The sequence below is a fragment of the Bos grunniens genome, chromosome 3 (assembly GCF_055505025.1).
Source record: "Bos grunniens cultivar Pamir isolate PY7600 chromosome 3, Bosgru_T2T1.0, whole genome shotgun sequence".
Classification (NCBI taxonomy): domain Eukaryota; kingdom Metazoa; phylum Chordata; class Mammalia; order Artiodactyla; family Bovidae; genus Bos; species Bos grunniens.
The window spans coordinates 109,352,812-109,586,876 of NC_141167.1; the positions used below are offsets into that span (position 1 = coordinate 109,352,812).

General features: G+C 47.6%; 3 protein-coding genes, 1 long non-coding RNA gene and 1 other non-coding gene across 17 annotated transcripts; 2 read left to right on the plus strand and 3 right to left on the minus strand.

The window, feature by feature from the left end:
- Nucleotides 1-55,312: 55,312 nt before the first annotated feature.
- LOC147376745 (uncharacterized) lies at nucleotides 55,313-87,626 on the minus strand. 9 transcript variants are annotated; one of them, XR_015161215.1, is made up of 7 exons: nucleotides 87,320-87,520; nucleotides 71,065-71,427; nucleotides 66,243-66,348; nucleotides 64,547-64,653; nucleotides 62,305-62,402; nucleotides 56,536-56,639; nucleotides 55,313-55,467 (listed from the first exon to the last, which is right to left on the minus strand). XR_015161215.1 is itself a non-coding variant. In XM_086393501.1 (7 exons), the coding sequence occupies exons 3-7, from the start codon at nucleotides 66,243-66,245 to the stop codon at nucleotides 55,332-55,334; spliced, it is 405 nt and encodes a 134-aa protein (XP_086249627.1). In that variant the 5' UTR covers nucleotides 66,246-66,348; nucleotides 71,065-71,427; nucleotides 87,320-87,520; the 3' UTR covers nucleotides 55,313-55,331. The 9 variants fall into 9 exon arrangements, 2 of the variants coding, with proteins under 2 accessions (XP_086249627.1, XP_086249628.1); XM_086393501.1 differs by having other exon boundaries at nucleotides 56,536-56,596; XR_015161216.1 differs by lacking the exon at nucleotides 71,065-71,427 and having other exon boundaries at nucleotides 87,320-87,543.
- On the plus strand, nucleotides 86,901-191,353 carry KIRREL1 (kirre like nephrin family adhesion molecule 1). Of its 5 annotated transcripts, none has more exons than XM_086393496.1 (15): nucleotides 86,901-86,984; nucleotides 168,655-168,804; nucleotides 170,584-170,733; nucleotides 176,197-176,354; nucleotides 178,227-178,377; nucleotides 179,387-179,492; nucleotides 179,643-179,791; nucleotides 179,953-180,080; nucleotides 180,892-181,066; nucleotides 181,156-181,256; nucleotides 182,859-183,057; nucleotides 184,510-184,617; nucleotides 184,750-184,889; nucleotides 185,448-185,525; nucleotides 185,762-191,353. In XM_086393496.1, the coding sequence occupies exons 1-15, from the start codon at nucleotides 86,933-86,935 to the stop codon at nucleotides 186,236-186,238; spliced, it is 2,322 nt and encodes a 773-aa protein (XP_086249622.1). In that variant the 5' UTR covers nucleotides 86,901-86,932; the 3' UTR covers nucleotides 186,239-191,353. The 5 variants fall into 5 exon arrangements, with proteins under 5 accessions (XP_086249622.1, XP_086249623.1, XP_086249625.1 ...); XM_086393497.1 differs by having other exon boundaries at nucleotides 180,940-181,066; XM_086393498.1 differs by lacking the exon at nucleotides 86,901-86,984 and adding an exon at nucleotides 122,238-122,318.
- On the minus strand, nucleotides 118,006-118,078 carry TRNAG-CCC (transfer RNA glycine (anticodon CCC)). The gene has a single exon. It is a non-coding gene; the product is annotated as a tRNA-Gly (tRNA).
- Nucleotides 191,354-204,745: 13,392 nt separating the features above from the next.
- Nucleotides 204,746-210,889, plus strand: LOC147376748 (uncharacterized). The gene is made up of 2 exons (XR_015161222.1): nucleotides 204,746-205,260; nucleotides 209,318-210,889. It is a non-coding gene; the product is annotated as an uncharacterized LOC147376748 (long non-coding RNA).
- Nucleotides 210,890-218,301: 7,412 nt separating this feature from the next.
- Nucleotides 218,302-218,611, minus strand: SMIM42 (small integral membrane protein 42). The gene has a single exon (XM_086393504.1). It carries the CDS (start codon nucleotides 218,609-218,611, stop codon nucleotides 218,399-218,401), a length of 213 nt encoding a protein of 70 aa, XP_086249630.1. The 3' UTR covers nucleotides 218,302-218,398.
- Between the last annotated feature and the right edge of the window lie 15,454 nt (nucleotides 218,612-234,065).

Consider the following 234,065-nt stretch of genomic DNA (forward strand, 5'->3'; position numbering starts at 1 on the left):
AGCCAAGGAGCACCCTACCTGCCAGTCCACTGTCTCTAAAAATGCAGATGATACCAGGCCTTGTGGTGGATATTCAGTTCAGTTCATTTCAGTCTCTCAGTCGTGTCTGACTCTTTGCGACCCCATGAACTGCAGCACGCCAGGCCTCCCTGTCCATCACCAACTTCCAGAGTCTACCCAAACTCATGTCCATTGAGTCAGTGATGCCATCCAACCATCTCATCCTCTGTCATCCCCTTTTCCTCCTGCCCTCAATCTTTCCCAGCATCAGGGTCTTTACAAATGAGTCAGTTCTTCACATTAGGTGACCAAAGTATTGGAGTTTCACCTTCAATATCAGTCCTTCCAATGAATATTCAGGACTGATTTCCTTTAAGATTGACTGGTTGGATCTCCTTGCAGTCCAAGGGACTCTCAAGAGTCTTCTCCAACACCACAGTTCAAAAGCATCAATTCTTTGACACTCAGCTTTCTTTATGGTCCAACTGTCACATCCATACATGACTACTAGAAAAACCATAGCCTTGACTAGATGGACTTTTGTTGGCAAAGTAATGTCTCTGCTTTTTAATATGCGGTCTAGGTCTGTCATAACTTTTCTTCCAAGGAGCAAGCATCTTTTAATTTTATGACTGCAGTCACCATCTGCAGTGATTTGGGAACCCAAGAAAATAAAGTCTGTCACTATTTCCATTGTTTCGCCATCTATTTACCATAAAATGATGGGACCAGATGCCATGATCTTTGTTCTTTGAATGTTGAGTTTTAAATTAGCTTTTTCACTCTCTTCTTTCACCTTCATCAAGAGAATTTTTAGTTCCTCTTTTCTTTCTGCCATAAGGGTGGTGTCACCTGCATATCTGAGGTTATTGATATTTCTCCCAGTAATCTTGATTCCAGCTTGTGCTTCTTCCAGCCCAGCGTTTCTCATAATGTACTCTGCATAGAAGTTAAATAAGCAGGGTGACAATATACATCCTTGATGTACTCCTTTCCCAATTAGAAACCCATCTGTTGTTCCATGTCCAGTTCCAACTGTTGCTTCCTGACCTGTATACAGATTTCTCAGAAGGCAGGTGAGATGGTCTGGTATTCCAATCTCTTGAAGAATTTTCCAGTTTTGTGATTCACATGGTCAAAGGCTTTGGTGTAGTCAATGAAGCAGAAGCAGATGCTTTTCTGGAATTCTCCTGCTTTTTCTAGGATCCAATGGATGTTGGCAATTTGATCTCTGGTTCCTCTAGCTTTTCTAAACCCAGCTTGAACATCTGGAAGTTCACAGTTCACATACTGTTGAAGTCTGGCTTGGAGAATTTTGAACACTACTTTGCACGTGTGAGATGAGTACAGTTGTGTGGTAGTTTGAACGTTCTTTGGCATTGCCCTTCTTTGGGACTGAAAGGAAAACTAGTCACTATAGATTCTCCAAATACCACACTGTCTATGTCTGTGGTAGCCCCTGCAGCCTATAAAGAGAGAATGAAAAAAATCCCACCATGCCTGTTACTCAACTGCCTGGAAACAGACACAAACCACAGCAGCCAATGGGCTAGGCTTGAGCAATTTGGCTGGTGATTACTCATGAACCCGGGCCATTAACCCCTATTACTGACATTAGGCTTTTCTATTGGAGAAGGCAATGGCATCCCACTCCAGTACTCTTGCCTGGAAAATCCCATGGATGGAGGAGCCTGGTAGGCTGCAATCCATAGGGTCGCTAAAAGTCAGACACGACTAAGCGACTTCACTTTCACTTTTCACTTTCATGCATTGGAGAAGGAAATGGCAACCCACTCCAGTGTTCTTGCCTGGAGAATCCCAGGGATGGTGGAGCCTGATGGGCTGCCGTCTATGGGGTTGCACAGAGTCAGACACGACTGAAGCGACTTAGCAGCAGCAGCAGCAGCAGCAGGCTTTTCTATAGGGATTAACCCTTGGTTTGAACAACGGAGAGCCCAGGGACGGATGATCATGAATATGCCCTTTTTGGTCAGGGGATGTGGAAAGGGAAAGACGTTTGGGTTCACAAGAGCCTAGGCCATCCTCACTGTCTTCCACATCCCAACTCATAAGAGGCTGACACCCCCTGATGATTAGGAAGCTGATGCCCTAGCTTAGGTACAAGCCCTAGCAACTGCCCCTTCTGTAGATACAGCAGATTGAGTGCATAAAAAAGGGTGCCCACCACAATGTCTGGGTAGGGTGGCATAATGCCAAAGATGCCAGGTTGCCTTTAAAATACAGCAACTTGGCTAATACAGTAACAGCATGTTTTGTGTGCTCTAAAAAATATCCAAGACAACTGCCAAAGTAGTCTGGAGCCATCCCCCAGAATTCCCAACTGGTGAGGGACTGACAAATTGGTCATATTGCCCCCCTCCCTCTGAGCAAAGATTCTAAATATGCCTTGTTTGTTTGGTAAACTGTGTCTGGCTTAACTCAAGCTCTTTTCTATTGCCAAGCAAACCAGGCTACTACCATTAGAAGACTGAAGAAACAGCACCATATACAGGTACACTTGTCAAACAGACATTTAGGGTACATTTCAAAAGTCATGATATGGAAGATTGAGAAAAAGAACCTGACATTTAATGGAGGTTCCATCTCCCCTATCACCTGCAAGTTGCAGGTTAATTTAAAAAGAGAGAGAGAGAATATTAAAACAGCAGATTAAATTACTAACAGGTAAAACCACCTCGGCCAGGAAGACTAAAGTCATGTCCCAGGCTTTAATACATTTGAATGCTCAACCAGCAGGGCCTGCTGCCCCATACACTAGACTGAGGAGCCCTGCTGAGGCACCAAATACTCTGAAGGTATGGAAATCATGGGAAACAGACACTGGATCAATGAGCTATGCTGCTGAGAACACCAAGCCCCATGACACCTGGGCAAGGAATTGTCTACTGGAATTTTCCATGGAACATCTGTTACTGGGCCCTTTCCAAAATCTTGGACAGCAATATCATAGAAATAAATATGGTCTCCATAAGATTCCTAGGCATGCAAAGCTTTTTCTTAAAAGAGATAACTTATGCAGAATAGAGAAGGCAGAAGAAAGATAAAAGAACCAGCTCCCCCAGTAAAAAGGGCAAGCTCCTTTTATAACAAAAGGGAGAATCTGTCTCATGAACACTGGCGTTTTCCAGAAATCATCAGATTTCTTTGATCTGAAGCAGGTGATGCCAGGGTGGCTTTCAGGAATAGGGAGCAACACTTCTATGAGAGGAAAGAAATACATGAGACTTTACTGCAAGAAAGTACAGGAACAGATAAGGTTAAAATCTATAGTTGAACTTCCTGTTTTATGGCAGCTAAGTATACTTATTAGTACAACAGAAATAAAGCTAATTTTTTTATTCCTGCGAACCTAGCTTTTTGTCTCTAGGACTTGGGTCCCCAGAGCCTTTGTTCTTTAGTTTCTAGGCCTGTTTGGATCAAGGCATTCCCTGGTCTTTTTGAAAAATGGCTGTACTCCTGTCTTTCTGTCTCAGTCCCACCAGGATGAATGAGTTACTTCACAGCCTTGGGGAACTACTCAGTCTCCACTGGGAGCCTATTGTCCCACTACAGACAGGACTTGTTGAAACACATTATACCTGGAATGGGATACACCCTTTTGAGAAAGGAGAGAAGGCAAGAGTTCTGTTCCCACGTATTTTGCCCTCAGACCATCTCCTCAGGCCTGACTACCACCTCCCCCAGCGCACAACCAAGTCAAGTTCCTAGATACCAATTTCATTCTCCTCAAGGTCAGATGGCCAGGTTCTGTTTTCCATTTTGTAATCATGTGGCCACTGTCTGTTCCCTCCATTGGTCTGGAGACATTATAGCATATATATAAGTCCTTACAAACTTCACCCAGCAAGTCTTAAATGACAGCCAGCAAAGCCTGTCCTTACTGAACCCTGAAATGCTCTCAATAGAAGAGAAAAGCTGCCCTCCAAAATAAAATGGTCTTGGACATTATTATTGCCTCGCAAGGCGAAATTTGTGCCATGATCCACAATGTTGTATGTTCATAGCTGATATGCTAATGTTATCATCTTTAAACCATATAAAAACACAAGTAAACACTCTGAGTGATCTGACCCTACCCTGGGGGAATTAGTAAATTCATGACTTCGATCATAGGCCTGTTAGTGGAAAAAACTGTTACTTGTGTTAGTAATCATTATCTTGATTTGTGTTTTCTCTATTACTGCCATGGTATCTGACTCTGGTGTAGCCAGATAATGGCCAAACAAGCCACCTCCAAGCTGGTGAGACCCCTTGCTGACTACTCAGGGCACACTGTGCAAGAAAGGCTGTATGAGATTGTAAGAGTCAGTCTCCAAAGGTAAAATGTTAATGGAAGTAATCAGAGCACACGACTGTCAGTGACCCAAGAACTGGACTCAGACAATTGTAGGCTCATCACTCTTCTCTGTGTTCCCACAGTGGGAGCCATTTTCAAGGACACAGCCTTGAGATAGCCGTGCAATACTGAGATCATATGGACAGCGTACATGTCTGAACCCAGCTAAAGCCTCTAAATAAACTCTTAAAATGTGGTTCAGTTCAGTTCAGTCACTCAGTCGTGTTCGACTCTTTGCAACCCCATGAATCGCAGCACACCAGGCCTCCCTGTCCATCACCAGTTCCCAGAGTTCACCCAAACTCATGTGCATCGAGTCGGTGATGCCATCCAGCCATCTCATCTTCTGTCGTCCCCTTTTCTTCCTGCCCCCAATCCCTCCCAGCATCAGGGTCTTTACCAATGAGTCAACTCTTCGCATGAGGTGGCCAAAGTACTGGAGTTTCAGCATCAGTCCTTCCAATGAACACCCAGGACTGGTCTCCTTTAGGACGGACTGGTTGGATCTCCATGCAGTCCAAGGGACTCTCAAGAGTCTTCTCCAACACCACAGTTCCAAAGCATCAGTTCTTCGGCATTTAGCTTTCTTCACAGTCTAACTCTCACATCCATACATGACTACTGGAAAAACCATAGCCTTGACTAGACGGACCTTTGTTGGCAAAGTAATATCTCTGCTTTTTAATATGCTATCTAGGTGGGTAGATAACTTTCTTTCCAAGGAGTAAGTGTCCTTTAATTTCATGGCTGCAATCACCATCTGCAGTGATTTTGGAGCCCCCCAAAATAAAGCCTGACACTGTTTCCACTGTTTCCCCATCTATTTGCCATGAAGTGATGGGACCAGATGGAATGATCTTCATTTTCTGAATGTTGAGCTTTAAGCCAACTTTTTCACTCTCCTCTTTCACTTTCATCAAGAGGCTTTTTAGTTCCTCTTTACTTTCTGCCATAAGAGTGGTGTCATCTGCATATCTAAGGTTATTGATATTTCTCCTGGCAATCTGAATTCCAGCTTGTGCTTCTTCCAGTCCAGCGTTTCTCATGATGTACTCTGCATATAAGTTAAATAAGCAGGCTGACAGTATACAGCCTTGATGTACTCCTTTTCCTATTTGGAACCAGTCTGTTGTTTCATGTCCAGTTCTAACTGTTGCTTCCTGACCTTCAGGTTTCTCAAGAGGCAGGTCATAGGTGAGTGCAAAAATCACTTACTTGTGGCCACTCAAAACAAACCTCATAAGTTCCCTTGCTTATTAAACCTGCCACCTACCAATCTGGAGTGGTCTGCCTCTTTCTTCATCTATCCTTGCCTTCTATGTGTGAGGGCCATTTGGAGGAACCAACAAAGTCCTAGTGAAGAAGTGTTCATTTGCCTTGTTTATTCCATTGTCAATATTCCTTCCTGGTATGGCTTACAAGATAATAATATTTAGGTTTTGTCCCCACCTAAATGTCTTTTCGGTCTCATCTCAACAAAACACTCAACAATACACTGATAGCATCAAGTGGGGAACATGGAAAAAGAAAGGTTTTTGCTGGGAAGGAGCTTCTAATGCTGGTATAATCTATCCCCACTTCCATTTAGGTCTCTACAAATTATTCTCCACTTGAACCACTTTCATCCCACCCTGGATTCATTGTCAGCCCTTCTTGGCTGCTCTGCACCCTGGCTTGCTGACCCCTGCACACTACATCAGTCAGCCCCACTGACTTACAGTTGGACTCTATCAATAGAAGAGAGAATGCTAAGTGAAGACAGGGCAGCAGGGAGAGGTCAGGGCAGCAGGGAGAGGTCAGGGCATCCCCTCTCCCCTCAGCCTCAGTGCCTCATCTCCAGCAGTAGCTGCATCCTCCACAGTCACAGCTCTGCCTGGTGGCCCCTCCTTGGTGATTCCAGTTCGCATTGGGCTTTTTTAACTCTCCTTCCTCCCCTTACATCTTCAGTACAAGGGCTGTAACAGTGTCCCACTGTGATTGGCCTTGGGGTGACTCATCATCTTTAGTTTGTTATTTCAACCCTGTCCACATCTCTATAAGTCAGTCCTTTCATTAAAGCCTCTTCTTTTAAGACTAGTTTGAGTCTATTTCCAGCCTGATACAAGAGCTCTCTTCCAAAATTGATACTTGACCTTTGGAATGTGAGGAGACAGATGTGACCTGTCCTGTGGGTGTTAAAGCCCAAATTACTGTAAAGTAATTTGGGGCTAACACCTCAAGGTTAATGCCACAGAGTGTATTACTTTTTCAATTCTGCTTGTATCTGTCTGGAACATCTCATGGGCAGAGATGACTTGGGTTGGGCAGAATTTGTATCTTCCTGAGTTCCTGGACTGTATAATACCATTTAATACCATTCTAATCCACCATCATTTTTAACAAATGCTTATTATTTCTTCATGTGGTAAAGCAGATCTCCAAAGAGCAGCATCCATGTGGTGTTAGCATGGTGTCACAGTATTAGGAATTGAATAACAGACCATGCATTTTGAGTGGTAAAAGGGATTTCTCTTTCGAAAAGACCATGCAAGTAATATGAATTTTAGCAGTCCCAGAATTAAATCAACAGTCACGGCAGAGTCAAAACAAGTTAGACAGCTTCTCTAGAGGGACCTTAGCTACATGGTGAAGGCATCTTACATTTTAAGGAGCATTTCTAATCAAAACACACATATCTGAGCAAGTCTGTAAAGAAGAATATTTAGAAACTTCCCTGGTAGTCCAGTGGTTAAGAATCTGCCTTTCAATGCAGGAGACATGGGTTTGATACCTGGTCAGGGAACTAAGATCCCGCATACTGCAGGGTGACTCAGCCCGCACACAGAAACTACTGAGTCCGAGTGTTCTAGAGCCCACACACCACAACCAAGACCCAGCACAGCCTCCACTCCTCAAAAAAAAAAAAAAAACCAGAAGAACAACATTTACTTTCTCAGCATATGTGGAGTCGGGGGTGAGGACAATGCTGATTGTCAAACAGAGAGATTTCCTACTTCCTTTTTTTTTTATTTCTATAAAATAAAACCTGAACCACAGTGCCCAATCCTGGCTTCACAGTCCATGGGGATAGACAGTGGATTCTGCTCTGGGACCTGAGCTGCACCAGTCACTGGGAGAACTTCTCACCTCCAGCCTCATGTTCCTGTGGCCTTTGCTTCTGGTCCTTGGTGGGTAGGATGCTGCAGCAGGATTTGGGGACAGCCGGGGAAGAACCAGGCTTCCCTCATGGCTCAGAGGGTAAAGAATCTGCCTGCCAATGCAGGAGACCTGGGTTCGATCCCTGGGTCAGGAAGATTCCCTGGAGAAGGGAATGGCTACCCACTCCAGTATTCTTGCCTAGAGAATCCCATGGACAGAGGAGTCTATGGGCTACAGTTCATGGGGTAGCAAAGAGTTGGACCCCACTGAGTGACTAACACATACACATGGCAGAATCACCTGTACCTCGGCACCCAGAATGTCTTCTGCTGCTGCTAGGATTAGTAGCAATGGGCTTCAGTTTCTAACTCAGGACCAATAATAGGTAATATGCAAATGAGTACTGATGAGCAGGGTTCCCAGGAAAAACAAAGGACTGTGAGTTTCTTTTCCAAATACTAATGCCTTCTCCCTTTGTTTAATAACCATTTCTACTTTGATCTCTAACAAAATTGGAAAGCTTCTTAAAAGGACATCAAAGGAATTTTCTGTTAGGATAAATTTTATTTCTAGCCCATTTCAATCCTCCTCTGCCGCCAACCCCACTTCCACTTCAAATTACCACATTTTTGGTTAAACTCCAACTTTCCTAGACTTAGGTTTTGGAGAGGCTTCAATACTTGCTACCCAGAGATGAAATTGTGTTTTTTGCTGATTAATATGACTCGTGTGTATGCATGCATGCTCAGTCGCTTCATGTCCGACTCTTTGAGAACCCATGGACTGTAGCCCACGGGCTCCTCTGTCCATGGGATTCTCCAGGAAAGAATACTGGGAGTGGATTTCCATGCCCTCCTCCAGGGAATCTTCCCCACCCAGGGACTAAACCACCATTTCCTGTGTCTCTTGCATTGCAGGCACTCTTTACCTCTGAGCCACCGAAGCCATGACTCTTGTATATGGATGCAAATACAGTACTAGATCTAAACAGGGGAAAAGGGAAACAGTGTCAAGAGGACACCTCCATTTCCTTCCCGACCCTTCCTGGTTTGTGTGTTGCCACCAGGCAGGCAATGTATCTCAAAATAAAACAAAACAAACAAAAATCAGTCTTAAAAAGAGAAGGTGGGAGAGGAGATAGTAAGTCATGAAACTGAGAATTTACTTGCAAAATAACCAACTTCTGGTAAAGGAGATGGTTTGTGTTTACAGAGTGTTTTTTGTTACAAAACAAACATTCAGTTCTATAGGAATGTTGTGAAGGTAGGAAGGGGAGATAGAAGGGAAAATAGAGGAACTGAGGGAAGGAGGATGGAAGGGAAGGGAGAGTAGGGGTAGAGGGAAGAAGGGATAGAGGAAAGGGGAAAAGAGAATTATTAGAAATATTTTTAGAGAGTTTTAACCTTTTTTAAAAAAAGATCGTTATTCTGGTCTTATAGTAACCTCTCTGACTCTATTCCCCCACAGCTCCTATCAGTGTGCAGTCAGGTGAGTTACTCTTTTGGTGGTGTTGTTCTTTTAGATCTCTAGAACCATAGTTATTCTGCTATGCAAGGAAGATACCACTTCCCCCAGCCTCTTAGGTGAGGGTTTTGGAGATCAGGGCTTGGACTAGGGTGAAGAGAACAGGAGGCCAGTGTCTCACCCTGGTCCTAGCCGGGGCAGGAATGCTCCGATGTCACATTCATCTTTGCTACCCGCCTGCTTGATGGGCAAAAGACCCTACCCTGACACTCCAAGGCAATGAATTCCTCTCCCTTTACTATTAAGCCCTGGGACAGGAAAGAATTTAACTTATGAAGAGAAAGCAAATTATGCAATGTAGTATTGGGAAAATGTTCTCCTGGTTTCATCCACAGGAGTTCAGTCGCCTCCACCAGAAGCACTAGAGACAGTGAAGGAAAATATTTATAATAGAAAACCAGTGGGCTAGGGAGATGCTGTGCAAAAAAACAAGAACTTCCCTCAATCTTATATTTGGATTGCAAACTACCCATGTCTAACTTGTTTTTCTTTCTTTTTTTAAATTAAAATTCTAATGTAATGAAAAAGAAAGTTTGCCTTTATATTAACCTGGAAAGTTACACTTCCTTCTTTAATGATTCCTTTGAGAGAGTATTTATCCTACTATAGGGATGGAAAGTGATACTTATAAATCTAGTACTTTTATATCTGATGATATACATTATATTTTGTTATTTTAAGCAAAAGTGTTCTTAACACAGTAGAGGGTCTCTGAATCAGCTTCATAGGATCCAGGGAACTCCGTGAAATTATAGTATAATGTGCACATATGTACAATTGTACCTTCCTCAAAGGAATGGCATGCATGCATGCTAAGTCACTGCAGTTGTGTCTGACTCTGTGTGACCCTATGGACTGTAGCCCACCAAGCTCCTTTGTCCATGGGATTCTCCAGGCAAGAATATTGGAGTGGGTTGCCATGCCCTCCTCCAGGGGATCTTCCTGACCCAGGGATTGAACCCAAGTTGCTTATGTCTCCTGCACTGGCAGGCAGGTTCTTTACCACTAGCACCACCTGGGAAGGCCTCAAAGGAATGGGTCTGTAAGTAAACAGGGAAAAGGGTCCAATCTTTGTTCCAGACTCTGTGTAACCTGTAGTCACATTTCTTATCTAACTCCAGCTGTTGTCAATATTACCAAGTTGGTCACATAAATCTTATTTTTCAAATATTTCTTTAATTAAGTTTTAATTTCTGTAATCTTCACTGAAAGTGAAGTGAAAGTGAAAGTCACTCAGTCATGTCCGACTCTTTGCAACCCCATTGACTATACAGTCCATGGAATTCTCCAGGCCAGAATACTGGAGTGGGTAGCCTTTCCCTTCTCCAGGGGATCTTTCCAACCCAGGGATCGAACCGAAGTCTCCTGCATTGCAGGTGGATTCTTTACCAGCTGAGCCACAAGAAAAGCCCAAGAATACTGGAGTGGGTAGCCTATCCCTTCTCCAGTGGATCTTCCTGACCCAGGAATCAAACCGAAGTCTCCTGCGTTGCAGGTGGATTCTTTAGCAACTGAGCTATCAGAGAAGCAAAACCTTGCCCAATGTTGAGGAAGAAAACTTTTGGTCTCCAGAAGGCATTAAGACTTCTTTCTCTTTATCAATACTTATGACTCCCACCATCCACTCCAACCTCCTAGCCTAATGGTGGGGCTTTTGAAGTAGCTAAAAAAATATGGAGTAATCATCTCTGAACTTATTTGATCATTTTGTTCTATCAAGAAAAAATTTTAAGCATGTACCTTTAATGTATTATATATATGGTGGTGGTGGTGGTTTAGTCCCTAAGTTGTGTCCTACTCTTGCAACCCCGTGGACTAGTCCACCAGGCTCCTCTGTCCAAGGGATTTCCCAGGCAAGAACACTGGGATAGGTCACCTTTTACTTCTCCAATTATATAAATATAGATCCCTATACTGACTGTGAATGTTGTAAAATACAACAAAAACAGAAAATTTAAAAGATGAGAAAATGTTTATCATAATATGAAAGCTTTCTCTCCACCTCCTTATGAATCCCACTTTGCATTTTTTTTTAATTGAAGTATAGTTGGCTTACAAATTTGTTAGATTCTGGTTTTCAGAAGAGTGATTCAGTTATACGTATACATTCTTTTTCATTATAAGTTATTGCAAGATATTGAATATGTTTCCCTGTGCTATACAGTAAACACATGTTGTTTATTTTATATATAATGATTTGTATCTACTAATCCCAAACTCCTAAGTTATCCTTTTCCCCCTTTCGCCTTTGATAACCATAAATTTGCTTTCTATGTCTGTGTCTGTTTCTGTTTTATAAATAAGTCCATTTGTATCATATTTTAGATTCCACATATAGGTGCTCTATAGTATTTGCCTTTCTCTGTCTGACTTATTTCACTTAGTATGATAATCTCTGGGTCCATCCACATTGCTGCAAGTGGCATTATTTCACTCTTTTATGACTGAGTAGTATTCCACTTATAGTGGAGGACAGGGAAGTCTGGTGTGCTACATTCCATGGGGTTCCAAAGAGTCAGACGCAACTTAGCGACTGAACAACAACAGCTACAGTATTCATTGTGCGTGTACATCCATATTAATATGCATATACATGTTCTTTATCCATTCATCTGTCAATGAACATTTAGGCTGCTTCCATTGCAAACAGTGCTACTGTGAACATTGGGGTGCAAGCATCTTTTTGAATTGGAGTTTTCATTAATCCCACTTTGACATCACGATCAAGTGTCGATCTTGACATCACGAGACAAGACACTGAGACCTAGCACTCCTTCCCTCCACCATCAACTCATGGCTGAAGGGGTGAGCTGGCAGACAGCCTAAGAAAACCCTCTCAAGGGCAGTCTCTTTTCCCACTCTGTTCCTTCATGTATGGCACTGCCTGTCTTTACACTGAAGGGGAATGATCCAAAGTTCAGACCGGGGATTAGATTTTACATCAGAACAACAAATATTTTCCCTGCAATTTATCCCAATGTACTACAATATCCCAATGTACTATGCCAAAGAATTGATGCTTTTGAACTGTGGGGTTGGAGAAGACTTTTGAGAATCCCTTGGACTGAAAGGAGATCCAACCAGTCCATCCTAAAGGAAATCGGTCCTGAATATTCATTAGAAGGGCTGATGTTGAAGCTGAAACTCCAATACTTTGGCCACCTGATGTGAAGAACTGACTCATTTGAAAAGACCCTGATGCTGGGAAAGATTGAAGGCAGGAGGAGAAAGGGATGACAGAGGATGAGATGGTTGGATGGCATCACCAACTCAATGGACATGAGTTTGAATAAACTCCAGCTGGTGATGGACAGGGAGGCCTGGAGTGCTGCAATCCAAGGGCTCAAAGAGTTGGATACGACTGAGCAACTGAAATGAACTACAATCCCAAATTGATTTTTAAACCTGAATTTCTAGTTCCACTGTCAACCAAAAAATTTTCCCCCAAAGAAGCCTAAGGCTGCAGGGTTGAATCACAGAGCACTGTGGTGGTTGACTCCCCCTTCTTTCTGCACAAACTTTCAGGCAATAGTTTCTTGCTCCTCTCCACTGTATGGTTTGCTTTCCCTCCTGGGGCAGATCCAAAACACCAGGCTGTTCGTGCGCTCTCTAGTGACCACTCTCTTTCGTGGGGAGGCAATGATCTGAACAAGTAGAGGAGCCCACTTCTCTTCTCTTAGGGATCATCCAGATGCCTCTGAAAAAAGCATCCAAGTGGGGAATTATGAATATTGAAGCTGTAGATCCCAGGGCTGATATCTCAGTGGCCCAGATTGTTTCATCCAAGGAGAATGACAAAGGGAAGCTTTTTGAATTGTACTCCTGGGCTGAGCCTCTAAGGAATGACAAAAGCAAAGGTTAATTATGGCTGCCACAGGGATATGAGGTCACCTTGAATGGATATTAGGGGATGTTAAGTGGAACTGTTTTAAATCCATATTTATTCCAGAAAAGTATTGGCACCCAGGGGAAAAAAAAAGGGATCAAAATATTTTTAATAGACATAAAGCTATTAGGATGTTTGGAAGACAAAATATGTCACTAAGTGAAACAGAGCTCACCTTTGCTGAGCACAGAAGCCAAGAGACCCAGTAGGTCCCAAGGGACCTATGGCTGCCCAGCTTCTTGTACATGAGTTTGCACTATCCCTCCACCTTATGAACAGAAGTTAGAGGGCTGGGATGGGAGTGGGGAGCCTTGGAATCATAGAAATTTTTGCATCTTTTGCAGACTGGGTGAGTATCGATATGCCATACTATGCCTATGAAGGAGACCAGGTGGTGGTGAGGTGCTCTGGCAGAGACAATAATAAAATAAAGAGACTGACGTTCTACAAAGATGGAGCTTGGCTACCCGCTTATTATAACACCTATATCATTTCAAATGCAAGACCCAGTGACAGCGGCTCCTATTACTGTAAGGCAGGAAGGAAAGTGTTCTTATTTATAGATGACACAGAACAAACAAGATCTGTGTGGCTCACTGTCCGAGGTGAGGGTCTCACTGTTTAAGTGGACGAGACTGGGAAGGAGTAGGGCCTGTGTGGAAGGAGCAAGGTGCAGAGCAGAGAAGACCACCCAGGAAGGGAGAAATGGTGGGTGGCTGTGTGTCCTGGAGTCTGGGCCTGTTTCCTGCTCACTGGGGCTGAAAAGGCACTTCTCCACAGGAACTCTATACCTCACTGACTGGTGGCCTCTGTTTAATTCTTCCCTCCAGAGCTGTTTCCAGCACCTCAACTGACAACCAGACCCTTGCAACCCACTGAGGGAGCCTCAGTAACCCTGTCCTGTGGTACCCAGCTCCCTGCTGACAGATCAGAGACCCAACTTCGCTACTCCTTCTACAGGGGTGGCTACACCCTGAGGTCAGACTGGGACTCACCAGAGTTTTGGATCTCAGAAATATGGAAAGAAGACTCAGGATATTACTGGTGTGAGGCAAGGACAGTATCTCACAGTGTCTCAAAGCAGAGTCAGCAGTCCTATATACAAGTGCAAAGTGAGCATTGGTACTGGGCTGCTAGGTTGGGTGGGCAGAGAAGAACTGTAGTTCCCATTCAGATCTGTGTTCTTCATTTCAACTGTGCTGCCTCTATGCCTGTGGTTGGGGGACTACAATGACTCAATCAGGCTCTGCTTTATTAACTGCTACCATGGCATCATCTCCCAACAGTTCTGCTCTCCCTACCAGAAAAAACATATATATATATATATATGATTTCTCTGGTGGTCCAGCAGTTAAGACTCCATGATCCCAATGCAAGAGGTCCAGGTTCAATCCCTGGTCAGAGAACTAGATCCCATAGAAAGTGGAAGTGTTAGTCGATTAGTCGTGTCCAACTCTTTGCAAATTGATAAATTGTATCCCACTTGGCTCCTCTGTCCATGGAATTCTCCAGGCAAGAATACTGGAGTGGGTTGCCAGTGCCTTCTCCAGGGGATCTTCCTGACTCAGGGATCAAACTCGGGTCTTCTGCATTGAAGGTAGATGCTTTATTATCTGAGCCATCCCACAACTAAAAGATCTCACAAGCTGCAACAAGATCCAGTTCAGCCAAATAAATAAATTTAAAATACATATGTATAATTTACATATGTATTTTAAAATAGTTTAAAAAATAATTTTTTTTAAAAAAGTAAAGAAGTAGTTTAAAAAAACAATAATAATCTCTCTGGAGCATTTATGTATGCTTAGCACTGAGGAATGCTCAGTGAACCAAGAGATAAATCATGGTCTCTGTCTGCAGAGAATGACCCCCAACTAGGAGGCACATTTAAGCCAGCTAGAGCAATGAAGGAACAAAGTGATGATGATGATAATGATGATGTGAGAAATATCAATAAGAATCCTTAGCATTTATTAAAAGTTTAATAAATATTAACCTGAAACCAAGCTGTTATATTCAATTCAGAGCCCCATTGATGCTCAGAAATATTTGCAGAGGGGAAGACTTGTAGAAAGTTTATCAAGTACTAGGAAGGCACTGATCAGAGCAGTTTTATATTTAGTCCTCAGAGTAACCCTGTAAAGTAGGTGAAAATTATAAAGTGGATATTATGTCATCCTCACTTTACACATGAGGAACTGAAAGCACAGAGCTGTTTGGTGGCCTGCCCCAAGGGAACCCAGCAAATAAGCGGCACAGCTGGAATCTGAACCCAGGCACCCTGGTATCTCAACCACATCAGTGGAGAGTAGTACCAGTAACAGCCACCATTTGCTAGACATCTTCAGTGTAACAGGTTCTTTGAACATGCATGCTGTTTCATCTTCATGAGAACACTATGAAGTTAGTATGATTATCCACACTTTACTTTTGAGAAAACTGAGGATCAGAGAGATTAACTAATCTATGAAGATCATGCAATGAATAAGTGGTGGAAGTGGGTGGGGACTCCCCTGTCAGTCCCCTTCCCATCACTCCTGCTGTCCTGAGTTTATCTGGAAATGAGGAAGGAGGAAGATCACTAAGGGCTGTGGTCATTAGCAAAGGCTAATGAGTGTAGAGGAAGTGCAAGTTGGAATTTTTACAGCATTCAGGAGCAGGGTGATCCTACCTGAGGGCCTTCAGCATGTACCCTCCCTGATAAAAAAAATACTTCTCTGCCTAAACATCCCACCAGCTCCGCCTGCCATAATGCTCAGCAGGTGGTACCAGCCTCCCCTCCAGGCCCTCACCCTTCTGCACCTGCAGAAGAGTGTATCTTCAAGTCCCATAAAAAGTGCCCCTGTCCAACATCCCAGCCCCATCCTCCTCCCATCATGCCCTCACCTGTCGTCCTGTGTTCACACAGGAATCCCAGTGTCTGGAGTGCTTCTGGAGACACAGCCCCAGAGGGACCAGGTGGTTAAAGGGGAGACGCTCGTCCTTGTCTGCTCTGTGGCCAAAGGCACCGGGAAAACCAGGTTCTCTTGGCACAGAGAAGGCACAAGAGAGAGTCTGGGGGAGAAAAGTCAGCGCTCCCAGAGAGCAGAGCTGGAGATGCCCGTTATCCGGGAGAGCCATGCCGGGCGCTACTACTGCACAGCTGACAACGGCTACGGCCTCATCCAGAGCGAGGCAGTGAACGTCACTGTGAGAAGTAAGTAGCTAGTTCTCCTAATTAGCCGGAGAGTCCCAACTGCAATTGGTTTCCTTCTGTGACAGTGAGGATGTTCCAAGGATAAGAATCAGGGCCGTGAAGAGGTTAGGAAACCATTAACATGCTAGGATTGTTATTGCAACGATGGTGGCAGCGGTAGCAGTGACAACAGGGGCAGAAGAGCCGAAGGACGATGGCAAGGGGAGACAGGAAGAAGGCTATGAGGCCCGGTCAGACGTATGGTCTCCAGAATTCCTCCCCGGAAATTGTCAAAGCGCCATAGGGAACCGTCTCTGCAGCGTTAGATCAGAAGGTGCCATAGTGGGAAGAAACCCCAGGGCTTGAGAGGTACTGTGTGGATACCGTGAGAATAGAGAAGTGGGTTATAAGTCTGGGCCCGCACAAGAGACCCTCTCTGATGAACCGCCCTTTATCAGTTCCAGTGTCACGTCCTGTCCTCACCTTCAGTGTTCCTGGGGCCCAGGCCTTGACTGGGGACGTGGTGGAGCTTCGCTGTGAGGACAAGAGAGCATCTCCCCCCATTCTGTACAGGTTTTATCATGAAAATGTTCCCCTGGGGCACACCTCGGCGCCTTTTGGAGGAGGAGCTTCCTTCAACCTAGCTGTGACCGCAAGGCATTCTGGGACCTATGCTTGTGAGGCCAACAACGGCCTGGGGGCCCAGCGCAGTAACGTGGCGGTACTCCACGTGGCAGGTAGGACAAGTCCAAAGCCTCCTTCCGGAACACTGATTGCCGTTATGCCAAACGGTGGCTTGTGTGTCCTTTCCATGGGTTTTCCTCTCCCTCGAGGAATCGGAGTTTGACAAAAGAAGCTGTCAGCTTTCCCTGTCTCTCCTTCTCGCTGGTCTGAACAGCAGCATCGCTGGCCTTCCGGTTTCCCTTTCACTTACATCATCAGATAGGTATGAAATAGATGCTGCACTAGGATCAAGTCAGCCCTGGGAGTGGGGTAAGTGAAGCATGGAGAGAGGAGACAAAGATGATTGCATATTCAGAGCTCTCGGCGAGCAAGGAGCTACAACCAAACCTTGTCAAGGAAACAGTGAAATCCCCATGAACAAACCAGATTCTACTGGGCTGCCGTCTATGGGGTCGCACAGAGTCGGACACGACTGAAGCGACTTAGCAGCAGCAGCAGCAGGATTCAAAACTTTACTAGGATTATCTCATTTAATGTCCATTGACAACTCTCATTTTACAAATGAGGAAATGATATTTGGAATAAGTAACTTACCCACCGTCACACAGCGAGTAGGTGCAAAGATGAAACTTTAGGCAAGAATTACAGAATTGAGAAACTGCTCCTTGCCACTAGTTAAAAATGATGGCTGTATATATAATATTTTTCCCTTTAATTTATTATTGTGGAGAAGTGCCTTGATAAGTTTCTTAATATGAAATAATCATTGAATTCCTGCTATAAACCCTTCTCAGTCATTATATTTATTTCAAATGTTGGCATCTTTATTTATGAGTTTTCTTTTTTGCACTAATTTTGGTTTCAGGGATAGGTTTGCCACATAAGAATGTTTTCAGATGTTTTCCATATTTTCTATGCTCTGCAGCAGTTTGAAACAGTATTGGAATTATCTATTTGCAAAGTCTTTGGAACTAGCCCAAACAACATTCTGAGCTTCTTAAATCCTTTTTATTAGTCTTCAAATTTTCTATTCCTTGTTAAAATAATCTGGACGATTATACCTAAATTTATCACAGAATGTTGTCTATAGTATTCTCATCTAATTTTGAAACAGCCTTTATATATTCATTTATGCTCTCTTCTCATTTCCAGTTTGTGTGATCTCTTTTTCTTAATCATATTTGCCATATGCTTGTCGATTTTATTGCTCTTTTTAAAGAACCAGGCTTAGTTTTTTTATTCAAATATATTTGAGTTTTGGTTTTCTGATTCATTTGTTTCTCCTTTATCTTCAATATATCTTTCTTTCTTTTCCGTTTATTTTATGTGGTTCTTTAATTTCTTAAGCAAATGCTTATTCATTTTTCATCTTTGTTTCCTAATTAGTGAATTTAAAACTATATAGTTTCTTGTAAGTACCACTTTCATCTCATCCTACAGATTTTGATGTATAATATTTTCATTTAATTTCCAAAGTATGTAAAATTTGTGTTTCACTTAATTTTATAGCCTGAAACTTAATAATTTCTTATGAATATATTTTTATCCTCTTTTATTAGTTTCTTTTTTTAATTTTTATTGGAATATAGTTGATATGCAATGTCATGTTAGTTTCAGGTATAAGGCAAAGTGAACCACTTGTGCATGCATGCGTGCTAAGTCATTTCAGTTGTGTCCTACTCTTTGCCACCCTATGGACTGTAGCTCACCAGGCTCCTCTGTCCATGGGGATTCTCCAGGCAAGAATACCAGAATGGGTTCCTATTACCTCCTCCAGGGCATCTTCCTGACTGAGGGATCAAACCTGCGTCCCTTGCATCTCCTGCATTGGCAGGCAGGTTCTTTACCACTTTGCCACCTGGGAAGCCCCAACCAGTTATACATGTACATGTATCCACTGTTTTTTAGATTATTTTCACATATAGGTTATTACAAAGTACTGAGTCAAATTCCTTGTGCTAAACAGTAGATCTTATTAGTTATCTATTTTATATATAATAGTGTGTATATGTCAATCCCAATCTTCCAATTTATCCCTCCCTCACTTACCCCATGGTAACCATAAACTTATTTTCTACATCTGTAACTCTCTTTCTGTTTTGTAGATAAGTTCATTTATACACTTTTTAAGATTCTTATAAATTTCTTTTCTGAAAACTTTTTTTTATCTCTGTATTAAATTTTATCAAAGAATATGGCCTGTATCACTTGGGGATTTACTAATAATGTCTTTTGAAATAACATGCAGTTAACATTTTTTCTAAATGCTATAAATGGAATTTGAAAAGAATGTGAATTTTCTATTTAGGATATGCAAAGTTCAGTTTTTATTTTTCTATTAAATTAAGCAAGTTGTTTGATGTATTCAGTTTCTATAGAGTCTTACATATGTTTGCTCTTTTCAAGCCATTAATTTTTGAGAATCATATTCACATTATTACTTATAATTCTTAGAAACTTAGCTTTTTATAGGGGCTTTGTCATGAACTTGGTAATTGACTGTGTAAAATGGGGCATTTTTGTTTCAAATGACAGGAATCCCATACAAACAGGCTTGGGCCAGAAAAAAATAGTAAAGTTGGTGGAAGGGGTCAGGAATGGACATGGCTTAATGTGGGTCTAGCAAAGGGTTCTGTCTCTGCCTCCCCTCTTTCCTCTGCATTTCTCCACTAACTTCTCAGACAGGCAGAGCTGACCACTGACATCTTCAGTCTTATATCCCTCCTTTCTGCTACATATCCCAAATAAAAGAGTTTCTTTTTAATTATTTTAAAAAATTTTTAATTAAAAAAAGAAATTTGGCTGAGTCACGTGATGTGCAGGATCTTAGTTACCTGACCAGAGATTGAACCCACATCCCCGGCAGTGGAAGCACAGAGTCTTAACCACTGTACTGTAAGGGAAGTCCCTAAATTTTTTTTAATTGAAGTATAGTTGATTTACAAGGTCATTTTAGTTTCAGGCATACAACACAGTGATTCTGTTTATATTCCTTTTAAGATTCTTTTCCCTTACACATTATTACAAAATATTGAGTAGAGTTCTCTGTGCTTTACTGTAGGCCCTTGTTGGTTATCTATTTCATGTATAGCAGTGTGAATATGTTAATTCCCACCCCCTAATTCATGCCTCCACCACTTTCCCATTTGGTAACCATAAGTTTGTTTACCATGTCTGTGATTCTATTTCTGTTTTGTAGATAAGTTCATTTGTAGCTTTTTTTTTTTGAAATTCCATGTATAAGTGACACTATATGATATCTGTCTTTCTTAGTATGATAATCTCTAAGTCCATCCATGTTGCTACAAATGACATTATTCCAACCTTTGTTATGGCTGAGTGATATTCCATTGTATGTATGTAACCACATCTTCTTTATCCATTCATCTGTCAATGGACATTTAGGTTGCTTCCATGTCTTGGCTTTTGTAAATAATGCTGCAGTGAACATTGGTGTTCATGTACCTGAGAAAAGAGTCTCTTTAAACATTACTCCAGTTTAGACACAGACTAGACACGGGGCAGGGGCAGGTAAGAAGGAGAAGGTGGGACGAATGGAGAGAGTAGCATGGAAACATATACACTAATGTATGTGAAATAAATAGCTGATGGGAATTTGCTATATGACTCAGGGAACACAAACTGGGGTTCTGTGACAACCTAGAGGGGTGGGACAGGGTGAGATGTAGGAGGCAGACTTAAGAGGGAGGGGACATTTGTATACCTACAGTTGATCCATATTGATGTATAGCAGAAACCAACACAATATTGTAATTATCCTTCAATTTAAATAAATAAATTAAAAACAATTACTCCAGTTTAAGAAGCAAAAAATAAAACAACAACAACAAAAAAAAAAACAAATAAATAGAGATTAACCAGTGCATGTGATGTCTTCATCCTTTTCCTCTACAGAGAATATGGGCCTGTGACTGGTGAAGTCAGCAACAGAGTGGAGCAAAAGAAAACTGAGTAACTCAATTGACCTATTCTAGGCCTTTCTTTATTCCAAGTCTCAATGTCCATTTTTAGGAAAGACCTGATTCTGGACTCCTCTTTTTCTAAGATCTTTTTGAGCTCATAAAAATCAAGCCATAAGTTTCTATCTGCCTGTATTCCCTTGTTTTCAGAAAGAAAGGCCTTTTCCCAGATGACTTTGAGTGGGGGCCTTAGGTGGGGTGGGATGTTTTAGGAGATGGTAATGGCATGGGATAGGGCAAAGCTTGGTGATTCCTGATTTACCAAGTCCTCTGCCTCATACCACATACCACCACCACTATCAAACAACCTCTCTTAACACTGGAAGCTGCCCTAAGAGGACATTTCTGAGTGTGCTCTGACCCCTTCTGTTCGCAGAATTTCCACCTAAAATACGCTTAATGAATGGTCCCCACCATTGTGAAGGGCGAGTGGAGGTGGAAAAGGAAGGTCGCTGGGGCACTGTGTGTGATGACGGCTGGGACATGAAGGATGTGGCCGTGGTGTGCCGGGAGCTGGGCTGTGGAGCAGCAAAGCACGCACCTGCAGGCATGTTGTATCTGCCAGTGGCAGAAGAGGACCAGCCTGTATTTATTCAGGTAGCCCTGTGCAATGGGACAGAAGAAACACTGGCTGAATGTGAGCAGGTTGAGACCTTTGACTGTGGGCACGATGAAGATGCAGGCGCAGTGTGTGAAGGTAGGTGATGGCGGGGCCTGGTGAATGGGAACCGTCTTACTCTACTTCAAGGCCCTTCTCTATGCTGCCTCCAGCTCATCTTGCTAGTCACTGTTGCTCCTGCTGCCTTCAGAACCACTCACTCATTCTACATTAGCATGTGGTCAGGAAAACACCATTAGTTCATATTAGGCAGTCAAGAATTATAAAGGACTCTCCTATACATTCTGTTAGTAGCCTGTATCTGCCACTTTGAAAGACAAGATATTGGCATTTTCATGGCCATGAGTTTGGCTATAATGCCAGGAGAATAATTATGAAACCATAAAATTACAGTTTGAGTGATTTTAATCGAGGTCACACTGCTTATATTGTTCTAAGCAATATAGATTGATTAGAGCTGATGGGATTAGATTGTTCTGTGTTCTAATCTAATCCCATCAGCTCTACTGTACTCTCTCCCTGAAATGCCTCTACTCATCAAAACAAATCCCCAAATAAGAGGAGTGCTTGGTAGGGAAGATGCAAGTGCTTTTTCCTTCCCTGGATTCTAATGAGACAGGGAGTGGGGAATGCGAGGCATGTCAGAAAGACTCTGGGTCTTCAAGGAAATCAGGCCACAAATTGATGGTAGAAGTAAAATAAAGTCCACTGCATTTCCCAAAGATTCTGTCGAGCCTGTGACTAGAGCAGAAGCCAGTGGGACTGTTACCTCAGGCCCAGCCCCAGATCATGTCTCTGGTGGAGCACCCCAACTTCCGGGGCATCCTTCCAGAGGTGGTGAGAAGCTTTTAGAACTATTGAGCCAATGTCCAGTTTTAGGAATATCTAAAGGCCTGTGGCTCATTCAGGGAAATGGAATCAGCTTTGGAAACTGGAAAGGATCCAGGATTTGGTGTCAACTAATACAGAGCTTGAGTCCTGCCTCCCCCACTTATCAGCCCTATAAGCATCAAACTTCTCTGAAGCTCATGGTCTCTGTCAGGAAAATGGAATAATATCTGGTCCAGTTACAGAGCTGGGAAGAGATCAAACACTCAGCATTCATAAAGATCTGTGGTGAAGAGCAAAATCTGGGAAGAAGTCTCCAGGGCCTTCTACCACTTGCTGATTTTGGATGGTCTCCATGAAAGGAGAGGTCTGGAACTGAGTTGGCCCTCCTCCATATCCTGGACCTCACCTCTCCAGGAAGACCCCATGAGTTTGTCCGGGGCCTTTTTGTCCAGAGCCCTTTTTGGCTCTTCCTCTCCTTACCACCTATTCCCTTTTCTCTACAGCATTCAAGCCTAGTTCTTTTTGAAGATATGGAGACTGGAGGCCCGCAGACCTCAAAATCTCTACTTTTTTGACCTCCCAGCCCTGGGTGACCCAGTGGCTCTGGACAGACCTTAATGCTTTACCTGTGGCTTGCTTGACCCCTCAGCAGGATTCTAAATTGTTCTTCTGAGCGAAAGCATCAACTGTGCCTACATCTGGGGCAAAACCCAGCTCCCAAGAAGTCAAGCTCAGAGAATGTCTCCCTCTATACTGACACCTTGGCCTGGTCCTGGCTTTTCCAGTCTCTTCCAGAACTGCCTGGGGATCCCAATACTGTCTCCTTAAGCAGATATAGCAGCTCCTGGGATGAAACAAGCAAGGAACTGATTGAAGTGGGCCCTACATCTGCTACAAAATATGTGCATGTAAAACAGACAAAAGAAAATGTGGGTATTTGATTTTGTTTCCAAGTGACTTGGGAAGAAAGTAGCTCTAATTTCTTTTTAAAATATTTTTTAATTAAAAAAAAAACATTATAAAAAGAATAGTATACAAAAAAGAAAAATCAGCCAACATTTTAACACTCAGAAGTAACTCCTGTTAATATTCTAATATTCTGATAATTCTAAAATGTTTTATAAATATATATGAATGAATATGTGTATTTTAGTTTATTTTACTGCAAGCTACATATTATTTTATACTATTCATTAAATTTAAAAATGCAATAGTAACATTCCATTAACACTAATTTCCTGTGTGTGTGTTTTCACAACAACTATACGTGTGTGTGTGTGTGTGTGTGTTCACAAAAGCTAATCTCTCAGGAGAATATTGTCCTACCGGGTTACTTAGAGATGTTCTTGACCTTTTGAAAGTCAGGTTTTCTGCCAGCATTCAGTATATATTCTGTGAGAATCATTCCACAAGTAGATACATTTTTGATGTAATGTGGGAGAAGGTGAGCTTCATGTTTGACTATTTCCGCCATCTTGATCTGTCCTCAGGAAAATCTTGATTCGTGTGGTCTTTTGTTCTGCTGAGTATCTTGATTAGATTTGGGTGTGAACACTGAGGAAACCAGAAGGGAAAGAGACACGTGTACCCCAATGTTCATCGCAGCACTGTTTATAATAGCCAGGACATGGAAGCAACCTAGATGTCCATCAGCAGATGAATGGATAAGAAAGCTGTGGTACATATACACAATGGAGTATTATTCAGCCATTAAAAAGAATACATTTGAATCAGTTCTAATGAGGTGGATGAAACTGGAGCCTATTATACAGAGTGAAGTAAGCCAGAAGGAAAAACATCAATACAGTATACTAACGCATATATATGGAATTTAGAAAGATGGTAACAATAACCCTGTGTACGAGACAGCAAAAGAGACACTGATGTATAGAACAGTCTTATGGACTCTGTGGGAGAGGGAGAGGGTGGGAAGATTTGGGAGAATGACATTGAAACATGTAAAATATCATGTAAGAAACGAGTTGCCAGTCCAGGTTCGATGCACGATACTGGATGCTTGGGGCTAGTGCACTGGGACGACCCAGAGGGATGGTATGGGGAGGGAGGAGGGAGGAGGGTTCAGGACGGGGAACACATGTATACCTGTGGCGGATTCATTTTGATATTTGGCAAAACTAATACAATTATGTAAATTTTAAAAATTAAAAAAAAAAGAAACATAAAAAAAAGAAAGAAAGAAACTGGAGCCTATTATACAGAGTGAAGTAAGCCAGAAAGAAAAACACCAATACAGTATACTAACGCATATATATGGAATTTAGAAAGATGGTAACAATAACCCTGTGTACGAGACAGCAAAAGAGACACTGATGTATAGAACAGTCTTATGGACTCTGTTGGAGAGGGAGAGGGTGGGAAGATTTGGGAGAATGGCATTGAAACATGTATAATATCATGTATGAAACGAGTTGCCAGTCCAGGTTCGATGCACGATACTGGATGCTTGGGGCTAGTGCACTGGGACAACCCAGAGGGATGGTATGGGGAGGGAGGAGGGAGGAGAGTTCAGGATGGGGAACACATGTATACCTGTGGCAGATTCATTTTGATATTTGGCAAAACATACAATTTGTAAAGTTTAAAAATAAAATAAAATTTAAAATTAAAAAAAAAAAGATTTGGGTGTGAAAACTGTAGAGTTTTCCTTTGAAGAAAAGGAAAAAGCCACATGCTCCATGATGTAACCCATCCTATGAGTCCCCCAAAATTCAGTAATGCCTGAAAGTGAAAGTGTTAGTCACTCAGTCATGTCTGACTCTCTGCGACTGCATGGACTGTAGCCTGGCAGGCTCCTCTATCCATGGGATTCTCCAGGCAAGAATACTAGAGTTGGTTGCCTAGATCTCAAAAAATATTTGAGTGATTTCTTTTAGAAATTAATAACTAAATTTTGAATCTGAGTGGATATGGGAAGAAGAAAACTGAAAAGATATATTTATTTGTCAACAGTTCTCCTTATAATGAATAATTATCACAGCCTTACCTGGTTGTGATGTATATTAATATCCTGCTGAATTACATTTGATATATTATCAAATGTAAGATTTTTATAAGATTATTTTATCTTATGTAAGATTTTTGCATAGGTATTCATAATAAGGATATGTCTGTAGTTTTTTACACTTTGAAAAGCTTGGATGAATGCTGTGTTGGTTTCTTATTTTGAAAGATTTCTTTCTCTGTGATTGCTAAAAAAAAATGTAAATACTACTAAATCTATCTTCTTGAAGACTAAAAGATATTAGTGAGTGAAATCATCTGGCTTGATATGTTTGGAGATGTGGCTCTCCAATAATGTTCTCAATTTTTTTCACTATTATTTTTCTGTTTATTTAACCTTCTCTTCTTGAAAAAAAAATGGTAATTTATATTTTCCTAGAAAGTCATCCATTTAATATAGGTTTTCAAAAGATGTATGTTTAATTCATTGTCCCTTCTTTCTTGATTAGCCTATTCTGTGGTTTATCTATTTTTTAATAGAAAAGCTTTTGAGTGTATTCATATATTCTGCTTGGGTTTTCTGTTTGATTTATTCATTAATGTCTGCTTTTATCTTCATTGGTTTGGGTGATATTTTTCTAAGTCCTTAGTTAATTTATGCCTAGTTAATTTATTTTTATTTTTCCTTGTTGGTACTTTTTCCAATTGTTTAAAGACCTGTTTTAATCATGTCTCTTAAGTTTTGATAGGTAGTGTTTTGGTCATAATTGTTATCAAGTCTGTAATATCAGTTTTATTTTCTCCTTGACCTCAAAAATGTTTCAAAATAGGAAATTTTTTACTTGCCTGGTGAAAGGATTTTCCCTTAATTTTGTGATTTTTAAAAATAATTGATTGCATTTATAATTTTTTAAGGTTTTCTTTGTGACCTAAAATACGGTCAATTTTGGTAGATCATCTGTGAGTACTTAAAAGAAAGTGAATTCCCTGTTACTGGAGTCAATGTATATTTATTATGAATTCCTTATTAATCATATTATTTGATTCATATGCACCCTTACTTTTTAATCTGCTTGATCTACTGTGGGTCTACAGGTGTCATTTGTTGTTGTCATTGTCATTAAATTTATTTCTCCTTCCATTTCCTGCAGTCCGTGTGTCAAGTATTGATATTTTGACTACATGATATTTACTTCCAAAGATTTATGAGCTTAGAGCTTTCTCATATATCTTAGCCTTTTCCACTTTCTTTCAGTGTTGTCTGCCTTGATATGTCTTTGTCCAATCTTGCACTTCTAACTTTCTGAGTGACTTTCCTTTAGATATATCCCTTATATATAACATATAGGGCTTTTTGTTTGGTTTTTGTTTGTTTGTTTTTTGCTTTAACTTAATCTTATTCAAGTACAGTTGATTTATAATGTTGTGTTAATGTAACATATAGTTGAGTTTTGGTTTTGTACTGGATACAAAATTTATTTTATTAACTGTTTGCCTTTTCACTCTACATTTTCTCTTATTACTTTCTTCATTTTTTTGTTTCCTTTTGCTTTCCTTCCTCTTTGTTTTGTAACCTCGGATGCTGAGTTGATCACACTCCTCAGCTCATGGCTCACTCCCATAGTGGGACCATACCTATTTTCTCTAGCTTTCTTTACTCATAGGCCTGTATCTTTAGGTGCTCTTCTCATTTCTTGGTCTCCAACCATTCTAATGCATTTGATGTGTTACCTTCACTTACGTGCATTATTTGTGGTGAGCCTAATTTTTTTGTTTGCCTATGCTGTTTCTCCATTTTTCTCTTGGTGCTATTTTTTTTAATTTATGCATGTTACTGTGTGCACATCTAGTTCATTGCTCCTAACTTCTGCACATTATTCCACAACACTGTCCGTATCTAATCCCCCAGTGACGGACACCTAGATTATCCCTATATTGTCACTAACTGCAGACACTGACTAACTTCCTTCGTCATGTTCCACCAAGGACATGTGTGAGAATTTCTCTGAATATATATCTGAGAGTGAGATTAATGCAACAAGCAATGCCAGGTGGTCCCCCAAATTGCTACTGCCCCCAGAAGTGCAAGACCATTCCCTAATCTGACATCCCAAGCAACCTTTGAAAAGTGAAAGTGTTAGTTGCTCAGTCATGTCCAACTCCTTGCAACCCCATGGACTGTATCCTGCCAGGCTTCTCTGTCCTTGGAATTCTCCAGGCAAGAATACTAGAGTGGGTTGCCATTCCCTTTTCCAGGGTATTTTCATGACCCAGGGATTGAAACTGGGTCTCCTGCATTGCAGGCAGTTGCTTTATTAACTGAGCCACCCTGAAACTAAGCAGTCTTTGGCATGAGTTAATTAATTAGCCAATTAATTAACCCTTTAAATTTTGCCAACTAAGTGGGCATAAAGAGAGATCTTACTGGCACTTTTGTTTCCATTTTTCTAATTATCATGCTCTTGTTAGCCTTTTAGGCTTCTTCTAAGAAATAACTGCTTGCCCATTTTTTAATTGAAGTATAGTAGATTTATGATGTGTTAGTTTCAGGTGTACAGCAAAGTGGTGCAGTTATATAGGTATAGATATATATTCAGATACTAGTTATCTATCGGCTTCCCGGGTGGCTCAGTGGTAAAGAAACTGCCTGCCAATGCAGGAGACACAAGAGACGTGTGTTTGATCCCTGGGTCAGGAAGATCCCTTGGAGAAGGAAATGGCAACTCACTCCAGTATTCTTGCCTGGAAAATTCCATGGACAAAGGAGCCTGACAGACTACAGTCCATGGGGTCCCAAAGAGTTGGATACAACTGAGCGTGCACCACACACATACACACACAGTCTATGGAGTAGTTAAAGCACCAGATTCTTCTAGCTGTAAGAAACCCAACTTCACTCCAGCTTCTGAAAAAATGGCAGAGCTCGGGTAAAAGGCTGAAGCAAGACCCAGGAGCTTCACATTCTGGGGATAGAGGGAAAAAAAGACTCTGGTGTAGTGATGTCAGAGAGAGAATGAGAATGTCACAGGCTATGGAAGAACACCAATAATTCCAGACTCGTGTAATCAGTGTCAGAGGGACCAGTCTGCCAGACTGGAGCTGAGAAGAGGGGGGCTAATATATCTGTTTATTCTTTTTCTGTTTTAATCTTGGAAATAGGATTCTGCTTGAAAGCAGATAGGTCCTGGGCTTCCCTGGTGGCTCAGTGCAGGAGACGCCCCTGATCCAGGAAGATCCCACATGCCACAGAGCAACTTGAGCCTATGCTCTAGAACCTGAGTGCTGCAACTACTGAAGCCCATGCACCCTAGAGCCCATCTGTGGACTCTAGAGCCCGTGCTCCATTGTATTCAAGATCGCTTTCCTTTCCCATAGTAATGTATCCAGTGGCTGATCACCACTGGGGTATAGAAGCAGGGCCCCTTCACTCCACCTCAGGACCACTTTGAGAGAACACCCCAGTCCAAGTTATCTAGGGGAGTTGGCTGAGACTCTGTGGAGATTGCTTCTAAAGGAGGAGGTGAGATAAACTGGGAGATGAGGACTGACACATACATATATATATATATATATATATATATATATATATGAATGAAGAGGTGGCAAGAATACACAGACACATATGTGAGGACTGACACATATATATATACATATATATGTATATATATATATATATGAAGAGGTGGCAAGAATACACAGAAGAACTATACAAAAAAAGATCTTCATGACCCAGATAACCACAATAGTGTGATCACTCACCTAGAGCCAGACATCCTGGAGTCCTAAGTCAAGTGAGCCTTAGGAAGCATCACTACGAGCAAAGCTAGTGGGAGTGATGAAATTCCAGTTGAGCTACTTCAAGTCCTAAAAGATGCTGTTAAAGTGCTGCACCCAATATCCCAGCAAATTTGGAAACTCAGGAGTGGCCACAGGACTGGAAAAGGTCAGTTTTCATTCCAATCCCAAATAAAGGCAATGCCAAAGAATGCTCAAACTACTGCACAATTGCACTCATCTCACACACTAGCAAAGTAATGCTCAAAATTCTCTAAGCAAGGCTTCAGCAGTACATGAACTGAGAACTTTCAGATGTTCAAGCTAGGTTTAGAAAAGCCAGAATAACCAGAGATCAAATTGCCAACATCCCCTGAATCATAGAAAAAACAAGAGAATTCCAGAAAAACATCTACTTCATTGACTACACCAAAGCCTTTGACTGTGTGGATCACAACAAACTGTGGAAAATTCTTTAAGAGATGGGGATACTAGACCACCTGATTTGCCTCCTGAGAAATCTGTATGCAGGTCAAGAAGCAACAGTTAGAACCGGACATGGAGCAACGGACTGGTTCCAAATTGGGAAAGGAATATGTCAAGGCTGTATATTGTCACTCTGCTTATTTAACTTATATGCAGATTACATCATGAGAAATGCTGGGCTGGATGAAGTACAAGCTATAATCAAGATTGCCAGAAGAAATATCAATAACTTCAGATATGCAGATGATACCGCCCTTATGGCAGAAAGCAAAGAGGAACTAAAGAGCCTCTTGATGAAAGTGCCAACCTGGCACTCTGTGATGACACAGAAGGGTGGGAGGGATGGGTGGGAGGGAGGGTCAAAAGGGAGAGGATATGTATATATCCCCTAGAAGCCCATGCATGGCAATGACGAGTAGCCCCTACTCACAACAACTAGAGAAAATCATGTGCAGCAACCAAAGCCAGCACAGCCAAAAATAAATAAATAAAATTTTAAAAACAGAAAGCAGATAGCTCCTGTCAGCCATCTTGGTGTCCTCTGTTTCCCATTGGTGCATAAAGTTGGGAAAGTTATCATGATATTCCAATAATCTCAAAGTTTATAATTACTCTGTATCCCTGTATCCTTGCTCCTTCCAATCAAAGCACCACATGTTTACTGTAATTATGAGGTTGGGGTACCCATCAGCTGGCCACAAAGGCTGTGGGGGTAACAAGGAGTGAGCCCTTTCAGCACTAAGCTGGAAAACAACTGAGAGCTATCACTCACAAAACTGGAACATTACAGAAGAGAGAGTGTAGACTGGAGCAGAGGGAAAGTGAGATCATGAGACACTTGGGCTTGAGATAAGTGTGGAAATGTGAGAAGAAAGAGGGTTTTATGATCTTTGGGAAAGTCCTTCAAATGAAGATCAATGTCCTTCAGTACCCTCCCCCCTCAGGTCTACCCAATAAGCCCCCAGACACATACCCAGCAATGTCACTGTCACTGCCCACTCTGACCTCCTAGGGAAATCAGAGTTCCTGAAATGAATTCTTGTATCAGGAGATCACGTGTTCCTAAGCAAGGAGGTAATAGACACATGTTTAAAATCGACTCTGATTTTGTGTGACAGATGCTGTGATGCGCTACCTAGATCCTCTGCCAGGAATAGAAGACTCACTCCCTCAGTTGCTGAGAATGCCACTGGAAGATAGCCTGCAGTCATCAGCCCTCTTGGGAAAGTGCCTCGGTCGCTGTATTCAAGATCACTTTTCTTTGCCATAGTAACGTATCCAATGGCCAATCAACACTGGGGTGTAGAAGCAAGGCCCCTTCACTCCAGCTTAAGGCCACTTTGAGAGAACACCCTCAGTTCAGTCGCTCAGTCGTGTCCGACTCTGCGACCCCATGAATCGCAGCACGCCAGGCCTCTCTGTCCATCACCAACTCCCGGAGTTCACTCAAACTCACGTCCGTCGAGTTGGTGATGCCATCCAGCCATCTCATCCTCTGTCATCCCCTTCTCCTCCTGCCCCCAATCCCTCCCAGCATCAGAGTCTTTTCCAATGAGTCAACTCATCGCATGAGGTGGCCAGAGTACTGGAGTTTCAGCTTCAGCACCATTCCCTCCAAAGAAATCCCAGGGCTGATCTCCTTCAGAATGGACTGGTTGGATCTCCTTGCAGTCCAAGGGACTCTCAAGAGTCTTCTCCAACACCACAGTTCAAAAGCATCCATTCTTCGGCGCTCAGCCTTCTTCACAGTCCAACTCTCACATCCATACATGACCACAGGAAAAACCATAGCCTTGACTAGACGGACCTTTGTTGGCAAAGTAATGTCTCTGCTTTTGAATATGCCATCTAGGTTGGTCATAACTTTCCTTCCAAGGAGTAAGCGTCTTTTAATTTCATGGCTGCAATCACCATCTGCAGTGATTTTGGAGCCCAAAAAAATAAAGTCTGACACTGTTTCCACTGTTTCCCCATCTATTTCCCATGAAGTGATGGGACCAGATGCTATGATCTTAGTTTCTGAATATTGAACTTTAAGCCAACTTTTTCACTGTCCTCTTTCACTTTCATCAAGAGGCTTTTTAGTTCCTCTTCACTTTCTGCCATAAAGGTGGTGTGTCATCTGCATATCTGAGGTTATTGATATTTCTCCCAGCAATCTTGATTCCAGCTTGTGCTTCTTCCAGCCCAGTGTTTCTCATGATGTACTAGTCCAAGCTATTTAAGGGAGTTGGCAGAGACCTCTGTGGAGGTTGCTTTAAAACGAAGGGGTGAGATGAACCGAGAGATTGGGATTGACATATATACACTACCATGTGGAAAATAGATAGCTAGTGGGAAGCTGCTATATAACACAGGGAGCCCAGCCTGGCACTCTGATGACTCAGAGGGGTGGGATGTGGGGAGGTTCAAAAGGGAGGTGATATATATAGTTATGACTTATTTGTGTTGTTATACGGCAGAAACCAACACAACGTTGTAAAGCAATTATCCTTCAATTAAAAATATATTTTTAAAAAAAATAGATAGCTAGTGGAAAGCTGTGGTTTAGCACAGAGAGTTCAGGTGATAACCTAAATCAGTGGAATGGGAGGTGGAGAGGGAGGAGATAAGTGTATATAAATAGCTGATTCACTTCGTTGTACAGCAGAAACTAACACAATATTGTAAAGCAACTATATCCCCGATTTTTTAAAAAGGGGAGCCAGCTTCAGCTTCTCCCTTTATACAAGCTTGCTCCCTCTGGCAATTTTTGATCCTGAGATCACTTCCTTATAAATTTCCTATATGTTAATTTCCATATCTGGGTCTGCTTCCCCAGAAAATCAATCTGTGATACCTTGTGTTCACCTACTGAGCCCCAAGTCTAGAGTGATCACTGAGTCCCATTCCATCCTCTACCCAGAGCAGGCGTAAGAGCTTGAGAGATGCTTGTTCATATCTTCTCAGTGTAAGAGAACACTGAATTCTCCTGGTGCCCAGCAGGCAGAGAGATGGTCTGAGAAGGAGCACTCTGTATTTCCAGGGAGTGAATTGTTGTGAGAGACAGTGATTCTGTGCAGCTGGGAATGGTCATGACCATGTTTTTAAGGGGTGGGTAAATGTCAGTATGAGAAGTACATTTCCATTAATTCATGTCAACCGATGCTTTCCAAACTAAAGTTATTGTAACTAGAGGGGTCATGAGAACATTTCAAGGAGGAACCAGAGACACATGTAGCTAGTTTACATGGCAGAGCCTATGAGATATCTAGCTAGCTCCTAGGTGCTACTGATGTTACTTGTGGTGATGGTGATAAAGTATTGAAGGGCGCTGGGAAGATCACCATGTGGAATTCAAAGAAATGCGACATTAGAATGGTTGCACAGAAGAATGCTGTCCGATAAGAGCTCTAGGGGTGATTCCTCTGAATGTAAGATCAGGACTCTGGGGTTGTCGAATATTAAGAATGAATTGTTATGACTTCCCTGGTGGTCCAGTGGCTAAGACTCCTCATTCCCAAAGCAGGGGGCCATGGTTCGATCTCTGGTCAGAGAACTAGATCCCACATGCCCACATGCTGCAACTAAGACTGGGTACAGCCAAGACAAATAAATATTGAAGGGGAAAAAAAAAAAGAATGAACTGTTTACCTACTCTAACCCCCTCAAGTAGACAGAGAGATTGGAGCAGGTATTTGTGGAAACAGCGAGGCCTTTTCTCTTTTCTCTCCTTTGTCTCTGTCATCTCCAGAGTCTCACTCTGCCATAACCATCAGAGCTCCTGGGATTCAGGATAACACAGGAGACACACTGGAGCTTCACTGCCAGGCCTAAGGGAAGAGGTTCTCCAACAATCTTGTATCAGTTTTATCATGACAATGTCACCCTGGGGAACATCTCAGCCCATTTTGGAGAAGGACTGTCCTTCAACCTCTCTCTGACCCACAGCATCAGGGAATATAGCTGTGGGGCTGACAAAGGCCCGAAGGACCCAGTGCAGTGAGGCAGAGACACTCTTTGCCACTGGTTGGCTGTTCCTGGGCCATGAGCCACAGGCCACTGATCCGACATATAATTTCTACCCTTGTGGCCCAAAGCTACTGTCTGATTTCAGAGCGTGTGGCAGTACCTCTGACAGGTTGCCCAGGCAAGGGGTATCCCAGGACAAGATTTCTAAGTATAGTGATTCTACTTTGAGCTCTCAAAAAGCTTTAGGCAGCATGGTTCCTGCATCATTTGGCCTCAGTAAAGAAACAGAACCACTAGACACTACACAGAATAAAAAAATTTAATTAATTAAATCAAAGTGATGAAAATATAAGTGTTAACTGTATATCCTGTATGTTTTAAATTTTTCACAATGAAAAGTTTAATTTTAAAAAAGAATTTTATTGTAGGGACTTGGGATTACACAAATTTGGGGATCTGGTGAAACTATGGTTTGGTTAAACAGCCTTCTGTGTCTGGTGTGGCAGCCTGAAGTCCACAGAGCAGGCATTTTAGGAGGAGTAAGGACAATCTTGAACCTGCACAGTGAGTGAAACCTATGAGGATGAGCTGGGACGTGCATTAGTCTCTCAGAATCGCAAGCCACTCACTTTGATGATGAGGGGACCCTTCAGGAGAAGTCCGTACCCTTCATTGCTAAGCTAAACATGAACTAGGCCCAGGAGTCAGAGGACAGAAGGAGAAGATCTGGTAGGAGCTGTGCTGCAGGCAGCTACCCCACACCAGCAAAGTGAGCTACTAAAGAGAGAACCACAGTAGAGCCTCATATGCTGCTATGTCCTGCCAAGTGAACAAACAATACAGCTACCACTAACATGAAATTGCAAAGTAGCTATACTCCAATAAAGTTAATTTTAAAATTTTATTTATTTTAAAAACTTTTTAAAGAAAAAAAAAAATAGAGCTACTGTTTTCTTTCCACCTTGCAAACCTTGCAAAATATCTCATATGGTCCCCACGGGGAGGGCAATTCTGGGAAATGTAATTCCTGCTTAAGAACACAATACAAGTCTATACCACACTTCCCATCCTAGCCCACTCCTCCTAACTGGGGAGGAAGCATAATATGATGGCAATATCATAAAATTTTTTAGTCAGATAGACTTGCAGTCAAAATCCAACTCTACCAGTTATGTGTGTTTTAGGAAAATTATCTGCTGAGCCTTTCAACTTCCTCTTCTGTAACATAGGCATGTCAATTCCTATTTTGTTAAATGAGTTGAACATGAATGTGAAGATGCAAACTGACCTAACTAAGCATTGGTTCTCCTTCTTTCCCACCAATTATTGATTCTCCTAGAGGCTGGAGGAAAGATTAAATAATATATTTATTGCTCAATCCACACCTATCAGCTTTTCCTCCTGATAACTTCTCAAGGCTTCACTGGGACTTCAGTGGTGGTCCAGTGGCCAAGACTCTGAGCTCCCAAGGTAGGGGGCCTTGGTTCGATCTCTGGTCAGGGAACTAGATCCCACATCAGGCTGCAACTAAAAGTCTTGCATACCACAACAAAAATCAGCAATCCCAAGTCCCGAAAAAAATAGATCTCGGATGCTGCAACTAAGACCTGGTGCAACCAAATAAATAAACATTTCTTTGAACAAAAAAAAAACGGTTCACTACATTCTGGGGAACAAAGAAGGAGTGTGTCCTGTATCACCTAAAAGTGTTACTCACACCTTGGGTCTTCCAAATACAGTCCTCAGGCCAACCCAAGAGTCTTCTGTGTCTCACAGAGTTCCCGGGCCCTGTGGACTTCCCAGCATGGCTGGGCCTCCTCTGCCTGAGGGAGTTCAAGACGCTGTCTGTTTCCCTGACCTGTGGTGGATGCATATCTCACAAGATCATTGGTGCCATCTTGACTGCACATTGGAGTCTCTAAGGAGCTTTAAAAGGAATGGATGCCTGGATCCCCCATCCAAATTCTTTAATAAGAGTCTAACATGATGTCTGGGAATTAAGTTTTTTTAATTCACTTTATTCTCCAGGTGATTCTAATATTCAGACAAACTGAAAACTACTCCTTTGAGATCTTATAGGTCCCCACATTAATTGCTGGCCCCGAGAGGGACTGTGCCTGCATTCACTGTGGTCAACTTCCATGCTGCTGATATTCTGATTTTCTTTGGATCCAGAAAAGACAGTGATGGGTAAATTATATTTGGTCTTGTACTCACTTACTACAACTGCCATAACAAAGTACCACAGATCGGGTGGCTTAAATAGGAAAGTACTTTCTCACAATTCTGGAGGCTGCAAGTCCAAGATCAAAGTGTTCGCAGGGTTGATTTCTTCTGTGGCTCCTCTCCTCAGTTTGCAGATGGCCATGGTCCTCAGGTGTCTTCATCTGGTCTTCTCTCTGTTTGTGTCTGTGTCCAAGTGTCCGCTAATGACACCAGTCACATTGGGATTGCAGCCCACCCTACTAATCTCATTTTAACTTAATTGCCTCTGTAAAGGTCCTATCTCTAAATACAGTCACATTCTGAGATATAGGGGCTAGGCCTTCAACACATGAATTTCTGGAGTGTAAGACTCAACCTATGAAAAGTCTCCTCTCAACTTAATTTCCTATTCATTCAATTTAAAGCTTACTCATAAGCACCTCATATCTAACCACAGTAGGCTGATGTGCTGTGCTGTGTTAGTCTCTCAGTCATGTCTGACTCTTTGCGACCCCATGCAACCCCATGGACCTGCCTGCCAGACTCCTCTGTCCATGGGGATTCTCCAGGCAAGAATACTGGAGTGGACTGCCATGCCCTCCTCCAAGGGATCTTCCCAACCCAGGGACTGAACCCAGGTCTCCCGCTTTGCAGGCGGATTCTTTGCCATCAGAACCACCAGGGAAGCCCAAGAATACTGGAATGGGTAGCCTATCCCTTCTCCAGGGGATCTTCCCAACCCTGGAATCAAACCAGAGTCTCCTGCATTGCAGGCAGATTCTTTACCAGCTGAGATACCAGGAAAGCCCACAATAGGCTGAAAGTACTCCCCTTTCTTTCCTTCTCTGCAGTGACTGACTTAGTTTGTGACCTCATCTTTCTAGCAAATCTCTCCCCAGCTCCCTTAAAGTCTCTCAGGGCTTAGTCTTACCCCAGCCTCGAGTTTTCTGTCTCTTTTGTGGATTTCTTTGTCCTTTTGACAGGTTGTTTCTTAGGGGCTGCTTCTTCCCTCTAGCCTTTCTGCTCTCAAGAATCCCATCACTATCAGAGCTTTAACTACAGCTTCTATGCAAAGAATTTAAAAAATCTATATCCCTTAACTTCTCTGCTGAGCTCCATGTTTACAGGACTGTTCCACCACCAGAAATTTTGTTCGGGCATTTCCGTTATCTCAACCTAAGGCATGTTAAGTCACTTCTGCTGCTGCTGCTGCTAAGTCGCTTCAGTTGTGTCCAACTCTGTGTGACCCCATAGACGGCAGCCCACCGTCCCTGGGATTCTCCAGGCAAGAACACTGTAGTGGGTTGCCATTTCCTTCTCAGTCGTGTCCAACTCTGTGCTACTCTATGGACTGTAGCCCACCAGACTCTTCTGTCCATGGTATTCTCCAGGCATGAATACTGGAGTGGGTTGCCCCACTCCAGGAGATCTTCCCAACCCAGGGATAGAACCCACATCTCTTAAGTCTCCTGCATTGGCAGGAGGGTTCTTTACCACTATACTGTGCTGTGCTGTGCTTACTGACTCAGTCATGTCTGACTCTGTGACCCCATGGACTGTAGCCCACCAGGCTCTTCTGTCCATGGAGATTCTCTAGGCAAGAATACTAGAGTGGGTTGCCATACCCTCCTCCAGGGGATCTTCCCAACCCAGGGATCGAACCCAGGTCTCCCTCACTGTGGGCAGATTGTTTACCGTCTGAGCCACCAGGGAAGCCCTCTTTACCACTTAGCACCACCAACTTAAGACATCTAGAATCAAAAGTCTCTTCTGCAGAATTAGTTCCCTTCCTCATGTCCTATTTCTGTCATAGATTTCAACGTTCTCTCACTTCCTCTGGTGGCCTTCTCTGCATTCCTTTCCTTCCCTGTTCCTTACCTCCAATCAATAAGGACAGCATTTGTCATTATCTTTGAGACTAGACTCTTGTCAGTTTCTCTTCATCACAGTTATCCCCTATTTCCTGTATCATTGTCACTCCTAGAAAAGTGTTCCCACCAGCACAGAGTCTGAGGTTCCCTCTTAGATCAGGGAGTCTGTGTGTAGTCCTTATCCACTCTGCACAAAAGGACACTTTGGTGTGTTGAGGTGGAAGCTGATTGAAACTCTGCCTTCCAAGTGATCAGATATCTAACCCACACCCCTCAATCTCCCTGAGAACTTCTACTCTCTCACAGAGTTGGTTTCAGTGAGCAAGCCTAGAAAAATCAATCTCAAAACACCTCTCTCTCTTTCTTTTTCCTAGCATGGATGACAAAATAAGCAACCAGAGGCTGAGTAGAGGAAACTTCTCCTGCAAAGGCACCTTGTTTCTCAGTTTTTGCAGAGGTCATATTAACTTAAGCTGCCCGTGTGTGTGTCAGGCTGGCCATAACTACCAGTGGCTTCTGTTCTCAGATGCTGGAGCTGCCCTGAACAGACCTACCTTCTCCCTATCAAAAGGAGAGAATGCGAAAGACATTCTTCAACAGATTCCTGTTCCGTATGACCTTGCAAGCAAATTGAGCTGAATAGACACTCAAAGGGAAAGCAAGGTTTTCAGTGCTAAACTTCTACTGTAGTGTTCAGAACTGACTTACCAACTGCAAACTCTTTGGAGCTGTTGTTATGAAATTTCTATCATAGTATTAATACTATGATATGCATGGCCTAGAGCGGAGAAGGCAATGGCACCCCACTCCAGTACTCTTGCCTGGAAAATCCCATGGATGGAAGAGCCTGGTAGGCTGCAGTCCATGGGGTCGCTAAGAGTCGGACATGACTGAGCGACTTCACTTTCACTTTTCACTTTCATGCATTGTAGAAGGCAATGGCAACCCACTCCAGTGTTCTTGCCTGGAGAATCCCAGGGACGGCGGGGCCTGGTGGGCTGCCGTCTATGGGGTCACACAGAGTCGGACATGACTGAAGCGACTTAGCAGCAGCAGCAAGGTATAGAGAGAGAAAGATGAGTTAGACACAGTTCTTCAATCTGAGGGAATTTCACAATCTACCATCAGACACATACATGTAAAGATGCCTCCTTAATGCCAGTATTCTGACATAAGTAGAATCTTTCATTACAGATGGTGAATTTTATTAAAGTTGTATAAAATTACTAAGACTAGTTCTCTTAGAGGCCTATTGAATGCTCCTGCTGAGTTGAGTAACTTTACTAGCATTATCACTTTTAACCATCAGAACAGCCCTGTAAAGAAGATTATGTTCTTTCTATTTTATAAAGCAAGACATAGATATACTGTTCAAAATCTTTTAGTTACAGATGGTGGGCTAGGGTTCACACTAAGATCTGTCTCCCCAGCTGGTAGAGGAGCTTTAAACTGAGTCAATAAGGGACTTCCCTGGTGGCCCAGTGGTTAAGACTCAGTGTGTCATGGCAGCGGGTGTGGGTTCGATCTCTGGTCAGGGAACTAAGATCTCGCATGCTATGTGGTATAGTCAAAAAATAAAATAAATAAAGAATAAAAATTAAAAATGTTTTATCTCTAAAAATAAATTGGGCAAGTAAAAGTTCAATAGATGGGAAATGAGGAAAAGGATAGTACCACTTTGGATTAGCAAGAGAAAAAAAAAAAAGGAAATATAAAAAGTCCCAGAGAGCTTATGGTTGTTATGGACGGAATTGTGTGTCCCTCCCCATTCATATATTGAAGCCCTAATCCCAGTGTGATTGTATTTGGAGATTGGGTCTCTTTTAAAGAGGTAACTGAAGTTAAATGAGGTCATAAGTGTGAGACCTGAGTCCAATATGACTGGTCTCCTTAGAATAGGCCCCAGGAGTGTGTTTGCACAGACGAAAGGCCTTGTGAGGATGCGTGAGAAGGTGACACCTGCAAGTCAGGAAGAAAGACCTCAGAAGAAACCAACCCTGCTGGACTTCCAGCCTCCAGAACTGTGACAAAATTAATTTCTATTGTTTAAGCCACCCAGTCTGTGGTATTCTACATGACATCCTGAGCTGACAAACACAGAGGTCAGTCAGCAAAATGACACAGAGACGTTGGACAGGCAAGTTTGAATTTGACTTTATAAAAGGCAACGAATGCTCCAGTAAGGGACTGTTTGTTGGTGAAACCTCTGAAGGTTGGTAAGATGATAGAAAACACTGTTTGTTCCCATTCAGGTTACCACAGTTCATTAAGCAGAATTCCCTGCATTATTACAGAAGTCCACAAGGGAGGGGATATATATATATATATATATATATATGGCTGATTCATTTTGCTGTACAGTAGAAACTAACACACCATTGTAAAGCAATTACACTCCAATAAAAATTAATTAAAAATGAAAACTAAAGTATCTTTTAAAAAAGGAAGAAGCCCTGTGAGTCCTATTTTACCATTACCCCATTGGTAGGTATATGGACAGTCCAAAGAGCAGATAGGCTGATGAGGCTCCTGAGAACACGGAAGACACACTTTTCCTAAGCTCAGGCCAGAACCGTAGAGTCCATTGGCCCTGATCGCTGTCGTTATACCTTAACCCACCTTCCACCATGGGCAGAAGGCACCAGCACAGTGCACTCTCAGAAGGTTCATTGATTTACGCTGGCACAACACTGTAAAGCAACTATACTTCAATTTTTAAAAAACAGAAGATTTGCTGATTTGCTAGGCAGTTGGGCATCTAATCTGAACATTAAGGCTGCTTTGGGATGGGTCAACAAAAAGTGGGCACCATGGTCTCCTTTTCATAACTGACAACAACCAGCAACCCCAGCAGATTTTACCCGTGTATCCTGTACTTGATCAAAACAATTAATCTATCAGATGTATGAAACATCTTGGAGAGAACTGGCCCCTCCAAGAAGCTCATACATAACCTGCGTGAGTGAAAGGGGGACACTAGATGTCCTCTGTAACTGCCAGCACTCCAAAAAGGCCATCATCCTGCCCAACTTCTGTTCACACAAATGTCATTGCAGAGCTTTGTGCTGCTTCATGAGGATGGTTCAGACAATACAGACAACACTGTGATTTTCAAGACAAGGGACAGATCAACCAGAAACTCTGAAAATCACAACCAGAGCTGCCCTTGTCCATTCAAGGTTTTCTACCCCAGCTGATCGTTCAGCTGTCACTCAGAAGCAGACAGCCAGCATCACTTTCAGCTGAGCTCTAAGAGCCAGGACCCAGAGGCCCTCTATTATGATGTCCTCCAGGACATCACTACTCACGGTGCATATGTCCACAAAACCTGTGGCTACAGGCAACTCACATCACAACTGAAATCACAGCAAAAGATAACACCCTGCATGAGTAACAACTGCATTTTGACAGAGAAAGAACAAAGGGATTCCAGACCTGCTAGCAAAGTCAAAAGGGAAGACGTTTTCATAGAATCTGAATATTGAAGTTAGAAAGAATCTTTCCATACAAAGCAGAAATAGAGACACAGAGCTAGGGAACAAACATGGATACCAAGGGGGCGGGGTGGTAGGGGGTGAATTGGGAGATTGGGATTGACATATACACACGATCAGTGCTATGTATAAAAGAGAGAACTAATGAGACCCTACTGTACGTACAGAACAGGGCCCACTCAGTGTTCTGTGTTGTGCTAAAATGGGAAGGAAATTCAGATAAGAGAGGATACACGTGTGTACATATAGCTGATTCCCTTTCCTGTACGGTAGCAACCCACAATACTGTAAAGCAACTATACTCCAATAATAAATTATTTTTTTAAAGAAAAGAACAAATCTTAGAGATCAGCTTGATCATGGATTCTCATCTATGTGGGTGGAAGGACAATGCTCACCCTAAAAGCATCATGGGAGACCACAGCGGCTGCTGGTATGTGCAAGGAGGCAGTGGAGCCTCCCCACGATGGACGCTTTGAGCTGCCAGGTGGACTTGAGGACAGTATCACCATGATGGCAGCCAGTCTGCCACCAGCCAGGCCCTTTGATCCAGCTGATCCCTTCCCTTTCTAGATGAAGAAAACTGAGGGCTAGAGAGAGGAGGTGACCTGCCCAAGCTCACGGGTGGCAGCAGCTCTGTAACACCCCATACTTCTTTCTAGCATTTAGAAGCCTTCCAACTATTTCAAACGTTTTATGTATAAGAGGTCTTTTTTTTTTAACCATTTAGATTATAAGTTCTGTATAGGTACTATCAAATTTGTCTTCTCCACACCATCCCCAGCACCTGACAGAGTCCCTGAAATATGGTAGAGTGCTCTATAAATATTTTTTGACAGACTCACTAGAGTGTGAGCCTCACGAGAACAAGACTAATAGCCAGCATTTAACAGGAGCTTATGTGTGCCAGGCAGTGTTCAAAGAATTTATCTGTGTTAGTTTATTTAACCCCCAGAATAGCCCTGAGTCAGCACTCTTCTCGGCTTTGCCATTTTAGAGAAGACAACTCAGCCCAGAGAGATTAAGTACGTTACCCAGGATCACACAGGAAGTGGCAGACCTGTGTCTCTAACCCAGGCACCGTATTTCAGACCCCACTCTTTTATTCACCATAAAATATCACCTCTTCATCCATCTCTTCTGTATTCACAGCTAACACATGGATGATACTCAATACCTATTTATAAAATAAATGCTTCAGCAACAGACAAAAGCCCAAGTCTATGACTACTCCCGCATCGGGTAGTCCCGCCGGTTGCACCACATAGGTGGCCACTGTCCCAGCTCTGAATAAGGGACCCGGGATCCCCCTCTGGCTGAGAGAAATGGCTAATTGGCTTCTTCCTCTGGCTGAGCCTTCCTCCTTCAGGGCGATCTTCCAGAGTCAGGCCCGTCTGTTAGGAAAGAGCGCCCTCTGCTGACACGGACGAGCTCTTGCTGCGTCTGTCCCTTCGGTGTTGCTGTGAGCTGTGATAAAGATTGAGCCGGTTCCAGACCCAGTCCCCGGACACATCACCCCCTGCTGCTACATTCAGATTAATCTTAAAACTAAGCCAGATGGAGAATTGAGGTTACTGAATAATGAGCGTTCTTTAGCCCTGCATCTGGTTGCCTGTCCGCTCCTCCTGCTGAGGCTCCCCTTGGCCATCTTCTGTCCCTTCCTGCTCCTCCCCGACTATGGAGTCCTCGTTGAAAAATCCCACACAGATTGCATCACTTTGTTATTAACGTAGGGCCTCTGATTTTCCTAACGGTTGGTTTTCTGAGATTCTCTCTCTGAGCCCTATTTTCTTACCAGCTCCTCTCCTGTTTTCACATACGGTCTCAGTGAATCCTGTGCTTTCCTTGCTGCCACAGAGACCCGCATCCAGCCTGGAATGGCTCCCTGGGGAGCCTTGCCTATTTCAAGCCCCCTGCTCCAGTGGGGCTACATCCAGCGTGTGGCAATGAGGATGATCTCCTCTGGGCCTAAATTCCAGAACTGAACCTAACGGGGAGGAGAGATGTGGTGAAGTGTCACCACTGGGTGAGGATTGGAGGAATTTCCTAGCCACTCCAGCCCCTGCTGAGGTCCTAAGGACAAGAAGAATGACAAGTGATATTGTTGTCATTCATTTTATATTTTTCCTTTGTCAATTTTTTTTAAATCATATAAAAAAGGAATCCAAGGGACAACGGGAGAGAAATTGACAAACATAGATAAGCATCTACCCAACAGCCATGGTCTGGATACAGCATTGGCCATACAGGATAAGAGCAGGTGAGGGAGACTTTTGGATACCAGAGGGGTAGACTCCCTGAAAAAGCATTGGATGCATGGCCTTTGAGTGATCCAGTTCTGACCATCCATATTGGAGAACTGTGGGAAAGTAGTTCAGTGATTTCATGACACAGAAGAGATGGGTGGATGATATCTAATGTTTTCCATAAATCTCTCAGGTGATTTCATTTCCTTCTACTGAATCCCTATCCAGCATAGAGTAAAAAAAGAGCCAAATGCCTCTGGCACCCCAACTCCATCTGCCCATCACAATGCTGCCTTCCCAAATTCCACACTTATGGGCATCAGTGGGCCAGACCAGAGGTTGTGTCCTGGAAGTCTCTCCTCTGGAGCCCTCCAAGACTCTACAACTTCCACTTTCCTGACTTCATTTCCAAGGAGGGAGCAAATGAAGCCCGTATGAGAAAACATCTCTCTTCTTTCCACTTCCCTGTAGTATCTGATCCATATACTGTTCACAAATCCTGGTTGTGCTTATCAAGATCTTTAACTGTAGTTAATACCCCAAGTAAAAAATAATTAATTAGTTATTTTTGCCTCGTTAAACTAGGCAAATTATTCTCTGCTCCATTACCTGTAACTAATATAAAGGTTGCTTCATTGCTATTCAGTAACTAATGATGGAAGAGATGAAACATTTGCTCAAAAGATAAGTTGCCCCTTGGATTTCCAGCATCTGGGTTTTTTTTTTTTTTTTTTTTTTTACTCTATCCTGGATAAGGATTCAGTAGAAGGAAATGAAATCAACTGAGAGATTTATGGAAACATTAGATATCATCCACTCAACTCTTATGTGTCATGAAGTCACTGAATTACTTTCCCACAGTCCTCCAATATGCATGGTCAGAACTGGTCAGGAATCCACCTGCCAGTGCAGGGGACACGGGGAGACTCCACATGCTGCAGGGCAACCAAGTGCATGTGCCGCAACTACTGAGCCCCCACGCCCTGGAGCCCATGCTTTGCGACAAGAGAAGCCCCCGCAAGAAGTAGCCTGAGCACCACAAGGAAAAGTGGCCCCGCTTGCTGCAACAGAGAAAATCCACGTGCAGCAACAGAGACCCCAGCCAGCTCTAAATACATAATTTTAGAAAAAAATAATAATTATAATAAGTTGCCTCTTCTCTGGGCTACCATGAGAGCCCACCCAAGCACACACGTCAGATCACCTGAAGTTGGATATCACTGTCCCTGGAGAGGACCTGCTCATGCTTGCCCACTCAGTTCTGCCAAAGAAAAGCTTCCAGGGTCTCCTGTGAATGGACCTGCTCAGCCTGCTGCCAGCCTCAGGAGCTATGCTCTTTTGTACATCATGCACTCCTAGGATGGGCAGTATTCCTGGCCCTCCTGGAAAATATTGACAGGAGCCCTGTGACAGCCTCAAAGATACACTGCTTAGATCTCCCTTTAAGAGAGAGCCTGCCCCAAAGTGTACACCTTTAGGATCCACTACCCATGACCAACCTAGGTAGCATATTCAAAAGCAGAGACATTACTTTGCCAACAAAGGTCCGTCTAGTCAAGGCTATGGTTTTTCCTGTGGTCATGTATGGATGCGAAAGTTGGACTGTGAAGAAAGCTGAGCACCGAAGAATTGATGCTTTTGAACTGTGGTGTTGGAGAAGACTCTTGAGAGTCCCTTTGACTGCAAGGAGGTCCAACCAGTCCATCCTAAAGGAGATCAGTCTTGGGTGTTCATTGGAAGGACTGATGCTAAAGCTGAATCTCCAATGCTTTGGCCACCTCAAGCAAAGAGTTGACTCACTGGAAAAGACCCTGATGCTGGGAAGGATTGGGGGCAGGAGGAGAAGGGGATGACAGAGGATGAGATGGCTGGATGGCATCACCAACTGAATGGACGTGAATCTGGGTGAACTCTGGGAGTTGGTGATAGACAGGGAGGCCTGGCGTGCTGCAATTCATGGGGTCGCAAAGAGTCGGACACGACTGAGCAAATGAACTGAACTGAACCACTTTTGAACCAGTGCTACACTCTCCCCAGGTGGCTCCAGCCATGAGCACTGCAGGGGTGCTGTTGATCCTGAGACAGAGACACTAATGCACGTTCCCAAGCCTCCACAAATCAGAGCACTTGTGCTCTGATTTCAACATGCTCAGAAATATTTCCCTGGATGTGTCTCTGCTTCTTTCTCAACAGGATTTGGAGGAAAGGTCGAATGAGAGTGTCTGCCACATAGACAGAGGAAGATGAGGTGAGGATGTGAGGCTCCAGACAGCCAGGGGGAGCACCTTTACTATGCACACTTCATCGTGTAAAGCAGTGGAAAATTGTATTCCCTGGGATCCCCAAAGGTGCTGATGGCTGGGAGAAAAGCCGCAATTGTCTGTACAGGCAGAGTGAGTTATATTTCCCAGGGAATAGGGTGTAGTAAAAATGTCTGCAAGTCTGGAGGGGTGTGTGTGTGTGTGTGTGGTCAGGAAGGGAGAACTCCGTAATAGGGAGATGCCTAGAAGGGCAGAGAAGTGCTCGGGGAACTCTGGGATACGGCGAGTGGAAAAGAGAGGAAAGAGTTGATTCTAGACCAACTGCCTGGTGAAGGAGAGGTGCTGAAGCTAAGAGGAATGTGTAAAGAAGACCACGTTGTATGAACATGTGTCTTCTGATGAAACATTTGAGATACTTTCAATTGCATTTTTCTACCAAATGCTATTTCTTTAAATGTGACTTAGTCTAGGGCTTGCCCCCAAAAGTAATAGTCTGGTCACATTTTGTGTGGGCACCTCCTCCCTTGTGCCCTAAGGATTTACACTCTGGGCCAATGGTTCTTCATGACGTCCCATGACCCTCATGCTGAGCTGTGGTGCTGACCCAGACCAGCATGACCCTGACCCATGATCCAGAGGTGCTGAGCTGTGAAGACCTGACTAAGGGACCAGTATGATGCTGAAACTAAGCCTGATTTACAAGGTACAATTAAGTCGATCTGTCTGAATTGTGTTTATGTGCACAGCTGTTCCTGAGCTGCCTGTCATTATACAGGGATGGTTCATATGCTGGATTCCCCAATGGGTCAGTGGCAAAGAATCCACCTGCAATTCAGGAGCTGCAGGAGACTCAGGTTCGATCCCTGGGTCAGGAAGATCCCCTGGAGAAGGAAATGGCAACCCACTCCAGTATTCTTGCCTGGAGAATCCCATGGACAGAGGAGCCTGGTAGGCTACAGTCCATGGGGTTGCAAACAGTCAGACATGACTAAAGCGACTTAGCATGCATGCACAATTCATATGCTCCAGGGTAAACAGACATTTAGTGAGCTCCTGCTGAATGCCAGGCACTGAGTGCTCAATGGCACTTTCTCATTTGGACTTCAGATCAGTGAGTGGTCCTTGGCCTGGATACAGAGGCCATTCTTGCAGAATTCTTGCTGAAAAGGAAAGTTAACAGGATTAACATCATTTAAGGGTCGTTTTCCAGGAATCCATATGTCCTGATTCTACCCTTTCTCTCTGCCTTCTAGCTACAAAGTAGCTTCTTAAAAAGTGTTCTGTGGAAAAGGATTATGATGTCTTACTTAAAGCCAATGAGTTAGTGCATGAGACTGTAAGACAGACAAGTTCAGTTTAACATTGTCTACATTAGGGAAGAACTAGAAACAGTTAAATGTGCACCAGCAGAGAACTGATTAAATATATCATTGTACATCATGACAATGACATATTAAACTGTTTCTAAAGATCTGTGCTACTTTGGATAAAATCAAATATCCCTAAGGAATACAGGCATATTCAAATTCTCCAACTTTTCTTAAGCCCCTCCACGACAGTTGAAAAATGCAAAACCTTTATTAAAAATGAAGAAATATTGCTTGCTACACTAGGCAGTTCTAAAAATACTGGTTTATGAAATGGTTGCACACACGACAGAAGAAAAGAAGAGAAATGTGTGAGGAAAAATAAAGTGCAATGAAAAGAAAAAAGAAGTAGATCTACATGTAATGACTGAAAATATGCTCAGGATACTGTATACTGCTTAGCAGGAAAAGCAAACAGTAGAATAATATATGTAGAATAATCCCCTCTGATTAATTAGATTATATGGACTGTTTTCAAATTTCATCTCAAGTCCCAAAGCTGAAGACTACATTCTAAAGGGAAGTGCCAAACCCAACTTGCTGAACTTGTGGAAGCATGGCAAAACTTGTCCTTCAACCTTCACCCAGCTGCTGACCACCCGCCTTCCCCTTCTCGCCCACCTCCCCATCCCAGCCAGAGAAAGGACTAGAAACGTAAAGGGAAGTTTACGTTGCTCATATGAGTAGTGTTTTATGGTGCTTTTCTTTTCCTCTCAAAAAAGCCAATAGGTGAAACCCTGGAATAATTCACAAGATCAGAAGTGTCTACAGGAAAGGGAGGCTGGTTGCTCACTGCCTCACTGAAAACCTACTGAATTGCAGCTTCTCATATGCTTACCTAGGTGCACCACAGCAGGACCAAGGTAAGAGAGTTACCTAGGTCGTGTGAGAGTTCTGGGCAAATGACTGCTGCCTAAGAACCACTGGCTGGAGCTGGACATGACAGAAGGAAGAGGAGAGGGGGTCAGTGGTTTGGCAAGCTGCACTTCCGCCATTCAATGAGTCAAGGCTGGTTTTGATGAATTTTCCAATGAGCCTAGTGGAAGCTGTGAACAGTAACCATAGTAGAACCACTTTGATGCGATTCCATCCAAGAAGATTGCCCACTGGGGTGAAGGGAGTCCACCAGTAAGAGGCTCTGCTTTATACCTGTAGGAGCATGACCTAAGTGAGGCTCACAAGGAGTCAGCCAGCAGGAGACTGGACAGTGAGGAGGCCCCTGGGACAGGCCTCCCAGCAACTTTCTGCCATAGTGGAGAAGGTAGAGCAACCGTAACAGCCAAGAAAGGACTACAAAGAGTAGTCACTGGGTGAAAAGAACTTTATCGCTCTTCCTCTGGCCCTAGGAGGAGGAGGAGACGGAAGGAGAATGAATGCCCTCTTTTTCACTGCAGGTTTCCAAGCCACAGGTCAAGTCAATGATTGGGGAAAGGAGAAGCTTTGAACTGGATGTGACACTTAAGTTTTAAATTGAGCTAAACTAGACTATTTTTTCATGCCTGAAAGTGGTCAGAAAGCTATTGTGTCAGCTCCAGGGGCAAGTCAGAGAGCTTCTATATAATGTGATGGATAGCAGCAGCAGAGCTAAAAGAAAAATGAAGCTGTTTCTTGTTTCAAGTTCAGCCCATTCAATAAAACTCTATATATAGCTTTTCTTCTACAACCACAAAAGAATTCTAGAGAAACACAAAAGAAAATGAAAGTGGATATCTCTGCAAACAGAAGAGATAAATGGAGTGAGGCCTTGACTTTTCAGTTGTACTTGTCCCATGCTATTCAGATGCTTCATAACAACTTTGTATTACCTCTATAATTTAAAGAATTAATCGTCTAAAATGTGAGTGTAGTAACCAAGGTGTCTAGCCCAGAATCCTGTAGTCCCTCTGCCAGCTGGTGAGTTTTAGGAGGAGAAGGGTTTGTTTGGTGATGCAATGGTAGCCCAATGGCCACAGGAGAAAATAACCTCTTCATTTGTAGTATTTGCTGATTCCCATGGTGTAAACAGGCTTCCCAGGTGGGGCTAAAGGTAAAGAACCTGCCTGCCTATGCAGGAGACATAAGAGATGCGGGTTTGATCCCTAGATCAGGAAGAGTCCCTGGAGGAGGAAATGGAGCCGACTCCAGTATTCTTGTCTGGAGAATCCCAGAATCCATGGAGGAGCCTTGCAGTCTACAGTGTCGCCAAGAGTCAGACAAGACTGAAGCAGCTTAGCATGCATGGTGTAAACACGGCAGCAACAGTTGATTTCAAACTACCAACAGTTTAACCATAACTGATACAAAATCCCTGGCTATTTAACCATCAACTTAATCCAGCTCCAGCACACCAGAAGAGCACTGCATGGGAGGCAGTAGCCAATGTCTTTTCCCTGGCCCCTGGCAGTTTATCTCTGCTGCTGCTGCTGCTAAGTCCCTTCAGTCGTGTCCGACCCTGTGCGACCCCACAGATGGCAGCCCACCAGGCCCCGCCGTCCCTGGGATTGTCCAGGCAAGAACACTGGAGTGGGTTGCCATTTCCTCTTCCAATGTATGAAAGTGAAAAGTGAAAGTGAAGTCGCTCAGTCGTGTCCAACCCTTCGCAACCCCCTTGGACTGCAGCCTACCAGGCTCCTCCATCCATGGGATTTTCCAGACAAGAGTACTGGAGTGGGGTGCCATTGCCTTCTCCTAGTTTATCTCTAGGCTCTGTTAATTATCATCGGATTAGCAGGCCAGCTTCTGCCCAGGAGTGATAAAGGGTCACCAGTTTCGAGAGCAAAATGTCAGGGCATTTCAGTGGGTCAGCCTACTGCCTTCTAAAACATTTGAGCCAAGTGGAAGATTCTAGGAGAGTTGGGAGGGCGATAGGCAGACGGCCGTGTCAGAAGACGGAGAGCTGGGGCTTCCCTGGTGGTCCAGTGGCTAAGACTCTCTGCTCCCAATGCAGGGAGCCCAGGTGTGATCCCTGGTCAGGGAACTAGATCCCACATGCAGCAACTAAAGATCCTGCATACTGAACTAAGACCTGGCACAGCCAAATAAATAATTAATTTTTAAAAAATAGCTGTTATCATGTCCAGCTTCCAGGGCAGGAAACTGAGACTTAGATTAAACAACTTACTCAAGACCTTCAAGTTCATTCCTGGTAAAACTGAGATTCAAACCAACCTTTTAGTCCAAAGCAAAGCTAGATTTCTGCACAGCTGCATTAAGCATCTCAGAGTGAAGCAGAGTTCCCCACAGTAAGCCAGGAGCCAGTAGCAGATGCTAATATCTAATCTGAAAGTGTCCAAGTCCAGGTCCCCCTTCTTGTCTCCCACCAGGACAGGATTTCTAGATCTGGCTGCTGCTGCTGCTTGGGAATAGAGTCTAATCCAGGTGCTTTCTAACATTGCTATGGGAGCTTTGGGGCTTCCCAGGTGGCCCTAGTGGTAAAGAACCAGCCTGCCAATGCAGGAGACATAAGAGATGTGGGTTCAGTCCCCCGGTTGAGAAGATTCCCTGGAGGAGGGCATGGCAACCCACTCAGGTATTCTTGCCTGGAGAATCCCATGGACAGAGGAGCCTGGTGGGCAACAGTCCATAGGGTCACAACGAGTCAGACATGACTGAAGTGACTTAGCACTCACACAAGCAAGAAGGGACTTTGGGCATGTCGTCTCACCTCTCCTGGGCTCAGTCTGTCCTTGTAAAAGTAGAGAATTGAATCGAATAATCTCTAAGAATGAAAGATCCTTGTTGACATATCCATTTTCTCTATCAGTGCAAATGCCAGGAAGCCTGGGGAAATTAGTATCTACTTTATGTAACAGTCATTCCACAAATACGTGTCAGTATGGGTCAGGCATCATTCTGAAAGACACTGAGGATATGCTCTTCTCCAAGAAAAAGTTGAGGTCTTCAGAAATCAGAAAAGAGAGATGAACTGGTCAAGGAGATTAGCGATTTCACTCATACATGTACTGAGTGCTGGACATTTCACAAGGTCTGGGGAACCCAATTAAAGGTCAGATTATTACAACAAGAAAGGGAAGGCCAGTGGAGTCAGGCTGACCTGTGGAATTATATGGCCTGGGGCATCTCCAAACCGCTGTTCCTATCTTTAATTCAGTGTGTGTTACTCACTCAGTCATATCCAACTCTTTGCAGCCCCACGGACGGTAGCACGCCAGGCTCCTCTGTCCATGGGATTCTCCAGGCAAGAATACTGGAGTGGGTTGCCATGCCCTTCTCCAGAGGATCTTCGTGACCCAGGGATCAAACCCAGGTCTCCCATGTTGTGGGCAGATTCTTTACCATCTGAGCCACCAGGGAAGCTCTTTAATTCAGGGATAGTGGCAAATTCCCTTCCCTGAATAAGACTGAGATCCTCTTAAGTCGAGAACTTAGTGCAGACTCAAGCATGAGTGGACCCTCAATAAATGGTAGCTATACTGATGATAGAGGCTTCCTTGATGGCTCAGCAGGTAAGGAATCCGCCTGCAATGCAAGAGACACAGGAGACATGGGTTCGATACCTGGGTCGGGAAGATTCCCTGGAGAAGGAAATGGCAACCCATTCTAGTATTCTTGCCTGAACAATCCCATGGACAGAGGAGCCTGGCGGGCTATAGTCCATGGGGTTGCAAAGAGTCAGACACAGCTGAACATCAGCACAAGCAGCGCACTGATGATATAGAAACAGTACTTTATTGGGATCCCACAGGCACAGTTGTTCAGGAATGGGCAGAACCCACAAGACTATTTCGGCTGAGTAAGGAAGTAGTTGAGCCTCTAAGAGGAGGCACAGAGGTATTACTTTTCATGACTCAGCAATATCTATGTGCCACAATAGATCTGGGTGCCCGAAGGTCCAGAGCCTCTGGGGAGGATGAAGAAAGAAGAGGATACCATTGCCACGTTTCCTTGAGCTTCGTAGAGATGACAGCCCCTGATTCTGCAGCTTTGGCCAACTGGGGAATCTCCCCTTGATATACCTCCAAGCTTTGAGGATAGCAAATCCAGCAAAATATATTGCTGATTTCAGGGCCTTCCCACACCTCTGTTCTGCACCCTTGACCCCAGACCTCTGAACTTCACAACGTTCATGTTATTCCCACCTCTATCTAAACTCCAAGGGAAAGTCTATTGCTTTTCAGAGCTCTTTCTCTCTCTCCATGTATATATCAAGTTACTCATTGGTACCTCATTCCTGCTCTCCGAAAAGCAACACTAGGGACTTTCCCAGTGCTCTAGTGGTTAAGACTTCATGCTTTCAATGTAGGGGGCATGGGTTCAATCCCTGGCCATAGAAATAACACCCCACATGCTTCATGGTGTGGCCAAAAAAATTTTTTTTTAAAGAAAGAAAGAAAAGCAACACTAAGGAACATATGTCCATCAGGGTGGCGTACTCCACGACTTCTTCCTTGCTGCCTTCCACTTATGGAGGTTGGAAAGCTTCTCCCGCAGCTAGAAGTGGCTGGCAAAATCTAAGGAGACATCTGCTAGGAGTTTTCTGGAAAATCTTTCGCTTCCTCAAGTAACAGAGGCAGTTGGTGCCACTGATTTTCCTCCTTTCTCTCTTGAGTAGTTGTGTCATACTCAAAGTTGGGGTAGCTCTCCTGTGACCTCAGGATGACAGACATGCGAATGAAAAGCTAAGATGCTAAAGATAGTGAACGAGCCCAGATCCTTAATGATGCTACTGAGCTGCCTATGCCCAGAATGCTTGTTTGTAAACCATAAGCACCCTCAGATCAAAAGCCAATGTTAGTTGAGTATTCTATTTCCTGTAAACAAGAGCATTTTCTCGGAAACAGAAACAAGAGCAAACAGGTAGAATCAAGTAAGCCAGCAGTTCAGACATAAAATATTAGAGAAGACAGGGCTAATAAACAGCGTGACCAACTTGTCTTGATTTGCCTTGGATTTTCTTGGTTTGGGCATTGAAAGTCCCACACCCTGGAACTCGACATCAGGTAAACAAGAATAGCTGATCATCCTACTTAGACATACCATCAGTTCATAGACAAAAGTGCTAAGCCCTAAGGAAGAAAGAGGTGTGCCCAGGATAACACAGGTTGTAGCCAATCCTAGACTTTCCTAACTCCACATTGAGGGCTCTTCCGTCATGTTGCACATCCACAAAGACATGCTGTCCTTCTCTAGAATCTGAAACTACCAAAATTACCTCCTCCCACTGGACTTCCCTGGTGGGAGGAGGTAAAACAGGACTTCCCTGGTGGCTCAGATGGTAAAGAGTCTGCCTACAATGTGGGAGACCTGGGTTCAATCCCTGGGTCGGGAAGATTCCCTGGAGAAGGACATGGCACCCCACTCCAGTACTCTTGCCTGGAGAATCCCATGGATGGAGGAGCCTGGTGGGCTAAAATTCATAGGGTCGCAGAGAGTCGGACACGACTGAGTGACTTCATTTTCACTTTCTTTTCACTGGAAAACATGTGATTTCCTGGAACTACTAATTAGGACCTGCTTCAGTCTGGTGTATAAGCCATAGCTTCTGTGAATGCTGATAAGTCTAGGGGGGTGAGGCAAAACCTACATCTGCAAAGCTGGAGGGAGCAAGACCACCTCTTGGCTCCTGAAATGGGCTGGGACAGGTCCAGAGCCCCTGCTCGTCAGACGTCATGCTTCTTGGTGATGAGTGGCTTCATGTTAAGTCAACAGTCACAGGAGACTCTCGGCACTGCCAGCCCTCTACTCCTTGTGGCTCCACATTCAACAAACACTTACTAGGGCCTGACTATGCGTGGAGCATGGGGGCTTGTGGTTCACTCTGCTTGAGTGGAATACGGGAGCTAGAGGTTTCACTCTGTTATTTCACTAAACTTTCAAAAACAGTCCTGTGAGATAGGTACAATGGTATTATCTCCACATCATAGATGAAGACATTTTCCCAAAGACCCAGCTTGCTTGGTGACTTCAGACTCAAAGTCTCTGTATTTTGCCTCAGGGTTGTGTTCCTTCTATACCTGCTCCGCCCTCCCTCTCCTTTCTCCTCTGGCTCTCCTGATCATTTCTCCTCTCTGCACCCTTCTCTAGGCTCACACTTACCCCTCTTGATTCTCGGGGGACACAGAAGAGCAGCAACCAGCTGTAGCACGCCCCTCTTGTGCATGTAAAGTAGACTCTGGGTGACCACACAGAGAGATGCTCAGGCTGGGGTTCTGTGAAGCAGAAACTGTGCGATCCCCGTAAACATGGACGTTAACACTTCACACTCATGGATGGATGGATCAGAGCTGTCAGATACCCGGAACTACATCCCAGGCCCAGGGCTCACATTACGATAAATAGTTTGATATCATTCATGCACACAGTACTCTGGGTTACAAACTCTCTGAGCCTTGGTTTCCTCGTTCGTCAAATGAGTGTGGGATTACTCACCCTACAGGTTGTTATGAAAGCCTGCCTAAGAGAAACAAGCAAACAGGATGCTCTCATTCCGTGGAAGAAAAGGATGGTGTTCAGTTCCTGATAGCCAGGGACGGGGGAGCCTGGTGAGCTGCCGTCTATGGGGTCGCACAGAGTCGGACACGACTGAAGCGACTTTGCAGCAGCAGCAGCAGCCTCTTCCTGTAACCTTTTCAGAAGCTCGCTGCCCTCCCCCGCCCCCCCCACACACACTTCCTCTGGACACATGCGAGGTCTTCAGTGCTCCTGTCAAGGGGCACCACACGCACAGCACCAAGACTCCCCCCAGCTTCCCAGCCTGGACTTGGGGGGCTTCTGGACACTGTGGGGACCTCACCTTTGGGAATTAGCTGTCTTTTTCCTTTTGCAGTCAGTTTTCTCCTCAGACCCAAGAGGACAGTTTTCTGTGTCTGCCTTTTTTTTTTTTTTCCTTTTTTGAACAGGCTCCTATCATTTTAGTTACTTGCCTTCAGGAGAAAATTAGAGGGATTGGAATTAGGAGAGAGAGCTGGGTGGGATCATGGGGCAAGAGAGATACAGAGTAGTAAAGAATGCTTCAGTTACGCAAGATAAGTTCTAGATATCTAGAACATAATACCTAGAGTTAGCAATATTGTATTGTGCACTTGAATTTTTTTTTTTAAGACAGCAGATTTCATGTTAAGTGCTCTCCTACAACAAAAACAAAAGAGAAAACTACTGCCCTGGCGGCTGGAGTGACTGCTGGCTCTGGCCAGCAGATGGCAAGATTGCACCACAGAATCTGATGCGAGCCTTCTACGTGGACACCAAAGGGTCCAGAACTGGAAGACAGGAGGAACAACAGGAAGCATGGGATGGGTTTGGAGCAGGGAGCAGAGAGGAATACGCTGTGACTGGAGGGTCCATAGGGAGACTGCTAGACACAGAGCCTCAGCTCTGGAATTTCACTCCTGGGATGGATTCAGCAGGATCCAGTACATCCACTGGACCCGATCCTAATTTCAAGACTTCACTGTCACCTAGGCTTTGGGTGATTTTCAGCAAGTCATTTCACTTCTCTCAGCCTGTAAAAGGAAGCTGCTGCAGTTCCCTCAGGCTGGCCATAACAACAGAACACAGACTGGGTGTCTTAAACAGCAGACATTTATTTTCTCACAGTCTTGAAGGCGGGAAATCGAAGACTGAGGTGCCTCAGAGCTGGTTTCTCACGAGACCTCCTTTCCTGGCTTTTTGCTTTGTCCTCACATGTCCTCTGGGATGGGGGCAGGTGTGGGGACTCGCTGGTGAAGGAGAGAGGAAAACTCTCTTATGTCTCTTGTCTTACCAGATTAGGACCCCATCCTTAAGACTTCATTTAATCTTACTTTCCTGCTTATAGGCCCTATCTCCAAATACAGTCACATTGGGAGTTAGGGTTCCAACATATAGATCTGGGGAGAACACAATTCGGTCCCTAACAGAAGCTATTAATAACAACAATACCTATTGGACATGAGTGTTATGGGAATCCATAAAAATAAATAGAAGACAAACTATATGATTCTGTCCACTCTAGTCAGTGACTGGTTTCCCTGGTAGCTCAGACGGTAAAGTGTCTGCCTACAATGCGGGAGTGACTAGAGACCAATTTATAATTCCCTAAGCCCAGAGAGGTTTCAGGAAGGAAGGAGAACTCTGTGTTCAGGAATGATGGTATCCTTTTAACTCATCTCAGGCGGGCCCAGGTTTCCCTCCCTGAAAGATGAGCTGTTTAATATTATACACTTCATTCTTGAACATCATAACAAGACTGCCTAAGACAAGACTTTAGGAAGGACTTCCTGGTACCCAAGAGGTATTAGGCAGAGTAAATTCTTTCCTTTCTCTTCCCACTGGAGATCGATGACTAGGGCAAAGTGTCTTGCTGAAGTCTTTGTCATCTATCTGGGCAAGATAGTATTGATGTAAAGGGAGCAGACCTCATTCAGGCGGCCTCAACCTGGGAAGACAGCTAACCCCCTCAAGGTCAGGACCATGGGAAACCTATTTGGAACCTGTGGGGTATTGCTGGAAGGTGATAGGTGGGATAGGTGTGACTTGGGAAGGATCTTCAATAAAAGTGTATAGCATGGGGAGTTCTGCAGCATCCCAGTGGTTAAGACTCCACATTTCCACTGCAGGGGGGCCTGGGTCCCATCCCTGGGAGGGGAACTAAGATCCTGCATGCCAGGCGGGATAGCCAAAAAAACCAAACCAAAAAAGTGTACAGCATGACACTTGCACTTGGATCTTTCTCCACTTGCTTCCTTTCCAGTGACTCCATCCAAACACACTTCTCCAGCCCAACAGGCACTTCGATCTCCACTTACGGCGCCAGCTGGAAACGAAGAATCTTAAAGATCGGCCGCGTGCTTCCAGTGTTCTCAGGGACTGTGGGAGGTGTGAGAGAGAGAAGGGGAGCAGAGCGGGAACGCTGGGAAATCAACATCACAGTATTTGTATTATCATCCTCGTTATTATCATCATCAACAACAGCCCACATTGTTTAACTCCCCCGGGGTCGGGAGGAAGCGGCAGGGTCTGGGCCAGCTAGAGAGGGGACCCTGTCCAGTTAATGCTGAGTAGTCCTGGCCCTGTGGGGACACCCAGCATAGCCAGGGAAATAGGCCAATCAGTGTCACATGCAAGGTACTCAATGTATGCCTGGCACTTTGTAGGTTTTTGAAAACTTCACGGAGGTGGTAAGCATGGCTCAGGTAGTCTGGGAAGGTTTCACTCAGGAGGTGGCTTTGAGCTGAAAACTGAACGAGAAGTAGCCATTAGAGAAGAGAATAGAAGGACAATGCAGGCAGGAGGGACGCTGTGAGCAAATGCATAGGGGAAGCACAAAACTTGCCTTGTCCAGGAGCCCCAGCAGCTAGTGCTGAGACAAGAGGAGAAATGAGTGATTTCTTTGGGAACAGTTCTTGGAGGGTCTTGAGTGTCAAGTGGGCATTTACATTTCCCTCATGAGGCCCTGGAGAGCTCCGCTCTCTGCCTGGAGCTAAGACCTAACATTTTTAGACCAGTCTCTACACATGTATTTCCTCCCTCTCTGTCTCCCCAAAGATTAGACCAGGGACTCACATCCTTTTGCATGTAACATCAGTGTGACTTAGAGCAAATTTCAAGCCCTCTATGTCCCAGCGTCTGTGCCAGGAAATCAAAAACGCGGCCCTGCAAATTCAGTCTAATGATGGGGACAACAATGAACATATGATGTGACCGAACCCATGCTAGAGGGATAGTTATCTCAGCTAGAGAAACTGCAGGCCTTCCTCTTGGATCCAGAAGGTCCAGCATGAATGTGGGGGGAGGACCCTCAGCTGCCCTTCGCTTCCCCAGCTTTCCCATCCCAGCTTCCCCATCTGTGTACTCGCGTGAGATCATAAGTCACAGTACCATAAACCACTCCAGAGTGTGTAATAAGTGAATTATTTACCAATGACCCTGGCTAAATGTTCAGAGGGATAAATGATTAAGCCGCAGATCTGTCAAAAAGTTCTCATAAATAAGTAATTCTGTGCTGCTTTAATGGGCTTTGTAAATTACTCATTCATGCCATTTCGGGATCACTCTGTGGGGTAAATTCCTCACACGTACTGATTTACTGCTTCAGTCTGGATAGGATGGGACAAATTCTGCTAGCCAGCTGGGTAGATCCCCAGGTGCCAGGCCACCTGGCAGAGTCCCCAGAGATGAGGACATCTTCCGGTGTTACCTCACAGGAATGTGGGGTCAGAGGTAGGCTAGACTTCTTGGCTACCTGGAGTTTCAGGAGAACTGCAGTGCCCAGGGTTCTTTTCCTACAAACATTCGCCCAGCGAGAATGTCCTTAACACCCACCATGTCCCAGGCTCTGTGCCAGGAAACCAAAAATGTAGAAGTGTGCCCTGCAAGCTCAATCTAATGGTGGAGACAAGACTGGACACACGATGTGATCAAAGTCACGCTAGAGGGCTACTTGATTTCATTGGAGAGATAGCTGTCTCAGCTGGAGAAACTGGGGACGACTCCTGAGCGTGGGGTCTAAGAGTGTTCACTGTTTACAGAGGCCTGGCTCCAACTCAGTCAAGATGGGCTGCACAGTGTTGCTGTGATAACAAACAGCCCTGCAGTCTCAGTGTCAATCCGAAGACTTACTGCGGCTCAGCTGAGGGCTCTACTCCACCGCCCCACCCCACCCTCCTGCCAGGACTCAGGCTGGTGGGACAGCACCCCCGGGGACGCTGCCACCCCCAGGACGCTGTGGCCGAGGAAGAAGAGAATGGAGCACAGCACACCCTGGCCCCTAGAGCTGCTGACCAGGAGGGTCACTTCTCCTCCCATTTCACTGGCCAGAGAAGTCATGTAGTCATGCTCGAGTGTGACAGAGACAATCTGGAGAAAAAGAAAGAGACGGGGACAGATTGAGAGACAGAAATGTTTGTGAACAGCCCTAAGGCTTACCCTAAGTGCAAATTCTGACTCTATGAACTTAATTAGCTGTGCAGCCATGGGCAAGTTCCTGAACTTTTTTATCTTTTAATTTCTTCAACTGTAAAAATGGGGATATTAATAATAACTACTGGGGACACCACGGCTGGTTCAGTGGTGAAGACTCCACACTTTCACTGCAGGGGGCCCAGGTTCAACCCCTGGTCAGGGAATTAGATCCCATATGCTGCACAGTGTAACCAAAAATAGTGATAACTACTAGTTTTTGGAGGATTGAGTGAGATCATCCATGTTATACACTTAGCACTGTGCCTGCCACATGGTGAGCGCTCAGAAGCTTGGTTGGCTAATGTTATTGTAGCTTCCATTATCAGTAGAAGTAGTAGTAATATCCTGCTGTTCACTCGCTAAATTGTGTGCGACTTTGCGACCCCATGGACTGCAGCACGCCGGGCTTCCCTGTCCTTCATCATCTCCCAGAGTTTGCTCAAATTCATGTCTATCGAGTCAGTGATGCCATCCAACCATCTCATTCTCTGCCACCCGCTTCTCCTCCTGCCCTCAACCTTTCCCAGCATCAGGATCTTTTCCAGTGAGTCAGCTCTTTGCATCAGGTGGCCAAAGTATTGGCGCGTCAGCTTCAGCATCAGTAACATCCTAGTAGAAGCTGAATACTGAAGAGTGAATGGGTTCCCAGTGGCCTGGGAAGAAGGGGAGGAGCATCAGGTGTGGTGCGGGCTTCCTCTGCCTTCCCAGAGGCTGGAGAAGCATCTGCTCCTGTGGCTTTCACAGCAGCCCAAGTGGCTGCCAAGCGAACAGGAAGAAAAGATCCTGTAAATCAGCTTGTTTTCTCTGAATGTTTCAGGCTGACTGGTAGAGACCCGAGCCCATTGCTGGAAGGAGGGCCATTGACTACCAAGGCTTCGCACCTTCTTCAACTTTCATGGGGATCATGAGGCTAACGAACCGCCTTTGTTTAGCTTGTCAAGGCAATCACTCTGGGCCCACAGGTCATAGCCCTGTCCACCCTGCCTGAGTAAGTCCAGGGCCGCCTCGAGTTTTACCTCCACTCTAAAACTGAAGACATGATTTCCCATCTTTCATAATCCAACCAGCTCACACTTACTCACAGCCTGGCAGGCTGCAGAGGAGCATCAGTCAACTCTTTACTCAGTTCATCCCACACTAAGTCCCTACCCTGAGTGAGGGGCTGTGCTGGGAGAGGTGGGACCTCAGACATCTCTACCAGTACCTTCTGGGCCTCCTGGAAACATGCCAGCTACTGGGGGAGATGAGACATGGATGCTGGGAAATGATGACAAAATGTGCTACAGGCGTCGAGGGTCAGTGGAAGAAGAACAGTCCTCTGAAACAGGTAAAGGAAAAGCTGTACCTCGGAGGTTCTCCTTACCCACCTTCCAGCCCTGAAGACATGGCCTTGGCCTTGGACTTGGCAGGCACTTTAGGGCCATCAGGGTCTGATCATTGAGCAGAAGGGAAGCAGAGAGCTACAGAGGTGGGAAGAGTAGGACAGGAGAGTGTGAGAAAGATGCTTTGTTTCCAGAAGCAAAAGAGACTAGGCCTGGTGGGACAGGGCCATAAGGACGAGGACACTGACGAGCTTTTGCTCCTCACACGTAATACATCTCATAGCAAAATCAAAACAAATTTTTGCTGTGTATCTACTATGTTTCATGAACCAGGGTTAGATACTTTCATTCTATGATTTATTTACTCCTCAAAGCAGCCCTTTGCTTGCATTTTGTAAAGTTTGCTTCCCAGATGAACAAAATGAGGCTCAAGGAAAGAACTGGCTCACACACGGATGAGCGTGGAGCCAGGATACACCATCTGGTCGTGGGAATCCTGCCTCCAGGGTTTTGCTATTCCCCTTACAACTGTCTTCCGGAGCCCCAGTGAACCTCTTAAAACACTCATCAGATTGTGTTGTTCCTCAGCCTAAAAGCCTTCAATGGCAGCCATCCCCAGAATAAAGTCAAAACCTTTAGTATGACATGCAAGTCCCTCCACGTCTGGCTAGGGATGTCTTCAGTCTTCTATCGCTTCAATCTCAGTTATCGTTGTCTGCACCCGTATTGGAAGAGCTAGTATTTATGGAGCATCTGCTACAAACCAAGTGCTTCTTCCATGGCTCAGTGGTAAAGAATCTGCCTGCAGTGCAGGAGACATAGGGGATGCAGGTTTGACCCCTAGGTTGGGAAATCCCATGGACCGAGGAGCCTGGGACTGCAGAGTCAGACAAGACTGAGCACACACACAGATTCACATGATGTACCAGACACTTAACAAACATTTCACATATACTGTTGTTTCATCCTCCTGACAACCCCCTGAGGCAAATACCACTGCAGCCGCACTTTATGGGTAAGGAAACAGATTCATAGAATGGCTTAGTAATTTGCCCAAGGTCACATATCTTGCAGAGTCTGGGAGTCACACCCAGGCAGTTCACTTCTAGGACAGAAATGCGGATCTCTTTGTGATCCCCACAGCCAATTCAGGTTTCCATGGTTTGACTTATATTCTTTCTTCCTTTTTTTACCTAAAATATCATTTTCTTTCTTCCCTCGATAAAGATCACTTATCATGCAGGTCCGGATGTAGAACTTCTTTTTAAAGTAATTTTCCCCTCTACATTAGGTTAGAGCTTTTAGATTTTTCTAGAGAGTATTGCTATGGAACCAGCTGAGCATCTGTTCCTGCTGACTTCTGCTGATATGTCTATCTCCCCTTTTAGAATTAAAGCAACTTGAGGACAGACTCTACCATATCCGTCTTTATTTCCCCAGTCTGAAGGAAAAAGCTTGACCCTACTTCCCCTTCCACATACCACTGAATTCTTCCTTTTCTTTACAGTGAAACTTCTCAAACAGTTGTCTGGACTCACTGTTTCTTATAGGTCTCTCTTCACCTTCTTTCTGGAACCTACTTCAGCCAGGCCTCAGCCCTCCTGACTCCACCAAAAAAGACTGAAATCAAGGTCACCTAGGACTTCCTTATTTTCACTGTTAGCTTGATCTACCAGCAGCCTTTGACACAGATGACCACTCATTCCTGCTAGAAATTCCGTCTTCCCTTACTTCCAGCACACCTCCCTGCCTTGTGTTTCTCTCCACTCTCCTTCCAAGTCTCCTCTGCTTGTTCCCTTTTCTCTCCTTGACCTCTAAACATTGGAGTGTCCTCTGGTTCTATCTTTGGATCTCTTCTCTTATCTACACTCACTCACATCTTAGGTGATCTCATCCGGTCTCATGACTTTAAATACCATCTATATGCTAATGACTCCCAAATTTATATCTTCTGCTCAGAATATTCTCTCCTGAATTCTAGATTCCATTAGCCAACTATTTACTGGCTAGCTCTACTTGGGTGTCTGAAACACACCTCAAACTTAGCCTGTTTAAAACCAAGCTCCTGATCGTCCCTCGTGCCCTTCCCCCTCCCCCGTGGAGACCTGCCCCTTCTGCCTTCTCCCCTGTCTCAGGAAATGACAGTGCCTCCTCCTTGCAGCCACCAGATCCTGAGAGTCATCCTTGACGCTGCTGCTTCTCCCACACCTCACTTGTAATCTGTCGATGAATCACATCCATTCTACCGTCAAAGGAAATCTAGACTACTCTCACCTGCTCACCAGCTCTCACCTTGGTCCAAGTCACTCTTCCGTGATTGTTGAGCCGCACCCCGCCTGCCACCTGGCCTGCCTGCTTCTGCCTGTTTCCCCGTAGCTGCCAAAATGCTCCTGTGAAAATATGTCAGGCAGAATCGTCATCATTCCTCTGCTCACTACCTTCCATTGGCAGCACAACACATCATATCAATGTGAAATATCAATATCATATCAATATTAACACTTGGGAGTCTTTGCAATGATCGCTGAGGGCTTTCTGACCTTTTCCTTTCTGTTCCTTGATGGGTCTCCTCACCCTCTGGGCTCAAGTGATACTCTTCTCTCTACACTCTCTCAGACACATTAGACATGTGCCCACCTTATGGCCTTAGCACTTGCTATGCCCTCCCTAGAATGTTCTCCCCAGATTTCTGCACATCTAACTCCCTTACCTCCTATAGTTCTTCATTATGTGTCATCTTTTCTATGCATCTTTGCCAGGGCAACCTCCCCTAACATTTTCTATTCCCTCTTTTTACTTTATCTCCTTGCGTGCATGCTAAGTCACTTCAGTCATGTCTGACTCTTTGCAACCCTATGGGCTGTAGACTGCCAATCTCCTCTGTCCATGGGATTCTCCAGGCAAGAATACTGGAGTGGGTTGCCATGCCCTCCTCCAGGGGATCATCCAGACCCTGGGATTGAATCTGCATCTCCTGCACTGGCAGGAGGGTTCTTTACCACTAGCACCACCTGGGAAGCCCATTTATCTCCTTCAGTTCAGTTCGGTTCAGTCGCTCAGTCATGTCCGACTCTTTGTGACCCCATGAATCGCAGCACACCAGGCCTCTCTGTCCATCACCATCTCCCGGAGTTCACTCAGACTCATGTCCATCGAGTCGGTCATCCTCTGTCATCTCCTTCTCCTCCTGCCCCCAATCCCTCCCAGCATCAGAGTCTTTTCCAATGAGTCAACTCTTCGCATGAGGTGGCTAAAGTACTGGAGTTTCAGCTTTAGCTTAGTCCTTTCAAAGAAATCCCAGGGCTGATCTCCTTCAGAATGGACTGGTTGGATCTCCTTGCAGTCCAAGGGACTCTCAAGAGTCTTCTCCAACACCACAGTTCAAAAGCATCAGTTCTTAGTTACATTTAATTATTTGTCTGTAACTTATTTTGTTAAATATGATGTTTATTTGCTTATTTATTTTGGGCTGTGCCCAGTCTTAGTTGCAGCACTCGGGATCTTCTGGGCTTCTCTCTAGCTGTTGCTTAGTTGCCTCATGGCATGTGGGTTCAATCCCAGGGTTTGGAACATCCCCTAGAGAAGGAAATGGCAACCCGCTCCACTATTGTCACCTGAAAAATCCCATAGACAGAAGAGACTGGTGGGCTACAGTCCGTGGGGCCGCCAAGAATTGGACACAACCAAGCACACACACGGTGCAACACAGCCTGTGGGATATTAGTTCACCAGCCTGGGATCAAACCACGTCCCCCGCGTTGGAAGGCAGATTTTCAACCACTAGGCTACCAGGGAAGTCCCTATCTATAACTTATTTGTAATATTGTCTATTTACCCCAAGATAAATGCAGAGGCTTTGTGCGGGGGCCGGGGTTGGGGGTTGATTGGCTAGTTAGCTGGTTTGCTTCCCTGATAGCTCAGTTGGTAAAGAATCCACCTGCAATGCAGGAGACCCCAGTTCGATTCCTGGGTTGGGAAGATCCCCTGGAGAAGGGAAAGGGTGCCCACTCCAGTATTCTGGCCTAGAGAATTCCATGGGCTGTATAGTCCATGGGGTCACAAAGAGTTGGACACGACTAAGCAACTTTCACTTTCTTTCACCTTTGTTTTAATCACTGTTGTTTCTCCAATGCTAGTACAATACTTAACACATAGTAGGTACTCAATAAATATTGGATGACTAAATGAACAAATCTTTGTAACTCTAGCACCTAGACAAACATTTGTGGGACCGCTATTATAGTGGTGCTTCTCCATTGGCAGCAAGCACTGCACATTTTCAAAGCATCAGCTGCCACTCCATTCACATGTAAATACAGAAACACAGCCTCAAGCCAAAGAGAAATTACTTTTGTGTTCCCTTGTATGTGTGGATTGCCTATGCCTAGGTCCCATCTATCAGAGAGGAGAACAGACAGTTGACTGGAATGTAGTTCACTTACACAGAGAAGAAATGACTTGAAAACTAGCTACTTGATGAGTAAAGTTCTGGAAAATGCTCTCTTCAAAAGGAGAGAGGCAGTTTCTCACTCACCTGGGAGGAAATTTCTGGTTTATTGTGTTTCTCTCCAAAGTTATGGCTTTCCAATCCTGCCAGAAGCCACCAAGGGAGCACTGCCTTTCAGAATGGGGCTTCCAATTCTGAAAAATTAATTTTAAATAGAGACACATTACACCTCCCCACAGAGCACTTAACGGAAAAGTGCTACTTAGATTCAACTTGGCTGCCAAGTCTGCTCAGGCTGGGGGACCATTGGTGGGTGGCTCTCGGTCCCACTAACCCATCCCCATAGACCCAGTCTGGCTCCCAGACCCTCCTCCCTCCCAGAATCACTACAGTCCTGATTTCTCTTTTAAGTGGTTGATATTCCTCATCACCCATTTAAATTCCACACAAATTTACTAATGTCTGTTTTTCACCTTGCACTGTACTAGATATTGGGAGAAGGTGTGAAGACAGAATGAATGTTCCATCATTTCATGAATTAAGGTTGGAGAAGCTATATCATAGGATCCTTCAAGAACCCCCATATTCTTCATTAACTCACACTGATTGATTGCAGCCACAGAGCCAAGAACTGTGTACAAGTCAGCAGACACAATGTATATATTTATTAAACAGTTGGATACTAAGAAAAGGCTTTAAATGCAAAACAAGCCAAGAGGCAGTTTGCTGTAATGGCAATAACATGTCATTGGGATTCTAACAATCTGGGTTCATGGTCCATCACTGCTGTTTCTATGCTATGGATAAGTTTCCTTGTTTTCCTTATCTGCAAAATAGAAATAATAATAACTCTACTGCCTACTTCACAGGGCTATCATTTACAAGGATGGATGTGTCATTATTTAAATTGCTATTGCTTCTAGTACAACTGCTGTTGCTACCAGACACAGTCATTATTCTGGGAAGGGTTCCCTAGGAAGGCTTCCTGGGAGAGGTAGAACTTGGAACCTGGTCTGTTGCCATCTCAGCTTAACCATTCTTATCTACAAACTGACCTCTCCCCACTGCAGGCAGTAAGCTCTCTAACCACAAGTCTGCTGTTTAATATCCTTATTATGTACTTCCCTGGTGGTCCAGTGGTTAAGAATCCTCCTGCCAATGCTGGGGACATGGTTTGATCCCTGGTTGGGGAAGACACCACTAAGCCAGTGAGCCACAACTTCTGAAGCCCATGTGCCCTAGAGCCCGTCCCCCACAACAAGAGAAGCCACTGCAGTGATATGCCTGTGTACTGAAACTAGAGAATAGTTCCCACTTGTTGCAACTAGAGAAAGCCTGTGGGCAACAACAAAGATCCAGAGCAGCCAAATATAAATAAATTATTTAATTTTTTAAATATCCTTATTACAACACAGATCACTCTCCTACTTCCAGCCTTTTAACTCCCCCTCACCGTCAAGAAAATCCAAACACCTCCAATGACTTCTGTGATGCTGGGAAATCCTCTCCAATCTCAGCTCCTGCCAAAGCTGTCCTTGTATCTGCATTCTGCCTTTCTCAAGATGCCCGTTGCTCACAGACCTAGGTCAGCCCATGCTCCTCTCTAGATGAAGCCCAGCCAACTCCTCTCTTCACCCATCTCACATCTAGCCAACTTTCAAGACATGGCTCAAGAGCCACCTCCTCCAGAAAGCCTTTCCTGACCCCCACGTTGAGTTCTGCACTCCACTTCTGTTATCCCACTGTGCCCTAGGCTGACATCTGCTTGTAGCTCAGCACTTACCATGGTGATTTGTTATTGCTTGCTCATCTGTTCCTTCAGTCTGCAAACTTCTTGAGGACCTGGAAGATGACTTGCACCTCTGAATCCCCAGAGCACTCAGAAGTCTCTTGAAAAAAAAAAAATTTTACTAAGTGAAAATATTAGCAATGGAAAAGAGCAGAATCAGTGGAGAGACATGAAAAAGGTATTCCATCCAGGCAGTGCAGTCAGGAGAAATAAAGATGTGCAAGCTGGAATGGGGTGATGGGGTGAAGTGGAAGAGTAATAGGCAGGCAAATGGATCCGGAGCCTCTGCTCTAAGGGATGATTAGGAAATAAGACTGGGAGGCATGAGAGGCTGGTCACCGACGCTGTGAATGCTGAACCCGATCCCATAGGACATAACGTGGGCCTGACAAGGCAGAACTATTCTTTTTTTTTTTTTTTTGGTAAGGCAAACTGATGCACGCTATACTTTTTTAAAAATTTATTTATTTTTATAAATAAATACAAGTAAATAAATTTTATTTATTTATTATAGTTCTGCTGAGCCTTTGTTGCTGCACACAGGCTTTCTCTAGTTGCAGTGAGTGGGGGCTACTCTTCGTTGAGGTATGTGGGCTCCTCATTGCGGTGGGCTCTCTGGCTGCAGGGCACGGGCTTTAGGTGCTTGGGCTTTGGTAGTTGGGCTTAGTTGCTCCGAGGCATGTGGGATCTTCTTGGGATTGAACCAATGTCCCTTGCATTGCAAGGTGGATTCTTAAGCCACTGGTACTCACCAGGGAAGCCCCAAGGCAGCAGTATTCTGAGACATTTAAGGAGAGAAGGGATGGGACCTGGGTGCCTGGCCTGTGTGCAAGAAGGGTATCTGGAAAAAAGACTTGGTTGGTACCAGATTTGGCAGTGATGAGGGCAGGTCAGATACAAACTTGGTGAAGAGATTTTGTGGATATAATTAAGGTCCCAGATCAGTTGACTTTGAGTTAATTAAAAGGCAGATTATTCTGAGCCTACTTAATCAGAAAAAAACCCTTAATAAAGGAACCGGGCCCTCACTGGAAAAAGAGATTCAAAGCAGCAGAAACAATCTCCTGCTGGCCTTAAAGAAGAGGACATTCATAGTGTGAGTGGCCTATAGAGAGAGCTGGCTTCTAGGAGCTGACTGCCTCAGTCCCACAACCACAAGGAACTGAGCAGAGAACCTCTTCACAGTCTCCATGACAAAGCCCTACAGACTTCCCTACAGTTGGTAAAGAATCCTCCTACAATGCAGGAGACCCTGGTTCGATTCCTGGGTGAGGAAGATCCCCTGGAAGAAGGGAAAGGCTACCCCTCCAGTATTCTGGCCTAGAGAATTTCATGGACTGTATAGTCCATGCAGTGGCAAAGAGTGAGCTTTCACTTTCACAGACTTCCCAAGACACTTTCCCTACATCCTGGACTCTAGACCTCCTGGGCTAGTAATTACCTACTCCTATTACCCTATTCCGACTTCCCTGGGGGCTCAGATGATAAAGCATCTGTCTACAATGTGGGAGACCTGGGTTCTATCCCTGGGTTGGGAAGTTCCCTAGAGAAGGATATGGCAACCCATTCCAGTACTCTTGCCTAGAAAATCCCATGGACGGAGGAGCCTGGTGTCCATGGGGTTGCAAAGAGTCAGACACGACTGAGCGACTTCACATTACCCTATTCCAGCTTCATCCCTTTCTTTCTGCCCAGACTTCTGACCTACAGAACTGTAAGCAAATAAATTCATGTTGTTTAGAACTGCTAAGTCTGTGGTATTTGATTACACAGCAATATATCACTAATCTAAGGGATCTTGAGTCAGCAATGTAGCATCAGAGAAATGTGTGCAGGGTGAGCTTCTGAGAGTCTTTTTCATAAAGAGACTCCACAGAGAAGAACAACTACAGCTCTCCTAGTTCAAAACATCCCCAAAGGCAGAGACCACATCTCCTGCCACCTGCGGATCCTTTCTGCCCACCCCACTGCCTTACCTCCAGGCCCCTACATTTCTCAGGTATTACAAAACTGTAAATTGGTTAAGGTTTTCAAGGCTCTCCTCTCCAGAGAACAGGCACTGGAAACAACCCAAGGGTGTCTCTTTAGAGGATTTGTTGAATAAATCATGTTATATCCACATAAGGAAGTACTATTAAAGTGGGGGGGAAAGGCAGCCACCTTTAGAGATATGGGGAAAATCTCCCTGCTATATTGTTAGGTGAAAAAAGAGAGGGGCAGAACACTGAACACCAGTGTCTAAGAAAAGGTGAAAGTGAAAGCCGCTCAGTCGTGTCCGATTTTGAGACCCCATGGACTATATAGTCCATGGAATTCTCCAGGCCAGAATACTGGAGTGGGTAGCCTTTTCCTTCTCCAGGGGATCTTCCCAACGCAGGGATCGAACCCAGGCCTCCCACATTACAGGCGGATTCTTTACCAGCTGAGCCACAAGGGAAGCTGTCTAAGAAAAGAAGACTCTAAACTCATGCATTTGTATGGGCTTGTGAAGGCACTGGAAAGCAAATTAATCCAGTTCCCTATAAGAGATGGAATGCGGGGGGGGGGGGGTGGGGGAAGGGGGCGGTTGGAGAGCAGGGATGATGAAGATGGTAAAAATGAGACTTCTCAATACATTCCTTTTTATATCATTCTTTAAACCTTTGAACTTATTCAAAATAAATTATTTAAAGGTACTGACAAGGAAAAAATATTTTTTTCTACTTCCTTAATGCTGTATCTATATGAGACGATGGATGTTCACTAGAACTCTTGTGGTAATCATTTCACGATGTACGTAAGTCAAATCATTATGTTGTACACCTTAAACTTATACAGTGCTGTATGTCCATTATATCTCAACAAAACTGTGAAATAAATGAATAAATTAAGGTACTGAAACATTTTGAGGGGAAGAGATTCCTAGAGGACCAAACAAACTGAAGAGCTGTGATTCTGTGACAGGCAGCCTCCAAATTGAACAGAAAGAAGACTAGCCAGATATGATTTTGCAACCAGGAAGGTGATATTCCTGTGTGCTAGATTATATTAACTAGGATCTGTGTGACCAGGTACTTCTGTGAGGTCCTAAATGTGTTAGAGTAAAGTGAGGGAGGTGTTAGGATGTGTTTGTGGGGCTGTGTGTGGGAATGTTTCAGGGTCCAGTCAGTCTAGGGCAACCTAGACAATCCTGATATCTGCAAAATTTGGTGGTAGACTGGTCTGGACAAGGAGGGTGGTAAGAGCTAGATTGTGTTCCCCAAAATCCATGTTTGAGGGTCCTCAGAATGAGACTATATATGGAAATTAGGCCTTTGAAGAAGCAAATAGGACTTCCCTGGTTGTCCAGTGGTTAAGAGTCCACCTGCCAATGCAGGGGACACAGCTTCAATCCCTAGTCCAGGAAGATTCCACATGCTTCAGGGCAACTACTTAAGCCTGCGCCCTAGCGCCCATGCTATGCAACAAGATTAGTCACTGCAATGAGAAGCCAGAGCACTGCAACTAGAGAGTGGTCCTGGATGTAACCAGAGAAAGCCAGGAAGACCCTGTGTGGCCAAAAATAAATATTTTAAAGATGTAATTAAATTAAAATAAGATCTTTATGTGAAAGTGAAGTTGCTCAGTCGTGTCCGACTCTGCGACCCCATGGACTGTAGCCTACCAGGCTCTTCTGTCCATGGGATTTTCCAGGCAAGAATACTGGAGTGGGTTGCCATTGCTTTCTCCAGGAGATCTTTCCAACCCAGGGATTGAACCCGGGTCTCCCGCATCGTAGGCAGATGCTTTACCGTCTGAGCCATCAGGAAAGATCGGTATGGTTGGCCTTAATCCAACATGGCCGGTGTCCTTATTTGAAGAGATTAGGACACACACAAGCACTAAGGGAAACCGTGGGATGGCCCGGGAGAAAAAAGGAGAGCTGCCTCAGAAGAAACCAGTCCTGCTGACACACTGCTTTGGGACTTCTAGCCTCCAGAGCTGGGAGAAAATGTTTACACCACCCGGTCTTCGGCAGCCACAGCAAATAGATACAAAAGGGAACTGGCCTGCGGGCAGGGAGGATAGCTTTGCTAAGGGGTGAGCTCAGAAGAGAAGCAGGGGCAAGGGGGTGAGAGGGGATGGTGCTGAGGGCGGCACAACTTTGGGGGGTCCTGGAAGAAAAGGAAGAGGGGCAGAGCACAGAAGAGAGGAAGGAGAAGTCCTGCGAGCCTGTGTGTGTTTGCGGGGTGGTGGGCAGTGAGCGGAAGGTACAAAGTCTCTCATTTCTCTCTCTTAAAATCCCATTTTCCCCAGAGCCAGCCCTTCCCCAGGGCCACACTCTCAATGTCCCTCTGTTCTGCTCGGGGAGCAGAAGGTTTGGCTCCGAGGAGGGCCCAGTGCAGAGCCGCCCGCCCCTCTCCGCCATCTGACAGCCCATTGTGCCCACGCAGCTTGGAGAGGTGACTCTGAGGGGCACTCTCCCCCAGCCCGGGAAGGTCTATGGCTCCCAGGGCTCCCCCGGTGCCGCTGGGAGCAGAGGGGACCGGCTGCCGGGATGGGGAGGGGACGGCGGGTGGGGGCTGGGCAGCCAGGATTGATTGCAGCCTCAGCTGGCGCGGTCCCCTCCCGCCACCTCCGCCCCTCGCCCCGCGGCAGCTGGGCGCGCGCCCTCTCCTTTCTCCAGGTCTTTGTGGCTCCAGTTTATTTTCCAGTTAATGAAGTGGGGAGGAGGCTGCGTGCTGGCTGCTGCCCCTGGAGACGCCGGAGTTCTGAAGGCATCTCCTCCCCGAGACTGCAGCCTGCGCCCCCACCCCTTTCGCGCCCGCCCCCGCCCCAGGCGGCCTGCGGGTCCCACCTGCCGAGCGTCCGCCGCCCGCGGCCTCACTCCGCCCACCCCGGGCCAAGGCCAAGGCCAAGGCCAAGGCCGGCGTCCGGGGCTGTGGGAGCGTAGGGAAAAGCCTGCGGCCAAAGTTGAACTCTCCTGCCGTCGGTCGGCTGTGTGTCTTCCAGCTTTACACTCAGCCGCTCTGAGTGTAAGACGAGCGGTGGAGTCTGGGAACTTAACTCTCCACTCTGGGGCCAGGGGAGGTGAGGGAACCAGGGTTTAGATCAGCGAATACAGGAAATAAGTTTCTGCGTTGTATCCAGGCTTTGCAGCCTGCCAGCTGAGCAACCTGGGGCAGGTTGCCTTACATCTCTGGGACTTTAGTTCCTTCATCTGTAAAATGGAGAAAACAAGTAGTTTCCAATGGGGGAAACAAGTCGTTATTGAGAGGAGTAAATGAGATAATTTCACAGTAAAGCACTTATAATAATTCAGGCACATAATAAACTTTAGGAAAAGTGTCACCATTCAGCATTATCTTAATAAAATACCAATGCTATAGACATAGATGAATCCTATTTTATGGGGTCAGGAGGTTGATGCTATTTTGCTTTTTTTGGGGGGGGGCTTCATTAATAAAGGAAAAGAATACAAAATTATAAATGCAAAAGTAGGTAAGAAGTGAACATTTGTTTTAAAAATGAATAAAGGATTCATAAAGTTACAACATTTAAAAAGTTGGCAAATCAAAATCATTAAAATCCAGAAAAAAGCATAATCATTTTTATCCATTAACTGCCTGACACACCCATTAATATTTTTTGCTACTTTTTTGGCTGCATACCCTTTGATTGATTCCCCATAATGATTCTGTAATGTTTTTTATAGAGAGAGCAGAAGGATAATTCGGTTTTCTTCTGGCATGGTTGATCAAAATTTATCTTTTTATTATCAATAGTCTTTAAAAATGTCTTTCAACTTTAAAATTGCTATATTAATGTATGCATGCATGCATTCTAAGTTGCTTCAGTCATGTCCAACTCTTTTCCACTTCATGAATTGTACCTACTAGGCTCCTCTGTCCATGGGATTCTCCAGACAGGAATGCTGGAGTGGGTTTCCATGCCCTGCTCCAGAAGATCTTCCCCACCCAGGGATTGAACCCACATCTCTTATGTCTCCTGCATTGGCAGGTGGGTTCTTTACCACTAGCAGCACCTGGGAAGACCATTATATTGATAATACCATTTATAATTTTAGAGTTGTTATTTTTGGAAGACAAATCTGTACATTAAAAAAAAAAATAATTGAGCTGTAAGATATCAGGACAGTTTGAGTTTCTTTATGTTGTTGTTGTTCAGTCACTAACTCTTGTCCAATGCTTTGCAACCTATGGACTGCAGCACGCCAGGCTTTTCGGTCCTTCACTATCTCCAGGATAGCGATTTGCACAAACAAGTGACCACTGAGTCAACGATGCCATCCAACCATCTCATGTCACCCTCTGTCTCACCCTTCTCCTCCTGCCCTCAATCTTTCCTAGCATCAGGATCTTTTCCGGTAAGTCAGCTCTTCACATCAAGTGGCCAAAGTATTGTAACTAATCTTAAATATTTGTTATAAAGGACACCAGTCATTATTAACCAGCTTGTCCTTATTGTAGCAATCTATTATGTTATCTTTATCAAATCACCAAGAAATTGAAAATTTCTCCACTGTAATCGTATGTGTTACTCTCTTTATTAATTGGGATATTGAAGAATCCCAGAGCCTTTAGAAAACTATTCTCTTCCTCTTAGCACAATATCTCTTTGGGGATAAACTGAGTTTTGTGTTACAATTCTCTTCCTAATGTCAGAATAATTTCTATCTAATCATTTCATATAAAATACACAGGAAGCATTTTTGTATGGCTTATTTATAATTTATATGCTACATCATTAGGCATATTCCTGACAGGAAAGAACTTCCATTTTGACAGAGCATCAATGAGAACCAAACCCCTCACTTGCCACATTACACGTCAGGTGATTAGAAAAACTTTCTGTGGACTAGCTTTCCACACCTCCAGGTCTGGGTACTAGAGGACACGTTCTCGCCACCACGACCCTCTTGTTCTGCATCTACATGTCCCGATGCTGCCTGAGTCAGCTTGGTGACCACAGGAGCATTCCTGGAATCTACCCTTATACCAGACGGTTAACATAACCATACATGCAAGTGATTATGAGCTGTATTGCGTAAATACTTTCATCCAACCTAAATGGACTTCCTACTCAATCTCCCCTTAGCCAGGCCCACAGAATGTCCATGACCTCCTGACCTGAGGGAAAGTGGGGTGGAGGAAAGTAATAATGAAAAGAAAACAGCAGACGTAATCAACTGTGATTACAGTATCTTACTCTTGCATTTTTTATGCAGAACCACATGAAAGTACTGGAGCATAGACGGGGTGCCACCCGGGGCCTTAGAAGGTCCTGAGCAACCGAGCTTCATTAACTTCATGGGAATTCTCCCTCTGCTTGTAGACTATTGGGTGAGTTGTCATTTCATAGGCTCTAGAGGGTTTCTCTATAGTACCCCCAAAATGCCTCCTTACCAAGTATACACTGTCAGACATACGTTTCCTTGGTTAAAACATTGCCCCAGGAACTGCCCTGGTGGTCCAGTGGTTACAATTTATATATATTATATAATATCTGGGGTGTCAGGGGGAGGATATGGAGTCCTTCACATTTTAGCATAAGCTCATTCGCCAGGGAAAGTTTAGAGCAGAAAGAGAGCTCTCAAGATTGTGGAATAATGCTTCAAGAAAGATACCTGATCATCAAAGACAAACTTCTTTCACTTCACACTTTGTGTGAGGAATGAATGTGCTGGATTCTGCAGCCAAATATGGGGTTGCAAATAGCCTATGTGAGAAAGTGGAGCTGGGGGAAACACTTATAGGAACTCAGCATCATTTGTAATCACTTTTGGATTCTGAGCAATAATAGAAAAGATAAGAATTATTTGTAATATTAATATAAATTTTTTAGCAAAATCACATTGCTCGGTAAATATTTTTTTTTTATTCAGTGCCTTAAGCCACATGCTGGTGACCTAGCTGAGCATGAGTTGGGAAGACACATACTTTTTCTGATTTGCTCTGGCTTGCTTCCCCCACAATCACCTGCCCAGACTTCCCAGTCTCTGCTTCCCAACCTCCGCTTGTCTAAGGTCATGACTCAGATCCCAGCCTATCTGAACTACACCACCAACACCCTACTCCCCACCCACCTTGGGTAATTTCTAGTTCCCACTTTCCCTGAGGTAAACATTTGATGGTTTATTTGGGAGAAAGAGAATCTCAGTTCACCATTGCTTTTCTTTCCTTTTTTTTTGGCCCTTCTGCTAAGAATGTGGGATCTTAATTCCCCACCCTGAAATCAAGCCCATGCCCCCTGCATTGGAAGCACAGTCTTAACCGCTGGACCCCCAGGAAAGTCCCTGTTTCCATTTAGACTCTGAATAGAGGTGGTGGTAAAATCATCCAAGAAGATCCAGAAGCAGAGGAGGGGAGATGCAGAGGAAAGCCAGGGTCCTGGGCAGTGGGTGGTTTGGCTGCCAGGTGACTGTTTTTCTCACATTCTCTCTCCCTCTTAGTTTTCCTTCCCCCCACGTAAATGAGGTAGGGGAGGGGTAGGTCCCCAGGACACAAAAAGGCCCTGGGGCTTCTTCTTTCAAAGCAGTGATTTCCTGACAAGCCCCTTCAAAAGAACACTTCATTTGGTGGTCCAGTGGTTAAGAATCTGCCTCCCAACAGAGGGGACACAGCTTCGATCCCCTGTACAGGAACTAAGATCCCACATGCCAAGGGGCAACTAAGCCCCAGGGCAGCAACCAGAGAGGCCATAAGCAGCAAGTCTCAACTAGAGAAAGCCTGTGTGCGGAAATGAAGACTCAATGCAGCCCCCCAAAAAATAAACTTCATTCTGATGACTCCAGCACCTGAGTAAGTGACCCTGGAACCAGTTGTGAAGAGGCAGGTTATTAGCTGGCTGTGTGCAGTGCTTTTAAGAAGAGAATGCATATCCTGGGATATTAGATAGAAACCAGACTATAGACCAGACAGCCCAAGGTCTCCAGGAATAGGAAAAACGTGGTAGATTTTGACAAACTGATTGAGAATCCTATGGTCACACTACTTGCTGTATACCTTGGGTAAGCTACTTCACCTCTCTCTGCCCCAACCATCTTACACAGAAGAGGGGATGTTGACACCTTCCTAGTCATGTGAGGATTGAAAATTGTGCCAGTAGAGCTTCTAACTGGACATGGCTGCAGATGTTCAAGGGGGACTAGGTTCACAGAAGGAACAGATAATTGATAGAACAAACATTCTCTGTTTCTGCCATGTGGCAGGACCTGGAGCAGACCTTGAGAAAGGAACTAAGATGTGTAGGGCAGGGACTCACCATTTGAGTTGGAAACAAGTCATGTCTGGGTGCACATTTATCATGGTGAACAGGTGACCTCAAGGAGCAGAGAATGCAGAGTCAGTGGTGTTGGGAGGAGAGAACCGAATGGAAAGAATCTTGCACTGGACATCTCAGTGAAAATGCTGCATCTGCGTTGGGCCTAATAAAGGCGCAGTTTTGACTGGAGATTTATAGTCAAAAAACACAACACATGGAGGGGAAAGCGTGAGCAAATACTTGGAGGGATGAACACCTAGGAGCTATTTGGGGAAACTCAGTGAAGACTGGGGACCACATGGCGAATGTGGATAAAGCTGTGCTGTGCTCAGTCGCGTTCAACTCTTTGTGACCCCATGGACTATAGTCCTCCAGGCTCCTCTGTCCATGGGATTCTCCAGGCAAGAATACTGGAGTGGGTTGCCATGCGCTCCTCCAAGGGTTCTTCCCCACCCAGGGCCATACATGGAGCCCAAAGATAAGCAAAGGCCAAGGCGGCTTTGCATGTCTTAAGTGTCCACAGTTCATCAGTAAATGGGGAACCGCGGCAGATTTTTGAATGCATGGTTTTGGAGAGAACTCCCCACGCCTCAGTGCCCCCGGTACCCCCAAAACAGGGGCCTGGCCCAGCCATGCTGCTTCATGAGAAGAGCAGGACTTTGGCCACCATCAAACAGGAGGACGAGGGAGGGCAGGCAGGCAGGGAGAAGTACTAGTGAGTTACACCGTTATAAATACACTTTAGGGCCGTGTGACTTGCCCATAAATCGCCGCACTGTGCTCAGGTGATGTCACTCGACGCTCAGCTGTATTTATAGCTTTGTTCACTGCTCCCTGGGTTTGGTTTGTTTTTTTTTTTTTTTTTGCACATCCGAGGTAATATGTGTCTCCCACACACACAGTCACTCTGAACAAGAGAAGATAAACTAACATGCCATTTTTGCTTTTCTTCTGGTATCTTGCATAGATGATTTCCTGGAACTTGCTAAATGCCTACTTAGTGGGGAAGTTCCTCCTGGAGTCTAACTGCTAGCCCTCTGGCTCTACTTTGTTACATGGAAACTAGCCTCCTCTCTACTCCAAGAAATCCTTTCCAGAATTCAAAATAGGGAACATATCTCTTTCTCAGTCCTAACAGCCTACTATGTGCCAGGCACTATGGTGGCAGCAGTGAACAGTACTGGCAGGCTCTACCTGTACAGGGCTTAGGATCCAACGAGGGAAACAGACACTGAATACCTAATTACAAATGTGATTAATGCTGCCAGTGAAAATAGAGGGTGCTTGACGGCAATAATGAGCTGATCTAACCTGTTTGGAGGAATTAGAGAGGCTTCCATGCAGAAGTGACATTCAGTGTGAGGTCTGAGAGATGAGCAGGACTTAGTCTAGGGGAGAGGTAGGGGCAAGGGCCAGGGAGGAAAAAATATTGCAGGCAAGGGAACAGGACACGTGGAGGCCCCGATGATGACCCATATGTGGCCAGTTCCAAAAACTCGGAGAAGCCTGTCTTTAAAGGGGGAAGAGGGAGTGTCAGAGCAGAGAGGCTGGGAGGCAAGGCAGAGCCATCCCAGGCAGGGTCTGGTAGCTGATGGGAAGATTCTGGGTCTGATCCATGGGGCTGTAGAGTTACCAGTGAGTTTTAAGCAGGAGAATGAGGTGATCCAGTTTAAGCTTGAGTAAGACCACTGGGGATGCAGACATACAGAACTGCAGAGAACAGAACTGAGCGGACACCAAGAGGCTGTTGCTAGCCGTCCAGGCAGGAGTGGACCAAGGCAGTGACAGTGGAGGTGGAAGGAAGTGGATATAACTTATAGCAGCCGAGAGGAATTGGAAACTGACTGGGGGTGGATGGGGAGAAAGAAGAAACAGTCAAGTGCAGCAGGTCTTTGGTTTAAACAACAGGATGGAAGCTGGTACCCATCCTTTTTCTTTTTTAATCACATTATGGAGGATGATTAACATACAAAAAGCTGCACACATTTAATGGATACAACTTGTTGAGTTTGCAAATAAGTATACACCCAGGAAACCATCACCGTATCTGTGCCATAAACATATCTACCACCTCCAAAATTTCCTTCTGCCTCTTTTTTTAAAAACCTTTAATTAATTAATTTGACTCTGCCAGGTCTTAGCTGTAGTATGGGGATCTTCGATCTTCATAGCAACATTCAGGATCTTTAGTCATGGCATGTGAACCCTTAGTTGTGGCTACGGGATCTAGTTCCCTGACCATGGTTTGAACCCAGGCTGCCTGCATTGGGAGTGCAGAGTCTTAGCCACTGGACCACCAGAAGGAAGTTCCCTTCTGCCTCTTTTTATGTATTATTATTATTTTGAGATAAGAACACTTAACGTAAGATTTACTGTCCTAGCAAATGCTTGAGTACAATATAGCATTGTTAACTCTAGGTACTAAGCTGTACAGCAGCTCTCTAGGATCACCTCCTTTTGTATCTGAAACTGTACCTTTTGACTAATGCCTCTCCTTTCCCCATTCTCATCCCCTGACGACAGCATCCTGCTCTCAGGTGGTACCTCTTGAAACACCACTAACGGAGGAGCCAGGTTTCCATTGTTTTGTTCTTTTTCATCGGTGGCAAACTTTTCATAGGGATTTGCTTTCCCCTAGACCGTGGGGCTTCCCAGGTGGGTCAATGGTAAAGAATCTGCCTGCAATGCAGGCGACTCAGTTTTGATCCCTAGGTCGGGAACATCCCCTGGAGGTAGAAATAGCAACCCATTCCAGTATTCTTGCCTGGGAAATCCCATGGACAGAGGAGCCTTGCAGGCTTCAGTGCAAGGAATCACAAAAGAGTCAGCCACGATTTAGCAACTCAACAGCAACAACAAAAGACCTATTCCCAGAGCCTGGACTCAGGCTCTGTGTTGAGAGGACTTGGGGATGGGGCTGGAGGAAGCTGGAGGCTCAGGGATGAAGGCTGTTGGAGGAGGGGCACTGCCATGCCTGCCAGAGGAAAACTAGGTGCCAGGGCCTTATTGCTGGCTGTGTCTGGGAAGCTGGAATAGAGGCACTGGAGGGACATTAAATCAACATTCTCCATCTGTCCATTTAGGAAATACCACCAAAACCAGCAGCCAGACCCTCCCTGGCAGCCACTGCTAGGCCTGTTCATTGGCAGAAGCTGGGAAGCTAGTGGGATCAGGGAGGAATACTTTGGCCTGAAGCATGGCTGTCTCACATAGGAAGGCCCACTGTGTTGTATGCAGGGAGTTAGGAGATGGGTCCCTGACCCTGGATCTCAGGAGGAATAGAAGCAGTTCTCAAACAGGGAGCATTTCTAGAACAACTTTATAGATGTCCCGATGGAACCTCTCAGCAGGCATCTCTAGGGAACAGCCTTTGCCTCCTTAGTATAAACAAACATTTAACTGTACTGCAGGGCTGTCAGAGCTACAGGCCCAGAGACCCAGAGAGGGAAACTATCTTATTTAAGGCCCTATTTCAGACTTTGAAGATCCTAATTCTCAACTCTAGGAAACTTTACTTGGCATCTCCAAGTTAAGTTCAATGATTTATGCTTTGTACTCTTAAGGAAATGGGCATGTTTCTATCTCTGCACCTCCCAACTCAGTTGTGGTTATCTGTTGGTCTTTCCCACTAGACTGTGGCTTCAACAAGGGGTGCGTTTTATTCATCTTTGTGTCCTAAGTGTTTAGCCTAGTACCTGGGCATAGAGTAAGCTTTTAATACATGTTTATGAGATGAAGAGATGGATGAATGGGTGAACAAACTAATTACTAATTAATTAATCTTAACCCAAACCCTTTGCAAGCATCTATTGGGGTTATGAGGGCTGGAGTGACTTTTTTTTAGTGTTTTAAAATTTTTATTAGTTAAGATTAAATTGTTTAGCACTATTAATTTTCCCTTCAAGCACAGCTTTGGCTACATCCTGTCAGTTTTGGGGTTTTTTTGGCTGTGTTTGGTCTTTGTTGCTTTGCTTGGGCTTTCTCTAGTTGCAAGTGGAGGTTACTCTTCACTGCAGTGAGCGGGCTTGTCACTGTGGTGGTTTCTCTCGTTATGGAGCGCAGGTTCTAGGGCACTTGGGCTTCAGCAGTTGTGGCACACAGGGTCACTGGTCTCAGCAAGCTCGGGCTCAGTAGTTGCGGTGCCTGGGCTTAGCTGCTCCAAGGCACGTGAAATCTTCCCTGACCAGGGATGTCCCCTACATTACCAGATGGATTCTTACCCACTGTGCTACCAGGGAAGTCCAACTTTGTTTTCTTTTTTAATTGAAGTATAGTTTATACACAATGTTAATTTCTGCTATACAGCAAAGTGATTCAGTTATACATATTATATATATATATGCACTCTTTTTCATATTCTTTTCCATTCTGGTTTATTACAGGGTATTGAATATAGTTCCCTGTGCTATATGGTAGGATCTTGTTATTTATCCATTCTATATATAATAGTTTGTGTCAGCTAATCTCCAACTCCTAATCCTTCCTTCCTGGAGTGACATAGTTAAAAAAGTGAAAGTGAAGTCGCTCTGTCATGTCCGACTCGTTGTGACCCTATGGACTGTAGCCTACCAGGCTTCTCCGTCCATGGGATTTTCCAGACAAGAGTCCCAGAGTGGCTTGCCTTTTCCTTCTCCAGGGGATCTTCCCGAACCAGGGATCGAACCCAGGTCTCCCACATTGCAGGCAGACGCTTTACCCTCGGAGCCACCAGGGAAGCCCAACATAGTTAAGGGTTGTGCTTTAAAGTAATGAGTCCTCTTATAATAAGGGTAGGGCTTCCTTGATAGCTCAGTTGGTAAAGACTCTGCCTGCAATGCTGGAGACTTGGGTTCTATCCCTGGTTTGGGAAGATTCCCTGGAGAAGGGAACAGCTACCCACTCTGGTATTCTGGCCTGAAGAATTCCATGGACTGTATAGTCCCTGGGGTTGCAAATAGTTGGACATGACTGAGTGACTTTCACACACACATAATAAGGGTTGGGGCTTCCCTGGTGGCTCAGATGGTAAAGAATCCACCTACAATTCGGGAGATCTGGGTTAGATTCCTGTGGGCTACAGTCCATGGGGTCACAAAGAGTTGGATATGACTAAGTGACTAAGCACATAATGAGGGTTAAGTAAGCCTAACTGTATATTTCCGCTCGTGTGAACCTTATTCAACGTCACTCTTAAACCTACTATGTTGTTCAGTGACCTTAATATAACTTCTGACCATAATCTTAGCTGCCAGCTTGATCTCATGTCTAGCTTGAATGTAAACATAAACCATAACTCTCACAGCCAATCCTGATGCTAAATAGATCTAATGATGGGAAGTTTTAGGTCTCTGAAGAAGCACCAAGGAATGCTAAAAATGGGGAGACTGTGAACTTGGGGATAGGATCCAAGGAACTAAAAGCAAGGGCCAAAGGTAGACGAGAGAGACACTTCCTTTCTCCTTCATAACTCCCCCTTCTGCTTAGTTGAGTCTCTGATTTTCAGATACCGACAGGAGACCAGAGCTACGGAGCTATGATCAGAGCTGTTTGGACTTATGGGTTGACTTTACTGATAAAAGTACTGGAATGGATCTGGGGTGCAGGGATGGGGAGCTGAAGTTAACAAGATATGCACGCAAGTCAATCCTGGCCTAAGAGGCAAGAGACCTGGCTTCTGATCCCAGTCTTATCTTCCTCTACTATAATTTGCTTTGTCATTTCACCATTTCAAGGGAGAATGGGCCTCATGTTTTTTGAGGCTTCATATAGTTCTGGAGCTTGACATTTGAGTCATTAGTTGACATTTCTTTCCATTTTTTCCTAATTAAATCTATTTCCCACTCTCCCCTCCTCAATACCCACACCCCTACCCACTCCCCTCCTTCTGTGCCCCTGCCCAGGGCCCCTGAGCCCTGGCTCTCTCCTCTTTCTCTGAGCTGATCTCCTCAACTGGGCTGCTCATTTGAAGCAGGAATCTTCCAATCCCTGTGAGCTGAGGCAATGAAATCCTCATTAAACCTAATAAGAGATAACTGGTCCATTTAGCACAAATTGTCTCCCCATGTTGGAGCTGGGATGTGATGCAGTGAGAAAGAGGGGGCTGAAGTGGGTGGGAAGGAATGGATCACAGTCGCTCACAGGCAAGGCTGGTGCCTGGTAAACACACCCTGGGAGCCTGTCTTTGCCAAGGTCATTCTTTCTATGTCCCTGCCTCAGAGCAGCTTCAGCCTATCCAAATCACCCCTCAATATTTTAGACACTCCTCCTTAGTAGATGGTCCCTTCTGAAGTCTAGTCTTTAGCCCTTTGCTTCCGTAGCAGCAGTGCCCCCTCAGATAACCTCTGACACCCATGCCTTATCTAAGTAACCCGATTCCTTGGTGCACCCTCCCCCAAGGGACCACTAAGAGTTGGTCAGAACACTTCAGCTGCTGTTGCTCTTCCTCACGCCCCCAGCCCCCTCCCACATCCCTCACAGTGCAGATCTGAATCTCTCCCCATCACCATTAAGCCTGTCCTCTGTCTCTGCTCCGATTTTCATACATCTCAAAGCAGGGTGACTGTAGCCATGAAATTAAAAGGCCCTTACTCCTTGGAAGGAAAGCTATGACCAACCTAAACAGTATATTAAAAAGAAGACACATTACTTTGCCAGCAAAAGTCCATCTAGTCAAAGCTATGGTTTCTCCAGTGGTCATGGATGGATGTGAGAGTTGGACCATAAAGAAAACTGAGCACCAAAAAATTGATGCTTTTGAACTGTGGTGTTGGAGAAGACTCTTGAGAGTTCCTTGGACTGCAAGGAGATCCAACCAGTCAATCCTAAAGGAAATAAGTCCTAAATGTTCACTGGAAGGCCTGATGCTGAAGCTGAAGCTCTAATACTTTGGCCACCTGATTCAAAGAGCCAACTCATTGGAAAAGACCCTGATGCTGGGAAAGATTGAAGGCAGGAGGAGAAGGGGATGACAGAACATGAGATCATTGGATGGCATCATCAACTCGATGGACATGATTTTGAGCAAGCTCTGGGAGATGGTGATGGACAGGGAAGCCCGGTGTGCTCCAGTCCATGGGGTCACAGAGTTGGACACAACCGAGCGCCTGAACTGAACAAGGCTGGGCATCATAACGAAAAGGAGAACAAGAGAAAACAGACTGGTATAGCAGCAGGAAAGCCCAAGGCCTGGTATCTGGAAGAACTTACACTATTACCTAGGTTCTAAGACACAAAACAGGAGCAGGAGTGAAAGCAAGCCCCTTTGCTGGGGGGTACTTTGGAAGAAGAGGTGCTTCTCTCACTGCTCTGGGCTGTAGTCTCTATAGCAGCGGGAGAGACACGGAGACCTCCAGCAGCTCCTCACTCTTAGGGACTCAGGGTTTCCCTTACGGTCAGGATTACTTTCCAGGCTGAAAATCAGGATCTTGGCCTTTCCCTTTTGAGTTTCTGATAAGCAGCAGGAACACAATCCTCCACCCCCTCTGGGGGGAAAGAGGACAATTTATAGAATTGTTCTGCTGTTCTTAGCCCTCATTGAAACAAAGAATTCATTTCCGTCTCTCAGGGTGGCTTCTGCTGCTGATGGTCATAATTTGCCTTCCTCTCACTCCCTGACCTCTTGATCTCTTTGCTTTTGTGCTCAAAAAATTATTAATATTTCTCTTCACTCCATATACAACCTCTGGCTGCTTCTCTCCTTTTTTTCAGGGTGAAGTTGCATCCTTAGGGATTACTTCCTCCACCTCCACACCTGCACACTTCTCTGTGGGCAGGGCCCCGGGCATGGGGATAAAGATTAATCCAGCAGGAGGAAGACTGGAAAGGTCCCTGCTTTGGGGACCTCCCAAATTGAAATTAATCACAGCTAGCATTTACTTCTCACTCGGTGCTCTGCACTGTTGTAAGAGCTATGTGGATATTGACCCATTTAATCTTCCCAACCACTCCATAAAGTAAGTACTATTATTATCTCTGCTTTCAGATGAAGAAATCAAGGATTAGAAAGGCAGGGGGGGGGCGGTAAATAAGCTACCCAAGGTAACACGGAAAGTAAGGGGCAGAACCTGGATTAGGATCGCCTTGGGTGGTTTCTATGCTCATGTGTCTTGCTTCAAATATTCTGCTGCATCTCTGCTGTGGAGAGGGGTTCCCAGCTTCTTCCTTGCCCCTGGGGAGCTCCAGGCTGAGAGGACATGCTTAGGTCTTGCTCCAAAGGCCCGAAGTTTGATGGGGAGGCAGATATCCTGACCTGGGGAGGTTATGTCTAGTCTGATGGAAAAGACACAGGCTTTGCTTCCAGGACCATCCATCAGATACTGGAGACTCAACCCCACGATGTCCCCAGTTTGATGAAAGTTATGTGATTAAATTCCAGTAGACTCAGTTAATCCAATTAGAATTGTGAATATTACCGTGAGAGAGATTAGAATGGAAGAAAGTTGTGAGAGCTTGACTGGGGTCCTCCCTACAAGGAGGGGAGGAAGAAGCAGGATTAGCAGGAAGCAAAACTGCTGGTGGAGGGAAGAGGGTACAGCACCCCATGGTGTGTGGCCTTGCTGAGGTCAATGCCTGGAAAGCAGGGGCTTGCTTCCTGGTTCTCAACCCTGGCTGCCCATCAGAATTCCCTGGGGAGGTTAAATCCTGATGCTTGGGATTCACTACAGAACAATTAATCTTTGGGAGTGAGGCCAAAGCACTGGTGTTTTTTAAAGGTCCCTCAGGAGATCTAATACACAGCTGATGTTGAAGACCCTTGGCTGGAGATGGGGTCTTAAACTTTGGCATCTGGAATGTTGACTGGCTTTTGTGGAGGGGAGTCTGGAGAATTGTGTTTGCTGTGAACAGAGCTGGTAAGAATCAGAGATTAAAGGCAGCAGGCAGGGTGGGAAGTTAAGGGACCAGGAGAGGGGAGTGAGATTACTATTTGGCTGTTAAGGATCTAAAGAAATTTAGCTTCTCTGTTGCTGGGGTTTCAAAGTGAGATAAAAGGCCAAGGGAAGGGTAAAGCTCTGATAACCCAGTCCCTCGTCACATTGAGAATCACCATCAAACCTGAATAGCAGAAGGTAGACAGGAAGCACTCACTAAGCGAAGAATATTCTCTTCCTTGGCTCTGGATTTTTTTCTTCGAAAATTTTCCTAAATAGTATTGCCGCCGGCCTCCTTTCCATGCAGAATAAAAAGGAGAAAAGGCTGTCTCACAGATGATATTCCAAGAGCATCCCTTCCTCAGGGCCCTTCTATTATACTTGCTGTTTCTACCTACCTGCTACAATCTCCACTTAGATGCCTGCCTGACCACCTGTATCTCTCAGTTTCTTCAGGTATCTGCTTAGATGTTATTTTAGCAGAGCAGCTTTCCCTGACTCTGGAAAGAGTAGCAATTGCTCCTTTCCTTCCACTCCCTATTCATTGTATCTTGCTTTATTTGTCTCTCATAGCATTTACTACAACCTTGTGTTTTCTATTATTTTTCTATTGCCTCTTCCTGGTCTCCAGTATAGAATATTCTGAGGGAGGGACTTTGTAAAAAAAAAAAAATTTTTTTTTTTTGTTTGTTTTTTCATTGCTATAGCTCCAGGGCCTAAAATTATGACTGGAACATAAACAAACATTGAAGAATGCAAGATGCAAGAATATCTGCAAAATGCAAGATTAATGATGAGTAAATTAAAAGCCCTTGTGTCTGCATGCTGATGCGCGGCTGTTTGTATGTATTTGTGATTATATTTATTCCTATTTCTCTGGGTTAGGTATACTCTTTATTTTTAAACTGTGTGTTTGACCGTACACATGTGTTTTAGAACATATGAAGGACCCTCTGGTCTGTGCATAGAATGCTTCTGAATGTGAGTTTGTGTTTCTGTGTCCTCCTACGTGGATGTACCTGGACCATTCAGCCTAGAGTCAGTTATCTGTGAAAGAAAGAGGCATCATAACTGCCTCAAACCAGCAGAGGGCACCAAAGAGCCATGAACCTTGGCTCCGGGGGCTGAAATCCAGAATCTTGGCGGGTAATGAGGGACCCAGGAGACTTAAGATCTGGGAGGAAAGAAGTGGAGACCTCTCTAGACCAATTTTGTAAAGTTGTGCAATTCCTGTGCGATTTCTGTTATGTATCCTCAACTCATTGCCTAGGACCCAGAGGTTCAGGCACCCCCGGTGCTGTGAGCAGAAGCATCTAGTTAGGGGTTGGGAGAGAGGCTGGCTGTTAAGAAAGAGGAGACCCCTATTGAATGCCTTCATCAATCTCACCAGGAATTCCTTCTCCCCAGCACCCAGAACCCTCAACCCCAAAGGATCTCAAACTCTGTGCCTCCTGTGGCTGTCCTCCTCTTCGCTATTTGAAGCCCTCCAGTTGAGTACTTCTCTTTCCGGAGGGGAAGATAAGATGAACAAAGGAAGGAGTCATTTACTCCTGCCCTCCACCAGCTGAGGACTCCAACACAGCCTGGCCCCACTGTGTGCTGGGTGAGGCCCCCTGGCGGGGACCTCAGACCAATCCAGGAAGCAGCTGGAATTCTCCAGCTTTGCCTTTAGAAGGTGGGAAGAGGAGTGATTCCTTCCCCACCCCCAGCATTCCTAAGTCAATTGAGAATTCCCAATTTGAGAATCCAGAGGTTAGATTCTGGGTGTGGAATTAACAAGAGAGAGAGAAAGAAAAAAAAGGATTTTAAGCATTTTGATTCCATGAACCACCGCCTGCCCACCCCCTCCTCTCCCAAACACGCTTACACACACCCAAACACACACAAACACTCACACACCCTTCCCCACCACAGTCATCCCCTGGGCTAGAAGCTGATCCTCAGCCCATGCCCCGCCTCCCCAATCCACTGCCTAGTTCGGTAGCCTGGGACCAGGGCTGTGTATATAGATGGGAGGGAGGTGCGGGTGGGCAGGGGTCCCGCCGTCTCTGCCCCAGCGCCTGCGACTCTCACGTTGTTACCCGCTTTGCCCTCCACCGCTTTCTCTCTTGGCGCTCCGTCCATCTCAGTTGCAGCGAGGGGTGTGAGTGTGTGTGTGCGCGCGCACTGGGGGGGGCAAGGGGAGGGCTGTGGAGGGAGGCGCCGTCGGAGGGAGAGTAGACGTCAGGAGGAGGGACGGAGGGAGAGAGGGAAGGAAGACAAGGGGGGAGAAAGGGAGAGCAGAGAGCGAAAGAGACCCGGAGAGATAAAGCTCCAGGCGAGAAATAATAAAAGGGCGAGGGGGAAGGAAAGGGGGGCGAGAGAGAGGGAGAGAGAGAGAGAGAGACGGGACCGCGAGGAAGGAGAGATAAAAGAGAAGCGGAGGGAAGGGAAGTGAGTTTGTGCGCGCGAGTGAGTGTGCGTGTGAGTGTGCAGGGGCGGGCGCGGGCGGGCGGGGGGCGGGCTCCCGGGCTCCCCTCCTCCCCAGCCCGCTCCTCTCGCTCCCTCGCCAACTCCGGGCCCCAGCCGCGGGCGGGCGCACGGCGGAAGGACAGCATGCTGAGCCTCCTCGTCTGGATCCTCACTCTCTCCGACACTTTCTCCCAAGGTAAGCTCCCCTACCCCCCAGCTCCTCCCGCTCCTGCCCTTGCTCCCCTTCACGCTTCCCCCGGGGGCCGGAGTGTGCGCCCCGACCCGGGGAACGCCGAGGGGCTCGGCAGCCAGCGGCGGGTCCCCGGGGGTCAGGACGCCACGAGGTGGGGGCTGGGTCCCCGCGCGGAGTAACGGGGGCTGCGGGGAGGAGTTTTCCGTTGATTTGCCCAAGTTGTTTCCTCTGGCTGCGCGGGAGAACCGAGAATCGGGGCCGCGAGGGCCGGGGGTCGGGGTGAAAAAGGGATCCGACCGCTCAAAGTCTTTTCCGGAGCCTCTGGCAGCTCTACTCACCTCCACCCTCTGAGACCCGGAGTCCGGACGCCTGGATCCCGGCGGGAGGGAAGGCTGGGAAGAGGGTGGGATCTCAGATTCGGGGGACGGAGGTGCGCGGAAAGCGGGGGACCCAGGCTGCCGAAGATGTAGCTGAGGGAATCCCGGCCCTCCTTCAGCCTAGCCCCTGGCGTGGCTGAGTCTGAGCCGCGGCTCCAGACTGCCTGGGGCTGCCCCCTCCAGAGGAAGGGAGGGGTGCCTCGGGGCCTCTGGTGGGGATTTGAACCCTTGCCCGCGGAGGCTCCCTGTCTGGAGTGGAGTTCCAAAGGCAGCTTCTGGCCCGCTGGGTATGGAAGTGGCCATTCGCTGGGGCGGCGGGAGTCGGGGGCGGCTAACACCTTCGGGTCAGAAAAGTACCGATGTAGCTTTATTTGGGATCGGCTGGGAAGAGCCTGGGAGATGGAGGAGAGGTTGAGAGATGCGGGAGAGGTTGAAAGAGATGAGGATGTTAGTGTATCCCAAGGCTGGGCTGGCGGGGCGGCAGGGGAACTGAAGAAACCGAGGGCCCAGACTTCAGCCCCTACTGGGCTCTGTTTGAGTGGATTCTTGTCTCTTGGATCTGACTCTAAGGAAGACTTAACCCTGCTGAGCTAGCCGCCCCCCCCCCCACTCTACCCCCGCCCCCAAGATGGAGCTGACACAGAGAGATTGACATACAAACACCAAAATCCAGTCCTAGACACCGAGACAGACTATTCACCTACTGAGACAGACATACCCGCGAGCATTCCCCACACGAAGACAGACACATATACACAAAGACACTGACACATCCGAGGAAGACAGATTCCTCCCCCATAGCAGCGTATTCGAGCACCCAAACACACCATAACTCACAGACACAGTACATGTATGCAGTTGGGCGTTTGCGAGGACACAGTACGGACCCACACACAGAAACCCTTCTGTGAATCCCAACCCTCCAGCAAACAAAGAAACTTGAACTGGCATTCCTATAGGCAGATACCTATGGAGATGTTCAGGCAACAAAATGGAGGAGGTGGGCTCCTCTTGGGTGGTGGTGGGAGGGTGGATCTGGGAAGAGGAAAGTTACTGGGCACCGAGCACCCTCAGGCGAGGCCCTGCTACCGGTTCCCTTCCTGGCCTAGTGGGTGTGTGTTTAGGGGTGGGATGTTGTATTGGACCCCTCCCCTCTCCTCCCGGCGGGGCCCTCCTGCCTCTGAAGGCAAAGCCTGGCAGAGTTGGTGGGGGCGGGCCTCCCATCATGTCCCTAAGGCTCCCACCCCCCTGGGTCACACACATGCATACTTAGCATTTGGGTAGGGCCCACGTTCATAGTGTGAGTGGGGTGGAAGTGGTGCTGGGGGAAAGGAGGCCTGGTCCTGAGGTTGGCAGGCCAAGCCAGCCACTTGGCAGAAAGTTGGGAGGATGACTTAAGTTCTGACTTTGTTCAGCCAGGCTGCTGGAGGAGGGGGAGGGGAGGAGGGCCCACCGCGGTGGGGGAGGGGTCAGCTGGGTCAGTACTGGTATGTGCTGGGGGCCAGCGTCTGTCTGCCCCTTTCCTGCAGCCTTAATGTGTCAGCAACATGGATACGAACAAGCTTCAAGGAACAAAAGCTGCAGTTCGCAAACAGGAGAGGCATGTGGACTGAGGCAGGATGGAAGGCTCCAAGAGAAGAAGAGTGTTGGGTGCCTTTCTGTCTTGGCGGGGGAGGGGTCAGGGGTTAGCTGAGCTTCCGTCGCCCATCATCCTGCAAGGGTGAAAGCAAGACCTGATGAAAGTGTACACAAGTATTTGGGGGTGGGAGGGGGGATACCAAAGGGAGCAAAAGGGAGAGGATAGAGCAGAGGGGAGAGGAAGTCACTCCTGAGTGTTCCTGGGAGGCTGAACAGGGACTGGAGAGCAGGCAGGGTTGGAAGGAGTAGGGACCTGGGAAGACGGGGATGCTCACGGGACTGGGCAGGAGAGGAGGGGGGCGGTGGCAGGACCTCTCTCCTCAGCCTCCATCCTTAGAAAGAAGGAGTTGTAGGCAGGGACTGGGGCAGTGAGAGGAGAAACTGAGGGGGGTCGCCAGGCTTTTGAGGGAGGGTGATGGGCAAGTGCGGAGAAGGTGGGAGGAGAAGGCAGTTGAATTGAGGGGAGCGGAGAGGAGAGAGGAAGGGAACGTTCAGCCTAGGCAGAGAAATAAAAATCGCGTTTTAAAGAATTTCAATGGGCTTCATCAATCTTCATTTTTCACTAAATAATTTTCTGTATCTTATCTAAATGAAAACCATTATCCTTCCCCCCGTTTCCATCATGCGCTGGCTCCTCAGACTGATTGCGCCGAAAATTGAAATATTTATTCATTTTCTGGGAGATTTTCTCGCTCCCCAGTCTCAGGGAGGAGAAATTGAAAAAGAAAGATTATAGCTAATCAGAGCAATGTGGGATGACAGGCCGGCTCGGGGCGGGAGCTGCCTCCAGGGGAGGGTGGAGGTTGGGGTAGGGGAAAAATGTGTCCCTCCAGCCCCTAGACGTCCCCTGGGCATCCCTGCCACCACTTGGCAGGGTGGCGAGGAGTAATGGGAAGAGGCCCCAGGGCCTCCTAAATTCCCAGTATTCAACTGCCTGAGTACAGCTACATCCAGACAGAGAACAAGAGTCTGGAAAAAAGAGTAGCTGGGAATGGACTCCCTTCTCATCGTGCCCCCCCACCCCACACACACACACACACTTCAGATGGCCCACATTTCTGACCCAAAGCAGGATCTTGAGATTGGGGAAGAGCAGCGGGAGACACGGCAGAAATCAGGATACCTGGTCCCTCTCCTTGACCTTGATTGGACTTCTGCTCAGACCCCAAGAGAAGGGTGTAGACCCAGTTTTCAGGGCCTAGCACTACCTCCAGCTATCGCTCTGGACCCCAGAAGCTCCTGGATCAGGAAGAGGAGGAGAAGCTGTCTAGGCCTCCCACCTTCCGCTGGCTCCCATGGTTGCATGGTTGGTTGTCTCCTCTGCCCGTGGCTCTCTGGTGGGGTAGGGATGAGGCAGCCCAGCCTTGTCCCTGTTGTCTCCTCTGCCCGTGGCTCTCTGGTGGGGTAGGGATGAAGCAGCCCAGCCTTGTCCTTGGCTCTCACCCCATGTTGACCTGAGAACCAAGTGCTCTGCTGAAAACTCCATTAGAGCTTTATATCCTCTGGGACTAAGTCTTCATTTCTCTTTTATCCTTTCACTTTCTGACACAGTGCTAAGTGCGATGAGTGCCCTTAAATATCTGATCAATTGATTGACTCGATGAGAGCGCTACGGTGTTGGAAGGAGGCAGTATTAAATGGTCTTAAATCACAGACTCCTGTCCAGCTCCCTGGCTAAACCCCTTTCCCCCCAGGCCACTGGATAGTTGTGTCAGCTTGAACAAGCTGTGTGCTTTCTCTGTGACTCAGTTTGCTCGTCTGTACAGTCAGGATAGAAATAACATTTCATACGGTGGCAATGGCGTGTTAATCCACATAAGGTGCATGGAGCAATGTCTGGAAAGACATGCCCTGCCAGTGCTTCTATTAGGACTTCGTGGCTGGACACGGGCAGCCCAGTTGCTTGCTTCCTTTCCAGCTCCTCCTTCTCTTTTTGTTTTCTCACTCCAGCAGCCCAGATTCTTGGTCCTGGGCTCCAGCACCTCTGCCTTGTATCTTTTGTGGAGAGAACTGGGTTGTGGAGGACCCAGAAGGGGAGGCTAACCAGCCTTGGTTGGAGACCTCAGGAAGGGTTTGGGGAAGAAGAGGACCAAGTGGAAGAGGGTGGCATTCTAGTGAGAAGGAGCCAAAGCTCTTATGAGAAATGAGGAACGCTAGCCCCGAGGTGGCAGCGTTTCAGAGTCTGGAAATCATATGGATCATTTATGGAGCCCTTGTGCTAACTACTTTATTTGCATTATCTAATTTAATCTGTACAACAGCCCCCTGAGATCGGCTCTGTAATTATCCCCATTTCATGGCTGAGAAATCGAGGTTTAGACAGGTTGGGTATCTTGATGGTGTTAATGGCTGGGGAATCAGCTCCTCTCAAATACTTCCCCCACCTTCCTTTGACTGGGATCCCACATGCCAGCAGGGATAGATGCTGAGCCAGGACTGGGTCCTTCCTGATCCAGAGCTGAAGGAAAACTCAGAGGAAAAAGGAGAGAGTGCTCATAAATGGAAATTCATTCAAATTCCTAAAACCATCTTTTATTCTGAGATTCTGTCCTACATTTTTGGGTGTTTAACGGGTTTTTCTTTGGTAATATAACAGTGACCATAAATGACTTTTAATTTTTTGCTTGTTTATTTATATTTTGTATTTATTTGACTGCTGCGGGTCTTAGTTACAACAAGTAGGATCTAGTTCCCTGATCTGGGATTGAACTTGGGTCCCTTTCATTGGGAGCATGAAGCCTTAGTCACCGGACCTCCAGGGAAGTCCCGTAAAAAGCGCTTTACTTGGCGAATGGAAAGGTTTGCAGCTTTGTGTTTGTTTCTAAAATTACACACAGCCTTTATAGGTCTGTGAGCCGCAAACTTGGAAACTACCCCTGCAACGGGCAAGACTGACTTGTGGAGAGTCAGGGGGTGGGGGCCCCACTGAGTGGGGGCCTGGGGAGAAAACCAAGACGGTGAGCTTCTAACTCAGCCCCGTCCCTGGCAGACACAGAGGCTGGGGTCTGGTGTTCTCATCTGCTTTGGGAGGCCCTGCCTGCCCTAGGGTAGGGAAAAGTGACTGTAGAAGAGGTGGTCTCCCAACCAAAGCATCAAAATGACTTCTTGTCAAATCCCTACTGTGCGCTCTTCACACTCATTGTTTATTCCTTTTAACAATGCCCTCGTGAAGGAAGTGTTACCCCCATTTTAAGGATGAGGAAACCAAAGCCAATTTTAATTAACTTGCTCAGGGCCATCCCGGGAGTATTAGATCCCAACAGATTCAAACTCTTTGCTTTACTACAAAGCCCATGGTCCCCTGGGCACCCTTCACCGCAGAGGCACCTGTGCGGTGGCCTCCCTTCGGTTGAGGTGGCTTTGGAGGGCAAAAGAGGGCGCCTTCCTGCTCTTCTTCCCCACAGTGACACCGTGCTCCTCCTGGTGCCTGGCTCAGCCTGCTCCCCCAGGGCTCAGCCGAGATGCCTAGACCACCAGCATCTTGCTGTCTTGCTTGGATGACCATCTGTTTTATTTAGTGGGGATGGGAACTCCTTGTCTGTCAGGAGCAGGAGGTTTGTAATGCCGCAGATCTCGTCTTCCCACTTGTAGAGTCTTTTTAACTTTGTGTTGTTTAGTCACTAAGTAAGTTGCGTCGGATACTTTTGTGAATCCATGGACTGTAAGCTGCCAGGCTCCTTTGTCCGTGAGATTTCCCAATCAAGAATACTGGAGTGGGTAGCCATTTCCTTCTCCAGGGGATCTTCCCCATCTAGGGTTCAAAGCTGCATCTACTGCATTGGCAGGTGGATTTTTTTTTTTCAGCCACTGAGCCACCAGGGAAGTCCTGTATTTATATAGTGCGTTCCAATTTTAGCAACTTTTTCACATGTACAGTCTCATTTGGTAGATATATTACAACTGTCCTATGATACGAGCAGTGTAGTTATTATTTCCCCCATTTAATACATAATATAATAGTCTTAGAGAGCTGAAATGACTTGCTAAGGGGAGGTTGGACTGTAGGGAGGGGATAGGGGCAAATGCCTCCATCATCCCAATTTTGGGGATGGTTTCCAACCAAGGATAGGGACATCCCTGTCTATGCATCCAGAGCTGGGAAGGCTATGTCCCTTCCCCATCTACCAGCTCCTGCCTGGTTTCTTCTCAAGGCCTCCAGGCCACTTTACTTGGCCCTGTCCTGGAAGATGCTTTGACCTGGAAAGGGCTGGGATTGGGAGCGGGGGAGTGGCAGGCAGTGGTCAGCAGGAAAGAACAAAGAGGCTGCCATGTCCTCAATTCTGAAATGTTATGTCAAAGAGAGGCTGTCTCAGGAGTCAGGAAAGAAAATGAGTCCATTCTAAGTGAGAGAGAAGGCGGTTCTCTCCTGTGGAGAGCTTGCTTTGTGTTTTGCTTGCATTAGTAACTCATTTAATACCAACAGTAAGGACTTGCCAGGCAGTCTAGTGGTTAAGACCCTGTGCTCCCAATACAGGGGCCATGAGTTCAATCCCTGATCGGGGAACTAGGATCCCACATGCCTCCCAGTGCAGCCAAAAATAAAAATAAATTAAAAAAAATTTTTTTTAAGTACCGGCAGTAACCTGTTAGGAGTTATCCCCATTTTGTGAGTGGACAAAGAAAAACAAAGAAGTTAAGCAGATTGGCCAACATGATATATTTAAGTAGTACAGAGCCAGGACCAGATCCCAAGCAGGGAAGTGGGAGTGGGAGGCAGGAATGATTCCAGAGGGAAGCCCCTGAAGATGGATGGGCACACCCACCCGTTCCACATTGCCGCCGCATGCAAGTCTCACTGTGCAGTGTGTGTGTCCACGTGCACACGTGTAGATTCCTCGTGGTCGCCTGTGCACTTGCATACACAGCCGCTTCTCACCCCCATACACCTATGAATAGATCTCTCTCCCTTTCCCCCGGCCCACCCATTCACCAGAGAATACAGCCGTGTTCTGTGTCCCATTCCCCTGCCAGCCATGGCAGCCATCCTCTGAAGAGTCTTTGAAGGCACGAGTTTTTGTCTTGTCTTGCTCTGAAGATGCACACACTACAAGGTTGTGAAAGTTGGAACCCTCAGGTTCCCCATTGTGTGATTCTGGTCTCTCTCCGTCCTGCAGCCCCCGCTCGTACACCTTCCCACCCACTGATTCACAGACAGTGCAACCTGACCGAGTTCTTTGAGCTCCTGGGATGAAAGCTGACTTTCTTTTTTGCTGAAGATCGCATTTTTCTTTCTCCATCCTGCTCTCCCCCACCCTGCATCAACTTTCTCCAAGCTCCCAATTTCTCCCCCTCCACATTTAATTTCTCCAGCAACTTTTATTAACCTCTGTAGTCTCAGGGAGCTGAAGCCTCATTCCTCTCTGCCCTCCTTGAGTCCATTTAACAAAATTGGGATCATATTGAAATAAATGGGCCTTGTAGCCAGCCAGCTTCCTCAGGATTCAGGGTCTTAAATCCAGGGTGGAACTCTGTAGTACTCCCTAGCAAATTCCATTAGTTTCCCAGGAGATGCTGCTGCTGCTTCATTCCTCCAGGGGCCTGACTCTGGGAAGGTGATGGAAGAATCTCCCAGAAGGCCATGGGGACTGGGTTTGAGGCAGCAAGGGACAGCAGGTATCAGTGCTCTGCGCTGGCAGGGCTGTCCCTGTAGCCTGCCCTACTCCAGGCCAGATTAGAGTCATACATCCCTCTTCCCAACTGGCCATGTGATGCTTTTCTTCTCTGCCTCTTCTTTCCTTCTAAAGCAGTTGAGGGAGTCCATCCTCACTGTGTGGGAAGAGAATCCGGACTTGGTTCCTTTATCCCACAGAAATGTGTTGTGTGCTTACACTATGTTCCAGGCACCAGTGTTGCCAAAAGAATAAAATACTACCTTTGCCTTTAAGTGTCTCGCTTTGTGATTTAGATGCAAATAACTTAGCTTCTGAAGGTGTCAGTTTACTCTTCCATAAAATGGGGAGAGTTAGTTTTTTTCAAGTCAGCAAATGTATATTACTATGTATGAAACATACATTATGAGCTACCAGGGAAGCCCTGTGTAGGCATTATGGGGAATAAAAAAACCCCACGATATCATATGGTCCCTTCCCTTTCAGAAACTAAGATGTACAAATATATGCAAAGGTTCCAGGTAATGCTAGGCTTGGGTGTATTTGGCGCCAGGAGAGCAGTGAGCGCAGTCAGAGCTGGGGAGCTTGCTGTGGGCTGAAGAGGCCAGGAAAGGCTCCATGGAGGAAGCGGGTCTAAGGATGGACAGGATGTGGATGTGGCAGGAAGAGGGAGAGCATTACCAGGCCGCCTGAACTTCCCGAGTCAAGGTGTGGCTGCTGGAATGCGCAAGGCCCATGGAGGCTGGTGGCAGCTGAGGATTTGGGTTAGGGAGAAATAATGGAGGTGATCCAGAACAGTAGTCTGGGGCCTGACCCAAAAAAAGCCTGGAAATGCCAGGCCTGAGACCTCCTGTAAGAAGGAAGAAACAGGGATTTCTGTTTTTAAAGCAAAGGAAGTGTTAAAAACGTTGTGATCCCTACTTCATTCTTCACCAAACCCTCCTCTTGTCTTAAACTCCTCATCTGTTGGAGCCACTATAGAGGTTTGTGTGCGTGTGTGCTCAGTCCCTCAGTCACGTCCAACTCTTTGTGACCCCCATGGACTGTAGCCCGCCAGGCTCCTCTGTCCGTGGAATTCTCCAGGCAAGAATACTGGAGTGAGTTGCCATGCCCTCCTTCAGGGGTTCTTCCCGATCCAGGGCTCAAACACCCATCTCTTGCGTCTCCTGCAAGGGCAGGTGGATTCTAGTGCCACCTGGGAAGCCCACTGTTGGGGTTTACCCACTGTTGAGGTTTACAGCCACTTAAGTTGGCAAAAAAAAAAAAAAAAAAAATGAAATGGGCAGATGGTCGGGCTTGACTGGGTGGAAGTGAGCAGAAAAACTTAAGAGAAAATCAGTTCGCCTTGGGAAGTCTCAGATCTGTGACCAGAGTTGGGGAGGCTTGAAATGATGAGACCTTTTTTCTCTTCAAATCCTCAGGTCTAATAAGATAAAGATGCCCGGAGGCAGAGTTCAGTGGTAAGCACTGCAGCTTGGTGGATACCTAGGTTCTTTGTCCTATGTTCTCTGGGAACCTGGGCTGGGTCTGCATTCCCAGAATCTAGGGGATCCACCTGGTTTCATCAGAGGGCCAATCTGGGTTTATTTAGTCCCTGCAGGGTCAATCCTGGGCCATTTCCTCTGGTCAGTGGCCAGAGATGTGTGTGCATTTGGGAGCTGAGCCTAGGAGATTCTTCAAACGTCTTCAAGGAAGCCGGCTCTGGCTTTTCAAATGGAAACCTTTGAAGGAGATTCCCACCATGGGAGTGAGCCATAGGGGTGCATGCCAGTGTCCCACTAAACTGGTGTGTTTTTAATGGCTGGGCTGGGCTGGGCATGCATGTAGGCACCAGAGATCCAAAGGTAAGTGAGATTTGGTCCTTGTCCTTGAGCCACTCTGGGGCGGGTGTGGGAGATGGATGTATAAACAGATATTGACAATACTGTAAGATAAACGCTGGAAGAGAGGTATGTGAAAAATGCTGAAGTCTAGCTATCGGAGAGGGGGGAGTGGAAGAGGCCGCCTGGCAGGGGGAGGGCACAGCCACAGATGTGAGGCCGGGGCTGCGGCTGGAGCCTCTGGAATGCAGCGCTGTTCAAGATATCCCGGGCTTGGACAATCCCTGATTGTGCCCCCTGCTCCGGATGGAAGGAGCTGAGGAATCCGAAGGAGTGAGTGAGGTCCCTCCCAAGGATTATGATTTCCAGGAACAAAGGCAGTTTATATAAAGCGTGCTTTCCCCAGATCTCCCAACCTCTTGTGTCCAGTTCCCTCTCCCCTATCTGTACTCCCACCCTATTGAGCTGATTTCTAAATTAACTTTGTCCTTGGTTGAGTTTTTTTTTTCTTCTCCACCCCCCCCTTCCTAAATTCTCCCAGGAACAGCCTGGGGCCCTGCTCGCTCCATTACCCAGCATTGTCAAGCCATGAGGTGCTTTTAACTGCTTCTTCCCATTCGATTCACTTAACTGGGAGGTTATTAAAAGGAAAGAAGCTGAGATGGGCAGATGGGGGCAGAGAGAGAGAGAGACAGAGAGACAAGGGAGCGCGAGCAGGCAGACGGGTTAGGTGAAGCCCCAGAGAGAAGTTGGGGTTTTCTTCATTGGGATTCCCTGGTCGTCCAGTGGACTCCTGGGTTTTAATCCCAGACCCTGAGCAATTGATCTCAAACCCTATGTGCTGCTCTGAGCCTCAGCCCCCACCTCCGTGGAAAGCTATCCGCTTGACCGCACTTTGGGGATGATTTGAGGGGACTCCCAGAAGCCCCTGAAGCCCGCTCCATCTTTGTCCACCACCTCTCCCACGCTCTCCTGCTGCCAGCGCTGACAGCTCTCCAGCCTCCATCCCCAGTCGGCTACTGCCTGGATGATGTTTGAGTCTACACTGATGTGCCTATCACCCTGCACACATCTGGGACTTCTTCCCTTACCAGGCCGTCGGTGAAGTGAGAATACAAATTCATTTTAATGTCAGTTTGAGCCAAATATAATTAGAAGGGGAAATCTGACTTGGCAAAAAAAAAAAAATGCATTGCAAAGCAAGTTGAAATGACTTCTGGATTATCTGCACTGCTGCTGCTCTCCATTTGTGCAGAAAATTGAGAGAGGAGCCCATATCTAAGGGATTTGGTTTGTGCATGTTGCCTTTGGTTTCATACCAGGGTCGTGTCCTAAGCCTGGTCTCTTTCAACACACCCTTGGAACTGGATAACCCCTCAAGTGCCCTGGGACCTCCTGACCAGAGGGCCAATGGGAAAGCCAGAGAGGCTGCCACCCGCGTGAGCAGGACCAGGTCATGTCACTGGAGCCTCAGTTTTCTCATCTATAAAATGGAGACAATAAGACCTACGTTAGAAGGTTGCTGTGAGGACTGAATGAAGGAATCGATGTTAAGGAACAGTATTTGGAACACAGTCGGTTTTCAGTAAATCATATTGCACAGTGCCTGCTGTTTTTTTACAGCTCATAGTCCAAGGCAGATCAGTAGGATGAGTGAAGAACAAATAATGGTGCAAATACAGATAAGTCTATGTGAACCATGCCAGTGATGTTGGTAATCCCTGAATTTATGGTCTCTGGAGTGCCGTGTGGCGGGAGCTTTGAGATGGCAGCAAATAGAAAGCACCCTGCTTTAGAATTAGGTCTAATCCTGGCTCTGAAGATTCAGCAGGCTCTTCATCTTTGTGAGCCTTAGTTTCCTCATCTGTTAAATGGAGTGATAGCAACCATTTACCTCTACTTTAAGCCCTGGGAAAGCACTCCTTGGGCAATGCACAGTAAGCAGGACCAGAAGGTTTAGGTTTAAATCCCTCTCTCTCCACAAGGTTTCAACTCAGGATGTTAGAACAGTGATTCTCAAACTTGAACATGCTTGTGAAGCACCTGGGGAATCTGGTTAAAAAGTGCAGATTCTGATTCAGAAGATCTGGGGTCAGACGGGATTTCTGTGTTGGCACCAGGCTCCCAGGTGATGCCAATGCTGCTTGTCCTTGGACCACACTCTGAAGTGTTAGAGGATGTGTTTCCTCTAGGGAAATAGAGCTTCAGCGTTCTAATGGGAAGCAAGAAAAAATAGAATTCATTTACCTGAATTCACTTTTCAGCTGGCTTGGTTGTGTAACGGAGCCTGGATGGGTCATTGATTCAGGACCATCGATGTGTTTGTTTTAGAGAAGCAGGTTGTGTGACAGGAGAAGGGGCAGTGCATGCTGGCCTGCCCATCTTCGGCCCCAAGACTAACCTGCACAGCCTTATCCCCAGCACCTCCCACGCTCCCAGCCACCTCTACTGTATCCCACCAAGTGTTCACTCATGCCAACAGCTGCCGGCTGCAGAGTTGAAAAGCAACTAGCCAGTATGTTGGTGGAGACATGCCTCCATGCCCGAGCCAATCAGTCCTCTCCTTTCTTTTTTTAAATGAAAAGAGTAACTCCTCATAACCCAGCTCTCAATTGGTGGGGTTTTGGGGGGAAAAACATGTTGACTGAGCTGCTAGCTAGGGCCTAGGCTTTGTTGGCTTTGGCTTGAAGGTTTGATCATGAGCAAAGTGAGATCTGGGAAGGAAGGTGGATTGTAGACCTACTTGGGGTCATGGTTTTCAGGCAGGAATGGAGGACCACCCCTGGGCAGATCATTTTCTCACACTCATGTAGACCTAATGGTTGTTCAGGCAACGTGATGAGCTAACTCACTCTCTCCCTCCCTTCGTGATCTGGGTGCAGAGCCTTAGGCTGTCGAGGCAGGTCCACAGGCCAGAGAAGAGCACCTCTGCCCTCAGAGTTTTCTGATAAAATGGGTTGCTCCGTATATCTAGGGAATCCTGTCCACTAGGGGAAAGAAGAACCCCCAGAAAACTGACTACACTTTCAGCCATCTTCAAGTGCAAACTACACACATCCATCCTGAGGAGTTTCAGAGTAAACAAAGAAGGAGGTAGGGTCAGTCAGACCGGGCTTCCTAGAACACAGATCCTAGGGTCAGGAGTGAAGGTGGAGAGACAATTCTGGAAGAATCTGGACACCTTTGGACTCTCAAGATCTCTCTCTTTAGGCAGGACCAACTTGAATCAACCTGGATGCATCCATGTTTGTCCTTTTTCTGAAGAGAAGGGAATTTCATTTGCTCTCTCTGCCTGCTCACCTTCAAGTCAGTTAATCCCTGGCAAGCAGAAAGTTCTTCTTTGTGTCTAACCCCAATCCTTCCTGCTCTTTCTGGAAAAAAAAGAAAAAAGCTGTCTTATTGGAGACTATAACTGAGTAAGAGTCCAGAATTCTTTATGCCTGTAAGAATAACATTTCCCCTAATAGGTTCATTTTTCTCTCAGTGCAAGCCTAGAGAGGTCAGAGGTGACACTGTCTTTGAGGCCTCAGTTGAGGTTGAGCAGGTTGTCTCTTTAGGGAGCAGGTCTACTTTCCAACAAACCGCCAAGGCTGTCTATCTTCCCAGTGTCCCCAGTCAGGGCCAGAACTGTAGTGTTCCCAGGAACCTGGCTGAGCCACCGTGCCCTTCCTTGTCCAGTTTCCCCTTCTCGGTGGCTCAGAGCAGCTGGAGGCTGTCGGGCTCTGGTGTCCTTCACCAGGCCATTGTCTCTGGTGGATGGTTTGAGGGCCCCTCCTACCCCCTCCTCGGGGGCCAGGCTGAGAGAAGCTCTGGCATCTGGGGCAGCACTGGGTACCTGGAGGAGAGTGGGGCCTGCAGGGGAGATGGCAGAGGTGAGCCTAGGCCACAGTCAGGACCTGATCTAGCTTCAGAGCAGGAACATCTTCCTCTTGGAATTACATATTGTGTGTGTGTGCACGCTAAGTTGCTTCAGTCGTGTCTGACTCTTTATGACGCTATGGACTGTAACCATGAGGCTCTCCTATCCAGGCAAGAACACTGGAATGGGTTGCCATGCCCTCCTCCAGGGCATTTCCCGACTCAGGGATCAAACCCGTGTCTCCTGTATTGCAGGCGGATTCTTTACCACTGAGCTACCAGGAAAGCCACACAGGGATGTCCTCAACTGAGCTATCCATGCCTGGGTGGACAGAGTGGATCCCAAGTGACATCAGTATGGGCAGAGAAAGAAAGGGATAGGGTGTCTGCCTTTGGAGATCTACTAATCTGATGGAGTGTGGACTAGGATACCAGACTGTATTAGATCAGTGCAAACTTGTAGCCCTAAGCTTGAACTTGAGGGCGGAGGCTTGGTTTCTGCAGCTCACTGTAATAGAGAAGACAGGTTGCCATCTTCCTCAGGGTCTAAACACACAAATATCATCTAAATAAGCGGGGCATTTTGAACCCTGTTGTACATTTGCACAGGAGAAGATGGAAAGAGATACTGGAGCTGTGGGATCAGTTAGGGAAGGTTTCCAGGAGGGGACAAGAAAAGGAAAATGGACCCCAGTGGGAAGGACTGGTAGGGCAGGACCCAGTGGGAAAGAAGAGACTGTTCTTACAGGAGGGTTGGGTGGGATAAGAGTGGGAGCCGGGTGGGGGAGGGCTATCCAGCTAGGGCCCCGTGGGCTGCTGGCTCCGGGAGCTATGAGCTGTGGTGTCGCCTTGTCAAACTGTGGCCCCTGTAGCATTCGCACCGGCCGCGTGACATACTCCCACATGGCCAAGGCGGGGAGAGGAATGGTGTTACAGCAGCTCCTGGTCCCTTGAGGACAGGGGAGAATGTGAGTCCTCGAAGAGGAGGAGCTGACATGTCTGGGGGGAGACAGGCGCCTGGCCCTCTGGTCCTTCTGCAGGAGACAGTGGGGGTGTTCCGAGTTGGCTCTGCTGTGGAGCCTGCCTGGGGGGCAGCCTGTCTTTGTCAGGCTACCCCTGTTTCAAGGGTAGCCACGGCCCGAGGGCCTGGAAGTGCTGCCTGGCGGCCTGGCACGGGACAATCTGTCCACCAGCACAGACGTGCGCTCCACTGCGCAGGGCCTCTCCCTGCCCCCAGCTGGATGCTCCCTGGGCCCCTTCCTCCCGCTGTCCTTCCCTGTCTGTCGGTCTGTCACTCGGCAGGAGTGAAATGTGCCCTGCTCCTGGAGCATTTGGTGCTTGATAATTTGTGGATTATAGCTAACTCTCGATAAAGATTCCCCTAATTGCTTGGCTCACCTCAGGTTCTATCATCAAAGCAAAGCCGTGAGGCCCCCCTCTCGCCCTCCTTTTCTTTTTATTATCTCTTAATTAATCACTCTGGCTTTCACACTTAGCAGATAATTACAGTCTCCTGGGCACGCAGCTCATTTTCATAACCTCCTGCTCCAAGCCCGCAGCAGAGGGGGGAGGGGAGGAAGCGGGAGAGAAGGGGAGAGTGGGAAGAGAGATGCTGGAGGGAGGTGGGGGCAGCTGGCTGCGGGTGCTGAGACCAAGGGAGGGGAAGAAAGGGACCTGAGCGGGTGCGTGGAATGCTGAGCGGAGCACAGGCCCAGAACCCCTGGTCAGCCCAGCAGGCTGGTGGAGGCTCTGCTGGTGGTAGTCAGGAAGTATGGTCATGCTTCCTGGGGGAGGCTCCACCTGGTCTATCAGAGCTAGCACAGCCAGAGCTGCACATCGCTGGCTCCCTTAGCCTCCCTGGTTGTGGGGTGGGGTGAGGCAGGGTGGGATACAGCAGGAGGTGCGAGTAGGCTGGTGACCAGAACACTTGATGAGGAGCAAGAGATGGTCCCAGTGAAGTTCATCAATCCTATGCTGGGAAGTGAAGTCTGCAGGGGTGAGAAAGGATGACAGGGAAAGAAAGGGCAGGGCCACCACCCAGTTAGGACCCAGGACTTGGTCTGGGAACATTTTCTGAGGAGAGCAGGACACAGACTCTGGGGCTGAATCCCTAAGTTACTTCAGTTGTGTCCAACTCTTTGCAATGCTATGGACAGTAGCCCATGAGGCTCCTCTGTCCATGGGATTCTCCAGGCAAGAGACTGGAGTGGGTGCCTATGCCCTCCTCCAGGGCATCTTCCTGACCCAGGGATCGAACCTGCCTCACTTAAGTCTCCCCGGCTGGCAGGTGGGTTCTTTACCAATAGTGCCACCTGGGAAGCCCACTCAGGGAATAACCACTCCATAATGGTGATTGGGTGAAGAGGGGGAAGGCCTAGCACTTAGACTTACACCTTTCAGGCACTGTGCCAGGAGTTGACAATATGCTCCATTTCACAGATGAGGAAAACTGTGACCCAGGAAGAAGAGGTAAGGGAGGGAGAGAGCACTGTTCCTGATGGGCCCTCAGCCCCGGCATAACCACAAACCTTGGGGCTTTCCTTGGGCTTCCAACCTGAAGATAAATAGCGAGGAGGATGTCCAGATGATGCATTTGAGAAGACTGAGAGACAGTAGAGTTTACTCAGAGGGTTAGACACAGAGCAGGACTGGAACCTAAAGTTCTGGCAAGTCACCACTGTTTCCCACTGCTGTTCATCTTGTCTCTGAGGGCAGGGCTGCTGGTCTGCAGGACGTGGTGGAGAATGGGGGACGTCCATTCTTTCGCTCTCTGTATTGAGTTTTCTTTCTTCCCCCTAGCACAATGCTTGGTCTTGAGAAAGAAAAGAATTGGATCCTATGGACCTTTTTGCCATTAACTAGCCATGAGACCTCGGAATTGTCATATAATCTGAGTCTCAGTTTCTTCGCTGGTCAATGGGAATCTTGGAAAAACTGCAGATGGTGTATGTAAACAGAGTTCCTGGCATATGACAGGTGCTTAACAAATGGGAGCTGTGACTGCTATTGCTATTCCTATTGTTATTACCACTACACATGGAAGCACCTAGCCCATGACCTTAGAAGCCACATCAAACAAGTTAATTTTTTAAAAAGCGGATGAAGGAGGGAGAGTGCTTTTGTTCACCTTCCTCAGTAAGAGACGGCACAAAATTTCTACACTGTGCCACTTCTGGGATGTACTGTTGAGCTGTGACAACCCAGGTCACTCTGTCCCGGTGCAGTTTTTCTTTTCACAAAGAAGTTGTCTGTTTGGGCCAGGGCTACTTCCAGCTCAGAGCTTATTGGCATCCAGCTCCAGGTAGGGTTGACATTCCCCCTTTGCTGACCTCCATGCCTCAGACTGCCCACTGCACCTGCAGCAGAGCCCCTGTGCCAAAGTGTTAAATGTGTCCAGTCTCACTCAGATAGTTTGTAGCTTCTGTCTCGGCTCTTGGTTTCCCAGGGACTATGGTAGGAAAGTCGACATTCAGGAGGCAATGTGGACGGGGCACTGGATTGCGAGTCTAGCTGTGAATTTTAGCTCCATTGTGGTTGTCGGGAAGTGTGCCTTATGCGGTGACCTGAGCCTGTTTTCTTATCATAAAAAGAGAAGGGTAATAATCTCCAAGATTCTGGCTGCACCGTTTTCTGACTCTTTGCCATCCGGGGGGAGTTCACATAAAGGACTGCTTCTTCCTGAATGAGGCCCTGACTCTCTCTGATTTGGTTTTTGAGCCAGAACCAGATGTATTGATTTCAGAGAGCCAGCGTTGGGGTGCCCTCGGAGAAGCATTGCTTGATTAGGAACCAGGGTGGAAGCAAACTTTTTATACATTTTTCAGATCTGGTCTGGACTCTGGGTAAGAACAGAAGTACCCTTCTCCCTGCAAACACACACACACACACACACACACACACACACATGCACAGAGTCTGCCGTCCTGGGAATGGAGATGATCCAGCCTGCTCTGGGAAGGTTGGGGACCCTGGATCAAGGATGTGGGTGCTTGTGTGTGCCTGTTGATAAGAGTTTGTTCCTTAAGAAACGTGCTCTGATCTCACCCTCAACTTTAGCTTTGGTCTGTGAAAAGGTTTCGCAGAGTCTTGTGGGAACATAAACATTTGGCGGATTTCTTTCCCTGAAAGCTATTTCTTCTTTCTTTTTCTGGGAACTTTCGCCAGCAAGATCAAGGCCCCTCCACCCTCCCCTCCTCCCTCCCCTCTGCCTGAGACACCCTACCCCCTCTCTCCTCCTCCCCGCAATGAAAACAAAGTCATCTGGTGGGTACTGGGGATCATCGCAGAGCAAACTCAGCCAGAAGAAAAGAGTGAGGCAAACAGATAGCTCTCCCAAGAGGAGAAATTATAAGAAGGGAGGGGAGAGAGAGAAAATAAGCAAATGGCATCAGTGGTGAAAAGTGAATTCCAGGCATTTAAAATTCTTTTGGTTTTAATCATCTCAGAGGCCGACCAGAGCTGAGCTGTGGGGGGAAGGGAAAAAATGAAAACCAGGGCCCTCTCCTAGGAGCCAGAGCCCAGGAATTTCGGTCTGTAAAGACCTAAAGCCTGCGCTATGTAAGCTTCTCCATCCTCACCCTCCACCTCCCGCATCTGATTCTCAAAAGGGTTACCTCCTCCAAGGGCCTTTTCTGACGAACCCTCCCTTTATCTCATTTCACAGGCTCAGTTTATACTCAGTTTTAAAGCACTGACCTTTCAGTTTTCTACCAGATTGCAAGTTCCCCAAGGCCCTGGATTCTGTTTTGTTCAAAACAAAACAAAAAATAACAAACAACAAACCCCAGCCTCTTTCATAAGTCATGCCCGGGCCTTCTCGGGGAGGGTCAGGGCCCCCAGAGAAGCTTCTGGGCCTGCTTTCCTCATTTGCAAAATGGATTTGAAGAGAGGCGCTGAGCCTGGAAGAATCTCCAGGAGGAACTGGGAAGCTGGGAGGGAGCCTGGCAGGTCCCGGTGCCCGCTGTGTTGGGTGCTTTGGTCTCGAGGTCTGTCCTTTCTTCTTGCCCCCTCCCTCAAGGCTGGGGCTGGGTGTTAGGAAAAGCAGCAAGTGAAGCCCCTGGACACCGGGGTTGGGGATTTTGGGGGCGGGTCACAGATTCTAAGTTCTTCTTGTTCCCTGGCCAGAGGGACAGGGTTTTTGAAAAGGTCTGGATATCTTGACAGCCTAGCCAGCTGATAGGTGGCGAGGCACAGAGAGAAGCCCACCCGAGGTTTCAGAAAAGTGTTAGTTGCTCATTCGTGTTTGATTCTTTGTGACCCCATGGATTGTAGCCTGCCAGGCTTCCCTGGCCATAGGATTTTCCAAGCAAGACTACCGGAGTGGGTACCCATTCCCTTCTCCAGGGGGTCTTCCTGACCCAGGGATTGAACCCAGGTCTCCTGCACTGCAGGCAGATTCTTCACCCTCTGAGCCACCGAGGCCTCCTCGTCTCCTAGGCTGGCCCCTCCCTGTGTGCTCAGCATCTTGCTCCTTTCTGAGCGCCCTCCCTCTCCTCTCATCCTCCGCTATCTCCTTCACCATCTGGAGGCAGCTCTTTCCTTTCTCCTGACCACTCACTAGGTGTTTCTCCCACTTTTCCACGTCCTCTTTCCCTTTCCCTTTCCCTTTCTGACTTTGTTTCTTATAATGCACCTCCCACTGCCTTCCCCCAACAGGACTATAGACATTGAGAGCTCGAGGGTATATTTGAGCTGATCTTAGATTGGGTGACCTGGATTTTCATCCTGATTCTTCTTGGGCAAGTGATATGCTATTTTGGAGCCTTGGTTTATTCAACTGTAAAACAAGGAGTCACTAGCTTCCCAGGTGGTACTAGTGGTAAAGAACCCGCCTGCCAATGCAGGAGACATAAGAGACCCAGGTTCAATACCTGGGTCAGGAAGATCCCCTGGAGGAGGGCATGGCAACCCACTCCAGTATTCTTGCCTGGAGAATCCCTATGGACAGAGGAGCCTGGCAGGTTACAGCCCATAGTGTTGCAAAGAGTTGGACATGACTGAAGTGACTTGGCACTCACAGATGATGCAGATGATGCTGCCCTGGAAGTACTCTTGAGCTTCTGAGCAAAAGGGCAGGATCTGGAGTTCAGACTGCTTGGGTTCAGATCCAGAACCTGCTGCCATCATGACCCTGTGCAAGTCCCTTCACTTTGGTATAGAAGAATAGCAGCATCTGCTTCGTAGAGTGATCATAAAGATTGAATTAAATAATCTGTGTAGAATGCTTCGAAGAGGTATCTGAGATGCTTTAAGTGGTATATGATAGCTCTTATTGCTGAATTGAATCCTAATATTTTGTGGTGTGGAGTGATGAGAAGGGCCCTTGGATTTGTAGTCTGAAGACCTGGGTTCAGATTCCAGCTTCCTTCCCGATTTTCTGTGTGACCTTGTGCAATTTCATTTCAAGTTGTGAAGATAAGTTAATGAAAAGTCTTTGGGGACAAGGGGACCTTCTCTCTTGATCTTGCACCTGCTCCACCCTCTGTGCCTAGAAAGATGCCTGACATGGGCACTCAGGAAATGTGTGTGACCTAAATCATTGAGTATAAGGTACTAATCTATGAACGAGGACATTGAGGCTCTGAATGGGAAAATGAATTGATTGAGATAGATACAGCTAATGTTTGGTGTGTTTGCATGTGTGGGTGTGTTTGTGTGTGGGTGCATGCAGGGAGAGGGGGTGCTGTCGTGTACTGTAGGATGTCTAGCAGCATCCCTGGCTTCTACTCACTAGAGCCAGTAGCAACACACCTTCCATTCACTGGTGTGACAATAAAAGATGTCTCTGGACATTTCCAAGTGCCCCCTGGGATAAAATCGCCCTTAGAAAAAGTGAAAGTGAAAGCCGCTCAGTCGTATCCGACTCTGCGACCCCGTGGACTGTAGCCTGCCAGGCTCCCCTGTCCATGAAATTCTCCAGGCCAGAATACTGGAATGGGTAGCCATTCCCTTCTCCAGGGGATCTTCCCAACCCAGGGATCGAACCCATGTCTCCTGAATTGCAGGCAGACTCTTTACCATCTCAGCCACCGGGGAAACCCAAGAATACCGGAGTGGGTAGCCTATCTCTTCTCCAAGGGATCTTCCTAACCCAGAAATTGAACCGGGGTCTCCTGCATTGCAGGTAGATTCTTTGCCAGCTCAGCTACCAGGGAAGCCCTGGAAATCAAGTCTTCTGACCCCCAATCCATAGTTTTCTCTAAAATGCCAGATTGTTATTTCTCCCTTTACCCAAGAATTTAACCTTGACCCGTCTCATACAATTAAGAGAGAATGGTTTATGTTGTTGAGGAGTAAGTAGAATATTTCAATCTCTAGACCATTTTAGGAATGATTAAGTCTCCACTTAAACCATGACTTACCAACAGAGGGGCCAGGGAATGACTGGGTAGCTGGCAAAGACAGCCACTTGGACAGTCCATTGGTGGGAAGTGAGTGGAGGCCCTGACTTTCTTTAGAAACATGTGATGAGGATTTCTGGGAGGTCTACCTCACCTCTGCCTTGAGCAGATAAAAGGAGGCCCCTGTGGTGCCAGACCGTAGGACTAGCTCTTTTGGGTCTCAGGCACCTGATTCACCTCCCACTTCCCTCAAATCCCCTCCTCCTCACCCTGGCCCCTACCCCCACCAGCTATAGCTGCTGAGACTTCTCTGATGTCCTTGGGCACCTTAAAGTACAGAAAAATCAAAGATTTAATCCAGCCCTTGAAAGTTGCCAATGAAAACCAAGACTCAGGAGTATAAGTGATTCACTGCCCCAGAGCAGATAGAAGTTCTGCCTTCACCCTGCCCTGCCCCCCATCCAACACACACACACACACACACACACACACACACACAGAGGCCACCCAGCAGTTTGGAAAACTACTGCTTTATCTCCACAGACCTCCCTGTCTCCTCCCCCACCATTCCCAATTGCACAGATCAAAAAGTCCTTTCTTGGTGCCTGGGGGTGGGGTGGGGAATAGATAAGGAATCTATTGCCCATTAATTGCTAGAAGAGTTGAGGTCCAGAGAGGAAGGTGGTGGTCCCCAGAGAATCTTGGGTAACACTGCTTCTGGGACTACCAATAAATCACCTCCCCACCACACACCACCCCCTCCCCAGCCAACTTCCCTTATCCTTCAACCTCTGCCCCCATCCCTCCTAAAGGGCCTTGTCTTGCTGTCATGGCAACCAGGGGATTAGGGCCATCTAGGAAGCCCAATGACAGGGGAGAGGGCTTAGAGGAGAGTCAGGTGGAAGGAGGAAATGAGAGAATGAGGTGATGATAAGGAAACCTAGTCTGGTGGGGGGAGAGCAGGGCAGAGAGGAAGGTGAAAGGAAGGGAGGGGATGAGAGAAACCTCATCCATCCTAAGAGAGAAGGAGGGAGGGGCGGGGAGGGAAGAGAGAGAGAGAAACCTCAACTTTTATTTAAAATCAGAGAGCAGTTGTACGCCTGGAGTCGTTGCCATGGCAACGGCAAAGAAAAGGAGATAGAGAGCTTGTGAAGCCGTGAAAACCCAATAGGGGTAAATGTTTAAAGCCAGGAACAAAAACCATTCAGAGATAATTAAGTAACAGGCTGCAGGTTCCAGACTCCTGCCCATTGTCAGGGGACTTGGCCTGAGATGCCAGCTTGCTCTACCTCTCCTCCCCTGCCTTTATCCTTGTCCTCACTCACCAAGAGGATGTCCAAGCAGCAGCTAGGGAGCCCCGACCCTCCTTCTAACCTTATTCCCTTTAACTGGGGACTGCCCCTCTCACTCCAGTGCCAGCTCCCTGGACCAAGGCTGGACAAGATTTCTGTCCTCCACTATTAGGAAAAATACAGTCTTTGTAGGGGAAACAGCCAAAAAAATGCTTTGGTCAGATAGAAGAACTTGTGGACGCTAAATTGCTAGATGGACAATTAAGTTGCAGACTTTATTCCCTTGGAGGACTTCGAGGTTAAGGGATGCAGATGTCACCGGCAGGCTGACCTCTGTGCTGACTGTCACCCTGTGGGTCTCTGAAATGCTGGAGTGCCTGGGCTCTTCCTTCAGAGGGGGAAGTCTGGGAGCTTTGCTGGGGCTGTTTAACTGTGTTTAATTCTACCTCTAATTCCTCTTTGAATGCTCCTTAGGATTTTTTTTCCCAGCAGGCTTAATCTTCCCAAGCATCAAGATGGCCAAAAGCTAAGCTGATATTTTGAGGGTTAGGTATACTCGGCAGAAATAAAAAAGAAAGAAAATGCCAAAGTACTTTTTTTGTATTTTAAAGGAGTCTCACTCATTCACCTCACTCCCACCCTAGACATCACAACAACTGGCTGTCCCTTTACCCCATCTCCTCAGGGAAATAATCTTTTGAGTTCTGCCTCCCCCTACCTTCAGATGCCTCCCAAGAAATCCTGGATATCAGAGAAGACTGTGATGTTCTTTCCTTCCTCTCATCTCGGAATGCAGTTCTGAACTGAAGGCCAAAATAGCTAAGTTGCAAGAGTCCTGTTTTATATCGACAGCCTTCCCCCAGCCTGCCACCCACTGTTATCACCCACCTCCAGTCCATTCCTCCAGATACTCTCAATTTTATCCTTAGACCAGCCCGTCAGAGAGTGGCAAACCGAGACTGAATGGTTTGGGCTCCTCGAAGAACTGCTTTTACTGAGCTGAGCCTCTGGCACTGTGCCATCAGCCCGCACTGAGGAACGTTCTAAGGGGCAGCCCTGTGCAATTCCTTATTTTATTCATGGTAGGGACGTTACCCAGAACATGGTTCTGCACATCACAGTGAGCCTTGTGTGGGGATCCACAGAAGAGAGTTCTGTAGTGGCACTTTCCTAAGGTACCGGTTAGTGTTTATTTTATGGGTGCTGTACATTGCATCACTAATTTTGAATTTTTTCCTCTGCACATGCTGCTTGGAAGCTCAAGGCTAATCTTGCAGTTCACCTCTGATGAGGGGCTGAGGATCTTGTGGCAAATATTTAATATATAACTCTACCTGCCCCTCAGTTTATTTCTCCAGTGCTTACTCTCTTTCCCTGTTTGCCTAAGTACCACCATCTATGCACAGTGTCTCATGTCACCTCTTCATTTACTGTTTTTTTTTTTTTAATATTTATTTATTATTTGGCTGTACCGGATCTTAGCTGTAGTGTAGGAACTCTTCGTTGCGGCATGTGGGATCTAGTTCCCTGACCAGGGATCAAACCTGGGCCCCCCTGCATTGGGAATGCTGAGTCTTAGCCACTGGGCCACCAGGGAAGTTCCAATTTATTGTTTACACAATTGACCCTGTGTGTGCTGCCTCAGGTCTTTTTTGTAATGAATAAATGAAATGAGTTAAAATATAGAAAACGTATAACATAGTGCCTGGCACACAATAAGCTAGCAGCTACTGAAATGTCAGCTACTATTTTAAGTAACAAATAATATAAGTTGTCTGTAATCTTCCTTTTAGAGGTGCTATGATGATGGAGCAGAGGCTGTGGAGAGCTGAGTCCCCCAGATTAAAGTCTGTCTGTAAATACAGTTAACTCCCAATTGACCCAGTAGAGGGAGAGCCTTGACAGAGATAACACTCAGCCACCGTTTCTTTTTGGTCTTTTTTTTTTTTTTTTAACTTTGGGATGCATCATGGTGGTGCTCATGATGATAATAATCAGATTTACTTTGCTTATTAGAGTTGACTTGGATGGCTATTTAAATGAGTTTCTAATTCCCTGCTCACACCAAGACTGGCAACCGAGACATTCTGGGTGGCAAAAGGAATCAACCTGCCTGGGATTAAGATTTTTCCATGGATAATCCCCAGAGTGAGAAGCCTACATGCGAGTAATGGAGAGCTGATAGAGTTTCATTGGATGCCTGACGCCCAGCCAGAAGAGGGTGAAGACTAAGCCCAGGGAAGGTAGTAGGGTGAGACAAGGAGAGGTTGACAAAATGTGACCTCTGCTTATGAGCTTGGCGCAACCTGATCTCTGTCATGTGAGGCTGGCCCTTTTTTTCCCCAGTCAACCTTTCATTGAGTCCTGGAGGAAGAAGAAAGCACAGACACAAGCAACAAAAAACGGTCACCCATAACCAACTTGTTTTGTTCAGCCCTGCATTTATTGAGCATTTACTACATGCTCGGCACTGCTAAGTTCGCAGTATGCAAGGAGAGGAGAGTTCTCTTTATGGCCTCAGAGTGGGCTTCTGGCTCTTTCTGTTTCCTATGAGTTGGAGAAACTGTCCAGCGAGTACACAGTCCTGAAATGAGCACCTCCAATCACTCGTCATATCCTCCTTACCCCCTTCTGCGCATGCATTGCTTAAGTCCCTTTTAAGCTCTTCTTTCTCATGTTTCTCTCCAGCCCTCCCTCCTTTTCTCTGTTACCGTTCCAGGGTCCTTTTCTCTTCAAAGTTCTTTTCACACTTTTCAAGATCTTTCTCTTTTGTTTCTATTAAAATAATTTATTTTAAGAAAGAAAATAGCTTTATATTGTTTTCCCCCCCTACCTTCTCTTCTTTTTTTTTTAAAAAAAAAAAAACTCTTTCCCAATTACTTGCAAGAGGAAAAAAAAAAAAAAAAACCCAGCAGCCCTCCCAGTCTCTCAGTTCTTTTGCTCAAAAGACAAAAGATCCTTCAGAATTAGAGAGGAAGGGGGAAAAGCAAAAAAAAAGATTCCAGTTAAAAATCTTCATCAGGGTCAAAAACCTGACTGAAAAGCTTTGTTTGAAGGGAATGTGAAGCGGGGGGAGGAGGGAATTGGCAACTAGCAACTCTCAACCTCAAAAGGCAAATATCTTGAGGGTTGGAGGGAATCTGGAGATAGTGAGCATTCCCACTGAAGTATTGGAATAGCTTTGATTTCCTTTTTAACCAGAGAGGCTTCTCCTTCTGAGGCTACTAGAATATGCTGAGAAGAACTAAGGTGGCGGGAAAGAAAGAGAAGCTGGAAACTACCGTTTTAATGTCATCTGGTTGAGAACTGTCAAGAGTCAGAGTCGGGATGAGTGGAAAGAAAATCCAGGCCTTGAAATCTCAGGCCCCAAAGGGCTGCACTGCTGTTCCTGGACTTAATACTTTCTGAGAGCGAGAACAGGAAGAGAGTAAGCAGGGTATAGGCGTTGGGGAGGACCAGGGGAACTTACACCGTGAAAGCCTAGGAGAGATCTGTGGGCAGGTGGGCGGCCACAGGGAGGATGGAGAGAGACGGCTGCCCACCTGGGAATGAAACCTGAGAGGGCGTGTGCTATACGGAAAGAGATGGAGGTGGGGAAGCAACGTTCCAACTGATCATAACTTCTCCAGGACCTACAGGCATTAAAGATTCAGAAATGTCCTCTGAATTGAGGAACAGTGAAAGGAGGGTGACATGGGGCATTACTGAAGGAGTGTCACGAATGAGAAGACTAGAATGAGGAAGAAACCACCACAAAGCTGGACACCTAGACAAAAAAGAAGTGCAAAAAACACAGGAACCCATATAAATGCCTACCTTCTGTACGCTGATGCTGGTAGACGGGGCAGCTTGAGAACTATTTGTGGCCAGTGTTTAAATCCCAGGCTGCTTTTGCCTCAGCACCTGGTATCCAGCCATCGATGGATGTGTGACAAGGGAATATGAGCCCATTTTAATATTAGCCTGAACAAAACATGATTAGGAAGAGAAATTTGCTTCAGCAGTTCTGGCTGCTGCAGCAGAGAAGTTACATAAGGTTTACATAAATGACTTGAGACCATCTTCCCCATTCCCATTCCCAGGTCTCTGACTTGAACAAAGAAGTAGAGGCCCAGAGCCTCCACCCTTGCCTTCTGAAAGTTCCAGAGACAGACATGCTGCCTGGGAGCAGAGCTAAGACCTTCAGCCTATAAAAGGACATTGAACAAGGGCACAGATCAAATAAGTCAGTACATAATGACATACAGGCAAAGGGGAAAAGGGGGAGAGGAGGGCAGGGAGGGGCAGATTGGAAGGGGAAGGAAAAATTGCTGAGGCAAAGTGTGGCTCCTGACTCCTCTCCTGTGATGGGGGAAAGCAAAAAAAAAAAAAGGAGCAGAGTTACTCTGGGACAGTTGCAGAAGAACAGGATGGATTTAGGAAGGAATTAACTCTATATGTCCTGTGTTATTATGGCTACAATTTAAGGTGGGCCAAGGAAAGGAGGCGGAGCATTTTGGAAGGGACTCTTTAGGTGATTGGGAGGGACTGAGGGAGTCGATGGCAATGGGGATGACTCTCGGGGTGACGTTCCTGTGGTACGGAGACGTCCTAGACTGAGCTCCACGTGGCCCCCTTAGAGCGAGCTCTTCACTCAGGGTACTTCATCTGGGTGGAGGAAGGCAGGAGTGGAAACTCCAGGCCTAATTGCTAGGTCTCTCTCAGCTCTTCCAGGGAGCACAGGGCAGGAAATTCCTCAAATTCCAGGCTTGTAGGATCATTGCTGAGCGTAACCGCAGAGCAAGGGAAAGAGGCAGAGAGGCAGAGAGGGCGTCCTCTCCATCTTTTTTCCTCCCCAGTTTTAAAGCAGCAGCAAATTAGAAGGGTTTAGCGGGGCTGATAGCTAAGAGAGAGGTCCTAAACATAACAGTCTCCTGTAAGGAAAGTTCCAGGTCTGGGAATCCCAGAGAAGCTAGACCTGGATTGAGTAAGTCTGAGGTTGAAAATAGATTGCTGTGGACTGGGACAGGAATTTTTCCCAGGGTGATTTTTTTTTTTTTTTTTTTTCTTTTTAAAGCTCTAAGGAGTAACTAGTGGAAAGGAACTTGCTTTAGTAGGGCATGAGCAAGAACTATCTTGTTGAAATAAATGATGGTGGAGCAGGGAGAACATTGAAAGAGATCTTGGGGATTTACAGAATTTCGTTTTGCTCAAAGGAGGAGGTCAGTCAGGTCTCCTCCCACAGCACTGGGTGGGGAGGGGAGAATCAGTGCTGTTCCTCATACTGTTCCCTGCACTGCTCATACATCTTCTCAGCCTGCGTGCTCATTCAAACCAGTGACCCCTCTTCCCATCCTGTGCCCTCTGAAATCTGGATTTGCCTCCAAGATATACTTTTAGTGCCTCTCTCTTAAGTAGTCTTCTCTGCTCTCTCCAAAAATCTGTTCTTTCCTTTGAGCTTCTAAAGCAAATTGCTTGAATTTCTTGATGTGGCAGTTATATTCTGTCTTAATCATAGTGAGTTGTTTACCTCCGCCTGTCTCACCAGACTGGAGGATAGAGTGTGTCTTATTGCTGTTTGTAATTTCCCTCTTCTCCCCAGCACCAAACAGAGTGCCTCCTGCACAAGTACACACACACACACACACACACACACAGCTGTTGAATGAATATTCTGGTCATTGGCAGGTCCCCATAATGAAATTTTAATTCAAAATCTGGTTCCTCTTCCAGCTAGCCACTTCTGTTCCTCCCTATCACTTAATATGTGCTCAGAGAATGCAAACACTTTTTTAATATTATCTTCAGTAGAACATAATTAGGTGCCACTAAAAATTCATTATCATGCTTTCCAAAGCCAAAAAGAAATGACTTTCATTATCCACACCACCGGTCTTCCTCAGTGGTACCAATAACAGATGCGAGTGTTTACACCAGCGCTGATGGTGGGCCCCCAGCGGAGGGCAGTGGCGCTCACTGGGGTGGCGGAGGCCGGGGCGTGGCCCTGGGCTGCTGTACGCCTGGCTTCTCAGTGGCTGTGTGTTCCGGGATCTGTCCAGGGCGCTTAGGGTTGGTGCTCTCGCCCTCTGCAGCAACCTAAAAATGGCCAAAGTGGGCTGGCGTCAAGGAAGTGGCTCCACCAAAACCTCAAAAATTCAGTCCAAAGTGGTGTACCCTGGATTTCATTCTAGGGCTGTTACATTCTTTCTTGGGACAGAAATAGGGAGCCTTTTTGGTGCTTCTTCAGACCCTCACGTCCCCTTTTGTTATCAGATCTCTTTCCTGGGTAGCAAGTGCAGGGTTTTCACTGCCCTTGAATGTGGATTCTCCACCAAACAGTTCAGCTGGCTGCTGTGTCAAAATGACCCCTTGGTTTGGATACTTGTGTCACTGGTGAAAGGATCGCACTGCACAACGCATTGTCTTGGCCTCCTTCCTGATTGCTGAATGAGCTGTGTGACTTTGAACAAGTTGCTTAACCTCCCTGGGTCTCAGTCTCCCCTAATGTGAAGAAGAAAGGGGAAAGCAGAGGCTCTTTTTAGCTGTTGCTTTCGTGTCTATATATAAAGTTATTATGTTTTGAACTTTCTTCCCTTACTTGTGGGAAGACTGAGAGAGGGGTCTTTATGAAGGAGTTTTCTTTAGTCCTTTCTGTGCATTTCAGGGGTAAATTATACCTATACTCACCAGGAGATACATATATAAAAGAAACTACAGATAAATATAACGTAACCTGAGGCGTTAAATACTGAAGGGACTGGACATAATACTGGCTGTGGTTATAGATGGTGTCGTTTGGCCAGCCTTCCTTAAAAAGGTAAGTCTAGAGCAGGGCACAGAAGGAAGAGACAGGCTTGGATTGCAAGGGGAGAAAGAAATCCAGTCCAGGTGTGTGGGCGGGTGCCTTGGGGGTGGGGCTCGGTGGGCAGCTATTAAAGCCTTGTGCACCTGGATTCTCATAGGCAGCTATTGTGGGTTCTTGAGAAGTGGGTCAAGATAATGAAGTTGGAGAGGCTGCAGTCAGATCTCTGGGCAAATGGAAGTGGGGAAAGTCAGAAGCAGGGAGGATGCTGAAGGGGCCATTATCATCCAAATGAGATCAGTGGGATGCCTGCAGTGTGGAAAACTTTGTAAGTATCTGGAGGAAGGCAGTCTCAGAATTATATCAGTTCAGTCATTTAGCTTGTGCTAAACACCTCCTGTGTTCTGGCATGTCAGTTCTGGAGGTGCCTAGTCCATGAACCAGGATACTGAAGATCGGATAAGGGATGGAACTAGTCCAGTGCCACAGAGCTGATTCTGCTGAAATCAGGGCTGGAAATCTCAAATGCTGATTCCCATTCCAGTGCTCTTTCTATGACAGCTAAGTACCACCCAAATTCCCTGAACTCAGTTTCCCTATTAACTTTGACATAGCTTCTGAGAAGTTCCTCTGAATTTAGACTATGTGACCTTAACACACCCCAGGAGCTCTGCAAACGATGGGCTGTCCCCAACAGTCAAAAGTCAGGACTTGCCCCAGATGCTCTGCCAGTTGCCAGAATCCCAGGCTCTGAGATTTAAACTCCCCACACAGCTTCCAGCACCGATTGCCCAATAACTTGATCGGAAGGGAGGAAGGGGATCCAAGTGTTCAGGCAAGTACTGCTCTGCTGGGCTCCTCTCCTGCCTGTCCACATCTGTATCCCTTTGAAGAATGTGAGAACATCTGCAAGCCTTCTGCTGAAGTGCCATGGGCCCTGTTTCCAGGCTGCTTCTTCCTCCTGTGGTTTCTAGTCCGGCTGTACCCGGTGGGGGTGCAAGTGAGGGGAGACCTAGGACTTGGTCCAGGAGGAGCCAGGAGTGACCGCCCTAGATGATGTTAGGGTCCACAGATGTCTTCTGGAGTTCTTTTTTGGAGCCCTGTGTGGCTCCTACAATTTCCTCTCCACAGGTTTGGCCTGCAGCCATGAAGTGGGCCAAGCAATTGCTAAGTTCCTGGCCTGGAAGTCCATGCCTTTCTCTTCTGGCCTTGGAAAACAGTAGAAGGAGCAAGTTGTACCCCTAAGTGATTGTTTTACATCCCCATTGTCTTTTGTGAGTGATAGGGAGTGACAGGAGGGGGCTGACCCCAAATGGACATGGCTGCGCTTTATCATCTTTGTCAACAGAAACCTCGGTCATCTTACTGAGGGTGAGGGCACCGCTGCTTCAGAGGGTCAATAGTGTGTTTTCATTTCAGTTAGTTTCAGTTCGTCAAGCAATTATTGAGTGCCAGGCCCTGTTTGGTGCTGAGGAAACAGAGATAAATACAGTATAGTTGCTTGCCTTCAAGGCACACAGTTGAGTAAATTTTTATTTAAGACCAACAACACATATCTCAGAGCAGAGACTGACTACAGGGAAAGGTATTTGGGGATAGAGAACAAGGGACAGTTATGGAAATCCCCTACTAGCAGACCAGGCCAGCTATTCTGCCTTCTCTGAGGAGCCGGCAGCTTCAGGACAGAGGAAGAGCACAAGAGGAGGAGTTAGGAAACGTGGGTGTCTTCTCCTTGCATCGCCATACTGTATGCACCAGGCAAGTCCTTAATTGCTCTGGCACCGTGTCCTCATTCTAAATTGTGTGTGTGTGTTAAGTCTCTTCAGTCATATCAGATTCTTTTTGACCGTATGGGCTGTAGCCTGCCAGGCTCCTCTGTCCATTGGATTCTCCAGGCAAGAATACTGGGGTGGGTTGCCATTTCCTCCTCCAGGGATCAAACCCATTCTCTTGTCTCCTGCATTGGCAGGTGAGTTCTTTACCAATTCTAAACTGAAGGGCAATTAAATAATTTCTTAGATCGCTTCCATCTTTAAGAGTCAATCCAGGAAAACTTCCTGGAAGAAGTGCAATTTCTCTGTTTGAAAAAGGGGGAGCGGGGAGGAATATTAAGTTACTGTTCTGGAAAAGGTATCCCTGTTGTGTAGTATCATCTGGAAAAAAAAAGGTGGGAAAGGATGGAGGGAGGGAGAGAATGGAGACAACAGATTTTTTTTTTAATATATCTTTTAAAAATATTTATGTATTTGGCTGCACAAGAGACTTAGTTGTGGCATGCAAGATCTTCAGTTGAGGCATGTGGGATCTAGTTCCCTGGCCAGGGATTGAACCTGGGCCCCCTGCATTGGGAGTGCAGAATCTTAGCCACTGGACCATCAGGGAAGTCCTGTGACAACATGTTTTGAACAGATACTGTGAATAAGTAGCAAGGGAACTGGCAGATCTGGAGGATGAGTGTGGAAAGGCTTTTGGACCCAGTGCTTAGATCATAAGGGTTTGTAGAGAGAAACTTGAAACAGACCTAGCAGACGAAATCCGGATGTTTTCCTTAAGCAAGTATCCCCTCCAAGGCGCTGCAGGGTCCGCCCTGACCCCAGAATAAAGGCAGCTCACCACCAGCTGTATTTTTAGGAGAGAGGGCGGTGTGGTGAAAACTAAGACAGTGATTCCTCAAAGGCTGGAATGACTTGCCCTCAGCTGAGGAAACAAGACCAAAAAAAGCGGTCCTCCCAGCAGCTGTGGGCAGCCCAGGTGTGGATGGCCGATACCCTGTCACCAAGGCGGCCATGGCAACTCCTCCAGAAAGCCCCTTTGTATCTGCCTCCTCTGAGTGGAGAAGACATCGTGGAGTTTCTTCTCAGTGGTCCTGCCTCCACAAGCTCTTCCCAACTGTGTTTCATGTTGGGAACTCCCTAGTGGGTTGTGAATGGAAAAGAGCACTTAGGATGAGACAGGTCATGAGTGTCCTCCACCAAGAATCCCCCCATTCTCTCCTGCCCACCAGAAAAAGGACAGAACGTATACAAATTCCTCAAAACGCACCTTTCTTTCAGTGTGCTGGGTGCACTGAGTGGGAAAGGGGAGAGAGTGAGCCAGAATGGAAGGGCCCAGTAAGAAAAGGGGAAAGAGAGAAACAGGAGAAGTAGACCAAGAAAGGTGAGTGAGAAAATAAAGAAAACGTGGGCTTCCTTGGTGGTTCAGTGGCTAAGACTCTGCACTCCCAAAGCAGGGGTCCCAGGTTTGGTCCCTGGTCAGGGAACTAGATCCCGCATGCTGCAATGAAGATCAAAGATTCTGAGTACCCCAGCTAAGACCCGATGCAGCCAGATAAATAAAGAAAAGAAAAGAAAGAAAGCAGAAGAAGGAAATGGAGCAAAAGAACAAGTGAAGTGACGTTAAAGTCGCTCAGTTGTGTCCAACTCTTTGTGACCCCATGGACTACACAGTCCATAGAATTCTCCAGGCCAGAATACTAGAGTGGGTTGCTATGCCCTCCTCTAGGGGATCTTCCCAACCCAGGGATCAAACCCAGGTCTCCCTCATTACAGGAGAATTCTTTACCAGCTGAGCCCCCAGGGAAGCCCACAAGAACAAGAGAGGCAAGGAAATAAGGCTTCTGAGGTTGAGCATGTAGCAGGAAGGGCAGGTGGCCCAGAGAAATCGGCTGAGACTGGAAGCTGGGAGGCCAGAATCAAGAGAAGAGGGTCTTGGGGGATGGGAGGAAGGAAAGGTCAGGGGGCAAAATAGCCAAAGAAAGAAGAGCAGAAACAGTGAGATGAGGAGGGAGAGGTACAGCCAAGAATGGTACAGAAGAGAAAAAGGAGCAAAAAGGTTAATGAGGAGGGGAGGCCAGAGGGGTGAGGGGACCGAAGAGGGACCCAGGAGCAGAGAGGAGAGGGCAGGGAGGGAGTCGCAGAAGAGGCACGCCTGGCTGGGTTAATGAGCCGCTCTGCCTCTCCCACTCCCCAGGAGAAGTGCACTAATTATGCCTCCATCCTCCCAGACAGGAGGAAGTTGGGAGGGCTCAAGAAATGCCCTCACCCAGCTGAATGGCCGGTGGAGTGAAGGGTGGGAGGTGGCCAGGCTGGGGTCAGGGGCAGGATGGCAGCTGGTGCCCCTGCCCCGGATTAATCAGGCTTCCCCCGGACTGGTGGTGGGCGGGCACACTGCCAGACGCGGGTGGTGTGGTAGGAGGAGGCACACCTATCTCAATTGGCCTTGTGGACTGCTGTCCTCTTGGGGATGTGCTAAGAAAGCCAAAGAGCTCGTGAGAAGAGGGGAGGAAGGAACTGCAGACAGGGGTTTCTTCTCCCCGGCATGGGATATTTTCCCCTGCCCAGGATCACTGCTGGTACTGATGCTCTGCCTCAAATCTCAAAGGCACTAAAGTGAATCAGAGGCAGGTGAAACTCTAGCCTCAGGCTGCCCCAGTGTACCCCCTACTTCTGTTCTGCTGGGTATCAGAGGAGCCAAGTTTCATATACTAACACCTGGACTCACTTATCTGCACTCGTGTATTATACGCCCTCTAGGTGCCGTGGAGGACGAGGGGCAAATGGGAGCCTACCAATGTCCCCTGAGTGGTTTATAACCTAAACCAGGGAGAGATGGGGACAGTATACTTAGGGAAATCCAAGGGAGTGAAGCACTCTATGGAATTCCAGCTGTGTAGCTTTTAAGGTCTTGAGCAAATTTCTGAGCATCCATTCCCTTGTGCATGAACCATGTGCCAGGCACCTTTCTGAGCAACATTAGTACATCTATGCATTAATGATCTTCGGTTGTCCAGGTATTTTGGCATCCCCATTGGACTGAAGGGGCTTCCCTAGTGGCTCAGAGCGTACAGCTTCTGCCTGCAATGCAGGAGACCTGGATTCGATCCCTGGGTCAGGAAGATCCCCTGGAGAAGGAAATGGCACCCCACTCCAGTACTCTTGCCTGGAAAATCCCATGGACAGAGAAGCCTGGTAGACTACAGTCCATGGGATCGCAAAGAGTTGGACACGACTGAGCGACTTCACTTTCACTTTCACTTTTGGACTGAAGAGGAATCTGAGGCACAGAGACTTGTGCCTAAGTGACTTGTCCAAAGTCTCGCAGCTAAGACATGACAGAGTAGCTGTGATTGCAGTCCATCTGGCCTAGAGATCGTGCTGCCCACTACCTACCCTGCTCTAAGGCCTTGCTCTGAGATGGAGATAATGAACTGAGTGCAGGGCTTCAGGGAGGAGTGGATCAGTCGGAAGCATCTAGCACACACTAGGTCCTTGATACCTTTGTGTCCTACTGGAGCAAGGCAGTAGATGCTGTATTGCCCTGTGAGTAGCAGAGCCAGAAAGCTCAGAGCAAGGACAACTGACTTCATTTTAGGGTGCTCTGGGAAAGCTTGACCATCAAAGAGAATTAATAGGAGTTCAACCGTAGCGGCAGGGTAGGGGTACCCCCCCGGGAAGGAATGATAATCCGGAGACCACTTCAAAAAGGACCAATACTCCTGCCTTCTCACTCCACCCCCTTGCTGGTTTTACTAATTCAATTTCTTCCTACTCCCCTGCACAACCCCACCCCCAACTATTGCCAAGTCCGTAACAGAAGGCCAGCTCACTCTTGCCTCTAGGCTTGGAACAAGCCACCATTGTCACTACCTGGAATGCCCTCTCTCACTGTACTGCCTACCCTTGACCTTCACTGCCTGCAAAACCAGCCACAGCATTCTAGGAAGAACTGTGACTTGATTTGTCTGCTGATCGGAGTCTCTCCCGCCTGGGCCCCTCAGAGTGTCCTGCATGATCATCTGCAGTAGTTGGTTTATTTTATTTTATTTTTTTTGTATTTATTCATTTATTTGGCTGTGTCAGACCTTCATTGCATCATGTGAGACCTTTCATGTGGTGAACAGATTGTCTCCTTGGGGTGCGTGAGCTCAGTTGCTCTCAGGCATGTGGGATCTTAGTTCCCCGACCAGGGATAGAACCAGCATCCAGGGAAGTCCGCTAGTTGGCCTATTGCTTGAACAATCCCTCCCTAACACTGGGGAATGTGTAGTTAACTGTGTGTATGTATGTCCCATCCAGAATGAGTAGAAATGGGTTGTTGGTGGTGGTTTTGTCTCTAAGTCATGTCCAGCTTTTGCAACCCACCCCATGGACTGTAGCCCAATGCAGCTTAAATGAATTGAGGGTTAATTTGGGCTATTTCTTTTAGCTGTTGCAAAGGTGGATAAAAGTCCAACTTATCACTGTAGCAACTGGCTATCGCAAAGATCTCTGGTGTATTCCATTTGCCAGTAATGTGCCAGGCCTTCAGCCAGCACAGGGAAGCCAGTGAACAAGAGGGTTTCCATCGCTGGGGGGCAGAAAGCACGGGAGGCATTTTCTCCTGAGAAACCTCAGGGTCAGCTCAGATGACATTTTTTTCATTAATTTTTCTCTCTTTCTTTCTAAGTAGCAGGTATATAACACCTTTCGGTTTACTGTTTCACAAACCCTTCTTTCAGTTCTCATTACAGACCCATGAAGTAGGTATCATCTCCATTTTATAGGCGGAGAAACTTACCAAGAGAGGATATTTACCTTCTCCGGAGCCAGGTAGAGCCGGGATGCAGATGGTGCTCTCTCTCCAGGTACTAGTGCGTGTTCCCCTGCACAGCACCGTCTCATAAAAATTACCCTACCTGGAGGCTTCATTTCTCTGTAAGTTAGAATAAATGACCTTTATCTCTGTGGTCATCTGCTCAAATCTTTATTAAGCACATAATTGTGTCTGGCTCAGAGTGGATGCAGTACAAAGGGGTACGTATGGCCCAGCCCCTGCCCTCTGGGGCCTGCAGTCTAAGCCAAGGCACTGACATGGATAAGCCTGTACAGGGCATGCAGGCAGGAGAATGAAAACAATAACCTAACATGAATCGACAGCAAAGTATTTAAAGGCTGTGCGAGGCAAGGATGAGTACGTTTTAGGGGTGGGACAGGATGAACAACTCTTGCCAAGCTGCCTGGGCAGTACTCCACAGTGCCAGACCATGGGAGTGCCTTTTCAATCCCCATCCTAATTCTCTCTCCTCTTGCTATAACAAAGTGTGTGTGTGTGTGTGTGTGTGTGTGTGTCTGCACATGTATAATTCTTCAGGCTGCCAGTGCACAATTTGGGTTGGTTGTAAGGCAAGTAGTTATGGGAGTCCTATATTTAGATAATGATGGGGAAACTTTTAGCCCTCCTGTAGCAATATAGTAAAATTTACTCTCCTTCAATATACATCAAGTTTATCTCTTCACATGGGCGCTTTTATGAGATGGAGTGAGCACCTGTAATGTAGGGAACAGAGAGAGAGAGAGGGAGGGAGGGAAGGAGGGAAACTGAAATCAGAAAGATATGAATTTTAATCCTCAACCTGCTAATATTTAGTCACATTCATGACACTGGGCAATTTATCTGAGCTGGCTGAGCCTCAGTTGCCTCGTGTGCAATTGGGAAAATTATCTCTGCCTTGCAGGGCTGTGGAGAGAAATACGTGACATTGTGTGTATACAGCACTCTATAACCTGAAGGCCAAACATATTTTTGTTAAATTTTTTAATACGTTTTTAGCAGATAATGCACATGGCACAACATTTTTTTAATGTGAGAAGGTAAACTGAAAATCTCTTTCCCCTTGTTGCCTTCTAGCCACCATTTCCCTCTTCCTTGTGTAGTTTGATCCTCAAAATTTCTGTATAGTTGGCAAGACAGGGTTTTTTATCTGTATTTTTTAGGAATGTAAACTGAAGCCCAGAGAGGTTAAACAGTTTGAAAACGGTGGAATTAGAACCCAGGTCCTCCTGTTAATAACCCAGCTCGTTGTTCTCTATATGTTACACCAGAAGGCTTGGTCAGAGATGCCCCCGCAGGGTGCTGACTCTTGTGATTTGAGGTCAAAGACTCTTTCAAAAATCTTATGAAAATTGTTGACCTCCCCTGCAGTGCCATTCAGATTCTCCCATATAATTTTATGTGATTTCTGTAGAAGCCCTCCCCATAATGCCTTCCTTATATCCTCAACAAGGTGTTAGCTTCATGGGACTTCTCTGGAGAGCAATGGCACATGCCCAGAAACCTGCAAACAGAGACTGCTCCCCACGAAGCCCAGGGTTCTGGAGTCAGAAGATCTGGGTTCAACTCCTGGCTATGTATGCCTTAGTGACCTTAGACAAGTCTGTTAATTTCTCTGAGCTTCACTCTCCTCAACTATTAAATGAGGTTGGTATTCTCTGCTCCCAGTGAGTTGGCTACTGACACTTATAAAGTCATTGTGCAAACTGAAATTATACACAAATCTAAGTATTATTTCTCCTTGCAAGGCCTGGAGGAACTGCCGCAACCAGAAAGTAGAGTCATACTTGGAACTTCACCCACTGACTTGGAAAGTGCCCGTTCTGCTTGGTGGAGGCTGTCTAGCTGTACTGCCCCCTGTGGAGTTGGCACTCAGAATCGAGGTCCTTAGAACTAGGTGTGAGTGCTGACTCATGTAGCTCTCAGCATCCCATCATCAAATTTCAGCTCCATCTGCTTGTCCTGGTCCAGAATGAGTGATAATCCCACTCTTAAGACATGTCTCAGTTAAGACATCTGTAAGATGGAGCCGCAAACAGCCTGGTAGACGCAAGGCTGCTGCCTGGGAAAGCTTCCCCTCCCCTCCCCCGTTCACTAATGATTATGGGAGGTTTTATCCCCCCAACAAAAGTGTTAATTAGATATCATTCTGAACAGGGATATTACACAAATGGATTAAACTCAAACCAATCAACAAGCCAGTTCTGGCTTCAGGTCTCCTGACTGTGGAGGGAATTGAAGACGGTGATGGGAAACAAACAGTAGGGTGTCTCCCGTAATACAAAATAATATGCAGGAAGGTTCCCTTGGCTTCCAGCGCCATGCCTTTGACAGCAGATACTTTTCCTCCTGCTTCCTTTGCCTTCATATTCCTTCCTCCTTATTCCTTTCTTTCTCCTCCACTCCATGTGCATGTGCACACACACCGTCCTGGACTGCCCAGTGGACTGTGGTACTTCCCAGGTAGCCTAATCTTTAGGCTTGGGGCCAGGGTGGGGATGAGAAGAGACTCTGCTGCTGCTGCTGCTGCTGCTAAGGCGCTTCAGTCGTGTCCGTCTCTGTGCGACCCCATAGATGGCAGCCCACGAGGCTCCGCTGTCCCCGGGATTCTCCAGGCAAGAACACTGGAGTGGGTTGCCATTTTCTTCTCCAAGAAGAGACTCTACCTGACCCCAATTCTAATCCTTTCTGTCACTCATCATGTTTCAATGTGGATTCGTTGATAAATCTTTTACAGCCATTAGTTTTCTTATCAGAAGATAGAGTACAGAATTTTTGAGTCCCATGGGTGTGCAGTAGGTACTTAGTAGATAGTCTGCTGAGTTCAAAGGACTCAGCGCCTGGAAGCATTTTGTGGCCTCGCAGTGAATTCCTGGTTACTGGTCACTCCCTGTGGGCAGAGAGTAAAGAACCGGAAGGGAGAGTCCCATTTTGAGCATTCCCATTTGATTGGGCCTCCCTGGTATCTCAGATGGTAAAGAATCTGCCTGAAATTCGGGAGACCTGGGTTCAAGCCCTTGGCTGGGAAGATCCCCTGGAGAAGGGAATGGCAACCCACTCCAGTATTCTTGCCTGGAGAATTCCATGGACAGAGGAGCCTGGCAGGCTACAGTCCACAGGGTCACAAACAATCGAATATGACTGAATGACTTAACACTGATTGGAGGAACGATTAGAGAAGCCTGAAAAGTCTTAAGAACATGCAAATGAGAACAAGACAGGGTAAAAGTAAGTATTAAATACTTGGCTTGTAGTGGCAGCTGGGGAACTAGAGGAGGAAGGAGAAGTCAGGGGAGGGGGCAGGTTTTTTTCACCATGGGAAGAAAGCCCCTTACACAAGCCTGGAGAGGATTGGGATGGAGGCTGGGTCTGTGTGGCTGAAGCAGGAAGTGGGGACCAGGAACAGGGAGATGAGGTTGGTATAGCCAGGGGGCTGGTTGTGTAGTGGAGGCTCTCTGAGGGCACCACTGACTGATCAGGCACCCCAGTGCCTGATGAATAGTAGGTACTCGAATGAGTGTATGAAGTTGGATTTGGTGTGATGAACTGTTAGGGAATTAGGACCCCACCCATTATCTCTGGGATCAGTAGGAGTCAGAAGGGTACTGAAGACAGAATTTTTATATTGCTTTCCTTAGGAATGGGGTGCAAAGGGTATAGTGTGGAAAAGGAAGTCCATTCAGAGCCTTCCCATAATGTCTGAGGAGAGATGAACTCTGGCTATCCCTTGCTCTTTTTTCCCCCCCCAATATTTATTTTTTTATTTGGCTCCTCTGGGTATTAGTGTGGGATCTGTAGTTGCAGCATGAAGTAAGAAAGTGAAAGTGTTAGTTGCTTAGCCCTGTCCGACTCTTTGCAGCTCATGGACTGTAGCCCACCAGGCTCCTCTGTCCATGGAATTCTCCAGGCAAGAATACTGGAGTGGGTTGCCATTCCCTTCTTAGGGGGGATCTTTCCGACCCAGGGATTGAACCCAGGTTTCCTGTATTACAGGCAGATTCTTTACTGTCTGAGCCACCAGGGAAGTCCAGCATGCAAATTCTTAATTGTTCTTAATTGGCATATGAGATCTAGTTCCCTGACCAGAGGTCGAACCCAGGCCCCCTGCATTGGGAGCACAGTCTTAGTCACTGGACCGCCAGGGAAGTCCCTGGATATCTCTTTCTTTAACTCCAGATCCATCTGCTCTACCAAGTGCAAGGGCCCCCCAGCCCCGACCAAGCGCCCTTTCACTGGTTGTCCACAATCTTTACAAATCATCCCCGCCAAGGATAGGAAGTTGGGGGAGGGGGGGTGCTCTGCTCCCTTTTTGGAGTACCTCATCCCTGTTCCTATAACTCCGCTTTACAGGAAGCATCATGGTTCTTTCTGAATGGTCACCTGCCTTCTTCTCTCACACCACCCCCCGATTCCAGGCCAGATGGTGAGCTTTTTGGTCTCATTATTCTGCCGTACCTTCTCTTTCTTGCTTTGCAGCTCATTTTATTGTTGATCCCTACCACCACCCCAATCAGCAAGTTGTTTGATCATTGTCTCAAAGCCGGCTGTTGCAGAAAGAATCCATTTTCTCTTGTTTGGCCCTTGAAAAATGGTCACTAGGACTGTGGAGCTGATGCTCCAGGAACAGAATATGAAGTTTTTCTTCATCCTTCTCTTCTCTGCTTCTCGGAGCCTCAGATTCCCATAGATTTTTCCTCTCCCAATTTCCATTCTATTTCATAGCCAAGTGGTTGGCATTCTTCATGTCCATGAACCCCCAGGCTCTAATAGGATCCTGAGCAATGCCTAAAATAGAAGAGTGGTTGTCAGATCTCTGTTATCTAGCTACCTGGGTATTTTACTTTGTGGTACGCATGTGTGTAAGCATGTAAGTGTTATGAGTGCATGTCTTGGGGGTCAGGACATGTGGGTTCAAATTCATAGTCTCCTCTTACTAACTGTAAGACCTCGGGGCATCACCCTGTTGAGCATCAGCTTTCCAGGGCTGAGTTTTTGTGATTCAAAAGCAAAAAGAAAGTGATTTATGGATTATAAAGCTGTTCATCAAGTGGAAGGGATTTTTATTTCTTGGTAACTTTACGTTAGTCCTGTTGTCCCTTATCCAGTCCATAGGGGTCAAGAGACCAGAGGCCTTTATGGATCATCCACAAGTTGGATAGTTAAAGAGCAAACATGTTTTAGATAATGCGGGGCTGCTTAGTTATTACTGCAGATCACCCCTTTGTTTCTCATGCTACCAGATATAAATGAGTATAGTTTTTCACTGAAGAAATTGAGGCACGTTAGGGTAAGTCAACATTAGATTCTGTGTTTTCTACCTAGCGAACATCTATATTGAACTGTGTGTGTTTTGTATTTAATTTTGCCTTTGTGTTGTTTTTCTTGCATCCTTTCCTTCTATCCCTTTATGTATTACCTCTTATAATCTACAAACTGTATCCATCGCCCCTGCCTCCTGGCTAGGTAGCTATTCAGGCGCCCTCCTTACCTCTTGTAAGGGATCAATTACTTACCATCCAGCAGTTTCTTTTTTCTTATGGAAGGAAATCTGTTTAGAACAGCTCCCTTGAGACAGGGGCCCCGGGCAGCGTGTGTCACAGAGAAGGGAGGTCTGTGTGGCTGATGTCCTGTTGTGTGACTTCATGCACACATGCTGACAGCAAGGACTACAGAGGGTTTGCCCCATCTCTGACATCCCTTGTCCGTCAGTGGAGGGCCAAGGATATCAGGAGGGAGACCAGAAGACCCTGCCCTTCACACTAGGTGGGTAGATACAGAGGAAGGAAGGAAATCAGGAAGAGAGAATTAAGGCATAATGAGTACCTACTCTGCACTAGACAATCTGCTAAATATTCTACTTACCCATTTCATGTAATTCTCATGGAGCCCTGTTAAGTAACTTTATTTTCTAGGTGAGGTGGTAAGGCCCAATTAGGTGAGAGTGGAGCTGGAATTCAAACCCAGACCTATCTGACCCCAGGGTTCCTAGTTCTTTTGAACCGGTCCATCCTCTCTCAGGGCTTCTCTGATGAAGGAGACAGGTCCTGTCCCTACTAGATGGAGACTGGCTGATAACTGGAATGGGGTGTTTGGATGCTTTAGCCACAATCTGTATCCTGAAGCAATAGTGCTAATAATTTGGTAAGAACACACTTCTAGCCTTCAGACGAGATCGGGTGCGTTCAGGGTGGTATGGCCGTAGACCTAGCCTTCAAAAAGACATTTTACTACCCCAGTGTCCCAGAAATCTACAGAGCCCTACAGAACCACACACCGCCAAGGAGATCTGGTTTCCAGGGATAGATTTATGCTTTTACAGAGTGTACACATACACACACACATACATACACACCCACTGCCAGCCTGTGCAAAAATTTCAGAGACCCAAGGTGTCGGGAGATACTTCCCTGAAAGTGTTAGTTGCTCAGTCATGTCTGACTCTTTGCAACCCCATGGACTGTAACCTGCCAGGCTCCTCTGTCCATGGAATGGCCAAGAATACTGGAGCGGGTAGGCATTCCTCTTTTCTAAGGGATCTTTCTGACCCAGGGATCAAACCCAGTTCTCCTACATTTCAGGCGGATTCTTTACCTCCTGAGCCAATAGGGAAGCCCCTTCTCTGTATAACCAAGTATAACCAAGGGATACTGGGATAATCCAAAAATGTTGTGGTTTCTTTGTTTTTATTGAAGTATAGGTGATTTATAGTGTGTTAGTTTCAGGTTTATAGCAAAGTAATTCAGATATATTTATATATTCTTTTTTAGATTCCAAGTTTGTTGGTTTCTTTTTTTTTTGATAGAGAAGAAGTCTTGGGCCTTACACTGCAAGACAAGGGGCACCAATAACATAGACTGCAATGCAGAGGGCTCCCCCTGGAGCACAGAATTGGAGTGCAGAATGTCAAAATATGTGTTCATTCGCTTATGAATCATTGTTCCAGACTTATTTTCTGGTTTGACTCATTGAGGCGGATGCAGCGTTGAACTTGTAGTGCTGAGTGTACATATCAGCTGGGGGTGTTGAGGGGCAGTGGCAGATAGTTTAGGCGGTTTGGGGAGCCGCGTTAGGATGAAAAACGCACAGCTCCCTTGCAGACCTGGGCACGATGAAACATGCTTCATGCTTAGGTAACAAGGTCATCTGTTGGGTAACCCGTACTTACAAACGGTGAAGGGGTATAATAGTGTGCTAGAGATGCCGTAACAAAATACCTCAGACTGGGTGGCTTTCACAAGAGAAATTCATTTTCTCACAGTTGTGGAGGCTGGGAGTCCAAGGTCAAGGTGTCAGCAGGGTGGGTTTCTCTGCCTGGCTTGCCGAAGGCTGCCTCCTTGCTATGTCCTCACATGGTCCTTCCTTTGCAGGCACATCCCTGGCATAGCTTTTGCATATCCAAATTCCCTCTTCTCATGGGGACACCAGTCAAACTGGATTAAAGCCCACCCTCATGGTCTCATTTTAACTTAATTACCCTTTTAAAGGCCCTGTCTTCAACAGCAGTCACATTCTGAGGTCCTGTTAGGGCTTCAACAGGAAATTTTGTTGTTGTTGTTCGGTCGCTCAGTCGTGTCTGATTCTTTGCGACCCCATGGACTGCAGCCGTCCGGGCTTCCCTGTTCTTCACCATCTGCTGGGGTTTGCTCAAACTCATGTCCATTGAGTCAGTGGTGCTATCCAACCATCTCATCTATCGCCTTCTTCTCTTCTTGCCCTCAATCTCTTCCAGCATCAGGGCCTTTTCCAGTGAGTCAGCTCTTCCCATCAGGTGGGGAAATTCGGGGGATACAATTCAGCCGGTAACAGGGGCACAGAGAATGGAAACTTGCAAGAAAGAGAGTAAGAGGGTGCATGGAGCAGAAAATGGTAAGTTCTCCCACAGGAAGTGCAGCTTGTGTGAAGGAGATGAGTTCATGGAGCCTGGTGTGACTGCAAGGGCTGATGTCCTCCAAGTCCAGTGAGGGCTTTGTCTCATGATGCCGAGGACTCCTGATGGCTTTCATGTGCCCTGGTCTAAGGCTGGAAGGGGAGGAGAGAAGGCAATTTGAGGTGGAGAGCAGGCTGACTGGACGAAAAAGACCGGAAGAGCAGACCCATGAAGACAGTCAAATGAGCGCAAGGAGCCGGGGGTGAGGGTGGTGAAGGCCCCCAGGCTAAATGGTTTGGCTTTGATCTGTCATGTGTCTGAGGAGCCTTGGCAGGTCTGCAGGGGACCTCTGTGAGCACTGGACATTAATGGGTCCTGGGGAGGTACAGTCTCAGTTCTGCCCTTGAGAGTTGGCTTTCCTATGATAGAAAAGTCCCAAAAGATTCCATGGGGCCACTGAAGCATAAGAGACCCACTGGGGCCGTGAAGCCTGCTAATGACATGGGGCCTTCTAGTGACATGAGGTCTTCTGATGACAAGAAGCAGTGAATTCACTTCTGAAGTCCCTGGCACCTGGGTTCAAATTCTGGTTGGCCCTTAGCCAAGTTACTTCATCTCTCTAAGCTCTGTTTCTCCACTTGTGAAAGGAGTTAATCATATCTCCTTCTCAGGGTGGTGTGAGCATTAAATGAATCGGTGCCTATAAAGTGGCTAGCAGAGTGCCCAGCATACATCAGTGTTAAAACGGACATTAGTTTAAATTGTTAGCTGTCAAGCCACTTTGCTCCTTCCAAGCCTTGTTTGCAGTATTCCTCCTCCAGGAAAGGCTCTCTGACTAGTTGCATGAGACTCATGTGCTCTTGCAGGCTGAACCTGGCAACTTTGGGTTCCCAGGTAGCTGTTAGCTTGTTGTCCTAAGTGTCCTAGAAACATGGTCTCCAGAGCAAGGGCCTAGCTCCTCTTCTCCCCACCTCTCTCCTCAAGGCCCAGAGCAGATTCCTGCCTGCCTGCGGGATGCAGGGCTGAGCCTGGGGGTGCCTGACTGGTTGGCCCCCTGTGACTCACTCCCATTTCCTCTCCAGGAAATCATCCCAAGCTCTGTGTCAGCTAGACACCAGGTCAGACCAGCAAGCCAGCTGCTGGCAGCTCTGCTTGAATTGGGGGCTGACTCTGTGGCTGCAGACCTTCCTGGGAGGCTCTCCTGGGGCTGGCCTCCCCTCTGCCTGGCTGGCTGGGTGGGAGGCCGCTGTTTCTTCCTCAGGAAGGTGATGCTGCCTGAGGAGGTAGAGGTCTGGGCATGAGTCTCTGTTGCATGCCTGGCGCTGTTCTGGGCCGTGGTGATCAGCAGTGATGAGATGAGTGAGGCTCTGCCCTGGTGTGTCTGGAATGAGCTGGTTCATGGCTGTGAGAGTGAGTCCAATGAGTGAATTAACAAGAACATATCAACTAATAATAAACATCATGATGAAGAAAATTAATAGGGTGACACGAAAAAGGCTGACATCTTCCAGTCCTTTTCTGACATTCCTCATTCAAGGAGTGCTTCTTCTTGTGTAATAGGAGAAACTGTTCTCTCTCTCTTTTTTTTTTTGGGCCATAAGTGGCTTGTAGGATCTTAGTTCCCTGACCAGGGATTGAACTGCATGCCCTTTGGTGGAAGCATGGAGTCCTAACTGCCGGAATTCCAAGGAATTCCCAGGAGAAACTGCTCTTAGCTCTCAGAGAACTCACAAACTGAAAACTGAACACAAATAGGGTTCCACAGGGTCTGGGGAGAAGGGAAAAATCCTGTGTCGTGTGGAGCAAACAGTTAACTGGCCCACTTGATTTAAATACTCCAGGGGACTTTGTCTCCTTCATCGCTTTAACTTCACAATCTAGAGAAGTGGGATGCAGTAGGTTCTCAGGGAATACTGTCTGGCTTCAGGGGGCTGAGTCGGGATTAATGGAAGTGGACATTATGGGGAGGAAGAGCTTCATGTTGTTGTTCAGTCGCTATGTCATGTCTGACTCTGCAACCCCGTAAGCTGCAGCCAGGCTTCACTTCACTGTCTCCCAGAGTTTGCTCAAACTCATGTCCATTGAGTCAGTGATGCCATCCAACCATCTCGTCCTCTGTCATCCCCTTGTCCTCCTGCCCTCAATCTTTCCCAGCATCAGGGGCTTTTCCAATGAGTCAGTTCTTTGCATCAGGTGGCCAAAGTGTTGGAGCTTCAGCATCAGTCCTTCCAATGAATATTCAGGGTTGACTTCCTTTAGGATTGACTGGCTTGATCTTGCTGTCCAAAGAACTCTCAAGAACTTCTCAAGAGTCTTCTCCAGCACCACAGTTAGAAAGAGCTTCATAGACTGTTTAAAAAAAAAAAAAAAGTTTATGGCCAGAGCTGTCCAGCAAACAAAAAAAGGCTGCTTCAGGAGGCAGAGAGCCCCGCAACCCAGGAGGGTTCAGGATGAGCCAGGCTGACCACACGCTGGGCATACCAGACTGGGAACTTCTGATTGAGAAACGGTGGGCAGAGCGACCTTCACTGTCCCTTCCAACGCTGAGACTCTGCCATGCTGTCACTACCTCTCTCCAGGCCCAGCCTGCCCTGTCTTGCATCATAAATGTTTGGACTATGGTGACAATGCCTGTGCCTTGCTTCAGTAGATTTGCCCACAAAGAGGAGTCCTGACTGCTCCACATGACAAGGGAAAATCACCTGAAAATAGACTTCCCTTCCCTGACCCTGCACCTCTGTCCCTGTTTTATTTTTTCTGCATCAAACTGCCAGCAGTAAAATTGCTGGACGCACGGCATGTGCTGTTTGCTTCCTTTATGGCCTCTCATTCCCACCAGTTGGCCAGTGGAGAAAACAATTAGTGGCATTGGCCCGAGACACGGGCTGGAGGACAGGAGAGCAGCCAGTGCTGAGCGGGCTGTGGGAGCCAGCCAGGCTGGGGTGGTGAGGGTGGGACGAGCGTGCACTCACATCGCCATATGCCTACAGCCTTTCATCCCATGCCCACACCAAGTCATCAAGCTGTTTTTCCTCCGACCACTCCGATTGTTCCTGAACCCCCTGTCTTTGCGCTTGTGCCTGAGTGCCGTGTTCCCCTGCCTCCCCACTCCTTCACGTCTCCTAATGGGCCAGTGATGTAAATACAGTCTGGCTCTGTATTGATTTTCTATTTCTAGGCCTCCTTTCCAAATGGCCTAGATGTTGCTACCTGTGTTGATGTGTCTGTCTCAGAGGGAGGTCCCAGAAGGCAATGGATGTGTCTGTCTTTATCCTTTATAGGGAGCTGTGCTTGTCACCTCTGGGTGTTGTTGTTATGTTTTTTGGTTTGTTTTGATGTGTTTGGTGCTTTGTTTTTTGGCAACCATGCCATCTCCTTGTGAGCTGATGACTCGCTCATAGAGCAGAACTCCGAAGAGAGGAGGCAGGTGATGCACAAGGGGTTCTCCTGATCAGAGCATGAGACTGGGTGTCCCTCGTGTTTCTTGTACCCTGGACAGTTCCTCCATTGCTGCTTCTGCCTGGGGGAGTGATGTAATCCTCAGTTCATTCATTCATTCACTTATTTACTTCTTCAGTTAGCCATGGTAATGAAGACCTTCTAGGAAACCACTCCGGGGCTTGCAGAGAGTGAATGTAAATATAAGATCCAACCTCTAACTGCGCGTCTAAAGGGAGAAACAGAATTGTAGACAGTGTATGCTATAAAGCATAGGACGGAGACCCCCACAGCCGAAGTAAGAGGTGGTGAGATGGAGAAGACCAGAGACGGGGACTCAGATCTTGGCTCCAGCTTTTACTGGTTTTGTGACCTTCTTGAGCCCATGTTCAGTGAAGTGATAACGTCTACTTTCTAAGATTGTTGTGAGGGAGAATTAAGCTGAATAAAGAATCTGCCTGCCAATGCAGGAGATATGGGTTCGATCTTCTGGAGAAGGAAGGGAAGCTCTCCTAGAGAAGGGAACGGCAACCTGCCGGGAGCCGGTGAGAGGCACTCCACTCATGACAAAGGTCATGAGGAAGGAAGGAGGCTCGGCATACGTAAAGGCGGGATCGAGCCTCAGCAACCCACTCCAGTATTCCTGCCTGGAGAATCTCATCCAGGATGAGCCCGGTGGACTACAATCCATGGGGTGGCACAAGAGCTGGGCATGGCTGAGTGACTAAACAACAAACAAATATGTAGTCAGAACCCTGTCATTATGGATCCCTCTTTTCCATGTCTGGGGAGAATATAAAAGGAGTGTCTCACTTTGCCTGGGAAGTTAGGAGAGCTTCACAGAGGAGGTGGTTATTGAGCTTCATCTTACAGCACAGAGAGCAGTTGCCCAGGTGGAGATGGAGGGGAAGAACATTCCAGAAAGTGGGAACTGCCATTTCCTTAACTCGACCCTAGTAAGGAAAAGGCCTGGGGAATTCCCTGGCCATCCAGTGGTTAGGATTCTGCACTTTTACTGCCAAGGGCCCACGTTCAGGCCCTGGTCTGAGAACTAAGATCCCGCAAGCTGTGTGGCATTCCCCCCTTCTTCCCCTGCCCCCAAAACAAATAAAGGCCTGGCGTCTTCAAAGAAGGAGGGCCAGAGTGTGCTGTGGGATCATAGCAGAGATAAGATGGGGAGGAGAGGAGGGATCTGGATTTGGATGGCCCTGGGTATCCAGCAAAAGATTTTGGATGATATTGCAAAGAGCAGGGACATGATGGAGGCATTTAAGCAATACGTGGTATGAATTGCATTCATGTCTAGGGTAATAAACTTTAGGGGGCAGTATGGAAGTGGGGTGAGTGTGGGCCTGGGAGAGAATATATTAATAGTCATTCAATAAACATTTACTGAGCAGCTATTACGTGCCAGGCACTCTGTGTGCACTGGGATACAAAGATGGAGAGATTCCTGAAGGTGACAGGTAGATGGTAACACACCTTGTGTTGTGTGGTGTTGTAAGTTGTGGTGAGGGTTTTGCTGGAGAGCAGCCCTGGCCCTGTGGAGGCCTGAAGGAGGGGCAGCTAATCCTAAAGGCTGTGGACAAGGCCCCTCATTCACCTGCACGGATGTGCATGTGTGGCACAGTGCCCAGGGCCATCATGTACACAGACAACCACACCAGGTGGTCCTGGTATTGAGCTTGTCCACGAGAGCGAGAATAAGAGTTAGAACCAAGGGAATAACAGCTCAGGAAAGGAGGCGTTTACTTCCAAAACAGTATTCTGGAGTTGGAATTGACCATCAAATTGAGGTAAGGATTGAGGGAGAGGGAGGAACCCAGCCTCTCTAGGGACCAGTCCCTCAGGAAGATCCCGAGGCTCCAATCTAAGGGGCAGGAAGGGTGGTAGAGCCCCTGGTGGGAGTGGCTAGAAAAGACTCCCCTTGGGCAGCAACTGCAATGTGGGGCCTGACGTGTCTTCTCTTCATCTTGGAACCTAACCCCGGGGAATGTGGGCTGATTTCTCTCTACCTCCCTCTCCTTCCTCTTCAGATTCCTCATGTTAATCCTCTCCCAGAAGAACCAGATCACCTAACCATGTGCAGGACAGCAAACAAGTCAACCTCCTACTGTGCTTTCTGTACATTATGAAGCCCTAGGCTGCTGTTAGGATTTTGGCTGTCATCCTTGTGGGTAGTAGACTGAATGGATGGTTGGAGGGAATGGGTTTGGAGAGCTGGAGATGGGATGGTTTAGGCAGTCAGTTTCAGAGCTTCTTTCGGGGGAAGGAAGGTGAGAACAAAGTTCAAGGGCCTTCACAGAAGCTCAGAGAATTTGCCGTACTACCCAGCACTCCCAGAGCTCCGGCTGCCAGCAGGAAGGTGTGGGGTGAGGACCAGGAAGAGGAAGAAAGCTCTTCAGAAACCCGAGACCAGAGGCAAGCCCAGGGCTGCTAGCGGATGTGTGATGGTGTGGCCCTTCCCCAAGGGACAAGTGTGTGTGTGTGTGAACATGAAAAAATAAAAATAGTAGGGAGGGATAAATTGGGAGATTGGGATTGACATATACCCTCTATATAAAACTGATAACTAATAAGGACCTACTGAATAGCACAGGGAACTGTACTCAGTACTCTGTAATGGACTAAAGAATCTTAAAAAAGAGCAGATATATGTATAACTGACTCATTTTGCTGTACACCTGAAACTAACAGCATTGTAAATCAATCATACTATACTCAAAAAGGATTTCTAAATAAATAAATAAAATAAACATGGGGACACAATTGCAAGGTATCCTAGTAACCAACTGGCATCTCATCTACCCTCTCATAGCAGGAGGAAGAGGAATACTATCTCCAGGCCAGCACTCCCCGACTCCATGCTCCTGTTTACCTCCACCCTTTGCTTGGCCCCTGCTGCACTCCTCCCTTCCCCCAACCTGTGGCCTCCACCCCAGCCGGGATCAGATATGGCCTTTGTCTTTCTGCCTGGCTGCTCCCTTTCAGGGCATAAAGGCCTCTGTGTCTGGGATCTGGGAACACCGATAGTTCAGGGGAGCTCGAGGGGCAGCTTTGGGAAGTCAGATGGGGCTCCCCAAATACACACCTCCCCTCTCCACCCACTGCCCCTTCTCCTCATGCTCTTCCCCTGGCCTGGATACCCCATGGCAGTGCTGTTCCCAAAGCTGTGGAGGAGGCTTCTGCTTTCCTGGGTCCCTGCTTAGGGAGGGGGGAGAGGAGGAAACAGAGCAGAAAATGTGCCTTCTGGAGAGCACTGAGGAGCTGGGGCTGGGAGCCACAGTACGGAGGGGAGGCGTCTTCCCCTGCACCACCCCCTTACTTCTGCCAGTACCAGCTCTGGGGGCACCTAGGGGTCTGGGGCTTCTGGCAGCCCATGCTTGTTGGCCAGTGGGGGCTTCCTGTGCGGACCCCTTGTATTCACTCCCAGATAAGGGAAGGTGCCCATGACTAACTAGCTTAAGGTGAATGGAAAGCCACAGTGTGGATGACAAAAGGGCTAAAGCAACTTCATGTCACTGTAGAGTCATAACTGTTCCTAATAGCTACCATCTACATAGCAGTTGTATGGTTAAGCACTTTCTATGCTTTCAGTTCCTCTAATCTTTGCAGTCGTATTTTGCAGATAAAAGAAACTGAGATTCAGAGGGTGGCTTCATTCGTCTCCAGTTACACTGCCATTGAGGCAGTAGAGCACTGAGGTTGGGCTCCTTGCTCTTTGATGCCAAAGAGAGCCAGTGTTTAATTTTATTTTTCCATTCTAGCACTGCAGATTCCTAGACAAGTTAGGAATTAGACAAGTTACTTAATTTCTCTTAGACTCCACATTTCTGTCTGTAAAATGGGGTTAATGATATGTTTCGTAATGGTAGCTGTTGAGGATTCAGTGAGACAATCCACACAAAATGACAAGCTTGATGTCTTGAATATTCATTCATTCATTTAGCAGATGTGAACTGGGTGCCAGTTTGATGCCAGGGATGTGCTACATGCTCGATTTACAAAACTGAGCAAAGTGGCCATGGACCCTGCCTTTTTGGAAACAAGTAAGGTCTGCAAGGCCTGATAAGTGCCATATATAGGAAGCATGATGTAAAAGGCAGGTATAAAAAAAAGTGGCACAACAGGAGGTAAACCCACTTCTGCCTGCCTTGAAAGGCAGGGAGGTAATACCCCAGCCTACTGCTTCAGGGCTTACTGTCACATCTTCCGTGGAGGAGGGGACAGTGTTCTGCACCCACTGGGAAGTCCATGCCAGAAGAGCTTCCATCCTTTCTGGACACCCACTTAGTAGGAAGTGGACATACTGGGCTTCCCTAAGGGACAGTGGTAAAGCTTCTAGAAGTCATAACAGATTCATTTATCCATTCAGTATTTTTAAAGTACCAAGCACTTTTTCTAAAGGGTGAGGATACAGCAATGAACAAAACAGAGGCAAAAATTCCTGTCCTCATGGCCTTTATAAGGTTCATACAGGAAGAGAGACAATAAATAAGTTAGTAGGTAAAATACATTGCAAGTTAGATATTGATATGTGCCATGGGGATAATAAAGCAAGAGAAAGGGAATCCAGAATGTGCCGGGGTAGTGGTGCAATTTTAAGTAGAATTTTAAGGGAAGAACTTACTCAGAAGGTGATAATTGAGAAAGATCTAAAAGAAGCAGTAGAACGCCCATACTTTTGACCAACTGCCTACAAATTCAGGGGTTCCCACAGCTCCTTCAGTTTCAATAATTTGATAGAGCTCACAGAATTCAAGAAAGTGCCATACTTACTTAGAGTTTGGGGTTTTATTTACTTATTGGCCACAGCAGGAAGGCTCTTAGTTCCCAGACAAGGGATCAAACCTGCACCCCCTGCAGTGGAAGGGTGGAGTCTTAACTACTGGACCATCAGGGAAGTCCCCAGTTTCTAAAGGATACAAATCAGGGCCAAGCAAATGAAGAGACACATGGGGCAAGGCCTGAGGGCCCCAGGTGCAGACCTGTGTCTTCCCCTTGTGGAGTGAGGCCCTCACCCTCCTGGCAGAGGATAGGACACCCTCCCATCAAGGTATTCCCCAACCAGGAAGCTCCCCAGTGCCCAGAGGTTTTTTTTGTTTGTTTGTTTACTATTGCTCCAGTCTTCAGCCTCACCCTCTCCTTGGAGGTGAGCAGGTCAGGTCTGGCTGATATCAGTGGCCCAAAGCCCCACATGGTTGGTCTTTCCAGCAAAACCAGCCCCATCCAGAATCAGTCACTTCATCAGCATAAAGCCAGTTCAGTTCAGTACAGTCACTCAGTCATGTCCGACTCTTTGCGAGCCCATGAATCGCAGCACACCAGGCCTCCCTGTTCATCACCAACTCCCGGAGTTCACTCAGACTCTCGTCCACTGAGTCAGTGATGCCATCCAGCCATCTCACCCTCTGTCATCCCCTTCTCCTCCTGCCCCCAATCCCTCCCAGCATCAGAGTCTTTTCCAATGAGTCAACTCTTTGCATGAGGTGGCCAAAGTACCGGAGTTTCAGCTTTAGCATCATTCCTTCCAAAGAAATCCCAGGGCTGATCTCCTTCAGAATGGACTGGTTGGATCTCCTTGTAGTCCAAGGGACTCTCAAGAGTCTTCTTCAACACCACAGTTCAAAAGCATCAATTCTTCGGTGCTCAGCCTTCTTCACAGTCCAACTCTCACATCCATACATGACCACAGGAAAAACCATAGCCTTGACTAGACGGACCTTTGTTGGCAAGGTAGGGTCCAAATGCCCACTATGAATAACAAAGACTCTCCTATTATTTGGGGAAATCCCAAGAAGTTAGAATCCCTGTCCCAGGAACCCAAGACAAAGGCCAGACAGATTATTACAGGACAAGAACCTTGAAAGAATCCCAAGGACTTGGGTTTTTACTTTGAATAAGATGGAAAGTCAGTGGCAGGTTTCGGGCTGAAGTGACATGATATAATTTCTGTTTCAACAGGGTCACTCTGACTGCTATGTTAAGAGTAAACTATGTGAGGAAAGGGTGGAGACAGGAGACTCTTCAGGAGGCTATTGCAGTAATCCAGACACAAGATGATGGCTTGGGCAACAATGGTACCAATGGAGGCCTCGTGGAGTGGTCCTTCTCTGGAATTAGCAGGATTCGTGGCTGGATTGGGTGCAGGGGGAGAGAGAGAGAACAGAGTGCAGGGTGACTCTGAAGTTTGTCTTGAGAACCCAGAGGAATGAAGTTGTCATTTACTGAGAGGATCGGGTTTGGGAGTGGAAGATCAGGAGCTCAGTCTTGGACATGTTAAGTCTGAGATGCCAATTACACATCCAGTTGGAGATGTTAAATAAGCAGATTTGACAGGTGTGGCTGGAGTGTGAAGGAGAGATCAGAGCTGGGCAGAACTGCTAGAATACCAGTGTAGAGATGGTATTTTAAATTATATAACTGGATGAATTCACTGACAGGGGTGAATGGAGCGGGAAGACAGCCAAGGACAGGCCTGTGGGACTTTTGGTGACTCCCAGTGAAAGATAAGGAGTTACTAGCCAAGGAGGCTATGGATGGGACCGGGGAACAGGAAGGGAACCAAGAGAGTGTGGGGTCCTGCAAGCTAAGGGAGGGATTACTGACTGTAATAATTGCTGCTGATCAATCAAGCAAGATGAGGGCTAAGAGGAAGATAAATGTTGGATGTAGCAACTTGGAGGTTGCTGGTGACCTTGACCAGAAAAGTTCTGGTGTGAGTTCATGACAGAGTGGGAAAAGTATGCATTACAGGTGCTCTAAAGGAGAGCAGAAAAAGGGAGCTGGGTATGGGATCCAGAGAGTTTTAAAAGGGGAGAAAATGTAGCCCATTTTTATCCTGATGCCCATGGAGAGAAAATAGCAGTTTAAGAAACTGGGGATGTTTGGTCATGAGAAGAGGAGACTCTGGGGGCATGTCATAACTCTTCACGTGCTTAAAGGACTGTCATATGGAAGAGAATTAGATTCATTTTATGTGACTCCAGAGAGAAGAGCTGAGGGTTAGAAGCTGCAAAGAGGATTGTACCATAGCCTCAATAAGAATTCTGTGTCCCCATTTATTTACTCATTCAAGAAATCAATGTTGAGCCTATAAGGGAAGGAAATTCAAAAAAGAGAGGATATACATATATCTGATATAGCTATAGCTGATTTACTTTGCTGTACAGCAAAGTAAACATTTTACTTTGCAACACTGTAAAGCAACTATACTCCAATACAAATTTTAAAAATTAAAAAATATGAAAAAAAAAATCAGTGTTGAATGCCTGCTTTGTGACAGGCACTGGCATAGGCACCAGGGAGGGTATGAGGAAGACTCCTTTGGCCAGTGGATGAGAACAACACAGGCTGACAGTTGTAATAATATGTGTGGAAAGTGCTGACAAGGGCCCCTGTATCTGACTGGGGAGGGGTCCGGGGTAGGGAATGGGGGTTCAGGGAAAGGTCAGGCTGGGCAGGGGAGTCATAAATGATCGCGGAGGATCTTCTGTCTCCTGATAACTGAGAACCTATTTGGCCTAAATAAATGAGGCTTAAAAAGGTACTTGAGCCTCAGTTATCAGGTACATTTTCTGGATGACTAGGCCATGTAGATACAGCCTTAATAAAAATGATGGCTGATAGGTGGGTGGTGCTTTATCATTTACAGAGCACATTTAATCCTCAAAACAGCTCTGCTAACATCGTTCTGTTATCCCTGTTTTATCGTCAGGCTAACTGAGGCTCAGAGATGTGAGCTTTGCCTCAGGTTGCATAATTATTCTAAGGATGGAGTTGGGGCCAGAACCAAGTTCACAAGTCCCCAGTCCAATGTGCACAGCCTTCCCGGGGCTGCCAAAGGCTCAGCCATGCTGATTATAACCTGCTCTGACCCACGCAGGGAAGGGCTTTGGTGCCAGAGTTTGGGTCTCTTGTGAAATGTCTCATAACCCGTGCCCCCTCCCGTGATTTCTTGGAGCTTTCGGCAGTCTGCTTCCCACAGAAAATAATCTGCTCTGATTACACCAGTTTCCTGGCCTCTGCCCAGGACTTTGTCTCCTGTGGCTCCCCCCTGGCACTGACCCGTCCCCTTTTCTTGTTCTTGCATCATCATTCTCTTACTTCCAGGAGATCTCTGGAATGCAAGAGTTTGGCTTAAAGCCAGATTCTTTTGACTTCCTGGATCAGTGTCCTTGGGTTCTCTGGTGTTGAGGAGAACTATAGCATCCAACTCAATGGACTTGAACTTGGGTAAATTCAAGGAGATAGTGAGGGACTGTTGTGCTGCAGTCCATAGGGTCACAAAGAGCTGGACACGACTTAGCAAATGAACAACAGTAACAATAGCATCCAAACAATTAAAGAGGGTGAGATATCCAAAAAATGTTAAGATGGAAGGAAGAAAGTTAGGGTAAGGATAATAGTAATACTGGTGATGATGATGATAATAACAACAGCTTACCTCGGGCTTACTACCTATGAGGAAATACTAATATTAATATTATCTCCATTTTGCAAGTGGGGAAACTGAGGCACAGAGAAGGCAAGCCCGCTGCCCCAGGTTGAGCAGCAGAGTCCGTTACTGAGTCAACTAGTTGAGCAGATGTGCCCTATTGCCTCCCTTAACAGGAAAAAGGAGGAGAGAAATAAAGACTCAAGGACGCTTTCATTCAGCAGGATTTTTTTGAGGCTTCGTGGTGGTGCTGAAGCTATGGGGGAAGAAATAGATCTAGTTCCTTCCCTCAGTCAACTCACAGCTCCAGCCTCACAGAGCATCAGAGTGGGGAGGATCTCAGAGATGCTGTCCAAACTGGGACACGGGGAGGTGAAGCAAAACACTCCGAAGGAACAGGGAGCATGCACCTTTGCCCACATACAAAAATAACATAAAGCATACAAGTTGGCAGTTCAACACAGGCCCTTGACAACTGCAGCCAAGCACCTGTTGTAGGAAATTTGTGGCTGGGTGCTGCCACAGGCAGGGCTCAATGTCCTTGTCACCCTCAGCTGGAGGGGAGTTGCAAGGGTAAGAAATAGTATGATGTTGGCCAAGAGCATGTAAAGTGTTAAACTGTGAGAAAGAACAAGCGGTCCAGTTTGGAAGGGGTAGAGCTTACTTGTAAGGGAGAAGTAGAAGGTAAGGGAAAGATGCTAAAGGATGTGGCCCAAGCTGAGCCCCGAGATACCAAGAGAAGCAGTCAGGTGGGACTCCTCCAGAAAGGCTTCCTAGAGGAGGGGACCTTTGGGTTGCATTTGAGAGGAAGAAACGCTTGGATTAGCAAGGGATGGGGAAGAATGAATAAAATATTTGTAGGACAAGGTGGTGTGGGAAGTGGAAAGGGAGGAGAAACTTGCCTTTTGAATTCAACAGCTGTTAGTTGAGCATCTAAGAGCCAGACTTCCATGATCGTAATTAGGATGAACTAAAAACAAAGCATCCTTGGACTTCCCTGGTGGTTAAGTGGTTAAGAATCCACTTGCCGATGCAGGGATATGGGTTCGATCCCTGGTCCGGGAAGATCTCACATGCTGCGGAGCAAGCCCACAGGCGCTAGGGCTCTGCTCCGCAAGAAGAGAAGCCATCCCAATGAGAAGCCCATGCACCACAATTAGAAAGGAGCCCCCACTCTCCGCAAGTAGAAAAAGCCCACACACAGCAACGAAGACTCAGCACAGTCAAAAATAAATAAATAAATAGAGCAGAGAAGATCTGAAAGATAACATCAACCACCCAAGAAACTGACAGTTATGAAACAGTACACCTAATAACTGAAGAATAAAAGTTCATTAAAATAAATAAAAATATAGTATCCTCAAGGAGCTTATAGTTCAGTGCTTCATGGAGTCATATGGTGCACAAGCAATATGGGAGCTCGGGGTGGGGTCTAGGCCCGGTTGAGGAGTTAGGGTAAGTTCCTGGGGGCATGAACCCTGAACCGCCTCCTGAAGGTTGCAGAAGAGTGAGGCAAGTGGTAGAAGGGGAGTGTGCAAAGGTGGAGAGCTGGAAGCAGCTCAGTGTGCAGAAACCCCTGACATCTGAGATTTCTAGATGATAAAGTGCACATTGGAGAGAGCAGAAGGTGAGGCTAAAGTAAATAGCAGCTAGGTCAGGCAGGACCTAACCTAATTTAAACTTCATCTGAAGTCACTGGGGAGTCACTGTAGGGTTTTACATGGGATGATGATACCAGATTTGTCTTCTGGAAAGATCGTTCTAGCAACTGTGTGGAGAACCGGATTTAAGGGGAGCAAGCTGGAAGCAGAAGGGCCAATTAGGAGGTTATTGCAATAGTCCTGGGGAGCAAAGACAAAGACTTCAACCAAGGGAGTCGGCATGGAGAGGGAGGGATAGGATTGAGACCTATGTAGGAGGAGTGTTCGCGGTACCTGTTATGAGCTAAGAGACAAAAAAATGCCTGGGATGAGTGCCTGGTTTAGATGAGGATGGGGAAATTGCAGGTTGGTGACCAGAAGGCCTGAGGAAATGAGATTGATGATGCTGAGATCACAGAGTCACGGCTCGCTTGTGACCCAGGGTCGGAGTCCACGGCTTATGTGGACTGAACTGGTCTCAAGTGCTGGTGAATAATTCCTAGAAATCCCTGGATGAAGACCAAGAGCTTGGCGGTTTTCAGGTTTAAAGCCACAAATCAGTTTCTGGAGGTGGATATTGGGTGGGGGGATTGTCTGTGTGTGTGAATGGTTGGAGAGCGTTTCTAGAACATTCGACCAGTGATTCCTGAGTTTTAAGGACTTCTGCATCTCAGGCAGTAGCACTGCCCTCCAAGGCACTGGCAGCCTCCTAGTGAGAACAGAGGGTCAGTCCCAGCTCCTTCCATCCCAGGCTTCTGCCAGAGGTCAGGAATATCAGATAGAGGACTTGGAGGCCCACAGAAATACAGGAGAATATTGCTTATGAAAGCAAGGAATCACTTAATCTTGAGAGGCCACTCAGCACTGCAGTACAGAGTGTTCAGTGCTCAAGGAATCTTTATGGTGACAGGGAACTGGGGAGGGGAGAGGTGGAGATGGCACCTGATTAGGAGTCTAGAGAGACCGGAGTTTATGTCCTGGCTTTGCTGTTGACTTTGGAGGATTCACTTCACCTCTTCGGGTCTTAGGTTTTTCATCTGTGAAATAAGAGGATTGGATTAGATCAGCTCATACGGTTTTTTCCCAGCTCTAAAATTCTGTGATTCTGAAGAATGCAGTCAGATAACTGCTGCCCATTTGATCCTTCCCTGGTCTCACTATCTACACTTTTTCTGAAATCTTTCCTTTTCTTGACTCTTGAAAACTCAAGAGCAGGAAGTCCTTCACGTCTGCCCTCCGTTTCTCCTGCTTCAGCACAAAGCTTGTTGGGGAGAATGAACATCTTCTCACTGTTGCTCAGAACCAAGGCTCCCTCCTCTCAGCCTTCAGTGTTGGCTGAAGAGTGTCCTCATCTATTCTGCTGATGGAAGGCCCTGGCGAGTGGAGAGCAAGGAGCATGTGGGCAGCCCCTGGCAGCTGTAAAATTCACTCACACACTAAGTGCCTTCTCGATCCTTCCACCCTGTGCCTGTGCTTATTCTGTTTTCTCCCCTTCCCGCGGCCTTTCCTGAAGCCAGGGGAGGTGTGAGAACCTGGCTCTCAGCTCCTCTTTTCAGCTCTGGTCGTCTACAATCACAGGTGATGAGCTTCTACTGTTTTTCGTTCATGGCCACTCAACAAATATCCACGGATGACAGAGTTGATGTTAACGAAATAATAACAATGACTAATATTTTAAAGGATTTACTGTGTGTATATTTCATACAGGGGCTTCCCTGGTGGATCAGCAGTAAAGAATCTGCCTGCAGTGCAGAAAATGCAGGTTTGATCTGGGTCAGGAAGGTCCCCTGGAGGAGGGTATCGCAACCCACTCCAGTATTCTTGCCTAGAGAATCCCAAGGACAGAAAAGCTTGGAGGGCTTCAGTCCAAAGGGTCATAAAGAGTCAGACATGACTGAAGCGACTGAGCATGCACGCATACCTCATATAATCCTCACAATTATTGACACTGCTGCTGCTAAGTCGCTTCAGTTGTGTCCGACTCTGTGCGACCTCAGAGACGGCAGCCCACCAGGCTTCCCCGTCCCAGGGATTCTCCAGGCAAGAACATTGGAGTGGGTTGCCATTTCCTTCTCCAATGCATGAAAGTGAAAAGTGAAAATGAAGTCGCTCAGTTGTGTCCGACTCTTAGCGACCCCATGGACTGCAGCCTACCAGGCTCCTCTGTCCATGGGGTTTTCTAGGCAAAAGTACTGGAGTGGGGTGCCATTGCCTTCTCCAATTATTGACACTACCAATAAACAAATCATAGCCACAATAATGCCAACAACTAGGGTGCCTGTCACCCCACTTGACTTCTGCTCATCTCCTCTTTGGAGGGACATACAGAGTGGAGGCCGACTGTCTTCTCCCTCCCTTCTCCTAACTCATTCTCCTCTCTTGCTTACTCTTCCCATGGAGTGGATGCAAGAGTCATTTCCCTAAAATCTACCCTTCAGTGGCTCCCCATCATCAACAGTGTCAGGTTCATTCTCCTTAGAATGACCTTGGAGGTCTGCCAGGCCATCCTCACCACCCCCTGCCTCCACCAGGATTCCCATAATTGCCTTCACCTGCTGTCTGGTTCCCCAAGCTGAACATGGTTTCCCTTCCCCTTCCTTAGTTACCACATTTTCCAACCATTAAGTCCTGTTGATGCTACCTCCTTCATGTATTTCATGTATTTCAAATGTATTTCCAATCTATTCCATTTCTCTTTATCCACTGTCTTGGTTTTACATCCTTATAATTTCTCTCCAGGAACAGGGCTGCAGCTCCCTGCTGTGCTACCCTCCCCAATGACTGGCGGAGTATTTTATCTAACTCTTCATTTACTCCTCTCAACCACTGTGTTAAAATCCAAAGTCTTGGTCCCGCAGGTAAATCTCTTTATGATCTGGCCCCAGCCTGCCTCCCTTGCCCCATTTCTCTTTCTCTCTTTGTTTCCCTTCCTCATCAGAACCACTTGCAGAGGGACTTCCCTGGTGGTCCAGTGGTTAAGACTCTATGTCCACTGCAGGGGGGCGTGGGTTCGATCCCTGGTCAGGGAACTAAGATCCCTCAGTCACGCAGTGTGGTCAAAAAGAAAAAAAAGGACCACTTGCAGATCAGAGTTCACCAAAAATCCTTGTCTCTGAGCCCTTGCTAACCTCTACATTCTGCCTGGAGGAATTCCTCCACCCTCACCCTAGTGCCCCTCTTATCTGCTTTTAAGTGAATGTCACTCAGTTGTGTCTGACTCTTTGTGACCCCGTGCACTATACAGTCCATGGAAATCTCCAGGCCCAGAATACTGGAATGAGTAGCCTTTCCCTTCTACAAGGGATCTTCCCAACCCAGGGATCGAACCCAGGTCTCTCACATTGCAGGTGGATTCTTTACCAGCTGAGCCACAAGGGAACCCATGAATACTGGAGTGGGTAGCCTATCCCTTCTCCAGCGGATCTTCAGGATCTGCTTGTAAACACCTCCCATTTTTCAAATCTAAGTGATATCTAAGTGATATCACCTCTGATAGTACTCCTGATAACCAACCTCTACCCCTCCTCATCCAGTCATGTCCAACTCTTTGTGACCCCATGGACTGTCAAAGTGTTGGGAATGGGTTGGAGCTGAGGGTGAATGAGGGTAGACAGCTTCAACTTGCCAGAAATTCTTCCAAGAAGTTATCAACAGGATTTCTCACCAACAAGTTGCCTGTGGATACCTATGGAAGCATCCTTATCGCTTTTATTTAATTTTTGATTATTCCAAACTGCATGCTGAGTGCTGAGCAATGTGCCAATGGCCAACCCAGACCCATGCCAGGAACTCCTCATGACATTTCCTTACGGTGGTTCTCAAGCCCACTCCCCATCCTCCTACCATCTTGGGGTTGAAGGTCTTCTTACAGATCTTCTGTCCAACACCTGCTCTTTGTAGATGAGGATTCGGGGGCCTGGACAGGAGTGCTGGCTCCACCACCATCTCCCTGGTTGTAAATGGCAGAGCTGGAGTTCAAGCCAGTTCTTCTGATTTCCAGCTGATGCACTCTTTGCTACTCCCTCTACTAAAACCTGCTCCCACCAAACTGCTGTGAGAGTTCCTCGTTCATCTATCTTCCTCCATTCTGTTCAATTCAACAAATATTTATTTTATTGAATTTCCACTCCTGCAGAGCAGGCCGTGCCAGGGAATATTGAAACGAGAGAGAGAGAGGGAGAGATGGGGAAGATGAAGTTCCTCATGCTGACAAGTTTACTGCCTAAATGGTGGGTGGAGGTGGGGTGCAAAGGAGGCGGATATACAGGGCGAGCTTCCTGCTGCCCCCTTTCCTGCTCCATCCACTGTCCCTGTTTGACCGCTGATGAAACAGGGGCTATTATCTGGCACTCAGTGCAACCAAAGCCGAAACGACTTGCCACTGTGCCATCTGCCTTTCCCTCTGATGAATGAGAAGGAGGGAGCGGGGAGGGGCTGGGAGTCTATTGCTGCCCCACCTGAAGAAGCAGGGAGCTGAGGAACAGACCACACTCAGGGAGAGGAGGGAACCGTTCCTGAACTGTGAGAACCTGACATTTGCTGTCATGCCCAGCAGCTGTTCACAGCACTGCAGCTCCTCTCGCCTCACCCCACCAGGCGCTTGTCCACTTCCTTCTGGAAGAAACACAACTTAAATTCTTTACGTTTGCAGCCCTAACAGAGCTGGGGGGAGTTCCAAGAGAGAGAAACTGGTCAGTCTGGGGGACCTGAAGAGTGGGCAGCTTTGATGAAGGACCGAGGAGGGGGTCTGTGTCAGCAACCTCGGCTCCTCCAACCTCCTAGGCAGGAGCGGCAGCCCCTCCTGGTGCCCTGGCCATCCAAGCACCGTCTTGGGAATGCCAACATGCCATTAATTTGTGTGCCTTGCAAATACTTTATTAGCATCTCATGGTGTTGAAAGTCATGTAATTACGAGCAGAATTTATATGTCGCCAGGGCTGCCTGGGCACCCTCCCTTCATCTCCTTCCAGGCACTGCAAATATTGAAGGCTGCCTTAGAAAAGAATCAAACCCACCCACCTTTATATCTTTGCACCCCGTAGATAAGGTTTTAATTGAAAATCGGTTTGTCTGTTCCCCGTGCCTAATGACAAGCCGCGTGCATGGCTAATGGAGCACACCGGCAGGAGCCCAGCACCCTCATGGAAGACCAGGGTGGGTCCTGGGATGGGGGAATGGCAGTCACTTTGACATCTTCTCCCCTCCCACACTCACTTTGGGAGGTCCTCTGGTTTCTTACTGATGAGTAGGTGCTGGTCTTTGCAGGCAGGATTCCTCTCATCCCTCTCCTCCCCCCCCATTTCATGGCCCGTGAATCTCCAATAAGGACAGGATGCAGCTCACTGCCTGCTTCCTCCCTTCTGCCCGGGACACGCTCCTCCCACCCCCCATCCTGCCCACTCCTTTCTTCCCAGCCCAATTGGGCGAAACACCTCCCTGTTTGTCATCATGGCTCTCTTTTTCACCTCTGGGACTGCTGGGAGACCTCTCACCCTACCCAGGACACTCGTCCCAAACTCCTCATTGCACTCCTTCCCCCACCTGCCCTGGGCCCTCTTGTTCCATGAAGCCCCTGTAGTGATGACTTAGGGCCTGTCGTCCTTCTAGATCTGCCCCTGTGTGTCCATCCTGAGTACTTGCCTCATCCATAGGACTGGAGCATCCTGCACCCTCTGTAACCCCTCCTGCACCTGACGAGGTGCTCAGCATGTCCTGGGGTGAGGGGCTGGGTCACAGGCTCTGCCTTCTGCCAGGGACTCCTGTCAGAGTGGTTGATCTGAAAGGTTGATCAAGTGGGAGAGGGAGGGGTCAGCTTGATTGCCTTGCCTGGGCATGGGTAGAGTGTTTGGTTCGAGGCTCCAGGTGGAAGAAGAGCCCCCAGGACTTGTCGGGCATGGCGCCCATGGCCTCGACCCCCCACTGCCCTCTCTTGGCCCCTAGTCACATGTCACTGCTGTCACATTTGGCTCCAACGATCATTCCCCTGCCAGAGACCAGGAGGAAGAATTCATTTCCCAGCTTCAGCCAGGCGACTGTGAAATATGATTTCTAAAGTGTTAATAATGCATCACGTTTAGATAGCACTTTACATCTTGCAGAACGGCTGGCTGGGCAGGGGGGCTGGCAGCCTGGGCTTGGGGCTGTGGGGCTGGCTGCCGGCTTTCATTTCAGGACTTCTCATCTGGAATGCATGTCTACTCCTTGGGTGCCTTAGTTTCTCTTTCTAAAAGAGCCTTGGCCTTCTTCAAGGGTGTAGAAGTGCCCTCCCTTTGCCACACTCCACCCCCTGCTTCCAGACCTTTATTTATCATCTCATCAAAAGCCCCCAACACTTCTTTCTTCATTCATCAAACCCTGGTTAAATGAGTGTTGTGTGCCTGGTCTGGGGATGAAGAGATGTTATAGTCCCCAGGGCTCTTGGCATTGGATGGGATAGACATGTGAGTCCCCCACCCCCAGCACTGTGGCCTAAAGTGAAGGCAACTGAGGGTTTGACACCCACCCACCCTTCTGCTGGGTTTTAGGTTGAGGGAAGTGTGGGGTGCTCTCTGCAGACTGCCAGGGCTTCCAGCTTCCAGGGGAGCCCAGCTAGCTTACCACTGTGGACTTGGAGAGGAAACTCTACCTTGTCTTTGGTGGTCTGCTCAGAGCCAATAAACTTTTAGGGTCCTTGAACTCCTAAGGACTGGAACCGTTCTGAGCTCTCACACGTCAGCCCCTGTGCCTTTCACACGTGTTTAAGTATGCTCATCTTTTCATTCCTTTCCAAGGCATTTTATAGACCTCGAATATTCCCCTCTATCTATGTCACTAAACCCTTTTGTACCTATCACTGCAAGGGCTTGAGAAATCTCTCCATTTCCCAGCCCACATCCATAGCCACTGATTCCAGGAAGACTTCCTAGAATGATCTGAGCAAAAGAGAAGGCATATAATCATTATGATGGGTTACCCCAAGTTCCCCCATGGCTCCCGCCTAAAAGGTAGCTGCCTTGGCACACTGGAGTCCTAGGGTACTACCCTCTCTGTAGCAGTTGGCCCTGGAAAAATATATGGAAATTCTATTTTTATAAAATCATATTTATTTTTTGGAGACCCGGATCTCTCATTTCAAGGAGTCCTGCCCAGCCACCAACTGTCTTTGCAACCTCTTTGGACCTCAGTGTCCTCATCTGAAAAATGAGGGGAAGATGGTCACCAGGGCTTTCTCTAACAGTGTCGTTGATGACAGTCCTACTTCAAACAATTCCTTAGTGAATTATTAGGTAAAGAGAAGGAGCCCTTTGATAAGTGTATAATTGCCTTCCAGCTGATTGACTTCAGAAATTAAGCAGGGGGCTGTGTTTTCCTGGAAGGTGGCTTGCCTGTGCTCTGCAGTGACTTGATAGACTGCTCCTGTCCTCATCCCTGGCCGTGACCCATGGTTCTGGCCTGGAGTGGAAGCTCCCAGAGGGCCAGGCCTGGGGCTCTGTGACTCTGTTTGCACTTCACCCGGCACCACTGGCTGGATGCTAACTCAAAGCTCTGTGCAGCCAGGGATGAGGAGGACGCTTCTCCTCGCCCTCAGCCCTTGTGACTCCTCTCACTTCCCAGGAAGACAATTCTTCACAAAGTTTTCCCAACGGGTTCTGCTGCCGCTGCTGTTGAGCTGACACCATAGCTGACGAGTTATTAAAAATCCTTCATTATTATTCTGTACCATCGCTCTCCCTCCTCCCTGCCTGCCCTGCCCCAGGCTTCCAAGGCCCATGGCTGTCACTGAGAAATGCCTGGAGGCCCCAGCCGCACAGAGGCAGGCTTTTCCACTCCCTCCCTCAAAGTGGCCCCCGCAGAGGCGGCAGCTGGCCGGAGGCACTGGGTCTCACCCAGGGCCGGGGATTCTCGCACCGGCGTTCCCGACCCGGCTTTCGGCAGAGCCCAGGGAGCTGGTGCAGGTATTTCAGAGGTCTTTCTGTCAAGAAGTAGTTGGAGACGGATCTTCCAGGAATCTTGGTTAGGGAGACATCTCAGAGGTGTGCGCATCCCAGACGACGTCAGGGACTGATGCTTCATCCCCTGGGGAGAGTGACAGGCTAACTCCATCCTCCCCCTGAGCTGGGGGGTCCAAACCCAGCTCATCCATCACACGTCCCGATAATCAGATTTGGCTGCAACAGGAGCAGAGTACTCAGCTCCTCTCCCAGGCACTGCGGCCACGGGTCCTGAGAGATGGAGAAAGCCTTGCTCCTTGGAGGAAGGATAGCCCAGAGAGAATTGTTCCCTGTTCCAGAGTCAGGGGGCCAATTGGCAAAATCTCTGGAGTGTCCTGGTGCCCTCCCAGCACCTTCCCTGCTGCGGGGCTTCCGATGGACACCCCATGAAGGCTTCCTGTGCCCTGTGTCCAGGCAGGTGACCCCAGGGTTGGAGCTGTGAGCAGGAGATAGATGTTGGGTCTCTGCTTCCTGACCTGGAGCCCATTCACTTATTCTCTGTCATATTTCTCTCTGCTCACGCTGCCTCTTCAGATCTGACTCACTCCTCCTGAGGTCTCAAGCATTAGGCTCCTTTGCCCTGAACCTCACAGTTGTGTTCCATCCCACTTTGTAGGACCCTGGGGCACAAAGTTCCAGGCAGAGAAGAAAACATGCACGGTTAGCCTGAGAATTCAGGGCTAGCTTCCCACCTTGCTTTGGCCTCCAGGTGGAGTTGTTGTCTTTTATTTGTCTCTACCCTTGATTGCCCAGATGAATTTGAACCACCTACCCAGAGGTGTGGAGGGAGAAAAAAAAAAAGAAAGCAGATTATAGTTAATGAAGTGAAACTGTAGTTAAAAACATGGCCTTTAGGATTGTGGTAGGAAGAGAGTGAGAGCTGGGGCCTAGAGTTGACCAGTGCACAGCAGGGCACTGGGGTAGGCAGGAGGGGTCAGGCTTGGAACAGGGGTGACTGTTAAGGGCGGGGGTAAAGATTCGGTTTCTGTGTTCCTATATTCAAGAAACATCTGTTGATCACTTCTGCTGACCAGACCCTGAGGGAATCTGAGATGCGTTGGCTTCTAAAAGCTCATATTCTAGTTCAGATTTGGTGTTAGAATGATTGTTAGGACAGGTTCAGATTGGTATGAATGTTTGGGTTGATGCTGGGTTAGGGGTTCTTGCTTGAGGTTAGTGTGGAAGGAGGAATCAGGAGGGTTGATGTGGGTAGATGTGTAATCGTACAGGTCGGTGTGGGGCTTCCTCCAAGGCTCTGCTCCTTGATTCCCCCCTCCCACTGCTTACCCGAGCCTGTCTCTGCTGTCTAAGGCATCCTAGACTTACTGGAATCCGTTTAATGACAGCAACCATCTGCTCTCCCTCCTGGCGATCAGCCCCTTCCTCCTTCCTCTTCGCCACCTCCTTCCGCCTCTCCTGGCAGGTGTCCTGCATGCTGCCTTTCTGGGGGCGGTGGGCCTGATACTCCTGTCCCCTCGCGGCTCATGTCCTGGGCATCTTCGTCCTTTGCCCCTCCTTCTCCATCTCCCCGCCATATGCGCCCACTCCACTCCTTTCCCCTGCACACTGCCCACCTAGCTCAGGCTCTCTCTTTCACTTCTGTGGGCACAAGTTTGGGACCGTCTCTCTCCAGTGGGGTTCTTCTGGTTCTCTGGCCTCCCCTTGTTTCCCCTCTTACCCTGAAGCAATATTTCCTCATGACTCCCCTCCCTGCTTCCCTTTTGATCTGTTTTCTAGGGTCCTGTCAGAAGACCCCTGCAGCTCTGATCTCAGCCTGCCCTTCCTTCTCTGTAGATTCCTTTCAGAGAATCTCCCACCCCATCCTTCCAACTCACTGCCTCTTGGGCTGGAGAAATTTCTTTTCATCTCCCCTCATCAGTCATGTGGGGCGGATCCCAACCGGGAGCAAATGGTTTTTGTTCAGGAAAGTCATTTCCATGGGACACAAGGGGTTGAGGAATGCTGGAGTGGGGGGCCTGGGGTCCGGAAGTGACTCTTCCTCCCTTGTTTTATTCCAAGGTGAAATAGAGTGACTCCAGGGCATCCTTTTCCTCCCTCCGTTAGCCCCACACCAAGATCTAGAGGGTAGCTGGATGAAATGCCAGGGTCTCAGGTGTGGCTTAGGAAGGAAGTTCCAGAATTATCTGAGTCAAGGTCACACCACTCCCATCCCATCTCAGAAAAGCTGCACATAAGCTGCTGAGAGCCAGGTTTCCAGAGGCTTCTATTTATTCCCCATCATCCTCCTTGTCTTTTTCTTGCTCTTGGAGCTCTCCTGTGCTCCCATGAGAACCTTCTCCCACCCCACCCTTCCATCCTTCCTTCCCAGAGCTGTGAGCTTGATTGACTCTGATACCCAGGCAAGGCATAAGCTACTCGTTGGAATGCACGGCACCCTGTCCCCCTCACAGGGAGATAATCGAGGAGGAATATTGGCTCGTCCAGGAAACGAGGTGCTAAATTTGTTGTGAGATTGGTGTCACAAGCAATCAAAGGGCGCCTCTCCCCATCGAGGGCTAGGCAGCTAAATGAGAAATCATTAGGTTATTGCAGAGACCGGGGACAACAGAGGTGGAGGAAGGAGAGGACTCCCCCCGCTTCCAACTCTCCATTTCCCTGGGGGGCAACACAGGGAGATCAAAAAGGGAAAGAAAGAATCAGAGATGCAGAGAGAAAGCATGAAGGGAGAGGCAGGCTGCTTTCTCCAGGGTTTCTCCTGTATCTGAATGGATGTCTGTGCATCCATCAGGCATGTTCCTGGCTTCTCCTCTGGCATCTGGGCTGTCCTGAGGCTGACACAGAACACAGGACAGAGAGACAAGTGAGCAGGGCTAGGTGTCTCCAGGTCAGTGAAATTCTTACAAAAATTTTGTAGCAGAAAAGTTGAAAAGGGCACGAGCACATGGGAGAAGCTGATGAGGGTCCAGGCCAGAGGGGCTGGTTTGGAAGGGATGAGAGAGGAAGATCAATACTTTCTTCATAACCCCTCTGGGAAGACTACCTGGAGAATAGGAATTTGAAAGATTCATAGCAGACACTGAATGGGAGCAGATGTTGACCTGCTAGATGTTGGGGTGGCTGTACCTGTAGAATGCTCTCCCCTTTCTGCTAAATTCCTGCCTCCTTGTTGGAAATAAGACCAAAGAGCTGCTTTGGCTTTCACATACTTTGGGGAACAGTCCCCGGTGTTCATGGCCTAGAAGAGAAGATCTCTCCATGGACTCTTGCCTTGGTCATCAGCACCAGGTCTTCCCATCAATATTCTGTAAACTTCCAACAGTAGTTAGATGAATGATTTGGCTTTCCTGGGTTTCTCTGTTCTTGGGGCATTTGCGTTTCATTTGGCAGGCAAACTGAGTCAGGCAGAACAAGAAAGATCAGGAGCAGACAGAGAGACCAGTGTTTATCAACACTGAAGACCTACCTGTGGGTGCTCCCTCCCCTGTGCTGGCTGCTGCAATTGAATACCACCATATTGAGACCCTGCTCCTCCAGCTGTTAATTACAGAGCCTCCACTGCTGGGCTCCCTCAGCTCCCCGCAGCAAATTAACATTCCGTGCCCCTTGCACATGTAGGATGAACCAAGTTAGATGGATCGATTGAGCCGCCGGTCGGAGCTGCTTTTACTTTATGCTGGATTGATCCAGATGACCCCAACTTGGGGCCTCTAGAAGCGCCTTTGTGGGAAATCTTTTTAATGGAGATTAATTGGAAAAGCCCCGAATGTCCTAGTTATAGGCAGAAAGTGCCCCATTCTCCGTTTGGGTGGCTACGTACCAACGCTGGTACGTAGATGTGCACTAACACACACAAGCTCACTAGGCACGTGAACAAGCACACACCGAGCACCCAGTCTCACACACACCATCCACCTTCAAATAGCCACCTTGGTCCTTTTGATCCTTCTAAGCCCATCCCCAGATCTTACCAGGTGGACACAGGGTGAGTCTGCAGCCTGGATCAGCCCCAACTTCTACTTCTGTCTTCCTGAATCTGGACCTCTTTCTATGTCATGCCCCCAGTCTTTCTCAACAGCCTAGAAGTTTCTGGAGGGCAGAGACAGGAATGCCCAGGAGAAACTGTTTAATTTTTAAAGAGATATGACCTTGGTTCTAATTTCTTTATCTGCTTAAATTCCCGCCACTTCCAACTGCTTGCTGGTCTTTTATGTCTCCATGACTTGGCTCACGCTGTTCCTTTTGTCTGGAATGCCCTTCCCCCAGCACTCTGGCTGTTGAAATCCATCCTGTCCTCAAGACTCAAGGCAGTTCTAATCAGTAAATGAGTGTTTACTGGATACCTACTGTGCGCCAAGCAAGGTCTACAATGTTTAACCAGTACGATGTAGAAAGGACTGACGACAAATAAAGGGCAACAAGACAGGGGTCTCAGCCCAAGGGCAGACCGGGGTGGAAGTCAGACTTGGGAAAAATTCATCGATGTAATGCTCTTTCCTTGACATCACTCCATCGGGACCCTCATCGTGCCATCTTGCCCAGATATTCGAGTAGAAGCTAGGTGGTGGCAGGAACAGGTCTGTCGTCTTGTTCACTTTGCATCCCGGAGCCCAGGGCCGGTTGGTAGTAGACACTCCTAAAATGCTTGTTACATGAATGAATGAATGTCGAATTGAGTTGACGTCCTCTGGGTGCGGGTGCTTTATCCATTCATTCAGATCATCGTATGATAAACATTTATTGAGCACCTATTGTGTGCAAAGCACATTCTGGGACAAACACAACCAACATCATATCTGTCACCTCAAGGAGTTTGCAGTCTCTTCATGTGAATAAGGAGCGAGAATAAAATACAATATAGTTAGTTACAGAATAAACTGCAGGTCTCAAACTACACGAAACATTGAAGTTTCATGGTTATTTGCCATGGGACCAAAGTCTTACTTAAGCCTTGACTGCCAGCCTAGATGGTTTTTTGAACTGTTTTTTTTTTCCCCCTGCAGATGGCTCTGTTCAGAATTCCTTCTTTTAAACTTCAGTTCTGCAAATCATTTCAGTCCACCTTGATCGAACTGTTACAAATTGATTATTTGATAGGTGTGTGTCCAAAGTAAGATATGAGGTGTGTGAATAGAATCATAAAGAGCCAGAATTGAAAGGGATCTTAAATATTATCCAGAGCCCTCTGGAACATTGCTGTCTGGTGGTCATCCACCCTTATCTTGAATACTTCTAGTGACAAGGAGCTCACTGCCAAGTGCTACTAGAAAGTTCTTATGTGAACTAAAAAAATCTGCTCCCCTGGGAGCCACAGTCATTAATGTCCATTCTAGGGGTTTGTAAGGAAGGCTCAGCGATGGAGCCTGGGGATTTGCCTTTGTTATGGGCGTGATGCATGTCTGCCAAGGCAGCCTTTCTCAGAGGCACTAGTGCGGAGCCAGAGCCAAGGTCAAGGCCACTCGTCAGAGCCCCATGCCCTCCCAGGTTAGTTGCTCGCCTGGCTCTCAGAGTCAGGTAGTCCATCTGGAAGTGCTGGAGAATCTGCAGAGTCCCCTGTGCTGAAGGGTTCCTGACTCTAGGAGGCGATTAAGGTCTAACACCTGGATCTGACCTGCTGCTATTTCTTTCTTTCTTTCTTATTCTTTAACTTTGAGGTGGGTGGAGTATGAGTTGATGCAAAAATATAACAAAGCTTATTAAACTTAGCAATGGAGAAGTGTCCGCAAGAGGTCCTGTCTGGTCTCTGTGCTGTGCTTAGTCACTCAGTCATGTCCGACTCTTGGCGACCCCCGGTAGCCCGCCAGGCTCCTCTGTCCATAGGGATTCTCCAGGCAAGAATGCTGGAGTGGGTTGCCATGCCTTCCTCCAGGGGATCTTCCCTACCCAGGGATCAAACCCAGGTCTCCCACATTGCAGGCAGATTCTTTACCATCCAAGCCACAAGGGAACCCATGAATACTGGAGTGGATAGCCTATCCCTTCTCCAGGAGATCTTCCCAACCCAGGAATTGAACCGGGGCTCAGAAGACCCATATTTCCTTCTGGATCTTTTGGTTTCCGGTTAAAGAGGAGAATGCCTTCCTTTCTGCTGCCCCAGCCCTCATGTTTCTGGATTTCTCAGAGTTAAGGCTATTTATTCTGGCAACTTGTTGGCTCAGATGGTAAAGAATCTGCCTGCAATGCAGGAGACCTGGGTTTGATCCCTGGGTCAGGAAGATCCCCTAAAGAATGGCATGGCAGCTCATTCTAGTATTCTCGTCTGAAGAATCCCATGGACAGAGGAACCTGGGACACTACAGTCCATGGTGGTCACAGTCCATGGTGGTCGCAAAGAGTCGGACACAACTGAGTGACTAGCACTTTCACTGAAAAGTGCCAGAAGACGTCTATGGAGACGGTCTGGGGACCAGCCTGCATTTCTTCCTGGGCTTCGAGCCTGCCAGGGGGCTTCAGGGGTACAGTGCTCGCTACTTTCAGATTGTATTCTGAAGCCGTATTCATAACATGGTAACTAAGAATGTTAAAGCAAGCGAGGGAGCTTTCAGAGTGGAACTTGTAGAGGCCCCTGTGCCTCCCTGCCTGAAGGGGGAGCCAGAGGGAAGTGGTTCACGGTGGGAAGAGGGAATGGGGTCAGACCCGAGGATGGACTTCTTGTTTCCTCGGGGTTGGTAGGTGGCTGACAGGTGACACACTGGCTTCCCTCCTGGTGGGCACACTGCTGCCCAGGACAAGAATGCACTAGCCCGCTGTGGGCTCCTATGGGAGGGGGAGAAATGACTCGGGCCCCCTTTCATTTGTGGGTAGACACCAGGGCCTTCCATGGGCTGCCTTAGGAATTACCTCAGATCCAGCCCACCTCATCCTCTCCTCCTCCCCCACCTTGGCTAATCCTTTCCAAAATCCCTTCCATTTCTCAAGGATTTCACTCCTTTACTTTGACCTAAATGCTCAAGACCTTCAGTTGAGGCCAGAGGGTGGTAATCCGCCCCAGATCTCCCCGCCCATCTGCCTGCACAGCCCCCAAGGGCCTCTGCTGGCCCCACCCCTTCTCCTCCTCGGTTCCCTATCCCAGATGGTCCTGTTCCCTCTCCCAGATGGTCCGTTACACCTTTCCTGACTCTCACTCCCCATTTACAAATGACGTCTTCCCAGCTTCTCCCTTGCTGCTTCCCCAACTTCTTTTAGGGAAGGCAGGGTGCCCAGGTAAAGACTCCTGACCACCCCCCCCATCTTGCCCCCATCATCATCGCAGGATGAGGAGATCTGGGGCTGCACCCTGACCCTGGGGGAGAGAAGCCTTCTGTAACTTGGAGGCTGCCACCAGAATTGTGGGGGGGGCATGCTTCCCCCAAATACCTTTTCCCTTTTACCGACCCCAGGGTTCTTCAAAATAAAGGTTCTGAACTGGTGATTAAGGTCCTTTCCAGCACCAGCCTTTAGATTCTCTCTCTAAGTTAACATTCTCTTTCTCTGTTCTGTCTCTTTGTCTTGTCCTCTGTCCCTTCTCTGACTTTGCGACTGTCCTCCTCGGCTGTCTCTTCTGCTTCCCTCTCTCTCCCTGCCTTTTGCTGTCTTTCTCCGTCTTACCCTCTGTCTTCTCTCTGAGCGAAGTCCTTGCCGGCCACCTGCCTCCTCTCTCCTGCACTGCCCTTCCCTCGCCCACTGAAGCCAGGTTGAAATTCAATTTTTTCAGTAGACCATCCACCACCCCTGCCACCCTCCCCACTTTCTCCTCCCGCCTGTCATACCTGCTCCAGCCAACCCCACTTGGGCTTGCAACGCTGTTGTCCTTCCCATAGAACATTCTCAGGGTCCCCTGCCAGGGTGCATTTGCATAAAGTTGTCAAATCAGGTCTGGCCCAGGTGCCTCAGGCTGGCAGGGCAGAGGGGGCTAGACAGCCAAATACAGCAGGGTGGGGGGAGTGTTCCCAGCTGCACCTGCCCATCTTTTTTAATTCAGGAGCTTGGACATCCTTGTGAGTTGGTCTGGGCTGGCAGGTCACTTTGGAGACCCAGGATTGCCTGCCCTCTTATCCTCTCTTTTTTTTCCCCACCATGAACCTACTGGAAGGGAACCAAAGACTGGCCTTTCTCAGCTACTGTCTTAATGTCATAAACTTGCAGCCTTCCTTCCACATGCCTGCTGGAAGGAAAGGCCAGGATGGCCCTGGGTGTGCCAACTCTCTCACAGTCTGGAGCACTGGGCTGAGTCCTTAGAAATGTCAGCAAGGTCCACCTGAGGCCCCGGAAGAGCAGCAGATGCAGTAGAATCTTAGAACCTCAGAGCCAGAGAGGTCCTTCAGAGCCTAGCACTTTACCCCCTGCTCGTTACAAAGAGCTGAGACCCAGAGAAGTGAAGTGACCCCTCCTCCCCACCCCGCAAAGTCCTGCTGCTGGGTGGGTTGGAATCAAGACCGGAAAGCCCCTGCCTCCTGACTTCTGGCCCATTGCACTCTGTCCCTCCCGGCAGGCAGTGATGGGCCAGTTCCCCTGGCCTCTTTCAAGGTTCTGTTCTGGCCTCTTGCAATGACTAACACGCTGGCCCAGACCCTAAACTCCTGTGTCCTGTCACCATGAATACCAGCCCTGCGGCCAGTCGCTCTGGTCTGTTCAATGCAAGGAAACCAGGCCAGATTGTGGCCACTTATAAAAGCCCATCTGGTCCCTGGAAAGATTCCCCTTCAGCTGTCCCTACCAAACCCCAGCCTTGGAGATAGACATCAGGGTGGCTTGGCCAAGCTGGTTGAAGGGAGGGACGGGAAACTGGTTCTTCTGCCTCTGGCTTTGACCTTGTGGGGTGAGAAAGGACCAAACACGGGAAGAGGGTGAAGTTGGAGTTGAGGCGTCTGTTCCTCAGGCCCGTGCTGCCCACTGGGTCTTTTCCACTTCAAACTGTGATGTGCAAGCAAAGTACTTTGGTATGGTAAATGCTGGTGGGTAGCAGGGTCGGGGAAATAATAGTCTTTGAATGCTTAGTAACTTGTCATGGGGGCATCCATCTGATATCTATATCACCAGACCTCTACTCACAGCCAAACCCGAGATTACCTGCTGGAAGCAAGTCAGTGCAGCTTTCTGACTCCTGACCCCTGACTCGTCCAAGAAGAGGCCTTATAGTCACTGGGTCACATCACATTTGGACATTTGGATTCTAGGCTGGGCCCTGTATAAAGCAGAGTCTACAGAACCACAGCCCTCATGCCAGTCAGCTAGATGGAGTGGTACTTTCCTCCTGGCAGCTTCTCTCCCAAGGGTCCTGAACCTGCTTCTCTCTTTGCCTCCATGTCTCCACTGTGGGGCAGCCAGGATCTCTGTCTTTCCTCCTAGGTTCCATGTCTTTGCCCCACCAGCGCTTGCTCTTGCTTTCATTTTCTCTCTCTGCAACCCCCCTTCCTCCCTTCCCCCCCCTGCCTTTTCGCCTCTATCAAAAGTGCAAATCTCTCTTTCTTCTCTCCTCTCCCTTTTGCTGGCCTAGCCCAGAGAATCTCAATCCTCTTTTCTCCATGAGAGAATCCAACCCAGGGGAGGGGCCCTCTCTGGCTGTTGTATTTTTCATAGAGAGGGAGAGGGGATGGCTGGGGAGGGGGAGAGAGCCTGAGGGAGGGTGGGAGAGCAAAGATGTGAGGGCAGAGAGAGAGAGAGGGAGGGTGGCAGGAGGAAGAGTAGAGTGTGCAGAGATTTAGTTCCATCTGAAAGCTGTCGGTGCGAATCAAAGGCTTCCCTTTGAACCAGCAGCGATCTGGAGTGGTGAGCATGGGGACTGCTCCGGCCCAGGGGGTTCATTACTGCTCGTTTGATAAATCTGGGGAGACAGGGCTTGGCCTCCGCCACCCCCATCTCCTGCAGCCCGGCTTCCTTGGAGGCTCCTGTGCTTGGCCCCACTCCCTCTCTGGTTCCCAGCTGGCCTGGTGGGCAAGGCTCCGGGAACATGACCACCAAGGTCCATGTGCCAAGACACGAGTGCCGCAAGGCGCCTGTGCAGTGTATTTGAATGCAGAGGTGCAAGAGGGTGTGTGTGTTTGTGTGTGTGTGGGCACCAGTGAACATATGTGCTTATATGTACATGTGTGCACAAGAAGTACACAACTGTGTCTGAGGATCTGTCAGCATTTCCAGCCTCTCTACGGTAGATGTAGAGGTCACTTCCTAGTTTTCAGTCAAAAATGGGATTCAGGGACTTCCCTGGTGATCCAGTGGCTAAGACTCCGAGCTCCCAGGGCAGGGGGCCTGGGCTCAACCCCTGGTCAGGGAACTAGATCTCACCAGTGCAGACAAGTAAATATTTTTTTTGAAAAATGGGATTCAAGGACTTCTCCCAGTGGTTCAGACTCCTCGCTCCCAAAGCAGGGGGCACAGAGTTAGATCCTTGGTCAGGCAACCGAGATCTCACAGGCCACATGGGTTGGCCAAAAAGAAAAATTTTTTTTTAAGGGATGGAAATCTCACTGTCTTCACCAGGCTTTTGTTGAAGCCTGGTCCCCAGTCCCGGGAACACACCCCTGGGAGCACATGTGTTCACACGCAGAGGTAGGGACAGGTGGCCTCTTCTGTGCTGTGCGGAGGAGGAGGAAGGTGGAGAGCTAGCTGGGCTGGATAGCAGTGTCGCCCCAGGACACTCAGGGTGGGGAAGGAGGGGTGACGTGGTGCTGAGAGACAGGAGAGAGTGTCCTAGAAAGGGGACCCTGCCAAGGGGAGACAGAGAGGCCCCAGTCTGCACAGTGGCCAGAGTCTGAGCTGAGAGGCCCGGGGGATGGTGAGAGACCAGGATGGAGAGATGGCATTCCAGGGGAGCCGGGTGTCCTGGCCCCTCACTGTGCTTGCTGGCCCAGACTCTTCCCAGCTGTGTGCCTGGAAGGAAGCTGCTTATCTCTTTGAATCTTGTGCCCTTGTCAGGGCTAATAATGGAACCTACAGTATCAAGTTGTCGGGTGCATTGAGTAAACTAGTCTCAGTGCGGTGCCCGGTACAGTGACTGGCACGCCATAAGCAGGGGCTGTACAAGCCCCACGACTCCTACTAGGGTGTTGGTGGCTTAATAGATGGCGTTTTGTGATTGACTGAAACCTCTAGGTGCTGGTAACGGACCTGCCAGGCTTTGGACCCGCTCTCCGTTCATGTAGGAACATTTACCCAAGCCTTCTCTGATGGATGGTGGCTGCATGTGGGGCAAAGCCTGAGCGGTTACAGAGTACAGGCCAGATCTGAGAAGGGGACATTGCCCTTCTGGGAGGTAAACACAGTTAAGATGCAGGTCTGAGTGTAGAGTGGAGATCAGAATAGTACATGAGTGCAGGGGTCGGGGGCACCAGAATTTCTCTGGGGTGGTTGTGGTGGGTGGGAGCGGAGGCGGGGGGGTGGCATGAGTCCCATACATTCAGGAAATGCTTCTTGGATATTGTTACGGCACAGCATGGTACCAAGAGCAGGGTGTGTGTGTGTTAGTCATTCAGTCTTGTCCGACTCTTTGCAATCCCATGGACTGTAGCCCACCAGGCTTCTCTGTCCATGGAATTCTCCAGGTCAAGAGTACTGGAGTAGGTTGCCATTCTCTTCTCCAGGGGATCTTCCTGACCCTGGGCTCAAACCAGGGTCTGCCGCATTGCAGGCAGATTCTTTACCGTCTGAACCACCAGGGAAGCCCCAGGGAGTATACTGCCTAAAAGTCCTGAGTTCATCCCCATCTCTGCCGCTTCCTTATTTCCCTTTACTCTAACATGGAGACCATAACCACCACTGTGCCGGGAACAGTGTCTCTGAGGCATGGGCAGCAGCGCCCAGTACATAGTCAGCGTCTTCTAATCGGGAGTTAGCATTACTAAGGAACATGGCTAGCTCTGAAGGAAAGGAAAATTCAAGCATCTCTGTTCTCCAGCGGCTCCCAGGAGACAGGGAGAGGCAGAAACGCACACACATGAGTAACTTTTAATCCAAAGCAGGCTGTGATAAGTGCTAAAACGAGAAGCTCAAACAATGGGGAGGGAGAATAGGGAGGAAGCATCCCAAGATGAGGGCCAGAGGTGCTTTGAGCTGTGGGGTAGGGTGGTGAGGCCCAGGGTTAACTCAGAAGGAAGGAGGGCTGGGGGGGCATCAGGGAGGAGCCCAGAGGCCTCTGCCCTATGGCACCCCTGGTTTGCTCTTCTCATTTCTCCCCAAGGTCCCTCTGTGCTCTCCTTGCCCTCCCCACCCTGTTCAGCTCTTCACCTGCCTGCAATCCCTGCCTGAGCCTCCTTGGAATCTCCTGTCCTAGTGACAATACTGGGGCGGGGGCACCTGGTGTCTGAGATGCCCCAGCCTCCTGGCAACATGTCTAAAGGATGGAAACAATCTGGAGATGAGGCCCTGGCGCCCTGTGACCACACTCACCATCACCTCCCTGCCCTGCTGTCCTTGTCTTTCTCTGCGTCCCCATCTGCCTGCCATCCTCAGCCTGCCTTGGCCTGGGTTTCTGTGGCTCGCTGGGTTTTTGTATCACTAGATCTTTGCTGGTGCTTGTCTCTCTGTGTCTCTGCCCTGGGCACGTGTCTTCTTTTTTCCTGGGCTCTTTCCAACCAAGATCTTCTCTTCCTCTTCCCTTCCTGCTTCTCCTCCATTCTCTCTCCTCTCTCCCTCTGCTTCCCAGCGTCACCAGCGCCCCTGCCAGGCTCCCTGTTGGTCTGTGAGTGTGCGAGCTCCCGTGCACCCGTGTGCAGCACACTTCCTCTCTGCCTGCCTTCACAATGGCTGCTTGAGCGCTCACCAACATCTGCCAGTGTCTGAAGACAGGGAAGCAGCAGGCTGAAAGCAGAAGGGAATTCACTTAGACACACACATGGGGCTTTGCACTTGCCCCAGACTGGAGCTGCCAGACAGGAGAGGCTGCTTATTCGAGGGCCCTGCTTTTGCTTCCGAGGCTGGTCTGTTGTCAGCATTCTGTTTGTGCTCAGGCCCTTCTTGATTCCCCTCCCACCTGGCTCCCCATCCCACATAAGACCATTCCCCTGCATTTTTAGTATTTCCTGGAAGTAGCGTGTAGATGTGGCAATGGGGCTGACATTTCACCCCCATGCCATGCAGACTCCGTTCTGTGTCACATATGTCACAGCCGGTGGAAGACCCAGGCCACCAGGACTTCTGAGGCATGTGTGTGTTCTCTGATTTGTGTGTGTGCTTGTGAGGCCGCTGGTACCAGTTTCTGGTGCCTTCTTGACACCCAGTACCTCCTTTTCAGTTGTAAAGCGACCTCTGCCCTTCCTGTTGTGCCTGTTGATGCCTATATCTCTCTGCTCACTTTCTAGGCTTTTTTTCTCAGCAGTCCCCATATCCCCTCTTCACTCACCCCCATCATTGCACCAGAACCTTCCAGAGTTCTGTTCCCCTCCCTATCCCAGCTCTGCCCCACATTCCCTGCTTCAGGGAGCCCCCCAGGCCTGCCCCCGGCATTCTTACTCCTCTGCCTGCAGGGAGAACCCTGTCCTGCCCTCCCACTCTCCTGCCCTGCCTGCCTTTGCCGCAGTCCATGAGCCTGACCAGGAGAACGGGGTATCTGCCTCCTTCCCTGATGGGGTTGCATGGGCAGGACTGTTTATTCAGGCATTTGCTCATTCTCACTCCATCAATCAACAGACTTATTCACAACTCCTTTGTGTGCCTGGCAGTCAGGCCCTGTGCTGGGTGATGGGGCAGACGCTCTGAGTGACACAGTCCAGACGCAAGGAGTTCTCCCTGGGCAGGACAGGGGTGGGTAGTGCAGCAAGGTCTCGCCCACTAGCAGAAGTGGGAAGTGGGTACAGAGGGCTCTGACAAGCAGGGAGGACTTCACAGGGGAGGTGATTGTTTGAATTCCAAGGGAAGGGGAGGGAGCAGTGTTCTGCTCAGGAAAGGCCTGTATAAGGACCTGGAGACAAGGACAGAAGCCTAGGGTGTGCAAAGAAGAGTGAGTAGGCCTTGGCCGTGGCACAGCAGGCTTAGGGCTTTCTCCTAATCGTGATCCAGGTCAGGACAACCCACGGGCATCTGGACTGTGGCTCAGATACTTCTTGGCTGCAGAGGCTGTTTGGGGGTCAGCAAACACTGCCTGTCACTTTTGCAGGCTCAGGATCCACAGGACCTTTCCATTGAGTTAAACTCCTGAGACCCTTTGTTTCTACTCCTCTCTGGACTCTCTTGGGAGTCATTGCTTCCATCCCCCTGTCTCCAGACTAAATTGCTTCAACCAAGCCTACGCCAAGACGGAACTGTATTTCAAAAACCCCAGAATGACAGATGTCGTCTGTCATGTCACTGCTCAGGTTTCCATCCGTCCCTCTGATTATCTAACTGCCCAGGATAAATAAGCTCATAGCTACCATTCAGAGAGCACACTCCAGGGAAGGTACCAGTCAAATCATCCACCTCTTCCCATTTAACTCTCCAGCAGTCCAAGGTAGATGTCATTGTCCCCCAGTTCACCAGTAAAGAGTATGAGGCTCAGAATAACTTGGCCACAGTCACACTGGTAGGAAGTGCGTGGCAGAGGCACTACGCAAACCAAAGTGTTTCCTAAACCTCTACTCTTCAAAGGGACTTTGCAGTCCTTGGCCCAGACTTGTCACTGTATAGGTGAGCACATGGAGGAGACCGAGAAGGGGCAGTGACAAGGCCAAGGTCACACCACTCCCTCTGGCGAGACGCCCACCCATCTCTGACTCGAACTCCCAGGGCCTCCCGCCTCCATCCTGCTGCCTCCTTGACCTACCAGTGGACAAGGAACCAGCTTCTCACTGTCTTCAGGAGACTTCAACAGGAGACCAGGGTGTCCAGGCCCCATGCAGGAAAGCTGTGAATATAAATTCCATCTCTGAGCCAGGGTGCACAGGCCACTCTACCCGGGAGCCCTTGACTTGGGCTCCGGGGGCCGTGGGAAGGAGAAACGTGCGTGTGGAGAATTTGCAGCCTGTAGCTGCACTAGAGAAATGCGCAATGATATGAATAAATTTGAATAATAATGAGGGCAATGACTGAATTAATAATACCGGCTGCTCACCTGACCCACCTCTCCCCCAGGATATCAGCACCTGTCACCCTAATCCCAGGAAATATGGGTGAGCCTTTTCCTTTCCCCTTAGAAGACATAGATGGGCTGTCAGATCAGGAGAGTTGGGGAGCTGCTGTTTTTAACTTCCTGACACCCTGGAGACCCAAAAAACTGGATTTACACACTTAACCAAGAGAGGCTGCCTTGTCGTAGTAAATCATATGCTGGCCATCAGTCCACTCCTAGCTCTGCCCCTTTCTCACTTGGTCTCCTTGATATGCAACGACCAATGTGGATGCCAAATGTCCAGGGAGATTCAGAGAGAAGAGACAGTGTGGGCCTTGGCCTTGCGGAGAGGTTCCCATTCTAATGGAACAGGTGAGGGGGGCAAAGACTGCCACCCACAGCCGCCCTCTACCCACAAACAAAAGCATGGAAGTAGCCTCTGATAGCTTGGGAGAGGAAATTCCATGGATAGAGCTGTGACAGCAGGGCTGAAAGGTGGGACAAGCTGTGTTTGCCTAGGGAACTAAAAGATCAATCTAGGAGGACTTCCTGGAAGAAGCAGGAAGGTGAGGCAGTTTCGGGAAGGTGAGAAATGGAGCTGGAGGAGGAAAAAGAAGAAGGGAGGGATGAGAAGAGTCCTGTTCCTGGTGAATAAGAGGGAGGTCTTGGAATGGGCAGGGGACCATTCATTTGCATACTCGTAGGAGTGATGGAGGATCAGAGAGATTTTGGAAAGCTGGGTTAGGAAAGAGTTGGATCTGAGGACTGTGGTCTCTAAAAACTTGGAAGCTGGGGAGGGAAAGAGAGGGAGGAGTCCCCAGAGTTCCGGGAGAAAACTGATTTGGGTTACCGAGTGTGACAGATTGGGGACGTGCGTGGGAAGCCCCAGACCTCTCCCTGTGCTGTCCCGCAGCCCTTCCATCTCCTGGGGCCCAGCGCGGGAAGCTGACAGTCACAGTGCAGTGCCCAGGACTGCCCACCGCCAGGCCGACCAGCGGTGGCTGGAGTGGGGGGGCGGGCAAGGGGGAGAAGAAACCTGAAATCCAATTCCCTGCTCCATTTAGGCTCTGCAATTAAAGGCAATTACTCTGCAGTTCTCTAATCAAATGCTCCCGGCCGAGCTGCCAGCCGGGCAGCCATGTGTAGCTCCGGCAGCCAGAGGGAGAGTGGAACGAAGTCACGTGGCCCTGTCAGCTCCCACGGGGCGGGAGGCTGGGCGTGTGCTGGTGTGTCCATTGTGTGCATGCACTCATGCCTCCAGAGCTCAGGGGCAAGGGGTGAACACGGGACCAGACAAGCGTACAGGAAGTGGGTTCAGAGCTACTTTGTTTGGGATCTGCCACCAGCCACCCAGGAAGCTTATTTATACACATACAGGTGGACGTGACTGTCCCACAGAATATGTCGTTATGTCCTCGCTGGGTGCGTCCCAGGGGGGATTGCAGTTGGCGTAGTTGCACTCGTGTGTCACCTTACTTTGGCTCGTGTACACAGGTCCAAGCGGGGATATGGGAGGATAGTCACCTCTCAGGGGTTTCGGGCAACCGTGCTATCAGCAGCAGCCTGTGTTCTGGATTCGTCACCCAGTGATGTGGGTGTGGGGACGGGTGAGCCCTGGTCGCGGTAGCTGAGGAGGAGCCCAGGACCTGAAGTGCTTAGGCTCAGGTTTGCGTCCTGCTCTGTCCTTAACTCGCTGGGTGCCCTTGGGAAAGTGACTCTCTCTCCTCAGTGTCCTCGTCTGAACAAGGAGAGGCTTGGACTAGCTTGGTCTCTGAGGCCTTTACATAACACTGCACCACTTTCTATGCTTACTGAGCACCTCAGCTTCTGAAACCAGTCCCATGGGCCATGGAAGGAAGGAAGAATCAAGGGCCAGCACATGGCTTCTTGGAGGGAAGGGTTTGGGGCTGACGTTGGGTAGGGGCCAGAGGGTCCAGCTTCCTGGCCTGCGTCTCTCTCTCGGGCCACCGCGGGGTGGGAGCGGAAGCCTGGGAGGCACGGCCTCTTGTGCAGCCCTCTCCTCACTCATCTCCTGACCCCGTGCCAACTTTGGCTTTGACAGGGACCCAGACCCGCTTCAGCCAGGAGCCAGCCGACCAGACCGTGGTGGCCGGACAGCGGGCCGTGCTCCCCTGCGTGTTGCTCAACTACTCGGGGATCGTGCAGTGGACCAAGGATGGGCTGGCACTGGGCATGGGGCAGGGCCTCAAAGGTGAGTGGGGCAGCCCAGCACCTAGCCTACCCATCTTGGCCTCCATCCTCCCACCAACAAAGAGTACTGGACTCAACATCCTTTCGTTCCCCACCACATTCCTTCTCTGGGCTGTAGCCTCCCCTCTCCCACTTCTGTGTGAGTCGGTCTCTCTGCCTGTCCCAAGCTCTCTCTCTGCTGATGTCCAAGCTCCACAGCTCTGCCTGTCCTCCTGGGTTGCAGACTGGCTCACAAAGGGCCAACGGGAAGCCCAAGGAATCAAGGGAAACCAATAGACCTTTACGTAGGACAGCTTTAGACAGACAGACACCACGAGAGGAGCCGCAGGCAGCCAGGCCAAGCAGGAGGGGCTGGGAGGCTCCAGAGCCCCCTGCAAGAGCCAAGGGAGCACATAGCAGCTTCTAGGTCCTGCAAGTGTTTCCTGCCAGCTTGGCTTTGCTCCAGCCTCTCTCTTGCCCCCTGCCCAGGCAGTGTCTGTTCTGTGGCCACAAATTCATTGTAATTTCAGCCTAAGCGCTTATTTATTCATTTAACAAGCACTATGGAGCCACTTCGGAAACAAACATAATGTGCCAAGGTGGGGACAGGGGGAAGCCTCCTTTATTCCAAAGCAAGTAAAGATACTTATGGAAAGGCCGCCTGGCAGAGTGAATGGGGGAGTCAGAACCCGCCTCTGCTGCCTTCCAGCTAGGTGACCTCAGGAAAGCCACTTCACCTCTCTGGGCCTTAGTTTACCACTGTGTAAAATAGGCATAGTAGTTGCAGTCTGCCAGCTTTATAAAAGTGTTTGTGAGTTTGGAACCAAATGAGAAAATATGTGAAAACACACTGCTCGCTGTCAAGCAGTGTAACGGTAAAAGCATGGGAGGGATTATGCATTTTTATTCTTATTGTTATCCAGGGCTTGAGACTATTTGCTGCGGGTTCCGTGCATTAGAGCAGGTAGGAGAAATTTGTCTGTATGGAGCAATCTCTATGAAGGAAGGAGAGGGGCTGGCGGATCTATTGATGATGGAAAGAGAAAGAAACTGGGAGAGAGAGAGAGATCAATAGATATGGAGTGAGAAGAATCGATAACCTCTGAACAGAGGGAGGCAGTGGGAGGGAGTTGAGGGCAGGGACCACGAGAGCTGACAGAATGTGAGGGGTGGACGAGAGCCTGGAGGCAGGAGGGAGAAGAAGGCTGGATTGGAGAAGCACAGAGGTATGCCTGCCCACAGCCGGGCGAGGCTCCTGCAGGTGAGGGGCTCCTTGGGGTGCGGGCAGGACCCTGCTTCTCGCATCCCTCCCTTGATGAGTGAGGGTGAGACCTTCGCCCGCCTTGGGCTTCCCTCTGGCCCCAGTGAGCTCATGTCTGAGCTGCAATGGCCTATATTTCCCAGTGCCCATACACCCTCCCCTCTTCCTCTCCTTTTCTCCCTGCTGTCTGCCTTTTTTTTTTTTTTGCCTTTTCTTTCCTATTATTATGAGAGACATTTGTCTGCAAACAGCTTCGGAGATTTCATCTGCTCCTGCTCAGCTCCCCCTTCTGCTCTCCCTCATCTCGTCCTGCTTTGTGGCTCCCCGCCTCAGCGGAGGAGGCTGTGACATCGCAGTGTCTGCACAGGGACCTCATCCCTGTCGAGGGCCCCCTGGGCCCCAGGAGAGGGTGGAGGGAGGGGTGCTGGCTCCCAGTGAGACCCCTGGGCCCTGATGTGGGGAGAGGATGCACCCTTGGGGGCAGGGCGGTCCAGGCGAGCCCCCTCGGCTCACCTGGGCTAGCCCTTTCTCTTCCTGCAGCCTGGCCACGGTACCGCGTCGTGGGCTCTGCAGAGGCCGGGCAGTACAACCTGGAGATCACAGACGCCGAGCTCTCTGATGATGCCTCTTACGAGTGCCAGGCCACGGAGGCTGCCCTGCGCTCCCGGCGAGCGAAACTCACCGTGCTCAGTAATAACCCCCAACACCCCGCATGCACCCCCCCTCCACCCTCACCGCCCCGTCACCTCCTACTGTCTCTTTCTCTTGGTGTCCTGGCTGTCCCCCGCTTCCCCAATGTCCTCTTACATTTCCCAGTTCTCTGTCTCTGATCCTGGCCTCATGTACTGTCCTGACTATCTCCCTTGCTTTCCCTCCCCCAATCCTTTAAACTCCTTCCAAAGCCAAGTTCAGATAGAAGAGAAAAAAAATGGGCACGTGGGCACCCATTCTGGACACGTGGGCTGTGTGAGCTCTGGCATCCTCTCTGCCCTGCCTGTGCCCAGGCCTTGCGGGGACTGGGCTCCGCCTTCAGGACATAAATTGCCCCTGCCAGACTGGGGGCATGGCGGGGCAATGGAGACCAGGCCTCTCCTGGCAGATGGGCTTGTTGGAAGCTTCTCCATTTCTTTCCCTTGCAGCTGCCCCAGAAACTGCTCCCTTCACTCCTTTCCCTCCATTCAGCCCCTCTTCCCTTCTCGGCCTCTGTTCCCGTCCTCAGCACTCACCCTACCTTCTCCACTTCACCTCCAGGCCTCCTCAGGGAACTGGGGAGCAGAACTGGAAGGATCGGGCCTTGAGGGCTGAGAAACGGGGAGGGGGTGGGGCAGGGGTCCTGGCTGAGTCTGCAGGAGTCACTGGAGGGGGGCTTGTCTCTGAAGAAGCCTGCTGGCTGCCGCCCACAGGGCACAGAGCAGATGTCCCTCTATGGTAACACCCGGGGCTATTTGCATAATGAGGGGATCCTCTCCTGCACGCACCAGGCAGGCAGGACCCAGTACCGGAATGAGGCCAGCTCTGACACGCCCTCACCCCCCCGCCCCCCACCTCCCTGGCGGCACCTCCAGCTCCATCCATCTTTCTGTCTCCCTCAAGCTCTGGTGCTCTGCCTGGGCCTCTGACTCTGCTCCACTTGTCTCCGGCTTGGCTCCGTCTGCCTGTGACCCTCTTCCTTCCCTTTTGTCATCTGCTCCATCCCTTTCTCTTTGCTGCTCCCATCTGATCTGTCCTGCCCCCTCTCTTTTCTCTCCCTATCCCCAAAATTGTTGAAGTGGGGGAATCCCCCCAGAAGGGATGGGAGGAAGGAGCGGGGAGCTGAGCTAAGTGAGTCTGGACACAAGGAAGATTCTTAGCTGGGGGAGAAGGGTGAGGACGAGACAAATCATCCGAGCATGGCGGGAAGAGGTAGGATGGGAGTCAGGAGACCCAGGCCATTCTGGCACCGTGACCCTGAAGAGGTCGTGACCTCCAGTCATCTGTTTTCTCATCAGTAACATGGCATGATGATGCCGCCTTTTCTTAGCAACTGCTGCTTTGCTGCTCCCTGAGTGGGGAGTTGTAAACTGTGAAGGTCTGGGCAGATGTGAGGTGTCAGAATAAGTGAGCACCAGAGAGACCCAGCAGTCTGTTTCTCTGGAGGTAAAGGCCCTGAAGGACTAGGACTCCAGGCTGGTAGATGACTCACTTTTCCTCTCTGGTGAAGACACATGGGGAGAATTAGCATCGAGCAGGATGGAGGTTAGGGGGCAGGAGTTAGCTGACCACCAAGAGTAGGTGTGGAGTGCTAAGGCATCAACTTCCCCTCCTCACTGGAGAGGGTATGAGCCCCATGCTGGACCAGGCATTCCAAGGGAACACGAGATACTTACGAAACCTTATCTCTTCTTTTCTCCTCCCTAACTGCCTCGGCTTAAGTCCTGGAAGATGCTACTTCCAGACTGGAGACTGCCATTTGAATGAAGGGGTCCTGATACTGTTCCTTCCCCCTCCTGACCCAGCATAGAGAGGGAGAAATATCGAAAGATGGGTAAAGGCCAGCCAAGACCCTAGATATATAACAGGAACTTAGTAATGACATCCTGCAACTTGGTTCAATCAAGGAAGGCTTCCTGGCAGCGGAGAATATCAATGGGAACCGTTGGTGGAGAAGTATCTTGTCTAAAAGCTTTCGAGTCAGTGAGGGAGGTCTACACGAGCAGGGAGCTGGCTGGCTTATCTGGAGGGTGTTGAGGATGTGGATCTCTGTAGCCTATCTGGGTGTTTCAGGTGGATGAGGCCCCAAGAGTAAAAGAGATGGAAGATGCATCCGTCTACTCCTTTCCCCTCACTCTGTCCCTTCCTCGTCTCTCTGGAACTCTCACACCCCCTGCCTCCTGCAGCCACATGGAGGCAATGAGAAGGCAGGAAAGTTTGTGCAGCTTCCTCTGCTCACCTGCCTAGACACAGCTTTTGTTCATTCGGGGCTCAGAGACTGGGCAGGACCGAGTGGAGAGTGTGCTGTGTTCGGTGTGTGGAATCGGCCTCCCTGCACATGGCCAGCCTCGTCACCTCCCCTCTCCTGCAGCTATAACCCTCGGTGGTCAGCCCCCCACCCCAGACCATCCCAGGCCACAGAATGGCCTTGCAGAACTCTGAGCAGCTGCCTCCCACTCCCTGGCAGACAGACACAGACATAATACAGATCTACAGACCCACAGCTCCCTCATTATTCACAGCAATAACGTCGAGTGCAGTGGTGATGAGCACAGCTCTGGGTCGGCAGGCCTAGAACTCGTCCCAGCCCTGCCGCTGAGCTCTGAGCACACTGGCCTGACCTGTCTGAACCTCAGTGCCTTGTCTATAAATGGGGGTTGGGGGGCAGTCAATGGTATTTACCATGAAAGGATTAATGAAATATACTCTGTGGTGAAGACGCAAAGAAATCCTATGCACGAAGTGCTTGAGCTGACACCTGGTGAGCGGTCAGTGAGTGGTGGAGATGTTGTCGATCATGTTACAATTTACAGTCGGTTTCACACCCTTGATCTCCTTTCATTCTCCCAATAGGAACTGTGGGGAACAGATGTCAATGTGCTTTTTGAAATTTTACAGACAAGGAAACTGAGGCCTCAGACACGTAAATATTGATATACAAATTTAAGTTTCAAATCCTAAAAATGTGCTCATAAACACACTCATGGGGACTTCCCTGGTGGATCAGTGGTTAAGACTCCAAACTCCCAATGCAGGGGGCCAGGGTCCTATCCCTGGTCAGGGAACTAGATCCTGCATGCCACAACTAAGGCCTCACTCACTGGAAAAGATGGAAGGCAAAAGGAGAAGGGGATGGCAGAGATCAGATAGCTAAATGGCATCACCAAGTCAGTGGACATGAATCGGAGCAAACTCCGGGAGATAGTGAAGGACGGGGGAGCCTGGTGTGCTGCAGTCCATGGGATCGCAAACAGCTGGACATGACATAGAGACTGAAAAACAACAGCCAAATAAAAAAAATAAATAAATAACCACCTGGACACATGCTGTCTAACTAAGCTTAGTAGACACCTCAACGGCCATATTTTCTTCTCCTCAGATACTAAGGTGCGCTAGTGACAAAGGTGGGCGGTCTTTCCCTAAATAAAGGGTGAGGACCAATGTTCCAACGGAAGGGAAAGCTGATGGGAGAAGAAGCTTTCCCCTCTTCTGCCCAACTAGGACTGTCCTCCTGGGGTATGATAGCGCTGTGTGACCTCAGAGGGGCCCCCCACAGACCAAGAGAGCCTGAGTGGCAGCTCCATTTCTCTCTGCCTTTCTCTCCTTCCCACCCCGTTTGCCAATCTGCATCCATCTGCCATTGGACCCATGTACACTAGCGAGCAAAGAGGAAGAGCCCGGGATGCAGCAAGCAGATCACTGGCCAGCCAGGAGCTGGAGGCACTGCTGGCTCTTGTCCGAGCACTAACGTGAACACGTTGCGCATGTCACACGTGACGGCCCCTCTTCCGCCCTCGTCCGGCCTGCGTGAGGCACTAAGTGAACACATCGCGCACGTCACACGTGACGGTCCTTCTTTCGCCCTCGTCTGGCCTGCGTGAGGCACTAACGTGAACACATCGCGCACGTCACACGTGACGGCCCTTCTTCCGCCCTCGTCTGGCCTGCATGAGGCACTAACGTGAACACATTGCGCACCTCACATGTGACGGCCTCTCTTCCGCCCTCGTCTGGCCTGCGTGAGAATCCTGGGGATGGGCATCGTATGTCCCTGTCAAAGAAACTGACCTGGCAGCGTCACCCGCGGTCGCTTGACGGATGAATAAAGGCGCCAGGACTTGAAACCAGGGCAGCCTGCTTCTAGATCCTGGGCTGGCCCCACCCACCCACTCTGCGTGCACCAGTTGAGCAAAGTGCTGGGATGGGCTACAAGAGGTTCCTCTCCCCGGAAACCCCAAAAATGGAGACCGTCATCTCATAAATTCCAGAACAGCCCTGCCCAGGACTGGCCTCATGGGTACCCCAGGGTCTCCTCTCAAGGGCTCCCTTGGAAAGAGCCTTCTGCGTTTCTCTGGTCTTCCTGGCAAAAAAGCAAACGATACCCTTTCACATTGCTGGCTGGTGAACACGAGGTATACCAAATACCAAAATTATAATAAAAATCCTTCCATCTTTATCCCATCAACTACTTATTCCGCTAATAGCCCCAAGGATGCGTCATCAACCAGCCTCTGCACTAGATCTTAGGGCTTTGAGAAAAAAGTAGCCCCTGCTCCCAGGGAACTTGCAGCCTGGTTCACCTGAGTGTTCCAAAGCCTGTGGGTATAGGACAGGGACCTATTTCCTGTTAATTCAAACATCTGACTGATTCGATTCCTTAAGCATTTAGCCAGAGCCTGCTTTGGTCATGTTCTAGGCACCGGAGACTGTATAAATATTAATGTGATGGAGTTCCTACTTTTCCAGGGATAATGGTTTTGTTGGAGAGGGGACATGGATAACCCTCATAAGTAACCCAAAGACAAGCTATTGATAGATGGTGCTCGGAGCTTCGAGTGACTGCCTGGGAAGCACAGAGGCGGTGGTTGAGGAGGGGGATGTGGCGGGGAAGGCCCTGTGCAGCAGCTGGGATGTGAACAGTATGGACAGCAGTTCAAGAGAACCTGTGAGGGAAGGGAGCAGAAACAAGAAGAGGAGGTGGGAAAGTGCAGGACTTGACCTGGGGAACATTGGTCGCAGGTCAAAAGGCTTGCAACTCATGCCCGTGGCAGCTGGTAGACATGGGAAGTGGTTGAACAGGGAAGTAGTACAGACTTGGCTGATCTGTAGAGAAAATAACCTGCCAGCCATGATGGATGGGTTGAGGCCAGCAGGGGCTGGAGGCAGGGAGTCCGTTTGGGAGGTTGCTATGATAGACCCACTCATCCAGCTGCACCAGGGCGGAGGAGCAGACAGGAGGGAATGGATGTAAGAAGCTACGTTGGAAGCAGCCACCTTTCTGTGCCAGGTCCCCCAGACCACAGGAGCAGCAATTCAGTGATCGTGAGTTAGGGGGTAAGGATGGCACTGTCCCACCAAGGGGTGGATGTTCGGTAGGAGAGATGCTTCCAGGGGCAGGGCTTTCTGTCCTCAGGGCACTGTTGGCCACATCCTGGACTGACTCTGCTCTGCTCTTCCCCACAGTCCCCCCAGAGGACACCAGGATTGATGGCGGTCCTGTGATCCTGCTGCAGGCAGGCATCCCCCACAACCTCACATGCCGCGCCTTCAACGCCAAGCCTGCTGCCACCATCCTCTGGTTCCGGGACGGGACACAGCAGGAGGGTGCTGTGGCCAGCACGGTGAGACCCTGCCTGCTCCCCCAGCTCCTCCAAGGCCGCCCTCTAGGTCACCTTCCCTTTCCCACATGAATCTGACCACAGACTAGTGGAGAACACAGATGTGGAAAGCAGCCTTAGAAGTCATGTGGTCCGATCCTCTCATTAAATAGCTGGGCAAATTGAGGTCCAGACAAGAGAATTCTCAGGCCCATTCAGTAGTTAGCAGAGACTAAGAATAACATTGAGAATAGCTACATTAATTAAACACCTATAGTGTAGCAGGCACTGTGCATGCTAAGGTCTATGGACAGTCTCTCTTAATCCTCACAGGGGTTTCATAAGTTAGCTGTTAACTTCCAATTCAAAAAGAGTGAACTGATGTTTAGAGAGGTTGGGTGACTTGCCCAGGGTAACACACAGCTGACACGCAGCAGAGCTGGGGTTTATACCTGGATCGGACTGTAGTCTCTTGCTAACGGTCCTCTCAACCTTCTTCTCCCAGCTTCTAGTTGGTGCATGTTCCTAGTAGGCACAACTAAGAGCTTGGGGAAGCAGCGATTATATGGACGTTTTATAGATAAGTAACCTGTTGCGAGAAGGACATCAAATGACTTGCCCAGGATCACGTGGCAAAGTTGTGGTGGAGCTGGAGTTAGAATCCAGATCTCCTATTTGGAGCTCCTCTTGCCAGCTGGGGACAGGCACAGGTGTACCCAGCCACTTGCTAGATGCTGCAGGAGGCACTTCTCATTGAGGGGAGAGACCTTCCACCTGTGCGGCCCCAGGGACTGGCTGGATTTGCTCTGCCCTGGACACTCTGTGTCACCTCGGACAGTTCACATCTCTCTGGCCTTCAGTTCACCATTTGACAAACAGTTTGGCTTCGGTGGTGCTTAACTTTCTCACCACCAAGAACCCTGTCATTTTTCCCCTCTATGGTTACATGTTTTGAAATATTTTGGCAACCATACAAGCCGATTGGTCAATGGCCATTTGTCATCTACTGCCCCTTCTTTTTTTTTTTATATTTATTGAAGATGGAGCTTTGAAGCAGCAGGAGGAAGCCAGTGTTACTGCACTGGGCCAGTACCGCTCCAGTACCGCGTCAGGCCTAGTAAGACGCTTGTACTGCTGTCAAACTGTGGGCCGCCACTTTGCCTAATATTATGGTTTCCCCTAGGCAGTGTGCAAACAGCCTTGGAAAACAGCCCAAGGGTCCTATGATCATGTCTCATGTTGGGTATCATAGAACCATTATGAGACTTTGAGCCTGTGAGTCCCTTCCCTGCCCTCAAGGAGTTTACGTTCTAGCTGGAGAGACCCATGCACAGCACAGTGCCTAAGAGGCAAGGCGGATGTGACCAGAGCAGTGTGGAGGACAGATTGCCTGTGAGGGCCACACGTTCAGTCTTGGAGAGAGTCCTGAGAGCTGGGATTAGCAAAGGAAGACTTTCCAGAAAAGGACAGGCTTGGGTTGGACTCAGGGTATTCCAGGAACGAGACTTAAAACCATGGGGTTAGTAATAGGGTATCAATGTTGGTTCATTACTTGTTTTATGTATCAGGTGTAACATGTATCACACTAGTGCATCATGTTAATAATAGAGGAAACTGGGGTTGGGGAGGAGGATATATGGGAACTCTGTATTTTCTATTCAATTTTTCTGTAAAATTAAAACTTCTCTTAAAAAATAAAGTTTATTAGTTTAAAAAAAAACAAAAAACAAACCTAAACCTGAGGAGGAGGTAGGGGCTGGAGGAAGGGCAGAGCTTCAGGTTGAATGCCCCTCCAGCAAACCTAGCTCTGTGTGGGTCACCCCAAGAGCAGAGGAAGGGGCTTTTAGCTTGACCGTGTCTCCCACCGTTATTCCCCACCTCATCCTCCCACCCCAGGAACTGCTGAAGGATGGGAAGAGGGAGACCACCATTAGCCAGCTGCTCATCAACCCTACAGACCTGGACATTGGGCGTGTCTTCACCTGCCGTAGCGTGAATGAGGCCATCCCGAGTGGCAAGGAGACATCCATTGAGCTCGACGTGCACCGTGAGCAGGGTCCCGGGGAGGGCGGTGGGGGGCGTGGGGGGGCAACGTGCACCCTGGGGGGCGGCACCCTTTGGAAAGCACAGAAGAATCCCCCAGGGGCCCTGGGACAGATGCTCCATTTCTTTGTCCTCTTCGATTCCCTGCTTTGAACCGTAGGCTTTGAGAGCTGGCACAAGAGGCATCAGCTGTGAGCCAGGCAGTTCCCGGGTTTAAACCGTGTGACTTTGGGCAATGACGTAATCTCTCTGAGCCGTAGTTTCTAATTCTGAATATGTGCAGAAAATAAAATGCAGGCCTACAGCTCCTTATCGGAAATTCCAAACCAAAAGTGATTGGGTGGCAAAACCTGAACGGAAGCTTTTTGTAGTCTTTTATTTAATAACTCAGTTGGAATAGCCATATATTTCACAGCAGATATATTAATGTGTTTCTATGGGATGTTGCCCAGATTCTTCTGGGGGTCTTACACAATAAATGGTCTGTGGTCACCATAACCTTTCTAACATTTGAAAAATTCCAAATTCTGAAACACATCTCATTCCAGGGGTTTCAGATAAGGGATTGTGATGACCTATACCTGCTTCTCAGGGTTGTGAGCGTTAAGTGAGATATAGTGTAAGAGCATCTCACATGGAGTATGCTACTGGGTAAGTGCTCAATAAATTCCCACTGCCCAGAAGAGTGGAAGTGTGGGCAGCAACTGGAGAAACGCCCCACCCCCATCCTGGCTAGTGAGCCTAGCGAACCCACACTGACGCCTAGTGGTCACAGTTGGTCACTACACCGTCTGATTAATTTGTCCCTTTGGTATCATCCTTGGTCCTCACCCTAGCCGGCCCCTAGAGGCTCCTGGAATAAAGGTGAGGAAAGCTTATTTACTGGAGCTGGTACACTGCAAACTCAAATTCCCAGATCACCACATGGGTGAGGTCTCAGTGTATGTGCTAGACAGAGAAAAAGAAATTTGAGGGACAGAAAAGACCCTGACCTGCCGTCCTCTGCTTTGCAGACCCTCCTACAGTGACCCTGTCTATTGAGCCCCAGACGGTGCAGGAGGGTGAGCGCGTCATCTTTACGTGTCAGGCCACGGCCAACCCGGAGATCCTGGGCTACAGGTAGGAGGGGAGGGGCGGGGCGGGGGCACACCCTGGGGAGGGATACTGGGAGGCCCTTGAGATCCGGAGTGGGGGACTGGGGAAGACAGGCCTCTGGATGTGGGGGAGAGAGCTCCAAGGCCTGACCCTGCTCTGTGTTGCCTCCTCCAGGTGGGCCAAGGGGGGCTTCCTGATTGAAGATGCCCATGAGAGTCGCTATGAAACCAATGTCGATTATTCCTTCTTCACGGAGCCCGTGTCCTGTGAGGTTCACAACAAAGTGGGGAGCACCAATGTCAGCACTTTAGTCAATGTCCACTGTGAGTAGCTGCAGGGGCAAGGGCTTTAAGGGACCTGGGGTGGGATGGGGAAGGCTGTGGGGCTGAGGAGACAAGGCAGGAGGAAGATTGGAATTGCCCCTCCCCTCCCCGCCCCGATGAGATCAGGACCCTGATGATCTGTTTCTCCCTTTCTACCTCAGTTGCCCCTCGGATTGTAGTTGACCCTAAACCCACGACCACAGACATTGGCTCTGATGTGACCCTCACCTGTGTCTGGGTTGGGAATCCCCCCCTCACCCTCACCTGGACTAAAAAGGACTCAAACATGGTAAGAAGCTCTCCGCCTCTCCTGGACACTGGGCGGTAGGAGCCTGGCCACTGGTTGGGAAGAGGGGGGCGCAGGGGGCACAGCATTCTTTTTCAAGTTGAACCTGAGATATTCCCAAGTTCTCTGGATTTGGAAGGACGGTGCTTGCAGTCAACCCCACCCCTCCTTGGCAGACAGCTGGCTGCTTCAGTGGCAGTGAGAGGGACAGTGACCTGTGGGTGGGAGGGGGAAAGGGGGCCGGAGTGGAGCCGCTGCTGTGGCAAGATACCTGGTCAGTGAATGCTGCACAGGAGGGTGGAGTGGCTGGGGTGATGCACTAGAGAAGGCTGAATTCTACAGCTCTGCAGAGACCTATCGGAGAAGGCACTGGCACCCCACTCTAGTACTCTTGCCTGGAAAATCCCATGGACAGAGGAGCCTGATAGGCTATAGTCCATGAGGTTGCAAAGAGTCAGACACGGTTAACGCAGCAGCAGCAGCAGCAGCAGAGATCTATATGGGACAGTTTGGGCCAAAGTTGCAGAAAGGGATTTTAGAGCAAAACTTCCTCATTTGGCAAGAGAAGCACTAGGAGAGACCACCAGCAGTGGCTGCATCCTCTTTAAAAATCAGGGCAGCTTCACCTGCCCTCATGCACCTCCACCCAGGTCTGCCCACTCTCACAGAGATGCTGTGTCTAAATGCTAACCTCTTTAGAGTCAAGGGATGGACCAGATAAGATTTGGGACTCTGCTTCCCTTCTGGGAATTCACTTGTGGCCCTTCCTGCTTTCTTTCCAACGCCTCCAATGTGGGGGCCCACATGGATCTAGGGGCCCAGGCCTCCTGGCTCCCCACCCGAGGCTGCTCTCTCTGCCCAGGTCCTGAGTAACAGCAACCAACTGCTGCTGAAGTCGGTGACCCAGGCCGATGCCGGCACCTACACCTGCCGGGCCATTGTGCCTCGGATCGGAGTGGCCGAGCGCGAGGTGCCACTTTACGTGAACGGTGAGGGGCCTGAGGAAGGCGGGTCGGGGGGCCTGGGGGCGGGCTGCTGGAGGTTCCAGCTGGCCCTGACCCTGTCCTCTTGCTTGCAGGGCCCCCCATCATCTCCAGCGAGGCCGTGCAGTACGCTGTCAGGGGCGACGGTGGCAAGGTGGAGTGTTTCATCGGGAGTACGCCACCGCCAGACCGCATTGTGAGTGGGCCAGGCCTCGGGCCAGCCGCTTACTTCCCTACCCACCTCAGCCTCCCCTCCTGCTTTCCCCAGGCCCTTCCTATACCCTGCGCCTCTCATCCCCTGACTCTGTCCCTCTCCCTGCTCACACGCCACCTCGTCTCTTCTTTGTTGTGTGACCCTGAGCCAGTTACTTGGTCTTTGGAACCTCAGTTTCCTCATCCATAAAACGGGGGCAGTGATCCCTACTGAACAGAGTTGCTGTTGCCTTAGTGTGAGAGGCCTGGTGAAGTCTTCTTGGATGCGCTGCCCGTTCCCCTGGGCTTTCACTCCTGCTCGCCCCTGTCCCTCACCTCCTCCTCCTTCCTCAGCCTCCCCATCTCTTCCTTGCCCACTGCTGTGCCTTCCACCCCAACCCTGCCCCATCAGTTCCATCCCACCCAGCCGCCCACTCCCCTCCCTTCTCCTGCCTTCCTCCTCCTACCAGCACCCCGCCCGCTGCTCTCCACCCCCTCCCTCTCCCTCACACCACGAGCCATTAATTCCTTCCGTGACCATTAACCGTCAAACCCCTCATCACATTTAATGACCATTTGGCTAACTCCAGGGCTGCCCAGGGACACTTCATTACCACGGCCGCCTGGGCAGCAGGCGGCTCGGCTCCCGGGGGGCCTCGCTTTTAGAGCTAGGAGGACTGATCCCTAGAAAAGAGCCAGTTCTCGGCGGCTCCCTCTCCCTGGGGCTCCACTCTGAGGGAGGGGACACAATGGAGGGGGCATGCCCCAGCCTGGGGTACGGGGGATGGAGGAGCCCGGGAGAGACTCCTCCTGGTGACAGTTCCCACTCATTTATAAGGGTCTGTGGATGGGTCTCCAGAGCCGGTGGGTGGGTTCCTGTGGGGCTGGCTGTGGGGTGGTTAAAGGCAAGGCCAAAGTTATGTTTAGTTAAGAGCCTCAGACTATCAGAGCTGGAGGGAAGCTGGCGCACTATCTATCTAGCTTGGTCCTCTCCTTTTACAGGTGAAGGAAACTGAGGCCCAGAGATGGGAGGGAGCAGCCACCCAGGGCTCAAAGGAGGATCAGGCCGAGAGCCCAGGGTTCTTGGCTGTCCGTCCAGGACTTGTTCCCACATGTTGGTTCATTGGATCAGCTGGGGTTATTACGAAAATAGAGATTCCCAATAAGAGAAGCCTGAATTCTAACTTGGGAATGATGTGTCTTTGGGACACTGGTCTACCATCTTCCAGGTCTACTGGCTTCCCGAATAAAATTGCTCTCCCTTGCCTCAAAAACCACCACTACCAAATAGAGATTCCTGGGCTTGTGCCCTAGAGAGTCATATTTAGGAGCTAAGCCCCAGGAATCCTCATGTTAAAGAGTGTCCCTACACTTATCTGAATGGTCACAGCATGTGTCTCGAGCAAGTCTGGGAGCCGCCGCTCCTCTTAGACGGGAGGTTTGATGCCAGGGTTGGAGGCAGCAGGTGTGGCTTGGGCTTGTTGTAGGGTGAGCATGGATCTGGGCTGAAGGGCACACGGGGTGAGGCTATGACTGTGCCTTGTGGTGGGTCAGGTGTTTCCACCACCTGCCTCTTCCTCATCCCATCCTGCCCTCCCCACCCCAGGCATGGGCATGGAAGGAGAACTTCCTGGAGGTGGGGACCCTGGAACGCTACACAGTGGAGAGGACCAACTCAGGCAGTGGGGTCCTGTCCACGCTCACCATCAACAACGTCATGGAGGCCGACTTTCAGACCCACTACAACTGCACCGCCTGGAACAGCTTCGGCCCAGGCACAGCCATCATCCAGCTGGAAGAGCGAGGTAACCGCGGCACTGGCTGTGTCGCCAGGGCACAGGGCAGCCTGGGGACTCCGCTCCCTCTTCTCTCCAGGGGCATGGCTCAGAGACACTGCTCTCTCCTGGGCCCACCACAGCCTGGTCTTGTGCTCAGCTGGGAAACCCACTCACTTTTTTAAACATTCATTGAGCATCTGCTATGTGCCAGGCCCCGCACTAGAAGCCACAGGGACAGATGTACATGAACACAGTCCTTGCCATCCGGGAACTTTCAGTTTAGTGGAGGACCTAGAGAGTGGCAGGAAATGACTTCAAATGCAGAAAAATGAAATGATCTGTAAAGGCAGTAACACTCCATACTTCACTAGGTTGGTATGAGGATTAAATGAGACGATATTCATGGAGTACTTGGCATAGAATAGGAAGCTTTGGTTCCCCCGCCTCTTCCCTAGTGGTAAAGAATCTGCCCGCCAATGCAGGAGACACAGGTTTAATCCTTGCGTTGGGCAGATCCCCTGGAGAAGGAAATGGCAACCCACTCCAGTATTCTTGCCTGGAAAACTCCACGGACAGAAGAACCTGGAAGGCTGTAGCCATGGGGTTGCAAAAGTTGGACATGACTGAGTGCACCCACACGCGCAGACACACACACACCTTTTCATAAATCCTTAGTGTGATAGGAGACACATATTCTCTCCCTTAAGGCATTTCTAGCCTGATAAAAGAGACATAATACTTTTGAGTTTCTTGGAAGCTCCCAACTCTGATAAGGAAAAAAGTTTTTTTTTTTGTAAGAACTAGCTATTTGATGTGGGAGATGGGGAGAAGTTACTGTGGGGGGTGGGGGAGGGGGGTCTGTCTTAGCTAAGGGCACCAGCAAGAGCAAGGAGTTGGTGGGAAAGAAGAGAGCAGATGAATAAGGAGGACTCTGCAGGAAACACTTCTGAAAGGGAAGAGCCCTACATGGATCTGATCTATCCAGGACAGACAGGAAGGGAGAGAAGACTGGAGGCAGGATTCCTGGGTCCTTCTCATCTCCAAGGAGCAGGGGGATCCAACCAGAACTGCCTGAGCCCTGGGAGGATAGGTGCAGATGGAACAGTCACAATGGTGTGGATGAGGAAGGCAGTGAAATAGGTGGAAACACAGGTGCCAGTGGGAAAGTCTGGGGACAGCCAACCTCAGACAAGAAAAGTCTCCCAGGCAGGTGGGCTGCAAGAGAGGGACAGACAGACCACCACGGCCAGGGTCAAGTCGATCCCAACTCTGATGAAGTTAAAGTGAAGGTCTAAATCCAAACACAATGCAGACTTCCTCTCAAATCCCACCTTGACTTTAACTGAACTCAACTGAAACAACCCTGTGCGAAGTCCAGGGGGCCTGGAGCTCGGCGGTTGTGAACTTCAGCCATCACTGAGTTCAGATCCCCTGTGTGACCTCATCCTCACCCTCCGCCCTTCCTTCCCACATCTGAAGAGGTGTTACCCGTGGGCATCATCGCCGGGGCCACCATTGGTGCAGGCATCCTGCTCATCTTCTTCTTCATCGCCTTGGTGTTCTTTCTCTACCGGCGCCGCAAAGGCAGTGAGTATGGGCCCTGCTGGGGCCACAGCCCTCCTGAGGGTCTCTGACAGGCAGGGCTTGGGAGGGGCAAGGAGGGATTGGCAGCTGCGCTTTCCAGGCCAGGTAGGTCCAGGCTGCGGCCCTTGTCCCCAGGTCGCAAAGACGTGACCCTGAGGAAGCTGGACATCAAAGTGGAGACCGTGAACCGGGAGCCACTCACGATGCATTCTGACCGGGAGGATGATACTGCCAGCGTCTCCACGGCGACCCGTGTCATGAAGGCCATCTACTCGGTGAGAGTCCACTCCTCCCTGGCCTACCCTCTTCTTCACACTCTTGGGACCAGCCCCACTCCAGGTCACTGAAACTGCCACTGTCTGCTCCCTCAGTTGACCTACTTTGGTCCCATCCCCTCCCCGCCACACACTCATACATACAGACACAGAAAATGCACACGCTCCCCAGGCTAATTTTCTTCCAGCAGAGGACAGGCAGGTGGGACCTACACAGGCTTCCTTCACCCCATTCTCCCCGCAACAGCGTGTCAAGAGTTTTTTTGACCCAACTGTAAGTTCTCTGGCCCAACTGCCTCAGCGCTCAGATGAAGAACAGCCCCAGAGAGGGGCAAGGACATACTCAAGCACTGCACATTATCACAGAATTGGTGCTAGAACCCATATCTCTGGCCTCTTCCCACTACACTCCAGAGTCTCTGCGGGGAGAGGACGGGACCTCTGCCCCTGCCCCAGACCCTTCCTCTTAACAGGCAGCCTCTGGGTGTGGGGATGGGTGGGCAAGGCGGGCGAGAGCAGGCGTCCATCTCCTGATGCCCAGCTCTGGCTCCTCTGCAGTCCTTCAAGGATGACGTGGACCTAAAGCAGGATCTGCGCTGTGACACCATCGATACCCGGGAGGAGTATGAGATGAAGGTGCGGACTGGGGAAGGGCCCCCTGGAGGGGCACGGGACATGGATCGCGGGCCCCAGGGGTGGGCAGAGCGGAGGTGAGGGCAGGTGTGCGGAGGAAGGGTCAGGAGATTACTGAGGGAACAGAAGAGATGAAGAGAACCCGGGCAGAGCCAGAGGAGGCCCAGAGGGCCATGATGAGACTCCACACCCCTCCCCAAGAGGAACCCACCTCATTCTCTTCTCTCATTGCCACCCAGGACCCCACCAATGGCTACTACAACGTCCGTGCCCACGAAGACCGCCCGTCTTCCAGGGCAGTGCTCTATGCTGACTACCGTGCCCCCGGCCCTGCCCGCTTCGACGGCCGCCCCTCCTCCCGCCTCTCCCACTCCAGCGGCTACGCCCAGCTCAACACCTACAGCCGAGCCCCGGCCCCCGACTACGGCCCTGAGCCCACGCCCCCTGGTCCTGCTGCCCCCGCTGGCAACGATACTGCCAGCCAGCTATCCTACGAGAACTATGAGAAGTTCAATTCCCATCCCTTCCCCGGGGCAGCAGGGTACCCCACCTACCGACTGGGCTACCCCCAGGCCCCACCGTCCGGCCTGGAGCGGACCCCATACGAGGCATACGACCCCATCGGCAAGTACGCCACCGCCACGCGATTCTCCTACACCTCCCAGCACTCGGACTACGGCCAGAGATTCCAGCAGCGCATGCAGACGCATGTGTAGGGCCGGCGCCTGGCCGGGGCATCTCTGCGGGGCAGAGGAGAAGGCTCTCACAGCTGTTCCCTGATATTCAGGGACATTGCCCGTTGTTGCTCCCGTCCTGGACCGGCCTTCCTCCTCCCACCGCGGCAGGCAGGGAGCAGGTCTCCCGGAAACACCCCGTCCCGAGGATGGTGCTCTGCGCATGCCCCAGCCTCCTGGGCCTGCCCTTCCCTCTTCTTCGGGAGGATGTGTCTCTTCTGACCTGCACTCTTGCCTGGCCCTAGTCTGGGGACTGGGAAAGTGAAGGTTGCGGAGAGCAGAGGGGCCACTTTTTAGCATTCCCTTTCTATGCCGTCCCTCTGGTCTCACGTGAGCGTGATGGGGGCGTCCTGTGGGGAGGAGCAAGCGTTGGCCCAGGGGACACCGAGTGTCGGGGTGGGTGGCTCTGGTACAGATAGATTGCCTGGCCCGTCCCGTCTGTTGTCCGCATCACACCTTGGGTGCATCTCTCCCGCCTCGGGACTGCAGAAGGGACCTTGGATTTGTTTTTTTAGCCCTGGCACCGAGTTCGGATCCAGCCCTCGTTCAGCTGGGATTAAAATGCCAAGTCATCTTGGCTGCCCACTGTGGACCCCTGTCGCTCTGCCTGCAGAGGGATCCAGGTATCTCTCCTAACGCTGCCCTTTCCTCCTCCTCCTCCTCTGTGCTGGGCCAGCCGGATAGGTCAGGGGGGTCGTGATGGAGAAGGATAGGTCAGGAACCAACCACGTCCTGAGTCACCAGCAAGACATCAGCGTGCTACATAGCAGTTTCCAGAACCCACGCTAGAGGGAGCCCATCCAAGCCCCCTCTCCTCCCCAGGAGGCCCCACTTCTGCTTTAATGAGCCTGCCTGCGGAGTGGTGGTGAAAGTGGGCATGCTATAGGCTTTTTCAAAGACAACAAAACACAATTTAAAAACAAAAAAAAAACCTCACTTGGGGTAAAAATATAAAAAGAAGCTGTAGGGAGCTCCCCACCCAAGTACAAGTCCCAGTGTACTGGGAAAGGGGGAACCTGTTCTCTATCAGATTTCCAGTACCTTCCATTACTCTTTCAATCTCGAAGCACTTTGAATCCATTTTTAAACATTCAGGTGGTGAGACCTGTCACCCGATGGGCTCTATAGGACCAGAAGAGGGCCTGGCTGTCAGGCTCTGCTGTCCGGCCTGGCTGTCAGGCTCTGCTGTCCTACCCCAGAGCTGACCAGCTGGTTAGAGAGGCCACTTTCTGGGGGACATCTGTGGGAGATGTTCTCTTTAGACGGGTTTTCGTTTGTTACGTATCTTTTTTTTTTTTTTTCCCCTGGACCAATCAGATTCTTTCTTCCACTTTCAGTGCCTTGAGTGTCCTGCTTTGGTTGACCGGCCCTGTGTGGGTGGCTGCACAGGAATCCGGTACGGTCAGCGCAAACTCACTGCCAAGTGTTGCAGAGTTTAGGGGATAGACGGGCGAGGGGACCTAGTAAGAGAAAGGGCTGACCCAGTAAGGTCACGCGGAAAGGCACTGCAGGCAGCCGCGGCCCACGAAGTCTCCCACGCCCAGCCTCACCTCCATACACACTCCTGCACTCACGCCCACATACGCATTCCACATTCTCAGCCGCCACCTCCTGACCAAAGAGAACGGGCGCTCCAAAGAGAACTCACTCCTCTGCCCCGACCTTCCCTTGCCAAGAAGCGTGGTCTGCTCTTCCCTTAGCTCAGCCCTAACGGGAGGGTCCTCTGTTAAAATTCCCAGAATGCGTTTTGCCCTTTCTCGTGGTCGCCATTCATTAGTCATGTTCGCTTTAATGAGTTACATGCTCATCAGCCACGGGCCATCGCCACCTTTGCAGATGGGTCTGTGGGGTGATATTCCTCGCCATCCCCTGGCAGTAAGGACAGCGCATACCCTGTAGCTCCAGTTCTGGCCTCTTCAGGCTGCGTCTGCATCCTCCTCCACTTCAGCACGGGCAAGTCCCATGGACCGGCCCTTTCAGAGGCCTCATACAGGTTCACAGCGTTATTCCAGCCTTACCCCTGGAAGCTGACTCCTTCCTGCTCAAGCCTTTTCTGTGAGTTTGGTGACGTGGTCCAATAAGGATGCAGGTCCCTGTGCAAATTCAGGCATATTTTGATGATTTTCACAGAAGCCACGGGGTAATCTAAACAGTTAAAATCTAAAGATGGTGACTTTTTAAACAGGAACATTCCAAATGACTTCTGTTTGGCCGCGTTCTCTTGTTCCTCCTTTTTGGTTTTAGTACTGGGTCCATTCTGTTGGTGGAGAGGAGGAGGCCCTGAGGTCACGGTAACTCAGCTGACACTGCAGGGAGCATGAGAAGTCTATTGGAAGCCAGATAGACTTACTTCCCTGTGAACACCGTGCAAGGCACAGGGAGGTGTCAGCATTCAGGACTGCCTCTACCCTCTGCAGTGTTTACTCTAGGCTGATCAGAGTCTGAGTGGGGACCGACCTGTTAAGCCAATGGAATTGCCTTTCTGGGGCGTGGCAGATGCCCTTGAGTTTGGGCGGTTGTTACCTAAGGCTGGAATCCCCCAGCACGGGGCCTCAGCCCTTGATGTGGTCACTTTGGTGATTCTGACTGCCTTCGACGTGCTAGTGCTGGTGAGAAGAGCAAGGCATCCGGAGACATGGGACCCAGTTCTGAAGCTGCCATTTACTGAGTGACCTTGGCCTAACCTCTAGGTTCATTGTCCAATATTTTCTAGTCTTTAAGATGAGGAGGGAGAATTGTACAAACCTCAGATTGTCCGACTCTTGCGTATTTTCATTTGGTGAGGTGGAAGGGCCTGCCATTCCTGGCAAGGATTTGGTAACAGCGGGTGGATGGGTGGGGGGAAGTTGAAAGGTTCTTCTCTTGAAAGAAGCTTTCACTGTGGACTTCATCCTCTTGTCAGAAGTGTTGTGAATGAGTTTCCACTAAAAACCCCTTGATCTCAAACAGCAGCAGAAAGAATATCCTAAACCTCAGTGAAATTGATGTGGGATTATCCTTTGGACATTGTGCTGCTCCCCACTCAGAAGGCTGACAGGTTTGCAAAGGTGTCTCTGGCCAAAGCAGGGCATGGTGAGTTTCCTTCACTGTGCCCCCAGGTTGCAGGTAACCTCTGTGGGGAAAAATGGAAGCAGCCACACTCCGCCCACGTCCTCTGGAGCACTCCCATGGCCCAGAAGGCTGGTCTCACTGAGCAAGGGGAAGCCTGCAGACTAAGGCGTCTTGAGCTAGAGAGCAAGGTGTGAGAACAGCTGACCTGTCTGTTCAGGAGCAGTTCAGAAGGGCAGGTGGTAGTGAGGAGGGAGTCCAGCAGTTATTGACTTCAGTTCTGCGTCTTCAGGAGGTTCTTGTGATTCTGGATGACCCACAGTCTCCTTGTGGAGGGTCCAGCTTGCATCCTAAATTGGGATCCCCCACCAAAGTCTAGCCACAATATTTGCATGAAGCAAAGTCCAACGTAAGTCAGAAAGGAAGGGAGGTCTATGCTCTCACAGATACCTTGCCTTCTTGGGATGAAAGAGATTAGTTTGATCTCACCCCAACCCTTCTTGTCTCCAAGCACTGCGCACCCTAGTCCAGGTGCTGCCTTTCTGGTAATTTTGAGGGCAGCCTTTTCTGCTTGACAAGATGGAGAACACTGCCCTGGAGTCTCTTTTGCCCTGGTACCCTCTCATTAAATGGGTGGCTGTCTGTCAGGAGCTACACGTCCCGGGCTTTCTCAGATGGAATCAGATGGCGTCTCAGTGTATTTGGCTCATGTGTGCTGCCATTGTACATGGGTCACTCGGGTTTGGAGAAAGCCGTGTTAAAGCCGAGGCCTACCCCAACTGTACTGAACTGGCTCAGTGACATCACTTCCTCAGTCTTTGCTGAGAGGGTGATTCTGTCCCCACTGCTGTATGCAAAGCACCCAGGCTGCAGAAACCCTGGCTTCTCTGCCAGTTTGGTGCTGCGTGCCATGAGCCAGGTCACCCGCTCTGTGCCTCTCCAGGCCCTTCTGCATGGCAGGGAATCACTTGAAAGGCATCAGTGAAGCTTCTGACTCTGGCGGGACCAGTGAGGACGTGGTAACAGACCACTGAAGTGCGCAGACCAAGAGATGTAATTGGAAAGGCATTTATTTTTGTGAAGAGGCTATAAAATTAGCATTTAAATATCCCATCCCCTTCTCCTGGCCTTCCCCTTACCACTGTTGCTCCCTTTCTGGAAACAGCCTCTTTCTGAAAGGCATTGGCCTCACTTATCAGCTGGGTCCTGACACTCCACCTCTGGGCTTCTGGAGAAGATGGAAGGATGTGTGGCTCGGGATGTTTCAGAATTCGGAAGATGGGTTTGGGGGGGGTGGGGGGTGGGAGGATCACATTTTCTTGCATCACTGTGAGTGAGTTCCAGGCCCTGTCCCTGGAAGAATAATTGCTGCGCAGAAGTCACAGGCCATACTGGGCGATTCTGGTACAAGCTTGCCCTTAAAAATAATAACAGTAATGATAATAACTCTGTTTGCATAGAGCTGTCTGTCACTCATTCCTACCATCTCCTGTCCCCTAATCCTGGCTTTTTGCTGTCCCCAACAACTGGCCTTTGCAAGTGTTGGTGGGCCAATAGGGGTCTTCTTCATCTGGAGATTTTTAGATGCTGTCTCCTGGGAGTACCCCTGACTCTGGGAAGAGAGCAGCCAGGTTGCCAATACAATCAAACTCTGACACAATCTTGCTAGCAATAGTGACCCAGGAGATTTGGCTGCCTCCAGTCACACCAGAATGAGGTCCAGGGCTCCCTGTGGTCACGTTTTCTAACCCCACTCTTCTTGGGATTACAACCACCATTTCTGGCTCCAGTTAAATTTTCTCCACTCAAGCCCCAATAATAAATGGGTCCATGATGATAATTAAGAGGAAAAAAATATTATTTTTGTTAGAACAGACCATCGTAGATTTTTAGCAATGTGTATCTGTGTCCCTCACACTTTTCCTATTCTGCCTTTTTTCATTTTCCTTTTTTTTAAATATTATGTACTATATTTTTAGTCTCAAACACACTATATATTATATATATTTAATTTTTTTATATATATAAATATAAATGTTTTAAAAAGTACCATGTTTTGTGGTGTTTAATGTACAAGCAGCTCTAGTTACTTAAAAGCTTGGCTGATTTGGGGTGAAATGACCTGAATTGGAGGAGAAGATTGATTTTGGGATTGAGATGGCAGAGACTATCTATTTGTGTCACCTCCAGGCCGTGGGGCAAACACGTTTTATTCACCAGTTTGTGTCGCAAAAGCCTGAGGCCAATTGTGGCAGTTCAGGGACAAACAGCCAGAGGCTCCCTGCTTTTGGAACACAGCATCCAAATGTTCAGTGCCAAATTTGATTATGGGAATAGGAACGGGAGACTGAATCTGGGATCCAAATCCCAAAGGATTTGGGAGTGTGAGGGTGAACAGGACTGATTTCATTTATTTTAAAATGCAGTGGTTTAGGTAAAAATTCAAAATTGCTGGGTCACCAGCCCTTTGAACTTGAAGTGAAACAGAATGAAAAAACAGATGGTCCAGCAGTACACACACACGGGCCATCCTGCTGAGAAAGTCTGGATCCCCAAGTTTAGTAGAATTTGCAGAGATTTTGCTTTGCTCTTTTCACAGCAGTGTTAGAGGATAACTGGCAAAAAAAGGAAAAAAAAAAAAAAAAGAAGAAGAAGCTGCTTTCAGATAATGTTTTTGAAAACTATAAATCACAAAAGAAATACAAGGGTTTATTTCCTTCAGCCAGGCTTCCCTAGTGGCTTAGACGGTACAGACTCTGCCTCCAATGCGGGAGACCTGGGTTCAATCCCTGGGTCGGGAAGATCCCCAGGAGGAGGACATGGCAACCCACTCCAATCTTCTTGCCTAGAGAATCCCATGGACAGAGGAGTCTGGCAGGTTGCAGTCCATAGGGTCGCAAAGAGTCGGACATGACTGAGCAGCTAACATACACATTTCCCTCATTCGGTTAAGAATCCGGCAAACCAAAGATGGTCCACAGCAGCCTATTTGTACTCAAGGGACATGAGACACAGTCATAGACAGATAGGACGTAGGAGATGAAAAAAATATTTGAGAGATAATGCAGCCCATTTTCAAGAAGACTAGAGCACGACCAAGAACTTCTACGGAGGGAGGGGCAGGATGCAGTGGGGACTGCAGTTTAAGTGCGTTCTGGACCATGAGCCTGTAGGTAGTCCATGAGGCGTTCAGTGATGAACACCTGGACGAGGATGAGAGGCCCATGCAGTGTGACTCTAAAGTCTTCAGCCAGGTAAGTTGAACTGGCACAGGTAAAGTATGGCATGATAGTTGAGATCCAGAAGTGAACAGAAGAATTGAAAAAAAAAAAAAAAACAAGAGAAGAAGCAAGTTTATGCAATCATGGAGGCCCAAGTGCATTCTGTTAGGCCAAGTAGCATTAGGCAGGGTATCTCCTGTGCTGTGCGTGTGCTTGGGATGCACTTTGTCTCTGCATCCCCAGAGCCCAACCCCAGGGTCAGCAGGCACCTGGGGGCAAGTCTGTGAGCTGTATAGGGTGCCACATGCTGCTTGTCACTCCAAAGTTCGTGTGCCCTAGGTCCAAACTGAAACACTGGAGTTTGGAGCAGAGAAAGAAGACCAACCAAGAAGATGGGAGACATAGGTTTGTCTCAGGTTCATCTTCCAAGCCAGCTGAGGTGTAAGATTTGGGGGGAATGAGGGTGGTAGGGGGCATGACCTCCTTTTTGGTTGGTGGTAGATGACAGTGTGGTGTTTCAGGAATCTTAATCATCAGCCTCCTGGTTCCAACCAGTCTGGGGTCTATGGATTTGTGGTCAACGTGTAGTCATCATCCTCCACCTGGGTGGGGAGTCTTAGTTCCCACAGAACAACTCAAAGAAGTGTGTCCGATTATTAGCTGTGTCCCTCAAGAGGAACTAGGACTCTGTTTCATCACTGAACTGTTGTTTCTTGACTGCTTTCCCTGTGTTTGTAGATCCCCTCACTTCCCTCATTAGTAACTGCTAGAGTCTGCCCTTCGGAACTCAGAGAAGGCCTAGGACAAATAAGAAATGGGGGACACAGGGCCCTAGGAGGGTCCTGCAGGGTCCTCTTCAGTTTCAAGTCCCCCTTTTCTTTGATATTCTTCAATCCTTAAGGGAACAGGGGTGGGTGGGACAAGAAATGGAATAAGGTTTTAGATGGTGAGATTAATCATAAGCTTGGCACGGGGACTCGGTTTTAGGGGGAATCCATTCATATCTAGGCCACAGGAGCCTGTCTCCTGTATTAGACCTATTCCTGTGCAGGGGCCCAGGCCCTTCTTCAAGTCACTTCCAGCCTGAGGGCAAGTAGTAATGACACCAACAGCCGCTTTACCACCACTGTCTGCAGAGTTTAACAAGCTACTCTCTCCTTGAGAGTGCTCCTGCCTCACAACAGGAGCTCTTGCCCTTGGTACAAACCTGCTCCTGTCTGTACTTTCACACCGAAAGTGTGAACTTCAAAGTCCTCCAAGATCACCTTAGATCACTCGGCCCTCCCTTTCACTCACCCAACATTTCAACACAGTCTAACGGAATCATGCCTTGTTTTGAGTAACCCCTGCACTTTGCTGCCTCTATGCTTTTATCCAGGCTCCTTTTTTTTGCCTGGAATGCCCACGTCCTTTGACTTTCTTATTGCAAATTTTACTCATACTTATGGGTCAGCTCAAAGGCCATCTCTCCCAGGAAGCCCTGCCTGATTTATCACGAACTCACAACAGGAGCTCTTGTTGTGAGCTCTTCTCTCCCTCCTGTGAAGTCTTAGGACAGGTGGCTACATCTCACTGATTTCATTTGTGACTGATGCTTTGATCACAGGATTTTGTGTATAACACATCAGTATTTTCCTCTTAAAATAAGGGCATTTGAAGGCAGGGATCCTGTATCTTTTTGTTTGTTTGTTTGTTTAGTATGCTCATCACCCAACAGACTCCCTGGCACATAGCTGCTCAATATGTGCTAAAGGAATACAGGGATGGAGAGAAGGGAATCAAGCACACCAACATAATGCATAAAGGAGATTTACCCTGGAGGAGTCCATCCCTGATGAAGTGGGACAGCATGGTGATTAAAACATGGGCTCTCAAGTCAGTCTGCCAGGCTGACAGACATTACCAGTACTCACTAATATTGAGTCCTCTATTTGAGTCCCCTGGCTATTGGGCAAGGCCAGCCTGACTAGTTTTGGCCAGTGTTCTGTAAACAGAAGTGACATGTCACTTCCAGACCAAAGCATTTAATTGCTAGTGAGACCCTCCAGCTCTTTCTTTGCCTGCCATAGCAACGGGAGCTCATTTATTCCAGATGGTATAACTTCAGTGGAAGTCCCTCTCGGCCTGGGTCCCTGAGTGGTAATGTGAAGCAGAACCCTTTTGCCAACCCAAGATGAACATGCAGTTTGAAGGAGAAGTGAATCTTTGTTTTGTTAAGATACTGACGTTTTGGAGCTGTTTGTTACTGCGACATTGCTGTGCCCTATCCTGATTGATACACAACTTCATTGTTTGCTCCTGCTTCATCTTGAATAATGTTGGGGATGAAGAAGTTTTCTTCTACCCTTCTAGGTTCTTCAAACTTGTTTAAGAATTAAATTGACATGAGGCAGATTAATAAGAGCAAATCACCCAGAAATTAGTAGCATGTATACAGGGTAAAGATCCAGGAAAACTGAGTAGCTTACTTGATCAAAGCCCTTTCCTTAAATACCATCCTCAGCTAAAGACAAAAGAGGAGGTTGAGGGTGGGGAGAGTCAGTTATGGGAAGTTATAGTCACCCAGTAAACAAGGGTGATTATGATACACGTTTAAGTTTTTGTCTTCTTCCTTGGTAAGAACTTCTAGAGATTTGGTCATCCTACTCTTCCCAGTACAGGGAGGGAGACTCTCTGATAAATGGAGGTTTCCCTTAGAGGTGTAAATGTTTCTTGTTCAGTTGCCCAATCCTGTCTGACTCTTTGCGACCCCATGGACTGTTTCTTACAATAGGGCAATTCCTACTTCTTTTAGAGCCCGTCCCAAGTCTCCTGTTTCACAGAAAATACCCAGATTAAAACAATATGCCAAAAACATATTTTAGGGTGACAAATTCTGTTCCCCTACATTAAGTTACTTTATCTCTCTGCATCTCACTCTCCTCCCTGTGAAATGGACTAGTAGTTCCTTTTCCCATATAAAGTACTTAGCAGAGTTCCCAGCAAGTGAGTATTCAGTAAATGTTAGCTTGTATTAGCCTGGAGAAAGGGGAGCAGTGAGCATATACCTCTTTCCCCTCTGCCCCTTTTCCTTAGAGACATCACAAAAGATGTCAACAATTGCCAAAGGTTATGAAAAGACCATGGCCTCTGGAATGAGAAGATTTAGGTTAACATCCCAGCAGTGCCTCCTGAAACTCTGATTCAGGGCAGGTCAGCACATCTTTCTGAACTGCCTTTTCTTTATCTGTACAATGTTGTGAACACTCAATGAGATGAGGTACACAAAAACCCTTTGTAAATTGCTAAAGGGTATTCAAATGTGAGTTGATTACTTGGGTCTATTAACACTCTAGCATCCCACTCCCACACATCGCCACTCTGCAGCATGCATGCCACACACCTTGCTCCTACAACCATACCCCCACCCCTACCCTTGCACACAAGATACTGGCAGCTCTAACAGTGGCCTGGTATTGATAGAATGTTCCCATCCAGCTGGGATGACAGAGACCGTCTTTATGGTCCCCAAGGTTCTAAAACCAAAAGACCCACTCTGCAAAGCAGAAACCTGGGGGAGGAGAGAGATCACTTCATGGCACTCACTTTCCCATTTCCTTTACTCATTGTAATTAACTACACAGAGGCGACCTCCTGGGGAGAGCAGAGCCATCAGCTCCCAGAACTGAACCAAGAGCTTTGTCTTTTTGTTCCTCTCCACATAATACTGCTCTCTTGGTGGTCGCTATGCAAACGCATCCTGCATTCATTTGCAAACTGGGGAATATTTCATATTTTGAGACTCAGATAAATGTTCCATCTCCCCAGAAGAGACACAGGTTGGGACTTCTTTGCAAATAGTCTCATGTCAATCCTCCTAGTCTGGCTGCTCAGTGATATTGTAGCCTGAGGGATGACCAAAACCTTGCTCTTCTCAGAGCCCTCACAAAAATAGATGCTTACCTGTGGAGAAGAGAATCTCAAAAATTGAAGGCATCTCTGGAGCCAACTACGGACCCAAAGGAGGAGCCGCTATTCTGCCTCAGAGACAAGGCTTTGCGTCAGGGCCGTCAGGGGACTGGAAAACAGGGTGGCTTTTTATGGAGTCTGGGCTTTGGAATCTGAATGTTTGGGCTTCCCTCCAGCTTTCCCAGGCACCAGCTTGATGCCTTTGGGAAACTCATTTGACCTCTTTGGGCCTCGGTTTTCTCGCTGATAAAAATTATTCCTTCATTCATGCAAAAAATATTTATCGAACATTCCCCATATGTCTGGCATTATTTCAAGCCCTGGGGGCTACAGCATGGAACATTGCAAAGTCCCTGCTCTTGTGGCACTTATGTTATAATGATGTGAGAGGGACAATAAACAGATAAGTGTGTGTCAGATGATGGTTAGTACTCGGGAGAGACACAGAGCTGAGTACAGGGGATCATGAGGGATGGACTGTGTTGGGTGGTCAGAGAAAGCCTCTGTAAGAGGACAGGTAAACTTGGAAAAAGAATATTCCAGGCAGAGGGAACAGCAACTGTGAAGATCCTGAGGCAAGAAATAAGGAATCTGTCCAGAAAGAGTAGAAAGAGGTGGTAGGAGATCCTATTAGAGAGAAAGATGGAGTCAAACAGATCCATGAGAACTTGTAGGCCATTGAAAGGACTTTGGAAATTATTCTGAGATGGGAAAATGAATTAAATCAAGCCATATATGATTGCTGTTTTCATAGATCAAAAATGATCGAACATCAGCGATTTTATATGGTTCAACCTAATAGATGTAAAACATTGCTGTTGCTGTTTAGTCGCTAAGCCACGTCCAACTCTTTTCAACCCCATGAACTGTAGCCCGCCAGGCTCCTCATGCAGTATTGTTAATTTATTATCACTACTTTTTTAAGAAACCAAGTTTTTCTATTATTTCAGCAGGATTAATTAAAAGACATTTCTTCCTTCCACTGAGCACGAATCTGCCTCCTTGCAGTTTTCCCCCAACGCTGTAATTCTGCCTTCAGGGCACTGCTGTCTGTAGTCACCACCCCCTTTTCCCAAACAACTCTTTTGATATTGAAATACAGTTGTCAAGATGTCATGCTTCTTCCCAGATACCTCTTTTCCAAGTTAAATAATATTTCTGATTCTTCATTTTCTCTTATGATATGGTTTCCTGACTCTTCCACATCTGCCCTTTTGAGTGAGTTTTGAACAACTGCTAGAAAACAACCTCACCCACTTCATCCCACTAGTCTGAAGGATCATTCCCAACCTCAACCCAGTAAGGTTCTCTATGTTCCTTCACCTTCTTACAGTCAGTAAGTACAGACAGTATCTTCTGACTCTTCCCCAAAAGAGAGTGGAGGTCCCTTAACCTTCAGTGACCCTGAATACTACCCCCTCCACTGCAGTGAGAATACCAAATTCTCAGACAATAATCCCTAGAAGATGGAATATGAGGGGTTCCCAGGCCTGGCACCTCAACCTAGATTCTTCAGGGTCCCCCAAGACTTGGAATGCTCTGTGTGGAATGGCCTACTTGGAATTTTTTAAGGGCTAGCATCACAATGTTTCAGACTTGGCTTCTAGGATTTAAGATCTGTTAGCTGTCTGGTTTTGAAACCGTGCAACTCAGATTGGGACTTGAACCCATGGCCTCTTAACTGAGATCACACACCTGGTCTCAGGAATTAATGAAGCACAGATTCTTGATGTCTCCTTACAGAAAGAATTCAGAGGCAAAGTGATAGGTAAGAAGTGGGTTTATTTAGAAACACTCTGCAGACAGCGTGTGGGCCAGACCAGAAGGCGAGAGCAGCGCCAGGGCATGGGGTTGTGTTTTCATAGGGGTGGGTAATTTCATAGGCTAATGAGTGGGAGGAGTGTTTGAGCTATTTGGGGGAAGGGGTGGGGATTTCCAGGAATTGGGCTACCACCCACTTTTTGACCTTTATGGTCAGTCTTGGAACTGTCCTGGCACCTGCGGTGCATCAGCTTGCTGATGTGTTAAAATGAGTATGCACTGAGGCTTAAGGTCTAGTGGAAATTGACTCATCTGCCATCTTAGACCTAGCTGGTGCTAGTCAGTTTATGTCATGTCCTTGGGCTATGTCTTTTTTTTTTAAAGGTTGTGCTCTGTCCCCTTCCTTTCTGTGTTCAGTTTGAGAATCAGGAGATATGGGTTCAAGTCTAGTTATGGAAGCTTTCTGAGTCTCAGTTTTCTTATCCATAAAATGGGAATAATGATCCTATGTCATCAGCTGAGGGAAGAGCTAGCACAATGGGATATTAAGTGAGCATGTTTCCCCAAACCCACCATGAGGCCTGGCCTTCACTACTATCCCCTAATCGGTCCTTCAGCTCTGCCCAGACCTCTGCAGTGCCTAGATGTTTTCTCTGTTTCCATTCTTTGTGTCCCTAGATTCTGTTCTCCACAGCAGGGCATTGATAGTGATTCCCTAGGGGATTGTTACCCTGGGTGCATGTATGTGTGGTCAGTCATGTCCTACTCTTTGCAACCCCATGGAGTGTAGCTTGCCAGGCTCCTCTGTCCATGGGATTTCCCAGGGAAGAATACTGAAGTGGGTTGCCATTTCCTTCTCTAGGATATCTTCCTGGCCCAGGGATCAAACCCAGGTCTCCTGCATTGCAGGTGGATTCTTTACTACCAGGGAAGCCATTGTTACCCTACTTGGGGAGAAAAAGAATCTCTTCTTAGTTTCACCATCAGTACTAAAAAATTAGACTTTAACTACAATTATGCAACCTGAGTAATCATTTTAAAATGTAAATCATATCACTTCACTGCTTTGCTCTGGGCCTCTCACTTCTCATTCCACCTAAAATAGAATCCACTCTCACCTCCAACAGGCCCTACCTTACCTGGCTCCTGCCGACCATCCTCAACTGGTCGCTGAGCACTCTAGTTCCACCAGCCTTGCTCTCTTGATCCCTGGATCCCTTTCTTCAGTGAAACTACCTGAACTGCGGTGGGGTACTTCTGGGGGACCAGAAACTACCTGGGGTGCTTTTAGTATAAGGAAAGGAAGTGTTGCTCAATTGTGTATGACTTTTTGTGACCCCATGGACTGTAGCTCACCAGGGATTCCATGGCTTTCTCCAGGCAAGAATACTGGAGTGTGTAGTCATTCCTTTCTCCAAGGGATCTTCCTGACCAAGGGATCGAACCCTAGTCTCCTGCATTGTAGGCAGATTCTTCATTGTCTCAGCCACCAGGGTAGGGAAGAAGCTAACATTTATTAAGTAAATGTGCCAAGCACTTTCACAAACGTGATTACGTGCAACGTTCAGAAGAATGGGCCTTGGAAGCCAAGCCTTAAAGGGAATTCCCCATTCTCCATCCCAGGTCCCATGGGGCCAACTCAGAAAAGCTCAGCAAATAAACCCAAGAAACTTCCAGCCTCAGAGCCCCCAGGTCTCCAGCTCTCTCCTTCTAATAACCTAAAGGGCTATTAACAATCTCTTCATTTATTAAAGCAATATTTTTTTTTTTTTTGGATGCCTGTCCCTTTGGTCTGACCACATGTCACAGAATGAAGCTGGAATGCCAGATCATCCTTTAAAAGGGCAGCCCCTCCCTAGGGTAGGAAAAGAGAGACAGACCTCATTGTTCAAAACCACCCCTTTCTTTCTCTTTAAAAAAAATATTTATTTATTTGGCTGTACCAGGTCTTAGCTGCAGCATGAGGGATCTTTGATCTTCACTGTTGCTTGCTGAATTTTTAGTTGAAGCAATTGAACTCCTAGTTGTGATGTGTGGGGTATTATTCCCTGACCTGCGCCTCCTGCATTGGGACCACAGTCTTGGCCACTGGACCACCAGGGAATTCCCAAGAATTGTCCCTTTCTTATGGGAGGGCATAGTCCCCCAGTACTGCGCACAGGTTTGGATTAGAAACTCTATGTGGAGGAGGAGAATTCCCTGGTGGTCCAGTGGTTAGGACTCTTCATTGTCACTGCCAAGGGCCCAGGGTTCAATCCCCGGTCAGGAAACTAAAATCTCACAAGCCATGGGGCCAAAAAAAAAAAAAAGAGAGAGGGAGAGAGAAAGAAAAAAGAAAATTCCATGGAGGTAGAAAAACCTTAGGGCAAATGTAGATACTTTGGGAATTCTGGTAGGTTGAGGACAAAAAGTCTAATATTTGAGTTCAACCATGTGGGCTGGTTGTGCTCTGAATCAGGGAACTGGGATCTGTCGATGATGGTGAACTCCCTGAGGATAGGGAAACATCTTTACACTTTTTATCTGTCAAAAATCAGGGGGAATTTGGACCACTGAATTGTGAGTTTGCTTCTAAGCACGAACAACTAGGATTCCATGATTCTGATGTCTTCTAGGGATACCAACCTAGTGGCAATGAAGCAACCTGGATTTTTAGGACAGTACATTTCCAAATGCTCCTCACCAATTTTCCATTCAGAACACTTGGCTTCTGTGTAATATTTATGGCAAACCGGTAGCAAGAGGAAGAATGGAAGTTTTTTGACCCTAAGTCTTTCCCACCAGAACTTGTTTCCTTCATACTTGGCATGGACTTAGTGCAACATCTCTGACGCCTGGGCCTCCATAATCACAGGGAAGAAAAAGAAAAAGCAAAAAGTCGACTCACTCCTATTTAAAGACTCAAATCAGGAGTTATCTCTTCTGGGAAGACCTCCACTCCTATGACAAATAAGTGATCCTTGCTTGTCATCCCGAAGCACCCCCCTAATACACTCCCCTCCATTTGTGCCTCTGCCATTGTTATTATACCCAGCACAGCTTACCAAAGTATCAACACTTGAAAAAGGAATTGTGGTGCCAGCCATTAAAAAAAAAAAAAAACAAACTTCTTACTTTCCATAATATGGTGCCCTCCAGCTAATAGCCAAACTCTTTCCTTCCATTCTCAGCTAAGTTTCTGGAAATTCAAGGCTGGTACTTTCCTGCTTTTATCACTTGACCCTCTGAACACACTACAGTCTATCTTCTGATCCTGCCAAATGGATCTTGCTCTAGTCATCAGATCCAATGGTCACTTTTCAGTTATTTTCTTCTGTATAGTGTCACTTTAAAAGTTTTGTTTATTTGGCTACCCTGGGTCTTATCTGCAGCATTTGGGATCTAGTGCCCTGACCAGGGATCAAACCCCAGCGCATTGCATTGAGAATGCACAGTCTTAGCAACTGGGCCATCAGGGCAGTCCCTAGGATCGTTTTTTTCTACGTGGCTGCCTTGGATCTTAGTTGCAGCTCCTGAGTTCTTCCTTGTGTCATGTGGGATTTTTTCATGCCACTCTCCAGTTGTGGCTTACAGACTCAGTGGTCGCAGCACTTGGGCTCAGTTGCTTCAAGGCATGTGGGATCTTAGTTTCCCAACCAGGGATTGAATCCACTCCTGCATAGCAAGGTGGATCCTTAACTACTGGACTACCAGGGAAATCCCACTAGAATCATTTTTTTTAAACAAAAATTCATCATGATTTTCATACAAATACAAAATTAAATGTGTCCAAAACTGTATTTAATCATTAATGAGAGATACAGTTAGATGTTTCAACTGCTTTAAAGGAAAATTCAAAATATCACACTTAGATAGGTCAACCAGGACTTCTGAAATGAATTTTTGTCCACGAGGCACTAATCAATTGCACTCTACCATACACAACTTGTTTGCATTTCGATGGACAAGAATCATTTGAATTATTAGCTTTCCACAACTTAGAGGGTATAAAACAGCAAATAGACAGTGAAGAACAGAGATAAGCTTGATAGGGAAGTTAGGCAGGACATCCATCTGTCTTTTTTTCTCCCTTTTAAAGCCTTTCCCAGTACCTCCTTGGCCTGTCTACTAACAACCATGCCTAGAACTCTCCCTTTTGCTCTGCGGTGTCACCTCAAATTCTCCTACACCTGACTACTCTTTCTCAGCAGAAGTAGGCTCTTCCTCTATCTGTCCCTTAAATGCAGGTAGTATCCAGTGTATTGTCTTGGACACTCTTCTCCCTCTACTCAGGCTTTTGAAGTTAATCTCATCTATTCTTTTGTCTTTAAGTCACTAGAGTTACACTGATGACTCTCAACTTTCTATCTCCAGCATAGCTTCCTTCAGAGTTGCAGGCCCTACATTGTAAAAATAGTTTCCCAGAACCTCAAATACAACATGCTTTACCTATAAATCCACCTTTTCTTCCTTGGATAAAGTCACCTTTTATCCGCTTCGTGTCGTGAAGTCGTGAAGTCACTCAGTCGTGAAGTCACTCAGTCGTGTCCGACTCTTTGTGACCCCATGGACTGTAGTCCACCAGGCTCCTCCATCCATGGAATTTTCTAGGCAAGAGTACTGGAGTGGGTTGCCATTTTTATCCACTTACTTAATCTAAAACCTTGGGAAGCAAGCTTATTTTTCCCCCTTCCTTCTGCCTCATATCCAATCAGTCACCAAGACCTGCAGATCCTGCTTCCTTGCTGGTTCTGAGTCTTGCTCCCCATTCCCATTATGCTTGCCTTGGTTCAGGCTTTCTTCACTTGTCTGAATTAATATGGGAGACTTCCATCTGATCTTTCTGTCTCCAGCCTGATTCCATCTAATCCATATTTGACTTGGTTGCTAAAGAATCGTCTAAAATGCAAATCTGATGTGATACTCTTGTCCCTGAAGTCATCCCATGCACAGCTCCCTGTCAAGGTCAGAACAAAATTAAGCCCATTAACAAGTCAATCGAGGGCTCCGTGAACTGGCCCTCTCTGTTGAGCCTCATGTCTGGTTCAGTCCATTTCTAGGGTTTTAGAAGAACACTTGTGAGTCTACTTAGAGTTCCCCATCATGTGGGCCATGTCATTTCCTGCCTCCTTTAAATGGGTTCTCTCCTTGAAAGAGAGAGAGAGAACGCTCTTGTTCATCCCCCTTCGCCTTTTCTAAGCTAAGCCCTGGGCTTTGCCTCCTGCCTGGAGATTTTCTCACCTCCTGCACTGTCTTGATGTGGGTTCCTCATGAGTCTCTTTTCCTGTGCCCCTATCTCTGGACGCAGAGTCACAGACAGGTTTGTGATTGTTGGCCTATCTCAGGAAAAACTCGCTCCCCTGCTTTTTTCTTTCTATGCACTTGGCACATTGGCTTGTCACTGTTTATTTGAGTGGCTTTCTCATGAGACTGGGAGCTCCTTGCAGGCAAGGACTAGGCTCCATATGCACCCCTTTCCCCACTCAATGTCTTCTTCCTACACAGTTTCTGAGGATGGCTAATCTCCTCTGAGGAGGTTTTGAAATCATGTAACTCACACTGGGACTTGAATCCACAGTCTTTTAACTGAGATCACACACCTCATCTCAGGACCTGTTGAAACTCAGGTTCTTGATGTCTCATCCCAGAAAGAGTTCATTGAGAGACAAGTGATAGGTAAGAAGTCAATCTGTGTAGAGAGAGTCATTTCAAAAGGTGAGAGGCCCCCAAATGCAGGAGACATAAGAGCTACGGATTTGATCCCTGTGTTGGAAAGATCCCCTGGAGGAGGGCATGGCAACTCACTCCAATGTTCTTGCCTGGAGAATCCCATGGATGGAAAAGCCTGGTGGGCTACAGTCCATAGGGTCGCAAAGAGTCAGACATGACTGAAATGACTTAGCACACACACAATTTCATAGGCTAATAATAGGTAGGAGGATTATTCCAACTATTTCAAGGAAGGGGCAGAGATTTCCAGGAATTGGGCCACTGCTCATGTTTTGATCTTTGATGGTCCTCCTGGTGATTGTCACGGTGCTTGTGGGTGTATCACTTAGCATGCTAATGTATTACAATGAGCATGTAATGAGGCTCTAGGTCCATTGGAAGTCAAATCTTCTACCATCTTGGACCTAGTTGGTTCCAACCTGTTTTTGTCATTGTTCTGTGACTATGTCATTCTCCCAAAGATTGTGCCCTGCCCCCTTCCCTCCTGTCTCAAATTCAGCCAATATGTAACATCTATGTATAGTTCCTCTGCCCTATATAGAATCTCAAGGCAGAACAAGAATTGCAGGAAGCCAATAGTAAGTGGCAGAAAAGAACCTGTGATGAATTGATTTGGATCTCTAGTTTCATTTTTTACACCCATTCATTGTTTCATTCAGTGCCTCAGTGCTAAGTCTCTGGGTAAGTAAGGTAAAGGTAAGTAAGTAAAGCTTTCTGCCCTTCAGAAATGTGCAGTCAAATACCAGAGACCTGTATGCATGCAAATGTAATTTGTGACGTAACTGCTAGATACCAGGAATCTGAACACAGTGCCACCTTAGCAGAAAGAAGACAGCCATTGCTTGTAGCTGTTGGGAGTTCAGAGTGAGAACTGCTGCCCTCTGACAGAGACTGGAAGTATGAGAAAGCCTGCTTTTTCAAAAGCAGAAAGGCATTCCAGGCAGAAGCAAGTGACCCGACAAAGATAGAAGCTCTTGGTATCGTTTTTCCTGGGATCAGCCAACAGTCAAAACTTGTCTGTGGACTGGATGCAGATGGGCATACGGGTGCAAACCGGTGTTTGGAGATTCTCCCAGACCTATCCCCACGCGCCCTTGACCTCTCGGACACCCGGTGCAGCCACCCACGCCGGGATAGGGACTCTAGGCTCCCGGAGCGGTGGGGGCGGGCGGCGCTGCAGACCCGGCGGGCACCGCGGGGCTGCCTCTGCTCGCCGGCAGCCGGGGCCTCCTCCGTGCGCCTCTCCACGCCTGGTTTATTATGCACGAGGCAGGCAATTTGCCTTCCGCCCCGGGGACCCATCTCGGAGACAAGAAGGTAGTTTGTTCTCTGTAATGGCTTCTGCTGGAGTGTGGCGGGGCCGAGGCGCGAGGCGGGAGCAGGGAGTTCGGGCGGGCGGGGAGCCGGGAGTAGGGAGCAGGGAACGGGGAGAGGAGAGCGCGGTGCGCAGGGCGCCTCCCAGCGGCCACTCGGAGCCCGAAGCCAGAGCGGAGGAAGCCAACTCGTTTTCTCTACCCTTCTTTCTGCTGCCTTTTTTTGCCTCTTAAGCGGTTTCTTTTGTTTCTTCCATTTCCCTCTGTCTTTCGGCTTCATATTCTTTGAGCCTCACTTAGTGTTTCCTTCCCTCTCCGTCGATTCCTCCCTATCACCGGAGACGAGATGGGTAAGAGGAATACAGGGATAATTAAAACAGTCATCTCTCCCCGCGTGGAATTCAGGCTCGCAGGGAAATTTGGCTCACTCCTTTCCTGGTCTCGGCCACCTCTGCCTCTCTTTTCCCCTTTGGCATATTCCTTTTCAGTTTCTTAGCCAATTCTATTCTCTGTCCCTATGCCCACAGGAAGACACCCTCAGTACCTTGCCTATCATTTCCAGGGGGTGAAAAATCAAGATTGATCCCAAGGAACTCCCCTGGTGTTCCAGTGACTAAGACTGGGGCTCCCAACGCAGGAGTCCCAGGTTCAATCCTTGGTCAGAGAACTGGATCCCACATAGTGCAACTAAATTTGTGCGCTGCAACTAAAGATTCCGAATGCCAGAGCAAAGATCTGGAGTGCCCCAAACTAAGACCCCATGCAGCCAAAAAAAAAAAAAGGACTGATTCCAAGAATGAGCATTTCCTTCTCATTCACCTGAAGTGTTTCCTTCCTGAAGCCAAAAGCCTTCTAGGACAGAGAGAGAGAGACAGAGAGTAAGGAGAGATTGAAATTTAGAGACTGCCAGGCTGGTATCTCTTGGGATTATCTTCTCCCAGTGAGGGTTGACTAAATCAGCCACTTGACCATCTTCTCAACTGTAAGTTTCATTCACAAGTCTCAGAAAGAAGGTGGAAGTTGTGTGTCTCTTTAAGAATTATTCCCCGAGATTTCATCACCCCCAACCTCTTTACTGCGCCGTCAATACCACCAGTTCAGGCAATGGAACTTGTGTCCACGGAGGCATCTGCATAGCAGGATATGAGCGCTGAGTGAGCATCGAGTGCTTGCTGTTTAATTCAGGTGGATGAGCTGTGTGCTCCTGATCCTTTCCTCCTCTCTGAACCTCAGTTGTCTCATCTGTAAAAGTAAAAAGGTTGCATTGGATGGGCTCGGAAATCCACAAACTGTGCTAATCCATGACTGTATGTTAGAGGTAGAGACTGTCCCTAATATCCCAGGCAGGAGACTGTCTTCTACGGTCATAGATTCAGGAAGGTTCTCTGTACAAGGGGAGCCTGTGAATGAAAGGGAGTGTCAGGGTAGGCAGGGGCAGGGAAGAAGGAGCAGGAGTCATTTGGGGCAGATGTGTCTGAAGGAAGCAGGGGATGAGGAGCTGGGCTGGGATGCAAGTGTAGCCTCAGGAAGAGAGTGTGGGGACTGGGAAGGTTGGAAAGTGAAGGGGTGGGGGTTGAAGCCCAGAGCTTGAGGACACATCAGGTGATGTCTTCAGTGTGGAGGAAGTTAAAAGGCTCTCAGGGAGCGAGGAGGGAGTGGCAGGAGGAGCCAGAAGGGCTCCAGCAGGCCTGGAGGAAGAGAACAAGAGAGGGCCCGGACCAGGGGTTGAGCAGGGACAGTGGTTTATGAGCTTCAAGGACATGTGACTTGGAGAGTGAGGAGGAGCTGTGTTGTGGGGGATCTGAACCTTCCTGCTGAATCCCTTCCAAGCCCGCTGTCATCTGAAGACCCTGTCCCCTGAGGTTTACTGGACTTTCTTATTCCAAAGAACTTGTGGGTTTATGCCCAAGGGGTCTCCTCCTCCTTCTCAGGAAAAGATAAGTGGTTTCTTGTGGAAAGGCAGGAAGACCTGGGTGTGTGTGTTTGTGTGGGGCAGGTATATGTACCGCAAGGTCTGTGTAGGGAATGGGGATGCACGTATGGACTGGGTGTGCCTGGATCAGGGCGTAGATGTGTGTGTGTGTCCACACGCGCCCACAGGAATGGGCATGCTGCTGGGGCTGTGTGGGGCTTAAGAGCACCTGCCAGAGCCCAGCCACAGCTCTAGGAAAAGAGGGAGGGGCCAAGGGAAGGTTGAGAACCCGAGAGGAGTGATATAAAGGGAGCAGGCCCAGGCTGCATGGCGGAAGGAGAATGAATGGGCCTGACAAGGAGGAGGAACCTTTCCTCAGTTACCGATCTTATGAAAGAGAACAAAGGAACAGGGAGGAGGCACAGCACAGAGAGAGAGAGGAGCCAAATGGAGGAGGAGGACGGGAGGAGAGAGGGCAGGAGGAGAATGACAAAGCTTGTTGGAGACTGATCCGAGAAGGCGAGGCCCATTCAGCTCAGTAATACTCGTGTACCTGCCCTGGGCACTGTGAGGCTGGGCAGCGAAAAGGCGGTTCCAGCCTTTCAGGTGATGGAAGATGCAACCACAGGTAATTCCACTATGACATGGGGTGGGGGAAGCTGCTAACCTCACCTGGGATTTCAGAGGAGGCTCTAGGGAAGAACGAGCAACACACTGAGATACAATATATAGATACAGCAAAAGGAAGAGTGTGGCAGGCTCTGTGCTGAAGAACGTGGTCTAAGAGAGAACTATCGATCACAGAAGCCTCTTCGTTGGAGCTCTCCCTGCCCCTCGATGGAGGACATCAATCACTCTGTCTTGGTGGGCTGCCCAATATGCCGCACGTATTCTTCTCTGCTCTTTGGTGATACAGACCAGTCTATGTCACACTCGGTGCCAGACATTCCACTGATGCTCAATAGATGCCCCACGAATAAATGACTGAACAAGGGACAATATTTTGTTTTTAGTTTCATTGATGAGGGAGTCAAAGCTGTCCCTCAGCTTTGAAAGAACTGAAAACTAAATTCTTTGTAGATTCCCTGGGCTTAAACAGTCCGTTTTTCTCTTTCTTAAAAAAGAAAAAAAAAGTATGTTCATAGGTTTGATTTATTTTTATTAGCTTTCATTCTGGTCAACATAAAATAATTATAAGAATACAGTGAAATCACCACCATTTTATTTATTTATTTAAAGTTTAGAAAGTTCATAGGCTATATACATTATCTTCCACGTTTTCTCCTGGGAACATTAAAAAATAAAATCCTGTCATGCAACAGAAAAAGTTTTAATCGAAAGAGGAAGGAAAAAGGGGAAGATAGGGGAAGGAAAAGGGGGAAGATAGTGGGTGTGGGGAGAATGCAGGCAGGAGTCTGGGAGACGGGGAGACCCTCCCCCTATCCGTGAGAAACTGCAGTTCCCACCAGCTCCCAGAGCAGAACCAGGGGCGCCAGTTGGGACCCCTCCAGGCTCTGGGCGGCTTCTCCTCTAGAGGGCGCAGCAGAGCACCTTGTGTCGGGTCCGCACGGCCCCTGGGGGTCTGGCATGTGGCCTCTCATAGAGCAACTAGCTTTGGACGAGGCGCGGGGAGCGCACTGTCTCTGCGTCTGTCATCGCCTAAGAGAGCCACGACACAGTCCAGAGAAGCCTTTGCGCTTCAGCCAGGGCTCGCCCCAGTCCCTCCCGGCTCCACTGTCCGCCCAGCTGTGGATGAGTAATGGGTCAGCCGCGCTCAGCATCGCCCCCTCCCGCTCTTCCACGCCCCCTGCCCCCGCCCCGTCCCCTCCTTCCCTCCACCACACGCAGCGTCTGGAGGTTGCCATACTCGGAGAAGGGTAAGGCCGAGCACAATTTGTCTCTGTGTAATTATCTGTCAGGTACAGCTTGTGAAGCCTCGGCCACCTCCCCCCAACCCTGCAAGAAAATAAATTACACGCATGCACTTGGAGACACGGATGGCACGATGCTGCCCTGCACCCCGCAGCGGGCTCATCTCTGGGAGCAACGCGCTGCTCAGGCGAGCCCAGGACTGCTGATACCTGCACTGCGGCCGGACACCCATCCTCCGTCCTCCCAGCCCTGACACGTCTGCTTTCATCTTTTTCAGCCCGAGTGCCTCGCCTGGAGAGAAGGGGAAGAGCCATTTGGCTGCTAAGAAGTCATGGATGCTGAGAGAGAAGGAAAACAAATTCTTAGCCGTTTCTGATAAGAGGAGTTGGAGATGAGAGAATGGCCTGAAAGTTGCCTATAATTTCTAAAATAGACTGTAAGGCAACCGCGATGCAATGACTGAGTCTCTTCTCTGTGACCAGTGATGGTGGCCAGTGTACAGTCAGTGGATCTGGGGCCCATGCTGAGCTCTTTACACACGTTGTTTCATGGAGCACCACCAGGAAACCCTGTGGGATGGGTGTTTTTTGTTCCCCCTGCGGAGATGAGGACTCGGAGACTCAGAGAAGTTGAGTGACCAGCCCTCAGTCACACAGCTGGTTGTGCCTGACTTGAGGCCAAGCTCTTCACTATTATGGGGTGGGGCTCCGCGGAGCTTTAGCCCTTGAAGGCAGAGGGCAGAAGATGGGCTGTTGTGCATTTCTTGTGTGAGCTTCTGTTTCTTCCTCTTTAAAATATGCACAATACGGTCATCTTCTCTGAATTCTTGTAACAGTTAAACAAGATAGCAAGTCAGTGTAGGAGAAAGGAGATACCACACTCTTCTGCCCTCTCTCCACTGTCTTTCTCTATGCAGGGAGCTTGGTGCTATGAGCCTGGTTGGACACAGACATCCTTGAGGACTCAGAGGAGCATTTGGGGTCAGGGGGCCTGATCCTTTCTGTGTGCAGGACTCCACTGGCAGTCTGGTGAAGCCGATGTTCCCAAATGCATACACTGAAACACCTAAGATTATGAAGGAAGCCAATTGTACTGAAATACTGTTATCGAAAGAGTTAAAAAAAAAAAAAACCCACACCAAATTTCTGACAGAGTAATCTACCACTTTCTTTAACAAGGCATTCAATAACCAGATCTAGCAGCAGATCTAATAACTACCATAATTTCCAAGTTGTGATGAGTGCAAATAATATTTCAAGAGACCTGCAGCAACTGAGAGAATGTGAAGGCATCTTGATTTCAGTTATGACAGAGGCACAGGCACTGCTAATCCTACTGGGGCTCGTAGTGGAGAAATACTAAATTCACTTAGAGGTTAGTGAGATGTATCACCCTCTCCAGTTTGTTCCCAGAACCCATCGCCCCCTAAAATCTATCCATGGATCCAGGTTAAGAGTAGAAGTGACTGGCTGAAATACATGTTAGTGTGAATTACAAAGTACAATTTAAGGGTAGACAATTGGGGAGACAGGCCTTCCCTGGTGGCTCAGATGGTAAAGAATCTGCCTGCAATGTGGGAGACCTGGGTTCAATCCTTGGGTTGGGAAGATCCCCTGGAGAAGGGAATGGCTACCCACTCCAGTATTCTGGCCTGGACAATTCCATGGACAGAGGAACTTGGCAGGTTACAGTCCTTGAGGTCTCAAAGAGTTGGGCACGACTGAACAACTTTCACTTTACAATAGGGGAGATCAAATGAAGCCTTCCTTCAGACAGAGAGGTCTGGCAGCACTTGGGCCTTCCTTTGCCTTATGTTTATACACGGAATAAAGGTATACTTGGGAATATACAAGGTGTATCTATGAATGAAGCAACCAAGGAGTAGGGTGGTTCAGGGATCTGCTTGAGTGCCCTGAGGAATAAATAGAAGTTAGCTTAAAGTCTTCAGTGCCCCAGATTCTGGTCCTAGGTGGTCTCCACCTCACTGTGGCCCCTTTCCCCTCTGCCTTCTGTTGGGCTCTGCTGCCGCCTCGCCTCCACACTGCCCTGTGCCCTCAGCTGCCACATGGCTTGTGTGGCTCCACATGGCTCAGTGCTGCACAGCCGTGGGCTGTGAGGAAACTGCCCTGGAGAGTTTGGGCTGGGTGCTAGGAGGGAGTCGGGCTCAGAACAGTGGTGGCAGGTCCTTAAAACTGAAGAGTAAGGCCATTTTACATTTCAAGAAAAAGCCACCTGTATTTACTGGAGGTTGAGGAAGTGGGAGCCAGGAGCCCTCAGGCTGGATAAAGTCGGCCTTGCAAAGAGGTTGGTGATGGAGCTGCCCACATGCCATGTCTGAGATGTGAGATGGAGGTGGTGATTCCTTCACCACCCCAGTCTTCTGAGGCTTCACAGTGGAGAGAATGCAAACCTTGGACTCAGAGGGTCCGGCTGTACCCCTGCCTTACTTTGAAATCTTGAGCAAGTGACTTCACTTCTTTGGGCCTGTTTTCTAACTATGAAAGAAGATGAATGAGAATGTCTTCCTCTCTTCTCAGGAGGAGTTGGGGGAATGTGACCAAAACCACTTTGTAAGCTATAAAGTGTTGCTGCTGCTGCTGCTAAGTTGCTTCAGTCGTGTCCGACTTCGTGTGACCCCATAGACAGCAGCCCATCAGGCTCCCCGTCCCTGGGATTCTCCGGGCAAGAACACTGTAGTGGGTGTTACTTAGGTGTTAATTCTTATTAACAGGAAAGTGCGGTTCTCCTCAGGTCACATTTGTATGGTTGTCTTCTAGATCCATCTTATTTGGACTGAGCTTTAATTAAATCAGGAGACCCAGAAAACTCTAAGGAACTTGATCTTGCTCAGTCACCGGCCCTTTCTGATCCAAGTCAAGCATATATATATATTTGGCACACAGTCAAAAAGACTTACATATCTATATACATAGATCTATATATATCTATATATATACATATACATATGTATACATATATCTCTCTCTATATATACATAGATCTATCTATCTATATATTTCATGCATGTGTGTTAAGTCACTTCAGTTGTGTTCACTCTTTACAACCCCATGGACTATATAGCCTGTCAGGCTTCTCTGTCCATGGGATTCTCCAGGAAAGAATACTGGAGTGGGTTGCCATGCCCTTCTCCAGGGGATATTCGCAAACCAGGGATGGAACCCGTGCCTCTTATGTCACCTGCATTGGCAGGCGGGTTATTTACCACTAGCGTCACCTGGATTTACCTATTTGGCTTTTCCTAAGATATAAAATTATTAAAGAGCTTATAGCACCTCAGACTTCACAAAGATTCTTTACATCATTCTCCTTCGAGCCTCATAATCCTATGAGATGGTTATGCTTTTTTCTTCTTTACTGATGAGGAAACGGGCTCACTTATACAGGGAATTAGTGGCCAGGTGAGTCCAGCAATCCATTTTATGACTCCTAGCATTTGTTTTCATTGACATTAAGACAGGCTTATGGAGCCAGCGGTGACAAGTTGGGGACTTTGGGAAGGTCATGTACACATTGCTATATTTATAATCTATAACCAACAAAGAGCTACTGTATAGAACATGGAACTCTGCTTAATGTTAGGTACCAGCCTGGATGGGAGGGGAACTTGGGGGAGAATGGATACATGCATATGTGTGGCTCAGTCCCTTCGCTGTTCACCTGAAACTGTCTCAACATTGTTAATCGGGTATACCCCAACAACATGTTTTGGATGTTAGATAAATAAATAAAACGCTAAAAAAAAAAAAAAAAAAAAAAAAGAGGATGGGGACTGGGGAGGTAATACGACTTTTGAAACCTTTACTTGAAAACAGATCACTGGGACTCTTCAGGGTTGTTTCAAATATCATCCAAAGGGTTCATCATCCCTGTTGCCAAGTCAGCTGCCATTACTGGTGTTGGAGAATGTCACAGAGGTTTCAGGGGCTTCCCTTGTGGCTCAGCTGATAAAGAATCTGCATGCAATGTGAGAGACCTGGGTTTGACCTCTGGGTTGGGAAGATCCCCTGGAGAAGGGAAAGGCTACCCACTCCAGTATTCTAACTTGGAGAATTCCATGCATGGACTGTGTAGTCCATGGGGTCCCAGGGTTGGGCATGACTGAGCAACTATGACTTTTCTGGCAGGTCAGCTCCCCTTACTAGTTGTTGGAGGAATGTCACAGAGGTTTCAGGGAGATGCTCTCTGAAGGGAGGCATTCTCTGAAGTAACTTTTTCTGCTCTGAAAGCACCAAGCTTATTTTTAGTCCTGAGTGGGCTCTGCTGTTCTACTTGTGGGGGCATGCTGCCCTCAGGTGGTGACAGCGGTGAACTGCAGATGCACAGAGGTTTCTGGGCCCTCGCTGTGGCACAAGGCAATCTGGTAGACTTGTCACTGCTGACCTTGGTATGGGGATCTGCCTCAGGCATGCAAGGGGACTTGGTGCCTGCAGACACTGGCTTCCAGTAGCATAGCATCTTCATACTCCACTATGCTTCATCCCCCAGACTCTAGGGTCTCTGAAGTGAAACTGTGGAAGTGTTAGTCATGTCCGACTCTTTGCGACCCCCTGGAGCCCACGAGGCTCCACTCTCCATGGAATTCTCCTAGCAAGAATATAGAAGTGGGTAGCTATTTCCTTCTTCAGGGGATCTTCCTGACCCAGGGATCGAATGTGGGTCTCCCACATCGCAGGCAGGTTCTTTACCTTCCCAGGGAAAGCCAAGAACAGATCTGAGGGGAGGTTGGAGAGGCCATTGTTCAAGAAACACAATACCAGGAGACCTTGAGCAGTTGTTTTGCATTTTATCTGGAATAACTTTTTAAAGTCTTAAACTATGCTGTGAGATAATATGCCCATTTTGCAGATAAGGAAATGAAGACCTAGAGAGTTTAAATTCCTACTTCTCAAACTTTTTAGTTTCATTATCCTCTTACACTTTTAAGAAGTATGGAGAACCCCAAGGAACTTTTCCTTATGTAGGTTATATTTATCCATGTTTGCAATATTAGAAATTAACACTGAACTTTAACAAGAACTTATTGATTCATATAAAATAACAACAAACTTATGTGTTAACACAGATAAATTCTAGAAAGGAGGAAGAAGAGTACTGTTTCACAGTTTTGCAAATCTCTCTAACTCTTGACTTACTAGAAGACATGTCATGTACCCTTTCAAAAACTCATGAGGGAATGAGAATGAAAAAAAAATAAGAATTTACTGTTTCTATGAAAATAGTTTCAATCTTTCAATTTCCTGAAAAGGTCTTGGGGGAGCCCCAGGGATCCCAGGATCATACTTTGAGAGCCACTGGCTTAAATAATTTGCCTGTGGATGCATAGCTAGTGTGAAGTGGTGAAACTAAGATTTCACCCTACACTTGTCTGATCTTACCTGCTCTGGCTTCTCTTCCACACTCACTCTTTCCCTCACTTCCCCTCTGGGCATCAGGGGCCTCTTCTGCAAAATGACAGTGGGGTTCTGGATGGCCTAAGGCCCTTCTGACGCTGACGCTTGATGGTTCAGTCCAGATGGTGGCAGCTCTGATTCCCAGGCTGCAGCTGGTTTAGGAATCCCCAGTGTTTGAGCTTCAGTCAGCTGGAACAGTTAGAGCACCTAATGGACTGGAGAAAGAGCAGTGGGAGGGGATGGGAGGCCTACTCCCACCCACATATCCTCCTGAAAAGACAGCTCTGAGAGTTTAAACTTTTCCAAGGAAACAGACGTCTCACCCCACCCCCAGCTTGTAGCATCATCTGTTTCAGGCCCTGACACAGTCACTCAGCTCTCAGGGCCAGGAGAATGGGGAGAGGCAGAGGTCCTCACCTCTATGGCCTGCTTTTAGACCAAGTCCTAGGATGTACCTCTCTGGATTCCACTCTCCCTTAAAAACTATTGAGCAGAGAAAGGTTTACAAAAGGGCATTTCAGGTGGAAGGAATAGAATGAGCAAAGTCACAAAAACAGGAAAGTACCAGAAATTTCATAGAGTTTTGTCCCTCAGCTGGCATTTTTACTGGTCTTCCCACTCAGTCTCTCCTCCCATTTGCCTGATGCATTGACTATGTCAGAGTAATCTTGTTTAATGCTTATTTCACTTGTCATTCCCCTTGTCAAACATCTTCACTGGGTCCCCTTTAGTTGAAATCCAGCACTCTCATCTGGCATTCAAGGCCCTTTCCCACTGACTGGTACTCTATTCTAGACCTGATTTCCCATTGCTTCCCTACATGCATTGTTTGGTCGACTCACCATTCCTTATGTCTATCACATGCTCCTTCCCACTCCTAAATCCAAGCCATATATTTTCCTAACAATTCTACTGCTTCAGGGAGCCCCTCGCCCCTGATTGATTTAGCCCACCGGGGTTCCCCAGACTTCAGAATGCTTAAAGCATTCCATTAGTACCCCATCCCTGGCCTTTCTCAGAACCCTCCTGGCACTGTGATTGAGGAAGCCCTCAGTCATAACTGGCTCAGAAACTCCCTGCAGAAGGGAGCAATGTCTTATCTTTTTCCACTACCTTTCCCCTCTGGTTCCTATTACCCACAAGGAAAGATTGATGGCAGGAGAAGAAGGGGGTGACAGAGAATGAGATGGTTGGATGGCATCATCGACAATAGACATGAGTTTGAGCAAATTCTGGGAGACAGTGAATGACAGGGAACCCTGGCGTGCTGCAGTCCACGGGGTCGCAAAGAGTTGGACATGACTGAGCTACAGAACACCATGACCTCCTACACTATGCACTATGGTGGTTGGTATTTGTTGACTTCATCCCTACACGTGCAGGACCTGGAGTTGCAGACAGACCTCTCTGAAGGTGCTGGGGAGAAGCCAGAGGAGGTGACAACAGAGGAAGATGCAGGGCACAATATCAACTCATGCCAGTGGCAATTTGGAGCAAAGAGACTTCTGATAGGGAAAGAAGAGATGCCTCCGAGCAGGAGATGTCTTATTCCTCAATGAATGCAGAAGGTAGCAGGGAGAGGAAAGATAATCTGGCCCTGCTGTGAGACACTGGATAGAGAATTAGCCTGTTTAGGAGTTGAGCCTTACTCAACTTCCCACCTGTGGGCATAACGTCCTTTTCATAGTGTAGTTAAGCAGAAGAGACAAACTGCTAAGAGCCAGCACATAATTGATGCTAAAAAATTATGAAATCTCTAGCCCAGAAGATCTGGATAAGAGATTCCCATTATCATAAATAACCTGATTATCGTCTCTTAGGCACTAACTTTCCAACTCTCATAGGGTAAAGGAGCGAGGCTCGCCCAGCCTAGGGGTTGCCGCAGGGGCCAGGTTTGCTGACTCTCTGCTGCCATCAGGTGGCCATAAGCTCACAATGCAGTCCGATTGATTTGTCTGCATGTATCCAAATTCGGATAAAGCGGAAGAGATTTGGGTGCGTGAGAAGTTTGGGGAGGAGATCCTGGAGGGCAGAAGAAAATGGGAGGAGGGTGACTTCGAGTCTCTGGGGAGCATGGAGTGACCTGGCCCAGGAGTCTCGTAATCAGGCACAGCGCTGTTAATTCAAGGAACTTTAGAGGACTGAGCCATCCCCCTCACCATCATCCTGACTAGTATTGCCCACAGAGGTGTGGTGAGATCCCGTCCCACAAACTTTTCCAGCTCCATACGGTTCCGTGGTCGTGCTCCAGAATCACCGTCTTTCTAGCCCATTCTTACAACAGGCCTGCTGATACAGGCCTTTGCATGCGCTGACCTCTGTCTAGAAGGCCGTGCCCCTCCGCCCACACCCGTCAGCGTCTAACTTTCGCTAGCTCCTCAGTTCTTAGCTCAGCTGGGAGTGACTTCCTCGGGTAAACCTTCCCCAGGCCACGTCAGTTTCCTTTGATACACACTCTCACAAAGCCATTTCTCTTCGGAGCACTGTTCTCAGTTGATAATGAAGCGTTCATCCCTGTGAGTAGTTGGTTAACATCCATCCGGCACTGCTGTGTAGGCTCTCCTATCCCGAGCTCCCAGGTCTGGAGCCTGATACACGTCAAGAGCTTAGTAACCCTCTGCTGGATGAATAAAGGCATTGCGGGATAGGAGAGAAAGATCTGGAGGCAGTGAGGAGTGGAGAGGATCTTTCTGCCAACTCTGAGGCATGACTGACCTTTCGCGGACTGTCCCTGCCCCAAAAAGAGGTGCGTAAGAACCCCACGCACCTCATTTCCCACTCCACTCCATCCTACCTCACCCCCCACCTACTTCCCAAGCAGGCAAGGTGGACTAAGAAAAAGTTTGACAGTCGTCTTGAAGGGAAGGTTCGCCGCCTCCATATAGGGTCCGCTTTACCAGAGGGGAGAGGGATACGGCTTCCTTGGCCATGAGGCCTTAGGTCCTCTTGTGGGCCACCTGTAATCAGTCTCTGCTGAAGCTGGTCAACCCCCAAAACACACACCACCACTGCCAGGCACTGGAGGAAGCAGGTGTGAGGGAGGCGCATGTGGGCTCCCCTTGGGTCTGATAGCATAGTGACCTCTCCTCAGCAACGAGTGAGCAAGCTCCTTCATTTCTATGGGTTAAAGTGAAAGGGAATGAATGACCCATGGTTTGAGATCCAAAGTACACAACCCAGAAAGCGGGGGTTGTGTACTCAAGCCTAATTTTCTGAGGGTTTGGATTTTTAAAACATTGTGCTTTAATTTATATTTCATTTGCAAAGGAAGTTAATGTGTTCCAAATTCAGAAAAGATTCTTAAAAATCAAACAAAAGTATGGCTTTAGAATATGCTATTTTAAAAATTTGCCAACCCACAAAGTTGGAGGATGGGGAAGAAAAGAGATAAAGCACTTGGTGCTTCAAATTGTTTTTTTTTGAGAGGAAATAATCTTTATTCCCAGAATTAGGTGAGGAGGAGGGAGAATTTTACCTAGAATTCAGGGTAGGTGAGCCTTTCAAGGATCTTCTGGAACTGAGCTTCCACTATGGCTTTATTGTAGAGTTTGAGATGCTATGAGTTTCCAATAATTTCAATATCCCAGAGACACATATCCAATTTTAAAAATTTGGGCTTTGTAAGTGATTGTTAATCTTCCATTTTTCCTTTTCATCTGTTAATGCAAAAATCAAAAGCCATTTATAATTTCAGTCTGGAAAGATCCACGGAGAGAAGACATTTAAACTCAGGAGTTGGAGAACACAAAGAGCAGCAGAATGAATGTGAATTATAGCAGAAGTGGGTCATAGAGGAGGCGGCCAAGGGGAGCATCTGGCAGGGGGGATGCAGTGCCCGAAGCAGTTCTTCTTTCCCATGCTCTACCTTTAAGACAGCTTCTAAGTGGTCCGCCTCTTGGCCTCCAGGTCTTCACCTCAGTGGAGTCTCCACCAAGAACCATAGGTCTTCAAGCCAGCAGTGTCGCCTCCTTTCTTTGGTCCGGTTCTCTGTTTTGGTTGCCTTTGTCTCTGGTTACCTTCCAGACTAGGATAAGTAATGTGACCAGAGTCATCAGGAGTGCAAAGAAGAAGAGGACTTTGACCAGGTAAGCAGGATCAGATAAGGTTGTGGTTAGTGTATGCTTGTCCCATAAGAAGGCTGGAAGCTGTGGGGAAGACATAGGTTTCTCAAAGACAGCTGAGATATGTGGTAGAAACAGACTGCCCACACGACCAAGAAAACATGAGGAGAATTGGTCTTGCCCTTTGTAAGAGCTTAGGAACGAGTGTCAAACGGTTGAACTTGTTGCTCACATGGGGCCATTTTCCTTTCGATGTAACTGAACAGGCAGATCAGTTTGCTCAGCAAGGTTGAACAACTGCTTTCAAAGCAAGCACAGAACTGACATGTAGTTCAGCTGGCAAGACTTCTGAGTGGTAGGCGGGGCTTCTGAGGCTTTGTGATGTCACTTGAGGATAAGGTGAGGGTCTGACTGAAGGTTCCTGTCCAGAACGCTTTGTTCTCTGGGCACCACCTCCCTTCATGTCTGGCCTCCAGAGTGAAATGGGAGCTCCCTAAGTGCCTGTGAAGTTGCCCCTTCAATCCTCTTTTATTTAAAAAGTTTTCATTTTGAAATTATTTTAGATACATAGGGATTTACGAAGATAATACAGGGAGGTTCCATGTGTCTTTCACCCAGTGTTCCCCAGGGTCCCCCAGTGGCTAATCTTGCGTAACTATTGTACAAAATCAAAACCAGTAAATGGACTTAGAAACCAATGTGTGCCTATAGTATATGTGTGCATATAGTATATGTATAGGCATTTTACCATGCAAGTAGATTCAACCCTGAAATCAAGATACAGAATGATTCTATCATCATGGAGATCCACTGGTGTTCATATTGTCAGTTGGAGATAAGTGTAGAAAACTCACCTCCCTTTAAGTCCCTTTACCACCTCCATTTACAATATAATTTTATTAAATATTTCTTCTACATTCTTTGAAATTAACATTTAGATAGTGTTATACTTTTCACTTTAATTTTCAAAAGTAATTTAGAAAACACAAGAGGAAAAGGAAACTATTATTTTTACCCAAATTACTCCTTTTGGATAATTGACTCAACTTGGGTAATTTATATTGTTTGGTCTTCAAGTTCATTTGTTCATTGATTCTTTTCCTCCTTCCCTTCCATTCTGCTGTTAAGCTTATCCATTGAGTTTTTAATTTTGGCGATTATATTTTCTAGTTCTAAAATCTCCATTTGGTTCTTCTTTATATCTTCAGTTATTTCACTGAGATTTTCTATTTTAAAATTGTTTGTTGAGATATTTTTGTGATTCTTCAAAATCCTTGTCAGATTATTTCAATATCTGCATCATGTTGGTTTGGGCCTCTGCCAATTGTCTTTTAAAATTTAAGATGAGATTTTCTTGGTTCTTGGTATGATTTATGATCTTGGTTGCCTGCTGGACGTTTTTGGTGTAATGAGACTCCGGATTGTGTTTAAATCTTCTGTTTTAGCAGGGTTCCTCTGACATCATGCTAGTTGTGGGTAAGGGGCATCACCTCACGAACACTGGGCAGGAATGAATGTCCAGGTTCTCCACTCAGACCCGTTTGTTCACCCAGAGGAGAGGGGAGAGGTCACTCCTTATTGCAGGGTGGATGTGGGATTTCACACTGGCCAGGCGGCCTCCTCTGACACCCTGGCAGAAAGGGGGAGGGGTGTCTTATTACTTCCTAAGGGGGAGCTCACTACCTCTGGGCAGGAATGAAAGCCCAGGCTCCCCACTCTCCTCTGATACTGCTCTGAGGAGGGATGGGGTGTGGGGAAGGGTACCTCATTATGGCCGGAGCCTAGGGTCTCCACCTCCCTGTAGGGTTGGAGATGGGACCATGATTTTTTTCCATGGTGTTTGGCTGGAGTAAGGCAGTGAGTGTCCAAAGGTTTTCTGTCTTGCTGAATTGCGTTTTTCCTTGTCCTTTGGCAAGCAGGCTTTGCTTGGGACTTCATTTTTACAGTGCCTGTTGACATTTCCAGGTTGTTTTCTAGCATCCAGTCCAAGATATATACGAGGCAAGAAAACCCAGGAACTCTTGTTATGTCAATCTTTGGGTTCCAAGAGCCCTCGCCAGTCTGCCACCTTCTTCCCACCTTTCAGATCTTCCTACGTTGGTTTTATGTAAAGTGTCCAGGATTTCCAGCTGTGCTTAGCAGGAAGAATAGGGAGAATTGAATTTACTCCAAGTGCATCTACCCTATCCTGGTCTAGAACCTCTTGATGCTTATACCAAGATTCAGGCAGGTGATGGTAGAATGGGTACCAAAGGATGTGGAGGGCAAAGACAAAGGCTGGAGTCCAACCCTGGCACCTTCCAGCGTGGGTGACCTTGGTTAGAGCACTTACTCTTTCTCACCCTCCATTTTCTCATTGGAAATGAAATTATAGTGATAATAACAAATTTACAGGTTTTTATGGGATTGCAATGAGCTGACAAATGCATAATAACTTTTCAAACCATAAAATTTCATACAGATGGAAGTTATTTTAAATATGAACTAGGAAGGAAGGGAAGTGAGGAAGGAGGTGTTTAGAGAATGTAAGGCAGTTAAAATTTTCTCAAGTTCATTATCTCAACTCCTATAAACTTGAAAAGATCTATATATGAATTATCCCCCTTCCCCCAAGATATCTATGTCGATCACTTGGAACATGTGAATGCTACTGTATATGGCAAAAGATGTGATTTAATTAAGGATACTGAGAGGAATTTATACTGGATTATCCAAGTGGAAAGACAGAGCAGAGAAAGAAGCAGACACAAGCCTAGGAACAAACCGAGAAAAGACAAGGGATGCATTCTCATCTAGGGCCTCTGGAGGGAGCACGGTATTGACAATACCTTGATTTCAGCCTTATAGCCTCCAGAACTGTGAGAGAATAACTTTCTGTTGTTTTAAGTTTGTGGTAATTTATTACAACAACTCCAGGAAACTAAGACAGGAACCTTACGGGTCATCTACTCCAATGCCTTCATCTAATAGGTGAGGAAAATGAGGCATGATAAAGGAAAGTGACCAAAGTCACACAGAATCTGCCTGCGGATGTAGGAGATGCAAGACAGCGGGTTGGATCCCTGGGTCAGAAAGATATCCTGGAGTAGAAAATAACACCCCACTCGTATTCTTGCCTGGAAAATTCCATAGACAGAGGAGCCTGGAGGCCAGTTTGAGCTCCTTTCAGTAACTCCAGAGGAAATAGTCCATGGGGCTGCAAAGAGTCGGACGGGACTGAGCAACTGAGCAACTATAAACAAGGTCACACAGTTATTGGCACAATAAGGACTGGAATTCTGGTCTCTCTTCTCCTAGTCCACCACAGCTAGTGGCTTGTGTCTTTTTTAAAAGAAGTTAATCTTCTTTATTGAGGTATAATTCACGTACCATACAATTTACCCATTTAAAGTATATAGTTCATGGGTGTTCCCTGGTGGCCTAGTGGTTAGGATTCTGGGATTTCACTGCTCTGGCCTGGGTTCAACCCCTGGTTGGGGAACTGAGATACCACAAGTCGTGTGGCACAGCCAAAAAAAATAAACATACGGTTCAAATTTTTTTTTTTTTTGGTAGATTCATGGGATTGTTCAAACATCATCACAATTTGATTTGAGAATATTTTCATCCCTCCTGAAAGAAATTCTGTATCCATTAGCATTCTTGCCCATGTCTGTTATCCTTCCTTGATTCAGGTATATTGGTCTTATCTCCCCAATCAGACTAGATTTCTCCGTCTCTTATCTTTTATACTCTTTTCTCCTTCTCTAGGCTGATGCTTTTTTGGGGTTGTGGTTTGATTGCTGACACTAACTCACTTCAGATGAGGTGCTGAGGAGTCTTTGGCGAAGCTCTGGACCTGGCAGTTTCTTTTATGTTCCCCGGTTATGTTGCTGACTTGTAGGAAATGACCGATCAATTCATCATTCTCTGAACCGACAGCCAAAGATAAGCAGGTTGAATTGTCCTTCATGTATTTTTGGAGAGGTAGGCCCAGAAATGAGTCACAAAAGCCAGACAGTTTGAGCTCCTTCCAGGATTTCCAGGGGAAATTCCACTGTGTCACCCACTACAGTGTTGAGGAAGACTGGCCGGGCCACCATCTGATGACCTGAATGGTGACGTGTGGAAGCCTAAGGGGAAAAAAGAAGCAGAGTGTGGTATTGGGGAAACACTTTCTCCACATTCCTGATGTTTTCTCTCCTAGGACAGAAGCCTTTTACTGACACTCCTGGCATCTCTCTACTCAGCTTTCACTCCGTTTCTCCAGGTGCAGGGAGCAGCCACCTGGATCTGCTCCTTTCCATACATTTCAGAGAGGCACACCCCCACAAGTCAGAAATCTACAGTTTTCCATGGATAATTATGATGGGGTGGTGAGTCATCTAATTTTATTAATATAGGAGTTTCCTGGAGGCCTGCTGGTTAGAACTCCGTGTTTTCAATGCTGTTGCCCAGGTTCAGTCTCCCGTCAGGGAACTGAGATCTGAAAAGCCATGCAGCACAAGTAAAAAAAAAAAAAAACAGCTTCATGTTAGGAAGCCCACGGTGGCTGCACACCTAAGCCATATCTTCCAGTATGGTCTTTATCCGTTTTAAAGGTGAGCGTTGCCATCTGCCTCATTTTTCTGTCTCACTGGTCCAGAACTTGGGTGGAGAAGAGAGACCCTTTTATGTATACAGGTGGGGAAAAGGGAGGTGTTATGCACTGACCACTTAGATCCTAACACATGTGTCTTCCATGAATTCTGGAGGTCCTGAGCTGTGATGGTGAATTTTCTGTGTCAGCTTGACTAGGCTAAGGGATGCCTGTATGTGTGTGTGCATCTCAGTGGCTCAGTCATGTTTAACTCTTGGAGGCCCCATGGACTGTAGCCCACCAGGCCTCTGTCCATGGAATTTTTCAGACAAGAATACTGGAACAAGTCGCCATTTTCTATTCCAAGGGATCTTCCCAACCCAGGGATGAAACCGTGTCCCCTGTGGCACTTGCAGTCGGCTGGAGGATTCTTTAGGATGCCTAAAACTGGAAGTCATTCAGTTGTGTCCGACTCTTTGTGACCCCATGGACTGGAATTTTCCAGGCTAGAATACTGGAGTGGGTAGCCTTTCCCTTCTCCAAGGGATCTTCCCAACTCAGGGATCAAACCCAGGTCTCTTGCATTGTGGGCAGATTTTTTATCAGCTGAGCCATCCTGGAAGCCCATGAACACTGAAGTGGGTAGCCTATCCCTTCTCCAGGGAATCTTCCTGACTCAGGAATCGAACTGGGGTCTCCTGCATTGCAGGCAGATTCTTTACCAACTGAGCTATCAGGGAAGCCTCTTAGGATGCCTAGATAAAAGTAAACAATTTTTCTGAGGAAGTCTGTGAGGGTGTTTCCAGAAAAGATTAAGATTTGAATGGGTAGACTAAATAAAGAAGATTGCTGTCACCAATGCAGGTGGACGCATCCAAGCCACTGAGGGTCTGGAAAGAACAAAAAGGTGAAGGGAGAGAGAATTTACTCAGTTTAAGTTGGGGCATCAATCTTCACCTGTCTGTGGTCATCAGTGCTTCTAGTTCTCAGGTTTTTGGACTTGGGCTGCATGAAACCGCCAGCTTCCCTGGATTAAATCCATCCAGCTTGCAGATGGCAGATCAACAGACTTCTTGGCTTCTGTCATCCAGTGAACCAATTCCTATAGCACACGCACTCACACACACACAGACACACACACTCCTGCTGGTTCTGTTTCTCTGGACACCCCTGACTACTATATGAATCTTTTCACCTAGATGACGGTAACAGAATCTCAAGAGCTTCCCAGCTTCCAGAGCCTCTCCTACCCTGTTTACAGAGAGCATTTAGTTTAAATTTTTTATGCAGAGCATTTAGCTTAAATTTCTAATATGAAAGACAGGAAATTAAAGTCACTGAGCCTCTGTTAAGACACTATCCTTGGTGCTTTGATGTGTTATTTTATTTAAAACAATAACTCTGAGAGACAGTAATAGCAATAATTTATTGTATTATTTCTTTACGTAGCTTCTGGGCTAAGTGCTTTACCTGTATGATCTGGCTTCATCCTCTCAGGCAACTGAAGCGCAAAGAGATTGTGTAATTTACTCAAGGTCATGCAGAAATTAATTCCAGAACCAGGCATTTAAACAAAACAAAACAAAACAAAACAAAACCCCAACATAGTGTTTCTTTTTTTAAAATTCCAAGTCTCTTTCTATTGTAGTGCTGTTATTACATCTTTTAGAATCCTAGGGAAATTCTTACTTTATCTTGTATCGGTGTTAACGTGGGACTTGTAATATCCTCTGCTGATTACCTGCTCAATCAGCTCAGCCAGTGTTTAAGGAGGGAAACTTGATCCCAACATGCAACCTTGCACTCCCATATTCTTTTCTACCTGTGAAGAATCCTTCTTTCCACCTGCAACACCTCCTATTCTGTTCTTTTTTTTTTTTTTTTAGTTTTTTTTTTATGTTTATTTTGGTTTATTTGGCTGCCCTGGGTCTTAGTTGTGGCGTGTGGATACCCCCCTTTCTGTTCTTTAAGCTCACTCCTTTCAGGCCTTTGTGCAGAAGTCTTCATTGTTGGGAGTTGCAAAGCCTTACCAACCATCTTGATCACCTTAAATCAATATTCTCCCGGTCCTTTAAGTTTGTTAATTTCTTTGTTCATCAGTTCATTTATTTTCTCATTCCCCAATATTTATTGAGCATCTGTTTTGCAAAAGAGGCTAAGCCAGAAGCTCTGGGAGAAACAATGATCAGTCAGAAGTGAAATTTTGGGGAGCTTACATGACTGCATGTCGGGGGGCTTGTCAGGCTGAAGCGGTGACAAAACAATGGTCCTTCACTGGTGTAGGCACACTTAAAGGAATAAAGGAGAAACACAAATATGAATTGAGTGATACATTAAAATTTTTTGTCATTATCTCACTTAATGTCCAGGACCCACAAGGTTCCTTCCTCTATCTGTGTTCTGGATACAACCCTTTAAGACTAGGGGTTCTTGCTTTCCCTCTCTCTCTGAGTCTCTCTCCTTCTCCTATGTTTGTAATGTCTTTCTGATAGCTCTATCTCTTCAACGTATACATTTAAATATTATTATCTGTAATAATATTTTGAGCAACTACTGTGTGCCAGAAGTGATGAGCTGTGAAATGTCTCTTCAAAGATATTCCATCCTAATCCTCAGGAACATGTTGATATGTTCTCATACATGGTAAAAGGGGGTTTTTGAAGATATGATTAAGTTAAAGATTTTGAAATGGAGAAATTATCCTGAATTATCTGAGCAGGCCAGATGTAGTCAGCAGTATCCTTTTAGGAGTCAGACAGAAAGGCAATGTGACAAGAGAGGCAGAGAGAGAAGCAGAGGCCGGGGGGAGAAAGAGACAGAGACAGAGATTGGAAGACGCTACTTTGCTGGCTTTGAATATGGAGGAAGGGGCCACAAACCAAAGAATACAGGCAGCCTCTAGAAGTTAGAAAAGGCAAAGGAATAGATTTTTTTCCTAGAACCTTCAAAAGTAAAACAGTCTTGCCAAACATTTTAAGACTGCTGATCTCCAGAAGTTAAGATACTAAATTTGGGTACTCCCCCCGTGACACCCTGCCTCACTGCAGTCTGCAATTTGTGTACTTTTAAGGCATGAAGTTTGTAGTAATTTGTTACAGCAGCAATAGGAAACTAATATACCAAGGTAAGTCTCTCTTATCTTAAAAAGAAAGAAAGGAAGGAAAAACCCATTCTGAAATGTTGTGTTCTCTCTCCTTTGCATCAGAATTTCTTGAAAAGTGCTTATCACCACCTCCTTCCTCCCACACTTGCTTCTAACCCCACTTTGATCTGGTGTCCATCTCTATTACTGAATCATTTTTCTCCAGAGTCAATAACAATCTCTTCGTCCCAAATATATAAGCACTTTTGAAATTCTATCCTGATGTTTCAGAATTGACCAATTATTCTTTCATGAAACACTTTGCTCCACCTCGTTGTTGTTTTTTTAATTAAAAAATACTTATTTTTGGCTGTACTGGGTCTTTCTTGCTGCAAGAGAGCTTTCTCTAGTTGCAGTGCAAGGGGACTACTCTAGTTGTGGCATTTGGACTTCTCATTGCGGTGGCTCCTTTTGTTGCAGAGCATGGGCTTTAGGATGCTGGGCTTCAGTAGTTGTGGGGCATGGGCTTAGTTGCTCTGCAGTATGTGGAATCAAACACAGTTGCTGTTGTTGGTCAGTCGCTCAGTAGTGTCTGATTCTTTGTGACCCCATGGACTGTAGCATGCTAGGCTTCCCTGTCCTTCACCATCTTAAACTCATGTCCATTGAGTCAGTGATACCATCCAACCATCTCATCCTCTGTCATCCCCTTCTCCTCTTGCCTTCAATCTTTCTCAGCATCAGGGTCTTTTCCAGTGAGTTAGTTCTTTATATCAGGTAGTCAAAGTATTGGAGCTTCTGCTTCAGCATCAGTCCTTCTAATGAATATTCAGGATTGATCTCCTTTAGGATTAACTGGTTTGATCTCCTTGCAGTCCAAGGACTCTCAAGAGTCTTCTCCAATACCACAGTTCAAAGGCATCATTTCTTCAGTGCTCAGCATATATTATTGTCCAGTTCTCAAATCTGTATATGACTACTGGAAAAACTATAGCTTTGACTCTGTGGACCTTTGTAGGTAAAGTGATATCTCTGCTTTTCAGTATGCTGTCTAGGTTTGTAATAGCTTTTCTTCCAAGGAGCAAGCATCTTTTAATTTCATGGCTGCAGTCACCATCTACAGTGATTTTGGAGTTCAAGAAAATAAAGTCTGTCTCTGTTTCCATTGTTTCCCCATCTACCTGCCATGAAGTGATGGGACCAGATGCCATGATCTTAGTTTTTTGAGTGTTGAGTTTTAAGCCAGCTTTTTCACTCTTCTCTTTCACCTTCATCAAGAGGATCTTTAGTTCCTCTTCACTTCTTCATAAGGGTGGTGTCATTTCTATATTTGAGGTTATTGATACTTCTCCTGGCAATCTTGATTCCAGGTTGTGCTTCATCCAGCCTGGCATTTTGCATGATGTATTCTTCATATAAGTTAAATAAGCAGGGTGACAATATACAGCCTTGACATTCTCCAGTCCGTTGTTCCATGTCTGGTTCTAACTGTTGCTTCTTGACTTGCATACAGGTTTCTCAGGAGGCAGGTAAGGTGGTCTGGTATTCTCATCTCTTTAAGTAAGAATTTTCCACAGTTTGTTGTGATACACACAGTCAAAGGCTTTAGTGTAGTCAATGAAGCAGAAGTAGATGTTTTTGTGGAATTCTCTAGCTTTTTGTATGATTCAATGGATGTTGGCAATTTGCTCTCATTCCTCTGCCTTTTCTAAATCCTGCTTGAACATCTGGAAGCTCTCAGTCATGTACTGTTAAAGCCTAGCTTGGGTAATTTTGAGAATGACCTTTTCTTTTTTTATTTGTTTTTTATTTTATTTATTTATTTATTTATTTTTGAGAACGACATTTTCTAGCATGTGAAATGAGTGCAATTGTTCAGTAGTTTGAATATTCTTTGGCATTGCCCTTCTTTTGGATTGGAATGAAAACTGACCTTTTCCAGTCCTGTGGCCACTGCTGAGTTTTCCAAATTTGCTGACATATTGAGTGCAGCACTTTCACAGCATCATCTCCTAGCATTTGAAATAGCTCAGCTGGAATTCCATCACCTTCACTAGCTTTGTTCGAAATGATGCTTCCTAAGGCCCACTTGACTTCGCACTCCAGGATGTCTGGCTCTAGGTGAGTGATCACACCATCGTGGTTATCTTGGTCATGAAGATCTTTTTTGTATAGTTCTTCTATGTATTCTTGCCACTTTTTCTTAATATCTTCTGCTTCTGTTAGGTCGATACCATTTCTGTCCTTTATTGTGCCCATCTTTGCATGAAATGTTCCCTTGGTATGTCTAAGTTTCTTGAAGAGATTTCTAGTCTTTCCCATTGTATTGTTTTCCTCTATTTCTTTGCATTGATCACTTAGGAAGACTTTCTTTTCTCTCCTTGCTATTCTTTGGAACTCTGCATTCAGATGGGTATATCTTTCCTTTTCTTCTTTGTCTTTCACTTTTCTTCTTTTCAAACTACACACCAGGGATTAATTCCATGTCCCCAGCATTGGCAGGTGGATTCTTAACCACTGGACCACCAGGGAAGTCCAACTCCCCTTAGTTTTGGCAGTGTTAGTCGCTCAGTTGTGTCTGACTCTTTGTGACCCCATCAATTGCAGCCTGTCAGGCTACTCTGTCCATGGAATTCTCCAGGCAAGAAGACTGGGCTGAGTAGCCATTCTCTTCTCCAGGAGATCTTCCTGACCCAAGGATTGAACCAGTCTCCCACATTGCAGGCAAATTCATTACCATCTGAGCCACCATGAAAGCCCCAGTTTTGGTAGATGCCTACACAATCTTCCTCCTACTTTGGCTCCTCCTTAGTCTCTTTGCATCCAATTACCTTTGTGTATGCTTGGTATTTCCTCAGGGTCCACCCTCAGTTTTCTTATCTTCTGAAATCCTCTTTGAGTGTTCTCATCTATTCTCATAGTTTCAGTGACAACCTGTATGCCAGTGGTTCTCCAATTTGTGTTTTTACTCAGATCTCATTCCTTACTCCACACTCCTAAATGTAACTGCTCATTGTCTTGCTTAGTTGACTGTTCAACGGTAACACAAACATCTCAAACCCTCATATCCAAATTCATTTAAAACATCTTTCCTTTCAAGCCTACTTCTCCTCTATACTTAGTCTCTGAAATAAAATAAGAAATCTGGGAATCATGAGAGAATGCTTTTTCTCCCTGACTTTCTGCACTTATTATCAATATACTGTCAGTTCCACTTCAGAATCACATTTGCTCCTCTTTATAGTCATTGCTACTACCTTAGTTCAAACTTTTATTTCCTAGTCCTTATTCATTCTTTCCTGCATCACTGCAAGAGCTTCTTTTTAAAAGTGAAGCATAGTTGATTTACAATGTTCTCACTTCTAGTACTCTTATTCCCTTATAACTTATCCTATTCCATGTTAACAGAGTAATAAATATAAATACGTCAGACCACTTTACTCCTCGAAATCCATCATTTGGATCCCTGTTACCTTTAAGATAAAGTCCAAATGTCACCAATGTGGTATATAAACTCTTCATTCATGTTGTCTTTCCCTGCCTGTGTAGGTGTGTGTGCCCAGTCATGTCAAACTCTTTGCAACTTTATGGACTGTAGCCCACCAGGCTCCTCTGTCCATAGGATTTCCCAGGCAAGAATATTGGAGTGGGTTGCCATTTCCTTCTCCAGGGAATCTTCCCAACCCAGGGATTGAACCTATGTCTCCTGCATCTCCTGCATTCACAGGCAGATTCTTTACCACTAGAGCCACCTGAGAAGTCCCTTCCCTGCCTGTCTACCTAGTTTATTTTTCAAGTATGCTTTGCCATGAATCTTATACTCCTTTATGAAAGACAACTCATCAACCCCAAGTACTAGGTAAGAAGGTGGTGGAGGGTAGCAGTTCTGGACTCAAACTTCCTGATTTGTGTCTTGGCTTCATCACTTATTGGCTTCCTAGATGACACAATGGTAAAGAATCTGTCTGCCAATGCAGGAGGTGCAAGAGATGTAGGTTCAATCCCTGGGTTGGGAAGATCCCCTGGAGAAGGAAATGGCAACCCACTCCAGTATTCTTTCCTGGAAAGGGCAAGAGGAACCTGGCAGGCTGTCATCCATGAGGTTACATCATTTATTAAGTAAACTGTGATCTTGTTCAATATATTTACATCACCTTTCCATGCCTCATCCATAGCTTATACTTTAATTACTTCATCTATCAAGGAGCCTACTATCTATTTCAAAGAGTTGTTGTGACAATTTAATGAGGTAATACTTGTTGAACTCTTAAGGTGGTGTCCAACAGTGCTTAGCACGGGTTTTCTTATGTTATTTCTTGGCCTCTGTACTTGGTGTGTATCCTGCATCACTTCCCTCCCTTTTCCTGCTTGGTTAATTTCTACTTTAAGGCTAAACCAGTGTTATTTCTATTGGGAAGCTTTCCCTGATTTCTACCACCTCCAGGCCATAGATGCAAAACTGTATCATAGTTCTTAGTGCTGAAATTGGTTTTCTTCTTACTAGATTGTAATTTGAGAGCAGGAATTGTGTCTTTACTGTAGTATACCCAGAAACAAGCATATAAATACTGCTCCACATATATTTGTTGGATAAATGGGTGAGTGTGATATTCTGGATAAATTCATATTTTAGTTAATCCAGGAACTTGGTGCTTCAGGCAAAATGCTGCCCCCATTTTAAAAGAGAGAGTAGACAATTCAGGGAGTGGGACAGTAAGAGGATCTTTTGTCTGGAACTGACTTCCTAAAAAACGAGATCATATTTCATGTCAGGGTTCTGAAAGCCAAGGGGCATTTTCCCATAGGTAGCGGCACAACTTTTTCTTTCTGCTCCATTGCAGAGGCATGGACAGGAAGGGAAAGGGGAGAGGGAAGGAATGGCTTGTGCTCTTGAGAACTCTAGGGTCCGAGCATAGGTATAAGCTTATTTTGGGAATTTGTTTATCCTTCATCCTATTGCCAGTAGCCTGAAGGGCCCTGGTAGGACACACTGAAAAGCTCCCTCAGCTCTTCTAGGTCAGTTAAAAATGTTTTGCATGAAGGAATGTTGCATCGAGACCATAGTGTAGTCATAGGAGAAACCATCGTTTCTTTCCACCACAGACAAATAGTGGGAAGGGAGCTCCTACTGGGCAGACTCAAACTTCTAAACAACTGGGAAGGGAATTCTGGGCATGTAAGGAATGGAGTCAAAAGTGTAGGGTAACACCCCACCCTTGACTACCTCACAATTTCCTATTTTACAAACATTGCTGATGCTTATATAGCTGGTCGAGCGAATAAAACTAATTTATAAAAGTGCAGATTTTAATACAGCACTTTAGATGTTTCAGAGATGTTCCAGCAACACAACTTGATATACAAAGTAGGCGTAGAGCACAGCAGCTCTCAGGGAGGTAGAAGCAGCAGGGATGGAGGCATTGTAGCAGGACCCAGGCTCTTTATTTTCTATTTTTAAAACTTGTTATTTTGGCTGCACTGGGTCTTCATTGTGGTGTGTGGGCTTCTCATTGTGGTGGCTCCTCTTGTTGTGTAGCTTGAGCTCCACAGAGTGTGGGCTCAATGAGGGCTTAGTTGCTTTCTGGCATGTGGGATCCTAGTTCCCTGACCAGGGATAGAATCTGCATCCCCCACATTGGAAGGTGGCTTCTTAACCATGGGGCATGGAGAGGGAAATGGCATCCCACTCCAGTATTCTTGCCTGGAAAATTCCTTGGACAGAAGGCCTGGTGGGCTACAGTCCATGGGATCCCAAAGGGTAGGACATGACTGAGCACACATCATTTTTTTAACCACTGGATCACCAGAAAGTCCCATAACCCTAGGCTCTTTCAAACCACACAGACTCTTCCCCAAAGCCTGGGAATCCTTCGTTTATGTATTTAGTGCTTTCTGTGTGTGAGCGACGATGAGACAAGATGAGCAAAACTGACACTGTCCCAGCCGTTGTGGTGCCTGGGCTCATGGGGAAGATGTACTGTTGAGAGTCATTTAGAACATAATGTGGTAAATGTTATGATGAGGGAGGCAAGAGGAACTTTGGAGGTGATAGATCAGTCTGCTGCCTTAGGCTTGGCAGTGTTAGAATTTCTTCTTGGCAGTGATGATAGTTACAGTGATACATTGATAGTAAAGGAGCTAATCACAGATAAAGGGAAGGGGGAAGAGAAGGTGTTGAAGTATGTGGCAAGTATTCTGGGCAAAGGAGATAGCTTTTTTGTTTCAGGATGTTAAGCAGGACTCATTTGGTACCCTGGAATTGTCAGTTTTGCCACAAAAGTAAAAGGTACCATCAAGAGGTGGCGAGTCAGTTCTGCTATATCCCCAGTACCCTATCCTCTACCTCCCCAGGAAATAAATAGAAGATGCTGTGGAGGTGGAAAGGGGAAAGGGATTGATGGAGTCATGAGTCCATCACCAGAGGATCAAGTGCTGTGATTTTGTCCTCAGCTCCTTAGAGTGAGGGGTCTCTTAGAAATTGGTGGCTTGGCAAGGAGAGACTGCATCTCAGTCCTTGGTTGGATATCTGCTGATGGGCTTGCTGATCTGTTCTCTGTGATCACTGGAGTAAAGAATGAGGGTTGACTGGAAAAGAGCTGTCACTTGTACAATGTGGTTTAGTAGGATGTATGAATTTCCTGTAAGTCAAAAGAACAGTGTGAAAAGTCAATAGAGTTTGAGCCATCTTGCTGGTCGTCCTCCCAAGAAGACCAGTAGCCAGGGAGCTTAGTTATACAGCCAAAGGCAGGACCTGAGGCATTGTGGGAAGCAGTTAGATTGGAGCAGATTTCCTATCAGGGGATTGTGCAATGGGGAGAGCTCCCAGGAAACTAATCCATGTGCCCATAAGCATTAGCATTTGGGCATCTTCTAAATGGAAGGTATCCACTATCAGTCAGCTTTAGCCTGAGAGTCAAACAACAAACAGATGATTACCATGACTTGCCCAGTTAGGGAAAAGGACATTCTGCCCTTCCTCCTAGGCCATCCCCAGTCCTTCCTCCAGGTTCCAACACAACAAGTTAGCAAAAGAGAGAGTTCTATTAAAGGACAGGATGTATCAGTTCCCCAAATGGCATCCCATGCTGAAGGTTGGCTGGTGCTGAGGGTAAGGAAGCTATGTAAACTTGATGTGAGACTAAAGCTTTAAAATGGACTCATTACACTAGGCTGGACTTCTAATAACTAAACAAACAGAAAGCTACAGAATCTTTCAGAGAGGAAAAGGGAAGAATTGACGGAGTATGGTGGAAGGCACTGCTTGAAACCAACCCAGGACTGTGTTCAGCAGAATTCAGAGTGTTTATTACATTGTTTCCACACATAAAAAGGCCAGGCGGTAAGAAGCAGCCTCCTGTGTTAAAAGTATTTGAAGGTGATTCGAACAAAGAGTGAGAGAAGACTGGTGGAGAAGGAAGAGACCAGACAATAAGAGCCTTAAGGTGTTGGCACTTAATTTTAGGGGCAAAGAGAAGTCATGACACATTTTAATGATCATGTTTGCAGTTTAGTTCAACAGGGGGTGGGGTGGGGACTGGAGAGAATTTAAGCAAGAGAGCTTGATCTGTGAATGACAATAGGGATGGAGAAAAGTCAGATGGGATGATATTTAAATGGAGAATTATCAGCAATTGCAGATAGAGCGGAAAACCCAACAAAACTTTTCTTTCCCCATTTCTCCTTCCAGCTGGCGCCCCAAATGCCGTCCCATTTCCAGTTCCTTTCTTTCACTGCATTCCACGATGCTCCACCAATGCTCAGCTCGGTCATTTGGTTTTCTGGTGCACTCCTCTTAGAAGTTTCCAGTGGCCTGGAAACTACAGTCCTACGGGGACCGGAGGGCTGTGGGCACCAGTAGTTTGCATACAGCCCTGCCAGCAGCACGAATAAATGACCTGCCCAATACCCCAAAG

Bases quoted from the DNA above. Each gene is read 5' to 3' on its own strand.
- LOC147376745 (XM_086393502.1), bottom strand. The intron at 62,403-64,546 runs GTGAGTGAGAAA...ATATTTTCACAG, and splicing joins AACCAGAAATTTCCTCCCAG to GAGCATTTTGGCAGCTACGG. The intron at 55,468-56,535 runs GTAAGTGGAGAT...CTCCTTCACCAG, and splicing joins CTTCGTTTCCAGCTGGCGCC to CGAGTCCCCACACCTGCCCC.
- KIRREL1 (XM_086393496.1), top strand. From the start codon at position 86,933: ATGCTGAGCCTCCTCGTCTGGATCCTCACTCTCTCCGACACTTTCTCC. The intron at 170,734-176,196 runs GTAATAACCCCC...TCTTCCCCACAG, and splicing joins AGCGAAACTCACCGTGCTCA to TCCCCCCAGAGGACACCAGG. The intron at 184,618-184,749 runs GTGAGTATGGGC...CCTTGTCCCCAG, and splicing joins CTACCGGCGCCGCAAAGGCA to GTCGCAAAGACGTGACCCTG.
- SMIM42 (XM_086393504.1), bottom strand. From the start codon at position 218,611: ATGTCTTCCCCACAGCTTCCAGCCTTCTTATGGGACAAGCATACACTA.